This window comes from Notolepis coatsorum (assembly GCF_963971535.1).
Source record: "Notolepis coatsorum genome assembly, chromosome: 17".
In the NCBI taxonomy this organism is placed as follows: Eukaryota; Metazoa; Chordata; class Actinopteri; order Aulopiformes; family Paralepididae; genus Notolepis; species Notolepis coatsorum.
Window position 1 is genome coordinate 32,237,849 of NC_140181.1, and position 288,358 is coordinate 32,526,206.

Below are 288,358 nucleotides of genomic sequence, written 5' to 3' on the forward strand. Positions count from 1 at the left end.
ATAACCCTAGTTATATGATACTGGCTGAGCGTCTCGCTCTGCCTACTGAGATATAACCCATCATCTCTAGCACCTAGTGTGCTCCAGGAAACAAAACAAATGCACCCACTTGCACGTGACCACGCCACTCCCATGCTTCCCTATATTACGCCGGAAGTGGTCACGCCTCACCCTTCCCAGTTCGATTTCCATAAGCGGAAAACATCCAAGGGACCTCAGTGCGCTAAGAGCGAGACGCTCAGCAAGTATCATATAACTAGGGTTATAGGATAACCTTACGTTATATATCAACTGGCTATCGCGTCTCGCTCTGCCTACTGAGATAAGGGCAGAGCAGACGCGTGGCCCCGACAAATGCACCCCCTGAGGGCCCGTAAGCCCCAGCCAGGGAGGAGGGGAGTCCCGTCCACCCGCCCGTCCTAATGAAGGGGGGGAGGCAGTCAACTCCACCAAAGTGCGAAAAGGGGGGGAACCAGGCACCCCTGAACGCACAGCGCAAGCGGGACCACATGTGACACAGCACCCCGCGGTCCATACCCACACACTCCCGCTAGCCCACCTGATGGCGGGATGCAGGAGAGGTCCCGGACCTCAGGACTGCCTGGGAGACAGAACCCCCAGTCACGTCCATGATGTAAAACCTAACAAAAGGACTCGGGGAGGACCAGGAGGCCGCAGAACAAATGTCCTCCACGAGGCCCCCCCTAACAGGGCAGCAGAGGCCGCCACACCACGAATGGAGTGCGCCCTGATGCCCAAGGGGGGAACCTATCCAGCCAACGTGTAGCAAAGGGCAATGCCCTCGCACAACCAATGTGACAGGCGCTGCTTGGACAGCGCCTCACCTGCGCGAAGGCCACCGTAACAAACAACAGTTGATCGGAAGCCCTGAGACCCTGCGTGCGACTAAGGTAAACCCCCAGTGCACGGACCGGACACGACAGGTGAAGGCTCGACTCCAACCCACTAGCGTGAGGAGGAGGATGAAACGCCTGAATCACAATATCCCAGGAGCGACAAGATCTCGGGATAACCTTTGGCACGAAGGCCGGATCAGGCCACAGAGTCGCCTGCACCGCACCGAGAGAGCACATGGCTCACCCACGCATTTAGCGGAGGTGATGGCCCAAAAAAGGAACGCGGCCGTGCGCGTACTTCTGCTCAGAAAAAACTGCTAGGACGGCGTGTTACCGCGTGGGACCACCACTGCATCACTGCCGGTCTCCACACACTTGGTGAAGATGCGAGGAGCCAGAGAGTAGCCGAACGGCAGCCTCTGGTATTCGTACGCTAAGCCCTGAAAAAGGAAGCGTAGGTGTCATGTACAAAGGTCTGATGACCATATAGAATATAGCTGGAGCGGGCTGTACATGAAACCAGCCCGTCCAGTAGGTGCTTTAAGCACAGGTCCCGGTAGGTAAGAAATAAACAAAAACGTTTTCCAAAAGGTAAATTATATTTATCATAGTAAAAGAGAGGAATTAAACCCACAACAAATGGACAGACAGGGAAAAAGGTAAGGGGAGAACAAACAAGAATAATATGAGACAAGCACTAAATAAAGGGGTAAACCCTAAGTAAGTAAGTAAGTAAGTAAGTAAGTAAGTAAGTAAGTAAGTAAGTAAGTAAGTAAGTAAGTAAGTAAGTAAGTAAGTAAGTAAGTAAGTAAGTAAGTAAGAAGTAAGTAAGTAAGTAAGTAAGTAAGTAAGTAAGTAAGTAAGTATTTATAAAGCACCTTTCATACATGTCATGTAGCTCAAAGTGCTGTACACAAACATAGGCATATATAACGATAAAAGCAATAAAGTCACAGTGATCAGTTAAGATCAATGTTTAAAAAAAATAATAATAATAACGTAAAAATTAAAACAGTCATTTGCTGACCAGTTTGGGAGAACAGGTCCGCACAAACATGTCCGTTCAGTAGCAACCGGAAGTAGGAAATGCACTAAAGCAAACAGAAGTGTCCTAAGACACAACTAAACCCCCACTGGGTAGGGAGAAACTGGGGAAAAATCACCCAGCCAACACACAGATAATCAGGCAGTACAGATAAATGGTGCCACAAGACACAACCAAGCTTACATGGTAAGCACACCAGCAATACAATAATATGAAGCTACAGTACCAAAAACAACAGTGTGAACCAAATGGACTTACCACCTAACAGTGGAAGTGGAACACACAAAGGCCAACACAATATATAATTGTCCACACACAGTGGTAAATGGCAGAACAGTGGCAACCTCCAACACCCTGGTCACTGGTAACTGACACAGAGAAGCGCCAGGATGTGTGTGTGCTGTCAGGTTTTTATCCACCCGCCCCTCGAGGCGATTGCCGTCAGCTGCCACTCATCAGGCAATCAGCACTCTTCAGTGTAGGGACGGGCGGCACCTGACAAAGAAAAAAAGGGACAGCATTAGCTACCATGGCACACACACATCACATACAAAACATAACACATATTACATATACTAACCTGATGTTCACATGGTGTCATAAATACAGTAATAATGATAATGACCAACCCACGTACCCATGTACGTCACAGTAGGTATGTCCTAGGAGGGAAGATCGGGATGTGAATACGCATCCTTCAGGTCTATGGAGGTGAACCAGTCCCTCACCTGACAGTGCTTAACAGGTGGGTGACGGTCAATATTCGGAACCTTCCATGGGACAGGTCCAGTATGGGTCTGACACCCCCCCCCCCCCCCCCCGATTTCTCAGGCACCAGAGAATATTGGGAGGAACCGCCGCTCATCGCGTCCTCCCATGGGACTACGACGACGGCCTATTTCGTCACCAGAGGACAAATCTCCTCGGCCAGGGCTGTCACTGCCGCGGACTCTGATAATAGAGTCTGTACCAAACCCAAAAACGGAGGGCGGGGGTGTGTATACTGTAACACAAGCGCCGCCCTCAGTGTTCTCTCCATCCACACCGACATATGGCTACCACTGCAGCCACACGTGGTAAAAATTCTAAAGCGCCCCCACCGCCAACTGCCGCTGGTCCGCGAAGACAGCCGGCAAGAAAAAAAAGCGCAAGGATGCACTTTACCGTCCTTTAAACATCTCTGAGAGATCACCCCAGAAAAGCAGACATGGGAGCAAATAGACATCCTAACTAAACTAACAGATTAATCTAAGGGTCAGTCCCCGACCAGGTGAGATCAGGGTAGGTTGAAGGAGAGAGAGAAAAGATGGGTCTTAAGCAGCTTCGACAGAGCAGGCGCCCCTGACGACGGCAGGTAATTTGTTCCTGTGAGGTTTGGTCCGCTCCCCACCCACACGCTCCGTTCCTTTAAGGTATTTTGTTGATTAATTGCATTCCCCGCCACACGCTTAAGGAGCCGTGTTGATTGGCGCTCTCCCCACCACACGCTTCTGGAGCAATGATCAATTTCATCCCGCAGCTGTCACAGCTTGTCATCAGCGCCCTGTGGCTTTATATACCCTGATCCCCCTAATATCGATGTTGGATCGTTTTGAATATACTCCTGCATTTGCCTGTTCTTCTGTTGCTCAACTTAATTCAATCTTGTGACTCTGAGAATAAATACGCCCTTGCTTTGGCTAACTCTGAAACAACTCTCTCTGTGCCGTTGCGCTTGAGGTCGGTTACAAACCCTAACATTACGATCCAACCATGACGACCCCAGCCGACACAGAGAGAGTCAGAACAGCATTGGCAGTCCAGATAGAGTTAACCAAGGAACACAGCCAACAGCTAGATGCGGCTGCGGCTGCTGTACAGGAACTCCGAGAGCAGGTCCTGCCTATTCAGGGGTCCCTGGGCTCTCTGGCTAGCCAGCAGTCTAGTATTCTCCTCCACTTACAAGCGCTGAGTGAAACCGTTAACACCTTGCTTGTAACCCCACTTCCTTCAGGAGCCTCGGCCGGAGCATCACCCGCAGCCCTGGCAGGCCCCGCGCCTCCCGATCCCGCACCTCGGGAGCCCCGTCTCTCCGAACCATGGTTGTTCGACGGTAACTTCGAGGATTGTGCCACATTCATCATGCAATGTGAGTTGGTTTTTCGTCATCAACCCAGTCGTTTCACTTCAAGGGGAGCCCAAGTGGCTTACATGACTAACTTGCTCTCAGGCCGGGCAGCCCAGTGGGTCACTGCCTCCTGGGCAATGGGGGCAGATTTCTGTTTTTCCTACCCAGGCTTCGTGGCTGAGCTCCGCAGGGTTTTCCACCACCCAGCCCGTGGCCAGGACCCTGGAGCCCGGTTGGGTACCTTCCGGCAGGGCAGTGGCGGGGTTACCGACTACGTGCTGGAGTTCAGACTGGCGGCTACGGAGAGCGGTTGGAACGATCAAGCACTTCGTCTCACCTTCATGAGGGGGCTCAACGACGCAGTCAGGGACCAGCTCGCAACCCGTGAGGAACCTGAGTCCCTCGAGGACCTGTTCAGCCTCGCCATTCGCATCGACGGACGCCTCCAGGAGAGAAGACGTGAGAGAACCCGACAGGGACCTCCAGAGGTACTCCGGACCCCCCGTACTCGTGACGGTACTGCTGGTCGCTCTGCTCCCAACGCGACTGGTGGCTCTTTTCCCTCCCGTTCGGTGCCCGAGGAGGAACCCATGCAGCTGGGACGTTCTCATCTTAGCCAAGCTGAACGGGAGGCGAGGTTCAGGTCCGGTCTTTGCCTCTACTGCGGTCGGGAGGGACACCGTATCGCCAACTGCCCCACCCGGCCAAAAGACCAGGCTCGCCGGGACCCCGGGAGATCCTGGTGAGCCGCTTTTCTCGTTCCCAGAGCCGTGCACCACCTGGCCATCTGATGAGCGTCACCCTGGCCTGGGCGGACCAACGAGCCACTGTGGAGGCACTCATTCACTCGGGGGCTGACAAGAGTTTCCTAGACTTCGAGTTTGCTACCCGGGCCAACATTCCACTTGAGGACCTAGTGAGGCCATTGGAGGTATTCGCATTGGACCAACACCGCCTGGCTGACATCACTCAACGCACCTGCCCTGTCCTGCTCACCATTGCTGGTAACCACGTTGAGAGACTCCAGTTCCTTATCACCAGATCCCCTCTTGTCCCAGTAGTCCTGGGCCGGCCCTGGCTTGCGCTGCACGAGCCCCACATCGCCTGGTCCTCCGGTACCATCAAGGGTTGGAGCTCCTCCTGCCATGCCCAGTGTCTTCAGGCGGCGTCCTGTCCCTCGCCCCGGAGATCCGTTGGTGAGCCGCCTCCGGACCTCTCGACCATACCCCCCGAGTACCACGACCTCATGGAGGTTTTCAGTAAGTCCAGGGCTCAGGCCCTTCCGCCTCACCGGCCTTACGACTGTGCCATCGACCTCCGCTCAGGGGCTCCCCTTCCCGGCAGCCGCCTCTACAGTCTGACCGTCCCGGAGAAGGCAGTGATGGATCAATACATCTCTGAGTCCTTGGAAGCAGGACTCATTCGGCCTTCCTCCTCTCCTGTGGCGGCCGGTTTCTTCTTTGTTGGGAAGAAGGACGGAGACCTTCGACCCTGCATCGACTATCGCCAGCTCAATGAGATCACCATTAAGAACAAGTATCCTCTACCCCTCATGAACTCCACCTTCGAGCCTCTCACCCAGGCTACCGTCTTTACCAAGCTGGACCTCTGTAGTGCCTACCATCTAGTCCGTATCCGAGAGGGCGATGAATGGAAGACCGCCTTCAAGACTCCCAGGGGCCACTACGAGTACCTGGTGATGCCGTTCGGCCTCACCAACGCTCCGGCGGTATTCCAGGCACTCATGAACGACGTCCTTCGTGACATGCTGGAGGAGTTTGTGGTAGTATACCTAGACGACATCCTCATCTTCTCCAAGACCCTCGAGGAACACATCCAGCATGTCCGCCGTGTGCTGGAGCGCCTCCTCCACAATCGGCTCTTCGTCAAGGCGGAGAAGTGCCGATTCCACTCCGACTCCGTCGATTACCTGGGCTTCATTGTGGAGAGAGGCTTGACCCGAGCTGATCCTCGCAAGATCCAGGCCGTGGAGGAATGGCCGGAACCCACCTCTCGGAAGGAGTTACAGAGCTTCCTCGGGTTCGCCAACTTCTACCGAAGGTTAATCCGGAACTACAGTCAAGTGGCGGAACCGCTTACCAGACTGACCTCTCCCGCCCTGCCGTTCGACTGGTCCCCAGCGGCGTGTGCTGCGTTCCGCTCCCTCAAGAAGAGGTTCACTTCCGCCCCGATCTTGCTCCATCCAGACCCCAAGAGACAGTTCATCGTTGAGGTGGACGCCTCGGATACTGGACTGGGAGCTATCTTATCCCAGCGGTCGGCAACAGACCAGAAGGTACATCCTTGCGCCTTCTACTCGTGTCGGTTCCTCCCTGCCGAGAGGAACTATGACATCGGCAATCGGGAGCTGCTGGCGGTTGTGGCTGCCTTGGAGGAGTGGCGTCATTGGCTAGAGGGGGCCGAGGAGCCGTTTACCATTTGGACGGACCACAAGAACCTGACGTACATCCGTGCTTCCAAGCGCCTCAATGGCCGGCAGGCAAGATGGGCCAGCTTCCTCAGTCGGTTCGACTTCTCGCTGACGTTTCGCCCTGGTTCCCGCAACACGAAGGCCGACTCCCTGTCCCGGTTACACTCCAAGGGGGCTCCAACCACTGAGGACCCGACTCCCATCCTCCCAGAGGCCAGGGTGGTAGGAGTCGTCACCTTGGGCATCGAGGGGGTGGTAAGGCGTGCCCTACGCTTCCATCGCGCTCCAGGCAATGTACCGGTTCATCGTCTCTTCGTCCCCGACTCGGTCCGGTCCCGGGTCCTCCAGTGGGGCCATACCAGCCGGTTCGCCTGCCACCCGGGCGTTCATCGCACGTTCTCCTTCCTGGCTCGTCGATTCTGGTGGCCCACCATGAGGAACGACGTCAAGGAGTTCGTACTGGCCTGCGCAGTCTGCGTCCGCAGCAAGGCCTCCCACCAGGCACCCTCCGGGCTATTACAGCCGCTTCCCATTCCGAGCCGTCCTTGGTCACATGTGGCGCTGGACTTCGTCACGGGTCTTCCCTCCTCCCAGGGGAACACGTGCCTTCTGACCGTGGTGGATCGGTTCAGCAAGGGGGTTCACCTCGTGGCCCTTCCCAAGCTTCCCTCGGCGGCCGAGACGGCGGACCTCCTGACACGCCACGTGTTTCGCCTCCATGGTTTTCCCCAGGACGTCGTCTCGGACCGGGGGCCCCAGTTCACTTCCCAGGTATGGCAGGCTTTTTGCAAGGGATTGGGGGCAACGGTCAGTCTTTCCTCTGGTTATCATCCCCAGACTAACGGACAAACGGAGAGGATGAACCAGAGTGTGGAGTCTGCTCTTCGGTGTGTGGCTGCCGAGAGACCAGCTTCTTGGAGCCGTTTCCTTCCCTGGGTCGAGTACTCCATCAACTCCATGGTCAGTTCCGCCACCGGCCTCTCACCCTTTGAGGTATCCCTGGGCTACCAACCCCCTCTTTTCCCTGCACAGGAGACGGAGGTGGCAGTTCCCTCCGTACAGGACCACCTCGACCGGTGCCGTCGGGTCTGGGAGATCGCCAGGACCGCGCTGCTCCAGTCATCAGAGCGCGCCTGTCGTGGGGCTGACCGGCGCCGGGTTCCTGCGCCGACGTACCACCCTGGGCAGAGGGTGTGGCTTTCCGCGAGGGACCTCCCACTTCGGTCCTCGGCCAAGAAACTTAACCCCCGGTTCGTCGGACCTTTCGAGGTTCTGAAGGTACTCAGTCCGGCGGCGGTGCGTCTTAAGCTTCCTGCGTCCATGCACATTCACCCCGTTTTCCATGTGTCCCGGGTTAAGCCTGTCTCTCTCAGTCCCCTGATGCCTCCTGCTCCGGAACCACCTCCTCCCAAGATGGTGGACGGTCACCCCCAGTGGCAGGTCCGCCGGTTGATGGGCGTTCGTCGGCGGGGTCGGGGGTTCCAGTACCTGGTGGACTGGGAGGGGTACGGTCCGGAGGAATGGAGCTGGGTCTCCCGCCAGCTCATTGTGGATCCCGGCCTGATCACCGACTTCCATCGTGCCCATCCGGACGAGCCGGGTCGGCCTGGTCGCCGGGTGGCTCCCGTGGAGGGGGGGGTACTGTGAGGTTTGGTCCGCTCCCCACCCACACGCTCCGTTCCTTTAAGGTATTTTGTTGATTAATTGCATTCCCCGCCACACGCTCCGTTCCTGTAAGGAGCTGTGTTGATTGGCGCTCTCCCCACCACACGCTTCTGGAGCAATGATCAATTTCATCCCACAGCTGTCACAGCTTGTCATCAGCGCCCTGTGGCTTTATATACCCTGATCCCCCTAATATCGATGTTGGATCGTTTTGAATATACTCCTGCATTTGCCTGTTCTTCCCCATCGCTGTTTCCCTGTCTGTTGCTCCCCAGGACTTTCGTGAAGTAATCCCTGTGGAGAACCTGATTCCCCGTTCGAAGCTGCGCCTCGTTATCAGCCCGCTTTACGCGTTGCGCTCTGGTGAGTTTTTGGAAACAGTTCTTTTTGGATCACCAGTTTTTTGTGTGTTAGTGAAACACCGAAGAGATCCCGTTTTGTTGATACTGTTCTCACCTTTTTTGTGTTGGATTTACACTTTGGATTACTGTATTGTTTTTTCTCTGGACTCTGCTAACTGTGTGTGTTACACCGAAGATCAAGTCACTTGGATATTTATTTGGATCAGTCACCTCTCTGTTTCTGTTGTGCGCTGGGCTAACTGAGATTTCTCTCTCTCTCCGTTTCCACCTGGAGCGAAAGCTGGAAGGATCTGCAGAGCGGCTTCAGACGTCACAAGCTAATTCCTCACCACCACCTACTGGGAGAATCTGCAGAGCCGCAACAATCTTCACATGCCAGATTCCCCGTTTGTTCTGTTGCTCAACTTAATTCAATCTTGTGACTCTGAGAATAAATACGCCCTTGCTTTGGCTAACTCTGAAACAACTCTCTCTGTGCCGTTGCGCTTGAGGTCGGTTACAAACCCTAACAGTTCCACAGGTAGGGAGCGCAGTAGACAAAGGCTCTGTGGCCAGTGGATTTCTTTTTAACCCTAGGAATCGATAGAAGCCCTGCATTTTGTGAGCGCAGAGCACGAGCGGGCGAGTATCGAGAGATGAGATCGGAGAGATAGAGCGGTGCGAGCCCATTTCAAATTTTGTAGGTATAGCACTTTAAAGTCAGATCTGCCTTGAATAGGAAGCCAGTGTAAGGTGGACAAAACTGGTGTGATGTGATCAAATGTTCTAGTTTTAGTTAGTATCCGTGCAGCCGAATTTTGCACGAGTTGAAGATTTTTGATGCTTGAATTAAGTGTAGGTAGGCCTGAAAAAGGTGCATTACAGTAGTCTAGACGTGATGAGACAAAAGCATGAATTAGGGTTTCAGCATCAGCCAGAGTTCAAATGGGGCGAATTTTGGCGATATTACGAAGATGGAAGAAGGCAATTTTGGTGACATTTTTTATATGTGCATTAAATGAGAGAGAGGAATCAAAAATGACTCTGAGGTTTTTTATGGTGGAGCTCTGAGATACAGTACATGACAAGTATCAAAGTTTAGAGAGATGTCCTCAAACAGGCCTCTGTGGTTTGGGGGGCCAACAATTAACATCTCAGTTTTATCTGCATTAAGGAGTAGAACGTTTTGCGACGGCAAGCAGGCAAGCCTCAAGATTTTGTAATTGGGAGGAATCATTCGGCTTAATAGGTATATAATTGGGTGTCATCAGCGTAAAAATGAAAGTTTATGCCAAATTTGCATATGATATTGCAGAGGTGTAGCATGTAATTCGAGAATAGCAAAGGGCCCAGAACAGAGCCTTGTGGGACAGCGCATTGCACTGAGAGGGTCTCAGATGTTAAATCATTATAGACCACACAGTGTGTTCTATCAGTTAAATAAGATTTAAACCAAGCAAGTGCGTGACCCTTAATGCCAACATGATTCTCGAGCCGACCTAGAAGAATCGAGTGATCGATAGTGTCAAAGGCTGCACTGAGATCAAGCAATAAGAGCTCAGAAGTTAGGTTTGAGTCGAGAGAGAGCAGTAAGTCATTTTGACTTTGGTACATGTAACTGCCGTTTCGGTGGAGTGTAAGGCTCTAAAGCCAGATTGAAAAGATTCATTAAGATTATTGTTTGATAGATGGTCAGTAAGTTGCGTTGTGACAAGCGTTCTAATATTTTGGATAGGAACGGAAGATTGGAGATGGGTCTGTAATTTTTCAAGATTAGAGGGTCAAGGTTCAGTTTTTTAAGTAGTGGTTTAATGACGGCTGATTTAAAGGCCAGGGGCACCACGCCAGTAGACAAGGAGGTGTTGAAGATATTGAGTAGGGCAGGGCCTAGAGTTGGGAAGAGTTTTTTGATGAGAGTTGCTGGAAGAGGGTCAAACAGACAGGTTGAGGGTTTAGCCGCGCCAACCAATTTAGAGAGGGCACTAAGTGAGACGTTTTCAAGGCAGCATAGCGTATGGCTGGATTCAAAGTCAGGGGGAAAGCCCATCAGAGGTTGGGAGGGACTCTGATTGTTGAGTAAGCCAACAATTTCATCTCTTATGAGATCAATTGTCTTGGTAAAGAATTTTATGAATTTGTTAGCCGAGAACGCATGGTTTAGGGCAGTTGGTTGTTTCTGAGTAAGTTTTGCAACTGTGTCAAACAGAAACTTTGAGTTGTTTTTGTTTTCGTTAATGAGCCTGGAAAAATATGAGGTTTTGGAAAGTGAGGCCATGTCCACACTAAAACGATTTTGGTCTGTTTCGTTTTCATTTTTTAAAAGTTTTCCGTAAACACAAAATCGTTTTAAAAGAACTAGTGCGTCCTAATGAGAACACTGAACCGCTGAAACGCTGCAGCAAAAAAAAACACCAAAAGCAGAGAAGAAGAATGGAGCATGCGCAGTTTGCACCTATACCTGCTCCTACCTACCGCCAATAAAAACAGAAGAAGTGAAGTGAGCTGACCTACTTTTCCAGAGACACGGCGCAACATACTTCGGGAGTGGAGAGAGAGAGAGAGAGAGCGGCTCAAACTACCTGTTGGAATAAATTAATTGATTGATGTTTAACTTGTCCCTGTCATTTCGACTAGCAAACGTTGTCTGGATTTTTCTTGGTTAGCTATTTAGCTAATGTGGATAGCATTTTGAATAGCATCAATGCTAGCTGGCTGGCTAGTGGCTACAGCTTTATTTACTAAATTATGGAGGCTTTTTAATCGTCAAGGTAAGAGAGGATTTGTCATGATCAACTGAAGGCGTATGCTACGGAACAGTTTGCCGCAAAAAGCCCGATCAGGCTCAATAGCTTCTGCACCACGAACGCAACTACTTGTTGTTGTGATGTTGGCTGAGAGTTTGCGCATGTGGGGTAGGGGTGGGCGATATATCGAGTATACTCGATGTATCGCGGATTGTTCTACCCGAGATGTAGTACTGTACTATATTGCGAACATCGAGTATTTAGTTTATATGGCGCCGCCCGCGGCCGAGAGACACTCGCAGTGCTTTCCTCAAGAAGGGATGGCGGAGCTATAGGCTAACGTTAGTCAGGGCTGTACAGTGCGATATAATGTTGCGGTTGTAATTTCATTAGACAGACCAGCGCGGACCTTTAATAACATGTAATTTAATTGACACGAGCAATGAGCTAACGGTAGCTGCTAACCAAGGTATCCATTAGGATTATGCTAAGCTACTAGCGATAGCTGCTAACCCTGGTAAACGGTCAAAGCGGACTCCACAAGACTAGTTCCATTCGTGAGGAAATGGGGTGGGTTATATTGACAACGCTTGACAACAGCAGTTTAAACATAACTTCATATTTATTAGTTATTCGTTTCTGTATATCATTCAATTTCCATCTCCGTGTGTCTCCATCTCCATCTCTTCCTGTTTACATTCGAGTGTGACGTTATCACCTACGGCAGCTTAGACCAGGGGTTCCCAAACTTTTCAGGCCGGGACCCAGAAAATAAGGCGTCAGAAAGCCGCGGCCCAATGCACATCGTCAGGCTTTTTTTTTCTTTTTTTTTGCCAGGAGAACGATTTTTTAAGCCAAATATCACTTCAATCCTATTAAGTTAGTTCAAGTTAGTTATTAATTTATATGTGCTATTTATGAGAGGGCTAACTTGTTGCAAAATAATAATGATAATAATAATAGCCTCATTAAAATACTATTGTTGCTTCGGTTGTTTTCAGCGTTTTATGTGCATAATCTGTTATTTAGTTTGAAATGTTCGTTGAAATAAGTAGATTTTTCGTTTTTGTTTATTTATTAAGTTAATATAAAACCATATAGTCACATTTTAGAATACAATAGAATAGAATTTTAGAATACAACTAGAAACACTGTCCTGGCCTGCTTCTAAGTTCAGTGACCTGACAAAAAGAAAATCATCTTGCGGCCCTCCCGTGGCTGCTCGCGGCCCACCTTTGGGTCGCGACCCCGACTTTGGGAACCACTGGCTTAGACGATCAAAACGCGAACCTAGAACAAACCCCGAGGGGGGCGGCTGGCTCTCTTGTTCATTCTCGCCCCCTCTCTCTCTCTCTCTCTCTCTCGCTCTCTCTCTACATTCAATGATTTAAAGTAGCCAAACGTTACAGACAGTATAAATACTAACTGGATAGTTGATGATATAAACATTTAATTTCATGTGTGTGTGTGTTTGGCTAAAGTGGATAGAAAACACAGTACTGTAGGGCGGCTAGGTGGTGTAGTGGGCAAGGCACTCGCCACCAGTGTGGAGACGCTAGGATTCGCGTGTTCGAATCCAGCTCTCCACATTGTTTTTCAGTTTGGCTGGTCGTCCGCAGTAATACACATTGGCCGTATTACGGGGAGGGAAAACTGAAGGGTGGGGATCGAACGTTGTGAACAAGCGACTCCTACAAGTCGGTTGGTGCGCCTGCGCAGTAGAATCAGGAAGTGTCGGGGGCAGCGTGAGCCTCCCACGCGTTACTCCTCGACACTGAGAGATCGAGCTGCGCAGGTGAAAAGATGCGACTGCTGTTACCTCAAGTACCGGAGGGGACTTGTGCTATGTATGACTTAGTCCACATTGCAGCCGGCTTGTGGGAGGCAAGAAACAGCGTTCGTGACAGGGGAGGGTTGAATTGGATGATACGAAATTGGGATGGGAGAAAATATGGAAAAATGGGAGAAAAAGTGGATCAAAAAAAAAAGAAAACACAGTACTGTGTAAAAGTCTTAGGCACCCAAGAGTTTTTATATAAATTGTCTTAGATGTAAATAATTTTTTTTATTAGTGTGTCAGTAGACTACTCTTAGTACATTTTCATTAAATTATTTTTTAAAGCATCTTCATGGTTTAATAATGCAAACATATGTTGCAGGGACTTATTATAATCATCATATTGCCGTGACTGTATGCATCAAAGGGTTAAATCAAGCATTTTTAAGTGATTTAGAGGAAATGTAAAAATATCGCGATATATATTGTGTATCGCGATATAGCCAAAATATATCGCGATATCATTATTGGCCATATCGCCCAGCCCTAATGCGGGATAAGGGAGAGGTGGGCCAACGCGTCATCGGTTCAGGAGAAGCCGTGTATCACTTGTAAAGATGGTGGCGCAATGGGGGGCGTCTCCAGGCGTCTTCAGAATTGCGCACTCTGGAAGCGGGCATCAAAAAGTACCGTCTTCAGGCTGCCAGAACGCGTGTAGCTTTATGCCAAGCAAGCAGTGCAAAAATTTACCGTAGTGGCATGCAGTAATGCGCCTTTCATTTTCCGCCGCCCAGCGCCCAGGTCGTGCGGAAATAGGCTGTCTATTGCCATTCTCTTTGACAAACTCTAACCTTAACCAGCTCCTTAACAACGCCTAAACTTAACCGTTCTAACCTTAACCAACTCCGAAACAATGCCTAACCTTAACCTTAACCTTAACCATGCCTAACCTTAACCATAGAAATTATATTGCCATTCTCTTTGACAAACTCTAACCTTAACCAGCTCCTTAACAGCGCCTAAACTTAACCGTTCTAACCTTAACCAACTCCGAAACAATGCCTAACCTTAACCTTAACCATGCCTAACCTTAACCGGCGAAAGAATACACGTTAAAAAAAAATCACGTTAAAAAATATTTTCGATGGGATTCGAACTCGCCAGCAAACAAGCCATAGGATCCACAGCCATGTGTCCTTGCCAATTGAGCTATTGCTAGATACTGAATAAGGGGCGGTGACTTATATATATTGAGCTCCGGATCTCATGCGCATGCGCGGGCACCTCGCGCGAGCACGCCGGCGCACGCACGCACCTGAGCGAGCACGCCGCCGCCGGTGCACGCACGGTAGCATTTGTCTGAAAAGAAGGGCGCTTTACCGCACTAGCGTGCGGTGACGAATGCGGAAGCATTTTTGCACTGCTTGCTTGGCATTAACGTACAGGCTGCCAGAACGCAGTTCCGTGTGGCAGAACGATGCAAACGATCAAATACTTTGCCTAAAATGACCAAAATCGTTTTAGTGTGGACATGGCCTGAGAGTGCCTTTACGTAAACTATCATTCCAGGCAAGGCTGAACACTTTGAGTTTGGTCGAACGCCATTAATGTTCAAGTTTGCGACATGCCTTTTTAAAGGAGCAAGTTTCCTCCATAAACCAGGGAGTTTGTTTTTGCGGAGCACGTTTAATTTTAGGCTTAAGGGGAGCGACAATGTCGATCGTGCTACGAAGGGCGGCGTTAAGTTTATCTGTAAAGAGATCAAGGGGGCCAGAGTAAGAGAGGAAGGGAGAGAGGGTGTCTGGTAGGCAATTAACTAGAATTGGGACAGTTGAGGCGTTAATAAGACGGCTCATGTAGGATTCTACACTGTCTGGTCGAGAATAGTAATAATAGTGATAATAGTAGTGAATGGCAGGATTCAATCAGTCAATAATAATGATGATGATAGTATACATGGTCCATACCGTAGTAACACACTGCACCAGAGTCCGTGCAGTGTTTATTATTAAGAATCAGATAGACAGTTATCTAGTTCACTAGCCGTATTGGCAGCAGTCCGTGCCAACAGTTGTGGAGCCTGATGGCTACTGGAATGAAGTATTATAGATTATCTGTCCTATAACTCTGTGTGTATGTGTGTTGGCCATGGAGGTGGATGCCTGGATGACCGATAAGTCATAATTTGTGTATGAGGGCTTCGCTTCAGATTTGATAAACCAGGAGAACTCACATTGGTACTGGTATTTGGTACAGTGGTTAGGCACTGGGTTCCTGGGAAGAAGGTCCTGGGTTCAAACCCCAGCAGGGGGCCTTTCTGTGTGGAGTTTGCACATTCTCCCCATGTTTGTGTGGGTTTCCTCCAGGTACTCAGGTTCCCTCCCAAACCAAAATACATGCATGCTAGGTTTCCTGCCATTGCCCTTGACCAAGGTACTGGCATTACAACTGGAGTTTGTCCCCGGGTGCCGCACTGTGTGGCTGCCCACTGCTCCTAAATAGGGTAAGGCACGAGACAAGGATAAGGAATACTAATAACTATAACGAGCAAAGAACTGTGACTGACTGGGTAATACTAAGCGTAAGAGAGAGAGAGAGAGAGAGAGAAAGAGAGAGAGAGAGAGAGAGAGAGAGAGAGAGAGAGAGAGAGAGAGAGAGAGAGAGAGAGAGAGAGGGGGAGAGATAGTAGACAGGCAGGAATATGGCGTTACACACTTACTATGTAATAGTGTAATAGTGTACTATATCCCCCCTACATACAGTATAAGTACTATGGTATGGTTTATTCTTAATCCCAGAGGGGAAACATAGTTTGCCACCAGAGCGAGTACAAATACACAAACAATAATATACAGTACAAGTTACATAAACTAAAAAGAAGAAAGAAAAAAAAAGTGAAGAAGAGAGCCTCACAATACAGAGCTAGCGGTGTTCATTAAAGAGTTTAACAGCAGCAGGAACAAAGGACCTTCTCAATCACTCAGTAGAGCATCGAGGCATCAAAAACATCGCTTCGCTCATTTGAAACAATGATGAGTCATAATTAGTGAATGAGGGCTTAGCTCTTGACTTTATAAAACAATAAGTCATAATTAGTGAATGAGGGCGTAGCATAGACTTTATAAAACAATAAGTCAATGTCATAATTAGTGAACAAGGGCTTAGCTCTAGACTTTATAAAACAATGATAAGTCATAATTAGTGAATGAGGGCTTAGTTCTAAACTTTAACAAGTGAATGACGGCTTACCTCTAGACCAGTGGTCACCAACCCGTCGATCGCGATCGACTGGTCGATCTTTGAGACTTTCCCTGTAGATCTTTCCCTGAAAAAGAAATGTTAAAAAAAAAACATTTGTTTTTTTTGTTTTTTAGATCTTTCCCTGAGAGTCCACATTACAGTTCTACTTTTGTTTTGATGTTAAAAGTGATGCTGCACTTAGCACTGACTGCACTTAGCACTGACTGCACTTAGCACTGACTGAGAAAGTACACATTACAGTTCTACTTTATAAAATGCTAATTGTAAATATGTTTGTCAATGTTAATAATATGAGAAAGTCCACATTACAGTTCTACTTTTGTTTTGATGTGAAAAGTGATGCTGCACTTAGCACTGACTGCACTTAGCATTGACTGCACTTAGCACTGACTGAGAAAGTACACATTACAGTTCTACTTTATAAAATGCTAATTGTAAATATGTTTGTCAATGTCAATAATATGAGAAAGTCCACATTACAGTTCTACTTTTGTTTTGATGTGAAAAGTGATTCTGCACTTAGCACTGACTGCACTTAGCACTGACTGAGAAAGTACACATTACAGTTCTACTTTATAAAATGCTAATTTTAAATATGTTTGTCAATGTTAATAATATGAGAAAGTCCACATTACAGTTTTACTTTTGTTTTGATGTGAAAAGTGATGCTGCATAAGATGACTGCACTTAGCACTGACTGAGAAAGTACATATTACAGTTCTACTTTGACGTTTTAATGTTGGACCAAAGCATTGCATGTAATTAGAATACAGGCAAATAAAAGTAATTTAGTTTAAAGTACAATCTTGGCTGTCTTTTTCTCTCAACGCTAGGTAGATCTTGCCTTCACAAAAAAAAAAAAAAGTGATCTTGGGCTTAAAAAGGTTGGTGACCACTGCTCTAGACTTTATAAAACAATGATAAGTCATAATTAGTGAATGAGGGCTTAGCTCTAGACTTTAAGACATAATTAGTGAATGAACCAAATTATCACACAGCTATTAACTCCATTTCCGCCTGTCTCTTAGCAATAAACAAATGGATGATGAACAACTTCCTAAAATTAGGACAAAACTGAAATCCTACTAGTCGGTCCTTTAACAAAAAGAGAAAAAATATTACGTATAATATATAATAATATGTAAATATTACAGAGCAATATGGGGCAACTTACTCCTTGGATCAAACCCGAAGTTACAAGTCTTGGTGTTATAATAGACTCAGACCTAAGCTTTAAATCACACATCAACAAGGTGACAAAAACATAACTCCGCAGCTAGGCTACTAACCAAAGGAGAGACCACATCAGTCCAGTATTAGCTAACATACACTGGCTTCCGGTAACATTTAGAATCGATTTCAATATACAAAGCACAAAATGGAACAGGACCCAGCTACATAGCAAATTCTCTAGTCAACTATGTGCCCTCTAGATTAGAACATTGTGATCATGACTTGGAGGAGGACGAACCGATTAAGTACCTCGAGGAAATGATACCGAAATGGTTCCCGAAGCTAGCCCGCCCCGAGATCGAGAGAGCTCACAGGATCTTCAGACCCACTACCCCGATGAAGGGCGAGTGTACAAACCCTCGCACATTCATCTTCTGCTGCCTGAGGTTCCAGACAAGACAGCATATTCTGAAAGAAGCCAGGCTGAAGCCTCCGGTGGTGAATGGCTGTACCCTGAGATTCGCCGCTGACTTCAGTGACTACACAGCGAGACGCCGGAGAGCCTTTGCCGGGGCCATGGATTTAGCACGGAAGAGGGCGGTGGAAGTATACCTACTGTTCCCGGCAACACTGAAAGTGAAGACGGGACGGGGAGAGGTGTCGTGCAACCGTCTATTCAAGTCACCATCCGAGGCGGAGGACTTCATTCGGAAAAGCAATACAGTCATTCCGGCTGAGCGGAACAGACCGGCCCTGGTGGAGCAGACTCCGAGCGACGGAGAGTGAGAGGCCGAAGCAGGTACCTGAGGCTGGCTTCACGCGTGGCCTGCTAGCTATCCAAGCTAGCGGCCCTGATGGGTGGAGCGGGCTCCACACGTGGGCTGCTAGCATATTAGCTAACCAAGCTAACGGCTCTGATGCACGAGGGCTGTTAGCACCGACCACAGTTTTTCTCAGTCCTCAGAACGGTAATACTTGACTTCTCTATACGGTATTGTCTCAGTCACAAGCATGATTACTGACTATTTGAAAGGTAATTCAGACGTCCTTTACTCTTATCGGTTTTTTCTTTATTCTTTAGCCTTTTTTTATCATCTGACACTCGAACTATGCATTGAACTGCGCGAAGATTGTTATGTATATTTGTTATCTTTATTCGGCTCTAACCGGGCGAGATGAATATCACAATTTTCACTCAAACAGACTGTATTGCTTATGAACCGTTCAACCAAGGGGGGTGACCCCCCTTGCAACGTACTGTCTGCGGGTGGCAGATCAAGGCTCTCCTAACGCTGCGGATACTGCATGCTTTTAACTGTCTTTCTTATCACAGCAGAACACAGGGCCGCCACCGACGCTGCATTGCCTCAACGATGGCAGCACGGTAATGATCGGGGTTTATTGCCACAGTGGTATTATTTCGACATGCGTTATGAGTACCTCACCTTACTCAAGTTCAGCTCGGACGAACTGTGTTTCATGTGCTTTTATCGTCTGCATAATGTCTATGCACTGAGCTCTATATAAATGTATTCTCCCTGTTGAGCGATGGGGGGTTCCCCTATTTATAAATCGTTACAATATACAATTTTGATTAGACTGGTTAAGTTACGTAATGTGGTTTTGGTTGCTGTGACCCGGTCACAGTGCCAAATGATGTTTGATCGACATCGGACAAGATATTTGATTGGGGGAGGGGAGGGGGGGATACAGGGATTTTTGTTTTTTATTTCTTTTGGCTCGCTCTACTATGTGTTTGCTCTCGCCCAACAGGACCTTAGCGTGGGGATGTGTATATGTTGTGGTGCTCTACTTCAGGGGAATCACGTTCAGTCATACTGCAACCTGGTTGGACTATGGCTAATTTAAACATCTTGATCTGGAATACATGGGGTCTTAATATTCAACATAAACGTACAAGTGTACTAACATGGTTGAAAAGAAAGGAGGTTGATGTGGCTTTGCTGAGTGAAACGCATCTTTTAAAGGCTGACAGTGCGAAGCTTGCAAACAAATTTTATCATAATATAAGCTCCTCTTCTTTTAGCACTAAGTCTCGTGGAGTAGCCATAGTGGCTAAGCGGAAGTTGAATATTAAATTATTAGACGTGTGGTCTGATGCGGAAGGTCGAATTACTATTGCGAAGATGGAATACACTAACAGGAAAATTGCTCTTATAGCCGCTTATGCCCCTAATGTGTATGACGCTCACTTTTATACTGCACTCACTACAGAGATGTTGAAACTACCTGAGTATTCATTTATAGTGGGTGCTGATTTCAATGCCATTTGGGATCCATTGATTGATAAATCCGGTGATGCTGAAACCCACGATCAGAAGCAAGATACCGCGGCACTACGTGACTGGTCTAAAGACATGGGGGTTATTGATATGTGGCGGTTACTCAACCCAACCATGCGAGACTACTCTTTTTTCTCCGCGAGACATAAAACTTTTTCCAGAATTGATTATGTTTTCTCCTCCCCTAGGCTATTCGATAGCTTTGACGTTGACTTGAGGCCCATTGCACTGTCAGACCACAAATACATCCTCCTTAAGGTTGCACTCAGTAAAATGACGTCCTGTGCCCCTAGATGGCGCTTCAACTCAATGCTGCTGAAGAACGAGGAATTTAACCTACAATTTAAGGAGAAGCTCATTGAATTCTTGCAGTTTAATACTGGATCGGTACAGGACCCCAGAACTTTGTGGAATGCGGTTAAGGGGTTTATTAGGAGTAACACCACTCTATTTGCTTCCAATCTCCGCAAGGGGCGTCTCTCCAAGTTAGTAGAATTAGAAGAGCTTCATAAAACAATGATGTCTTCTATGCAGCACAGATACTCTAGCCGACTGGAACTCCAAATTAAAGTGGTGAAAAAGGAGATTAACTCCATTTTAAGACAACAGTCTGAATTTCAAATGCACAGAACAAGACAACACTACTACTTTCATGGCTCTAGACCTAGTCACCTACTGGCTATGAAGATACGGGCCAGTGATCAATTTGCAGATATCCCTGCCATTAAGAACCAACAGGGGGAGATAACCACCAACCCCAACAAAATCAACGATACATTTCGCTCGTTTTATTCCAACCTGTACGAGTCAGAAGTGGTCTATGATCACACCAAGCTGGAGGACTATCTTAGTCAAATTAACCTACCACAAATCTCAGAGGATGACGCTAAACGGTTAGCTGAACCTATCACACTAGATGAGCTCAGGGAAGCAATTGCTGACATGCAGCAGGGCAAGGCTCCTGGTTGGGACGGCATTCCACCGGAATTCTATACTGCGTTCTGGGATGTACTCGGTCCCTTATTACTTTCAATGATTTTACACTCAGTCGAGGAGGGCAATTTTTCCAGGGATGTCAATATGGCACTTATATCTGTTCTACTCAAGAAAGATAAGGACCCCACCGAATGTGGCAGCTATAGACCCTTAAGTCTCCTCGGAGCCGATCTCAAGCTATATGCTAAGGTGCTAGCCATCCGACTTCAAAAGCATATGACATTTCTGGTTAACCCCGATCAGACTGGCTTTATAAGAGGCCGACTGGTCACGGATAATATCAGACGGTTACTGCACGTGATTGATGCCAGTAAGGATGTTGCAACCCCTACGGCTGGCATGTCCTTAGACGCGATGAAGGCCTTTGACAGATTGGAGTGGTCATATTTATGGGCAGTACTTAGAAGGATGGGATTGGGTGAGGGGTTCATTCACATGATCAAAGTTCTCTACACAGGTCCTTATGCCATGATCTTGACAGGGAAGCTCTGCTCACCATTCTTCGCTGTCTCACGCTCTTCTAGACAGGGTTGTCCTCTTAGCCCAGGACTCTTTGCTTTATCACTCGAACCTCTAGCTCAGTACATAAGTCAATCCCGGATTATATCCCCTGTGTCAATTAAGGGCACACATCACCATATCAGCTTATACGCGGATGATGTACTCCTATTTATGCAGAACCCCGCCGTCTCTCTACCTACCCTATCTTCTCCAAGTAATAGATGACTTTGGCAATCTATCTGGATTTAAGATCAACTGGCCAAAATCAGCCTTCCTTCCACTCAACGAGACTGCGAAGGCAACCATCCTTCCAGCAAACATACTCATGGTAGAGCACTTTAAATGCCTTGGGATTGAAATATTCCCAACTATTAACCAGACAGTAAAGTATAACTACTCCAGCTTGGGTGACAGGATTACGAAGGATTTTGACAGGTGGTCCAAATAAAAAAACTCATTACAGGCCCGCACCTCAATAATTAAGATGAATGTTTTACCCAGAATAAATTTTATCAGCTCCATGCTACCGTTATCTCCCCCTGTTGGTTACTGGCAAAAACTGCACTCTGCTGCATATAAATTCATCTGGAATAACAAACGCCCACGCTTAAAGAGATCCACTGCACAGAGGAGTAAACTCGACAGGGTTTAGCATTTCCAGACTTCAAGTATTATTTTCAAGCTTACTCTTTGAGACCTCTTATCACTTGGTTTGACGCTCAAGCAGCCGTATCCTGGCGACCATTGGAGGAGAAGATGGTGTCCCCACAAACATTTCAATTAAGCAATGCAAATTACGATTTTGGCCCTCTGATCACACATGTGATCCAGATTTGGCGTGACACCCAGAAAGCATGCACTAACCGCCATAAAAGGCACACGCATTCCCCACTATTCAATAACAATTAGCTCCTTATTGGACAACGACCCATTAGATACCCTAGATGGGAAGCCTGTACGTTAATGCCAAGCAAGCAGTGCAAAAATGCTTCCGCATTCGTCACCGCACGCTAGTGCGGTAAAGCGCCCTTCTTTTCAGACAAATGCTACCGTGCGTGCACCGGCGGCGGCGTGCTCGCTCAGGTGCGTGCGTGCGCCGGCGTGCTCGCGCGAGGTGCCCGCGCATGCGCATGAGATCCCGCCTTGGTTGGAGCTCAATATATATAAGTCACCGCCTCTTATTCACTATCTGGCACTAGCTCAATTGGCAAGGACACATGGCTGTGGATCCTATGGCTTGTTTGCTGGCGAGTTCGAATCCCATCGAAAATATTTTTTAACGTGATTTTTTTTTAACGTGTATTCTTTCGCCGGTTAAGGTTAGGCATTGTTTCGGAGTTGGTTAAGGTTAGAACGGTTAAGTTTAGGCGCTGTTAAGGAGCTGGTTAAGGTTAGAGTTTGTCAAAGAGAATGGCAATATAATTTCTATGGTTAAGGTTAGGCATTGTTTCGGAGTTGGTTAAGGTTAGAACAAGGAGCTGGTTAAGGTTAGAGTTTGTCAAAGAGAATGGCAATAGACAGCCTATTTCCGCGCGACCTGGGCGCTGGGCGGCGGAAAATGAAAGGCGCATTACTGCATGCCACTACGGTAAGTTTTTGCACTGCTTGCTTGGCATAAAGCTACACGCAGATGGGAAGGGAAAGGCATCCATACATTGGGGGATATCTTCAATGACTCTGGTATCCGATCTTTTCAGGACCTATCCAACAGATTTGATCTCCCCGGAAACTCCTTTTTCTTTTATTTACAAATGAGAGCAGCTCTGAAGGCTCATGGAGTTCCATGGGACGCTCCACTAGAGCGACACCGGTTTCACAAATTATTTTATGACAGGGAGACATCGAGAGGCTTCGTCTCTGACTTTTATTGGCACTTACTTATGTCCTCATATAAGGACCTACCCCTAGATACGATTTGGAGAAAGGATATCCCTGAGTTGGATATAGATTTTGATTGGGATGCAGTCTGGGAAAATATTAGGCTATCTTCACGCAACCCAGATCACCAACAGATTCATCTAAATTTTGTTCATAGCGAGCGAATATTCATGTATGTTTGTGTTTTTTTTTGTTTTTTTTTTATTATTATTTTTCATTCCTTGGGGTCCTATCCTATGTATATTTTCTGACCCCCTTCTGATCTGGGTCTGGTGGTCGTGGGCTCGGACTGGGGGGGGCCGTGGTTCAGGGTCTCTGCGGGTCGGGGCACTAAAGAGGCGTGGTGCTTTGGCTCGCGGGGGGCCGGGCTGTGGGTCCTCCGGGGTTGTGGCTTGCGGCTGCCGGGCCTGGCGGTGGAGGGGGCTCGGGAAACCCGTTTTTATAGTAAATGTTTTATTTTCCTTATACTTTGTGACAACTTATTTTGACTGGTTATTATGTAAATGTATAATCTGTCTAATTTATTGTCTAATCACTGTTGTGTTAGTTTATGTTTTTGGATGTCTTTTATGTATTATTGTTATTATTGTGTTGTGAGTTGTGTTGTTTCATGTTTGAAAAATTAAAAATAAAAAAGATTTGATAAAAAAAAAATAACATTGCGATCATCTAAGGTTCCAAACCACAGCCTAAAGAAAATCGGGGATGCAGCCTTTGCAAACTATGCACCAAAGTTATGGAACACACTAGCTATGGACATTAGGGAAGCTAGATCTCTTAATATTTAAAAAAATAAAAATAAGGTTTCAAGTTTCAAGTTTCAAGTTTCAAGTTTCTTTAATAGTTGTCATACAGAAGTACAGAATACTTTTATACAAAATGCTTCTTACTGTTACGCTCCAGAGACTGTGCAAGACAAGATAAGTATGAAATAAAATAACATAGTATAGCATGTAAATTAGAAGTAAAAAAATTAGGTCACAGTTTCAGTATAGACATATGTACAATGTTCGATGCAGAGTAGACGTAACTGAGTTACCATATAATATACAATACTGTGTAGTGTACTAATATACAATACTATATAGTGCAAGGCAGAAATAGGATGAGGTGCAATTTAGGTACAATTTACAGTAGGTGTACGAGTTGTAGTGCAAATCCTTTATCAATAAATATAAAGTGTGTTTGTGTGATCTAAAGTGTGGAGAGTGGGTGCTGCAGTGTGTTAGTGGGTGCTGCAGTGTGTTGTTTGTTTAAGTGAGTGTGTGCGTGTGGGTGTGTGTGCTGTGTGCATTTGATGGTTGTTGTATAGTGTTTATTGTTCGTTTAGCAGCCTGATGGCCTGGGGATAGAAGCTTCTTCTGAGTCTTTCTGTGCTCGCCTTAAGACTCCGGTATCGCTTGCCTGACCGCAGCAGTTCAAAGAGGCAGTTGTTCGGGTGGCTCGAGTCCTTAATAATTCTCTTAGCCTTCCCCTTGCACCGCTTGTTGTAAATGTTCTGGAGGGTGGGAAGCCCCCCTCCAATTGTGCGTTCGGCTGAACGTGTCACTCTTTGTAGTCTGCTACGGTCTTGTGCAGTGCTATTCCCAAACCAGGAGGTGATGTTGCCAGTCAGGATGCTCTCTATTGTACATGAGTAGAAGTTCCTAAGGATCTTCTGACTGACTTGGAACTTCCTTAGGCGCCTGAGGAAGTAGAGGCGTTGTCGTGCCTTCTTCACAACACTGTCAATGTGTGTGGTCCATGTCAAATCCTCGGATATGTGGGCTCCGAGGTACTTGAAACTGTTCACTCTCTCAACCGGTGCCCCGTCGATGCTGAGGGGGCTGTAGTCCTTGACCCCCGACCTCCTGAAGTCCACAATCATCTCTTTTGTTTTACTGACGTTCAGGGAGAGGCAGTTCTCCTGACACCACTGTGACAGGTTCTCTACCTCTTCCAGGTAGGCCCTTTCGTCGTTGGCAGAGATCAGGCCCACCACTACTGTGTCATCAGCAAATTTGATGATGGTGTTGTTGTTCCGCTGTGCTACGCAGTCATGTGTGTACAGGGAGTAGAGGAGGGGGCTCAGAACACAGCCCTGGGGGGCCCCTATGTTGAGCGTGATGGATGAGGAGGTGCAGTTGCCTGCTCTTACCACCTGGGGTCTGCCCGTCAGGAAGTCCAAGACCCACTGGCAGAGGTCATAGTTCAAGCCCAGGTCCCTGAGTTTGGCTATGAGTTTGGAGGGGACTATGGTATTGAATGCTGAGCTGTAGTCGATGAACAGCATTCTCACATAGTTCCCCTGCCTCTTGTCCAGGTGTGATGCTGCTGTGTGCAGCACATGGGCTATGGCGTCCTCCGTGGACCTGTTGGGGCGATATGCAAATTGCAGAGGGTCCAGGTTGATGGGGAGGGAGGAACAGATGTAGCCCTTCACTAGCTTCTCAAAGCACTTCATGGCTATGGAGGTGAGGGCTACAGGGCGGTAGTCGTTGAGGCAAGCGGGCGTAGATTTTTTGGGTACAGGGATGATGGTGGACTTCTTCAGACAGGTGGGGATGACAGCCTGTTCCAAGGACAGGTTGAAGATGTCAGTGAATACCGGGGCCAGTTGGTCGGCACAGACTTTTAGGACGCGGCCGGGGATGCCGTCCGGTCCTGCTGCCTTCCTGATATTCACTTTTTTAAAGATCCGTCTCACCTCATGCTCTGTTACCCTGAACACTGAGTCTCCATCAGCAGACCCCCCCCCCCCCCCCCATTGCCGTGGTTTGTAGGCTGGTGTTTTTATTCACAGCCTCAAACCTCGCATAGAAGGAATTGAGATCATTTGCTAAGGAGATGTCATTGTTCAGTTTGAGGGAGGTGCCTTTGTAATCTGTCATTGTTCTGAGGCCCTGCCACATGCCTCTAGAGTCAGCCTGTTCGAACTGAAGTTCAACTTTATCCCTGTAACGCCGTTTTGCCTCTTTTACTGCTCTCCTGACGTTGTATCTTGCCATCTTGTGTTCTTCCATGTTGCCTGTCTCCAGCCCGGTGTTGTATGCTGATGTGCGCACTTTCAGAGCCTCACGGACGGATTTGTCTACCCAGGGCTTTTGATTTGGGTAGATTTTAATTGTGGTGGAGGGGATTGTTTCTTCTACCAGAGTACAGACATAGTCAAGCACCGTTTCAGTGTATTCGTTAATATTGGCTGTGTTATCACGGAATACACTCCAGTCTGTGCATTCAAGTGCAGCTTGGAGTGACTCCTCTGACGTCACGGCCCAACGCTTAACCTCTCGCGAGACCACCGGCGTTCGCTTGAGACTTTGTTTATACTTTGGCAAAAGGAATATGGCGGCGTGATCGGACTTACCGAATGGACTAAGAGCCTGTGACTTATACCCATTCTTAAATTGCGAGTATACATGGTCTAATATGTTCTCGCCTCTGGTGGGACAGGTCACATGCACAAACTTACCTCTTCACCATAGCCTTTTAATACACTCCGCTGTTGATTGTACTGTAGCACTATTTCTCTTCTTTCCTGTCATACATCTTTCTTTCACTTTATTTGCACTGTTATAATTTTACTTTGTCTTGCTTAATGCACAGTTGCATAAACTGTCATATTCTACTATTTTTATTGCACTGTAATATTTTACTCTGTCTATTGCTTTTAATTAAATTCAAACTGGGGTTAAGAAAGACTGTCAGGCTTTAAAACTGTGTAGGACCCAGGCCTAGAACTGCGCCTGAGAGAGGGAACTGCGCCCTGTGAGGGAGGTTTGCCCCAAGTGGGAGGTTTGAAGGGTCAAAGTGGGTATCAAACAGGAGGGAAGACTGTCAAGTTTTAAACTGTGGATACCAAACAGAGAAGGTAAAGACTACTTTAAACTGTTAAAACAGTAATCCAGAAAATGTTTATTGCACTGTAAAAAACCGTGATTTTATATGTCTGCACTTTATGTGCTCATTTTATGCCTGTCTTTTTTCTGTTGTGAAGCACGTTGAGCTGCAGTTTCTGTATGAAAGGTGCTATACAAATAAAGTTTATTAATATTATTATTATTAATGAAGGCTTATAAAACAATAAACAACCAGCTTCACAATGATTAGCAGAAAGAAGGTTGTTAATATTATGTTCTCTCTGCAATTAGACTGCCCCTCATTCATTCATTCATCCCTATCTGCTATCTCTGAAAACAGTTCCCCGCGAGCGCAGTCAGTGCACCCGATAACGCTATATATAAACCATGCTGCATTCATTCGGAGAGAAAGACCTATTCCAAATGCTATATTTATAGGGTTTGACAATAATTACACTACTGTCGCTATTTTACAATGATAATTCTATAATGAATTACGGTTCATACAGAACACGCCAGTGTTGAAACTAATGCACGGAAGCTTATTTCCGCGTTGCAATATTCATATTCTACCACCGGGCGTCAGGTACGCAAGTCAAGCACAAGTTCAAATTGATAAGTCCCACACTTTGCTTAGAAATGATCGTACTCACGGGTTACGCACATATCTGTGCATACGCAACATTGATAAATGAGGGCCCAGGTGATTTCCAAGCTAAAATAATCCTCCTCCGCTCTGTAAAATAAGAAAATCTAATGCAAATTTGGATGGATTTCGGGAACTCTGAAGATGTCAGGGGACATGGTTGCAGATCTGTCTCCAGGATGTCAGATAGGGTTTTAAATAAAGTGTCCCAAAATTATCATAGTTCGGGGTAGAAATAAAAATATATGGCTACGGTTGGCAGGGGCGTGGCTACAGCAATCATATATGTTGTTTACATTGGGGTAAATCTCATTGATTGATTGATTGAAAAGTTTATTAACAGATTGCAGAATGGGTACAGTACAGTACATCTCAATACATACAATTGTTAAGGGGATGCAGACCAGAGAAAGACTTTCGTCTTGTTTCCACCAGGGTCCCCCATTTTCAATTCATCATAACATATATGACATACATGACATACAGATAGACAGTACTGCTACATCTATACATTTATGACATATCAGATTTGCAAATACAGTACTGTTTGTGATACAAAAGTGTCCAGAAAAGGAGTGTATATACATTTGGCGTAGAAACTGTACATTGGAGGAGGTTGGTGGGGTGGGGTTGGGTGGGTTGGGTGAGGGCTGTACATTGTAGGTGGGGGGGGTTGGGTAGGGGACACACACACATTTTACACTGTACATTGGAATGTTGACAAAGCCTTACTTGGTCATTTACTGTACAACTAGGTTAGGACATTTGTAGGGGCCAGTTTCGAATTGCAGTCTCACGTAGGTGTTTTTTGAGAGTGTTTTTGAAGGTGGGTAGTGATTCACATTCCTTTACAGCTTTAGGCAGGGCGTTCCACATTGATGTGGCATAATTGCGAAACGTGTTTAGTCCCTTGTTTGAGCCGAATCTGGGTTTTACATGATTTGTGGAGCTCCCTCTGGTGTTGTGATCGTGGTATTCACTGACCTTTGGGAAGTATTTTGACATGTACATGGGTACCTTGGTCGCGTAGTGTATCTTGTAGACCAGGCCCATTGCAAGTTGCTGTACTCTGTCGTCTACTCTAAGCCATCCTAGGTTGTCAAAGTGGGCAGGGGTGAGGTGGGTTCTAGGAGTCAGGTCAAGTAGTAGTCTGACTAGCTTGTTTTGAGATGTTTGTAATTTGTTTTTTAGTGCCTTTGAGCCTCAGCTTGTGTGGCTTTGGAATAATGGAGCCTATGTAGTACTTTAAATTGTATGAGACCCATTCTAGCACATGACGTAGTAGAGCTAATCCTATTGATTGCTCACCAGTCTTCTGAAAACTCAACACCCATCTTCTCCTCCTAAGCAGATCTAGCTTTGTGACAAACCTCATCATTAAACAGCATGAGGGAAAGATAGATCTGAGAGATGAGTAATTTCTGATCAGATTTAAATTAGCACTAGACTTTATGAAACAATGATAAGTCATGAATAGTGAATGAGGGCTTAGCTCTAGACTTTATAAAACAATGATAAGTCATAATTAGTGAATGAGGGCTTAGCTCTAGACTTTATAAAACAATGATATAAGTCATAATTAGTGAATGAGGGCTTAGCTCTAGACTTTATAAAAACAATGATAAGTCATAATTAGTGAATGAGGGCTTAGCTCTAGACTTTATAAAAACAATGATGAGTCATAATTAGTGAATTATTAGTAAATGATTAGTCAATTTGAATCGAATTTAGAATCTAATTAGTGAATGAGGGCTTAGCTTCAGACTTTCTAAAACAATGTGTTTATGTGCATTTGTTAGTGAGATGGCTACTGGAGCCTGGGACTCATGGAGCAATGTGTGCGCGTGCATGTATGCGTGTACTGGCATGCATGTATGGTAATAAATAACCAGCTAACAGCTAAGGATGAAGTCGATGTTTGAGAATGGGGGAATGTAGCCAAGTCTAACTAGCTGAAGATAAGTCAATGTCAGAATGCAGCCAGAGGTATCTGTTGTGCCTTCGAGAACAATGCTGTATGTATAAATAACCTGAAAGAGAGATTACTGGGATCAGGATGACGGAGGAGTATGTGTGGGTGTGTTTTGTAGAGCCTGCTGGTTAAGGAGAGTGAGACTCTATATTTGTGGGGACTAGTTTGAGTTATGAACATAAAAAACAAGGTATTTTCTGAGAGGAAGTGGGGATGCCTCAGAGGAGTGTAAAAGAGGTATGGTGAAATTAGTCTTATGTTGGGTTGATGAGGGGGGGGGGGAGAGAGGGAGAGAGAGAGAGAGAGAAATAGACAGACAGACAGACAGACAGACAGACAGACAGACAGACAGACAGACAGACAGACAGACAGACAGACAGACAGACAGACAGACAGACAGACAGACAGACTGACTAAGAGAGGGATGGTTTAGATATTGCCTATGTTAGGTGAAGGTTGATATTGGCTCTAAATCGCCTCTGGCCTTCTATGTGACCCTCAGTGAAGACATCCCCGACCAATCGCGCGTTGAGGAGGAGGTCACATGGTTTCTGTGTGCCTTAATTGACAGCAGTGACCTTGGAGGGGAGGTGATAAAGCAGAGTGATGTCTCCCCCACGATGCTGTTTAGACAGACTTACAAACCACACTGTTCAGAGACATGACTTAGGCTCACACCCTGTATCCTTGAGACTTAAACCACGCTCCTCGGACTATTGACTAAAACAACTTAGACACTTAAGACACACTTACATACTACCTTGACTTAGGCTACTCTAAACCTACACACCTTAGGTCACACAAGGTTCACGACGACACAACATTCTTAGACTCTTTCTAAGTCTTTACCCTAAGTTGACGTAAATTCTCTTCACCCTTCTGAAAGAGTTCTTCAGACTTAAACAAACGTCACATTATACCGCGTTCTCAGACTAACCGAGTCACTTTCCCCCGGAGAGGTCAGAGCACACGGCAAAGTGAGTAGAGAGTGGGAGAGCAATTTGTTGGGCAATGTTATTGAACTTTAACCCTTGTGTGGTGTTCGGATTTGTGGGACCTGTTTTCAATGTTTACTAAAAGAGAAATGATACAATGATAGAAATGTTTTTTTTTTTTACCTGAGACTCATTGGCCTTGGCTCATTTTCTGTGAAGAACATATAAAGGAACACATTCATTGAGTGCACACTGTACCTCCCCTACATATTTCACATTATGTGGTGGAAATTGTAGGTGAAAACCAGGTAAACATGTTAAAGATTAAGGTTGACTGTGTACCTTCACTGTCTGCCTCCACCTTTATTTATTGATTTGATTTATTCCATTCATGTCCTGATTATAATGGAATATTTTTTTGCACAGACATCACATTTTATCAAAAAACAAATAGCACTTTTATTGATCAATCTGATGTAGGTAAATGGAAAACATCCACATATGCTGTCTGGATTGCTTGTAATTGAGATAAAGTTAACATCTGAATATTTTTACGTAAATTGTTGCCCTGGTTTCTAGCTTAGAGACACAGTTCAAAATCATTAAAATAGCACAATTCTGTTTTAGGGTGGATTTTCCCTTTAACAGGGACACTATATAACACTTGCACTTGTGATGTCATCAAGATTATTTGGAGCTTCACGTGTCACATTCCGACAAAATGTTGTTTGAGATTTTGAAACCAAATGATCTTTATTCTACGGTAATGTTATTAATTATGACACAAAACCTCCCCCTGGGTATTCAACCAGTGACTGTTAAAGGTGAATATCGCCGACTTTCAACACTGTGATATGTATTTTACTTCGAGAAGTACTATGATAATGAGCAGATCGTTCAACTCTCTTCCAGAGCAGAGATCCATGGGCCCGCTGGGTCAGAGGTCACATGAGCTGTTTATGTACCTGTAGGCCCGCTGGGTCAGAGGTCACATGAGCTGTTTATGTACCTGTAGGCCCGCTGGGTCAGAGGTCACATGAGCTGTTTATGTACCTGTAGGCCTGCTGGGTCAGAGGTCACATGAGCTGCTTACATACCTGTACCTGTAGTAGGCCTGCTGGGTCAGAGGTCGCATGAGCTGCTCGCGTACCTGGGAGGCTACTTTGGCTCCGCCTTCTCTCCCACTGCAATGCAAAGTCAATACTGTAGGAATTCCAAGATGGGAGAGAGAGAGAGAGAGAGAGAGAGAGAGAGAGAGAGAGAGAGAGAGAGAGAGAGAGAGAGAGAGAGAGAGAGAGAGAGAGAGAGAGAGAGAGAGACAAAGAGAGAGAGATGGATGGTTCGATGTTGTCTATGTTAGGTTAGGCTAATAATAGAGAGCAACACGACTAAAGTTCTTACAATGAAAATACATGTTCAAAAATGTCTTACCTTGGGGCGCTCTAGTAGCACACCATGTATCGCGCTGCGTCGCAAAGTGGCCGTCCCGCGTGCATGTATGCCTTCTACAACAGAACTTAGTTTCCGCGTTCGAGTTTTGCGCTCTGATTGGCCAGGTCATGTGACATGTGCGCCAATCGTGGGACAGCAAGTTCTGCGCCTATTTCCGAGTCTAACAGCCTGCAAACTACCTGGCGTTCTATCGCCATGCTCTAAGACAAACTCTAACCTTAACCAACTTCGAAAGAGCGCCTAAGCTTAACCAGTGTAGAAATTTGCGGTCCCACGATTGGGCGTACATGTCACATGACCAGAAATGACCTGGCCAATCAGAGACGCGGAAACAAAGTTCTGTTGTAGAAGGCATTCAGGGCGTTCGCTTCCCACTCCCAGTGACTCCCATTTGTCGCATGTCTTCCCCACCTCTTCTCCCGTTCATCCTCTCCTCATCTGTCGGTCATGTCTGACCATGAAAAGCAATAAATGCTAAAAAAAAAATTCTTTAAAAATGTCTTCCCTTAAGGAAGCCATAATCACCACGATACCGAAGGAAGGGAAGGATAGGGAATTATGTAGTAGTTTCAGACCTGTGTCCATACTTAACGTGGATTACAAGATGTATACATCGATAATATCAAAGAGATTTGAGACGTTTATGCCAGACATTATAGATGAAGATCAAACTGGATTTATTAAAGGGAGACAGACACAGGACAACGTGAGAAAGACATTACACATAGTAGAGGAGATACAAAAACAAGGGGGTAGCCCGGTACTGATTAGCCTAGATGCAGAAAAAGCATTTGACAGTGTGAGCTGGAAATTTTTATATAAAACATTGATGAGGTTCGGACTGAACGGGAGGGCGATGAAGATGATCAAGGCGCTATATCAAGAACCGACAGCGAGGGTTAAGGTGAATGGCAGCTTGACGGATAGAATCAGATTAGAGAGGGCTACCAGACAGGGATGTTGTCTCTCACCGACGCTCTTCGCCGTTTTCATAGAACCACTGGCACAACTGATCAGACAGACCGAGGACATTAAGGGAGTAAGGATAAAGGGAACGGAATATAAACTAGGCCTATTTGCAGACGACGTGATAGTATACATGAGGCAACCAGACAAGAGCTTCCCGGCACTGATGGATCTACTGAAGGAATATGGCCACTACTCAGGATACAAACTAAACGTGACAAAGACACAGACCTTAGCATGGAACTATACCCCAACGACGGAAATTAGAGAACAGTACGGGATAAGATGGGACATGGACAAGATTAAATACTTAGGGGTGAACATCACGAGAGGGGTGGAGAAACTGTTTGAGGCGAACTATACACAGATAAATCAGAACATCAAGAGAGACTTAGAGAGATGGACAGTAATGCCCTTGGACTTCAATTCAAGAATAGAGGTCATTAAAATGAACATACTATCAAGGTTACTGTACCTATTCCAGTCACTACCGATACAAATACCACAGAATCAATTCAGGGAGTGGGACAGACTGATATCGAGGTTCATATGGGCGGGGAGAAGACCACGGGTCAGATATAAAACACTACAACTACCAAAGGAAGAGGGAGGGATGGCAGTACCCAGCCTACAAGATTATTACTATGCAGCACAACTGAGAGCAGTGACGTGCTGGTGTAACGACAGATATGAGGCAAGATGGAAAGACATTGAAAAAGAAGGGGAGGGATACAAGGTACAAGCTCTGGTGGGAGATAGGGAACTATTTAAAGAGAAAGAGGGACTATTAGATCCAATCACCAAATGCACCTTAAACATATGGAACAGAGTAGTAAAAACACACAAATTGGAGAAGCAGTCAGGGGTCCTGAGATGGGTATCACATGACAAGAGATTCAAACCAGGGAGGTTAGACCATGGATTCAGAAGGTGGGAGAGGGGGGGGGGGCAACAGCGATATGCAAAATGATAGAGAAGGGGGAAATGCAAACACTACAAAAATTAAAGGAGAAATTTGGACTAGAAAACAAGGACCACTTCAGATATCTACAGATTAGAGATTACTATAATAGAGAAATAAGAGGGGACAAGGAAGAAGAACAGAATGGAATAATTAGGATGATAGTAAGGGCATACGAAGGAGGGAAAGGAAGGGTAATATCAGCACTGTACCGGGCTATAATGACCAGCAAGGGACACACGACCGATTATATAAGGGAGAAATGGGAGAGAGAACTAGAGATAGGAATAACAGGGAAGGAATGGGGGAACATATGCGAGGTGCAACATTCAACAACAGGATCGAGGATATGGAAAGAATTTGGATGGAAAAACATAATCAGATTCTTTATAACCCCAGAACTGAAGGGAAAATATGCACCAACACAAAGAGCATGCTGGAGGATGTGTGGGAAGGAGGGGGCAAATCACACGCACATATTCTGGGGATGTCAGAAGCTGAAGGGGTATTGGGAGGAGATAGGGGAAGCAATGATCAGAATATTAGGATACGGGTTACCACAAACAGGACTGGTGCTTTACTTAGGAGACCTGACACACGAGGGAATACAAGGGGGGGACAAATATTTAATAAAGATAATGTTGATAGCGGCCAGAAAAGCAATAACGAGACTGTGGTACAAGGAAGACCCACCGACAATAGCACAATGGGTAGGAATAGTGGAAGAAATACAGGATATGGAGAGGATAACACACATGCTGAGGTTACAGGAAGAGAAATTTGGGGAAAGATGGGGAAAGTGGGAGGATTATAAAGGGAACGAGAACGACATCACAGAGGAAGAACCAAATGCAACACAAGAGGGCGAAGGGTAAAGGAGGAAAGAAGTTCAAGGAGGGTCTCTGAACCCATGTCACACAACTATGCTTTAGTTAGCATTTTCTATTTTTTTGGGGGTATTACAATTGCTTTATGTTTTTATACTTTATTATTTATGTCTGTTTAACGGTGTGATATTAATATTCAGGGATGATGTGGTTTGTGTATGGGTGAATCAAAAGGCAAAGTGAAATTTGAGTAGGAATTACTTGTTTATGCCTGCTTAAGGGAGATACACAATCAGCCTTTGTATTAAAGGGGAACTATCTTATAAATGGCCTTTTTGAGTGTTTAGCATTGTTTCCTAGCTATGTGAACTTATATTAATATGATCTATGTCTCAAAATTCTCATATTGGCGCATTCTTCCAATTCTCCTCTCACAATATTCACCCTCACTGAACTGAGTCGTTTGAAAATGTGCCTATATGTGATGTCATATAGTCACCGCTGCATGTTAATGTTCAGGCGAAGACGACGCTCCGCAGTGGTTTAGGAGCCGCCCTGTTTTTGAGGACTTGATTAGAAATACAAAACAATGAATAAAAGAAATATATATATTACAGAGGTGTTCCATAGACTCACAGGAATTGTGTAAAAGTGCCCAAATAGTGAAAGAAATAGTAAAATAGTTCCCCTTTAAGTACCTGGAAAACAACTGTAGGGGAACCAGACAACTAACCATGATATCCATGTAAATATTTATGTGCACTGTTTTTTCTATTTGTTTTTATTGTGATGTTAGTTTTTTTTTTTTTTTTTGTAAGTGCTGTTTGTCTAAAACTTCTAACTTCTAACTTAATGTAGAACTCTGTACAGTAGCTCTTACGCAGGTGAATTGGCAACACTGGAACTACAGTATATACATTCAGCAGGTGGACTTAATAAATAAATGGCCAAAGCTCCCCGACAGGGAGGGTGGGATGTGGCAGACGTCCATCCTGCCTCGTTAGGCCTGTGTGGAGGATAGCCATGAGAGCAGAAAGGAGCGGTAATACCATGAGATTTATCCTGTCATCTCTGAGTGGCTCACTGAGGAAAAAGGCTCTCTGCACATGAGCATTAGATGTTTGTTTGTTCTTTACTCATCACATCATTCGTTGTTTATCAGGTCGCATATGTCTACATAAATTATGATGTTTATGTTATTCATTGTTTCCTCAGGATGTCTCGTTTCCTGGACTTGAAGGAGTTTGGTGAAGCTGCCTGTTACCTTCGACTCACCAACCTGGAGGGGCTGGCAGCCAAGGCACAGGCTTATGATGGTACACACACACACACACACACACACACACACACACACACACACACACACACACACACACACACACACACACACACACACACACACACACACACACACGCACACGCACACGCACACACTGACACATACACGCACACACACACACACACACACACACAGACACTGACACACGCATGCACACATGTACACAATTAAGTAGCATTCATAGTAGTCCTGTGTACAATGGACAATGGAGTGGTCAGTCTCAGGGTTAAGGGTTTGATTTCCACTGGGGCCATCCATACTGAAAGATGTATGCAGCCATCCTGTATGAGAATGAACTATAGAAAATAATATAAATACTATAGTGAATCATTTTAGAAACTTGTAATTTCTCATGGTAATATAATAATGGTAATACTGAATACAAGGAAGCGAACATTGAAAGCGAATACAATGAAAGTGGACAAGTGGATCGCTCGCTGGACAAGTCTCACACTAACTTGTTTTGTGTGTGTGTGTATGTGTGTGTGTGTGTGTGTGTGTGTGTGTGTGTGTGTGTGTGTGTGTGTGTGTGTGTGTGTGTGTGTGTGTGTGTGTGTGTGTGTGTGTGTGTGTGTGTGTGTGTGTGTGTGTGTGTGTGTGTGTGTGTGTGTGTGTGTGTGTGTGTGTGTGTGTGTGTGTGTGTGTGTGTGTGTGTGTGTGTGTGTGCGTGCGTGCGTGCGTGCGTGCGTGTTCCCAGGTAAGAAGCGTGTCTGGTTGGCTGATGAGACAGAGGCCTATATCGAGGTGGAGGTGACAAGACAAGAAGAAGGAAACCAGACAGTTGTGGAGACCAAGGATGGACGGGTTAGTTAACTAGTTAGTTACCTGGTCAATCACTTAGTTAGTTAGTTAGTTAATTATAATTTGTCAGTCAGTCAGAGTAGGCTAATCTTGGAGACCCATATTAATTAAAGGAACACAGCAATAGATAGATACCAACTTCCTCTTTGTGTGCTCAGTAGAAAGAGATCCGGCTGCAAACTAGACCAGCTTAGCACAAATGAATGGAAGCGGATACAGACGACTAGCCTAGCTGTTGGCCAAAAACACCTCTCCCGGAGTTTTAATCTACAGTAGACTAGTGGTCCGTATCCGCTTCCATTACTTTGTGCTAAGCTAGGCTAGGTTGCAGCCAGGTAGCTTTCTACTGAGAGGAAATTGGTACTGTATCTATCATCTTGTCTGACTCTGGAGAAGATGATAAGCGCATTTCCCATAATGTTGGCGTGTTCCTTTAAAACATTTGAGGACTCCACTTTAAAGTTAAATTGGGGAGAAATGTCTGCTTCCGGTAGGCTATATTCTGTGGTGCACCATGAAAAGAATAGCCAGCTGATGCAGGCAAACTATAGCTGTGTCTCAATTCAGGGGTTGTATCCTTCAAAGGCTGCATTTGAAGACCACATGGGTCAAATTGCGTCACAGTGGCGAGACCAAGGCTGTCCCAATTCGAAGGCTTCTTCAAATGCAGCAGAGAATTTATTTAACTGGGAATAACTGTTCAACGTGAGGTTTAACTATGGTAACCGATCGTCCTGCTATATTCCTTTATCTGTAATTTATCAGTCTCCCCAGTTAGTAGCTAGATTATTAAATGTTGTTACATTTATTAAATTGAATCCATATAAAATCATCGCTTTATTCATCTGATTCAAATTACGCTAACGGCCATTTTGAGCCTCTCTTGGCCAATATATGGGCATACAGTATTGTGTATTGTCACGCAAGGGCTTCCCCATTTTGGCACCAAGAGGATTCCTCCTTCTAACTGGGCATGCGTCAGCCCCAGTGTCCTCCGTAGACCAGACTGTCTCATTTAACAATGCTCGGTTCGACTTTTGCAGTCTACAAAGGACATGCCCTGGCCTACAAAGGACACACCTTTGTAGACCACGTCCATCGAAGGCTACAACCCCTGAATTTAGACACAGCAATATATTAATCATACAGTCTCTCCTGCCAGGCCACTTTCTGTGTGAAATGTTCTAAAACAGATGGGGCTAGGCTAGGGACAGAAGGATAAGTGTGGTTCTCATGGATAATCTTATGTAGCTGGACTCCATCTCTTCAAGCTTCATGGAAATCCAGCCGATCAATTGGCTGTGAGGTCACAAAACACCTACTTTGATTAGTTTTCTGACCAGGCTTCACTCTCATTGGTTTATAGTGTGACCTACTACATTTGCATCAAAACCAACACTGTATAGTCTGTGTAAAAGAAGAATGGTCAACTGTATCAAATGCTTTTGACAGATCTACAAATAGGGCAGCACAATGTTTTCTTTTATTTAGGGCGGGTACTATATAATTCACAACTAAAATAATGGCTGAGATCGTGCTATGTTTTGCTCCAAAACCAGATTGCAGATTGGCTTAATACAGTGATTTGAAAGAAATGCTTTGAGTTGGTTATTTACCAATGATTCCATGATTTTATAGGCATGTTAGACTTTCTTTTAGCAATGGGAGTGGGATTCTTCATTGAGCGCTTATCATTATGACACAAGCTTCATGGTGTGTCGGGGGCAGTGATGCTAGTTACTAAAATCTGATGACTTTTTTCAGTAAATACTAAATAGTAATCTAACTTGTTACTTTTTACAAGCCAGTCATCTGATTACAGTTACTTTTCCAAGTGGCTGTGCGTTACTATTTAGTTACTATCTCATAATGCTGATAAGAGAGCCAGGGGTACAGTCAGCTACCTCTCCAGAACCCAGACCGGAGATGGGACGTGTGCTCGTGCATGCACGCACACAGCCACACACATGTTCTGTTTCATTAGGGGCTCTGCTTGGCATCACTACTGCACTATCTCGCGTACGTGCACGCGTACTGAATAAACCACAAATGTACCTCTAATACCAGTATTAGTCTGACCACACCCCTCATCAGCTTACCTTCATAAGCAGGTGTGTGGTCACCTGCTCTCCTCCTTCTCGCTTTCACCACAAGGAAGAAGTGCCTCGGTAGATCCCCACACTTGACACCATGATGGAAGAAAGGTTTAGGAGCAGCTTTGGGAAACAAGGATACGTTGACATCATATCTTTATTTTCTCTCTCACTATTTTCGAGAAAATACGGCGATATTGTCTTCGTACTGGAGTGTCTGGAAGATGATGATCATTCTAAAAACCCTCCACCGGTTTTCGTATTGGGAGCACGCCGCTGCATGCTTCTCAACTGCAGTTCCTTGCTGTGTTTGTTGGGGTGAAACCTGTCAGGCCACAGCTGAACTGTCAGACATGCCGCTGTTGTGAGAAGCGGTGCGTTCCAGGTTGGGTGAGTAGTGTTTGCTGGCGGGCTCCACTTGTCTGTTAGTGCTATGGGGGCTACTTGACAAAGTTTATGGAAACCGGCCCCAGACTAGGGTCCTTTGTTCAGCCACCTAGGCGACAGAAGGCCTTGGTCTGGAGACCATTATAGTTTTAACTAGTGGGCCGCGACCATTGACACTGGTGATCCCTGTGTGTTCTGGACGAGTGGATTCTCTCTGTCACCGTGTTAAGGCCCCATCTTTCATATCCAAATGAGAGTATTCCTTCACGAGGGGATATGTGCATGTAATGTGCGATAGCGGCAGATTCATGTTCAAAGTCAGCTACACAGGCCAGTTGGTACTGTGCTGATTCCGTCGGATGTGGTAATGTCACCGTTGTGAAGCGGTGTTGACATCTTGTTTTCTCTTTTCTCTTAAAAAGTGAGGAGAGGTTCAGAACGGCGGCCTGTCTGGGTGAGTGTTATGTCATTGTTTACATGTTCATAGCTTACGGTTAGCCGGTCAGCTGTTAACTGCTGCGTTAGCCTGCTGGATCGCTGCATGGCCTGCTTAAGGCCTACTATTAGCCAGTCAGCTGTTAGCTGCGGGGCTAGCATGTCGTGGTCGCTAGGTAACGTTAGCTTGCTGCTATGGCCATGGCCTGGCGCGGGGTAGCTTAGCTTCTCGCGCGCCGCCGTGAGCTCGCTTCTGATCGCGTGCGTCGTTAGATCGGCGTCTCGCGAGCAGAAGCAATAGCACCCGAACGGTTGGAGCAGCCGTTAGCTTGATGCTATTCTGTTGAACGTGCTTTGATTTTAACATGTTTTACACTCTTGACCACGACGTCATCCTTGACAGGGGATGTTCGTCGACCCTGCCCTGAGCCTGGACGGGGATTGCGTCAACAAAGAGGACTGTAGCGACTGGTTGGAGCGGCGACGCTGCCCGGATCGAACAACACAGGACGGCTGTGTTCTACGGTGTCTTGTGACTGCACTTCGCTGATCTGCGTTCCGGGTAGGAACGGGGTTGACCAGACCTCATAACACGTCTTCTGGTTTTACTTTGCTAAATGTATTGTGAATAACGGTGTTTTTCCCAAAACGTGTGTTGCTACAATGCATTTAGGATACGTTGCGGGTTATGTGTGAGCTGTTTTTGTCACTGGCAGTTAGCTTCTCCGTGCAAACGGGATGTAATGATCTGGTTGTTGTGTGAGTAACACGGCCGTGTACTCACAACTAAGGTAACTAACCTATGAAGCTATGCTTGGTGACAAGTGAGTAAAAGAATGTTCTTTCTCAGACTGTAATGACAATGAACAGTGTGTTCACACATTAACAGGTTTTCCTGTTTTAACTGGCCGTATTGAGGGTAAAATAGGAGGATTGTGTTTTCCCCCCCGGTTCCCTGGGGACTTTATCACCTCCTATCAGACATGTTGTGCATTAATTGTGTCTTTTGTGTGGTAGGGATACGATGTAACTCTTAGCTTGATTGCTGAGGTTGTGCTAAATCTGCTGGAGAAACTTATTTCCTAAAGGGAAATTGGTTTGGTTGCTGTCATGTGTGCTTAGCAAGGCCTGTGGTCGATACTAATCAAGAATGATGTATTCTCTCATTGTGAAAAAAACGGCGTTCCTCTGTTGAGTGTTTTTGCCATTTTTTGTAGGTGATGATGGGTTGTGTGTGTCATGTGACCTACAACTGGGTTGTACTGGCCACAGAAGCACATGTGTATGTTGGACCGGGGTTCTTAGAGCCCTCTCTATTCTGTGTTTTTCCTTAGTAAAAATCAGATAGCAGGTTAGCTCATGCGCTGTGTGGAGCTGTGAAACGCTTCATAGAGCTGACTATGATTGTGTCATATTCTCTTTTTGTCGTTACGTCGTATCATGGGTGTGGGGTCGTAAAGGGGTGAACTGGTAACCTTTCCTCTCCCCATTGTTCTGTCGGTCAGGGGTACACCCCCTGTCCTTCAAGGTTCCCGTCACATGGCGGTTCGGCACGTTACGGGGGGGAGGGGGGGGGGGGGGGGGAGGGAGTTCCTGGTCCCACGGCCTGGTATATTGGGCGTGTGCACCGCAGGAATTCCCCCGCCATAGAGTACGTCACCGTGCGCGTCTCTGTTGGTAGGACTTCCGTGTGCTGTTCAGGTCCATGTGATGGATCTGTTTTCAGGGGGGGTGGTCAGGGCTCCTCCTCACCAAGCGCCTATTCAGGCCTTCTGTGAGTTCGGACTCCTTCTTCCATGTGAGGAAGCCTCCATCAGAGTACAGAGCCTTCCTCCTCAGATTGTCAAAGTGAGTGGACCCTCTAGAAGGGTCCTTTTCTATTGTATGTATATTCGATTCAATTCGTTTATTGAGTGTGTATGGGTTCAGTGCCTCTTCCCCGGAGGCCCTAAAACCAGTTTTTTACATGGCTCAAGGTGCAATATATTCTTTTCAATCTGTACAGCTCGCGTGGGAAGTCTCTCTGGGGATCCCCGTCTCTTTCCTATGGGAGGGTGGTGGGATGTAAAAATGTGAAAATCTTTTACCCCGGCTGTGTAGACTGGGATACATACTGTTGATGCTTCCTTCTTTCTATTCCAGAAGTGTTGGAGTTAGGGAGTGTCACACCCCTCTTGTCGTTCCCCTGGGCGCCTTGGGGATTCAATGACAGGTCTAAATAGCCTGTTCATTGATGGGGGTGTGTCCCGACGCACGTATAGTGCTAGCTCGCTGTAAACAGGCAATTGACTGGCACGCCTTGGTTGCTTGTGGTTGAAACAGCGTTTTTATAAAGCAACTGAGATGGGGGTTTTTCCTCTTCCGACGACCACATCCCATGACCTGGGTGGGTTGTCGACGGATTCTCGTTCATGTCTGGGGGATGATGACGGGATGGATCTGGACATATGTAGTGGGGTCTCACGCCCTTGGGGTGGGCCACCAGGCGCGGTTCGTCCGAACGTCTGGGTGGCGCCTTCTTTTCATGTTAAGATCAACACGCATATCTGCCCTTCTCCTGGAGTAGGCATGTCGGCGTGGTTAGGGCACGGGACTGGTTCTGGTCACGCTGGTCCAGATCAGTTGAACCCGTTGTCCGCCGGGGATGCAGATCTGCTGTTCTGGTACCCTGAGGGACTTGGGCTTTTTTCAGGGGGAAAAATGCCAGGTCGGTCTGGGTGTCACAGGGTTAAGCGCTATGGAGACCCTGGTTGGGTATGTTTTTACTCAGCACTGTCGTCATGGCTTACAGCCATGCCATTCTGTACGCGCTCGATCTCGTCGGATCTCGGCCGCTACACAGGTTGGTCCTGGTTAGTACTTGGTTGGGAGACCGCCGGGGAATACCAGGTACGGTGTGCTTAGGGGCTGGTTCTCCATTATTTTTCGCTCCTCTCTCACGCATGGCGAAGAGGGGCCTGTGGGGGTGGTTTTTTGACCTCCTCTGGTGACCCTGTGCTTCCCGTACCGCCAGGCCCGGTCCGAAGTGATGTTTGCGACCCGTAGGCCTGGGTTAACCCTTTTTGGAAACTGAAACACTTGTACTGCGGTATAGCCGGTGTATACCCGCAGGTGTGTTTTGGAGTTTTTTCTTGAGGGGTTATAGGAACAACCACCGCATTGGGTAACACCGAGGTGGTTGATTCCCTGGTGTGTTGGAGCAGTGTCAACTCCCGGGTTCACCGTTTGAGGGTGCCCCTGCACGTTCATGACGTCTGCCAATCGTGTCAGCCTTCTCTGCCTCGACCCCTCTGGGTGGGGGTTTTTAAATGGAGGCTTGGTCATGCAACACCGCCAGCTTACGCTCCTTCCGCCGGGGCGGCTGTGTTCAGCTGTCCCCTCTGGCGCCTGTCTCGTCCGCAGTCTCCAGGCTAGGGTTAACAGCCTGTTGCCTGGTTTTTCCCCGGTGCGCTGCCTGCTTCCGTTGGTTAACCTTTTTTGTGTGCTTACGGCCATGCTGACTGTCTGTTCTGCAGGGTTAGTGTGCCAGGCGGTGTACTGTTGGGGGGACGGGGCCCGCTCGGTTTACGGCCATACCGACCTGAACACGCCCGATCTCGGGCCTGGTTAGTACTTGGGATACCGCCTGGGATTACCAGGTGCAGTAACTGGGGGGCCTTTGTCCGAATACGCTGGCGATGTGGGGGGCGGGGCACTACGTGCCCACCTGGTGGGGTCTTGATGCTGGCATCATGGACTTCTCCGGGCCCCCATTCCAGGGAGTCCAGTCCTTTTGGTGGGTCTGGGTCTTCCTTCGCGCTCCGCTGCTACGGCCTTGCCACGGGGTTGGGTTTGCCCTTGACCCCGTGATTCTGGGGGCAGTAACGAGGTTGTTCCTCCGTTCGTTCCCGGGTGGCATGCGGGTTGTGCATGTGTGTAGTCGTGGGGTCAAGCCACGGTCTGCTCACCCTGTGCGTTAAGTTGCTTGAGTGCCTCTTCGCACGGTCGGGTCCGTCGCCTTCCCGTGAAGCCTCTAATAGGGGGGATACCCTCCATTAGGGGGGGTCGGGGGGGCTCGGCCCTCCCTGTTCTGATGGTTTTGGGGGGCTGTCAGCGGGGTGTATTTGTCAGCCAGCGGCTCCGCTTGGCCTCCCTTTGTGCAGTAGTGATGCCAAGCAGAGCCCCTAATGAAACAGAACGTTAGGTTATGACTATAACCAAGTTCTGTTAATTAGGGGTGACGCTTGGCATCAGACGGCCGCTGCAGCCCTTGACCTCACCTTGTGGTGAAAGCTTGGGAAGGAGGAGAGCAGGTGACCACACACCTGCTTATGAAGGTAAGCTGATGAGGGGTGTGGTCAGACTAATACTGGTATTAGAGGTACATTTGTGGTTTATTCAGTACGCGTGCACGTACGCGAGATAGTGCAGTAGTGATGCCAAGCGTCACCCCTAATTAACAGAACTTGGTTATAGTCATAACCTAACGTTTACGCTTATACTGTAGCTGATTTTAGAATAGCTTCGGCATGAAGTTAAATCCACTATCCAGTTCGTTTTATAGTGTAATTTGCCCCCGTTACTTCCTGATTCTGCTGTACAGGCGCACCAACCGACCTGTAGGAGTCGCCGTCCACACTTTTACAAGTAATCTGTAGCATCACTGGTCAGGGGCATGGCTTGTAAATCTGGCTAAGGAGACCTTGGAAATCCAGCCGATCAATTGGCTGTGAGGTCACAAAACACCTACTTTGATTAGTTTTCTGACCAGGCTTCACTCTCATTGGTTTATAGTGTGACCTACTACATTTGCATCAAAACCAACACTGTATAGTCTGTGTAAAAGAAGAATGGTCAACTGTATCAAATGCTTTTGACAGATCTACAAATAGGGCAGCACAATGTTTTCTTTTATTTAGGGCGGGTACTATATAATTCACAACTAAAATAATGGCTGAGATCGTGCTATGTTTTGCTCCAAAACCAGATTGCAGATTGGCTTAATACAGTGATTTTAAAGAAATGCTTTGAGTTGGTTATTTACCAATGATTCCATGATTTTATAGGCATGTTAGACTTTCTTTTAGCAATGGGAGTGGGATTCTTCATTGAGCGCTTATCATTATGACACAAGTATCTTGCGTTTTATTATAAATTCAGATCCAGCCTAGCTATTGACTGCTGTGAATAGAGCAGCTGACAACTAAGTGACAGCATGGAAAGACAGCTGACAGTAGGGAATAGACCCCATCGGGTGGCATGGGTTAGCAGACTGTAAACTGTTTTGCTGCACCCCAAAAAAAGCTACAACAAATACAGAAAAAAATCCCCCTGGAGTCTGTGAAAGCAGGGGTGGAAAATGACTTACATGCTGATTCCATGGTTACAGACACAGGACTTTGCATGGATGAGCGATTGACCTGAAATAGAACTATAGAGTAGGAAGCACTGGAGGAGGGATATACCAGACCTGGAAAGTGACTTTGATTGGCAAGGAGCCTGGGCAAATGTCCGACTTACATCAAGGAACCCGGACCATCAACAAATCAATCTTAACTATATTCACAGGACATACTTGACTCCTATAAGACTGAGCAGAATGGGTCTTAAACAAGACTCCAAATGCTCCCAATGTACAAATGGGGACGAAGGGACATTTATGCACATGTATTGGGACTGCCCACCAGTTAAGACATTCTGGAAAGATGTGACCCAACAATTATCAAAACTCGTATCTTGGAATATACCTGTACACCCCTCGGTATTACTATTGAATGATGTTTTTGAGTTTGCAGTAAATCCACAGCTAAAGAGATTGGTTTTATCGGGTATCACAGTAGCTAAAAAGCTGATCGCATCACGCTGGTTTCAACCGGAAAAAATGTGCCGGAAAGTTTGGTTTCTTACATATCTCGATGTGATTTATCAAGAAATATCTACAGCAAGAATTCTGGGTCTCAATGAATCCAAAATGTCAATGTGGTTAGAAGTGGTGGAGAGAATAAAAGCTAGCTTATAATGGTAGTGTCTGGTTAGGTGCGAGGGATAATGGAGGTACTACCCAAGGTGGGGTCCGGGAGGGGGGGGTTCGAGCTGGAGCATATGTGTGTAGGTTTTTAGATAACAGGTATTAGGGGTATATCTTATATAAGACAATTAACTAAAATGTGATTTCATTGGATGTGCTCTGACAACTAATGCTTGTATATCTTATCGTGTGTTGTCATGTTTGTTTATGTGTTTGTTTAAAAAATAATAAAAAAATAAAATACAAGAGTAGGAAGCACTATGAATAGGATGAATCCATCAATGGAGGACAGGGGTGGAGCATTATCTATCTATCCATCTATCTATCTATCTATCTATCTATCTATCTATCTATCTATCTATCTATCTATCTATCTATCTATCTATCTATCTATCTATCTATCTATCTATCTATCTATCTATCTATCTATCTATCTATCTATCTATCTATCTATCTATCTATCTATCTATCTATCTATCTATCTATCTATCTATCTATCTATCTATCTATCTATCTATCTATCTATCTATCTATCTATCTATCTATCTATCTATCTATCTATCTATCTATCTATCTATCTATCTATCTATCTATCTATCTATCTATCTATCTATCTATCTATCTATCTATCTATCTATCTATCTATCTATCTATCTATCTATCTATCTATCTATCTATCTATCTATCTATCTATCTATCTATCTATCTATCTATCTATCTATCTATCTATCTATCTATCTATCTATCTATCTATCTCTCTCTCTCTCTCTCTCTCTCTCTCTATCTATCTATCTATCTATCTATCTATCTATCTATCTATCTATCTATCTATCTATCTATCTATCTATCTATCTATCTATCTATCTATCTATCTATCTATCTATCTATCTATCTATCTATCTATCTATCTATCTATCTATCTATCTATCTATCTATCTATCTATCTACAATAAAGGGTCTTAAAATACATCAGGGAATGAAGAATTGCTTGGTAGAGAAATTGTAAGTTGTCCGCATTGATCAGTACTTCTTGAGAAGTCAGTCAAGTCAGTGGGTTGAAATCCAGCAACACGTAGAAAACCACAGTTTGCAGGATATCAGTAATTCATCTCCTCTCTCGTCTTGAAAATTGCAGGTCACTGTTAGCTTGTTAAATATGGTAAGAGCAGAGCCTCTATGACCGGTTTCGATCAGACCTCATACTTTATCCTTCTGCACACACAGAGCCGATAGCTTTATCTCTAAAAACAGCAGTGTTTTGCTAGATTGGACACCTCACACAACACTAGATTAGCCTGAAACTCTGAGAATGTTTGGCCACCATGATGCTCCAATCTAGCGCACCAGGGTCACATCTGCAAAGCACAACTGCAAAGCCAGTCCAGACAAATTATACATCATAATCTTAGTCTTACATTTGTATGCACTGTATTTTTTATTTATTTATTTTTAACATTCTGGCCACATTTTGTGTGTGTGTGTGTGTGTGTGTGTGTAGACTCTGGTAGTGAAAGAGGACGACCTCCAGCCAATGAATCCTCCAAAGTTTGACCTGATTGAAGATATGGCTCTGCTGACTCACCTCAACGAAGCTTCTGTCCTGTTTAACCTCAAGAGAAGATACAGCATGTGGATGATCTATGTTAGTACATATCTACTCTACTCTGTTATACTCTGTTCTACTTAACTCTACTCTGCCTTATGCTACTCTACTCCTTTCTACTCTACTCTGTTCTACTCTACGCTACTGTAGTACTCTACTACACTCTGCCCTACTCTAATCGAATTTACTCTGTTCTAACACAGCTCTACTCTATATCTGTTTGATCTATTCTATTCTTTATTAGCTACTTTACTCTGTTCTCTACTTCTATCTACTCTTATAACTTGTTCTAATGTACAGTACTTTATTCTACAGCAATTCAATTCTGTTCTATTCTATTCCGTTCGCTAACCTGACCCTGACCATTTCAGCTTGAGATGATACAACATGATTTACTCTCTCCATCTCTTTCTCCCTGTATCTCTCCCCATCTCTCTCTCTATGTCTCTCCACCATCTCTCTCTCCATCTCTCTACTGTATGTCTCTCCACCTCTCTCTCTATGTCTCTCCACCTCCATCTCCCTCTCTCTCAGACCTACTCAGGGCTGTTCTGTGTGACAGTCAACCCTTATAAGTATCTTCCGGTTTACGCCCATAACGTGGTGTTGGCTTATAAAGGAAGACGTCGCCAGGAGACCCCGCCTCACATCTACGCCGTCGCCGACAATGCCTACTATGACATGCTGCACAGTAGGTGACCATTAACCAGTTGTATCAAACATGAACAATTAAATACACAGCACATCATAAGTGAAATTATAATCTCTTTATTTTCTCAGTACATTTGGACATACAGTATATCAGGAATGTATCCTTTGCATTTCACTTCATAAACGGACCAAGTTATGAGATATTCAGAATCACTGAGGATCAGGCTGAATATAGGACTACATCTCTCTCTAGTGGTCGTAATGGAGTACTACATATTCAAACCTTTATTCACAGCGGGGAAATTGAGTCTGTAACCCACCTGGATCTATACCAGGGTCCTCCGCATGGGAATCCAAACATCTAAAATAGATATTAGGCTTACTAGGCTTCAGGCCACGGGAGATATTAGGCTTACTAGGTTTCAGGACAAGGGAGATATTAGGCTTACTAGGCTTCAGGACAAGGGAGATATTAGGCTTACTAGGCTTCAGGCCAAGGGAGATATTAGGCATAGCAGCTTCATCTGCACAGTTGGGGGTTTAGTGCCTTACTCAAGAACACAAGGACAACAGTAGTTCAGGGAGGAGGGGTCACATGGGCCTCTCTTCAGTCTATCTCAACATGAAACCTTGAAATTACACCATTTCTATGAAGATCAATGACCAATTTGAACATTTCTCATACACAGCGTTAATTGAAACCTAGCATTGCATGCCAATGTAAGGCTTTGTGAGCCTGTAAGGAAAACTTGGACATAGAATTGGTTTTGTCTGTTCTTTTTTGTCACAATATTTCAACTGGATTTAAATTTCCTCAACAGATCGTGAGAATCAATCCATGCTAATCACGTAAGTCTGCTGTATAATGCATGCATACTCTTCATGTACTTTACTCTTCTACTATACTCCATGCATTATGAGCATGAAGGTTAGTAGTTTTAGTGGGTCTGAGGCGGCCAGAAGATAATAATAATACATGAAATTTGTATAGCGCTTTTCCGAATGCTCAAAGACGCTTTACAGAACAAAGACAATACGGGTGGAATCGAAACACGGAGATCTCCGTGGTCGGGCGCCATTGTGTTAACATTTTGAGTGCCACGGACGAGATATCTCGTTATTTCATGCCAACCGTTGAGTGCCAGGAACGAGATATGCCGTTTTTTAATCGTTATTCTTTTTATTAGCGATTTCCATTCATATTTCATCAATCTAGCCTCACGTTACCACTGCAAACACTCTCTGAGCTCCATTGGGAAAATACAGCGCCCTATCGTCTCCCGGATGGTACTGCACCCCTTTGGAATGGATTGAATGAAACGCATGGGAAAAAGAGTCCGGAATCCACATTTTACTTGTCAGGCAAGTAACCGGAGCCGATTGCAGTCTTTGTGGTCCTGCAGAACAGCGTGGAATAATGTGTTCAAGCACCCAGCGTTGGATCAATAAACGCGATCGATATTTGGAATGGCGATCAGGAATTGGAATAATCCTTTTGGAGAACATCTGATCTGAGGTAAGGAATCTATTTTACCAGTATTGGGATAATCAGAGCTATTTTCACCTATATATCAGCATGTGCCATATGTGTGTGTGTGTGCGATCAGGAAATAAGAGAATCGATTTTCAGCCCGCTTCTATAGCGTGCATAAGTACACATATACTATCGATAATCTAGCGTTTATTTGAAAACGATTCATAAATAGGCAGAAAAATTTCAAAGTGTTTTGTGTATTACAGTAAAGGGCGTTTATCACAGAATCTTCTGAAATCTTCTGGAAGTTTCAAGAAACAAGCGTTTTTCAAAATGGTATAAAACGGAAATTAACCGATTAAAAAACAATCCGTTTCGACAATGTTGACTGCAAACAAGTCATTGATAAGCGACGGCCACATTAGACACAAAGCAATAATTTAAGATGTAGTTTATGCGTTCGCAAATATGAGAGCTCTATCATTGTGTGTGGGTGGTGGCATTCAAGGGGGTAAATAGGACACGGACGCCCGGAAAGTGTTAACGGCAGGCAGAAAAGTGGCATTTTTTTTACTTGAACTTGAGGACTGCATACTTTTTTTTGCAAAGCTTAGCTTTATACTTTATACTTATAGCACATGCATAAGCCTGGTCTTCTTTGAAAGATAACAGTCTGAAGTTACTAATGCAGAAAAGGATAATCACTTTTAGTGCGAACGAAACAGAGTAACAGAGGTGTGAACTTGAGTTGAACTTGAACATTTTTCTTTAGTGGTTGCAAGATTGCAGATTCCAATATTGAGAGACGTTTTGGTAAACCGACGGCAAAAAAAAGAGAGAGAAAATCCATTTGTGCCATCCACCGCCTGTGTTCTGAAGTCTGTCACTTCTGGTTTTCGCTCGTCAACTTTCACCTACTTCCTATATTTGCACCCCCCACGTGGGGTATCGTTGGAAGCGTACTCTAGTTGGCTACAACGCTGACCAATCATTTTTTCTATCAGCGGTGATTGGTCAGTTCTAGAGTGTATAAAGTCTGGGGTGGTCATCATGACGTATTCGAGAGAGAAGAGGGTGTAATCAGGTAGTGATATTAAGCTGGCCACCATAAATGTCCAAACCCCCCCCCACCCCCTCCTAATGTACAGTCATATGTATATATTATCTGTTAGGATCTATGGGTAACAGTACTGTATATTTGCATATTGTATATGTCACAAATGTAACAGTGCTATATTATACCTGTATGTCATGTATGTCCCTATGCCATAGCCCACACAATCGTGTTTTTGATTGATCTTTAAACAAAGACCGAAAATAAACTATTCATCATCATCATCATCATCATCATCATCATCATCATCATCATCATCATCATCATCATCATCATCATCATGATGTCATGAATGTTGTGTATGTCATAAATGTCACAATGAATTGAAAATGGGGGACCCTGATGTAAACAAGACAAACGTCTTTCTCTGGTCTGCATTCCCTTAACAATTGTGTGTAGTGAGCTGTACTGTATTGTACCCATTCTGCAATCTGTTAAATAATGTTTTCATTCATTCATTCAAGCTTGTGTTAGAATATTGCAGGTTTTATGCTAATATAAGACTATCCATAAAACTAAAAGTATCTACAGTATCTATAATCTACCATATCTATCTATCTATTTATAAATTCCATCTATTGTAAATTACTTAAACAGTGCCTTCAATGTAATTATCTACTGTGTTAAAAACTGATTCAATGTGAATTGAATATATGACACTATGGGCGGGATCCACAAAGGGTTTGCATGGCTTTTTCCGACACAAAGCCGGTGCATATCGCTCTGAAACTCAGTTTGGTATCCACAGAGGACACGCAATTGATTGATTGATTGATTGAAAAGTTTATTAACAGATTGCAGAATGGGTACAGTACAGTACAGCTCAATACATACAATTGTTAAGGGGATGCAGACCAGAGAAAGACTTTCGTCTTGTTTACATCAGGGTCCCCCATTTTCAATTCATCATAACATATATGACATACATGACATACAGATAGACAGTACTGTTACATCTATACATTTATGACATATCAGATTTGCAAATACAGTACTGTTTGTGATACAAAAGTGTCCAGAAAAGGAGTGTATATACATTTGGCATAGAAACTGTACATTGGAGGAGGTTGGTTGGGTTGGGTGGGTTGGGTGAGGGCTGTACATTGGAGGGGGGGGGGGGGGGGTTGGGAAGGGGACACACACACATTTTACACTGTACATTGGAATATTGACAAAGCCTTACTTGGTCATTTACTGTACAACTAGGTTAGGACATTTGTAGGGGCCAGTTTCGAATTGCAGTCTCACGTTGGTGTTTTTTGAGAGTGTTTTTGAAGGTGGGTAGTGATTCACATTCCTTTACAGCTTTAGGCAGGGCGTTCCACATTGATGTGGCATAATTGCGAAACGTGTTTAGTCCCTTGTTTGAGCCGAATCTGGGTTTTACATGATTTGTGGAGCTCCCTCTGGTGTTGTGATCGTGGTATTCACTGACCTTTGGGAAGTATTTTGACATGTACATGGGTACCTTGGTCGCGTAGTGTATCTTGTAGACCAGGCCCATTGCAAGTTGCTGTACTCTGTCGTCTACTCTAAGCCATCCTAGGTTGTCAAAGTGGGCAGGGGTGAGGTGGGTGAAATGAGGTGGCAACTACTGTATGTTCCATCAGCATTGCGTCCGGTGCAATTGGCGCGTATTTAAATGAGGTAATATGGGCAGAACATGTCCCCTTTCTATGCAAATGACCCTCGTCCAAAAATGCTCAGAATCCACAAATCCCGGCGTCAATTGCACCAAGCAGTTAATGCTACGCACCTACCGTCTTCACAGACAGGGTGGTAAATAAGCGCAAATCCCTAAGCGCTATAAAGAGGCATCATGCCAGCGTCACTGCCAGCATCACAGGTGATCATGGCAGCAGTAATTGTTGCCAGACGCAGGCATCGTAATGCCAGGCGTGACCGTGAAAGAATATTTCGAAGGAGAATATCACTCTCGATGAAATCAAGGATGATATTGAGCGCAGCGGCTGGGTGGCGCAGCGGACATTGCGCTCGTCACCAACGCAAGAGACACGGGTTCAAATCCGGCTGTCGGCGTTGCCTCCGGCTTGGGTCGGCCGTCATACTAACTCAATTGGCAAAGTTAGCGGGTGGGAAGTCGAAGGGTTGTAGTCTGGTTGTTGTGAACAGTGACTCCTACAGGTCGGTTGGGGCGCCTGCACAGCAAAGCCAGGAAAATGGCGGGGGCAGTGTGAGCCTCCTACACGTTACTCCTCGCCAAATGAGAGTCTGGTGAAAAGATGTGACAGGCTGCCTCCACATGTATCGGGGACGCAAGGCTTCTATCCTCCCTACAACTGGCCAGTGGGGGGCATATGTGAGCAACGATCAGGACAGGGGAGGGAGAATTGGCACAAGAGGTAAATTGGGATGGGGAGAAAAATCACAGAAAAAGGAGGAGAAAGAAAGTAGATAAAAAAAGGATGATATTGAGCCAGCTATCCAGAGATCCCATGCAATCGTATTTATTATTTAAATATTGTTATTTAACGTTGTCGGCTTTCCCAATGTTGTCGGCATTATTGATTGATTGATTTAGATTTTGCATCATGATGCAACTTTTATGTAAAGTAATTCAGAACTGTTCTATAAAGTAATTTAGAATTGGACTTTGTAAAGAAACTCAAAGTATTTAAGGCACTGCTCTGTTCTGTAAAGTAATTCAGAACTGTTCTATAAAACATCTAGGACTGAACTTTGTAAAGAAACTCAAAGTAAGAAGGAGCTGCCCTGTTGTTCAGACTGTTCTATAAAGTAATTTAGAACGGACCTTTGTAAAGAAGCTCAAAGTTGAGCTGCTCTGCTGTTCTGTAAAGTAACTCAGAACCATATCCTGTAAAGGTCCAAAATATTATTATTGTATTGTAAATTAGGGCTATTTTATTTTTATTTTACTGAACTATTTTATTGCACTGTAGTACTGCATCATTTTACTGTCTATTCTATTTTATTAATTATTTTTACTGCACCCTTTTACTCATTTTAAAACTGATTTGCCTTACCTTGCTGCTATCTTTTTTATGCTTGTTTTATATGCTTTACATAATTTTATGCCATAGAATCAAATCATAAACAAAGTGGCCTATTGGGATGCTAGATCCTAATTTAGATTTTATATGTCTGCACTTTATGTGCTCATTTTGTGTGTCTTTTTCTGCTGTAAAGCACTTTGAGCTGCAATTATTGTATGAAAGGTGCTATACAAATTATTGTTTAGGCTGCTAAACGAACAATGAATGAACACTACACAACAACAACCACCAAACACACATAGCACACACATCCACACGCACACACTCACTTTAAACAAACACACTGTAGCACCCACTACACACACTTTATAGCACACACCCACTTTAAACAAACACACTGTAGCACCCACTCCCCACACTTTATATTTATGGATGAAGGATTGCACTACAACTCGTACACCTTACTGTAAATTGTACCTAAAATTGTACCTCATCCCATTTCTGCTTTGCACTAGATAGTACTGTACATTAGTACACTGCATAGTTGTGTATTGTATATTATATGGTAACTCAGAACATTGTACATATGTCTATACCGAACAACTGTGACCTCATTTTCTTCTTCTAAATTCATGCTATATTATGTTATTATGTTATTTGATACTATCTTGTCTAGCACAGTCTCTGGAGCGTAACAGTAAGAAGCATTTTGTATGAAAGTATTCTGTACTTCTGTATGACAACTATTAAAGAACTTGAACTTGAACTTGAACTTGAACTTATTATTGTAAACAAGACAAACGTCTTTCTCAGGTCTGCATCCCCTTAACAATTGTGTGTATTGAGCCGTACTGTATTGTACCCATTCTGCAATCTGTTAAATAAAGTTTTCATTCATTCATTCATTCATTCAGTCAATACTTCCATGCGTATAAATTGAGGAAGCGAGCGAGTCCGCGGCCGCTCTCTGCCGCGCGCGGCAGCGGCAGAGCGGTGGATAGGGGGGCGGGTCACGTGGGGGTCGCGGCCAATCAGAGGAACCCGGAAACCGAATTCCGTTGCGGAAGCGATACACACGTCCTGGCCACTAAATCAAACACAAATTCAGGCTGCCCTGGTCACTAAATCAAACACACCCTCAGTCAGACTGCCCTGGTCACTAAATCAAACACACCCTCAGACTGCCCTGGTCACTAAATCGAACACACCCCCAGACTGCCCTGGTCACTAAATCAAACACACCCTCAGACTGCCCTGGTCACTAAATCAAACACACCCCCAGACTGCCCTGGTCACTAAATCAAACACACCCTCAGACTGCCCTGGTCACTAAATCAAACACACCCTCTGGCTGCCCTAGTCATTCAATCAAACATGCCCACACTTTACCCTGTGTCAGTTCAGTTGTTGCTTCATGTAACTACAGTATATAAGATTCTAGACTCAGATTGTCACAATTTTCTGCCAATGTGTCTGCCAATTTGCATGTAGTTGAACTATACCTATTCAAAGTAGTTTTACAGTAGTTTGACAAACAACATTTTTCTGAGAGTGGTCAATATTTAGTTAAACTACTTTTCATTGTGAAGTAGCTAGTAGTTTGGTAAACTAGTTTTAGAGTAGTTTCCCCAACAATATGTACCTTGTGTACTGTGTACTGGACTCTATTCTGCTTCATATACCAGTGGTTCTGTGGCCTTCCTCCGTCCTACTCTATGTTCTCCTACCTTTACACCTTAGTCTCCTGTAAAGATACTGTAACATTAAATACAGATGTAACTGTAAATGACTAATGTAAATGACACATATACTGGTACTTTTCGTTCTTCCTATACAGAGGCGAGTCTGGAGCTGGTAAAACCGTCAACACCAAGCGGGTCATTCAGTACTACGCCATCGTCGGGGCTCTTGGAGAAACTGTGAAGAAGCGAGTAAGACGTCCTCTCCTCCCGCCTGCACACTATTGTCTCATGATTTATTCATTCCCATGCTTGTCCAACCTGTCTGTGTGTCTCTCGAACCTGTCTGTCTATTTGTTTGTCCAATTTGTCTAAGTTTATTTGAAATGTTTTGAATCAAAAGTGAAATAGTTCATTTTGTTACAGTTTAGTTATGTTTCACATTGCCAATTCGCAAACTTTTCCAAACAAAGCCATGTGATCACACCGGTCAGCCTTTTATTTGGACATTCACAAAGGAACAAATGTGAACAAAAATTATCTTGTGATCCCCACTTTGGCTTGCATAATTATCATGAAATACTAGATGTTTTCCAATTCACTGTCAGTGAATAATTATGTGCCACCGCTGGCGAGGTATTTGTTTAGTATTACAACATTATTTGGCTATTTCAACTTACTAGCATTAAAAATATATTTGTGCTGATGAAAAATCACACATTTGGAAATGTCAACAAAAACTGTCCATTCGATTTCTCTGGACTTTTCCTGCTTTCGGTCTGATTGCTTTCACACCTCAAACAAACGGCTCCAGGTTTCACTTGGAAGCGGACAGAAACCACCTCAAACAGGTGGACCATTACTAGAGGACCAGATCATCGAAGCTAACCTAACCTGTCTCTCTCTCTAACCTGTCTCTCACTCTGCTCTCACCCAGGGCTCATTGGAGGACCAGATCATTGAAGCTAACCTAAACTGTCTCTCTCTCTCACCTGTCTGTCTCTCTGCTCTCACCCAGGGCTCATTGGAGGACCAAATTATTGAAGCTAACATAACCTGTCTTGCTCTCTAACCTGTATTTGAATGAATTAATGAATGAATGAATGAATTTATTCACACACACGATATATTACATATACATATCTTCATGTATGTCTCTCTGCTTTCACCCAGGGCTCATTGGAGGACCAGATAATTTAAGTTAGCCTAACCTGTCTCTCTCTCTCTAACCTGTCTGTCTCTCTGCTTTCACCCAGGGCTCATTGGAGGACCAGATCATTGAAGCTAACCCTGCCATGGAGGCATTTGGTAATGCTAAAACCATCCGCAACGACAACTCCTCTCGCTTTGTGAGTTATTATACACTAACACACACACACACACACACACACACACACACACACACACACACACACACACACACACACACACACACACACACACACACACACACACACACACACACACACACACACACACACACACACACACACATACACATATATTGTGACGAGCCTGGTGGGGTTCAGACTAGCCACAGTTAAAATACAAACAAATTCGACAAGAGCAATATCAATCAATACGAATATTTATTGAAATAAGGCAGAATCCAGTTCGAGAATGGTCGTAATACAGTCCGATGGTCAAAAACACAAAACAGGCTCGCCGACAGAAAAAGGGATTGTTCAATACTCAGGGTAGTCGTCCGGTCCAGGGTCAGTACACAAGGGGGTTTCTCAGCCAGTCTAGGGTCCAGTACACAATGAACACCTTCTCGCCTTCACCTCTCCTCTCACTACCTCTCACCATACACAACTCAGAATATCTTAATCTCTCTCTCTATGTCACAACTCCAACCTCACCTCCACTCAACTTACTCCTGACTAACCTAGTGTCTTGTAGTATGTGTGTCGGGGTGTGTGCACGTGAGATGTGGGTGAACTAATGATGCGCAGGTGTGTTCTATCAGTACTAATCAGCTACCTAATTGTCTCTACTCCTTCCGTGGCAATAATATCTCCCATCCTTCACATATCCATGAGAGGGGGGGTGATATCTGTCAAAATATATTAGGGATTGAACCGACCTCAATCGCACGGCACAGACAGGAAGTTCAGAGTTAGCCAAATACTAGGGCGTATTTATTTACAGAGTCACAAAAGGGGTAAAGTAACAATTATGAAACAACAAGGGAGACTGCCATCGGCAGAGTTCTCTGCGGCTCTGCAGATCCTCCTGGTGATAGCAGTGGGGAATCGGTATTTGACGTTGTAGCGGCTCTGCAGATACTCCCAGCTTTAACTCGAGGTGGAAAACGGAGAGAGAGAGAGATATCAATAACAGTCCAACGAAACACAGAGGCAGTGTGGTTCCCTCCTCCCTTAGCTGTGTCCAGAACCAATGAACAGTAACAATCTTCAGTGTTCTCCACAACACACAAGTTAGCTGAGTTTAGTGCAAACAGAAATTATATCTTCAGTGTCTCTTCAAAACACACACTTCAACTGAGTCCAGTGCAAGCAAAAATGATAATCTTCTGTGTTCGTCACACACACAGACAGAATAATCCAGAGGGGTTTGGTTCCAACTCACCCAAGCGCAAACGCGTAAAGCGGGTAAACGAGGCGCAGCTCCAAACGGGGAACAAGGTTCTCATCAGCGGATCTCCACAGAAAGTCCTGGAGGGAAAGAAGACGAGGCACAGCAACGGGGAAAAAGCAGGCAAAAGCAGTTGTATTCCAAAACGACCCGACATCGATTGAAGGGAAGTCCCAGTATAAAAAGCCTCTGGGGCGCTAATCAAAAACTATGACAGGTGCGCGCTGGAATTGATACTTGCTCCAAAAGCGTGTGGCGGGGAATGCACCAATCAACACAGCACCTTAAAGGAGCGGAGCGTGTGGCGGGGAATGCATCAATCAACACAGTACCTTAAAGGAGCGGAGCGTGTGGCGGGGAATGAACCAATCCTCACATATAGAATAACATCAGGATTTATGTAATAGAATACACAGTAAAGTGAAGCCTATTCCCCACTTTGAGTTAACTAGAAAAGTGGAGAATGAAAGGATGGAGAATAAACCTTGCTAACCCCTCTACAACTCAAACTGAAAGTCTCCCCCCTCTCTCTTTCTTTCTCTCTCTCTTTCTTTCTCATTATCTGTCGCTTTCTCTCTCTCTCTCTTCTCCTCTCTCAGGGGAAGTTCATAAAGATTCATTTTGGGCCTACAGGGAAGCTGGCGTCTGCTAACATCGACATATGTAAGCTGTGTGTGTGTATGTGTGTGTGGTATTGATCATCTGTATGCTTGTATATTGATGTATATCTTCATGACATTCAGACCTCTTAGAGAAATCCAGAGTGGTGTTCCAACAGCCACAAGAGAGAAGCTATCACATCTACTACCAGATCCTGTCCAATCGCAAGCCAGAACTACAAGGTAACTGTCCAATAATAATAATAATAATAATAATAATAATAATGGAAGAAAATTGCATGACATCAGAAGGTCTCATGGTGGGCGGTTAGGTGGCCGAGCGGAGATTGCGTTCGTCACCAACCCCGGAGCTGTGAGCTGGATTCGCCTGTTCGAATCCAGCTCACAGCTCCGGGGTTGTCACCAGCTTGGCTGGCCGTCTGCACTAATACAATTGGCTGTATTAGAGGGTGGGAGAAGCTGGCGGGGTGGGTCCGGGTCGTTGTAAACAGCGACTCCTACAGTTCGGTCGGGGCGCCTGCTAAGCGCGGATAGGACTTGAGGGGGATAGTGTGATCCTCCCACACGCTACGCCCTCTCGATGAGAATCCGCGCTGCCAGGTGAAAAGAAGCGGTGATTGGCTGGATGTGTGTCGGAGGAAGCACGTGGTAGCCTCCACTCTCCCAGATGATCTGACTGTGGGGGGTAAGTGCGCAGCGACCAGGAAGGGACTGGGAATTGGCATACGACTAACATTGGGATGGGAGAAAATCGGAGGAAAATGGAGGGGGAAAAAGACAAAAAAAAAAAAAAAAAAAAAGGTCTCATGGTGTCCCACTCAAACAACTCTCCACCACCAGCAGCCAGTCTGTTGTTATTCCATCATTTATTTTGACAAAACCCGGCCAGCAAATCTCTTAACTCATTCCCCACCAACAACGTTTATATACGTTATTGGGCGCCATCCTTTGAACGCCAACCACGTATATACGTTATTTGATCGTTTTTCCTTTGTTTAGATATTTTTATTCATTATTCATCCAGGGACCTTGGTGTTACCATAGGGAATGAGTCTGAGATCGCCAAAGTGCAATACCGGCCGCATCCAGCTAGACGGCGGTATCGAGCACCCTTTGAAACCTTGTATCTTGGCCTGTGTAATGGCCAAATGTCACCAGGCTCACTTTTCTTTGTCGGGCGAGCGGAGCGGTTATAGCAATTGGATTGAGAAGCGTCAAATGCTCCCGATGCATGATGTGTGGTGGATTATGTTGGCGACACGATGGACACCAATACTTGGAATCACGATCAGATAATTGGAATATTCTTTTTGGGGTACATCCTAGTCAAGGTAAGGACTATACTATATCACTATATACTATATCAATCCAACCATGTCTTCACCCGGATTGCAACGGCTGTGTGTAGGCCTGTCGCGATAATCAATAAATCGATTTATCGCCCGATAATTAAAATGAATGCAATGATTTTGACGGGCGCGATTAATTGCTATTTGCGTGTTTGTTTTAATGAGGCGGAACCAGTACCTCTTGTCAGTCACTCTCCGTGTGGGGAGGCGGGCCGCTGGCGTTACTAGAGTACAGCACGGAAGCTCCTGTTAGCACCATGTGTATGTTGGGCAGTAGCAACGCTACATAGCTTAACTACATTTCTCAATTGCGTTGCTCCTTTTAACCAAGTAGCGTTCTTTGTAGTGTAGCTATTTTTAGACCCAAGTAGTTACTCGCTACTGCCCGGAGAAACTGGACTGCTAAATAAAGATTAAAGATCTAGCGTTGATGCTATTCAATGCTATCAACATTAGCTAAATAGCTAACCAACTAAATACAATGTATAACATAGCTACAACACACAATAACGTTAATACAATTACATGCATCATTGTTTACAATGAACGGGTGGGGCTAGTCAAAGGACTGGACACAGGGACAAGTTAAACATGAATTAATTTATTATAACAGGTAGTTTCGAGTCGCGCTGTCGTGCCTACGCACCACAGGGCTAACCTATTCTATACGGCTTTGACGCTTCCTCCTCATCGTTGATTGCCTGTAGTAGCTGCATCTAACGTTAGTAGCTAACGTTAAAACTAACCTAAAGTTAGTTGTTCACCAACAATCTCAACATTTGTTTCATCATTAGCTCAAAAACACAGAACCGGACGAGACAAGTTGTCCGCTCATAGGTTCTGCTAGGATAATAACAACATTACTTCCGCTCCAGTCAGTGGGTTTCAAAATAAAAGAGCAAAGTCTAAAACACCGGAAAAGACGTTTATTTTGTACAGCGTTTTCCTCCACGAGTACTCGAGTACATCATGTGATCAATCTATCTGGATTATTTTTGCCCATCCCTAGCTTATCCTGTGCTGAAAAGTCTCCATTTCAATAGAGATAGTATATATTTTGGTGTTTATTTGATTATTGTTTCACTGCCTTTTATTTATTATGTTTCCACAGTTTTTTCCTCATACTTTATTAACATTTTGTACATGGTACCACAAGGTACATTAATAATACAAGTACATGTTAAAAGGATGACACAAAAAGCCAGACAGAGGGCTTGTTTCCAGTTTCAGTTTGTTTTATAATAAACAATCAAACTGAGCATTTTTTGCCTGCCTATTTGTTTGGTGGAAACTTGATCATGAAGTTGATAAAAAAAAAAAAGTAGTGCCGATGTAGCTAGCTATTTTTGCCATGTTGCTTGTAGTGTAGCTCGGTACATTTATCTGGGGATAGCTATTGTTGTAGTTGAGCTATATTTAAATGGAGAGTAACTGGTAGTGTAGCTTACTACATTTTCCAAGTAGCTTGCCCATCACATAATCCGCGAGCCACAGTAAACAAACGCGAGCCACAGTTAGGGTGACCAGGTGTCCCGCTTTTGGTTGTACTGTCCCACCATTTGACCTAATGTCCCGCGTCCTGCATATTGAGAGGATGTCCCTCTTTTTGAAGCAAAAAAAAAACATGGGTCTAAAAGCCCCTTCCTACAGTAAACCTAGCAACCCGCCTCTTGTCCACACACATTGCTCTGCTCGTTTTATCATTGCTCTCATGGAGATAAAACTGGGAACGAGGTTACTCTGCTTGTGACGCTACCTCATATCGCAGATCTGATTGGTTAGGTAGTAATTTAGGATATTTAAAATGTCTTCCAATGTTAAATAAAGGTTTATTGCACTTTGAAACGGTTTCCTTGCATTATTATGCTATTATCATTATATTAGTAAAAAAATTTAAAAGGTTCATTGAAAACTTTTGGGAAATACATTTCTCAAAAAAAAAGAAATTCTCTCAAAACCGCAATAATCTCACTTATCGCAATAATTTGTAAATGTGTTATCGTGACAGGCCTAGCTGTGTGTAACGTTACTCCACAACGTATGCCGTTGGTGACGATCAAAGCATAAAAAAACTCCCCCCCCCCCCTTTCATGCATTCATGATGAAACATAATACCTACTATATAGATTTCATTTCGGAATAGTAGGCAAGAAACGCCAACGTTTATAGTAGAATTGACGTATAAGGCTATTACTCAGACTTTCGGGAATTACCCCAGACCACGCTATAACTCTACTTATATTCACCATGGTATAACACGGGAACGTATGGATGAACATTTTAATAATTTTTCACATATTGAATGATAGATAGGTGATGTCAAATGGGCCATAGTATTGTATCTATAGCTATAATATAGAATATAGTTATAGCTCTACAAACAAGGTGACGCACTCCTATCTTTTAAAGCATGGCAGTGCTAGAACGGTACCCGTCTAATCCCTGGCGGTCAACGAGTTAATGACATCAGTATTGTGATGTCAGAACAGTGTTTGTAAGTGAAATATTAACTACCTTGTTTACAACCAGGAAAATTTCAAAGAGAAAGTTGTATTGTAGTTTAAATCTAATAGTCAGAAAATTGTTATACGAGCTTTAATCTATGAATTATGTTCCAGACATGCTGCTGGTGACGACCAACCCATACGACTACCACTTCTGCTCTCAGGGTGTGACCACAGTGGACAGCATGAATGATGGGGACGAGCTAGAACTCACTGATGTAAGAGACACTCTGCCTTTGACATTTACATTTAGTCATTTAGCTGATGCTTTTATCCAACGCAATTTACAAATGGTGTACAACAAATCAGCAGAAGGGGTACACCTCCGGTGGCTAAGGGTAAGTGGTATTGTTCATCCAGCTACAGTAGCAGTGCATTGCAATAGTCGAGGCGAGATATGACTTGCAGGAGGAGTTGAGTGGCTTATTTGGTCAGGAAGGGGTGGATCCTTTTCACGTTGCTGGGGAAGAATCTACAGGTTGTTGAGGCAATGTGAGCAGAGAAGTCCAGCCGGTCGTCAAGGACCACACCTAGGTTCTTGAAAGGTCGGTCAGTGGGGACGATTCAGCCGGCAAGTGAAGTAGCTCTATTTTGCTCAGGTTCAGTTTGAGGTGATTGGTCAGAGACTTGGGTATCTGAGGCAGGAAAGGAGAGAAATAGTTGAGTGTCATCAGCATAGCAGTGATATGAGAAGGCATGATTAGTGATGTTAACCAGAGATTTAGTGTAGAGAGAGAAAAGGAGGGGTCCAAGGACAGAACCCTGGGAGACACCCCTCTATAGGGGGTGGGGGGCCAATAGGGTGACTCTCCATGATACTTGATAGGAGCGGTGATTGAGGTAGGATGACCGCCATGCCAACGTAGACCCTACAACTCCCATTCCTGCAAGGGATGTGAGGAGGATCTGATGGTTGACTGTGTCGAAGGCTGCCTACAGGTCCAGGAGAATTTATTTTAATGATGCCCATATTCTTTTGCTGCGTTCATGTGGTGTTGGGTACTGTATATCAAGTGGATGAGTTTCTATTTTTTTTCACCTTTATCTATAGGATTTTTCTATTATTTGAACAAACATGTGCAGTCAAATTAAAGACAACAACTACTTGAATAAACATATATACATACAAATAGGAGACACTCAATTATTCAAACAAACATACATGCACAGACTAATTGAAGACATAAATGTAGACACCCAATTATTCTAACAAACATACATGTACAGATTGGTCGGAGACACAAATGTACAGTGAAAACACATGGACGATGACCCACCCCTTATCCCTCCCTACCACCCCTGGGACCAAGAGCACACTCAGAGACGATGTGGCCCAACTTGGTTGTTACATCTGGGACAGGTGGGGTTTACAGATGGGTATATTTGAGCCAGTCTGTCATTAGAATAGTGTATTCTGTGAAACACCTTGAATTGAATTAAACCATGTCTAATACAAATGGAGGAATTATGTATAGCGGAGATGCAGTCTTCCCAGATACCCTCAGGGAAAACCATTCCTAAGTCGTGTTCCCAAGCTTCCAGTGTTTTAGTGCTTGTTGGTGGGTCAGTGTTTTGGATAAACTCATTATGTTCTGGAGATTAAGCCCCTGTTGAACAAATTCAAATTTAATATTTCATATGCAGTCTTTATCTGGAGGTTTGGGGTAAGTATGAAAATGTTTGGAAGCAAAGCTATGAGGTTGTAGGTATCTCAAAAAGTGTGATTGTGGTATGTTGTGCTCTTTGTTCAAAGTTCAAATAACAATAACAAATGCATTTTCATCAAATAGATCTTCAAAGAAGACCGATCCGAGTCGATGCCAACCAGCAAAAGTAGCATCCATGTGTGAGGGTGTGAAAAGATGGTTAAGGGACAGAGGAGATAGACCACTCATCTGATTAAGATTAAATTATTTACGAAATTGGATCCAGATTTTAATGGAATTAAGCACTACTGGATTAGAAAACATACTAGCATTAGTGCATGTTGGCAATGAAGCAGATAACATGGAAATTGATGAATGTGAGGCGAGTTCCATTGTTGCCAATATAGGCCCCTCTCTATCCGTGAATGCTGCCACCCAATATGACATTTCTCCCGACTTTGGCACATTCCTGAGGACAACATTTCACTGACATGCCTATAGGTAGAGATACCCTCGAAATACTGAAAGGTTCCATGTTCGAATCCCACCACAGAAAGCAGGGTATTCCAGTTAATAATGTCTTCTTCTTGTTCTTGGTCTCTTTCTTCTTCTGTGTGTAGCATGCCATGGACACGCTGGGTTTTACTCCAGACCTGAAGTACGGCTGCTATAAGATCGTTGGAGCCATTATGCACTTCGGCAACATGAAGTTTAAGAAGAGACAGAGAGAAGAACAGGCCGAGGCAGACGGCACAGAGAGTAAGATACTGTCATCCATAATGTAATCTATAGGCACAGAGAGTAAGATACTGTCATCCATAATGTAATCTATAGGCACAGAGAGTAAGATACTGTCATCTATAATGTAATATATAAGCACAGAGAGTAAGATACTGTCATCTATAATGGAATCTATAGGCACAGAGAGTAGGATACTGTCATCCATAATGGAATCTATAGGCATAGAGAGTAGGATACTGTCATCTATAATGTAATATATAGACACAGAGAGTAAGATACTGTCATCTATAATGTAATATATAGGCACAGAGAGTAAGATACTGTCATCTATAATGTAATATATACAGTAGGCACATATAGTAAGATACTGTCATCCATAATGTAATCTATAGGCACAGAGAGTAAGATACTGTCATCTATAATGTAATCTATAGGCATATAGAGTAAGATACTGTCATCCATAATGTAATCTATAGGCACAGAGAGTAGGATACTGTCATCTATAATGTAATATATAGGCACAGAGAGTAGGATACTGTCATCTATAATGTAATATATACAGTAGGCACATATAGTAAGATACTGTCATCTATAATATAATCTATAGGCACAGAGAGTAGGATACTGTTATATATAATGTAATATATAAGCACAGAGAGTAGGATACTGTCATATATAATGTGATATATAGGCACAGAGAGTAAGATACTGTCATCTATAATGTAATCTATACAGTAGGCACACAGAGTAAGATACTGTCATCCATAATGTAATCTATAGGCACAGAGAGTAAGATACTGTCATCTATAATGTAATCTATATGCACAGAGAGTAAGATACTGTCATCTATAATGTAATATATACAGTAGGCACACAGAGTAAGATACTGTCATCCATAATGTAATCTATAGGCACAGAGAGAGTAAGATACTGCCATCTATAATGTAATCTATAGGCATATAGAGTAAGATAATGTCATATATAATGTAATATATAGGCACAGAGAGTAAGATACTGTCATCTATAATGTAATCTATAGGCACAGAGAGTAAGATACTGTCATCCATAATGTAATCTATAGGCACAGAGAGTAAGAAACTGTCATCTATAATGTAATATATAAGCACAGAGAGTAGGATACTGTCATCTATAATGTAATATATAGACACAGAGAGTAAGATACTGTCATCTATAATGTAATATATAGGCACAGAGAGTAGGATACTGTCATCTATAATGTAATATATAGGCATAGAGAGTAGGATACTGTCATATATAATGTGATATATAGGCACAGAGAGTAAGATACTGTCATCTAGAATGTAATATAATACTGTAGGCAGAGAGTAAGATACTGTAATCTATAGGCACAGAGAGTAAGATACTGTAATCTATAATGATATAATGTAGTCTGTCTACCTGACAGGGATTATTTCAGATTTAAATTGAGATTGTAATGAAGTGTAATTGATGATGTAATGAATGCATGTCTAGGTCTTGACAAGGCATCATACCTGATGGGGATCAGCTGTGCTGACCTGCTGAAAGGCCTGTTGAACCCCAGGGTCAAAGTAGGAAACGAGTACATCGTCAAAGGACAGACTGTCGAACAGGTTTGTCTATCTATCTATCTATCTATCTATCTATCTATCTATCTATCTATCTATCTATCTATCTATCTATCTATCTATCTATCTATCTATCTATCTATCTATCTATCTATCTATCTATCTATCTATCTATCTATCTATCTATCTATCTATCTATCTATCTATCTATCTATCTATCTATCTATCTATCTATCTATCTATCTATCTATCTATCTATCTATCTATCTATCTATCTATCTGTCTGTCTGTCTGTCTGTCTGTCTGTCTGTCTGTCTGTCTGTCTGTCTGTCTGTCTGTCTGTCTGTCTATTTTATACAAACAACACGACATATACAATAACCTCAACAACACTATTAAACAGACATAAATAATAAAGAAAAAATGTAATACCCAAAAGACGAAAAATAAAAAATACTGACTTACAGTTTTTCTCAATTGCTTTGGTGCATTTCTCTGATCAGAATTAAAGTTCTCATAACTGTTAGTGCATTTCTCAAAACAATTAGTACAAACTGCAAAACTTAGGTGATAACCTGCAGAAGCGTATCACTTGCTCAAAATGGATAGTTCATTCCTCAAAAGCAAGTATTCATGTCAATGAAAGTGTCACTGTCATCAAAATGAAAAGTCCTGACACCATTGTTTATGAACAAGATAGTCAAATGGCTTTGCCATGTTTTCGTTATGACAGTTCACTCTGTAAGTGTTTTCCAATGCAAAAAGGTCAGATCTTGGTGACACTTTCTGAAAATGCTCAAGACAGCACTATACACTATTTGCACAGCCATTTGAAATCTACAGTTACACATTGCTGTATTTAGTGAGGTAAATGAGTACAAGACACATATGTTTCACATTTTTACTGCGTATGCTCTTTGCAATTTTAATTTGTTCACAGCATTGTGCAAAAGAAAAATACAAACTAATTTACAACAAACATAAGAAACACCCTTTGGCCTTTGGGTAGAGCTGTGCACAACTGTAAATACATAATATTGCAGTACATATTGGAACTGAATTGGAACATACAACATACACAGTACTGTAAATCATTCATTCACATCCAGACGTTCCTGTCTGTCTGCTGTGATGTCATCGCATGCTGCATCCATGGCCTCTAGCAGGGCCATTTGGGTATGTGGATGCCGGTCGTATACCTTCCACCTCCAGGCAGAGAAAAACTCCTCTATTGGATTCAGGAATGGGGAGTAGGGAGGGAGATATTCCATCAGCATCCTTTCATGTGCTGCAAACTACTGTGTGACCAGAATTGCGTGGTGAAAACGTACATTATCCCATACAACAACATACTTGTTCAGATGGTCTCCATTTAGACCCCTCTCATTCTCAGGGATTATGTCCCTGTAAAGAGTGTCTAAAAAAGTCAGCAGATGTTGTGTGTTGTATGGACCAATGCGGGGTATATGGGTGAGGACGCCGTTTTCTGAGATGGCTGCACACATTGTAATATTCCCTCCTCGTTGGCCTGGGACATCAGTGGTTGCTCTCTGTCCAATGCGATTCCTTCCACGCCTTCTACCTTTTGCCAGATTGAAACCCGCCTCATCAACATATATGAATGTGTGCAGCGATTCCCTGGCATCCAGCTCCATTCAGGGGAAAAATTATAAAGAAATGTATAAAATTTGCTTGACAGATTTTGACAACTAGTTCAACATATTTGTATGTAATGACTCAAGCAATGAAATGAGGACTATTAGTTTTATAGGGAATGACTATTCAGCAGTCATAAGTATAGTTAATTTTGACTGACATGACATAAGCAAATGATAATGTTATAAAACAGCAGAGAATTGTATGAAAGCAAATGATGCATGTCCAAAAGCATTTGCAATTTGTTCGGAGGAATGAGAAACTGCTACTATGATGTGCACAAATTACAAAATGTTGTGGAGGTTGAACTAACAGTTATGAGAACTTTAATTCTGATCAGAGAAATGCACCAAAGCAATTGAGAAAAACTGTAAGCAAATAAAAAACATAAAACAGTTGTCATACCTTAAACAAAAATAAAATTAGAAAACATTAAGTGTGTGACATGGGTTCAGAGACCCTCTTTGAACCTCTTTCCTCCTTTACCCTTCGCCCTCTTGTGGTGTATTTGGTTCTTCCTCTGTGATGTCGTTTTCGTTCCCCTTGTAATCCTCCCACTTTCCCCATCTTTCTCCAAATTTCTCTTCCTGTAACCTCAGCATGTGTGTTATCCTCTCCATATCCTGTATCTCTTCCACTATTCCTACCCATTGTGCTATTGTCGGTGGGTCTTCCTTGTACCACAGTCTCGTTATTGCTTTTCTGGCCGCTATCAACATTATCTTTATTAAATATTTGTCCCCCCCTTGTATTCCCTCGTGTGTCAGGTCTCCTAAGTAAAGCACCAGTCCTGTTTGTGGTAACCCGTATCCTAATATTCTGATCATTGCCTCCCCTATCTCCTCCCAATACCCCTTCAGCTTCTGACATCCCCAGAATATGTGCGTGTGGTTTGCCCCCTACTTCCCACACATCCTCCAGCATGCTCTTTGTGTTGGTGCATATTTTCCCTTCAGCTCTGGGGTTATAAAGAATCTGATTATGTTTTTCCATCCAAACTCTTTCCATATCCTCGATCCTGTTGTTGAATGTTGCACCTCGCATATGTTCCCCCATTCCTTCCCTGTTATTTCTATCTCTAGCTCTCTCTCCCATTTCTCCCTTATGTAATCGGTCGTGTGTCCCTTGCTGTTCATTATAGCCCGGTATATTGCTGATATTACTCTTCCTTGCCCCCCTTCGTATGCCCATACTATCATCTTTATTATTCCATTCTGTTCTTCGTCTTTGGCCCCCCTTATTTCTTTGTTGTAGTAGTCGCTAACATGTAGATATCTGAAGTGGTCCCTGTTTTCTAGTCCAAATTTCTCCTTTAATTTTTGTAGTGTCTGCATTTCCCCCTTCTCTATCATTTTGCATATCGCTGTTGCCCCCCCCCCCCCCCCCCCCCTCTCCCACCTTCTGAATCCATGGTCTAACCTCCCTGGTTTGAATCTCTTGTCATGTGCTACCCATCTCAGAACCCCTGACTGCTTCTTCAATTTGTGTGTTTTTACTACTCTGTTCCATATGGTCAAGGTGCATTTGGTGATTGGATCTAATAGTCCCTCTTTTTCTTTAAACAGTTCCCTATCTCCCACCAGAGCTTGTACCTTGTATCCCTCCCCTTCTTTTTCAATGTCTTTCCATCTTGCCTCATATCTGTCGTTACACCAGCACGTCACTGCTCTCAGTTGTGCTGCATAGTAATAATCTTGTAGGCTGGGTACTGCCATCCCTCCCTCTTCCTTTGGTAGTTGTAGTGTTTTATATCTGACCCGTGGTCTTCTCCCCGCCCATATGAACCTCGATATCAGTCTGTCCCACTCCCTGAATTGATTCTGTGGTATTTGTATCGGTAGTGACTGGAATAGGTACAGTAACCTTGATAGTATGTTCATTTTAATGACCTCTATTCTTGAATTGAAGTCCAAGGGCATTACTGTCCATCTCTCTAAGTCTCTCTTGATGTTCTGATTTATCTGTGTATAGTTCGCCTCAAACAGTTTCTCCACCCCTCTCGTGATGTTCACCCCTAAGTATTTAATCTTGTCCATGTCCCATCTTATCCCGTACTGTTCCCTAATTTCCGTCATTGGGGTATAGTTCCATGCTAAGGTCTGTGTCTTTGTCACGTTTAGTTTGTATCCTGAGTAGTGGCCATATTCCTTCAGTAGATCCATCAGTGCCGGGAAGCTCTTGTCTGGTTGCCTCATGTATACTATCACGTCGTCCGCAAATAGGCCTAGTTTATATTCCGTTCCCTTTATCCTTACTCCCTTAATGTCCTCGGTCTGTGTGATCAGTTGTGCCAGTGGTTCTATGAAAACGGCGAAGAGCGTCGGTGAGAGACAACATCCCTGTCTGGTAGCCCTCTCTAATCTGATTCTATCCGTCAAGCTGCCATTCACCTTAACCCTCGCTGTCGGTTCTTGATATAGCGCCTTGATCATCTTCATCGCCCTCCCGTTCAGTCCGAACCTCATCAATGTTTTATATAAAAATGTCCAGCTCACACTGTCGAATGCTTTTTCTGCATCTAGGCTAATCAGTACCGCGCTACCACCTTGTTCTTGTATCTCCTCTACTATGTGTAATGTCTTTCTCACGTTGTCCTGTGTCTGTTTCCCTTTAATAAATCCAGTTTGATCTTCATCTATAATGTCTGGCATAAACGTCTCAAATCTCTTTGATATTATCGATGTATACATCTTGTAATCCACGTTGAGTATGGACACAGGTCTGAAACTACTACATAATTCTCTATCCTTCCCTTCCTTCGGTATCGTGGTGATTATGGCTTCCTTCCACGAGGGGGGCATTTTTCCCTCTTCCATCGTGTGTCTGAACGCCGCCCCTAACATGGGTGCTAATTCCGTTCTAAATGTCTTGTAGAATTCCGATGGGAATCCGTCGCTCCCCGGAGACTTGTTGTTTTTAGCTCTACTAATTGCCTCTTCCAGTTCTCGTTCCGTAATTATTTTATTTAATTCTTCATTCTGTTCTTTCCCTATCGATGGTAACTCTAGCTTCTCCAGATATGCTTCTATTTCCTCTTCTCCCGCTGCTTTTGGCTGTGTGTATAGTTTCTCATAGTATTCTCTAAATGTCCTCTCTATTTCAGCTGGGTCTCTCAATATTTCATTAGTCTTTATATCCCTTATTGTGTGTATCGTGTTCAACTTCTGTTGCGTCCTAATTCTCCTAGCCAACAATCTGGTCGCTTTTGGTCCCCCTTCATAGTACGTTTGTTTCATGAACCTCGCTTTCTTTTCTATTTCCGTCAATAATTCCCTATTTATCCTGGCCTTTACTTCTTTGATTTCTCCGAGCGTTTCCTGTTCTTTTGATATCTGGTGTCTCCCCTCTAGCTTCTTCAGCTTCCCTATCAGATTGTGATATGTCTCCGTTCTGGCCTTCTTCAGCATTGCTGTCTTCTCCATCAATTTCCCCCTTATCACCACCTTCAGTGTGTCCCATAGAATGTTCGGATCTACCACCCGTTGTCATTTTCTTCCTTATACCTGGCTATCTCCTCCTTGATCTGACTCACCACCCCCTTGTTATTTAATATTCCTACATTTAGTCTCCAGATCGTGTTCTTCCGTCTCCCTTCTAGATCTACTGTCAGATATATGGCACTGTGATCCGATATGTCCGCTACTCCTATTCTGCTCTCCCGTACCCTGTAACTGTCCCCCGTCGTCATCAAAAAGTAGTCTATTCTCGCATATGTCACGTGCGGGTGTGAGTAATGTGTGTATTCCCTGTCCATGGCGTGCATCCCCCTCCAAACATCTGTAATTCCCATTTCCGTCATCTGAATATTCATATATCTACTGATTGGTGCCCGTCCTTTTCTAGTACTCGTGGTGTCTAGGTCGTGATTCAGTACTACATTAAAATCTCCCGCGCATATCAATATCCCTTCTAGTTCCATCACTATCATATCAAAAATGGTCTCATATAAATCCCTCTCACTCTCTGGGGGTGCATAAACATTCACTAACGTAATCATTTGACCCTCCATTTTTCCCTTCACCAGAACAAACCTTCCCTCCTTGTCTCTTACTTCCTTGATCAATTCAAATTTGACTGTGTTTTTGATTAACGTGATTACTCCTCTCCTCAGGTTCCGTTTAAAGGAACTATAGTATGCATTTTCATATCCAAATCTCTTCAGTTTCTCATGATCCTGTGCTACCAAATGTGTCTCCTGCAGAAAAATCACTTCCATCTCACTTTCTTTACACTTCAACATCACTTTGCCCCTCTTTATCGCATTATTCATTCCATTAACGTTTAACAACATCATTTTTATACCTTTAACCATTGTCATCTTTCTTCTTCTTTCGTCTGTCAGTCCCCCCCATGTCACATTCATTCCCCCCTCCGGTTGTAGCCTCCGCTCTCTTCACCGAATACATATAATGATTAACATAAATAAAAAACATAAACTTTACATAAAGTGCTCCCAAGGCGTTCGGGGGGTCCCTGTCCCCCCCCCTGTCCCCTGCTGGTGGGTGAGGAGTAATTGCTCTCCTAGTGAGAGGCCTCCTCCTGACGGCTTGGGGGTTTGAAACCTTTACCCCCAACCGCTCGTCATATTTGTCCAGCATTCTTACTGTTTTTATTGCTGTCGAGCTCCTGGTCAAAAGCGCTCTGTCCTTCATTCTGATCAAAGACCCCCATTTCCTAGGTCCCTCTCAATGTGGCTCATATGTTCCAATGTCCCTCCTTCCTCCCAAACCCGTGTGTGGTGTCTTCTGTGTACCCCTTTTTACTTTCTTTTCCTCCTCTCTATTTTCTATGTGATGTCCATTTATCCCCTTAATCCCTTCCAACTGTGTTACTCGCAGCGTGTGTCTATGTATTTGTTTCAATATATTCTGTGTTCCGTCTATCATACCTAATTTTATTTCCATTTATTTCCTCCATCATCATGTGTATTATGTGTCCATGTACACGTTATGTTCGTTCCTATATCCTGCCTCTACCTGGGAATGTGTGTTTATGTATATGTTATTTCAGTTTCTATATTTTGTCTCTATTTGGATAGTTTTTTCAATCTCTTGTGCGTGTACTCATCCGTTCGTCTCCTCCCGCCTCCTCTCCTCTCCTTCTCCGTCTCTGGCCTCCTCGTCCGTCTCCGACTTCGGTCTGTCACGTCTCACCTCGGCCTTCTCCTCTCTCCTCCCTCCTCTCCCGGGTTTCGATCTCCGCCTTCGGTCTGTCACGTCTCACCTCGGCCTTCTCCTCTCTCCTCCCTCCTCTCCCGGGTTTCGATCTCCTACTCTGGTCCATCTGCGCGCTTTCTCCAATCTCTGCTGCAGGCTCCGCGTCTGGCCCTCCTGTCCCCTTCCTTCTCCGTCCTCCGCCATCTGCATCCCCGTCGCCTCATCTCCTCCGCCGCCTCCCGCGCCGTCACGTACGTCACCGTCCCTTCCTTCCAGTGAATCCTTAGCGAGGTCATGGGTGATTGGAATTTCATTCCGTTTTCTTTCAGAATTCTCTTCAGTCCCGCGTAGGACCTGCGTGTTATTGCTACCGCTGTCGAGTAATCGTGATCAAACGACAGACTTTTCCCCTCGATTTCTATCTTCTTGGTCCACGCGGTTCTGAGTATCAATTCCTTAATCTAAAATCTCAGAAAGTTAATAATCACCGCCCTCGGAGGTCTGTCCGGTTGCGGTCTCGGAGCCAACGCCCTGTGGGCCCTCTGTATCTCCATTTTTTCCAGTCCCGTCTCCTTCAGTTGCTCTTTGATAAGCTTTTCCACATATTGGATCACCGATTCCCCTTCGACTCCTTCTTTCAATCCCCATATTCTGATGTTATTTCTCCGTGACCTCCCCTCCATGTCCGATATCTTTGTCTCCATCTGTTCTTGTTTTTGAATCGTACACGTTAACACCTCGTGTATCTCTGTGTTCCATTCCTCCATTTGCGCCGTTCTAGTCTGTACCTCTGTTACGTTTCTGTCCTGTTCCGCCATCTTCTCATCCACCCTTTTGAGTTCTGTATTCATTTCACCTCTGAAGTCCTCCTGTTCCTTCCTCAATTCCTCCCGTAACTTCCCAATATAATTTCTTATCGTGTCCGAGTTCAGTTTTATGGTCGCCTGCATCGTGTCCGAGTTCAATTTTATGGTCGCCAATATCCCGGCCTGCATGAGCACGGCCCATCCTGGCATTTCCTTGTCCGTCTCAGCCGAGACTCCTCCTTCCTCCGCCTGCTCCTTCTCGGTCTCGCCTCGGGGGTTCTGCTCCATCGAACTCTCCTCTTCCTGTGAGTTCTCCATTTCTCTTTCCTTCATATTTGTTTTCTCCTCCTTCCTTCTCGTTTGCATCTTGATTTTTGATCTCTTTTCGTCACTTTTCGGGTCTTTATTTCTCTGTTTTTCGCTCTTTTGACCAGGAGCCTCACCTGGTCAAAATAGCGTGCTACTCTTGCGTGCTACTCTTCCGCTCTCATACCGGAAGTCAAGAATTTGTTCTTACTTGCTTGCCTGGGTAAATAACGGTTAAATAAATGTAAACATTATTTTTTTTGAAAACCGATACCGATAATTTCCGATATTACATTTTAATGCCAATATCGGCCGATAATATCGGTAGGCCGATAATATCGGACATCCCTAATTATGAGGCCTCCCTTCTCTCTCTCAGCCTTCCATCTGTCTCAATAAACACATGTACATTGTAGACACATGGTCTTAAAGGCGAATGCCACACATTTTAAGAATTCACATATGTTCCTCCTGTGCACCTGGACAGTTCAGTCAGTATTTGTGAAGATGCACCACTCTCTCCTAAAGCTACAAATCAGAGAGAGAACCCTCCAATCGGTGATGGTACTGGGATGTCAAATGTTGGGCTTCTCCAGACACAATGAATGGACCTCTGAGTTTATGAGGCCATAAAATGTGCGTCTGAGCTCTCACAACCAAATTTGGTTTATATTCTAGCATTGCTACAAGGTCTCAACCAGAATTAAAACCTCATTTGCACAGGTAGAACATAATTATGTGAATTCTTAACACATTGGATGCCACGGACGCTATTTATCGTTAGTTCATGCCGACCTTTGAGTGCCCCCGACGCTATATAGCGCCTGTTTGCCGTTTTTTTTTTATTGGCGATTTGAATTCATATTTCATCAATCGAGCCTCGGGTTAGTGCTGCAGAGTCTCTCTGAGCTCAATTGGGAAGATACCGCCCCCTATCGTCTCTCCCTGTGTAACTGCACCCCATTACTTTAGATTGATGCAGGGGGAGTGGTCAGTTTCCTCATTTTACTTTTCCGACGAGGCATCTGAACAGCGACGATTATGTATTTACAGTACCAACACTGTAATCAATAAGCGTGATCGATATCTGGAATGGCGATCAGGAATTGGAATAATCTTTTTGGATAACATCTGATCTCAGGTAAGGAATTTATTTTACCAGTCTTAGGATAATCAGACCTGTTTTCACGGAGATAATAAGCTTTTGCCCTATGCGTGTGTGTGTGCGCGCGGTGATTTCTGATGAGGAAATGAGAGAATCGATTTTTCAGCCTGCCTCTATAGAGTGCATAAGTACACATATACTATCGATAATCTAGCGTTTATTTGAAAACGATTCATAAATAGGTAAAAAAATTACAAAATTTTTGTGTATGCTAGAATATTCCAGTAAATGCCGTTCATCACGGAATCTATATATTTTCCTTGAAAACGAGGGCTTTTCAAAATGCTATAAAACGAAAATGAACCAATAAAAAAACAATCCGTTTCGACAATGTTGACTGCAAACAAGTCATTGATAAACGACAGGCAGATTAGACACATAGGAGATTTAGACACAGCCATAATTTAGGAGAGAGATTATGCGTTCACACCGCTATCATTGAAGTGGGTGCTGGCATTCAACGGGGTTTCCAATGTTAAATGGCTGGCACTCAAACTGTTGGGTGGCATTCACCTTTAACCCCCTTAGACCCACATAGACCCCTGTTTTTCTAGTCATAAATCTGTAATAAACATTGAATTTTGGTTAGTAAAGATTTTGAAGGTTTAGACTAGAGTGTATAAGGGATTTACACCAAGACCTCGAGCAACACCATAGAAAAAATCATGCCATGATTTGATATAAAAAACCTTGGACATTTGGAGATTTATGTAAGAATTGCATTTTTCAATTGGATGGTGAGCAATTCTCTTCTGGAATTTGCTCAACCCCCCCCCCCCTTATTGTCAATAAACCTAGGAAAGCCATACATCCTCTGAATGCTCCAGGTCTCTAATTGTATGAAAATGTTACAGTTTATTTCTCTTGTCAATTAACCCACCATGTGGTATTGTGTGTGTTGTGTGTGTAGGTGAACTATGCAGTGGGGGCGTTGGCCAAGGCAACCTATGACCGTATGTTCAAGTGGTTGGTCAGTAACATCAACAGGTCCTTATATACAGCTCTGCCTCGACAATTCTTCATAGGAGTGCTGGACATTGCAGGCTTCGAGATCTTTGAGGTAGGTAGAGATGGATGGAGAGATGGAGGGATGATGGATGGAGAGATGGAGGGATGGATAGATGGATGGAGATGGAGGGATGTATAGATGGATGGATGGATGGATGGATTTAAGATTGTTGATCTAGATACAAGAGAAAATTATGGAAGGATGGATCATCTAATAAACCCTGGATCTCTCTCTCTCTCTCTCTCTCTCTCTCTCTCTCTCTCTCTCTGCAGCTCAATAGCTTTGAACAGCTGTGTATTAACTTCACTAATGAGAAACTGCAGCAGTATTTCAACCACCACATGTTCATCGTGGAGCAGGAGGAGTACAAGACAGAAGGCATCGAGTGGACCTTCATCGACTTCGGCCTGGACCTCCAGACCTGCATCGACCTGATAGAGAAGGTAAGGATGAGAGTTTAGACTGCACCTCCTACATCGACCTGATAGAGAAGGTAAGGATGAGAGTTTAGACTGCACCTCCTACATCGACCTGATAGAAAAGGTAAGGAGGAGAGTTTAGACTGCACCTCCTACATCGACCTGATAGAGAAGGTAAGGAGGAGGAGAGTTTAGACTGCACCTCCTACATCAACCTGATAGAGAAGATAAGGATGAGAGTTTAGACTGCACCTCCTACCTCGACCTGATAGAGAAGATAAGGATGAGAGTTTAGACTGCACCTCCTACATCGACCTGATAGAGAAGGTAAGGATGAGAGTTTAGACTGCACCTCCTACATCGACCTGATAGAGAAGATAAGGATGAGGAGAGTTTAGACTGCACCTCCTACATCGACCTGATAGAGAAGGTAAGGATGAGAGTTTAGACTGCACCTCCTACATCGACCTGATAGAGAAGATAAGGATGAGGAGAGTTTAGACTGCACCTCCTACATCGACCTGATAGAGAAGGTAAGGATGAGAGTTTAGACTGCACCTCCTACATCGACCTGATAGAGAAGGTAAGAATGAGGAGAGTTTAGACTGCACCTCCTACATCGACCTGATAGAGAAGGTAAGGATGAGAGTTTAGACTGCACCTCCTACATCGACCTGATAGAGAAGGTAAGGATGAGAGTTTAGACTGCACCTCCTACATCGACCTGATAGAGAAGGTAAGGATGAGAGTTTAGACTGCACCTCCTACATCGACCTGATAGAGAAGGTAAGGAGTAGAGTTTAGACTGCACCTCCTACATCAACCTGATAGAGAAGGTAAGGATGAGGAGAGTTTAGACTGCACCTCCTACATCGACCTGATAGAGAAGGTAAAGATGAGAGTTTAGACTGCACCTCCTACATCGACCTGATAGAGAAGGTAAAGATGAGAGTTTAGACTGCACCTTCTACATCGACCTGATAGAGAAGGTAAGGATGAGGAGAGATTAGACTGCACCTCCTACATCGACCTGATAGAGAAGGTAAGGATGAGGAGAGATTAGACTGCATCTCCTGGCCTGAAAGTGAGTGAGTGAGTGAGTGAGTGACTTACTTGTATCATACTGTGTGGGTATGTTAGTATGTGTTTTAGGGTATGGGTTTTTATTTGTATGTGTTTTAGGGTAAGGGTAAGGGTTTATGTTTGTATGTGTTTTAGGGTCTCACTTTCTGTCTCACTCTCACCCTTTCTTTCTCTCCCCCCCTTCCAGCCCCTGGGGATTCTGTCCATCATGGAGGAGGAGTGTATGTTTCCCAAGGCCACGGACCAGAGCTTTACAACCAAACTGTACGACAACCATTTGGGAAAGTCACCCAACTTCCAGCGACCACGTCACGACAAGAAACGGACCTACGAGGCTCAGTTTGAACTAGGCCACTATGCTGGAGTGGTGAGTTTTCATATTCGAATCCCATGCCCATCGAACGAAGCTTAGAAGCTTGGAAGTATTTAAGACAGCCCTAGGAGGGTGCCATTCCAAGGTCAAGGACATTGAAGCGGATTCGTGCGGCGACTGGGAGCCAGTGCAGCTCTCTATGAAGTGGGCTGACTTTGGTAGGTTGGAGATCAGGCGGGCCGCTGCATTCTGTATGAGTTCAAGTGGTTTGGTGGCGGTAGTTAGTAGACCAGCTAGCAGTGCATTGCAGTAGTCGACACGAGACATGACTGTTGATTGCACAATGAGTTGAGGGGCTTATTTTGTGAGGAAGGGGTGGATCCTTCTGACGTTGCTCAGGAGGAATCTGCAGTTTCTGGTTGTTGCTGCGATGTGAGCGGAGAAGTTCAGCCGGTCGTCAAGGACTACACCAAGGTTCTTGGCGGTCGGGGATGAAGCCACGGCTCCACTGTGATGGAAAGGTCGGTCAGCGGGGAGGATTTGGAAGGCAGGTGAAGTAGCTCTGTTTTGCTTAAGTTCAGTTTGAGGTGGTTAGTCCTCATCCAGGTGGAAATGTCGGACAGGCAGGCCGAGATACACTCAGAGACTTGGATATATGAGGGAGGCAAGGAGAGGAAGAGTTTTCATCAGCATAGCAGTGATACGAGAAGGCATAATGTTATTGTAGAGAGAGAAGAGGAAGGGCCCAAGGAACGAGCCCTGGGGGACACTCATCTGTAGGGGGCGGGGGGCCGATAGGGCCCCTCTCCATGATACTTAGTAGTGGTCATCGAGGTAGGATGACAGCCATGCCAGTGCAGAGCCTATAACTCCCATTCCTGCGAGGGATGCGAGGAGGATCTGGTGGTTGACTGTGTCGAAGGCTGCCGACAGATCCAGGAGAATCAGGACAGAGGAGAGGCCTTTTGCTCTTGCTAAGTGAAGAGCCTCTGTGACTGCTATGAGGGCCGTCTCTGTGGAGTGACCAGTCCTGAAGCCTGACTGATTAGGGTCTAGGACAGGGGTGGCCAACCCATGGCTTGCGAGCCGCATGCGGCTCTTTGCCCGCCAATGTGTGGCTCCTCCCTCCATTAAAAAATTAAAATTAAAGAATAATAAAGATTATAATTTTTATTTTATTTAAAAAATTATTCATTCCATAAGACATAGAATAAACATTTACAGACTCTTTTTAAATGGTTCATTTGCATGTTCTTGGTATCATTCTAGGGACAACTATGGATCTCAGGGAATGTATTCCCAGTGTCAGAAATATTGTGTATGTTACTAGGCTTGAGTATATTGTAATGAACCAAAGGAGAATATCAATTCAATTATATATATATATATTTTTTTATCTTTGACTGTGAATAACACCATGCTAAAATTGACCAGACCTGAAAAATATAAGCAAATTAATAAAGGGAAGATGATTAAACAGAAGGTTTTGTAGATACAGTACTGAATTCTGCCATCCGGACACATGCAAATGTGATTATAGAATATCAGGCCTATAAATTACCTTATTATGGCCGAGTCGGCGTCGCACATCTATGGATCGGGCCAAATCTCCCCATTACAATGGCAGAATTCAATCTGGATTTAGTATCACCGGGCGTGATTCACAAGTACAGTTACTTTTTTATAATGTATATTTCTCCAACATTTTTCATCAGATTGCAACGCCGTTTTTTGCTAGACGTTCACAAAAAGTTAGAGAAACTAATTGTGTTCTGTATTATGGCAATAACGTTCAGGTTTGTGGGAGATAATCCCGAAAAATAAGAGAAATAAAAAAGTTTATCCAGAAGTCAGATGATTGACAGGGGCTGGCGTGAGCTGGGTAGGGTAGTTTTTCGAAATTCGAAAGTCCATCAAAAGCCCTGGGTCTCTTCCTTCAAAAGACTACACTCACTTTTGGCTGTGCCACTTCCCCCCGTCAATATGCGCCGGTTTCCGACTCAATGCCCTGAGATTTCTATAATCATATATTTCACTAATAACAGTTACAATCATTGGTAAACAAACATAATGCTGAAAATATACACTTTGACTGCTGTTTTGACAGGGTTAGGGTCTTTACTCGTGGCTACATTTGAAAAGAAAACGCAACATTAATTCATACATTCTGTAGAGATGGATTTATAGCCTGATGTCATTTGCGGTCCAGTACCGGACCGCTCGGGCTTAAGAGGTTAACCCTGTGAGGCCCAAATAAAAAAGACATTAGCAGCATCAGAGGCCAGAGGGTGGGACCTATAAACACATGAAGTGTGCCGTGACTGAAAAAAAGGTTGAGAAACGCTGGTATATATGGTGTGGCTCTTTTTGTGTCTCTGACTGGTTGGTCACCCCTGGTCTAGGAGGTCATTCTGTGATAGATAATCAGTGAGTTGGTTGGATACAGCACGTTCAAATTATTTAGAGAGGAAGGAGAGAAGAGAGACAGGGTGATAGTTATCTGTGACTGTGGGGTTCAGGGTTGTGGGGTTCACCCCGGAGTTGATGGTTGCAGTTAGGAATGTGAGGATGTCTGATGCTATGGTCTGGATGAGTGGGGAGGGTATCAGGTCCAGCTGGCATGTAGTGGGATGGTTCGACATTATCAGTGTCAAGATGACAGAGTAAGAGGTTCTTGATTCAGCATTTGGAATGGGTGGGGGTTGGGAGAAGCACCTGCGGTTCTTCTGTTACGCTAATACTAAAGAGAGTCAAGTGTGGCAGAAACCCAGGACAGACAGACACAGGAGACAGACGTAATACAATAATGATACTTTAATAAATAACAAGTAAAAGAAATAATCAAACGTACTAAACTAAACATGGCCTAAGTGGGGGAAGTGTGTGTGTGCCCACGGTCCATGTGAATGAGATGTGTGTTTCAATTACAGTGTGTGTATGGGTGCGTGTGTCTAGCGTGCAAAAACTCATGTGGTGTTAAATGTTAGAGACTGCTGTTTACATGTGCGTGTACTAACCAGTCCAGGGGAGCAAGAATGAGTGGGAAATTAACGGGTAGCGACGCGGGGAATTCCGGGGTGGAGGTATGGTTCCTTGATGGGGAGAGAGGAGAAGACAACGAGCGTTAGTCCAAGCACGAAAACACGGGAAAAAGCAAACAACGGAGAATGGGGATAATCAAAACACGAGAGAAACATATGCTAAAACTTGAAGAGACGTTTAGTTACACTAACCACAATGGTCAGTATGATCAAGCACTGAGAGATGAGTTGTCAGGTCTTTTATGCAGCAGGTGCCTCTGTCTCAGGACACGTCCAGCTGTTCCGCATTGCGCCTGATTAGTCTCCACAGGAGGTGACGAGGTGGAAGCCACACCATCTTCTCTACTTAATTCGAATACTAATACTAAATTTAACACTAATACTAATACTAACACTAACACTAATACTAATTATAATACTAATACAAATACTAATTATAACACTAATACTAAATGGACATATGAGGCTCAGTTTGAACTGAGTTACTCTACTAATATGTACATATGGTAATGATTATCTTCAAATGGACATTCGTAACACCTTCATTACTCATCTATTAATGTGCTTTGACTGAGATAACAGAGAAGAACAGAAAAGGAGAAGATGTTGGATTGTTGGAGAGGTGTTGAGCATGACAACAATACAGGAATCACACACACAGCCTCCATGCAACAATAATTTATTGACAAAGCCAATATTGTTACATGACAGTCTTCAGGGCATTGATCGATCAAATTAAACACATTATTTTGTTGTATTTAAAGCACATTATGTTGTAACCTTGTATGAAATGTTCTATATAAAGGCATACTAAGTAGTTTCAGCCATTAGATGTCACTAGAGCACCACCAAAACATAGGAAACACTAGGGCTGTCGCGGTATGACATTTTCTCACCGCAGTTGTGTGTGTGGCTAATCACCGCGGGATGCGGTTGGTACCGCACTTCTATTAAAAATATATATATAATAATTCATTTTCATTTGATTTTTTATATATTTTTTTATATACCTGTATATATTTTTTTTTTATTATTAAGACATGCGAGTTTACCCGCGATCGTGATTAGACAAAAATTCTAAGGTCGTAGGAGTCCCAAAACTATTATTATTATTCTTTTTTTTATCTTTTCCTCCCTCCTTTTTCCTCCGTTTTTCTCCCATCCCAATGTTAGTCGTTATGCCAATTCCAAATCCCCTTCCTGGTTGCTGCGCACCTACCCCCTACGGTCGGTCTGGGAGAGTGGAGGCTATCACATGCTTCCTCCGACACATCAACCGCTTCTTTTCACCTGGCAGCGTGGACTCTCACTGAGAGGGTGTAACGTGTGGAAGGATCACACTACCCCCCTTAGATCCTTTCCTCGCTGAGCAGGCGCCCTGACCGAACTGTAGGAGTCGTTGTTTTACAACGACCAGGACCCACCCACCAGCTTTCCCACCCCTAACACTGCCAATTGTGTTAGTATGAACGACCAGCCAAGCTGGTAGCAATGCCGAGAGCTGGGCTCGAACCCAGCATGTCCCAAAACTATTTTAAACATGTTTGATAATCTATCCATTTGTCCCTCAACGTTCTGAAAATAAAAGTAGATTAGGGTGTTGCCTGCTCCTTTAAGAGTGATGCATTGTGGGATATATACTGTAGGTCTACGCAAGCAGCAAGCAGTCCCTTCTCCAACTTAAAACTAACGTTATTTGAGCGAACATTTAATGTTATTATAACACTATTTTAACATTAGTGAATTTGAATGCACATACATAGCTAGTTAAATATCACAACTTGTGTCATCAATCATTGGGGGAAACTAGCCAATAGCTAACATTATAGATAGTGAGCCTAATAGCTAACGTTATAGATAGCTAGCCTAATAGCTAACGTTATAGATAGCTAGCCTAATAGCTAACGTTATAGATAGCGAACGCTAATGTTTGCAAACAAAGCTAACGTTATCCAGTTGACATTACAGATCATAATAGCTATGATAACGTTAACGAAGTGAGCGTAGGGGTTAGCGTAAGTGAGTGTAGCGGGGTCGGTAAAGAGAGGCAGCACTTAATTTGCGTGTAACGTTAGTCAATAACATTGAGCAAGTTACATGACCGGCACTTCGGCCCAGAAGGGAGAACGCTCCCCTGTACTCTACTACGGTTCAGATTAATACAGGAAAAGGTATACATTGGGGGCTCGAGTCCGGGATATGAAAATAAATCCTGATTTCATCTGTGAGTTGTAAACTGTATGGAAACGTGAAGTTAGCTCATGCTACTGGAAAACGGACGTCTCGTCATTAAATTAACCGAATTAAAAATTATAACGCCCCTTTTTCCCCCCACGGTTGACGCGGTTGTCTGTTCCCCATCCGCGGGTGCCTTGACACACCGCGGGATTGCGGTGATTCGGTTACCGCGACAGCCCTAGGAAACACTACCATCAAACTAGTTCAGATCAAACTCAAACAACTAGGCATTGCATATCAAATATGACCCAAGAGATCCAGCAATATCATACCAAACCTACCACAAAAATCTTTGTCAGAAACATATTTTAGGTTCAACTCTACAGTAGGTAGAAAAGGAGAAAGCTGAAAGATGCCCGAATTTCCCCAAGGGGATCAATAAAGGAATATATTATCTTAACCTCTTAACCATTTTAGTTTTTGTTTTTGAGGACTGCATACTTTTTTTGCAAACCAAAGCAACATACTTTATACTTATAGCACATGCATGAGCCTCTTTTGAAATATGACATCCTGAAGTTTCTGATTCCAGAAAGAAAATTCACTTTTAGTGCTAATCAAATAGAGTAACATAGGTCTGAACTTGAGTTGTAGAAAAACTTGTTACTCAAGTTTTTCTGTAGTAGTTAGTAGTCCAGAGGTACTATTTCCCCAGAAGGTGGTATGGCTTACAAATCCACACGGACCCATAGCCTGAAGCCTTATGTAGTACATGTCCAAATCTCATAAAGATCCATTCAGAAATGAGTGATTAGGAGTGATTTTGGTAAACTGTACAAAAGAAAAACTCAGTTATATTATCGTACTCGGCCATCGCGTCCCGCTCTTTAAGCCTATCGAGATATACCTCATCTCATGTACCTATTGTACTCCATCAACGAAAAAACAAGTACACCTACACCTGCCGGGTCCCGCCCCTATGGAGGCGTAGCCTATAAGACAGTGGGCCTGGTCACCAAACACTCTTCCTCTATTTTCGTTTCCATCATAACGGATGCAGTGCACCTTATGTTAACTAGTTGTTATGAAAAGATTAGAGAAATTGCGTAATGTTGAATGCTTACCGGAGGTTTGCTTACCCCTGGCATCTTCGAGGCATGTTTCAGCGACACGTCGGTCAGCGTACAAGGTTTGGCTATCGAGCCGGCTTGTACAAAGGTAGGCCCTGTGTCATCAGGCATTAATGTTGGTATTGGTAATGCTGTGGAGTATGTTTCGGCGCCAGGGCCGGGGTGGCTTGGTGAACGTTCCACTGCAGTGGACGATTTCCTGGCGATCCTGGAGCACGCTGCTAATGCTAATGCTACTAATGCTACTGCTGATGCTAATGTTGATGCTGAAATGGGTCGTTGTTCTAATAATCCTCGCCGCGGGACATTGCCGTTTTTCCCTCCTCTTGCCCGCTTCATTGATGAAGGTCAGTCGGTTGCTAATGTGGGGGGTTTCGCTGAGTCCTATTTACCTTTTTTACGGGTAAACGGGCTAACAACAGGGTGCAGGCCGGGTGTACCGTGGCTACGTAGCCAGGTAGCTTTGTTCCTGTGACCCGGCGGGGATGAACGATGTCCCACCCGCGTGTAGCTTTATGCCAAGCAAGCAGTGCAAAAATTTACCGTAGTGGCATGCAGTAATGCGCCTTTCATTTTCGCGGAAATAGGCTGTCTATTGCCATTCTCTTTGACAAACTCTAACCTTAACCAGCTCCTTAACAGCGCCTAAACTTAACCGTTCTAACCTTAACCAACTCCGAAACAATGCCTAACCTTAACCTTAACCATAGAAATTATATTGCCATTCTCTTTGACAAACTCTAACCTTAACCAGCTCCTTAACAGCGCCTAAACTTAACCGTTCTAACCTTAACCAACTCCGAAACAATGCCTAACCTTAATCGGCGAAAGAATACACGTTAAAAAAAAATCACGTTAAAAAATATTTTCGATGGGATTCGAACTCGCCAGCAAACAAGCCATAGGATCCACAGCCATGTGTCCTTGCCGATTGAGCTATTTGTTGGATACTGAATAAGGGGCGGTGACTTATATATATTGAGCTCCGCTCGTGTCGCATGCGCGGGCACCTCGCGCGAGCACGCCGGCGCACGCACGCACCTGAGCGAGCACGCCGCCGCCGGTGCACGCACGGTAGCATTTGTCTGAAAAGAAGGGCGCTTTACCGCACTAGCGTGCGGTGACGAATGCGGAAGCATTTTTGCACTGCTTGCTTGGCATTAACGTACAGGCGTCCCACCCGGCCGATGCTTGAGGGCGAATCGGCTCGGAGGGTGGCAGTATGGATGGATGAGTGGTATACTGCTGCAGGATGGTTTGTAGCGGCGGCCAGTGTTATGGCTCAGCTGGCTAGTTTCCTATCCACATTGGCGTCGGGTAGTAGGGCTATGGGTCCAGCCGACATTGTAAACATGTTGCATGTTTGTGGTGTTATAGAGATCTTGACTCAGTCGCAAGCTATAACTGCGGGGAGGATTAGGATGCTATCAACGTTTGTTGTTAGGCATGTTTGGTTGGAGCACTCTCCTCTTGGGGAAGAGGATAGGTTTTCTCTCCTCACGACTCCTTTTTCTACGGAAAGTCTTTTTGGTCGTTCTGTGGAAGCGCAGGCGGTTGTTGATCTGGGTCCTACACCGCCTCACGCTGTGCAGCCAGAGGTGGGAGCACGGTCTCGTCGACGACTGTGGCGAGACCCTCAACAGGCGGCCATGTTTCCCCCGCCAGTGGTGCCCTGGGCGGAGAGTCAACAGGGTTCCACAAGGCCGACAGCCTTGGCGGCCGAGGGATCGGCCATTTTGGGTGAATTCGGCTTGGATAAAACAAGCCGTCGTCACTTTGCCGCGAGCAGCCCGCTCCCAGTTCAATCCTCTCTCTGTTACCCACGGAAGCGGGGCTCTGATCGTTTTCCTTTGGCTGCGGGCCGCGAACCTTCTTTGAAGCGCATGCAGCCCCATTCTTCACTTCTCATGGGGACAGGGGCTGACACCCAGTTGATGGCTGAGCCTGGGTCTGTCCGTGAGAATGTTGTGCTGTCGCGTGGCTCCTGCACCACACGTTGTGTGATGGATGAGCCTGGTGTTACAGCTGCCACTAGCTACGGTGGTCAGCAGGGGGACTCGAGGCCTCTTCTGTTGAATGCACAGCAAGGGTTACCCCGGCCTCGCCTTCGCCAGGCGGGGTATCGCGCTGATGCCTCCCACTCCCGTGAGAGCGGCAGTGGTCTGCAAAGAAGAGGCGAGCGTGATTTGGGTGGTAGCAATATCACTGCAGGGCTTCGGCGTGTAGGAGCCCATGGGGTCCTCATGCCTTGCGTGTCTAGCTGTGGAACAACTCCTCAGCATGCGCTAGAGGGGTGTTCAGGGGGGGGGGGTGTGTGTCAACCAGTTTGATGACCGCTTCTCCCGTATCAAACCGGCCCTTTCTGTCGGGGTCCCCCCTTGGGTGCGTCGCACAGCGGGAGGGACCGGGCCAACTATCTACTGTTCCTTGCGGCCCAGCGTCAGTTGACGGCGGGTGCGCTGTGGGATTATTTTCACATATGGCGACAAGAATGCCGTTTGGAGGGGTGGATAGAGAGAACGTTGAGGGAGGGGCTTGTTTTGCAGTTCGAACAACCCCACCCTCCGTTCTCAGGTTTGGTGCCGACCCTATTGTCAGGGTCAGAAGCAGTGACAGCCCTGGCCAACGAGATCCAATCTCTGTTGGCGAAGCAGGCCATCGTCGTGGTTCCGAGAGAGGACGCGATGTCAGGCGTCTACTCCCGTTATTTTCTGGTACCCAAGAAAACAGGGGGGGTCAGACCTATACTGGATCTGTCCACGTTCAATCGGTTGATTGTAGCGAGACCATTCAGAATGTTGACCATCAAACTCCTTCTGCTTGCTGTCAGGAGGGGAGACTGGTTCACCTCCATAGACCTGAAGGATGCGTATTTTCACATCCCGATTTTCCCTCCTCACAGGCAGTTCCTACGGTTCCTGTTTCAGGGCGTAGCGTACGAGTACCAGAGGTTGCCGTTCGGCTATTCTCTGGCTCCCCGCACATTCACCAAGTGCGAGGCAACTGCGCTGGAGCCTCTACGTCGTCGGGGGATACGGGTTCTATTCTATCTCGACGACATTCTACTCCTCAGTCGTTCGGAGGAGGTTGCCAGGTCTCATACCAGGCTGGTGGTGGAATTCCTCACCAGGCTGGGTTTTGCTGTGAATTGGAAGAAGAGTACGCTTCTTCCCAGTCAACAGGTGGAGTACTTGGGCTTGACGTTGAGGTCGAGGCCCATGATTGTAACCCTCTCGGAGCAGCGCCGGGTGTCTATCCTTTGCGCGCTCTGGGGTTTCTGTCTGGGAGAGACGGTCACGGCGCTGCAAGTGATGCGTCTGCTCTGTATGATGGCATCTGCTCACACGGTGGTTCCTCTTGGCCTCCTCTTCATGAGGAGGATACAGAGGTGGTTTTTCTCTATGAGAATAGATCCGGTGAGGGACAAATGGAAACGGTTGACGGTTCCTTTGTCGATATGGTGAGATCTCGCCCATTGGAAGAGGCTGGGTATCCTCACCATTGGGGTCCCCATGGGCAGCAGGCACTCACACGTCACGGTCTTCACCGACGCCTCTCTCACGGGTTGGGGAGGGACGTGTCGGACCCACGCAGTGGGGGGCAGCTGGACGGAGGTTCATGCTGGCCCATCTACCCCGCACATCAATGTGTTGGAATTGAAGGCGGTCCTCCTGGTCCTCAAACGGTTCGACCACCTGGGCGCGGATATGATGTCTCGGGGCGGTCCTCGTTACGACGAGTGGGAACTCCGCCCCGACATAGTCAGACAGGTCTGGGATCGGTTCGGGGAGGCCTCGGTAGATCTGTTTGCGAGCCGATGCTCTCACAAGTGCCCCTTGTGGTTCTCGGTCAGTCGAGCAGATCATCCCCCCTTGGGGTGGATGCCTTCTTGACCTTTTCCATGGCCGCCCGGTCTTCTGTACGCTTTTCCTCCTGTACAGCTGTTGGGTCAGCTGTTGGAGCGGATACGGAGGGAGCGCAGGACGGTGATCCTGGTCACGCCGGACCGGGGCATGGCAGTGTGGTTCCCGGTCTTGATCCAGCTTCTGGTCGCTCCTCCTTGGGTTATTCCTTGGTCGGCGACGGCCCTCTCACAGCACAACGGGTCACTGTTCCAGTACCCGATGTTGGGCCAACGCCTGTTGGTGTGGCTGGTGGGAGGGTGAGTCTGGAGAGGATGGACCCTTCTGTGGTTGATACCATCCGGAATGCACATGCTCCCTCCACTGTCGCGCTTTACGCGGGCAGATGGCGTATGTTCCAAGAGTGGTGTAAGGCGAGGGGCCAGGACCCAGTCTCCTGCTCCCTGGATGCTGTCCTGGGTTATCTCCAGTCTCTCCTTGGTAGACTGTCGGCTTCTACGGTGAGGGTATATGCGGCGGCTATATCCTCCTATCATGAGGGGTTTGAGGGGAATGTCTTGTTCAGCCACCCTCTTGTGAAGCGTTTCCTGCTTGGCGCTCGACGCGTTAAGCCGGTGCAACGCTCTTTGGCTCCGACTTGGGATCTTCAATTGGTCCTCGGTCGGTTGTCCTTGGCCCCGTTTGAGCCGCTTGAGCAGGCGCCGTTGGGACAGCTGTCTTTCAAGACCGCGTTCCTGCTGGCTGTCACCTCCGCTAAACGCGCGAGTGAGCTCTGTGCTCTTTCGGTACGTCCAGAGTGCCTGTCTTTTCGGGCCGATTGCGGTGCCACTCTGCGACCTAATCCTGCTTTCATGCCTAAGAATATCCGGAGTTCCTTCCACTCCCGGGATATTGTGGTTCAGGCGTTTCGTCCTCCTCCTCACACTAGTGAGTTAGATGCGAGCCTTCACCTGTCATGTCCGGTCCGTGCTTTGGGAATTTACCTCAGCCGTACTCAGGACTTCAGGGTTACCGATCAGCTTTTTGTCTGTCACGGTAGTTCTCGTGCCGGTAAGGCACTGTCGAAACAGCGCCTGTCCCATTGGTTGTGCGAGGGCATTGCCCTCTGCTACACGTTGGCTGGGCAGGATCCCCCTGGGGGCGTCAGAGCGCACTCCACTCGTGGGGTGGCTGCCTCTGCCGCTCTCCTGGGTGGGGCCTCGGTGGAGGACATCTGTGCTGCAGCTTCATGGTCCTCCCCGGGCCCCTTTGTAAGGTTTTACCTCATGGACATGACCGGGGGTTCTGTCTCCCAGGCGGTTCTGGGGTCCTTTGGTAGGGTAGCAGGAGTGTGTGGGTAGGGGCCACAGTGTGTTAGGTCAGATTCAGATTCAGATTCAGATTCAGATTACTTTATTCGCCATTTCATACATGTACAAAAAGGAACGTGTTTTGGCATTACAGTGCATACTTTTTTTCACAATTAAGAACAATACAACAGTAAATAAATAATTTTAAGTAAAGTGCAAGACAGGACATAACAGTGAGACAACAATAAGACTGTGAAAGTGCGGTGGTTGGGGACATGGATACAGTGCAACACAAAGTTCAAGTCCAGAAGTCCAGCCCTAGCAGCTCGCCATAGAGGGGGGGGGGAGCAGGGGGACACCTGACTCGTTTACCAGGCGAGCTGCTGAGGAGAAGAAACTCAGTCTGTGGCGGGACTTTAGTGTCTTGGGCAGCCGTAGCCGCCTGCCGTGGGGGAGCATGTTGAAGAGGTTGTGACCCGGGTGGGCGGGGTCTGCCATGATCTTCCTCGCCCTCCTCAAGGCCCTGGTGGAATGTAGGTCACACGTGGTTCCGCCTGTGCTGTGTGTTCAAGGGGTTCTAGTTCCCTCTTGCTCGCACTCAGGTGGAGTTGACTGCGCCCCCCCTTCATTAGGAAGGATGGGGTGACGGGGCTCCCCAAACCCCTTGATGTGGGCTTACGGGTCCTCAGGGGGTGCATCTGTCGGGCCTCGCGTCCGCTCTAACCCATATCTCGATAGGCTTAAAGAGCGGGACGTGATGGCCAAGTACGATAATATAACGTAAGGTTATGTATATAACCTAGTTATATGAGTACTGGCTAAGCGTCCCGCTCTTAAGCGGCCCTGAGTTCCCTTTTGAGGGATCTTTTACTGGAAACGGGATTTTTGGCATGGAAGAGTGTTTGGTTACCAGGCCCACTGTCTTATAGGCTACGCCTCCATAGGGGCGGGACCCGGCAGGTGTAGGTGTACTTGTTTTTTCGTTGATGGAGTACAATAGGTACATGAGATGAGGTATATCTCGATAGGCTTAAAGAGCGGGACGCTTAGCCTGTACTCATATAACTAGGTTATATACATAACCTTACGTTTTCTCATAGACTTCAATTCATTCTGCTGTTTTTTTCTTCCTGTTTTTGCTCGTTAGTTTTTCACCTAGATCCCTGATTCATACATCCCTAGATGGGGTATCATTGGAAAGCCTCATTGGCTACAACCCTCCACAATCATTTTCGAGATCGCCAAATGATTGACAGAACTAGAGCTCCAAGAGTCGGGAGTGGTATTTTGCGCAATACCGTGTACTTTGCACAAGCCTCAAATACCGGCATGTAACTCAAGAACCGCTGAACGGATTTAGTCGGATTTTGTCGCTATCGACAGGCAACAAATAAGCCTTAAATTCGATATATATATATTGTATTACAAAATATGCACACCGAGCCACTAGAGGTCGCCAAAGTGCCGGTGGGCAAATCGTCCTCAAAAGGGCCTTAGAAGCGTTTTTTTTAAGTTGACAAGCTAATGTTTTTTTTTTTTTAAACGGGAGCAGAGAACCACGGACTGCTCACTAGCAGTGTCTATCCAATCAGGTGCATTCCACGGGAAATGGCAAGTAAGAAGTGGATACATGCACACAATGTGCACAGCAAAATAAAGATAGAGGGGGGGGGGGGTTTAGATTTGTAATCAAATAGTTCCTGACTATCGAATGTGAGTTATAAACACACCACCACACACTAGTAGGTCATAAAGACACCACCACACTTCTAGTGGGTCATGAGTGATGATTGAGAGATGATTGAGAGGGATTATGTTTGTACTTCTTTTTGTTGTACTGTACTGTATAAAGAACCGGCCTACGCCGCTGAGAGACTAAATAGACGATTACAGGATCTAGACGACCTGGCAGAGGAAGAAGAAGAGGGAGAGGAGGAAAGTCAAGCCCAACAGCAGCATCGTACTCCACAGGACCAGGAGGTCCAGTACAGCCCAGACTTTACCCCCGCGGCTCTGCGCTACAGAACCCCGACTCAATTCACGGGTGAGCTTGACGCACGACCAGCCCCGAGGAACAGCACCTGGGTACACGGGCCTTGGTACCCGACAGGTACCAGCCCACCACGACACGTAAGAGGAGACTCGCCTAGGAGGCCTCTCCCCCAACGCTCACCGATGTGCCAGCCATCCATGGCATCGTACCTTGGCACACCGACGTTCCCGGACTTCACACACGAGAACAGTACACAGAGCTACGAATGTGCTTAGAGACAATGATGTCCGATGTACCAGATGAACCGTATAAGTATGCTATCCTACTCAAGCACCTGAAGGTGCCCAGAGCGCACAATATAGCGCTGGCATATTCCAACTCCCCATACACATCGGCTCTAGTAGCCCTCGACCAACGTTATGGACGCATATGGGACTACGTAATACAAGAGATAAGGAATATTGACCGTCTACCCCCAGCCACAGACAATCGCTCACTAGATGACCTCTCTATCAAGGTACAATCCCTGGTAGGGATGCTGGGGGCACAAAAGGAAAAGGGTATGCACAAACTGTACGCAAACTCTAATGTTGAGAGAATATTAGAGAAGCTTCCGCCCGCCCGACAAGAGCGCTTCAGGCGGCAAAGGGACCACCGTGATCCTAACGGTCCCGAGCCATCCCTCCTAGACCTAGCCGACTTCCTGGCGAGAGAAGTCAGCAGCCTACGATTGGATACGTTCGTGCGGAGCGTGCCAAGCTCCAGAGAGGGACCTAGGAGATCAAACGATGGCCGCAGGCTGGTGACCGTCATGCACCAAGCCGAATCAGTACCGCGCAACAAGAACCACAGTACCCCCTCGATGAAAGAGAAGTGGAAGATTGTATGCCCGTACTGCGAAAAGGAACACTGGCTGTCACACTGTGACACGTTCAAGAAGATGACCGCCGACGAGGTGAGTCAATGGATAAAGTCCAACCGCCGCTGTTACCGATGTGCGCGCAGTCACATGGCAGCCGAGTGCCGCTTAAAGAAGAGGTGTAGTCGGTGTGACGGAGCCCACTTGGACGTTTTACATGACAGTAACAGAATAAAGCCTGCACCCTCAAGCAGCACAAAGGCAAGTGTTATGTACATTGACCCCGCCAGCAGCGGGGGCGCCCGGGTGCTCTTGAAGGTGGTCCGCGTAACACTGAGTTACGAGGACAAGGTCATGGACACCAACGCCGTCCTTGACGACGGGTCAGAGAAGACCCTTCTCCTCGCGTCCGCTGCGGCCCAGCTGGGGCTGCGGGGGAGCGAAGAAACGATGACGATTCGGACTATAAGAAGAGACCTGAAGACGATCAGGGGCGAGAACGTCTCCTTCACTATCGCAGCAAGCGGGCAGCCAGAGAGACGGTATAGGATCACTAACGCTTTCACCAGCCAAGACATAGGCCTGTCGCAGTACACCTACCCCATCGCCAAGCTGATGGACAAATACGTGCACCTGCGTCAACTACCTATACCGCTCATAGACGGTGCCACCCCGACCCTGCTGATAGGATCCGACCATGCACACCTCATCGTCCCGATGGACCGGGTCCACACTGGGCCCAGAGGCTGTCCAGCAGCAGTCGAGACCCGCCTAGGATGGACACTACAAGGCCCCCTCTCCAGGTCTCCCAAGCAGCCACTCGCTGCCTCCACTCCAGAGTGACAGAAGAAGACACCGCCCTCTTACAGCACGTCGAGAGGCTATGGACACTAGAGACAATGCCCTTTAAGAACGAAAAGAAACACATTCGTTCCAAAGAAGACATTTATGCCATAGCCCTCCTCGAGCAGGGGACAAAGAGAGTCAAAGTCAATGGAGTGATGAGATACGCAACTCCACTCCTGAGGCGAGAGGGTATGCCTACCTTCCACGCCCCAAAAGAAGCGACGGAGCGGTATCTATTGAACACAGAGCGGCGCCTAGCCAGAGACCCCGCTCAAGCTACTGTGTACCGCGCTGAGATTGACAAGCTAATCACAGCGGGACACATAAAGAGAATTGACATTAAAGAGGCCGATCAGACGACCGAATCATGGTACGTGCCGCACCACAAAGTCCACCACAACGGCAAGGATTGTATTGTGTTTAACTGCAGCTACCAGATCGGATCACAAAATCTGAATAAAGAGCTCTTGCCCGGCCCAACACTCGGCCCCTCTCTACTGGGCGTGTTGCTACGTTTCCGCCAGAACAAGGTGGCCATCAGCGGCGACATCAAAGGGATGTTCCTGCAGGTGCGACTAGTGGAAGAGGACAAGCCCCTGCTGCGGTTCTTATGGAGAGAGAGGATCGGGGATGAGCAACCATCCATCTATCAATGGGAAGTCCTCCCTTTCGGAACCACATGCAGCCCATGCTGTGCTACGTTTGCACTGCAAAAACACGTCGCAGAGGACCCAGCAGCTGATGAAGAGGTCCGACAAAGTGTAGGAAATAGTTTCTACGTGGACAACTGTCTGCAAAGCGTCTCGACGCCAGAAGAAGCCGAGGCCCTCTACTCAAGCTCCGCGCCTCCCTGATCAAAGGCGGCTTTGATCTCCGGCAGTGGGCCAGCAGCGACCCTCAAGTATTGCGCAGCCTCTCCCCAGAGGACAAGGCAGCAAGCAGCGAGACCTGGATGGCGACCATCCCAGGAGAAGCCCAAGAAATGACATTAGGACTAGTCTGGCGCTTCAAAACAGACTCGCTCCATTATAAACACACACCCCTGACCAAGGAGCAGGGAAGGTCGACTTCACTACCGACCACAAGACGGAGTGTATACAGAACACTCGCCAGACAATATGACCCGTTGGGATGTATTCTACCTTACACTACCAGGGCAAAGATGATTGTGCGAGCGCTATGGGACAAGGACCAGGGCTGGGACGATCCCATACCCGAACACCTTGCCTCCACATGGAGAGAGTGGGAGACAGAACTCAGCTCGCTCCCAGGTGTCAACATACGCCGCAGCTACTTCCCACCCACAGTGAGGCCGGAGACGTGTCAGATGGACCTGCACGTCTTCAGCGACGCCTCCGAAGTAGCCTACGGTTCGGTGGCCTACTTGCGGGCCCGAGAGGAGGGAGGAGAAATACATACTGCCTTCATCCTGGCTCGCTCAAGAATAGCCCCCCGCAAGCAACAATCTATCCCGCGTCTAGAGCTCTGCGCAGCCCTAGCAGGAGCGCAACTCGCCACGTTAATCCAACGTGAACTCACCATCCCGGTGCAAAGAACAATCCTGTGGTCAGACTCCATGACCGTACTCACATGGATCCAGTCCGATTTGTGTAGATACAAGGTCTTCGTGGGAGTCAGAATCACAGAGATCCAAGAGTTAACAGAAGCAGCATGCTGGAGGTATGTGGACACAAAACAGAACCCAGCTGACGTCATCACACGGGGAATGTCCCTGGATGACCTCACCCGTCACAATCTCTATAGTGACGGTCCCGAGTTCCTCAAGCTCCCGGAAGAAGAGTGGCCTACACCCACCCCACGGGAGGCAAGTGAAGAGGAGGCAGAGAAGAAGAAATCTATGTTCTGTGGGTTGACACACACACACGTCCTCACAGATCCCAACATAGACGACTGCCCCACCCTTGAGAGTGCGCAGTTAAAGACATTCCTGTGGCACCACCCAGAGGTTCCGTCCACTACTGACATTACTGCAGCTAACTACGAAGAAGCAGAACTCCTTCTGCTACAGCGAGCCCAAAGAGACTCGTTCCCCGACGAGCTAGACTGTCTGCAGGGATCAAAGCCAGTCCCGTCAGACAGCAGACTGCTCCACTTAGCCCCTGAGAGCGACGCCCATAATCTCATCAGAGTGGGTGGTCGTCTGAGGAGAGCCCCAGACTTAACGGATGACGTCAAGTACCCGATAGTCTTAAACAGCCGACACAAGGTCACAGAGCTCATCATAAAGAAATACGACGAGGACGTGCACCACGCCGGGGCAGAGAGAGTCTTCGCGGAGATCAGACGTCGCTATTGGATACTGCAAGGAAGAGAAGCAGTACGACGCTTCCAGCGGACTTGTCTAGACTGTCGCAAGTGGCGAGCACAGCCCAGTATACCCCGGATGGCTGACCTACCCCCCTGTCGCCTCCGACTCGGCGACAAGCCCTTTCACTCCACCGGTATGGACTGTTTCGGCCCGCTGTATGTAAAGAAAGGAAGAGGGACGGAGAAGCGGTGGGGTATTATATTCAAATGCATGACCACCCGAGCGATACACATAGAACTCCTTCCAACCATGAGTACGGACTCATTCCTTATGGCCTTCCGGAGATTCACATCGCGGAAAGGAAAACCGTCTATATTATTGTCTGATCACGGGACAAACTTCAAAGGCGGAGAAAGAGAGCTGAGAGAGAGCTTCCAAGCTATGGGCCCAGAACTTAAGACCCACCTCGCTCCCTCTCAGATTGATTTCCAGTTTAACCCCCCGAATGCACCTCACTTCGGTGGAACTTGGGAACGAGAAGTACGTTCAATAAAGACTGTACGCCGTGCTTGGGGCCCAGACCGTGGCGGAAGAAGTCCTAACGACAGTCCTCACGGAGATCGAGGGAGTATTGAACTCAAAGCCCCTCGGTTACGTCTCAAGTGATGTAGCAGATGTCGACCCAGTCACCCCCAACACTCTCTTGATGGCGCGGCTGGACCCCGCGCTCCCGCAGACAGTGTACAGACCTGAAGAAGCGAACGGCCGAAGAATGTGGAGGTACAGTCAAGTATTGGCTGACAAGTTTTGGAACAGTTTCCTCCTCCACTATCTACCGTCTCTACAGACCCGCCAGAAATGGGTGAAAGAAAGAGACAATTTGACGGAAGGTACAGTCGTCATGATTATCGACCAGTCACTACCCCGAGCTATGTGGCCGGCCGGCCGCGTAAGCAAAGTGATCACTGGTGCCGACGGAAAGGTCAGAGCGGCAGAAGTGCTCGTCCAAGGGCGGACATACACCCGACCCGTGGCGAGGCTGATAGAGTTGCCAAGGCTACCTGACTCTCTTGATGACGACCATGACCCCCTGACTTTGTGAACTGCCCTACCCTCACAACGGACATTGAGTAGTGGACAGTGCGGTTAATCTGTCTCTGCTTATCTAATTAGGTGCGGACTAATTAGGAGGCGGCTGTTACGAAGGATCAGATTAAACCGAATATATATATTTATTACTTGAGATATATTGTATAGTATTTGTATATCGTCTGATATCCCTTGTATATTCTTTGTACATATACACGGAATATCCCTTTACCTAGTACAGACCATAATATTTCGTTCTCCTATTGGACAGCGATCCCCTAGGCGCCACGGCCATACCCCCAATGTCTAGTTCAAAGTCACCGCCAAAGACATGCCTGGACATGACCGGCTCTGCGCAAGAATACGAGACAGAAATAAGGCTGGTACTAGATTGTTCACCTAACGTATAAATACGGCGCAGGTGAATACAGCAGTATGTTTACCAATAAGTTGAAGCCTCACACCACGATACAACGTGCTGTGAAGTGGGCCCGTTTTGCCCCAAAATAGAGCCTTGAGACCGCGTGCGAATTGATAGCTGAAGTGTCAGAGTTTAACGCTGTATCGTCGAGTTCGACCTATTCTATTATTTAAGTAATAGTCTATTATGTATAGTGTATCGTGCGGCTACCGTTCTACAGTGACCAGCATTACCAACGCTTCCTCGTACCGAGCTAGTGTGCTTATCCAGGCTGGGCGGCTTAACCTGGTGCCGTCATCCGAGGAGCCCTAGACGAGAACCGTGTGGATATGTACACTGGATAACCTACACCGGCGACTACAGAGCCCTTTTCGGCTGGATTATATTTGCTTTGGTCCTGTAGCTGATGGAGCGGAGAATCGTCTACACCCACAATTGTGTGGGATTTACCCTGTGAGGAGCAACGTCGAGCCCGCCTCTAGGACGCCTGAGGCTGGCTAGCTTTCCTCCATGCGGCACTGCATACCGGAGAATAGCTGTTGTTCGTCTGCGGATCAAGAGATTATTGCACTGTCTCCTGTACCTGGAGTCTCTTTATTCCTCGTTGACCCAGACTTTCGCTACCGACAAATCCTCTCCCCTGCTGGCCTACAACCGGAGGGACCCTATTAGTATCTCCAGCTGCCCTACTAGTGTACCATATATATAATTCTTATGATACAGGTGGTATTAATTATCTCCTGCGTAATATGCTCATGGACTTACGCTCTTGACCTATTCATGCACATTCTTCGCCTTACAAGCGCAATTCTCAATCTTGATAAGTAAAGTAATGTAAGATAATCTTCGTGCTGCTAATAAATATTCTTCTAAACAAGTATTTGTTGTGAAGCCGTGTTATTGTGGATGTGTTCATCTCATATACCTGTGTACTGTATGGCCAGTAGTAATGTACATAAGTCAGTAGTGGTTTAATGATACCATACTTATTCAATACAGTCAGGGAATTGTACCCCTCAGTTACAATGACAATACATTTGAATCTAATCTAATCTAGTATGAGTCTATACATAGTTTAAATTTTTTTCTACTCAGTATGCCTTTAAATTAAGCTTGATTGATCGATAATAATCCAGTTTAATCCAGATTAATCATCCAATATGTCTTTGTTTATGTATTGATTGATTGATTGATTGATTGATTGTTCTGTTCCAGTATTTAAAGCCCCCATTTATGTGTTTTCTATAAATAGGAAGCTAGGGACAATGATATTGATTGGCGTTTACAGTAGCCAATAGTACTGAACGTACATTAGCAACATTACACAATGTAAGTAACTTTAGCAACAAACATTAGCAATGTTACATAACGTTAATTGTGTGCTGTAAATGTCATTCTAGAAAGCATTTCATTGGACACAAAATGTGTAAACACCCCCATGTGCAAGATACATTTTTATTGTTTTTCAGGAAATTACAAACTCTAAAATCTATAAAACAACGTTTTTTTGTCATTGTTGGGACTGATACTGATGTATAGGTGATGATCAGTGCAAGACATATGTAATAAAATAACTTAAACATCTATTTTGAATAATGTTTTGGTCATTCTGATCTCTACCAGGTGCCCTATACCATTGTAGGTTGGTTGGATAAAAACAGAGATCCTCTGAATGAGACAGTGGTTGGCATCTTCCAGAAGTCCTCCAACAAACTCATGGCTGGCCTGTTTGAAGACTACATAAACGCAGACGCAGGTACAGCATCAATACAGACATACAGACAGTGTGTCCCGGCTGTGATCAGATTGTATGCCTTTTTCTTGCGATCAAACATGAGGCGGGCAGTGTACATAGAGAATTGATAATTTTTTTATATTTTTTTACCTTTATTATACCAGGTAGTCACTTGAGATCAAAGATCTCTTTTTCGAGCAAGACCTGGCCACAGTGCACAGTGATACCACTGATTACCATTGCTAGCTACCTCAGCTAACGTCACATAAGTCACATACATTGCTAACTACCATTAGCATTGATAGCTAGCATTGGCTACTATCGATATGTTTTCAACTTCGATAATATGAATGGTATGTTACTCACCGGAAACGTCTCCTCCATTATCGATTGGTTCTTCTTGTAATCTCTCCCCTTGGTTGATTTGATTGGTCCATCAACAAGAAGATGACATTGATGTTGGTGTGCTTTGCAGTTAAAGTTGAAACCTTTTCAACTGAGAGGGTCTGAAAAAGCATTGCTTGGAAAATGTAAGGCGCTTAGTTTGCACCTGTCATGACAAAACCATTCAAAACAATAGAAACGATTTGCATTTGTGTGATGCAGGGGTGTAAAGTACTTGAGGAATTGTACATTGTTACAATACTTGAGTACTGTTTTGGGGGATTTGTACTTTACTCAAGTATTATTAGGTTTGTATACTTGTACTTTTACTCAATTACATTTCAGAGAAAAAAAACATACTTTTTACTCCTTACATTTAAAATGCAGACCTACAAAGTACAAAGTACAAATCTCACAGGTCCAACCATTTTAATTAGTATATTTGTTTCTCTGGCCGAACTAACGTTAACGTTATTAATCCTGCGGCAGCACTTTATTTAAAGACAGCCAATAAAATCCCCAACAATGGAAAATGAACCCGCCCATACCCATGCTGATTGGTCCTTGTGCAAGACTAGAATGCGGGGATCTTTGATTAAACACCTGCTATCAGAAGAATAGACAGTCAGAAAAAAGGTTTTTACTTGAACTTTTTAGTACTTAAGTACATTTAAAAGTGGCAGCTGGGTGGCGCAGCGGACATTGCGCTCGTCACCAACGCAAGAGACACCGGGTTCGACTCCGGCTGTCGGCGTTGCCTCCGGCTTGGGCCAGACTCATCATACTAACTCAATTAGCGGGTGGAAGTTGATGGGTGGTAATCTGGACGTTGTGGACAGCGACTCCTACAGCTCGGTTGGGGACGCCTGCACAGCAGAGACAGAAAATGGCGGGGGTAGTGTGAGCCTCCCACACGTTACACCTCGCCAATGAGAGTCCGAGCTGGCAGGTGAAAAGATGTGACAGGCTGCCTCCTCGTGTATTGGAGGGGACACGTGATGCAAGGCTTCTATCCTCCCTACAACCGGCCAGTGGGGTGCATATGCAAGCAACGTTCAAGACAGGGGAGGGGAGAATTGGCACAGCGGGTAATTAGGATGGGAGAAAAATAGAAAAAGGGGAGAAAAAGTGGATAAAAAAATTAAGTACATTTAAAAGTTGATACTTTTTGACTTTTGAGACGGTACCCATACTTTCACTTAAGTATAATTTCTGGGTACTTTTTACACCCCACTGTGATGTGATCACAGCCTTAATGGGAAATTTTTACACGTTCTAGTCTATTTTCTACTATCAGTCTTTTTGTTTTTTGAGATTTTGGAAAGCTGAGCATAACAGTGGAAATCAACATGGGTCGTGGGACATAAAGTATTCTAAAAGTTGCTGTTAATATTCATCATTCATGCTCATTTAACTCACTGCCTATACAACACCCCAAATGATTTATAGCCAATTCAATAGGAGGCTAACATTGGTAGTGTTGTTTGGAGGATTGGAAGGATGATGTTGTTGTTGTTGCAGCTGCTGAGGCCAAACAGAAGAGGAAGAAAGCAGCTTGCTTCCAGACGGTCTCTCAACTACACAAGGTGGGTCGCCCCCTGCTGGTCCCCTACTGTAATAACACTAGGCTACACTTTCGTTGACACATTTTTTGGGGACCCATTTGGGGGTTGCCACCACACACTGACATTTATTTGTATTCACTTTTGTACTTGAAGTAAAGAAACATGACTATTTACAGCCATCTTAAGCCATATAGCCATTTCCCCCAGAGGACCCTGCATTCTCTTTAGAGGACATCCTGTCTCAAGACTCAAAATAACTGCTGCCCCAAATGGATATTTCTAGGGCAGTGGTTCTCAAACTTTTTACACCAAGTACCACCTGAGAACGTAGCTGGCTCTCCAAGTACCACCATATGACCGGCGTTAAAATACAGTCTATTCAGCTATGCACAGTTCATGCAGGAGGCAAATGTATTCCTGATACCATTATTTATTGTTAACTTTTGTCAGACACAGCCACAATGTACAAAGAGATAGCACTAGAACTACGCTTCCACACAACTCATCCAATGCAAGGGGCATTGAGAACATAATAACTAACATTCTCACATAGCAAGTGAGAAAATTAAGAACAACTGTATTTCAGCAAATGTACTTAATTCTCTCTATCTCTCTCTCTCTCTCTCTCACTCTCTCTCTCTCTCTCTCTCTCTCTCTCTCACACAGCAAGCAATTGTCCGTCATTCTCTCTCTCTCACACACACACACACACACACACACACACACACACACACACACACACACACACACACACACACACACACACACACACACACACACACAAAAACTTAATTTCCTGCATTCTGGTGCAGGCATTTTTACCCTTTAAATGCCAGTGTTTGTGATGGGCATCACAAATTATTGTAAAAAAGAAGAAAACACATATTCAATACATTTTTGAATGTTTACCCTTTAAATGCCAGTTTGTGTGATGGCATCACAAATTATTGTTAAAAAAAACACACAAAAAGTAAAATATTTTCAATATATCAAATGAAAAGTACATTTTTCTGGGGGAGATTATTACAGGCTAGGCATGTGTCAATGATTAGCAGCAACACATATTTTGATGGATTTTTTGTAATGTCAGATTTAACACCAACTCTTTTCAGAAAAGTGGGAGTATTTCATTTTTTATCTGACATTACAAGAAATCTAAAAATAAATGGTTATGATCAGGGCTGAAGTTTAATTAAAGATTTATGACTGTTTAGACTGCATTACTCTCTGTCACAGTGATCTCCTGGTTGTTCCCCACTTAGATTATCTAACTATCGCGCCGCCGCAACCAGAAACACTGGCCTGGCCTGCTTCTAAGTTCAGTGGCCTGACTGCACAATTTTTTTTTTTTTTTTTTTTTAGCTTTTTTGGAAATGTTTTCAAGTGCCACCAGCAGTACCACCAAGTACCACTAGTGGTACGCGTACCACAGTTTGAGAACCACTGTTCTAGGGAATGCACTTTGTTTAGGGGCGACAGTGGCTCAGGAGGTAGAGCAGTCATCTGGCAATCCGGAGGTTCCCGGTTCGATTCCTGCTCCTCCCGGGCAGCGTGTCGATGTGTCCTTGAGCAGGACACTTAACCCCTAATTGCTCCCGATGAGCAGGTTGGCACCTTGCATGGTTTCCTCCGCCATCGGTGTGTGAATGGGTCAAATGTGAGTAACAAATTGTAAAGCGCTTTGGATAAAAGCGCTATATAAAAAAGCAGCCATTTACCATTTTGCATGTTTATTATCTCTAATGTATCCATTACCATTTCAGAAATCAGAAATTATTAGAGTTGGCAGTGCTGTATCACAGTGTAATGCTACGCTACATATCACAGTGTAACATTATGATACGCTAGCTACATATCACAGTGTAACGTTATGCTAGCTACATATCAGTGTACTGTAACTATCACAGTCTGTGTCTCAAATTCAAGGAAGCTTCCTATATAGGTAACATTTCTAGGTAGGAAGTTGACATTTTAAAGTTTTAGGTTGTCTCAAACGGGTAGGATGCAGTAGGAAGCATCCTTTCTAGGTACCTTATTTTGGCAAAATTTCGAGGAAGCATGCAGTGGTTCCTTAGGGTATCCCAAAACACCTTGTGACACTGCTAACCAGCGAGGAAGAATGAAACTAACCCTCAACATTCTCTTAAATTCATGGAGACCTGAAGCCCTCACAAAACAACATTCACCAAAATAAAAATAAAAACACATCACTTTATTTTTTATGTCAAAATGTGCTTCTCATCTTGACTAGCTCCTCATAGAGGTGGGAGGGGTTCTCCAGGATAGCGGCCAACTTCCTTCTCATCCTCCTCTCCGCCACCACCTCAAGTTTGACCACCTTGACTCCCACCACAGAGCATGCTGAAACATTAAATTCAGCTCACCTATGTGTCAAATACTCACCCCAAAGTTGTTGAAATGGTCCGATTTGTCAAAACTTCAATGGAGAGACTGGATATCTTGATTTATGTTCAAACTGTTATTTTCACTCAAAGTTGTGTCTGATTCAACATGTCAGCATCCAGAGAGCAACATAGTCAACATAGTCTAGGGCTCAATGTGTGTGTCTGTGTTCTGTGTGTGTCTGTGTTCTCTCTGTGTTCTCTCTCTCTCTGTGTGTGTGTGTGTGTGTGTGTGTGTGTGTGTGTGTGTGTGTGTGTGTGTGTGTGTGTGTGTGTGTGTGTGTGTGTGTGTGTGTGTGTGTGTGTGTGTGTGTGTGTGTGTGTGTGTGTGTGTGTGTGTGTGTGTGTGTGTGTGTGTGTGTGTGTGTGTGTGTGTGTGTGTGTGTGTGTGTGTGTGTGTGTGTGTGTGTGTGTGTGTATTCAGGAGAACCTGAAGAAACTGATGGCCAACCTCCGCAGTACTCAGCCTCACTTTGTTCGCTGCATCATCCCCAATGAGGCCAAGATACCAGGTAATCTATCTTATGATATTTATTGTAAGCCACAAACATAGTAACAAGGGTTTCCATAGCTGTTTCGCAGGGCTGATGTGTAGGGTAAGGGTTACCTTAGCTGTCTTGCAGGGCTGATGTGTAGGGTTTCCTTAGCTGTTTTGCAGGGCTGATGTGTGGGGTTTTCTTAGCTGTTTCACAGGGCTGATATGTGGTGTTGCTCCTGTGTGTTTCCCAGGGTTGACGCGTGCGGTTTTCCTGTGTGTTTTGCAGGGCTGATGGATCCCTTCCTGGTGCTCCACCAGTTGAGGTGTAATGGAGTTCTGGAGGGAATTCGAATCTGCAGGAAGGGTTTCCCCAACAGAATCTTCTACACCGAGCTCAAACAACGGTGAATCTTAAATAGCCTATCCCTCAACTGCATCCTGTACACTGAGTTCAAACAGTGGCAAGTACTAACATGAGCACTAGCGCTCTATAGATGCTCATGAGATTGTGTAGTAGTGAAGTGTGTGGATGACCAATCCAGTGTTGCGAACGCACATGTGTATGGATACAAATTAATGAACCAACCAACCCACAGAGCGCTGTGATTATAGAGTGGCTAAGTCTGATTAATGTTGTAGGCTGTGATTATATAGTGGCTCAGTCTGATTAATGTTGTAGGCTGTGATTATAGAGTAGCCACTTCTAGGGCTGTCTTAAATACTTCGAAGCTTCGAAGCTTTGTTCGATGGGGATGGGATTCGAATATGAAAATAAAATTTGATTATTAAAAAAATTAAAAAAATTATAAATGTTTTTTTTTGTGTGCAAAATCAACTCTGCCCCTCTGCTGTTTGTTATTTAAGATGAGGTCGGACTCGGCACTGACAGATTTGTGTTCATTGTGCTGCTTTTATAAAGCCTCAAATGACGGCTTACAATATTTCATGAAAGCAAAGTGTTTCGTTTGTCTAAGATTTAAAAAGGTTTAAACTTTACAGCACTGACAAAGCTGAACAACGTGCTGTACAAGTCCCACATTTTATTTTTATTTATTTTTTTTTATTATTTTTGATTTTATTTCGAAGCTTCGAATTAAAATCGAATCTCGGCCCCGAATCTTCGAATTCCAAAAAAAATCGAAGGTCAGCCCTAGCCACTTCTGAGTAATGCTGTAGGCTGTGATTATAGAGTGAGTGGCTAAGTTTGATTCATGTTGTAGGTTGTGAAGTTAATTGCCACCATTTTGAGTGAAGTTCAAAATACCTGTGGAAAATTTGTATGGGATTTTCTAAATGTACATTATATAAGGTCTGTGCTGGACAGAAGATCGAGCCTGATGCTAGGTTTTTTCCTTCTTTTACAAGTTAAAATACATTAGTCTTAGTTTTGGATAGGCTACTTTTAAAATTGATCTAAACTACAGGTTCAAATTTCACAAAGTTAATATTAGCTGATGTTAACTACAGCATCTCAACTCAACTACTATCAGGTTTGATCCTCTGTTCAGCACATATATAACGTACATGGAAAAGCTGCTCTGAACTCAGTAACTATGAAACAACCTGATGTTCGCAGTGGAGTCCACAAAGTTTTTTTTTTTTCCTTTTTTTTTTTGCGTTTATCGCTTTTCTGGTCAAGCATGACCGACAGAAACAGGTTGAAATGGGATGTAGAGCAGGGGAAGACATTCTGAGAAATGACGGCGGGTCCAGGAATCGAACTCGTGTCCCCCAGATCCGTGACGAGCACGGTTTTCCCCGATGCAGAAATAGCGCCGAGATATGCGCTGAACTACGGGAGCTCCCTGTCCACAAAGTTTTACCCTAACCAATATGGTTTAACTCTGTGTGTGTGTGTGTGTGTGTGTGTGTGTGTGTGTGTGTGTGTGTGTGTGTGTGTGTGTGTGTGTGTGTGTGTGTGTGTGTGTGTGTGTGTGTGTGTGTGTGTGTGTGTGTGTGTGTGTGTGTGTGTGTGTGTGTGTGTGTGTGTGTGTGTGTGTGTGTGTGTGTGTGTGTGTGTGTGTGTGTGTGTGCTCTAGCTACCGTATCCTGAACCCGTCAGCTATTCCAGACGACTCATTTATAGACAGCAGGAAAGCTGTGGAGAAGCTACTGGGTTCTCTAGACATCGACCACAGTCAGTATAAGTTTGGACACACCAAGGTAGAGAGTATACTACTGTTCCTAGTATTACTACTACATTATAATAATTATATTATTACAACTACTGGGCTTATTTGATCTAATCTATCTCCTCTCCTCTTCCTCTCCCTTCCTCCATTCTCCTCTCAGGTGTTTTTTAAGGCAGGTCTTTTGGGTCTGCTGGAGGATATGAGAGATGAACGCCTGTCTGAGATTCTGACCATCGTCCAGGCCATTTGCAGAGGGAAGCTGATGAGGATGGAACGGGATAAGATGCTTCTGGAGAGGTTTATAATCCCACCATTACTCCATTTTATTTACATTTACATTTAGTCATTTACCTGACGCTTTTATCCAAAGCGAGTACAAGATTTTATAAGACAAGATGCTTCCGGAGAGGTTTATAATCCTACTATTACTCTATTGTATAAGATAAGAGGTTTATAATCATACTATTACTATATTTTACAAGATAATATGCTTCTGTAGAGGTTTATAATCCCACTAGTTTTGAATTTTATAGTTTATAAATGTATAATCCCACTAGTACTCTATTTTATAAGATAAGATGCTTCTGGAGAGGTTTTTAATCCTATTATTACTTTATTTTATAAAATAAGATGTGTCTTTATTTACAACCACAGTCTGACACTGATGGCCACTAGGAGTTGCCCAGTACAACCACAGTCTGACACTGTTGACCACTAGGAGCTGCCCAGTAAAACCACAGTCTGACACTGTTGACCACTAGGAGCTGCCCAGTACAACCACAGTCTGACACTGTTGACCACTAGGAGCTGCCCAGTACAACCACAGTCTGACACTGTTGACCACTAGGAGCTGCCCAGTACAACCACAGTCTGACACTGTTAACCACTAGGAGCTGCCTAGTACAACCACAGTCTGAATATACAGCTATGTGGATAATGAATGTGATTTTCCAGTGGCATTGCAGCTAATGATAACACTATTCAGAACTCTTTCTTCCCGGTCTCTTTTGTATTGCCAAATATACTATAATAAGTAAAGATAACGCATTCAAAACAGCACCAATGGGGTGTAAATGGGAAGGACTTTTACACAGGCATTGTCGTTACACTGTGATCGCTGGACAAGTCTCAAACAAACTTCTTTTGCACTGGATCTACAGGTCAGAACAATTTAGATGTAGTGTCAAAATGATCAGAACATCTTCAACTTGTAAGAGAAGTTCCAATATTTACTTGATTTCTATGGTAAAGAAAGAAATTGCCACATTCCGCCAAAACCTCCACATCCTTATTTGGGGTGAATGGAGCCTGTGCTGCTCTAGTCTCCTAGGGTGTGGGAGGGGGGGCAATAGCATACATGACACATTACAGGAAGTGAGAAGGACTTGGTTAGGGGCTGTCCCGTTTCTCGACACTTGGCTAAGTGTGCTTGGGTACTTACACACTTTGGTGACGTATTGCGAGGTGGAAAGTACATTTGCCTTTAGTGTGCAAGTAGGAATCAAGTGATCAAGTGTGTGGGGATATTGGGACACACTTGATAGCCCGTTTTCATCCATCGTGAGTTGCAAAGATCTAACGTTACTGTTCTACATGAAAATGAAGCTGATTGTGCTGGCTATCTTTGGCAATGGTTCTTGCCCACTTTCCTAGGATGACCCACCAGCATCCACCAGAGAGAGAAATTCTAACTTTGATAATGACAATGTTTTGCTGGTCCCATATCACCACACAGTTTCTTCTCTTTCAACTTCTCTTTACTAAGGCTGTCTTAAATACTTCAAAGCTTCGAAGCTTCGTTCGATGGGATTCGAATATGAAAATAAAATTCGATTATAAAAAAAAAATTATATATATATTTTCTTTTGGTGCAAAATCAACTCTGCCTCTCTTTGTTAACTACAACAAGCAATGCTGTTTGTTATTTAAGATGAGGTCGGACTCGGCACTGACAGATTTGTGTTCATTGTGCTGCTTTTATAAAGCCTCAAATGACGGCTTACAATATTTCATGAAAGCAAAGTGTTTTGTTTGTCTAAGATTTAAAAAGGTTTAAACTTTACAGCACTGACAAAGTTGAACAAAGTGCTGTACAAGTCCCACAACATAAAAAAAATATATATATAAAAATGTAAAAAAAAAATCTCGACGCTTCGAATTAAAATCGAATCTCGGCCCCGGAGCTTCGAATTCCAAAAAAAAATTCTAAGGTCAGCCCTACTTTACACACAAGTCACCCCATGCATACAGACAAATCAGAATAAACCTGCAATATTACATGAGAGGCTGTTCTTTCCTTTGATTATTGGCAGGACAGTGATGGGGTCTGGAATGAGGCGCTTGTCTTATCTGTCTTTGGAAAATAACTGAAACTGTTTCCCATTTAGGCTGTTTGTTTATTGAAATACATAACGAACAACCAATGTTAAAATAAATGACACAGGGAGGATTAAACTATCACTGGTATCCATCAGTTGCAGTATTTTTAGCCCTGGTAAACTGGTTGTCGCTCTCAATTTGATTAATTAGAACGTTACTTCCATGGTCCCTATGTTTCAAATAAATGTAACCGCTATTAATATGAACGTGCCAAGTGCCAAAGCGTGCAAGGGTGATCAAGCATGCATATTGGGACAGCCCCAGAAGTCTCATTTGGAATGTCTCTGGTTCCTCTTCTACTGGTGTGATCGGTAAATATCTTCCCCTGGTGTGATGGTTTAATCCTTCCCCCTCAGGGATGCATCGTCAGTCATCCAGTTCAACCTGAGAGCTTTCTACACCGTGCGAACCTGGCCCTGGATGATGCTCTTCTATAAGATCCGCCCCCTCCTGAGGTGCGCCCAGGTAGAGAAGGAACTGGAGGCTTTGAAGCAAGAGTTCGTCAAACTGAAGGACGCTTTGGACAGGTCTGTCTCTCTCGCTGGCTAACCAAGGACTAATTATTTGTCTACCCGTCTGTCTGCATGTCTGCATGTCTGAGTATTTTTCTACCTGTCTGTTGATTATGTTTCTCCATCTGTCTGCTTGTTTATCTGTCTCTTCTATGTGCCTGTCTGTCTCTCTGTCCCAGCATGCATCAGGCCGACCTGAGTCCAGACCGACTGACATGAATCAGTCTTTCATTCAACCCATATATCAATTCTGTCATGAACACTTTCCCCCCGAAAACCGTCAAAGTTGCTATTAGTGTGTGTGTTTAAACAGGTATTTCATTATTCCACATCAGGGTTGGGTGTGAAGAAGTGGCTAATCTAGTCAGGTGTAAAGGTGCTGTAAGTGGTATTTTTTTGTTTGTTAAAATAAGTGGTCTACATTTTTTTTTATCCACTTTTTCTCCCCCATTTTCAATATTTTCTCCCATCCCAATTTCGTATCATCCAATTCAACCCTCCCCTGTCACGAACGCTGTTTCTTGCCTCCCACAAGCCGGCTGCAATGTGGACTAAGTCATACATAGCACAAGTCCCCTCCGGTACTTGAGGTAACAGCAGTCGCATCTTTTCACCTGCGCAGCTCGATCTCTCAGTGGCGAGGAGTAACGCGTGGGAGGCTCACGCTGCCCCCGACACTTCCTGATTCTACTGCGCAGGCGCACCAACCGACCTGTAGGAGTCGCTGTCCACAACGCCCGATCCCCACCCATCAGTTTCCCACCCCCTAATACGGCCAATGTGTATTAGTATGAACGACCAGCTAAACTGAAAGCAATGTGGAGCGCTGGGCTCGAACAGGCGAGCCCAGCGTCTCCGCATTTGTGGCGAGCGCCTTGCCCACTACGCCACGTAGCCGCCTAAGTGGTCTACATGTTAAAATAATAGCTCTACACTCCATCACTGATATAGATTGTCTGGTCAGTAACATGGGTCTCCCAGTCCCTCCACTCTGCAGTAAACACAAAATACATTTTCTGGTATCACTTTTCCACTTAGAACCACTACACTGCAAAAATAATCTGACAAAAATAAGAAATAAAAAGTAGTTTTAAGCAAATATGTTGTTGAAACAAGTAAAATAATCTACCAGTGCAGTAAGCTAATTTAGCCTGGTGAGATTTCTTGAAATAAGTAAAAATGTCTAGGGTTCTCTCTCTTGATTGGATAAAGTGGGGATACCAGACAATGTATTTTCTGTTCACTGTAGAGTGGAGGGACTGGGAGACCCATGTCACTGACCAAACTCTATATCAGTGATGGCTGTTGGAATGTAGAGCTATTTACTGTAACACTTATTAAAGAAAAATGAAAATATATATATATTTATTTTTTAAATAACCACTTACAGCACCACTTTAACCATAAATTATGTATTATTATTCTTTGCATTGCTTTTACCCTTTTCTTTGCTTTTATTCTGTCAATCTCATGCTCATTTTGTCTGTTTATTTTATGTCCATTTTATGTCTACTTCACTGCTGTGAAGCACTTTGGGCTGCAATTTATGTATGAAACTGTTAAAGTTATGTGATGTATACGATTGCATGTAACTGTCTAACTGTTTCCACAAGAGGGCGCTATAGGCGGAGCTATTAATGCTGGCGCCAGGTAAGAGGTATAAAAGGAGATGTTAACTCCCCCTCTGTCTCTTTCCCATCTACCTCTCACTGAGAGAAGGTCTCATGTACTGCTAGTATGCAATGTGATAATAAACCACGCCGATTAATGGCTAAGTGAGAAGACCTTGTCGTCATGAACAACTTATAAGTGACTCTGTCAACAGAAACTATACAAGTAAAGTTTATTATTATTATTATTATTATTATTATTATTATTATTATTATTATTATTATTATTATTATTATTATTATTATTATTATTATTATTATTATTATTATTATTATTATTATTATTATTATTATTATTAGTATTATTATTATTATTGTTGTTGTTGTTGTTGTTATTGTTATTATTATTATTATTATTATTATTATTATTATTATTATTATTATTATTATTATTATTATTATTATTATTATTATTATTATTATTATTATTATTATTATTATTATTATTATTACTACTGATTTAGCCTGTATTTGAAATCCACATCTTATCTCAATACTGTAGCTGAAACAACATTGGTCTAACCAACCAACATGTACTGTAAACTTTAATTTAAACCCGTTTGGGCTGTTGTTTTGATGCCCAGCCTGAAGCTTCCATAACTGATGATGTTTGCTGACATTTGTCTCTGTCTGTCTTTCTGTCTGGTCTCTTCCTCCACTGTGGTGGTGGTTGTTGTTTAGGTCGGAGGCAAAGCGGCATGTGGCCGAAGAGCGACAGGTGATTTTGGTTCAGGAGAAGAATGACTTGTCTCTGCAACTACAGACTGTAAGTCAATCAAGCAGTATGACCCGAAAGGGAGTACTCATTGTATATCAGCATGTGTAGCAGAGTAGCCCTGCCTGAAGCCTAGTAAGCCTAATATATCCCTTGGTCTGAAGCCTAGTAAGCCTAGCATCTCCCTTGGCCTGAAGCCTAGTAAGCCTAGCATCTCCCTTGGCCTGAAGCCTAGTAAGCCTAATATATCCCTTGGTCTGAAGCCTAGTAAGCCTAGCATCTCCCTTGGCCTGAAGCCTAGTAAGCCTAGCATCTCCCTTGGCCTGAAGCCTAGTAAGCCTAGCATCTCCCTTGGCCTGAAGCCTAGTAAGCCTAGCATCTCCCTTGGTCTGAAGCCTAGTAAGCCTAATATATCCCTTGGTCTGAAGCCTAGTAAGCCTAATATCTCCCATGGCCTGAAGCCTAATATCTCCCTTGGTCTGAAACCTAGTAAGCCTAGCATCTCCCTTGGCCTGAATCCTATTAAGCCTACTATCTCCCTTGTTCTGAAGCCTAGTAAGCCTAATATCTCCCTTGTTCTGAAGCCTAGTAAGCCTACTATCTCCCTTGTTCTGAAGCCTAGTAAGCCTAATATCTCCCTTGTTCTGAAGCCTAGTAAGCCTACTATCTCCCTTGTTCTGAAGCCTAGTAAGTCTACTATCTCCCTTGTTCTGAAGCCTAGTAAGCCTACTATCTCCCTTGTTCTGAAGCCTAGTAAGCCTAATATCTCCCTTGGCCTGAAGCCCAGAAAGCCTAATATCTCCCTAGGCCTGAATGTATGTATTTGATTCTATTCTATTAGGGACAAAAGGAACCTAGCTGACTCAGAGAACTGCTGTAACTACTACAAAATGAGTATTACAGTATTATGCAGATACAGTATATAGTATTGATTATACAGTACTAATACTGTATGTACGTTTCTATGATTCTAACCGTATAGGAGCAGGACAATCTAGTAGATGCGGAGGACCGCTGTAACCAGCTGATCCAGGCTAAGATCTCCATGGAGTCCAAAATGAAGGAGCTACAGGAGCGTCTGGAGGATGAGGAGGAGATGTCTACCATGCTGAGCTCCAAGAAACGACACCTGGAGGATGAGGTCATGACATTGAAGAAAGACGTGGACGATCTGGAGATCACCCTGGCTAAAGTAGAGAAGGAGAGGCATGCTGTGGAGAACAAGGCCAGTTACCAAACAAAAAACCTTTCTTTTACCTTTATTTACCAGGGTAGGTTCTGTTTATAACCTTTATTTACCAGGGTAGGTTCTGTTTAAAACCTTTATTTACCAGGGTAGGTTCTGTTTATAACCTTTATTTACCAGGGTAGGTTCTGTTTATAACTTTTATTTACCAGGGTAGGTTCTGTTTATAACCTTTATTTACCAGGGTAGGTTCTGTTTATAACCTTTATTTACCAGGTTAGGTTCTGTTTATAACCTTTATTTACCAGGGTAGGTTCTGTTTATAACCTTTATTTACCAGGTTCGGTTCTGTTTATAACTTTTATTTACCAGGGTAGGTTCTGTTTTTAACCTTTATTTACCAGGGTTGGTTCTGTTTATAACCTTTATTTACCAGGGTAGGTTCTGTTTATAACTTTTATTTACCAGGGTAGGTTCTGTTTATAACTTTTATTTACCAGGGTAGGTTCTGTTTATAACCTTTATTTACCTGGGTAGGTTCTGTTTATAACTTTTATTTACCAGGGTAGGTTCTGTTTATAACCTTTATTTACCTGGGTAGGTTCTGTTTATAACCTTTATTTACCAGGGTAGGTTCTGTTTATAACCTTTATATACCAGGTTAGGTTCTGTTTATAACTTTTATTTACCAGGGTAGGTTCTGTTTTTAACCTTTATTTACCAGGGTTGGTTCTGTTTATAACCTTTATTTACCAGGGTAGGTTCTGTTTATAACTTTTATTTACCAGGGTAGGTTCTGTGTTTAACCTTTATTTGCCAGGGTAGGTTCTGTGTTTAACCTTTGATGAGTATATCACCTCACTGACCAGAGAGAAGGCTGCTCCATAATATAATTATTAATAGTTATTTCTATATGTTCTCTATGTATATTATAGGTAAAGAATCTGTCTCAGGAGATGTCGGTGTTAGATGAGTCTATCACCTCGCTGACCAGAGAGAAGGCTGCTCTCCAGGAGGCCCATCAGCAGGTTCTACATGACCTTCAGTCCCAGGAGGACAAAGTCAACACGCTAGCTAAAGCCAAAGCCAAGCTGGAGCAACAAGTAGATGATGTAAGAATGATAAACTAACTGTCTGTAAATGATTTGTAAACGATTCTCTTCATTCATATCGCATCATACACCCCTCTCCTCCCTACAGTTGGAAGGTTCCTTGGAGCAGGAGAAGAAGGTGCGGCTAGATCTGGAGCGAACCAGGAGGAAGCTGGAGGGAGATCTGAAGCTGTCACTGGAGTCAGTGAGTGACCTGGAGAACGTCAAGCAGGACCTGGAGGATAAACTAAAGAAGTAAGAGAGTAGCAGTGCTTCTTCAGCCCTGAAAACAAACCTCCAATATGGTCGGCCATAAACACAAGTTATTAGTTTCCATTTTCAGGCTATTTTACTTGATTCATTATTGGATGAGGTTTTAGACTTCAAATTATTTAATATTCCAGGAGGAAAAAGCATATGTACTACAACATGACTACATCAAGCTTTTTTGGCTAAGAGCTGGCTACTCTTCTAGTAGCCTAAAGGAGTTTAGCGCAAGAAAAGAACGCAACACAAAGGGACCTGGGCCAGTGGCAGCCAAAATGCCACTCAAACCATTCCTTCCACAAGCCACTCGAACCTGAAAAATGCCACAACTCTCACCAAAGCTCTGCCTGAGCCAAAACAAGCTAGCACTACAATGCATAGTATAATCAATGAATCTCTCTTCTACCAGCCTACCTACCTTTTTACCTACCCTCTTCCTTTAACGTTACCACTGAGCATTTACATGCATAACCCAGCTCTTAACCTCAACATCCACGAGAAACATCTTCACCCGCTTGGCCGCTTCCCTTTCTAGGTAGTCAACTAAGTTACACACATGCACAATCATGTGTTTATGTGAGAATCTGATACCAAATGGCTAATACGCCAAAGCCTAAAGGCCTACACTTTTCCGGAGCTGAATACTCAGTGTACCTCTTCTCGCAAACAGAATGCTTGGATGTAAATTCACTAGCTAATCACTAAACAGACATTATCCCAAGATTCATCCCAGACTCAAGCCCCCATTAAATGTTTCAACTAGAGCAGCCTAGGTTACTGACTCCAACCCTAACACTTAAGTGTAGTACTGAGCAAAGATGAAGAAACTGAATAAATTGTCTGGTTTTCAATGAAGACAAGATAAACAACAGTAACTAAGGTTAGCTTACCACATCATGCACACAAGATCTCCGGCCTGGGCGAGCACCGCCTCTGAGCAGAGCAATCAGGCGGTGGTTGATATGATAGTTAGGTATAATGGGTTGGTTGCTGCCCTTGTCTGCTTTCCATGGTGTGCCGCATATTGTGCATTTTCACCGATTCCAGCCCACAAGCCGCACATTTATCATTCAGCTTAACACCCACTTATTTCTCAATGACTCAATGAAATCCAGCTTATACAAGTTAATCAAAAGGAAGGGAGGATGGAGAAGGACAATAGATCTATTCCTCTCATTCCTAACATGCTCTATGGTACCTCACTGTTAGGACAATACTGCTCTACATTTATCAGTACATACAATTCTCCCTCAATCTTTCTTTCATTAATTCTCGCTCTCTCTCTTTCACTTACTCTCTTTCTCTCTCTCTCTCTCTCTCTCTCTCTCTCTCTCTCTAGGAAGGACTTTGAGCTTGGTCAGGTCACTACTAAGTTTCAGGATGAAGAGAATCTGGTGGCTCATCTTCAGAAGAAGATTAAAGAGATACTGGTGGGTTCATGTCAGTGGTCCTTCTATTAAGCCTATGATTGTCATCATAATGATTAGTAATTAGGCTCACCTGGGACTCTACCTGTCCTCTTGATGAAGGTCACATGGTCGAAAATGCTCTGTGACATGAACAATTAAATCAAGTGAATGGGATATTTCTGTAGTGGCATCTAACCAGAGTGTAAATGTAACTGTCACGGTCCCAGGCTTAGCCCTGCCTGGGGCTGTGAGGACAATGTGAACAGTAGTCTACTGCCGCCATCTAGCGGGCACCGCCAGATGGTGCAGTCCATTATTTTGTGTTGGTTAAATGTAATTGATTTGATTTCCTCGTTTATGTTGTCCTGGTCTCTTCCTTCCCTTGTTTAATGTCGTCCTCCTGTCTGGTTGTTGTGTGTGATATTGCTTTTTGTGTCTAGTTTGGTGTTTATTTGATTCTGTGTTTTGGCCTGGCCTTGCCAGGTGTTGCTAATTATAATTAGTCTTGTATTTAAGTGTGGGTCTGTCCTCACTTCCTTGTGGCGTCATTACCTCATTTACCCCTGTACCTGTCATGTCTCTGCCTACGTCGTCTTTGCCCTTTTGTTGTTTTTAGTCAAAGTAAGTTTGGTTAGTATTCCGTTTTGTTGCCCTTTGTTTTTCGTGTACCCAGTTCGTTTTCCTCAGTGCCAGCTCGGCTGCGCATTTCACTATTGTTTTGCTTTGTAACGTGCTTAGTCGAATTTCAAGCCGTCTTTATGTTTGGTTTATTATTCAGTTTCTTATCGCTCTCGTGTTCTACAATAAAGGAACACAACGTTTGAGAAGAGCAACTCTGTTTCATCCTTCTTGTCCGTATATTGGGTTCTCCTCCCCTTCCCTCGCCACCCCCCTTCGTAACAGTAACAGTAAAGTGTAGTAGTAGGTTATTAAACTGGATATAAAATATATAAATGAGTACTACTGAGTAATAGTGCTAATCAGATGTATATACAGTGTTATAGTATTATTATGTACAGTGATACAGGTATAAATTCATACTGGCCAGCGGTATAACTAGTAAGAGTTGGTAAGGGATATGTACAGTATAGATGATATGTTTGCTGATGATACAGATCTTATCATTATAATTCTTGTTCCTCTCAGACTCGTATCGATGAGTTAGAGGAGGCGCTGGAGGCAGAGAAGTCGTGGCGATCTAAAGCAGAGAAACAAAGGAACGACATCGCTAGAGAGCTGGAGGAGCTGGGAGAGAAACTGGAGGAGGCTGGGGGCACATCTGCTGCACAGATAGCAATTAACAGGTTAGTTTAACTAGCTAACTAACGAACTAACTAGCAATTAACAGGTTTGTTTAACTAACTAACTATCAATAAACAGGTTTGTTTAACTAACTAACTAGCAATAAACAGGTGAGTTAACTAACTATCATTGCACACTGATGAGGGCCGGATGGCTGAAAACGTTTTGTGCTTATACAAATTGTGCATATTAAAAATGACTTTCCTCGAGTGCGGTCCCTACTCACTTTTTTGTTACCTAACTAACTAGACACAAACAGGTTAGTTTAAATAAGTAACTAAGTAATTAGAGATTCAAGATTTCAAGAGGTTTATTTATCACATACATACCAGGGCATACAGTGAAATGCGGTTGGCCATGCCCACTTCGATTGTGCAAGAATACAATAGTAAATAATAGTAAATAAAATAAGTAGAATAAACATGATAAAATAGACATGTTAATAAATCCTGAGATAATTGCAATACAATGTTGAGCTACGACTTAAAGGCACTGGGTCTTATGTACACTACTATACAAATACAGTTGTACTTCTATGTCCCTATGCTATACTTGCTATTTCTAACTATACTATGCAATAATCACAACAAGTTATTTTCTTAAAGTGTCCTTTTTCCCCCTTCCCTTAAAGTGTCCTTTTCTTGTGTGTTTAAAGGAAAACTCCAACATTTTGGGAAATTAGCTTATTTAACATCTTCCCTGGAGTTAGACAAGAAGATACATACCTTTTTTGTCTCTCTGCATGCATTAGGCTTAGGGAACGCCTGCACCGTTAGCGTAGCTTAGCTTCATCACTGAAAGTGGGTCAGACCTTTACCCTGAAGTTCCCTACAGTCCCCTACAGTCACGAAATACACTCCAAATACAACTCCAAAACGTTCCCTTTTTTTTATCCACTTTTTCTCCCATTTTCTATTTTTCTCCCATCCCAATTTCGTATCATCCAATTCAAATCAAATCAAATCAAATTTATTTGTAAGGCCCGACAACACACGTTAATGTCCCCATGGGCCGTACATGTCTTCTTTAAACAAGTCAAGAAGAAACATAACAATAAGTCAAGAACAGAACAAGAACACCATAAGGTCCAACAAATTTAAAATAAATGCAAATAAATGAAAGAATGCAAGCACTCCCAGACATACCCCACGCGAAGGTAAGGAAAAACTCACTAAAACCTAACAATAGGGAAAAAATGCTCCACAGGCAGTGTGGAGGAGAGAAACCTTAGAAGGGCCATTCAAGGGGGGATCTCCCTTCTTAGATGTCTAGTAGTGTTGTAGACTAACAGTTGGTAAGCATGCACTCAAGTGTGTAGTGAAACACAGATGAGTGCATGCAATAGCAACTGAACATTTTGAAAGATTAAAAATAGAGCTGATAGCAACTGAACATTTTGAAAGATTAAAGATAGAGCTGATAGCGAATCTATTTGAGGCACAGGGGCGGCGCAAAGAGGGTCGCGTCCTCCCCGTCTTAATCACGGGACATTCAACACTCCGGTCATTGCTCCGAGACAGCCGGAGACAGGGAGATAGGGGGCGGCGCAGAGAGGGTCGCAACCTCCCCGACATCATCGCGGGACGTCCAGCACTCCGGTCACCACTACGAGGCCGCCGGAGACAGGGAGACAGGAGGGCAGGCAGAGAGGGTCGCATCCTCCCAGCCTTCATCACGGGACGTCCGACACTCCGGTCAGCACTCCAGGACAGCAACTCACAGGGAGACAGGGAGACGGGACAGGCGTTAGACAGCTCGCGTTATTGTAGTGGGCGGACATAGCAATAGATACAAGTGGTAAGCATATATGTGAATAGAGTAGATATATGAAGTAAGCATATTATGTGAATAGAATAGAAGTACTTAACCCAGCAATGAAACCACGTTGACAGGCCAGTTGACAAGACCACGGACAGACGACGGTAAGTAGCTGATCCATGGCCTCGGTGGTGCATGTAGAGCAGTCACTGCAATCTTGGCCAAGACCCCGAGGCATCCATCACCTTAGTCAGCACTAGGAGACAGGCACTCAGAGAGATGGGGGAGGGAGGGGGGGAGGGGAGGGGGGGGGAGTTATAGAGTTCCCATGTTTGTGGTGCTGCAAAAAAGCAGACATGGGGGAAAATAGACATCCTAACTAAACTAGACAGATTAATCTAAAGGTCAGTCCCCGACCAGGTGAGATCAGGGTAGGTTGAAGGAGAGAGAGAAGAGATGGGTCTTAAGCAGGGATTTAAAAGCTTCGACAGAGCAGGCGCCCCTGATGACGGCAGGTAATTTGTTCCACAGGTAGGGAGCGCGGTAGGCAAAGGCTCTGTGGCCGGCGGATTTCTTTTTAACCCTAGGAATCGATAGAAGCCCCGCATTTTGTGAGCGCAGAGCACGAGCGGGCGAGTATCGGGAGATGAGATTGGATAGATAGAGCGGTGCAAGCCCATTTAAAATTTTGTAAGTGAGGAGTAGCACTTTAAAGTCAGATCGGGCTTGAATAGGAAGCCAGTGTAGGGCGGACAAAACTGGTGTGATGTGATCAAATTTTCTAGTTCTAGTTAATTGAACCCTCCCCTGTCTCGAATGCTGTTTCTTGCCTCCCACAAGCCGGCTGCAATGTGGACTAAGTCATACATAGCACGAGTCCCCTCCGATACTCGAGGTAACAGCAGTCGAATCTTTTCACCTGCGCGGCGCGATCTTTCAGCGTCAGGGGTCTGCGCTTTGGAGGGGCGCCGCCCCCATCGCTTCCTGATTCTACTGCGCAGGCGCACCAACCGACCTGTAGGAGTCGCTGTCCACAACGCCCGATCCCCACCCATCAGTTTCCCACCCCCTAATACTGCTAATGTGTATTAGTACGGACGACCAGCTAAACTGAAAGCAATGTGGAGTGCTGGGCTCGAACAGGCGAACCCAGCGTCTCCAGTATTCGTGGTGAGCGCCTTGCCCACTGCACCACATAGCCGCCCTATTCCTTTTTTTTTATCTACTTTTTTCTCCCATTTTTTCTATTTTTCTCCCATCCCAATTTCGTATCGTCCAATTCTACCCTCACCTGTCTCGAACGCTGTTAGACCATGCCTCCTACAAGCATGCTGCAATGTGGTCGAAGCCTTACATCACATGTGCCCTCCGATACTCGAGGAAGCAGCCGTCGCATCTTTTCACCTGCACAGCGCGATCTCTCAGCGTCGGGGTCTGCGTGGGAGGGACACGCCGCCCCCGTCGCTTCCTGATTCTGCTGCGCAGGCGCACCAACCGACCTGTAGGAGTTGCTGTCCACAACGTCCGATCCGCACCCATCAGCTTTCCCACCCCTAACACTGCCCACCCCTACACCAGCCAAGCTGATAGCAATGCGGAGAGCTGGGCTCGAACCCAGCGTCTCCTCATTGGTGGCGAGCGCCTTGCCCACTACACCACCTAGCCGCCCACTCCAAAACGTTCCTGTAAACATGTTGTGACCTGTGTATTTACCACGTGGAGAAATAAAAAACGTGAGGCCAGTGTTTGTTTACATTTTCATTTCATTCAAAGGATCCGAACCGATTGAAGTTTATGGATACCATGACTGTGGTAAGTTTTAAGGGGCTAGCGTTACACAATAAATGAGTTATAATAATACCACAAGTGTGGATTCACTCGCCCAAACCCTGTAGCCGTGCATCACAGTCACGAAAGGGGCTAACTAGGTTGATAGTCCAGCAACGTTATGTCCTATTCATCAATCTCACAATATTTGCTAATGTTAGACAGATGGAATACAGCCTTCCATCTAAAAACATAAATGAAAACTTACCACAGTCATGGTATCCATAAACTTCAATCGGTTCGGATCCTTTGAATTAAATGAAAATGTAAACAAACACTGGCCTCACGTTAGAAAGTAGCACTGGTGACGTGAAATCACTGAGCCCAGAGAAGAGTGGTTAGGCAAAAAATAGTTCAGAGTATATTTGCTTAGAAAACGTAAATGTCGAATTCAATAATTTTTTATTTCTCCACGTGGTAAATACACAGGTCACAACATGTTTACAGGAACGTTTTGGAGTTGTATTTGGAGTATATTTTGTGACTGTAGGGGACTGTAGGGAACTTCAGGGTAAAGGTCTGACCCACTTCTAGTGATGAAGCTAAGCTACGCTAACGGTGCGGGCGTTCCCTAAGCCTAATGCATGCAGAGAGACAAAAAAGGTATGTATCTTCTTGTCTAACTCCAGGGAAGATGTTAAATAAGCAAATTTCCCAAAATGTTGGAGTTTTCCTTTAAAGTGACCTATGGTGCGTTTGTGTGTGAGCGAGTGAAGAATGTGTGTTGTGTGTGTATGTGTGTGTTCATGTGGGCTTGTGTGTGGAGAGATCATTGTTGGAGAGAAGCTGAGTCTTAGTCTCTCTGTTCTTGTTGCATATATGCGGAGGCGCTTGCCTGACCGCAGCAGCTTGAACAGGCTGTTGTTGGGGTGGTGAGGGTCTTTCATTATTCTGCAGGCTCTGGATTTGCACCTCCTGTTGTATAAGTCCTGCAGGGGTGGTAGTGCAATACCCATAGTACGCTCTGCTGAGCGCACCACTCTCTGTAGGGCCTTCCTGTCCTAATTAACAAACTAAGTAAACTAACTAACGAGATAACTAGCAATAAAGAGATTCGTTTAACTATCTAACCAACTAGCAATTAACAGGTTAGTTTAAATAAATCTCAGTAGAGCACAAATCTCCACCAGGTGTCAGTCACATTTCTTCTCTCTCTCTCTCTCTCTCTCTCTCTCTCTCTCTCTCTCTCTCTCTCTCTCTCTCTCTCTCTCTCTAGAATAGTGTAATAGTCTGCAATACTGTAGGTGTGTTTGCTCTCACACAGATTTAGTCGTTATGCCAATTCCCTTCCTGGTCGTTGCGCGCATTGCCCCACTGTCGGCCTGGGGAAGGTGTAGAACTACCACATGCCTCCTCCGATACATGTGGAGTCGCCAGCTGCTTCTTTTCACCCGACAGCGAGGAGTTTCACTGGGGGAGCGTAACGTGTGCGGAGGTTCATGCTATTTGCCCCAGACCCCCTCCCTGCTGAACAGGCGCCAGTACCGCCTACCGACCAGTAGGAGTTGCAGTTTACAACGACCGGGACACATACCCCACTGGCTTCCCTCCCGCTAACACTGCCAATTGTGTTAGTAGGGATGACTGACCAAGCCGGAGGTACCGCTGACAGCTGGATTCGATCCCAGAGTCTCTGCGGTGGTAGGCGAGTGCTTAGTCCACTGCGCTACCCAGCTGCCCTTGTTGTTACAACTCTTGACTTTGTTATTAATGTTATGTGTCAACGACAGGAAACGCGAGGCGGACTACCTGAAGATGCGGCGGGAACTGGATGAGGCAGGGCTTCACCATGAGGCAACCGCAGCGACTCTGAGGAAGAAACACTCTGACAGCGTGGTGGAGCTGGGAGAACAGATAGACTCTCTACAGAGAGCCAAACAGAAGCTAGAGAGGGAGAAAGCTGAGTTCAGAATGGAGGCTGATGACCTCACATCTAATCTGGAGCAGCTCTCAAGGGCTAAGGTACTTCATCTTAACTCTAGGGCTATCTAACCCTCTCAAGGGCTAAGGTACTTCATTATTACACTAACCCTCTCTAGGACTAAGGTACTTCATCTTAACATTAACCCTCTCTAGGACTAAGGTACTTCATCTTAACACTAACCCTCTCTAGGGCTAAGGTACTTCATCTTAACACTAACCCTCTCTAGGGCTAAGGTACTTCATCTTAACACTAACCCTCTCTAGGGCTAAGGTACTTCATCTTAACACTAACCCTCTCTAGGGCTAAGGTACTTCATCTTAACACTAACCCTCTCTAGGGCTAAGGTACTTCATAACCCTCTCTTGGGCTAAGGTACTAATTCTTACCTTAACCCTTAACCTTTCTACAACATTATCATCAACCCCATACTAACAACAATGGACCTCAACATTCTCATACGTTTTCCAATACCCTTGTAAGAAGTTCGTAAGAGGAAACCTACGATAGTCCTCCCCGGATTCCTTAACGCGTAGAGGAGATGATCGATCGTAAGTTGCCAAAATGATCACAACTGAATGAAGAACATCACTCATTCGTAAACTGAAAGCGTGTTCTCGTACACCTGAATTTGCATACAGAAACGCCCCTCCAGCTCCTTATAAGGGCATGAAGGACCGTGTGCAAACAGATTCAACAGCTCCTTATACTGGAAGCGAGAGGCTCAGCATTGCATCTGTGTTGTGCTGACCCCCATATTCAACAGGTAGCTTGGAAATGATTTGCGACTGATCAAAAGTAGATTTGATTAGATTAAAATGTATTGTCATTATACAGCACAAGTACAATACAACATACGTAACATACGTTAGTGCATTGTTGCTAATAAACTATAGATTTATAATATATATTATTAAATATATAGCCTGCATGAAAGGAATAGGGTGTGCTGAGAGCAGAATGTAGATGTGTCCATTCTGTTCCACTATAGCTATATCTGCATGATTGAGTTCTTATTTATTTATTTGAGATCAAGTGTACTAAACATCTAAGCAAATGAACAAAGTGCAGATGATTTACAGGAGTTTTTGTAGATTTCTTTAATTTTGCCATCCGGACACATGTAATTTGAAATATGAATATATAATTTTATAGAATATCAGGCCTATAAATTACTTTATTATGGCCAAGTCATACATCTATGGATCGGCCCAAATCTCCTCTTTCCAATGGCAGAGTTAAATCTGGATTTAGTACCACCAGGCGCCCGTTACAGGGCAGGAAAGACTGTGAATTAATTAATAAATTTCCGCCATTTCTTACCGGATTGCGACGCAGCTTTTTCCTAGATGTTCACAGAAAGGTAAAGAAACAATATATGTTGTATTTTATGGCAATAACGTTGAGGTTTGTTCGACCCGTGAGATATAAACACAACTTCCACGTCAATATCTGTAAAAGAAAAATGGTTGGACTACGTTTGTATGCGGCTGGTGTGTAGTTTTATGAAATTTAAAGCCCTGGGTCTCCTCTTTCTTAGGACTACAACGATTTCATGACGGCTTCCCGTCCTCACGTCTAAATCGTCCGTTTTCCGGGTGCAATGCGCAGAGATTTTTACAAGCTCATATTTAGCTAATAACACTTTAAATCATTGGTAAACAAACGTAGTGCTGAAAATATACACTTTGTCTGCTGTTTTGATAAGGTTAAGGTCTTTACTCTTGGCTACATTTGAAAAATAAACGCAACATCAATACGGACTGTATTGATCTATTTGGGACGTGAAATTAATCTCAGGCTTAAGAGGTTAAGAACACGGCGCACACCAGTCTGTCCGACTTATGACTGCCTTTCCGTGCTCGTAAATTCTACTCTTAGCTACGAGCGAATCCCTGAGAAGGAACCGTTTGTGAATGTCAAAATCTGCCCGAAAAGCTTGTAAGTGGAGTTACGATGAAATTTGCTCTTAACTTTTCTCGTAAGTCCGTTGGAGAATTAGGACCAATAACCTTATTGATCTGATTATATCTGATATATGATTCATTGTATTAGTGTATTACATGCAATTATTTATGTTTTATTGCACTATTGACAAGGTAGGAGTATAAAAGTGTGTCATGTATTTGAGGACCAGATGAATGAGATTCATAGCAGAACGTTATTGATCTATAGATATCTGATCAAATGTATTGATTTCTGATCAGATGTATTGATTTCCAGGCTAGTGTGGAGAAGATGTGCAGGGTGTATGAGGACCAGCTGAACGAGACACGCAGCAGGGCAGACGAGCTCCAGAGACAGCTGGCTGAGGTCAATGCTCAGAAAGCACGGGCTCTCACAGAGACTGGTAGGACGAGGATACACACACACATACTGTATACACATATGTAGAGACACACAAAAACACATCTATCTATCTATCTATCTATCTATCTATCTATCTATCTATCTATCTATCTATCTGTCTGACTGTCTGACTATCTATCTATCTATCTATCTATCTATCTATCTATCTATCTATCTATCTATCTATCTATCTATCTATCTATCTATCTATCTATCTATCTATCTATCTATCTATCTATCTATCTATCTATCTATCTATCTATCTATCTATCTATCTATTTCAGTTGAGTACAGCCGTTGTTTGGAAGAGCGAGAATCTCTGATTGGTCAGCTCCAGCGATCCAAGACGGGTCTTTGCCAGAACACTGATACTCTGAAGAAACAGCTGGAGGAGGAGAGCAAGGTAGGTAAACTGTTGGAGAGGAGAGAGAGGAGAGAGGAGGTAACCTGTTGGAGAGGAGATAGAGGAGAGATGAGAGAGAGGAGAGCAAGGTAACCTGTTGGAGAGGAGAGAGAGGAGAGAGGAGAGAGAGGAGAGAGGAGAGGAGAGAGGAGAGCAAGGTAACCTGTTGGGTCCTGACTGGACTTTATTAACTCTAAGAAGCCTACACTGTAAAAAAAATAAATGTTTTTTCACAGGAAATTCACTGTATTATTTTACAGATTACTTTAGTTTTTCTACTTTAAAGGAAAACTCCAACATTTTGGGAAATTAGCTTATTTAACATCTTCCCTGGAGTTAGACAAGAAGATACATACCTTTTTTATCTCTGTGCATGCATTTAGCTTTGGGAACAGTCGCTCCGTTAGCATAGCTTAGCTTCATCACTGGAAGTGAGGGAGGACAGTAGCCTGACGTTCCCTACAGGTTTGTTGATATTCTAATTCCTTCAAAGTATCCGAACCGATTGAAGTTTATGGATACCATGACTTAAAATCCTCTTACTTTGACGATTAAAAGCCTCCCCAATTCAGAAAACAGTAATCCAATGGCTGGTATTGATAATATACTACTAACTACTGGATGCTCGGAGCTAACCGGAGCTAACACAGAACAGGATGGTAAAGCAAATATAATGACTTCCTTTCTGGGGTTTTCAAAATAAAAGTGCAACGTTTATAGCAGCGGAAAATGTTTATTTTGTACATTATCGAACGTTAACACGAACCTAAACTAACGTTACAACTAACCTAAAGTTATTTTATGTTTGTGTTAACGTTAGATAATGTACAAAATAAACATTTTCCGCTGCTATAAACATTGCACTTTTATTTTGAAAACCCCAGAAAGGAAGTCATTATATTTGCTTTACCATCCTGTTCTGTGTTAGCTCCGGTTAGCTCCGAGCCTGCAGCAGTTAGTATTATCGGAAATTAAGAGTTGGACAATATCGGTATATCGGATATCGGTAAAAAAGCCAATATCGAACATCCATAGTTGTAATCTGTAAATCTATTTGATTTGACTGTAATTTGACAGTAAGTATTTGGCAACCATTGATGCCAGATATTTACGGTTTTCTTGCAGCTTTTTTTCTTACAGTCTATCTGATTTGTCACTTGGGTCCTGACTCGAGCTTCATTTCCCCTTCAATTTCACCTTAAGTAGCTAATTTGTATGTAAAGGATTTCCTCTTAAAGGGATATTCCACCCATTTTAAGAAGCCTATCTAATTTTTTCAGAAACTTGGAGTAATTTCATTCTATCCACAAAGCACCTGCACCAGCGTTTTGTTTTTATTTAGATATTTGAAGTGGAAATGATAAGCACCCTATTCACTTTGCTGTGAAGGTGTCCATTCCCTTCAATGTTAAAACTTAGCTATAAAATGTGTATTTCAAGAACCAAAATAGTTGAAACAACAGGCAGGCAGCACTGACTCTTTCATTAGACAAAATGTCATTCTACAAGACAGTTAGAATGTGGGTAGCAGTGGTACCTCCGGCTTAGTGAGTCATCCCTATGAACACAATTCACAGGTGGGAAGCTGGTGAAGTGTGAGTCCTGGTCGTTGCAACAGCAACTCCTACTGGTTGGTCAGGCGCCTGATCAGCAGGGAGGGGATCTGGGGGAGATAGCATGAACATCTGCTCGCATTATGCTCTCCCAGTGAAACTCCTAGCTGTTAGGTGAAAAGAAGCAGCTGGCGACTCCAATATGTATCGGAGGAGGCATGTGATGTGACGTGTAAAAAAAAGTTGATTTGTCTGATGTATAACTGAATATTACTGACACTGTTAGGCCTTTCACACCGGCCGGAGCCGGTTCCCGAACGTAATCTCGAACCGGCCGGGCGCGTTCACACGGGAATAATTGGTACAGAACATTACGGAGGCTTTAGTTCGGCCCTAAGAAAACACTGAGCACCGATTTTTCATGTTCTGAACCAATTATTCCCGGTGTGAACGCACCGGCCGGTTCGAGATTACGTTCGGGAACCGGCTCCGGCCGGTGTGAAAGGCCTATGTGAGAGACACTAGGGTACTGCGTGGGTATTAGGGGTTATGTGTAAATGTGTGTGTGTGTGTGTGTGTGTGTGTGTGTGTGTGTGTGTGTGTGTGTGTGTGTGTGTGTGTGTGTGTGTGTGTGTGTGTGTGTGTGTGTGTGTGTGTGTGTGTGTGTGTGTGTGTGTGTGTGTGTGTGTGTGTGTGTGTGTGTGTGTGTGTGTGTGTGTGTGTGTGTGTGTGTGTGTGTGTGTGTGTGTGTGTGTGTGTGTGTGTGTGTTAGGCGAAGGTGGCCCTGGCCCATGCGGTGGAGGCGTCCCGTCATGAGTGCAGCCTGCTGAGGGAGCAATTTGAAGAGGAACAGGAAGGCAAGGCAGAGCTGCAGAGAGCTCTGTCTAAAGCCAACTCACAGGTGGCCCAGTGGAGGGTCAAATATGAGACTGATGCTGTACAGAAGACTGAGGAACTAGAGGAAGCCAAGTAAGATAATACTACAGTACTACTACTGTTACTGATACTGTGCAGAAGACTGAGGAACTAGAGGAAGCCGAGTAAGATAATACTACAGTACTACTACTGTTACTGATACTGTGCAGAAGACTGAGGAACTAGAGGAAGCCAAGTAAGATAATACTACAGTACTACTACTGTTACTGATACTGTGCAGAAGACTGAGGAACTAGAGGAAGCCAAGTAAGATAATACTACAGTACTACTACTGTTACTGATACTGTGCAGAAGACTGAGGAACTAGAGGAAGCCGAGTAAGATACTACTACAGTACTACTACTAATACTACTACAGTTTTTAATTGATTGAAAACTTTATTAACAGATTGCAGAATGGGTACAATACAGTACGGCTCAATGCATACAATTGTTAAGGGGATGCAGACCAGAGAAAGACTTTCGTCTTGTTTACATCAGGGTCCCCCATTTTCAATTCATCATGACATTTATGACATACACGATAGGGATGTCCCGATCACGTTTTTTTTTGCTCCCGATCCAATCCCGATCATGTGATTTTGAGTATCTACCGATACCGATATTTCCCGATCTGATCAAAAAAAATAAAAAATTAAATATTTTTTTTTTATTTTAATTTTTTTATTCAACAAACATGACCATGTTCACGTCTTAAACTCATACTGAGGCCTTAGTTTTAAATTGCATATCATCATTCATTTATTTATTGTCACACAGAGCAGAAGAATTTAGCCAAAACAAACCAATAGTATCCAGCTGCAGAACGGCAGACCAGCCACACTCTCAGACCCAAACGCATTTCCTTTGATTTAATTATACATCAAATGATTCATGAAGTAAATTTTTCACCTGGATAACGTCAACATTCAGGGTGAATGTAATGTGAGAAATTGGGATTAAAAAAATTTAAAATTAAAAATAAATGTATTTGGGTCTGAGAGTGCGGCTGGTCTGCCGTTCTGCAGCTGGATACTATTGGTTTGTTTTGGCAAAATTCTTCTGCTCTGTGTGACAATAAATAAATGAATGATGATATGCAATTTAAAACCAAAACTAAGGCCTCAGTATGAGTTTAAGACGTGAACATGGTCATGTTTGTTGAATAAAAAAAAAAAATGGCAGATTTTTTATTTATTTTTTTTGCCGATCCCGATCTTCGGAAAATCACGTGATCGGCCCCGATCCCGATCACGTGATCGGATCGGGACATCCCTAATACACGATATACAGTACTGTTACATCCAGACATTTATGACATACAAGATATACAAATATACAGTACTGTTTAACACATTGACTGCCAGCCATTGTACCCATCAAAGTACCCAGTCTGCCACCGTTGAAAGCCTATGGAGATGTTTACCTTCTTTGCAGGGCTATAACTTTTAAAATTGTATTGTTGACATTACTATGGCCCATTCAACATCGATTATCTATCGTTCCGGATGGGGGAACGTTATATTTTTTCATTCATTCATTGTTGTGTTAATACCGTCTTGAATATAAGTATGTTTATAAGATTTTCTGCTGTAATTCCAAAAACGCTAGTTATAGGCCCAAACGCATATGATAGATTATCGATTGCCGTTTCTTTCCTATACACGTAAATTAAAAAATTTAAATGTATATGATCGGTATACATTATGCTTCATCATGCGTGGAGGAAAGGGGGGGCGTGGGTCGTCTATAATTCCTTTATCGTCAGTAACGGCTTTATGTAGTATGGGTTGATATATTGATCAGACTGTTTGCAAACAAAGAAACGCACAATCGGGCTGAAAATAACATTACTGTCCTCTTACCGTTCACCGATGAGACTGGAAGAAAAATATCCCAATTATTTGATGCGATCGCCTAGATCCATTTCCGGTTTGTATGGCACAATAAACGCCGAAATCATATCGATTATTGCATTATGGAAGCGATCCAAATGCACGCCAGTGTTTGTCTGTAGTCCCGTAGCAAGATATTACTGCCGGAGGGATTTCCTCAACGCACCGATCACAACTTCCGGTTTTGCCGAGAGTGTAACTCGCCCGACCATCCACCAGGCGGCGGTATTGAGGCATTGCAATCTCATTCAGGGTCCCGCTGCAGTCCCGGAGGTTGGCTGGATGAATTATGAATGCCATGGTGAAAAAATGAAATATTGATTTCAAAAACGGCTTTCGCCGTTCTGGCGTTCAACACATGGCGGGCAAACAGGTCGTAAGCCGTTTTTGGCGACCAATGTGTTAAGAGACAGAGATCCTAAAAGAAAATATATACATATATACATTTGAGGGGGAAGAAACTGTACATTGGAGGGGGTTGGGTGGGTGGGTGGAGGGGGGTTTTGGACATTTACTGGGGCCAGTTTCAAATTGCAGCCTCCTGTAGGTGCTCCTTGAGTGGTTTTGAAGAAGGGTAGGGATCCACATTATTTTACGGCTGTGGGTAGGGCGTTCCACATTGTTGTGGCATATTTGCGAAACATGTTTAGTCCCTTGTTTGAGCCGAATCTGGGTTGAACATGATTTGTGGAACTCCCTCTGGTGTTGGAATTCACTGATCTTTGGGAAGTATTTCGACATGGGTATTTTAGTGGTGTAGTGTATCTTGTAGACCAGGCCCATTGCAAGTTGCTGTACTCTGTCATCTACTCTAAGCCATCCTAGGTTGTCAAAATGGGCAGGGTGAGGAGGGTTTTAGGAGTAAGGTCAAGCAGTAGTCTGACCAGTTTGTTTTGTGATGTTTGTAGTCTTGTTTTTAGTGCCTTTGATGTGCTTTGGTACCATGAGATGCAAGCATAGTTGTAGTACCCTTGAATGAGTGCTCCTGTTAGAGTCTTCAGGGTATTCTTGTTTACCAGAGAGGAGATCCAGTACAAGAATCTTGTTCGTTGGTTGACTTTTTTTTATTACATTGGTTGCCATTTTGTCACAGGAAAGATTTGCCTCTAGGATGTAACCCAGGTAGGTCATTTCATCTTTCCTTGTGACAATATTGTCACCCACTGTAACAGAGAAGCCGTTGGCCTTGCTGAGTTTGTTATTTGATCCAAAGAGAATGGACTCTGTTTTACCCAGGTGTAATGATAGTTTGTTATCGGCGAGCCAGGTGCAGATTCTGCCGAATTCAGAGCTGAGGGCTTTTTCAACCTGCAGACCAGCAGGGCTGAGTTGTCCATGAACAGGAACAAGTTGCAGTCACAAGCTGATGACATGTCATTTGCATAAATTAGGAACATTAACGGTTCTAGTATGCTTCCTTGTGGAACACCACAGTTTACTGGGAGGGGGGGGATAGTGTACCGTTTACATCCACCATCTGTTCTCTCCCCTCCAGGTAGGATTGCATCCAGCTCACTGATGAACTATCAAAACCAATTGCTTTTAGCTTGTCAATCAGAATGGAGTGATTGACAGTGTCAAAAGCCTTTTGGAGGTCCAGTATGACCATGCCGCAGTATTTGCCCATGTCCACCTCTTGTTTGATGTGGTCGTTCAAATAGAGAAGGCATGTGTCAGTGGAGTGGGATGTTCTGAAGCCAGATTGGAATTCATAGATTAGCTTTTTTTCTGCAAGGTACTTTTCGACCTATTCGTAGACAATATTTTCCATGACTTTTGAGATAGAGGTAAGAATAGAAACAGAGCGGTAGTTGCCTGGGTCTAATTTGCTGCCTTTTTTGTGCAGGGGGGTAACTCTTGCAATTTTGGGGACATACCCGTTTTATGGAGAGGTTTATTATGTGGGTGATGATGACTGATGACTGGAATGATGGCGGCTGCTAAGTCTCTGAGGAATTTGGAGGGGATATTGTCATGGCCAGTGGCCTTGTTAGGTTGGAGGGCGCTCAGTTTTTTGAGCACCTCATCTGTTGTTACCATTTCGAGTCGTCTTTGCGGACCCCTAGGTTTTTGTAGAAGGCTAGGATGTGTTCTACCCCAAAATGCCCTGAGTGGGAGGGTAGTTTATTAACCAGTGTTGTGGCTATGTTTGTAAAGAAAATGTTTAAGTAATTGGCCTAATACTACTACTGTGCAGAAGACTGAGGAACTAGAGGAAGCCAGGTAAGACTTCCAATGGCCTGCCTCACGGCAGTAGTGGCACACATTATCTCCTTTCTCAAACGCTCCGCGAGACCCCTTACCTGAAAGAAAAACAGAGCGTGCAGGTGCCCTTCCATACCCGTTTTTACGCACAAGGTTCACTGGGCCGGCTTTTATGAATGAGCACGTATTTGTCAGCCAATCCCGCATCCTCAGTAACAGTTGTAACTTTACGCTCATTAACACATTGGGTGCCATGCATATGCCCATATTATGCCACTCTCTGCCAGTGCTGTAACCTTCTTTGCAGGGCTATAACTTTTTAAATATTATAGCTATATCGACATTACTATGGCCCATTCAACATCGGGTATCTATCGTTCCGGATGTAGGAACGTTATATTTTTCCATTCATACATTGTCGTGTTAGTACCGTCGAGAATATAAGTATGTTTTTAGACTGTATAGCAGTAATTCCTAGAACCCGCGCTATAGGCCCCGGCGCGTATTATACATTATCGATTGGCGTTTCGTTCCTATACACGCTATATTAAACATTTTAAATGCATATGATCGCTATACATTATGCTCCATCATGCGTGAAGGAAAGGGGGGGGGTCGTTTATGATTCCTTGATTGTCACTAACGTCTTTCTTTAGTAAGACACCATACGTAGATCGGACAGATTGCAATGAAATAGATGGACAATCGAGCTTGAAATAACGTTAGGTTCCGCTTACCTCTGGCCGATGCGTCTGGAGAAAGAAAATTCCAATTATTTGACGTCGATCTGCTAGATCCATTTTCCGTTTGTATGACGCAATAAACGCCGAAAGCATATTGATTCTTGCGTCTCCAAAGCGATCCCATGCACTCGAGTGTGTATATTGATCCACGTTACAACATATCTCTGGCAGAGTCTTTTCCCCGATGCACCGAGCGCCACTTCCGGTTTAGAGTGGAGTGTAACTCGCCCGAAATCCACCAGGTGGCGGTATTGAGGCGTTGCAATATCAGACAGAGTCCAGCTGGCTCCCGGAGGCTTCCTGGATGAAATATGAATGCCAATAGCGAATAAAAGAAATAACAAAACAGAAACGTAGATCTACGTTTTTTGGCACTCAGCGATCGGACGACAGAAACGTTTATCTACGTGAACGGCACTCAAAGTGTTAAGGTATGTGGCAACCCCGCTGGGCAGAGAGTTTTTAAACTGTTCCAAGGTGACCAAATCACACAGACTCTCAAAATCATCCACACTCGAGGCCATATACCAACGATTACAATGATTCGTCAGCTCCCTCGCAAATTCCATATGCGTTTAATTAACCCCCTTTTCCCACGTCCTGAAACGCTGGCGATATGCCTTTGGGACCAACTCATAGGCCTTCAGTACAGCAGTCTTAACTGACGGATAGGATAGATTATCATTGCCTAAAGCCGCATATGCCTCCTGTGCTTTTCCCGACAACACACATTGTAATAATAATGTTTGATCCGAATCTGACCATTCCCTTGCCTCCGCTATTCTCAAAGAGAGAAAAAAACACATCCGGATCTTCTTCATTGAATTTAGGTAAGAGCCGCAAATTACTCACAATATCGGAAGGCCTCGATTTTGAAGATGACATTTCTTACTGTTACGCACCCCAGTAAGGGGACGCAACACAAGGCCACAGACACGTTAGGTGAGGGTGTAGTGACACAAAACTATGAAACAATTGGCAAAATAATAGTATTTATTTCACAAAATAACCAAAACACAGCAACACAGAGAGCAAGGAGGACTACCTAGTGGCACCAAATAAAATACAAAAGGAAATGAAAACCCACCCCCCTTTACAGGCACTGAACGCCCAAAAGTACAGGTGGTGGTGCTCACTCTAAAGCTGGTGTCTTTAACATCAGGTCACCTACGTGATGCAAAAATGTAGACCCAGGGTATCTTCCTGTCCTCAATGTCCCTGTGTGAGAAACAAAAGATTAATACACAAGAAAGAATCACCATAGGCTGGGTGACACAAGGGAAACAAATATACAAAGGGTTAATACAGAAATGTACGGCAAACTATAAAGAACACCAAAACACAATGAAGTGAACCTGAGCTTTCACCAGCTCTACCAAATGTACCTAAGAACCAAAGCTTTTACCTCTGAAGAGCCACTGCTCTATATACCTAAGAACCAGAGCTTTTACCTCTGAAGAGCCACTGTTCTATATACCTAAGAACCAGATATTTTACCTCTGAAGAGCCACTGCTCTATATACCTAAGAACCAGAGCTTTTACCTCTGAAGAGCCACTGCTCTATATACCTAAGAACCAGAACACAGAGTGCTATAGTAGCACATTAACACAGAGAGACACCCACCACCACAATGAGCCAAAAAAGCTAACTAACACTGCACAAAATGGGATATATAAAGGGGGAGTGGATGTTGATTGCAGATCAGCTTCAGCTGCCGTTGCACTGGGGTGAGTTGCTGATTGACCAGCTGCTGCTGCAACTGGGAGACACCTGAGGATGGGATATGTTACACAGGAGGAAGACAAAAACAGAACAACCAAAACATGCCTATATACACAACAGATAACATACATAACCCCCATATATATATATACATAAGGACACCGTCCATAATACTTACCCTCACAAAACATCCACCGAGAGCTTACCGTCTCTAACTAGCTCCAACCTGACAGTTTGCAAATCCATTTTTGCTTGTTCTGTCGCACGCCACAAACGCTCAATTTCCACTTTCTTATCCATCTCCATCTTATGCATTTCCACTTCCATTCTATGCTTTTCCACTTCCTTATCCACTTGTGTTTCTCTTTGTCATGAGACAGTTGTAATAAAAGCAACTCTTTTTGCTGCTCAAAGGTTAAGTTACCCGACAGAACCGCACCTGACAGTGCTACTCGCGACCGATCCAGTCCCTCTTCCTTAGCCACTAGTATGCCTTTATCAAACAACTGCTGTCTAACCACAGTCCTTAACACATTGATTTATCGCTTGGATGCCACCATGTTAATGAATGGGAGGGCGAGCACATTTGCGAACGCATAAACTATATCTTAAATTATTGGCTATGTGTCTAATACACCCGTCGCTTATCAAGGACTTGCTTGCAGTCAACATGTACGAAACGGATTGTTTTTTCATCAGTACATTTCCGTTTTATACCGTTTTGAATATGAGTATAGTTTCCAAGAGTTCTAGTAATTTCAGAGAAATTCTGCGAAAATAGCCATTTACTGAAATACACAAAACACGTTGTCATTTTCCGGCTGATTTATGAATAGTTTTCAAATAAACGCTAGATTATCGAGAGTATTTGTGTTCTTATGCACGATACAAAAGCGGGCTGAAAAATATTTTATTCGTGCCGTGCTCAGTGCCTAACGCCACACACACACTCACACACACGTTGTGAAATCTGTGAAAAACAACTCTGATTAACCCAAAACTGGTAACATAGATTCCTTACCTCAGATCAGATGGTCTGCAAAAAGATGAATCCAATTCATGATCGCCATTCCAAATATTGATCGCGTTTATTGATCCAACGTTATAGTCCGAAACGCATGATCCAAGCTGCTTCCAGCCTCGCCAGTGTATCTGGTAACACGACACTGCTTGGCAGAGGTGGGGAAACCCTGGGGCGGAGTTTTTCTCTGATGCACTTTTTCACTCAATCCAATCCAATGATCTCCATCCGGGAGACGATAGGGGGCGGTATTTGCCCTTTTCGAGCTCAGAGCCATTCCCAATAATAATGTCAGGCTGGACGGATGAAAAATGAATGGATATCGCTAATAAAAGAAATAACGATTAAATAACGAGAGATCTCGTTATTGGCAACCAACGCATGGTGGCCAATAACAAGATATCTCGTTGTTGGCACCCAATGTGTACTCCCTGTATGTTTATCACTCAGACCACTTATATCAATGTCATACTTTTCACTAATTCTAAGAAGCTGGTCTTACTCTTTAGTGCAATGCTCCAGAAGCTCTTCACATGGGGAAGCAACTAAATCCTCTATTCCGGCCATAATAGCCTAGTCTACTGCAGAGAAACACAAAAAAAATATATATACAAAATTCCAAACCAACAGACAGTGCTGCCAAGTCAACTAGCGCGTACAAAAGGAATATGCGGAAGTCCCTGTCTACATAGACTGCCTATCAGAAACGAAACTATCATTACTCACCCTAGTCTTCATGTGGATTAGCGGTGGGATATTAAACACTTACCTAGTAGCCCGGTTAGGCCCCCAGCAAGCTGGTTAGGTTACCCACCTGACAGCTCTAGATGTGTACCCGAGACAAATGCTGCTAACCGCACACCACAGAAAAACAAATAAAAAAAACAAAACAGCGAGTCCACGGACTGCGCTACTAATACCTACACAGAGCGACTCACACACAAGCCCAAATGTATGCACCAATCACACACAATCACAATCACAGCTGACAGTTGACACCTGCTCGTCTATGCCAACTGCAGGACCAACTCTGCTGAAACATAACCAAACAAAATAGCCAAATCAAACAACCAAATCAAACGATCAAATTAAATGTCTACTCAAAACTGCATATCCCACTCAAAACTACTATTGCCAATGAAAACCAAACAAACGGTGACAAATCGAAATATGACGAGCCCCCACTTGTCACAAACCGGCCATACGGCGATGACAAAGAGGGAGACACAGACAACCAATATCAAGCAACAAGGGATTTTATTCAGTGAACGAAAACATAAACATTGGCTACTTTTAGGATAAATTGCGAATTTTTTCATGTTGTGCTATAGATTGTGGATGAATAGACACAGAAAGGTACACCATGCCAATGTTCATGCTTTATTTGTTTTAAACGAGACGATTTAGAAATGGGTCCATTGGAAATACATGGCAATTTTAAAGAGGGTGGACAGAGTGGGAAACACCAATGACGTAACCACTACACCTCCCTATACAGGATGAGATACAAGACGATGGCTCAGGGCCATTTACCCCGGGGGGAAGGAGAACTACTCAGAATAGGTTGAGGTAGAGCAGGTATGGTTTGACGTTGGAGGCGGTATGAAGCTGATCTATGGGGCCAGTGGTGCTCATATCCAGTAAGAGGTAGAACGGTCACTGGAAACTCTATATCGATATATCAACTCAGAGAGACAGGGACAGGGGTTCGAAAATCTCCCAGAGCAAATGAGATTGGATAGATAGATACGATAGATAGATGGATACGATAGATAGTAGAGGACCAAGGATGAGAAATAAAGAAATAAAGGACTGGAAGATAAGTTGTTGTTGTTGTTGTTGTTGTTGTTGTTGTTGTTGTTGTTGTTGTTGTTGTTGTTGTTGTTGTTGTTTTCTAGGAAGAAGTTGGTGGTGCGGCTACAGACAGTAGAAGAAGCAGTGGAAACATCTCACGCTAAATGTTCTTCTTTGGAGAAGACAAAGCTGCGTCTGACGACAGAGATCGAAGACCTGATGGTTGAACTGGAGCGCTCCAACGCTGCTGCCCTGGCTCTGGACAAGAGACAACGCAACTTCGACAGGGTCAGACCCGAGCCTTAACTCATTGACAGCCACGTTGGGAACGGGATATGACTATGTGCTGCCAACGCATTAAACCTATGGAGTCGCTCACCTTGTTTGCAGGGCTATAACTATATATATATATTATAGCTATGGATGCAATAATATGGTTTTAGAGCGGTTTAGGGTAATTCGTGGGAGGCTAGTAATAGGCCGCGATGCATACTGTTGAGATTGTCAGTCGATCACTGAACCTTGCCGTAAGTAGTATCTTGCATTCCTGTTAGGGATGCTCGATATTGGCTTTTTTACCGATACCGATATTCCGATATTGTCCAACTCTTAATTTCGATACCGATACCGATACCGATATCAACCGATACCGATATATGCAGGGTTTCCCCCCAAAAAAACAGAATAATTTCAGGTAACTAATAATTTCACTGGATGCATTCAAAAGGCTTTCTAAATGTAAGCATTATCTGTGCAAAATATGATAATTAAAAAAGTAAAGATTAACATTACATATCTCTTGTTGTTGAATTAAACCAACATGCATACTTTTGACAATAAATAAAATAAGAATTGGTTCTTACTTGCTTGCCTGTGTAAATAAAGGTTTAAAAAAAAAAAAAAATTGTTATTGTTTTTTTTTTTTTTTTTTTACCGATACCGATATTTTCCGATATCACATTTTACTGCCGATATCGGCCGATAATATCGGTCGGCCGATAATATCGGACATCCCTAATTCCTGTTAATGTCTTATCGCTCCTTGCCACGGAGGATAAGTTCATTCGCCGTTCGTGTTTTGAGCTTTATATGCTCTTCCTGGTTACTGTTGAGATTGTCAGTCGATCACTGAACCTGGCCGTAAGTAGTATCCTGCATTCCTGTTAATGTCTTATCGCTCCTTGCCACTGAGGATAAGTTCATTCCCGTTCATATTTTGATTATCGTGTCATTGCTTATCGTTTTGGTATAACGTTACTATGTGCTGATGTAGCACCGTCGCCCGACGTGTTTCTTTTGTTATGTGTTTTGAAGACAACGTTTCTCCCCTTTGCTTTCCCCATTTTGTGATACAGCTCAGTTTATATATTATGCTACAGCGTGTTTTTGGTGACTTGAATTCTCCCCTTTGCTTTCACTTTTTTGAGACAAAGTATTCTCCTCTTTTCTTTGTACACCGCTGTCGTTGTGTAAGCCCTGCACAATTCTAATAAAAGTATCCTTTGGCAGGGCGGATGGGTGGCGCAGCGGACATTGCGCTCGTCACCAACACAAGAGACACCGGGTTCGACTCCGGCTGTCGGCGTTGCCTCCGGCTTGGGCCAGCCGTCATACTAACTCAATTGGCAGAGTTAGCGGGTGGGAAGTCGTGAGTGGTAATCTGGACGTTGTAAACAGCGACTCCTACAGGTCGGTTGGGGCGCCTGCACAGCAGAGACAGGAAAATGGCGGGGGTGGTGTGAGCCTCCTACACGTTACTCCTCGCCAAATGAGAGTCCGCGCTGGCAGGTGAAAAGATGCGACTGGCTGCCTACACATGTATCGGAGGGGACATGCGATGGGCTTCTATCCTCCCTACAACTGGCCAGTGGGGGGCACATGCGAGCAACGTTCAAGACAGGGGAGGGGAGAATTGGCACGGCTGTTGAATGAGCTCAGTGGCAATCTTTCATGTCTGGTAATTTTTAGCATGGTGTTATTCACCGCCAAAGATTTAAAAAAAAATTATATTCTCCTTTGGTTCATCACAATTTACTTAAGCCTAGTAACAGACACAATATTTCATTCCCTGAGATCCATAGATGTCCCTAGATACCAGGATTTTCAGAAAATAGGGCTAGGGCTTACAAGGTTAAGCTGCTAGTGTCTCTGCCTCCGAGTGCGCCTAGCTGCTCCAAATTGCCTCTGATTAGGCTAGACAGGTAGTAACTTGAGTCAGCTGCTGCTTTCCTGACTGCAATTACTGTAAATCCAACAAGGCAACGATCACTGTCTCCAAAATAAACCTTATATCACTTTAATATTTAATTGTTTTGTATAACTTTGAGATCATTCTAAAAGGACATATTTTATGTTTTAATCACAGGTTGGTTGGTTGGTTGCATGGTTGGTTGGATGGATGATGTGTTGGTTAGATGGTTGGTTGGTTGTAGTAGTAGTGATCTTTAATTGTGGAGCCCAAGCCCTAGGAGTTGTTTCTCAGCACAATCCATGCTGTAATTCATACTGGATACTGGAGCCGATTTAATTGGACGATCACAGACATATCGGTATTGGCCGATATGTTGGCTGATAGGTGCCGATATTAAAACTTTTTGTACAGAACATAATGCAGAGAAGAAATGCTTGTGGCCATTTAGTTGTCATCACAGTTTGTTCAGCAGAGAGTTTCAAGTTTCTCAAGTTTCTTTAATAGTTGTCATACAGAAGTACAGAATACTTTCATACAAAATGCTTCTTACTGTTACGCTCCAGAGACTGTGCTAGACAAGATAGTATCAAATAACATAGTATAGCATGTAGTTTAGAAGAAGAAAATGAGGGCACAGTGTTCGGTATAGACATATGTACAATGTTCTGAGTTACCATATAATATACAATACTATGCAGTGTACTAATGTACAGTACTATATAGTGCAAAGCAGAAATGGGATGAGGTACAATTTAGGTACAATTTACAGTAAGGTGTACGAGTTGTAGTGCAATCCTTCATCAATAAATATAAAGTGTGGGGAGTGGGTGCTACAGTGTGTTTGTTTAAAGTGGGTGTGTGCTATAAAGTGTGTGGAGTGGGTGCTACAGTGTGTTTGTTTAAAGTGAGTGTGTGCGTGTGGATGTGTGTGCTATGTGCGTTTGGTGGTTGTTGTTGTGTAGGGGAGGATCTATGGTGGTTGTTGTTGTGTAGTGTTCATTCATTGTTCGTTTAGCAGCCTGATGGCCTGGGGAGAGCGCTCCAACTCCATTGTTTACATATAACAATCTCATAGCTACCTTGAGTAGAGTAAGAGAATACATGGTTTAAAGTTAGCAGAGAGGACATCAGACGTCTAGCTTGATAGAGTAGAGAACACGTGGTTTAAAGTTATTAGAAGACATCAGACATTTTGTTAGTGACTACACTCATTATGTTGTTAATTCATTTAATACACCTACCTATTACCTAGTGAATATTAAGCTATTTAGAATCAAAAATTTAATAGAACATGCAATGCAGACTAGTTTGGTAACAGCTCAAATATAATTACTGTTAATGTCTCACAATTTTCTTTTTTTTCTTTATTTTACAGATGGTGGAGGGTGGCAAAAGTAAAGTATTTACTTTTAAAGTACTTTTAAATCCGATATCGGAATATATTACTCCCTAATATCGGTATCGGCATCGGCCCCAAAAATCCAGTATCTGTCAGGCTCTGGATACCCACAGCTCTGGCTAGTTAACCACAAAACGAATACCAAGCCAATGCGGCCACGCTCCAATAAATACATGCCGAAACATACTCCACAGTGTCCCCAAAGTAGTTCTCAGCTTTCAGAGATCCAAAACTTTGAACTTACTCTGTTCTGCAGGTGCTGTGTGAGTGGAGACAGAAGTACGAGGAGACACAGACAGAGCTGGACGTGTCTCAGAAAGAGTCTCGCAGTCTGAGTACTGAGCTCGTCAAACTGAAGAACTGTTACGAAGAAGCTTTGGACCACCTGGAAACCGTCAAACGAGAAAACAAAAACCTCCAAGGTCCTGTCTGTAAATGTCTACTTCACAATACAGCTGGCTGACTGACCCCTAGCTAACAAACTGACTGACTTAGTACCTATTTTAGCTAACTAACTGACTGACTCACTGACTACCTAGCTAACAAACTGATTGACTGACTACTGACAATATAAAAAAGCTGAGTTCTTTTAATTGATATTTATGAGCCGGCTGAACAGAGATTGAGACACAGGAGACAGGGTAGATTCAAGTTGGTTAATCGCCAACTGGGGTTTACTTTCTGAAGCCGGGACCAAGCCCGCGTCGAGCCTCACGCAGGAGTGCCTCACCGCGGAACAAGGTGTCCATCAACACAAACAGACACGGTTTATATACGGTTTTGTGTGTCATCTGACACTTGGTTGGGGATGACTTCAGTGGCTGTTTTAGCCTGGCCAAAGGTCTCAGTTCCCAAAAGGCTGCTAGGTCAAGCGGTATTCCGCTGACTGCTTAATTTATCGAGACTTACTGTCTCCATGGTGTGAGAGAGAATGTTGCTGAATATGATGTCATGCTCAGCTGGCCTGCCCAAAGGCCGAAGGTGCCAGGCACAGGTCGTTAGGTCAATGTATTTTGACACCTAGTGTGGACACAGACTTGGGACAATGGAACAGAGGGAGTGGGAATGTACTTTTGACTATGTGAGATATTAATGAACTATAAATAACTATCTCTACCTAGCTAAAGAAAAATTACTGTCTGACTGACTACCCAGCTAACAAACTGACTGACAACCTAGCTAACAAACTGACTGACTACCTACTGTAGCTAACAAACTGACTGACTCACTAACTATATAGCTAATAAACAGATTGACTGACTATCTACTGTAGCTAACAAACTGACTGACTGACTGACTGAATACCTAGCTAACAAACTGACTGACTGACTACCTACTGTAGCTAACAAACTGACTGGCTACCTAGCTAACAAACGACTACTGTACATAGCTAACAAACAGACTGAATACCTAGCTAACAAACTGATTGACTACCTAGATTCAAACTGACTGACTGACTGACTGACTACCTAGCTAACAAACTGGCTGACAGACTGATTGGTTGATTTGTTGGTTGGTTGATTTATTTATTTATGTATTTCTTTCTTTATTTACATATTAACTGTAGTATGTGTGTGTTTTCTCTCCAGAAGAGATCCTGGACCTGGCAGATCAGATCGGTCAGGGAGGGAAGACGATCTATGAGCTGGAGAGGGTGAAGAAGATCCTGGATGTAGAGAAGTGTGACATCAGAACTGCTCTGGAGGAGGCAGAGGTTAGTTATAACTAACCAGTTAGTTAGTTATCGCGCCTCTATATTTTGTTTTGCGTTGTATTCATGTACAGGCGCTCCAGTGTGCCTGGCTCATGAAATTCAGATAAAACTGAATTAAACTAGGCATTGCAGATCAAATATGAATTAAGATGTTTGTTGTCTAAATGTTGTCACAAAATATGTGAACCATTTAGGTTGTTGGATTAAAATAGCATAGTTGATTGTATTTCCCACATGCTAGGTCTGTGCTCCTCTGTGCTCCATGCTAGGAGAAAAAGTGATTAAAATGTATTAGTTTCAATCAGACTATCCTGAACCGGCGTAAGGGCTCTACATGCTCGGGCAACTGCAACGCAACTGTGACGCAACATCGACAATGCAACAATGTTGCAGACACTCTGCATTTATACTTCTGCAACGGCTATGCGCAGCCTATGCAACATTGTACCCCATATGTAGCTAGGTTCCCTAGATGAAACTTCCCTTCTCAACCAACCCATTGATAACAACCCATATAATAGCCGTGTTTATGTTTGTTTTTGCTTGTGTTCTTGTATATAGTGTAATATAGTTATATTTAGTTAGTTTGTTAGTTCGTTAGTTTAGGTTAGTTGTAACGTTAGTTTAGGTTCATTTTAACGTTAGATAATGTACAAAATAAACGTCTTTGGGTGGCTGGGTAGCGCAGCGGACATTGCGCTCGTCACCAACGCAAGAGACACCGGTATCGAATCCGGCTGTCGCCGTTGCCTCCGGCTTGGGCGGTCCGTCACACTAACTCAATTGGCAAAATAATTTCAAAATAAATAAACGTCTATCCGGTGTTTTAGACGTCGCTCTTTTATTTTCAAACCCCCCGACCAGAAGTATTATTGCTGCTATCGCTAGCGACTTGTGTCGTCCGGTTCTGTGTTTTTGAGCTGACGCTAAATACAAATGTTGAGATTGTTGGCGAACAACTAACTAGGTTATTATAATGTAAACGGGAAAGAAAACAGCATTCAATTAGCCATATGCATATACAAATGATAATTACAAACATAAACAGCGCATACAAGAGACAACAACATACCGTTAGCCAGTTAGATCGCCTATGGGGCTTTTCTCATTACAGGCCTATGGCTACGAGTGTCTCTTAAATAGTGCGTCACACAGACGCTGAATCAGCCCACCTGTTCACAGTTTCCGTCTCCGCCCACTAGGTGGCACCAGATGATAAATAATACTTGTATAATAAGTGCCTCTATAATAATAATAATAATAATAATAATAATAATAATAATAATAATAATAATAATATCTCTGTAGGAAGGGCGCTGGATAATTCTCCAGGTATTGCACTACCACCCCTGCAGGACTTATACAATAGGAGGTGCAAATCCAGAGCCTGCAGAATAATGAAGGACCCTCACCACCCCAACAATAGCCTGTTCAAGCTGCTGCGGTCGGGCAAGCGCCTCCGCATACTGTACATGCAGCAAGAACAGAGAGACTCAGACTCAGCTTCTTCACCCAGGCCATCAGAACACTGAACACTGATCTCTCCACACAGAAGCACACATGAACACACATGAACACACATGAACACACACACACACATGAACACACACACACACACACACACACACACACACACACACACACACACACACACACACACACACACACACACACACACACACACACACACACACACATAGTATAACTGTATATTGTATAGTAGTGTATATAGGACTCATTATTACCTTAATTCGTAAGCTTAGCATTGTATTGTATTTTATCTTAGTACTTATGTGTATTTTATTATCTATTCTATTTTATTCTATTATTATTTGCACAATCAAGGCGGGCATGGCCACCTTCATTTCACTACATGTCTCGTGTATGTACAGTATGTGACGAATAAATCTTTTGAATCTTGAATCTTGAAACCAGAGCCACTGCCCTCCACTGCTTCCCTCACTGTCCCGTCATCCAAACTTAAAAACGTTGGTGATCGGGCCTGTTTCTGTGTATCTCATGCTGTTTCCCCGTTTCCCCCGTGGTCTTATGTTCCTTTTTGTTTCTTTGTTTTTCTTTGTTTCTCTCTCTGCCTACTGTCAGCGACTTCGGGTTCTTGAGAAGCACTATACAAATAAAATGTTATTATTATTATTATTCAGGGTTGCTGAATTTTCGAATAAACTATTTGTTCATTAGTTTCTAGGAGGTATTTAATCATTATTATTGACCCCCCCCCCCCCCCCCTCCCGCCCCCAAGTCTAAGTGCTAAATGCTAACTACAGTAAGTGTTACCTAAAACACTACATTGCAGTACATTGCCATGCAGGTGTAATTGTATTTGACTGTTACTCCAGGGAACTCTGGAACACGAGGAAGGTAAGGCACTCAGAGTTCAACTGGAGCTGCAGCAGGTGAAGACTGAGATCGACAGGAAGATATCCGAGAAGGAGGAAGAGATGGAAAACCTCAGGTGAATACAGACCTCAATAACTAACTTCCAAACACTAAACTACTACAGTACTATTACTATTATCTACCAAGACTGAGGATGACAAGGTGATCTGTGAGAAGAATTTAGTTACCAGGTAAACTAACCCTAAACCTAAATCTTAATTCTAATTAATCACCTAGCTGACTAACCAACTGGCAAATACATCTCATTAGCTACTAACTAACCAAAATAATCCCCAAGTGAATTGACTGACAAACCAAACTACATCACTGACTACCTAACTATTTCCTTGGCTACATGCCTACTCAGCTAACTGCCTGGCTGACTGACTCTCTGAAAGGATACTACCTTCATACATACATACATACCTAACTTACTACCTGAGCGATATAGAATATATACCTAGATTATTTTTGTAGTAATTATCTAGTTAGCTAATACCAGTGTTGTTCACCAGGCGAAATCACCAGCGCTCTCTGGAAACGATGCAGACCAGGCTGGATGCTGAGGTCCGTCATCGTAGTGAAGCCGTTCGTCTGAGGAAGAAGATGGAGGCAGACCTCAATGAGATGGAGATTCAGCTGAGTTACGCCAATAGACAGGCTGCAGAGAGCCAGATGATGATACGACACCTACAGATTCAGGTATATAATATAATATATAATATGATATGATATAATATAATATAATAATAATAATAATATTATATTATATAATAGAGCCAGAGGATAATACAACACCTACAGTACAGATACAGGTATACCATACTATATATATAATATAATAGAGCCAGAGGATAAGATGACACATACAAACACAGGTATACTATATATAATATAGTATATGTATATATATCTATATACACAGTATATAGATGCCGTCCTATCCAGACCTGGACCTATAACCATACAGTATCTACTGTATAACATGCTTTAGCTTTTTTCAATTGGCAGTTTATTTTTTTGGTGATGAAATTGAATAATTTAGATGCACATATTATTTGATCAAATAATCTTTGGATGAATCGCTTACTACAAATATAATGTAATATAAGTGTTTCCATGGTCAATAGTGACACGGGATAGCTCTCTCTTCTCAGGTTAAAGAACACCAGATGGAGTTAGATGAGAACCTCCATCAAACCAATCAGTTCAAAGAACAGATCCTTCTCACGGACCGGCGCTGTTTGATGCTGAGCGCAGAGGGGGAGGAGCTGCGCAACGTTCTAGAACAAACCGACCGTGTCCGCAAGATGGCCGAACACGAACTGGTGGAGTCCGCAGAGAGAGTCAACTTGCTGAATTCACAGGTGGGACACACACACGCACACACGCACACACACACACGCACACACACACACACACACACACAGAAGGACTTATTGATAGTCATGAACATGAACAACTGAAACTTGAACTTGTGATGTCATCAAGATATCTTAACACTGTTAATTGTTTTATCAATTGTTTGGCAATTGAATTACAAATATTGTTTGACTGAATGATTATTGACTCACTGACTGATTGATAGATTGATTGATGGACACGGAAGAGGTGGACGCGGGCAAATACTGCGGCATGGTGGTCATGCTGGACCTACAAAAGGCATTTCGACACTGTCAATCACTCCATTCTGATTGACAAGCTAAAAGCTTGTAAAAGCTACAAGCTAAAAATGACATGTCGTCAGCTTGTGACTGCAACTTGTTCCTGTTCGCGGACGACTCAGCCCTGCTGGTCTCTGACAAGAACAAGTTACAGGTTGAAAAAACCCTCAGCTCTGAACTAGGCAAAATCTGCACCTGGCTCGCTGATAACAAACTATCATTACACCTGGGTAAAAGTCCATTCTCTTCGGTTAAAATAACAAACTCAGCAAGACCGACGGCTTCTCAGTTACAGTGGGTGACAATATTGTCACAAGGAAAGATGAAATTACATACCTAGGTTCCATCCTAGAGGCAAGTCTTTCCTGTGACAAAATGGCATCCAATGTAATAAAAAAGAGTCAACCAACGAACTAGATACATTTTTTTTCCTACTTTTTCTGCTCCTTTTTTCTGTATTTTTCTCCCATCCAAATTTTAGTTGTTATGCCAATTCTCCCCTCTCCTTCCTGGTCGTTGCGCGCATTTGCCCCCCACCTGCCGGTCTAGGGAGGGTTGATAGATACTATCACATGTCCCCTCCGATACATGTGGAGTCAGCCAGCTGCTTCTTTTCACCTGACAGCGAGGACTCACTGGGGGAGCGTAACGCGTGGGAGGCTCACACTACTTCCCCCAGTTCCCTCCCTCGCTGAGCAGGCGCCCCGACCGACCTGTAGGAGTCGCTGTTTATAACGACCAGGATAGACACCCCGCCGGCTTCCCACCCACTAACACTGCCAATTGGTTAGTATGGACGACCGACCAAGCAAGTAGAGTAGACAGAGTACAGCAACTTGCAATGGGCCTGGTCTACAAGATACACTACACGACTAAGGTACCCATGTACATGTCAAAATACTTCCCAAAGGTCAGTGAATACCACGACCACAACACCAGAGGGATTTCGTCGATAATCCAATGTACAGTTACCCCCCCCCCCCCCCCAACCACCTCCAATGTACAGTTTCCCCCCCCCCCCCCCCCCCCCTCCACCCCACCTACCCAACCTCCTCCAATGTACAGTTTCTTCGTCAAATGTATACTCTCTTTTATAGACTATTTTTGTATCACAAACAATACTGTATTTGTAAATCTGGTATGTCATAAATGTATAGATGTAGCAGTATTGTCTATCTGTATGTCATGTACCGTAAATCCTCTAATAGTGGAGGGTACTCGAATAAAGGACGGGCCTCTTATATAAGCCGGGGGTTTGATACATGGAGACAAATACAGGCCGGATTCCAATACAAGGTCGCAAAAAATACGTTTATTTTAAATTTTTCGTGCCGTGATATAGAATGAGATAAACTCTTGCCAATGCAAATTAAGTGCTGCCTCCCGCTACACTGACTACATTAACGTTTCCCTCTCGTTGGAGTTAGCTTTAGCGTTAGCTAACGTTGTCATATCTAGATCTGTGGTGTCAGCTGGATGACGTTGGCTTTGTTTTGCAAATGTTAACGTTCGCTATCTATATGGCGTTGGCAGGCGGGGCTGGCGTTGTCCAGTCGACATTACAGATCATGATGGCTATGATAGCGTTAGCAAAAGCTACTGCATGTTACTGTATCAATGCAACTCGATTCGACTGAGGTACGTGATATTTTTCCGTAGCCTCTGTTTCCGACAACGCTCTCTGATTGGCTAGGCCGCGTAGTCGAGAAGGTACCACACGCTAAATCGTCCCGGACCCCGCAACCTATAGACAGTTCCAACTTCAGTGTGTGAATTACGTTAATCCACCACAGTTTCACCCTGACAAAGCAAATACTCATGTGATCTGTTTATGTTTATGTCTAAATAAAATCAATCAATCAATCAATCACAATTACAATTGGCCAGTTTGTGAAATTAAGGCCTGCCTCTTATATAAGTCTCTCTCTAATAAAGGCCTGGTGCTCTTTGCAGCTGAGGTAAATACAAGGCCCGTCCTATATTTGAGGATTTACGGTATATCATATATGTTATGATGAATTGAAAATGGGGGACCCTGATGTAAACAAGACGAAAGTCTTTCTCTGGTCTGCATCCCCTTAACAATTGTGTGTATTGAGCTGTACTGTATTGTACCCATTCTGCAATCTGTTAATACAATCAATCAATCAATCAATCAATCAATCAATCAATCAATCAATCAATCAATCAATCAATCAATTGATATGTTCCAGAACTCAGGGCTGATGAATCATAAGAAGAAGTTGGAGACGGATCTGTCCCTGCTGGTTGGAGAGGTGGACGAGGTCACGGAGGAGAGCCGCTCTGCTGTGGAGAAAACCAAGAAGGCCATCACTGATGTTAGTACACACCCCTAACCCCTTACCTTAACCATTAATCCATACCTGAACCATTCATTCTTGCCTTAACAATTAGTCCTTATGGATTTGCTTAATCTTTACCTTAACTGTTAATCCTTACCCTAACCCTGAGAAGAAAGCCAAGAAGGCCATCGCTGATATTAGTACACAACCCTAACACCATACCTTAATCATTAATCCTTACTAGGGCTGACTCCTATTAGTCGAATAGTCGACTAATCGATCGAAAGGAGCCGTAGTCGACTGCCAACCTCTTAGTAAAAAAATAAATAAAATAAAATCATCATTCTTTCCAAAAGAAAAGAGGCCTAGAATCGTGGCTAACGCTAATGGCACGCATACCAGAGGCTAACTGCCTAAGAAAACAGGCACAGAGGCACTGAAAGAGGATTTCAACCCATCTAATGAACACACTAGACTAGACAAATATCAAGATGTATCCATCAGTGGACCAATTGAATGCTTTTGCAGAGGACAAGAAGCCTTCCGTTGACTCCTTCAGACATTAACACTTTGAGTGCCAGTGACGAGATTTATCGTTAGTTCATGCCAACCGTTTTTTTATTAGCGATTTGAATTAATATTTCATCAATCTAGTCTCACGTTAGTGCTGCAAACTCTCTGAGCTCCATTGGGAAAATACCGCCCCCTATCGTCTCTCCCTGTTGTACTGCACCCCATTGGATTAGACTGAATGAAACACATGGGGGGGGGGGGGGGGGGGGGGGGAATCCAGCTTCCTCATTTTACTTCTCCGGCAAGCCCCCCGAGAGGATCCAAGTCATTGCCGAGCCGCAAAACAGCGTGGAATACATATTTCCAGTACCCAGCGCTGGATCAATAAACGCGATCGATATTTGGAATGGCGATCAGGAATTCGAATAATCTTTTTGGAGAACATCTGATCTGAGGTAAGGAATCTATTTTACCAGTCTTAGGATAATCAGACCTTTTTTCACAGAGATATCAGCGTGTGCCATATGTGTGTGTGTGCGATCAGGAAATAAGAGATTCGATTTTTCAGCCCGCTTATATAGCGTGCATAAGTACACATATACTATCGATAATCTAGCGTTAAAATAGGCCGAAAAATTACAACGTTTTTTGTGTATTCCAGAATATTCCAGTAAAGGGCGTTTATCACAGAATCTTTATATTTTCCTGAAACTTTAAAAAAAACAGTTTTTCAAAATGGTATAAAACGGAAATGAACCGATTAAAAAACAATCCGTTTCGACAATGTTGACTGCAAACAAGTCATTGATAAGCGACGGCCAGATTAGACACATAATTTAAGACATAGTTTATGCGTTTGCAAATATGAGAGCTCTATCATTGAAGTGGGTGTGGTGGCATTCAACGGGGGTAAGGCGCACCGCATGGCTGGCAATCAAAGTGTTAAGCACCCCCCACAGCCCAAATGGAATGATAAAATTTTTTATAAAATTTGTTTACTTTTTTTTTTTCATAGTCGACTAATAGTCGACTATCGGCTAATTTCGGCCAATCATAGTCGACTATCCAAATCCTTAGTCGGGGACAGCCCTAATCCTTACCTAAACCTCCTTAATCATTGCCTTAGCCCTTAAAGTCTGAGAAGAAAGCCAAGAAGGCCAACATTGATACACAACCCTAATCTGTGTGTGTGTGTGTGTGTGTGTGTGTCTGTGTGTGTCTGTGTCTGTGTGTGTGTGTGTGTGTGCGTGTGTGTGTGTGTGTGTGTGTGTGTGCGTGTGTGTGTGTGTGTGTGTGTGTGTGTGTGTGTGTGTGTGTGTGTGTGTGTGTGTGTGTGTGTGTGTGTGTGTGTCTGTGTGTGTCTGTGTCTGTGTGTGTGTGTGTGCGTGTGCGTGTGTGTGTGTGTGTGTGTGTGTGTGTGTGTGTGTGTGTGTGTGTGTGTGTGTGTGTGTGTGTGTGTGTGTGTGTGTGTGTGTGTGCGCGCGCCAGGCTGCACTGATGGCAGAGGAGTTGAAGAAGGAACAGGACTGCAATACTCAGCTGGAGAGGATGAAGAGGAACATGGAGGCTACTGTTAAAGGTAAAACCAGATACCTTTCAAGGGGAGACGACCCAACGCAGTCTCACTTCCTGTAATGAGCTACACAAGGTGTGGCATTGGTGGGCTTACTTCCTCCAGGTGGTACACAGTAAATTTACTTACTTACTTACTTACTTACTTACTTACTTACTTACTTACTTACTTACTTACTTACTTACTTACTTACTTACTTACTTACTTACTTACGCCTGCTACCCCTTCTGGGGCATAGGCCGTCAACAAGTAAATTTACTGTGTATATAGTATAGCTCATACTGGCTTCAGCGTCTTGCTTCGCCTGTTGGACTGCTCCTGGATTGTAACACCTCAGACGTCAGACATTCCCCCCCAGACACTACAGAATTTCTACTCGTGCACCATGGAAAGTGTCTTGACAGGGAACCGCCTGGTCTGGGAACTGCACCATGCAGGACAGTGTGCCATCACCCTGTCCTAGACCTAGACCAGTGCCTGATGGCTTGGTTTAGAAAAGGTTGAACCTTGAGAACAGAGGTATCACACCTGATGTCATCGGAACCATTCAGGGTGTGTGCGCTCCATCCACTACCTCCATTTATGCAGGGAAGAGGTTATCGTCCCAAAACTGGCGTGAGGCCTCAGTCTTCACATATCTTCAGTCTCTGTTAGACAGCCTGTCTTTCTCGACTGTGAAGGTATATGCCTCGGCTATTTCAACATGGTTTTGTCACCAGGGTTTTAGCGATAAACAGAGATGCCACAGAGCCGTTCCTTAGTACTTTAAAGTCTAATGAAAGCCCATTTTGAGCCTTTGGAACAAGCCTCTCTGAGTCACTTGTTTTATTTTGGCCATCTTAACTACCATGCATGTCAGCGCATCAGCTCTATCAGTCCAACCAACCAGAATGCCTGGCCATCAATGGGGATGGTAGCAGTGTCATTCTGAGGCCCACGAATATCAAGAGCTCTTTCAGCTCTAGAGATGTTGGTACTCATTCTCGAACGGACATACATACGTAAAACGTATCAAGGAATTCCTTCGTAACTCGATTTCACATACTTATTCGGCATTCTCGAAGGCTTCGTATTGTAAATTCTTTGTAGGATTAAGTAGGATTTACGTACTCGAAAAGGCAGTTGTAAATCAGACAGACCGGTGTGCGCCCATGGTTTCAACAGCTTTCTCTGAGACAAGTCACTGGGGATTGCCGATACTACAGACATCCATGGAATTAAATAATTATAATACGACAATATTTGTATCATTAATAATTACGTTTTGCATTTATAGTCCTGACTCAATGAGACACCATGAGCGTTACACACACACACTGCAAACAAAATAAATAAGAACTAAACCGATCGCCACAGATATAGCTACTGTATAATGGAATATACTGTATTAATATGCCATATACTGTCTTCTTCTCTATGATATAATTTATTGTTGGTTTGATGTATTCCTATTGCTAAATGTGAGGCAAATTCAATCAACGAGAATGCGCATTTCAGTTTAAGAATCAACATATTTCATTTGTGGGAACCCAGCTACGAAGATTTTGGCCACATACGTAGACCGTTTCACACGTTCAGGAATCCGGAGGAGGATTTTAGTTTTTACAACGTTTTTACCAAGATAGTTACAAAGGTACTTACGAACACGTTCGAGAATGAGGACCATTGTTCTGAAGGCGTTTTACCCTCCTCCCCACTTCTAACGATATGGAAAGGAGCATGCATCTGTTATGTCCCATCCGTGCACTCTGTCTATGTGAGACGCATGGCGAGCTTCAGATCCACTCGACAGTTGCTCGGGTGTCATGGCGAAGCAGCCAGAGGCCGGGCTCTGTTAAAAGAAAATGCTTGTCTCACTTGCTGTGTGAAGGCATCGCTTTGTGCTACACCCAGGCAGGTCAGACTCCACCAGTCAGGGTCAGTGCATTCTACACGGTTAGTAGTTGCCTCCTCTGCTCTTCTCTTTTTTTGAAATTCTCTTTTTATTGATTTTCTCCAGGGTCCATACAATGTCATGACTTCACATTCATTTATCTCAGCCTTGTAGTACAATTTTCATCCATTGTTAATAACTCTGAGTTAACGTGCAGAAGTACAAGTACACACATGAGGACCAATACAGTCAATAACATCCTATACTTCTTTTTTTCTAGACAAACAAAAACAATAACCAAAAATAACTAAATAATATGTTGGGGTGCATCTTCCTGACACTCAACTCCCTTTACACAAGGTTCACTTAGAAATGAACCCGAAAGGACGTAGCTATAGGCCTACACATTAAACAAATGAAGATCGTCGTAACGGTGTAATGTACATTATCCATTTTTCCCATTTCTTCCAAAACTTGTCCTGTTGCAGTCTAAAAGAAAAAGTTATTATTTTCATCTAAAAAATATCATAAATAATATCAATCCAATCATCCACTGTAGGAATTTCTGTTCTTAACCACTTTCTAGTAATGGCTTTCCTGCTAGCAGCACTTAGAATCTGAAATATATATCTATCACCATTTTCTGATGCCATAGCGCCCAAATATAGACTCTCCAGCTTAAATGGAATGTCCACCTGGAATACTTTTTCAAAGCTTTTATGGACCTCCCTCCAGAAAGGCATCAGCAAGGGACAAGACCAGAATATGTGGTAATGATTTGCCTCTGAGAGGCCACACTGTCTCCAGCAGTTGGAAGATTTGGTATAATGACTCCCTTGTGCTGGAGTACTGAAGTAACTTGATGTTTTCCATTGTATTTCACATAAATCCTCCCATTCCTCTTCAATTATATTTAGGTTTCCCTCCCTTTCCCATTTCTGTTTTTACATACAATGAATTACCTTTCGTCTGTTGTAATCCCCTATAAAGTCTTGAGATGGTTTTTTGGTTTGAGTTCGAAACATAAGCCTCTCTGAAGACTTTTAATAAAATATTATCCAAAAGCGTTTGTTTACTTTGCTTCAATAATTGCTTGATATAGTGCCGAACTTGAAGAAATCTGTAAAAATCTTCGGAATTCGTTAAACTTATCCTTTGTGTCTGTTGTCATTTGTGTGGGTTAAACTCGTGAACAGTAAGATGAACCGTGGAATGTTTCTCGCACTAAGCAATAAAAAAAAAATACAACCAACAATAAATAATAACAATAGACAACAAGACGGTATTTGGAATATTAATTCAGTCTATTCTAGGATACGATCCGGTCAGTGGATACGATCCGGTCAGTGTTTCACAACACAGACTGGAATGTGTTCCGCGACACAGATAACATTAATGCCTACACGGAGACAGTGCTGGACTATGTTTGTACTAGGGTGAAAGAAACAATCCCCACTACCAAAATGAAAGTTTACCCAAATCAAAAACCCTGGGTAGACAAATCCGTCCGTGAAGCTCTGAGAGAGCGCACCAAAGCATACAACGACGGCCTAGAGGCAGGCAACATGAATGACCACAAGGTGGCGCGATACAACGTAAGGAGGACTGTGTCAGAGGCCAAACGACGCTACAGGGATAAAATTGAACTCCAGTTTGAACAAGCTGACTCTAGAGCTATGTGGCAGGGGCTCAAAACGATGACAGACTACAAAGGCGCCTCCCTCAAACTGAACAGTGACATCTCCTTAGCAAATGACCTCAATACCTTCTATGCGAGGTTTGATGCTGGTAATAACAACACCAGCTCACAAGCCTCGGCAATGGGGGGGGGGGGGGGGGGTCGGCTGCTGATGGAGGCGCAGTGTTCAGGGTAACAGAGCATGAGGTGAGGCGGACCTTTAAAAAAGTGAATATCAGGAAGGCAGCAGGTCCAGACGGCATCCCCGGCCGCGTCCTAAAAGTCTGTGCCGACCAACTGGCCCCAGTATTCACTGACATATTTAACCTGTCCTTAGAACAGGCTGTCATCCCCACCTGCCTGAAGAAGTCCACTATTATCCCTGTACCCAAAAAATCCAAGCCTGCTTGCCTCAACGACTACCGCCCTGTAGCTCTCACCTCCATAGCCATGAAGTGCTTCGAGAAGCTAGTAAAGGGCTACATCTGCTCCTCCCTCCCCATCAACATGGACCCCCTGCAATTTGCATACCGCCCCAACAGGTCCACGGAGGACGCCATATCCCATGTGCTGCACACAGCAGCATCACACCTGGACAAGAGGCAGGGGAACTATGTGAGAATGCTATTCATCGACTACAGCTCGGCATTCAATACCATAGTCCCCTCCATACTCATAGCCAAGCTCAGGGACCTGGGCTTGGGCTATGACCTCTGCCAGTGGGTCTTGGACTTCCTGACTGGCAGACCCCAGGTGGTGAGAGCAGGCAACTGCACCTCCTCATCCATCACCCTCAACATAGGGGCCCCCCAGGGCTGTGTTCTGAGTCCCCTCCTCTACTCCCTGTACACACACGACTGTGTGGCTCAGCGGAGTAGCAATACAATCGTCAAATTTGCTGACGACACAGTGGTGGTGGGCCTGATCTCTGCCAACGACGAGAGGGCCTACCTGGAAGAGGTCAAGGTCCTGGCGGGATGGTGCCAGGAAAACAGCCTCTCCCTGAACGTCAGCAAAACAAAGGAGATGATTGTGGACTTCAGGAGGTCGGGGGTCAAGGACTACAGCCCCCTCAGCATCGACGGGGCACCGGTTGAGAGAGTCAACAGCTTTAAGTACCTCGGAGCCTACATATCCGAGGACTTGACATGGACCACACACATTAACAGTGTTGTGAAGAAGGCACGACAACGCCTCTACTTCCTCAGGCGCCTAAGGAAGTTCCAAGTCAGCCAGAAGATCCTTAAGAACTTCTACTCATGTACAATAGAGAGCATCTTGACCGGCAACATCACCTCCTGGTTTGGGAATAGCACTGCACAAGACCAAAGCAGACTACAAAGAGTGACACGTTCAGCCGAACGCACAATTGGAGGGGGGCTCCCCACCCTCCAGAACATTTACTACAAGCGTTGCAAGGGCAAGGCTAAGAGAATCATTAAAGACTCCAGTCACCCGAACAACTGCCTCTTTGAACTGCTGCCGTCAGGCAAGCGATACAGGAGTCTCAAGGCGAGCACAGAAAGACTCAGAAGAAGCTTCTATCCCCAGGCCATCAGGCTGCTAAACGAACAATGAATGAACACTACACAACAACAACCACCAAACGCACATAGCACACACATCCACACGCACACACTCACTTTAAACAAACACACTGTAGCACCCACTCCACACACTTATAGCACACACCCACTTTAAACAAACACACTGTAGCACCCACTCCCCACACTTTATATTTATGGATGAAGGATTGCACTACAACTCGTACACCTTACTGTAAAATGTACCTAAAATTGTACCTCATCCCATTTCTGCTTTGCACTAGATAGTACTGTACATTAGTACACTGCATAGTATTGTGTATTGTATATTACATGGTAACTCAGAACATTGTACATATGTCTATACCGAACACTGTGACCTCATTTTCTTCTTCTAAATTCATGCTATATTATGTTATTATGTTATTTGATACTATCTTGTCTAGCACAGTCTCTGGAGCGTAACAGTAAGAAGCATTTTGTATGAAAGTATTCTGTACTTCTGTATGACAACTATTAAAGAACTTGAGAACTTGAACTCTACTATAGCTATATTGGGTATATTTTTTTATTTTTTTATAAAGAAATTGTATTCACTGTCATTTGCAGTGTGTGTGTGTAATGCTCATGGTGCCTCATTAAGTCATGACTATAAATGTAAAATGTAATTGTTAATGATATTGTTGTATTTATTATTATTATTATTATTTAATTATTATTATTTAATTATTATTATTTAATTATTATTATTATTATTATTATTATTATTATTATTATTATTATTATTATTATTATTATTATTATTATTATTATTATTATTATTATTTAATTCCGAGGATGTCTGTAGAATCAATGTGAACGCAATCACCAATGATTTCTCCCAAATGAAGCCTTTAACCAGTTTAATCACCTGTACATTGTATATTGCTATTGCACTTTACTGTTACATTTGCACTCTGGTTGGATGCCAAACTTGTTTTCGTTGTATTATGTTGTATTGTTCGTTGCTGTAATGACAATATATTTTAATCTAATCTAATCCAATTTTGATCAGTCGCTAATTGCTTTCGCTCTGCCTGTTGAATATTTCACGAGGTGCAATGCTTAGCCTATCCTTATAAGGAGCTGGCGGGGCATTTCTGTATGCAAGGTGTACGAGAACACGCTTCCAGTTTAAGAATGAGTGACTTTTTCATTCATGGGGAGAACATTTTGGCCACTTACGAACATCATTTCACATGTTTTTTACTGTTTGTTAATAATAATCTGCTACAATGCGTAACCTTATTTTATTCCCTACCCCTTTTCTATTTCCTTTAGAATAAGGCATGGGTTTATTTTAGGGATGTCCGATATTATCGGCCTACCGATATTATCGGCCGATATCGGCATTAAAATGTGATATCGGAAAATATCGGTATCGGTTTTCATTTTTTTTTTTTTTTTTTTTTACATTTCTATAGAAATGATGTCCGATATTATCGGCCTATCGATATTATCGGCCGATATCGGCATTAAAATGTGATATCGGTTGATATCGGTATCGGAAATTAAGAGTTGGACAATATCGGTATATCGGTATCGGTAAAAAAGCCAATATCGAGCATCCCTAGTTTATTTTATTCCTTTATTCCCTCATTCCTCTGACTCATCAGATCGGTTCATGGCAGGTGAGATTTTATGCACAAAGGTTTAACTGTTTTCTGCTTATTATCAGACATATGAGTTGTTTATTCCTCTACTTGGTTCCTTTTAGGGCCAACAGGGGGCTGATCAGAGCTTCGTACCAGCTTCGCCCAATTGTCCAATGGGTGAAGCAAGCATGAGGTATAACGACGGTTATGTATAAGTATAACACTAGTTAAATTAATACTGGCAAACCATCTTGATTTTATTCCCTGTTGCCCCTTAGTTTTCTTTCCATGTGAAAGAAGCTTTGGGAGGGTGGTTAGCAGCGACCACACCTGCTTAAATGCTAAGCAGAGGGGTGTGGTCCTGGTCAGTGATAGGTGCATTGAGTCCAATTATTTTAGTGTGCACCAGAGCAGTCCAATAGGCGAAGCAAGATTCTTTGCCAGTATTCATATAACTAGGGTTATAATACATAACCTTCGTTACGGTTGCTGATTTCAACACCTTACTACTGTGGAAAGATTTTTGTATTGATGGATAACTGTTGCATTTCAGTTGTTCTGACCACATCGGTGTCTCTTTAAAGAGTTGCAGGTCAGGATGGATGAAGCTGAACAGGCAGCGGTGAAGGGAGGCAAGAAACATCTCCATAAGATGGAAACAAGAGTGAGTTACTCCCAAAGGCCTGGTCTCAATATCTGATGTAACCACATCATTACTCCCAAAGGCCTGGTCTCGATATCTGATGTAACCACAGCATTACTCCCAAAGGCCTGGTCTCAATATCTCTGGATAAAACTATATTATTACTCCAATAGGGAGGTGTAGTCTGACGTCGCTTTGGACCGCCCGCGAGGTCCACCCGTATAGGGATTTATCATTGGGAAAATGGATATCGGCTATTGTAACAATTCTGCCGCATTGGAAATTGAAAAGCTTTCCATTTTTGCACAAAATGAGTTCCCTTCTATCACTAACATTATTGTTTAAGCATTTTTGGTTGAAATAAAATTCAGCGATTTTCTTTTTAAGATTAATTGCGAATATTTTCATGTTGAGCTATAGATGAATACGCACAGAAAGGTACACCATGCAAATGTTAATGCTTTATTTGTTTTAAACGAGACGATTTAGAAATGGGCAATGGGGAAATACATTGCGTTTTCAAGAGGGTGGGCCGGCCGGAAACAGTAATAACGAAGGTTATCCTATAACCCTAGTTATGTGAATACTGACTGAGCGTCCCGCTCCAGCCATATTGAGATATTAGTCTTTCGAGCACCTATTTAATTTAATTTAAAATAAAATAAATATAGGATAAGTGGCAATTCCGCGAACGGCAGGAATAGCTGGAACAGGAACACGACAGATTACGAGCCTCACGCAGGCTGGGAAAACAGATACAGGGTATGCAGGGTAAACAGGACAATGACACGTGGAGACACAGGGCAGGCAGGCATAAATACGGATGTTGATTACAAACAAGCAACAGCTGGGGAGACACGGACTGACTAGAATACATGACTGGATCGAATACAAATACACACACTGAGACAACACTAGACTAGATCATAATACACATACTGGGGAGAACACTGAACTAGATTGATTGATTGATTGAAAAGTTTATTAACAGGTTGCAGAATGGGTACAGTACAGTACAGCTCAATACATACAATTGTTAAGAGGATGCAGACCTGAGAAAGACTTTCGTCTTGTTTCCATCAGGGTCCCCCATTTTCAATTCATCATATGACACACATGACATACAGATAGACAGTACTGCTACATCAGATTTTCAAATACAGTACTGTTTGTGATACTAAAAAAATCCAGAAGAAGAGTATATACATTTGACATAGAAACTGTGCATTGGGGGAGGTTGGGTAGGTGGGGTGGGGCTGTACATTGGAGGTGGGGGGGGGGGGGGGGGGTTGGGTAGGGGGGGGGGGGACACTGTACATTGGAATACTGACATACATTTGACATGGAAACTGTACATTGGAGGAGGTTGGGTAGGTGTTGGGTTGGGTGGGGCTGTACATTGGAATACTGACAAAGCCATGCTTGGTCTTTATTGTACAACTGGGTTAGGACATTTGTAGGGGCCAGTTTTGAATTGCAGTCTCCCGTAGGTGTTCTTTGAGAGTGTTTTTGAAGGTGGGTAGTGATTTACATTCCTTTACAGCTTTGGGTAGGGCGTTCCACATTGTTGTGGCATAATTGCTAAACGTGTTTAGTCCCTTGTTTGTGCCGAATCTGGGTTTAACATGATTTGTGGAGCTCCCTCTGGTGTTGTGATCGTGGTATTCACTGACCTTTGGGAAGTATTTTGACATGTACATGGGTACCTTGGTCGTGTAGTGTATCTTGTAGACCAGGCCCATTGCAAGTTGCTGTACTCTGTCGTCTACTCTAAGCCATCCTAGGTTGGCAAAGTGTGCAGGGGTGAGGTGGGTTCTAGGAGTCAGGTCAAGCAGTAGTCTGACTAGTTTGTTTTGAGATGTTTGTAATTTGGTTTTTAGTGCCTTTGAGGTGCTTTGGTACCATGAGGTGCAAGCATAGTCGTAGTACCCTTGAATGAGTGCTCCTGCCAGAGATAATAGGGAACATCACAGATAGCAGAATTGCAGGGAGCATATTAGTGAGCATGACAGAGAACAGATTAATACAGAGAGACAGGTAAATCAGAGATGACATGTGTAATAGCGCCGACATGCCACAAGATGGCAGCAGAGGACCACTGTTCATAAAGTTCATGAGTCCTTGGATGGACAGGAGGGGAAGGGGGAGAGCAGGGGAAGGCACTATAAGGCAGACTGTAACAACACCTCCCTATATCCCTGGATATACAATAACCACATTATTATTCCCAAAGGCGCTGGTGGTCCCAATATCCCTGGATATATCAACATTATTACTCTTAAATATCTTGGATATATCAACATTATTACTCCTAAATACCTTGGATATAATCACATTATTACTCCTAAAGGCTCTGGTCCCAATATCTCTGGATATAACCACATTATTATTCCTAAAGGGCTGGTCCCAATACCCCTGGACATAACCACGGTATTACTCCAATATCCCTGGATATAACCACAGTATTACTCATACATTTCCTGGGCCCACTATCCCTGCACATTATTAAAATATCCCTGGATATACCCACATTTTTACTCCTAAAGATCCTGGTCCCACTATTTCTGGACATAACCACATTATTACTCTATGTCTGAACATAACCACATTATTACTCTAATATGTCTGAACATAATAATAATAATAATTGTTAGACTAGAAGTCTTTATTTGTCATGCAGTTTAACATAACCACATTATTACTCATTACGGCCTGGTCCCAATAGCAGTAATAAAAACTTGTGCTGTCCTGCTCTCTTCTTTACTATATTGAGGATTCAGCTGACAAGTGTGCGTTTTTTTTTTACTATTCAAATGCACTCATGTACAAATCAAACATACTGTTCCAATACATTTGATACTGTCTGTACTATGGGTGTGTGTCTCCAGGTGAGGGAGCTGGAGACAGAGCTCATACTGGAACAGAAGAAGAGTGAGGAGTTCCAGAAAGGACTGAGACGCTACGAGAGGAAAGTCAAGGAGCTCGCCTGCCAGGTCCGATCACCCGTTTCCTCTGTCAGTCAAGGAAACTATAAAAGAAGGAAGGGTCATAGTGTCACTGTCTTTCGCGCGTGAATGCACATTGGCGCAGAGTGTGGGAACTTTCAGTTCTGTCCAACATTGAGTCGAATGGGATCAGCCATCTCCTCGTTATTTAAACAGTTTAGTACCTTGCATGTCAGAATCATCTGCAATTTGTTGCATTGTTAACTAGCTAACGTTTGATATATTGGTTGATGTATATTTCCTCAGATAGCTTGTATATATTTTTTTATTTCAATATAGGCTTTAATAGAAATGGCACCTAGAAATGGCAACGTCTGGCACCAAGCAGAGCATAGAGCGCTGGTATTCTGATGTGATGATGACCCTTCCTTCTTTTATTGTTTCCTTGCATTCGATAGAGGCCTTGCATGGAATGTTTGTGTAGTTCTCTTTCCTCCAACATGGCTGCTTGTAATGATGCTGAAAGAAAATGACCAATTTCTGTGCACTGGCAGAGTATACAGTAGGTAAAACGTTGGAAAAGCATGGTATTGTTTACAAGGTCCAGTGATAAAACACACAATCAATATATTTGTCATATCAACACATAGCAACCGTTGTTTTGCACATAGCAACCATTGTATCTTTCAACATGGAGGACAAATGATAAACATTCTGTGAAATGCCTCTATTGCTCGATTTCTCTGTTCTGTTACTGTGTAAACAGAATGTTTTATGGAGAGGAGTTCGCTAGACCAAATTAATGGGGATTTAGCTTTTGGTTCTATCTGTCTCCATGTGTGTGTTGCAGTGTTATATATTATATAATGTGTATTATTTTGGTTCTATCTATGTGTGTGTGTGTTGCAGTGTTATATATTATATAATATGTATTATTTTGGTTATATCGCTCTCTATGTGTGTGTTGCAGTGTTATATAATGTGTATTCTTTGGTTCTATATCTCTATGTGTGTGTTGCAGTCTTATATTATATATTGTGTATAATTTTGGTTCTATCTCTATGTGAGTGTTGCAGTCTTATATATTATATAATGTGTATTATGTTGGTTCTAACTCTCTATATGTGTTGCAGTCTTGTATATAATGTGTATTATGTTGGTTCTATCTCTCTATGTGTCTGTGTTGCAGTCAGAGGAGGACAGGGTGACTCTAATAAGGATGCAGGATCTGGTTGAGAAGCTACAGACCAAGGTCAAGGGTTACAAGAGACAGGCTGAGGATGCAGTGAGTTTATTATTATTGTTATTATTATTATTGATCTGGTGTTGACATGTGGATCAGGTGTTGATAACCATGGTTTAACTCAATCTCGCCAGCGGTTGAGCGCCATACCCGAGATTTCTCGGGTTTTGATCCTTTGATCGTTTTCCTCTGATCCCCGTTCTAAAACATAATCCGGATCATTCTATGTGTCCCTGGCCCGTTTGCCTATGTTGGAATTGCAATGCAGATAGAATATCACCAGGTGGCAGTATCGCCTACATTTTTAACTCTGATAGAAAGGGAACAGGAGAGTCAATGAATAAACCTATCGACTATCGAGACTCGCTCTGTGGGGGAGGAGCTCTTCCAAAGCAATCGCTAGCAGATCTGCTCGCCTCAAAACCTATAGTGTCCCGTAAACACGTGTAACTAATTACATATAAACGAGTAATCGTGATCGCCGATGGCCGATGGGATCATTGGAATTATTCTTTTTGGATTACCTTCTGGCTAAGATAAGGACCCCCTATGTCTATTTTACCAAACCTGGACATGTTTCTGTAACGATCACAGTTTTGTGTTTTACCGGACGTAAAACATGCTCGACAAACAAGATCACAGTTTTGAGTTAAAACGACCCCCCCCCCCCCTTGATGATTTTGTGAATGCACATATGTACATGGTATATACCTTTGATTTGGAAGTATTTGGGGTTTCAGGGGATCAACCAGAACGGTTTGGGCTTATTGCATATAACGCATTTTATCTGGCGATCTATGGAAAAAGACTGGATTATCTTGGAAATGGACGATGTTTAGCATGTAATAAACTAAAAACTACAGTGTGTAGAAACAAACTCTTTTTTTACATGTTGGACTAGAAATAGTGTCTGTCAAATGAGCCATACTATTGTCTCCATAGCTATAATATAGAATATACAATAGTGTCCGCAAAGATCGTGGAATATCGCAAAAATTGTCATGAAAAGCTGGCGCTAGACAGTGAAGGATGGAGGAAGCTTATGGCCGTGAATGAGTTAAAAGTCATAATACTTCTTCCTGATCCTTGTTGGAGGATCTCTCGTTCGATTAAATTGCCCCTCCTGAGTTCTTCCTCCTCTTCATTGAGGGTTAAAGGTCAGGAGGCCTCTGAAGCCCCTTGAGACATGTATTGTGATATTTGGTTATACAAATACATTTGACTTGATAATACGTACCTTTACACTGGGTGCTTGTATACAGGTGTCAACACATGGGTACTATCTGAAAGGTATTTACCAAATAATACAATTCTAGCAGTGATTAGCAAAAGATGTACTTCAAGAACACAAAGTAATATAATAGGTAATTTATAATATATATTATATCTAACAGAATATATGTTTCATTAGGAGGAACATGTGTCCAGCAACGTGACTCGTTTCAGGAAGATCCAAAATGAACTAGATGATGCTGAGGAGAGAGCCGATGTCGCCGAGACAACCGCAAACAAGCTGAAGGTTCGAACCCGTGGACAGACCAGCAAGGTGGTGACTATGGTGAGTCTCATTATAAGACAGCATGGTGGCTATGGCTAGTCTCATTAGAAGGCAGCATGGTGGCTATGGTGAGTCTCATTATAAGACAGCATGGTAGCTATGGCTAGTCTCATTATAAGACAGCATGGTAGCTATGGTGAGTCTCATTAGAAGGCAGCATGGTGGCTATGGCTAGTCTCATTAGAAGGCAGCATGGTGGCTATGGTGAGTCTCATTATAAGACAGCATGGTAGCTATGGTGAGTCTCATTATAAGACAGCATGGTAGATATGGTGAGTCTCATTATAAGACAGCATGGTAGCTATGGTGAGTCTCATTATAAGACAGCATGGTAGATATGGTGAGTTTCATTATAAGACAGCATGGTAGCTATGGTGAGTCTCATTATAAGACAGCATGGTAGCTATGGTGAGTTTCATTATAAGACAGCATGGTAGCTATGGTGAGTCTCATTATAAGGCAGCATGGTGGCTATGGTGAGTCTCATTATAAGACAGCATGGTGGCTATGGTGAGTCTCATTATAAGCCCCAGTAATGCCATAGGTAGTGGAAACACGGTTTTAGTATGCCATGTCTCTATTAGCTATGTTCAGCATGGCTGGGGCTAGCCATGGTCTAGCATGGTATGGTATGGTATGGTTAGGTTTGTGTCTCCATTAGCTCTGTTTAGCCTGGCTGGGGTGAGCCATGGTCTAGCATTGTGAAAGATGTCTGTCTCAGCCAGGGTCCAGTCAGGTCTGGCCAGGTCCTAAAGACAATGAAGATGCTCACTGTGTGCCAGACAGGCCACAGAATGGTTAAGAATGAGTTACATCTGTACCCATCTGTACAATCTGCTTCTCTCTCTCTCTCTCTCTCTCTCTCTCTCTCTCTCTCTCTCTCTCTCTCTCTCTCTCTCTCTCTCTCTCTCTAGGTCATTGAATGAAGCTCTTCTGGTGTTCCCCTGGCTCTGAAACCTGAGTGGATGGGTGTTTGATGTGTGTGAGGTTTCTGATGTTTGTGTGAGATCAGTAGACCGAGCTTCTCTCCAGGTCTGACTCTCCTGTCCATCTCAAGGCTTAGTGGACTTTAGTCATTATGATGACCTACAGTATGACTTACTTGGGACACGGGGAAATGTCTTGAGGTTTTGACTTGGCAGTGGATGACTTGAGACTTGCTTGTTCATTGAGATACTAGACTTGAAATGGCGTCATTGTGGTGATGACATCACCTCTCCACTAATTCAGCTCTCTGTGATGACATCACATATTGTATGTGTAAGGAGAGAAGTAATTGCATTATATAGTACTATACTGTACCATTATAGTATTGTACTGTACTATATAGTATTATACTGTACTATGTACTGTAGTACTACACTGTACTATACTGTACTGTATAGTACTATATTGTACTATTATAGTATTATACTGTACTATAGAAACAAATCTAGAATGTGCCCACCCAATTGGTACCAAAAAAGTGTTTGGCCCAAGGACTAGAAGAGCTACAGTATTGATTCGTCAGGACTTCCAATTCACGATCAGAGAATTTAAGCTTCTGTTTTCTGTCTGCCATTATTTAAAAAAAAATTGAAATCTTTATTTCGAACATGTAAATGAATACAAACAAAATAAATAACTAAACAAAATCAAAACATAACTCAATGTACATGTTCGAAAAGGAGTAGGAAGAAGTATACACTTATTTAATCCTACCCCTTTTCCACGACTCAAATGAGTGTACTAATTTAAAAAAAAAAAAAAAAAAAAAATATATATATATATATATATATATATATGTGTGTGCAAAAAAAAATAAAAAAAAAGGTATATGTAAAACATGAAATAAATGAAAATTCAATTTTAAAATGTCAAGTCCCTTCCTCATCCCTGTACCTCGTGAACATCATTTCCTTATACATCAGTTTGAATTGTCTCATGTTTGGACATTGCTTTAGCACCACATTTAGACTGTTCCACAGTTTCACCCCACATATTGAGATGCAGTGTCTTCTCATGGTAGTGCGTACATTTAGAACTTTTAAATTGAGTTCTCCCCTCAGATTATAACCCCCCTCCCTATCAAAGAACAGTCCTTGAATGTTTCCTGGAAGTACATGACCTTTTGCTTTATACATTAATTGTGCCATTTTAAATTCCACAAGATCATGCTAGGACATGCATACTGTTGCATGGGCAATATTTATACTATTTTACCATATCAGGAGCAAATTACACTCAGATGCTCTGCGAGCCAACTGCGCTGCCAGATATCCGGAACAAATTGCAGTCCGTGAGCCAACTGTGCTGACAGATATCAGGAGCACACAGTATGGGCGTGTTTGCACTAGTATATAATGTGTGCAATATCGTTAGTGAATAGGTCCTTAAGATGGAGCAAATAGCGGGTGCAAATCACACGCAGTTAAGGCTGCTATTAGCGGGCGCAATCCATTCTTTGTGAATTCGCCCTTAAGTTTTGTTTTAACAATTTGTATTTATCTTATTCTGAGGAACTGACAGATAAAATAAGTTCTAAAAGCATTTGGAAAGTAACATCTTTTGCAATGTTTTTGTTTTGTACTTGTCGGATTCATTGACTTGAAAACTGTTTAATTTCAACAAATAATGTGTAAATGTGTAACTTAGGCGACTGCTGGAATGCCAAATAACAGGTTGAAATAACACACAGGAAACTGTGAGCTAAATAAGACTGTAGATCTCTTTAGAGGATGTCATAAAAAAAACTGTTTCACTCTTAGTGTGGGAATCTCTTCTGACTATATACTCAGGGTAACAGACAATGGAGAATGTTAATGTACTCCGCACCAGAACAAAGACCAAAAGTCACACCTCAGTGTGACTAGCTTATAGTAGAGACAGCTGGTCTGACCCAGACCCCAGACTTGCTCTGGAAATATATCTATTTATCACAACTATATCACATTAATCTGACTTATTAGATAAAAAGGGATATTTGAATGTCATTAGAATTTCAACTGTCTATGAAGATAATAGAACATGTTCTTCTACTTCTCTGTTAAAATGTTTATATATATATATAGTATGGAAATCTCAGTATCAATAAGGTTCAGTCTGGTAAATACAGGGTTGTATTATCTTATATAGAATATCTGGTATTGAACTATAGGTAACGAATACATTGTTTTAATTCTGGATATATTTTTTTTGTATCCACTTTTTCTCCCATTTTCTATATTTTCTCCCATCCCAATTTCGTATCATCCAATTCAACCCTCCCCTGTCACGAACGCTGTTTCTTGCCTCCCACAAGCCGGCTGCAATGTGGACTAAGTCATACATAGCACAAGTCCCCTCCGGTACTTGAGGTAACAGCAGTCGCATCTTTTCACCTGCGCAGCTCGATCTCTCAGTGGCGAGGAGTAACGCGTGGGAGGCTCACGCTGCCCCCGACACTTCCTGATTCTACTGCGCAGGCGCACCAACCGACCTGTAGGAGTCGCTGTCCACAACGCCCGATCCCCACCCATCAGTTTCCCACCCCCTAATACGGCCAATGTGTATTAGTACGGACGGCCAGCTAAACTGAAAGCAAATGTGGAGCGCTGGGCTTGAACTGACGAGCCCAGCGTCTCCAGCATTTCGTGGCGAGCGCCTTGCCCACTACGCCACGTAGCCGCCTTAATTCTGGATATATATAATTCATTACACTAAAGTTACGCCTTAGAAATGTTTTATTATTCAAATGGTACACAAGAAATGACTCTGACAAATCATCCTCTCATGGGGGGAGAAGCCAGCAGATGCCACAGTCAGCAGGATGCCAGGTGTGAAATGACAATGACCGTATTTGGAAAGACCGGCCCCGGAGGGAGACAATGTTTTGGATGTAACTTTTGATTGGCCAGACAAGGCCAGGCAGTGTGTGATGTCATAACCACTATAAAACCCACATTTAAAAAGTATTAGAGGTTAGGCCAGGTAGGAACCCTGCGCCTCCTCCGCCACCAATTTCTTCAGATGACAATATGGCTATGTGTGAGTACCATTCTGCTTTGAATGTTTAAGTCTGTGAGGTCATTCTAATAGACCAGCTAATTGGAAACCATGTATTCATATTTGTTAAATAATTAATCCCTGTATGTGTGCAATCCTCTTCTCCGCTTGGGCCTCACAAAATAAAGCAATGGGTTAATTTAATATCTGTTGTGGACTTCCAACTCATTTGGGGGGAAAGCCTATTTCACCATTCTTCTCTCCATTCAGCAAACTGTGTATACTGTAACTAACCTAATATGTTTACATAAGTTACGACATACTCCTACAAAGTTTTTGTCAGTTCAGTAATCTGGCCTTGTTTTCAATCCTATCATATGAACAGAAAGAACTACAGACCAGTTTGTAGATGATTTTACACAATTAACACTATGATCGCCGTGGACGAGTTTACACGTCATTCCTAGCCATGCTCATTCTGCCGAAGACGCCGTAACTCGTCTTTGATGTCAATATTTAAAAAATCTGTCATCGAAATCATATTTCCTTTCCGGAGCCCTGAGACACACTGCAAAGCTCCACTCAACTCTCTAGCGGTTCAAGAGCGCCATCTGGTGGCCGATCGGCAGATCGCCAACCGGAAATGAACCTTTGAACCGGTAGTGCTCATCCATATGTGGTCCGGGCACTCGCTATCGTTAGAGAGACTCCGTATTGACACAGTGAACATCGATCGGTGCAAATTACTCGAAAAAACAACATGATTTGGACGTATATACTATTATACAACCTGGAAATGGATCGGGCATTTCTCCATCCCATAATAGAAACAATTCTGTTCCACGCTCATCTGCCAGCGGCGCGAGGAAGCCACGGTAAGATTCAGCGTTATATTCTAACGTATTCCATATAAACTGCTATGATGAACATATGACCCACTCTGGATGAATCATCTAACGCTGCCCACGGAATTATAAACGATCCCCCGCCCATCCGGTCATCATCAGATGATGCGTAGAAACTTCTAGAACCACGTCCAGTTGAAATTTTTTATCTCGCACAGATTCCTACCAAACTGTATTTGATCATCAATATAATGCATTTAGGGCTATAAATCACGTTCTGAAGAAAGCTGCAGAAAACGATAAAAACATACTTATACTTTAGACCATATTTTAGTATGAATATGTGAATGAAAAAGTTTAACGTTGCTACACCCTGAACAATACATATAGGACATTGAATGGGCCATAATAATGGCAATTTAGCAATAGAATTTAAAAAGTTATAGCCCTGCAAAGAAGGGGAACTTCTCCATAGACAAATAGAGCTGGCGAGGGATGGTAAATTATGAATTTAACCCATGGCGATTAAAGTGTTAAGGGTTTAGTTTAGTTTGAACACAAACATGTAAAATTATTAAGAGTAGATGAAATAAAGAACGCACACCCAAAAAGGCGCATCGGTTTGTACGACTAGAAAAGATTATGTGAATGCCACACTTCTCTCTTAAAAATATATTTCTTACACTGTAGTATCACCAACACTAAGCTAAGCTTTGCAAAAAAAGTATGCAGTCCTCAAGTTCAAGTAAAAAAAATTGCCACTTTTCTGCCTACCTGTTAAGAGGTTAAAGTTATCAAGGATGTGGTTCTTGATATTAAAAGTGGAGACTAACAACTGACTTAACTATGAATTGCACATAGTTACCAATATAACAACATCAATCGATACATTCTCATAAGTTCACAGGCATTACGTAATGTTCAAGACCTCATGGAAACAAGCTATTTAAAACCAGTGATTTATTTTAGTGGACAGATGTCATAATAGAGGCAGAATGGATGCGTCAAGATACCAATAGGCTAATCTTTCATCTGTGCATGTGTACATGTGCGTGTCTGTGTGTGTTTCGAATGTTCAAAACTTTTGTGCAACAGATTTGATAATATGGGTTACCATTTGTCGCTCATGATAGGCTGAGGTAGAATACAGGTGATACAAATGGGTAATATCTTTTTTGAATTATCTTTTTCCTCCTTTCTTTTTCCGTTTTTCTCCCATCCTAATGTTAGTCATTATGCCAATTCCAAATCCCCTTCCTGGTCATTGCGCACTCTACCCCCTACCGTCGGTCTGGGAGGGCGGAGACTATCACATGCTTCCTCCAACACATGTGTACCCAGCCCACCGCTTCTTTTCACCTGGCAGCGCGGACTCTCACTGGGAGAGTGTAACGTGTGGAAGGTCACACTACCTCTGATCCTTCCCTTGCTGTGCAGGCGCCCCGACTGAACTGTAGGAGTCGCTGTTTTTCAACGACCAGGACCCACCCTCGCCGGGTTTCCCACCCGCTAACACTGCCAATTGTGTTAGTATGGACGGTCGGCCAACCCGGAAGCACCACAGCTGGATTCGATCCCACTGTCTCTGTTGTGGTAGACAGACGCTTAGACCGCTGCGCTACCCAGCCGCCCCACAAATGGGTAATATCTTAATAAAATAATGGCAACTTATTTAATTAACATCCAATCTTCTTTGGCCAGAGGTTGGATATAAGCAGCTCGTAATCACTCGCATCTGTAAAAAGAGACACGTACTCTGCACCAACAATGCAAAGAAAATAGGCGATTTGGGCAGCCAGGTGACAGACAGTGGCCTCAGTTGGACAGATTTACACACAGGTGTCAAGCTCACCTCTCCAGCTGACCATCCTGGATGAGTCTGTACTAACAAGTGAATGACAGCTGTGGTGTAAACGTCTCATGCGTTGTTAACATTAGTAATAGTTTTATATTTTTCATATCGACCTCATCATGAACGACACAATAAGCAAACAATATTAGAACAAATATCAACATATAAATAATATACCTACATTTAGTTTCTATAATGAACATACATAATAGCACCAAACCAGACAATAATAGAAAGTGGTCTCGAGAAGCGCTGGACTTATTCTACCTTTTCAGGAGCTTGTATCGCACAGGGGACAGCAGACAAAACGACAGCAGACCATCAACACAATGACACCAAAAAAAAACCACAGCCAATTAGCGCTCCCTACCAGGAACTCCTCCTTTGCCCCCCCCCCCCCCCCCCCCCCCCCCCCCCCGCTGTCTTTGAGGCCCCCCTCTGTGTTCTCGGTAATTCTAGCTTGTTGCTTTACCCACCCATTGCACTGTCTATCTTGCAATGTGGTTACCCCAGGCTATGGGGATTGTCTCGTCGAACCCTCCCTCTTTGTGGACCCAAGATGAACTCACCTCTCACCTCCCTGGATCCTGCTATCTTTTTGGAGAAAACCTTTGATGAAATGTCTATCAACATTCATTACTAAGCTTCCTGGAATTTGAGAGAGATGGTTCACCTGTCCAGAAGTACATTAACATACTCCAGGAAATTGTAATCCATTTCCACCCTATAGACCTTCATCTTAAATAAGGTTTTCAACATATATCATACTTCTGTAAATTATTATCAATAAACACACAGGACTTCACATTGTTGTCTTGTCTCTCGATCGCTTGATTGACTCTGAAAGAAGGTCCCTGTTGTCTATGATTAAACAATAAACACGCCTATTGGCTCTGTTCAAAATGCATCGACACATATTGTCTCTTTAGGAAAGCCTCCCATCTGCCGTGTCCTTGGAGCAGCACGGCCTCCGGTTGCCAGACTCTGCCTCGTTGGTGGTCTTTCCCGCTCGATGTGGGTCCGTGGTCCCAAGGACCTGCGGGGAGAAATTGAAACCCGGGAGTCAGCGTACATACGACTTTCCATTGTATTGGTCTTTCCTAGAGCTCCTACTTTCAGTTTTTAGCATTTTTCCCTCTCCTTATTAAACATTAGCATTAATATTCTTACTATGGCATGGCTTGCAGTTCATTTCATACTGTCATTTCAGGTTTGCTATATATATCTTCCCTGCAAGCCCCTCCCATGCCCACACCATCGATGCTATGTAAACATTGTGGATGTCTACATGCACGTTGCGTTATCATTATCTTATTAGTCCACCACCTTTCTAAAACACCCATTTCTGTCCCTACCTCAGGCAACCTTGCCCCTAAAACAAGGTTCCCTGTCATTTTCCGTCGCGACACACACAATGTTCTGATACCGTCCATGTACCTTTTTCATCCCAGAGGTGGCCGTGGCCCCCGGTGTGCGCCAGTTCTTTCTGGTGACGTGTGTAATTCACCAACAAGACCCTAACTATTTTGAGGTGTTAAAGAAGGCCATAGGGAATTAATCCCTCTCCACTCTCAAGCTATGTCTCCGATGACATCTTATGAAGATATAATTTATTCTGTTCTATAATTGAAATGTATTTAATTATAACTGTATATTATCTCTCTTCTGCTCAGCACTGTCGCCACTGGAGTGCTAGAAACCCATACTTAATATTAATTTTATATTATTATATTAATATTCCCCCTGCACCACTCCAGTCTCGCCACTGGAGCGCGCTAGAGATCCATAATTATCCCCCTGCACCACCCCCGTTTCACCACTGGAGTGCACTAGAGACATATAATTGATATCTCCCTGCATCACCAAACTACGCCACTAGATGGCAGCAGAGAATCATTATCTGTGGATGGTGGAAACTCCCAATGCACTACCCCCCCGGCCACTAGGTGGCGACATACTCATCCTCGATGGAAACATTCATGCACTTGGAATTTTTCCATGCACTATCACAAACAGTACTACTGTATTTGCAAATCTGGTATGTCATAAATGTATAGATGTAGCAGTACTGTCTATCTGTGTCGTGTGTGTCATATATGTTATGATGAATTGAAAATGGGGGACCCTGATGTAAACAAGACGAAATTCTTTCTCTGGTCTGCATCCCCTTATGTAATTGAGCTGTACTGTACTGTACCCATTCTGCAATCTGTTAATAAAGTTTTCAATCAATCAATCAAACAAAGGTCTGTCCCATTGTATACCAATGAATGGGATACATTGCATGTTGACCTGCATTCTTTCAAATGTATATAATTAATCATTAAAACAGATGTGTAACAAATAAGAAATACAAATTCCACAGAAGGCATTAAATTATTATTATTTTCAATCATTTCACAATAATTGCATAATTGTGTTTGAATATCTGAGTAATTAAAGTAATTATACATTTGTCCAAAATAGCTGGTTCAGATATGGTTAAGCAGCTGCCCTGTGATCAGATGAATCCATATTATTTATTTTTCCGCCATCAAATGCGTAATTTCTTATCGTACAAATATTGTCATATTTATTTTAATTATGATTAAGTAATTAATTCCAAGGAGGCCTGTAGCGTTGACGTGAAGGAATCACTATGAGAACACAGTCTGAGTTATAATAACATTTTAAATTAGTCAATCAATCATGAGATTTGATCGTGGGCTGAGAGAGCATATTTAAGTGTGCTCCTCAGCACTCTTAAATCTGCTCTCAGCCACGATCAAATAAGATCTCAGGAAAGTTTGGGGACTCCCACTCCCAGCCCTAATATGTCTTAAATGGGCCGAAATCTGGCTAAGACGAAATATTTTGTCGTAACTTCGTTCGGGAATGAGACCCAAGTAAGTCATACTGGCCAGCAGCGTAACTAGTAAGAGAGTAGGTAATGGATATGTACAGATATAGTATCTATCTTTACAGATATGTAACAAGAGTTATATGCAGGAGGTGAGACAGATGTGGATAGATAGATATATACAGTGTGTGTATGAAGTGCAACATTAGTTTTCCTGGAAATGGTAAATACATTTTTACAAGAAATGCATTATCTATGGATAGAGAACAACTAATTGTTTTTAGCTAAAGCCCAAGTGTAACGTTTTTTTTTATTCCGTACATCCCCCTGAATAAACAGACTTTGTTACAATAGTGGATCATATTTAGATTTGTTGTGGCCATATTCCACATGGCCAAAATATAGATATATTCCAACGCGTCCAAAATATAAACGTTTTGTCATAAACGTTTTGTCATAAATTAACGTCGATAATCCAATGTACAGTTACCCCCCCACGGTGGGGGCCCCACCGCGTGTATATATTTCCCTAACAGAGTTGCACTTCCTTGTTCGGTTTGCGCAATCTGATTGGCCACTGACGTTTTTTTCAGCGCCAATCGCGTTACTCCTAACAAACTGGTTAAGCTTGGCGACTCTTTCGAAGTTGCTCTCTTTCGAAGTTGGTTAAGGTTAGGGTTAGGGTTAGTTGGTTAAGGTTAGGGTTAAGGTTAGGGTTAGTTGGTTAGGGTTAGGGTTAGTTGGTTAAGGTTAGGGTAACAGCCTGCTGGCGCGATTGTTAGGAGTAACGCGATTGGCGCTGAAAAAAACGTCAGTGGCCAATCAGATCGCGCAAACCAAACGCGGAAGTGCAACTCCGTTAGGGAAAATATACATGCGTCCCCACCCCGCCTACCCAACCCCCCCCACCCCCACCCCAACCACCTCCAATGTACAGTCCCCCCCCCCCACCCCACCTACCCAACCTCCTCCCATGTACAGTTCCTTCCCCCTCAAATGTATATACTCTCTTTTTAGACTATTTTTGTATCATAACAGTACTGTATATTTGTAGATCTGGTATGTCATAAATGTCTAGATGTAGCAGTACTGTCTACCTGTATGTCATGATGTATGTCATAATTATGTTATGATGAATTGAAAATGGGGGACCCTGATGTAAACAAGACGAAAGTCTTTCTCTGGTCTGCATCCCCTTAACAATTGTGTGTATTGAGCTGTACTGTATTGTACCCATTCTGCAATCTGTTAATACAATTTTCAATCAATCAATCAATCCAATATATAATTTGTTTTGTCATAAAGAAACGCACGCTTTTATTTTGAAAAGGGAATAAGCCGGAAGTGTACCTGCTATTCCTGTGAGCGTCACAGAAGAAGGGTCCGTGTTGTTGCTGCCGCTGCGATGGCGAGTAGAAAACCCTCACAGCAAAGCCGGGGAGAAGATCGGGATAAATACTCTGTGTTGTTACCTACCTACAACGAACGCGAGAATCTACCTTTGATTGTTTGGCTATTGGTGAAATATTTCGGCGAAAGGTGAGTTGTTTGTACGTGATTGGCGACAGGACAGGACAGGAGCCAGTGATGAGCTGTCAATACAGTGGCGTCAGATGGACACTGGATCATCATCTTAGCTTAGCAGCCTATTAGTGGTGACAGATCTCTGTTTCATTTTCTAGGCTACATGCCAATTGTGTCTTTATTAATTAATCCATCTGGGGAACTTCAATTTCATTATGAATTGAAAATGGGGGACCCTGATCATGATGTAAACAAGACTAAAGTATTTCTCTGGTCTGCATCCCCTTAATCAATCAATCAAAGTGACATAGCAGCGTAGATGTACAGATGGGTAGTAATAATAACAGAACATAGAACAAAGTGCAATAAGTAGTAGGGCAATGATGATAGTGATAACAGTATTAGTAGTAGTGAACAGACCGTAGTGAGTGCAGGGTTGAATCAGACGAGAGAGAGAGAGAGAGAGAGAGCGTTCAGATGAGTTCGTTCAGATGAAGGCACACATTCATATAATATCACACCTGTTTGCAGATAAAAATGCAATAACATAAAAATGCCACTAAAAATAAATACAAAGATAATTGAGAGAGAGAGACAGAGAGAGATGCATAACCAATAACAAGCTTTTTATGGTGTCATTTTTATTTTTATTTTACAGTGGATTTGACTATGAGGTCATAGTCATTGATGATGGCAGCCCAGATGGTACCCTGGAGGTGGCAGAACAATTACAGAAGATTTATGGAGACGACAAGATTGTAAGTCAAGATGAGAGCAACACGGCCCACAGATCCTGAACAAATCCATATCGACTTAGAGAGGGGACAAAAGACTGAGACGCACAAAGAAGATACAGTAGATAGATGGATATATAGATATATAGAAAGGTAGATCAGGACTCAAACAGACCAAACAACTCAAACAACATCTGCATGGTCACGAGATGGATGGATGGATAGATAGATAGATAGATAGATAGATAGATAGATAGATAGATCTTTTTATTTGTCCACTTTCTTGGAAATGTGTCTTTGGCTTCACCATGGTTACAATCAACAACACAGTGTACAAACACCAGACAGGCACAAAAGACATTGGCCCAAAACAGCCCAATACATTGACAGAATAAAAACAACACAAACACAGACGGGGATTCAGCCGTCGGGTACCTAATCATGGTTCAAATGAAAAGCTATGAATTCATCAGAGCAATGGCATGTGGGATGAAAGACTTCTTAAATATGTTTTTTTGGGCCTAGGGGAACTCAATAGCGCCTTCCAGATGGAAGCTTGTCAAACTCACCATGAAGGGAATGCAAAGGATCAGACGATATTTGCAGAGCCATGTCCCTATTCATTTAATTTAATTTATTTGTTAAGAGGGACAAGCACATTGATGAACATTCAACAATTATAGCCAGAGGCTAGTTTCCAGAGGCAGTCCCCCTGCCAGGAGTTCAAGGCTGCTCCTAGTGGATAACAAGGTTAGACACATATAAAAATAATCTGGGAAAATATACATATACACCTGGGAAAATATAAACATGGAACATCGAAGACAGCCTCACATGGTTTAACTTTAAGGTTAAAGGACCATTAACTTTACTTGTAATGTTAACGATCTTTGACAGTTTGTTCTTATTCTTCTTAAAAAAACTAGGCAAAACCTTTTTATTCCCAAATGTATCTGACAATGACGATATTCAAATCATAGTATGCCACCAGGGGATTCTCGGTTTCCTGTATTTCATAACCTAGTAGCTTATTATCTCCCCTCCTTTACACATACAGTGAGTAATCTACAGTGTGAAGGAGACCACGGCAGAGATGGAACAGCAATAATGTTTCTCAGGCACATTTGCAAACTTACATTTACATTTAGTCATTTAGCTGACGCTTTTATCCAAAGCGACTTACAAGTTCTGTACGACAAGACAGCAAGAAGGGTACAACTCTATCAGCTGGGTAACAATGTTCATCAAAGTGTTGCGTGTTACAGTGTAGGTTAGTTTATTAGGACAAGTGCATGACAGTAAGGTTAGTCAGGGTTAGATTTTATTTTTATTTTTTTTATTAATCATTTCAGATAATGGTTGAAGAAGTGAGTCTTTAGTCGACGGCGAAAGATTGGACGGGATTCGGCTGTCCTAACTGGGATGGGTAGTTCATTCCACCATTGTGGGGCAAGGACTGAGAATAGGCGACTTCTCTTTGATGACCCTCCGGGAGCTTGGATAGGAGTAGGTCTGAGGCGGCCAGAAGATGCAGAGCGTAGGGGTCTTGAGGGTGTGTAGTTAGAGACCATTGACTGGAGGTAGGCGGGAGCGGTTCCCCTTGCCGCACGGTATGCTAGGTCGAGGGCCTTGAAGCGGATACGTGCAGCAATGGGGAGCCAGTGCAGGTCCCTAAGAAGTGGGGTGACATGGGCCGACTTCGGTAGGTTTGAGATCTGGCGGGCCGCTGCGTTTTGAATGAGTTGAAGAGGCTTGGTGGCAGTGGCCGGGAGGCCAGCTAGCAGTGCTTGACCTCATGAAAGGAATAAAACACTCAAGAAAACAATTGTGTGAGGAGAGTGGAAATGTTTGTAACATAGTTAGACCCACGATGCACAAGTATGTGTCAAGAGTAGGGATGTTCGATATTGGCTTTTTTACAGATATCCGATATACCGATATTGTCCAAGGTAATCGGGTAATTAACATTACATAGCTCTTGTCATGGAATTAACACAACATTATGCATACTTTTGACAATAAATAAAATAAGAATGTGTTCTTACACTCTTGCCTGGGTAAATAAAGGTTAAATACATTTTTTATTTTATTTTATTTTTTAAACCGATACAGATAATTTCCGATATTACATTTGAATGCCAATATCGGACATTCCTAATCAAGAGGTTCTATAAATGCAAGACCTAATAGTGGTCTCGTATAGTAGATCACGTCTCTGTGTCAAGGCTACTTATAACCTATAAAAAAGAGAAGTCCAATGAGGAGAGTGACTGAGATTAATACTTAAGATCCCCCAGAGTTTGCTCTGAACAGGGTAAATCTGCATTTCGCTATGATGCCCTTAGCTCATGGAGTGAACTCCAACAGTCCCCTTGAGATTCTCCCCTCTGTTGCAGAGTTTAAAACCTTGATCTCCAACCTTTGTCAATCAAGTTATACATGTTTACATTTTTATATTTTTTTATAAATGTTTTTATTTTCCTTTTTCAAAACATACATAGAACAAGACTTCACAATACAGTAGACTTAATAACAAAGACACTAACAACACTAGCACTAACAACAATAAGCATAATAAAGACATAATATAAACTATAAAAGTACATTAACAGACATGACAAAAGACAAACAACAAAAACATGGCTCAGATGGCTTCATATGTTATACAATGTGTATATATATAGCAATAGTGGCGATTAGGGAGTCGGCTCCTGGCCAATGATAGCACCCAGTGGACTGATAATACATTATGATACCCTCTACAACGACACAAAGCACCCACACACAAGACAGTAGTGATCTCTAGGGAGGCTAAGAGTAATGAGGAAACCCGCCGAGTACAGTGGCGGATAGCGCAGGTCCAATATGAGATAGATATGGGTCCCATATTTCATAAAAAGTGTCCAACTTGGAGTGCAGCATACATGTGATGTATTCACAAGGAATACAGTCCATAATAATGTTGTGCCATGATCTCTTTGATGGGACCTCATCCTTGATCCAGAATAAAATAATGTTTTTCCTAGCAGCAAATGTCAACAGATTGAACAGTCTCCTATGTTTGAAGTTAGCAATATGAATATCTGGGAGGCCTAGTAAGAGGCACAGGGGATCCAGTTCGATGGGGGTCTGGAATATATCAGATAGTTCCTCTACGATGTCGAACCAATAGCTCTGGAGCTTTACACAGGACCAAAAGCAGTGGATGTGGTTTCCAATCTCTATCTTGCATTTAAAGCAGAGTGGGGACGCATTGGGATCCATTTTACTTTTAAGGGCAGGGGTTATATGAATGCGGTGTAATATCCTAACTTGAATAGACTTGGTGCGGTTGCAAACCGAGATTATTTTTGCATAGGTCCATGCATCCTGCCAGTCCTCTTCCGTTATCTCTATGTCTAAATCTTTTTCCCAGGACTGTTTAGTGACAAGGGAAGATAAAGATGAATTAAGGTTTAGAGAAAATAGATATTTGTTTTTTAGGAATCTGCAAGGAGAGGGCTTTCTCCACCTGCGAGGTGGAACTGTTAATTACCAGTGAGGTGTCCTTGGTGATAAACTGCCAAATTTATAAGTATTTAAAAAATCCGTTTTCAATAGACCATATCGCTGCTGTAGAAAGGACATTAGGGTCTGGCCATCAAACAAGTCGCCAAGGTTAGTTATGCCCTGCGTATGCCAGGTCTTGAAGCCGCCGCCAATTTGGTCTGGCTTAAAGTCAGGATTGCCTACGATCGGGGTAAGAGGAGAGGTCAGCTTAGCTCGGCCCTCCACCTTACGGACAGTCTTCCAGGCCTTGACGGAGCATAGTGTGATGGGGTTAGAGCATATTTTCCTAACAGACTTAAAGTCTTTGATAAATTGTAGGTTCCAGAGGGGGGACTTAGATTGCGAGGATTCAATGTCTAGCCAGATTGATAGTGGGTCTGATCTGAACCAACCGACAAGTACCCTAAGGTGTGCTGCTAGTTGGTAATGTCTTATATTAGGTAGGTCTAGACCCCCATCTTCACCATCCATCTGTAATTTGGCCATTTTCAGACGCGGTTTCTTCCCATTCCAAATGAATGAGCTTAGCCAGCCTTCTAGCACCTTGATAACCTTGTTTGTCAGCAGCACTGGAATCATTTGGAGAGGGTATAATAGTCTGGGGAGTACGTTCATTTTGATGAGGGCTATCCTACCCAGCCAGGAGATTGGTAAAGGGGCCCATCTAACTAAGTCTGCCCTTATGGTGTCTAAAAGGGGGGGGAAAGTTGGCCTTAAACAATGTATCGTAGGTGGGTGTCACAAATACTCCTAAGTAAACAAAGCCGGAGGGCGACCAGCGAAATGGGAAGGGCTCGGGCAGGATCGGAATGGATTTAAGTGTCCCAAGTGGCATTGCTTCGGATTTGGAAAAGTTAATTTTGTATCCCGATACCTAATACCTGAGATTGCGGCTGACTGCCTTATGGCCTGAGCGAGTAGTTCTATGGCCATGTCAAATAGTAAAGGGCTAAGAGGGTCCCCCTGGGGGTTCCCCCGTTGTAGAGGAAAGTTGTTAGACCTAAGCCCGTTAGTCAGAACCGCCGTCATCCGTGAGTTGTAAAGAACCTTGACCCAGTCAATAAAAGTGTTTCCTAGGCCAAATTCAGCGAGGGTTAGAAACAAATACGGCCATTCTACACGGTCGAATGCCTTCTCCGCGTCGAGAGACAGAACCACCACGGGGTGGTCTATCTCACGAGTCATTTGGATGATATTAAGGAGCCTACCCTTAATAAAACCAGTCTGATCTTCGTTAATAATGAAAGGGAGCACTTTTTCTAGGCGCATGGACAGGATCTTGGAGAGAAATTTTTGGTCCGAATTAAGTAGGGCTATAAGCGGCGCACTTTTCAGGGCATTTACCCTTTTTAAGGAGAAGGCAAATATTAGCCTCACGTAGGGACTGGGGTAATATCCCAACCTCAGAGGAATGATTAAGCATTGCCAGCAGGGGATCCAAGAGAATATGACAGAATTCCTTATAGAATTTGCATCCGAAACCGTCCGGGCCCGGAGCCTTACCAGATGGCATACCCTTAAGGGCGCACAGAGTTTCTTCCTTCGTAATTGGGGCGTTAAGGAGCAAGTTCTGATCTTTCGATACCTTAGGGAGGTGCAAGTCAGCGAAAAAAGCTTGCATGTCAGAGAGAGCACTATCGGGTCGTTCAGTCCTATAGAGTTGGGCATAGAAAGAGGCAAACTCAGAAAAGGACCTGACCCCGTTTGAGTCCGAGATTGAGGCTATTACTTGGGTGTCAGCCCTCTTTTTTGCCAAGTTAGCTAGGCACCTGCCAGGCTTGTCACCGTGTTCGTACATTCTCTGTCTGGCAAATTTAAGAGAGTATTCGGCGTCCTGGATCAGAAGAGTGTTTAACGCAGTTCTGGTGGCCGTAAGCTCTATAAGCACAGCCGGGGCTGGGTTTGAAACGTGAAATGTTGATTCTCAAGGTCGGCTAGTTTGGATTCAAGAAGTTTGCATTGTTAATTTTTCTTGCGTTTCATGGATGATACGTAAGACATAATCAGTCCGCGAGTAAAGACCTTGGATGTTTCCCAGAGCAGAGACGGGTTATCCGTAGAATGTGAGTTAATTGAGTAGAACATTTTGGCATTTTGGATTCGAAATAGGAGACAAACCTATCATCCTTGAGGAGGTATGGATTAAGACGCCAACGTCTCGACAGCGCCCTCTCTTCTGACAAGGAGTAGACCAGATATATAGGGGCGTGATCCGATAAAACAATACTTCCGATTGTGCAGGACGATACCAGAAAGAGCTTAGAGGAAGGGATGAAGACTGTTGCTCTTATGTGGGCCGCTAAAAAAGGTGAACTTCAGTTCGGATGGGCAAAGCGTTCTCCAGACATCTGAGAATCCAATGTCTGTACATAGGGAGGAGAGCATTTTTGCTTGCCTAGAGGGGGGAGCCGAACTGGGTGGGAGTTTGTCAAGAGACGGTATAAGGTGACAGTTAAAGTCTCCGCCCACAAAAGCATTCTCAGAGGTTTGTTAGTTTGTGGACGAAGTCCTGTCCCACCCAACTCTTTTGGAGTTTAGCGGCGTCGTTGGGTCCCATATGGGTTTCCTGTAATAAAGCAATAGAAACATTCTCCTTCTTTAAAAAGGTCAGAATCGCCTTCCTTTTCGCTAGTTTCTGAAGACCTTGAACATTCCAGGAGCAGAGCTTAAAGCTCTCGGAGTTAGCCATAGCCATAGAATATTAGGGGTTGTGTAGACGGGGCAGACATTAAAAGGCCTGTGGGCACACCAAATTCACCTATTTTAACCACTAAGCATATGTACCTAGAGCCATACATAAAACAAATATTTTCAGTAGTAGACATGTGTCCTGAGCCATACATAAAACATACATAAAAAACATATAAAGGTGCGGGACCGGTGGGCCTTTCCCCAACAACACAGGGACTCACCATAGGGCCTAAAACCCTCAAACCTACCATAAGTAGATTACTCTCTCAGTGGCTGCTTGCCACACTCCCAAACATAAACAAAAAAAGAAAAAGCCTCAAAACGTAGAGTAAATGGAAAAGTTCACATTAAACCTTATAAGAACATGGCTATGTTTAGACAAGAGACCTAGCAGGTCAAGAGAACCATAGCAAGAGAAAAATGGGGGGGGGGGGGGGGGGGGTAAATTACCTGTGTACTGCATGATAAACGTGTGCAGTACTGTACGTCCACCAGGCTGGAAGAGGGCGATACTCTGCTGACAGGTCCGTTGTTTCCTATGGTTCACACAGAGTAGCTTGCTGCCTTGTCATGGCGCAATTAGACCGCTGTGTCAGGAGAGGGCGCTGTGCAAAAGTTCGTCTGACATTTTAGCGGCCTAGCAGGTCAACAGCAGATGATGACTCCTCTGGCCGCAAACGCGATTGCCATGTGTGTGGCTAGCAGAGTGTAGCCTCACCAGTACCTCGTTTGGTACTGGTGAGGCCGGTGTCGAGGCCCCTTTACGCCGGGTCTTCAAGAAGTCTACGGCGTCGTCAGGCGATGAAAGATGTTTTCTCGTGCCGTCTTCGGCCGTGATGATAAGTCTCGCAGGGAACTGAAGAGACGGCTTGAGTTCTAGCTTGTAGAGGGGGCCATGCTCCGCGAATTCAGGACAGTAATCTTCAAAGATTAGGACTGGTTTCCCTCTGTATTCCAGCGTTCCCCTCCTCTTCCATGCCTCCCAGATAATCCTCTCTTTTATTCGATAGTGATGTAGGCGAGCAATAACCGCTCTAGGCCTGGAACCGGGTGCTGGCTTGGCAGTAAGGGCCCTGTGACACCGGTCCAGTTCGGGTGGTGTAGGGAGGACCTCCTTCCCCAGAATTTCAACCAGTACCTCCGCAAAAAAGTCGCTGGGCTGGTCGCTATGAACGGACTCATCCAGTCCTAATATGCGAATGTTAGACCGGCGACTCCGGCACTCAACGTTAGTTAGCTTAGCCTTTAGCTTGTCATTGCTCTCTTCTAGCGCCGTACACCTAGCCTCTAGCTCGTCCACCCTGCCAGTCCAAGTATTCAAGCCGTCTTCCACGGAGGTCAGACGCTCGGCATGGTCGTTAACCGACGTCCAGAGGCTGTCGAGTTTGGTTTCGAGCGAGGCAGCGGACGCTCTGATTTCGTTGGTTAAGGACTGCCTGAGCTCTTCAATTAGCCCAGCAATGGCGGTTATATCAGCGGGAGCGTCGTCCTTCTTGGATTCATTTCTCAGTTGTCTCGTCACCATTATGGTTTTTGCAGCCAAAATAAATAGGTAGAAACATAAAGGGGGTATATACAAAAAGGTTGAACCGAGTTGAAAATATAAAAAGAGGCTTTTAGGACTAAATATAAAAATACGGGAGTCACATCGTGGCAATGAGCGACTACTCGACCCGGAACCGGAACCCCTTTAATTTTTTTGTTATCCTTACTTTTGCCTAGTCTTGTCATCTTATGGATTTATATGCTGTGTGATGTTATGCCTTTCTTTAGCTTATTACTGTACAGTACGTACACTCGACTTGACTGTAAATGAGGGAAACCTCAGTTGCCTTTCGAGTTTAAATAAAGGTTTGTAATCCAATTGATCGACCCAGTGTAGTTCTATTAAAACAAATGTTACATGTGAAAGTAACTCTCTCTCTCTCTCTCTCTCTCTCTCTCCCTCCTAATTCTGTCTTTCAGGTTCTTCGACCAAGAGAGAAGAAACTGGGACTAGGTCAGTGTGATTACAGAGTGAAAGGCAGACTTGATAACAAACCAGAACTAGAGAAGTAATAGGACTTCCTGAGATTGGAAAACGGATTACATCTGTATTTGATTTGAGGGACGCGCCAATACCACGTTTTTATTGGCGATTCCGAGTACTGACTTTAAAATATCGTCCAATAACGAGTACCGATCTGATACGTTTTGCATTCGTTTTTAGTTCTCTGCATGTGGGTCATGGTCAGTGAGAGAGATAGGATGGAAGGGTGTGGTTCTGGGACGCTGGAATCAAGCCTTCCAGAGGTGTCGTTTGTGTACAGACGGAGGATAGTATTTAAAGGTATACACACGTGTACAGACAGGATAGTATTTAAAGGTATACACACGTGTACAGACAGGATAGTATTTAAAGGTATACAAATGTGTACAGACAGGATATTATTTAAAGGTATACACACGTGTACAGACAGAGGATAGTATTTAAAGGTATACACATGTGTACAGACAGGATAGTATTTAAAGGTATACACACGTGTACAGACAGGATATTATTTAAAGGTATACACACATGTACAGACAGGATATTATTTAAAGGTATACACACATGTACAGACAGAGGATAGTATTTAAAGGTATACACACGTGTACAGACAGGATAGTATTTAAAGGTAATACACACATGTACAGACAGGATAGTATTTAAAGGTATACACACGTGTACAGACAGGATAGTATTTAAAGGTATACACACGTGTACAGACAGGATAGTATTTAAAGGTATACACACGTGTACAGACAGGATAGTATTTAAAGGTATACAAATGTGTACAGACAGGATATTATTTAAAGGTATACACACGTAGACAGAGGATATTATTTAAAGGTATACACACGTGTACATACAGGATAATATTTAAAGGTATACACACATGTACAGACAGGATAGTATTTAAAGGTATACACACATGTACAGACAGATGATAGTATTTAAAGGTATACACACATGTACAGACAGAGGATAGTATTTAAAGGTATACACACGTGTACAGACAGGATAGTATTTAAAGGTAATACACACGTGTACAGACATAGGATAGTATTTAAAGGTATACACACGTGTACAGACAGGATAGTATTTAAAGGTATACACACGTGTACAGACAGGATAGTATTTAAAGGTATACACACATGTACAGACAGATGATAGTATTTAAAGGTATACACACATGTACAGACAGAGGATATTATTTAAAGGTATACACACGTGTACATACAGGATAGTATTTAAAGGTATACACACATGTACAGACAGGATAGTATTTAAAGGTATACACACATGTACAGACAGATGATAGTATTTAAAGGTATACACACATGTACAGACAGAGTATAGTGTTGGAGCCAAATGTATGATTTTGTTTACTTTGTAAATAATTGTATAGGTCTATAGTCTATATTTCATATATTTCATACATAGCCTATAGAAGCAGTTAAAATGCCATAATCTATATAATCACTGTTAGTGCCAAATGTATGGTTGTGAAATTATTATTATTATTGTTATCGGTATGAATGAAGTCATGACTTATATACATAATGGGTTTTGTGATCATGTATTGTTGTAATTATTATATTTTTGATAAGCTAATTAGGGAGATGCCAATTGAGATGCATGTGGCTAATTTGGGGAAACAGGCATCAGGTGTTTAAAATGGGCTGGCCGTCACACAGCCAGTGTTCTAAGAATGTTTGGTATGTGGCGACACGGTTTTTTGACCGCTGCAGAGCAGCCTATGTTTTGATTGTTTTGATTCTACAATATGATTTCGCCGTCAAACGGTAAGATAAACATTTCCTATGGTTCATTGTGGGGATTATTGGAATCCGAAGATCTATATGGAAAATATGAAAGGAAAATAAATGTCTCATACAAAATCCGATCTCCCGAGTGCTGCTATCTGAGCGCGTCAACCAAGCGCATACCAGTAGATCCAGAAGGTGCATTTACGTTGTATAAGGATTGCACCTTTAATAGTATTTAAAGGTATACACACGTGTACATACAGGATAGTATTTAAAGGTATACACACATGTACAGACAGGATAGTGTTTAAAGGTATACACACGTGTACAGACAGGATAGTATTTAAAGGTATACACACGTGTACAGATGGGATAGTATTTAAAGGTATACACACTTGTACAGACAGAGAATATTATTTAAAGGTATACACACGTGTACAGACAGGATCATATTTAAAGGTATACACGCATGCACATTATGTTCGTATTTTTTTTTATCACATTTTTTTATTATTATTCACATGAAACAGGACAACACATTAAACACAATCACAATACATAGAACTTCACAAGAAAATAACAAAAACAATAATAATACAGAATAACAATTTATACAGACAAAGAGAAAAGAAAACAGAGTTCAACCTTCTAAATTCTAAATCCAAGGGGTACTATCTAATAAATGGTCTTTCCCAGTGTTCAGCCCCGATTCCCGGCTGTGTGACCTTATATTAATAAAACGTACATCTCCAATTCACCACAAGGACCACTTTTTGAGAACACAACCCGAAAACAGAGCAATGAACCTTCATGAAAAAAACAAAAACCTGTAGAGGTGTTCCATAGACTCACAGAGACCGTGTAAAAGTGACCAAACAGTGAAGAAATAGTTAAATAGCTGCCCCCCCATTAAATCCCCAGCTAAACTCAAGAGGACAAGACAAAAGACAAGACAGACAAAACATTTCCTCCTCCCCCTCCCAAGAGACCCCCGGACTCACCCGAACACGCACCTCAACCCCGCTCAGCCGCACACGGCGGTCCTGACCTTTTCGGCTGCTGCAAACCACAGGTCAATACCTGCCTGACCCACCCCAATCACCCGCGCCGTGGATATCTCAAGATAAATCACATCCAATAGTGTTAGGGACCAGTTAATCACTGTAAGCTTCTCAGGCTCCTTCCATCTCATTGCTATTAGCTTCTTCGCTGCTGTGACACCTGCTAGGACAACCCTTTTTAGTTGAACGGACGCATGTAGTGTCGTTATATCGTTCAGGAGTAGCGTAACAGCTGTGAATGGGATAGTTAAGCCACACAGATCTGAAAGTTTGTCCGTTATTGACCTCCAGAAGCGGGCCACTGGTGGGCAATCCCAATACATATGCATATAAGTGCCAGTGGCCTTTTGAGAGCACAAAGTGCACCGAGAGTCGGTTATCAGGCCCATAGCAAATAGCTTCCTAGGTGTTAGATAGGTCCTATGAATATAATTAAAATTTATTTGCTGGTGATTGGGGTTGCGGGAAGATAATGCCACATTTGCCCAAACATCATCCCAGTCAAACTCGGGGTCCAACTCCGGGATATCCACACGCCAATGATACATTTTTATACGTGGATTGAATTAAGAGCGTATAAAAGTCTGAGACAAACCCTCTGGATGTCGTCCTGTCCACTATGAACCTGAGGAAGGGGTGTGGGTGCAAAGCTTGAGCCCACGGCACACCATGCGCCCTCAGTGCTGACCTTAGTTGAAGGTAAAGAAAGAAGGACTCGCCGGGAAGATCATAAAATTCTCTTAAGTCCTGAAACGCACGGAGGCCGTTCTTATCATAAATATCCTCCAGAGTATGCACTCCCCTCCTTTGCCATTGAGGAATATTAACCGGCTTGTGCCCAACAAGTAATTGCTGGTTATTAAAAATTGGAGAGTCCAGGTGCCATGGGCATTTAACCCCACACGACCTCTGTACATTACGCCACGTTTGGATCACGTGAGTTATGATTGGTCCATACCTCAGCCGGCATTTCGAAATAGAGACAGTGGAGTACACTACATCCTGCAATCTTAGCGGTGAGACTGCCGCCGCTTCTAAGGAGTGCCACGATACAGCCTCTACAGGGTCTAGCCAGCACATCAGAGGTCTCAGTGAAAAGGACTAGAAATAAAGCTTAAAATCAGGGATTGCGAGGCCCCCATCTTGTTTCCTACGTTGAGTAGTAGCCCTTTTGATTCTCGGGCGTTTGTTATTCCAGATAAACTTAGATACCATCGATTGTACCTTGCGCCAGTGGTCTATTGGGGGGGGCAGGCGGAGCATTGAGCTAACAAAATGTATCCTAGGCAGGACGTTCATTTTGATTATGGAAGCCCGGGCTTGTAAGGAGTTAGGAAGGGACGACCACCTGTCTAGATCCTGGCGTATTTTATCATAAGTACCCGTGAAGTTGTACTTAGTAGTTTGATTCAGCGTGGGGAATATCTCTATGCCCAAGTATTTAAAATGTTCTACTATGGGGATATCAGCTGGTAGTCGTACCGCCTTGGCCAGCTCATTAAGAGGTAGGCAGGCTGATTTGTTCCAGTTAATCTTAAAGCCTGACATTTTACCAAAGTCGTCGATTATTCTCAATAATTTTGTGGCCGACCGGGAGGGGTTGTCCATAAAAATCAGCAGGTCATCCGCATAGAGAGCAATTTTGTGTGGAGTATTATTGACCATTATGGGGACGATGTCCTCCGATTGCCTAATAAATTGGGCCAATGGTTCGAGGGAAAGCGCGAACAGTCCTGGGCTCAGAGGACAACCCTGTCTAGAAGATCTGGAGACTGGAAAGAGTGTGGAACAGTTTTTGCCTGTCAGTATCATCGCAGACGGCGAGGCATACAGGACTTTAATCATATGAATAAAACTCTTTCCAAGACCCATGACCTCAAGTACCTTCCACAGGTATGACCACTCAAGTCTGTCAAACGCCTTCATGGCATCCAAAGACAGAACTGTGGACGGAGCTGTATTGTCTTTACTGTTATCGATTACATGCAACAGCCTCCTAAGATTATCTGCAGCCAGGCGCTCCGGGATAAAACCAGTTTGATCGCAGTGTACCAATACCGTCATAAATCTTTGCAGGCGGCGGGCCAGCACCTTGGCAAACACTTTTAAATCGGCCCCGAGAAGACTCAAGGGCCTATAGCTACCACAATCATTGGGATCTTTGTCCTTCTTGAGAAGTAAGGAAATCAACGCCATGTTGACATCTCTTGAGAACTCCCCTTGTTCGATAGCATAATTGATCATATCGAGCATCAATGGACCCAGTTGGTCCCAGAAAGCTAAATACACCTTGGGTGGAATACCATCCCAGCCTGGTGCCTTGCCCCTCTGCATTTCAGCAATCGTCTCCCTCAATTCCATAAGAGTGATCGGTTTCCCCAGTTCCTTGGCCTCTTCCTCAGAAATGTGGGGTATCTCAAGCCCGCCAATGAACGATTCAAATTTAGAGTCATCGAGATTAACCTCTGAGCTATATAACTGAGTAAAACTCTTTAAAAGTGTCGTTGATCTTTTTCGAATCAGTAGTGACTGTACCCTGTCTCGTCTTGATCGAGGGGATATCCGAGAAATGATCATTCGAGCGTATTTTCATTGCCAATAGATGGCTAGGCCTGGAGCCGTGAAAGTAGTAATTTTGTCTTGTCCTATGTATCAAGAACTCAGACTGTTGTTTAAGTATGGAGTTTATTTCTTTCTTGACTATCTTACGTTGTGTGTTTAGTCGTTCACTATAGTTAGTTTGCAAGGATGCGTATAGGTCCGCATATAATGTTTCCAGTCCTTCTAGTTTTTTTGACCGGGATTTTCGCAAATTGGAGGCGAAAAGTGTGACATGACCCCTGATAAATCCTTTCAATGCGTTCCACAGGACCCTAGGGTCTTCGACCGTGCCAACGTTGATCTGCAAGAATTCAGCTAGTTTACTCCTGAACTCAGAACAGAAATCATCGTTCTTTAACAAGGTTGAGTTAAAACGCCATCTGGGAGCTCTCGTGGAGAGCCTGCCAAAGGTTGCCGTAAGGAAAATCCCTTTGTGGTCCGGGAGAGCCAGGGGAACCAATGAGACGTCGAAACTATCAAACATATTAGGGGACGCGAATGCATAGTCTATTCGAGAGAAGGTTTTGTGTCTGGCTGACAGGTGAGAGTAATCCTTGAGGGTGGGATTGGATATGCGCCATAGGTCTGTGAGCCCAGTGTCCTGGGCCCACATCCTGAGGGCCTTAGAGGACCGTTGTTGGTCGCTTGTTTCAGAGGACCCGGACCTATCCATCTCCGCATCCCAGCACGCATTAAAATCGCCACCCACAATGAGAGCGTATCCAGTAAGTTCCAACAAATTCTTCGTGATTGTATTATAGAACGCTGAATCAAATGTGTTAGGGGCATACAATGCTATTATTGCCATCTTCCTATGAGAGAACTCAACTTTTGCTATAGTAATCCTTCCCTCCGTGTCCGACCACAAGTCCAGGACTTTGATATCAAGGTTACGTCTTGTAACTATGACGACTCCTTTCGTCTTATCCTCGGCTGAGGATGAGGAGATAACATGATATTGTCGATTTGCCAGCCTTGACACATCACCTACCAATAAATGCGTCTCACTAAGGAGAGCAATGTCAATATTTCTTCTCTTCAATAACCAAAGGACACTGGCACGCTTGTGAGGGGCGTTAAGACCCCCAGCGTTCCAAATTAAAATATTCAATTTAGCCATGGTCGAATTTGTCTAAATGCGTAGAGAACATACCAGTGCAGCTAGGCTGAGGCTCGAGGCGCTGATCCAGGCGGGCCCAGACGGTCAATCTCAGGAGTTCAGAGGAGGAACAATCACACACATATAAGACAACAGTACATAAAACACAGAACAATACCACCCCAGTTACAACCCACCCTCCTTCTACTCTAAACCCTAACCCACCCGTCCTATTATTAACCCTCCTATACCCACTCTCCAATCCCCTCCCTATGCCCCATCCACTGAGGATGGTCATCTTCCTCTCATTACCCACTGGAGTCATGGATCCAATAAGACGCTCTCCACTCCGACCCCCCTCTAGATAAACCCCTGATTAAACCCCCACTAGTCCAATAAACACAAATAAAAATAAAAATTAATCTCAATAAAGATATCGGTCGAAAACCACCGTGAGCCTTGGCTCTAACACGAGACAACTATAATGGAAAAAATAGCCATTATTATATAATAACTCAACATCAACCCTGTGATCATCTACTACCGAGTCTGCGTATCAATGGCGCAACGTTATAGCATAAATGGATAAAGGAAAATTCAAAACAAAATCAAATTAAAGCATAGTCTAAGGCAGGATCGGATCTCAGTTAAATTGCGCATACAGATGTCATTAAAACAGCGACAATAAGAAGAAAAGGAAAGAGGGTTATGGCTAAAGTGCAAGCAAAGCTAAACCTGACCCAACCTGTTATCATATATTTTGTATGTATATTCGGTCGAGAACCACCGTGAGCCTTGACCCTAACATGAGACAACTATAATGGAAAAAATAGCAATTTTTATATAATAACTCAACATCAACCCTGTAACCATCTACCTCAGAGTCTGCGTATCAATTTTGCAACATCATAGCATAAATGGATAAAGGAAAATTCAAAACAAAATTAAATTAAAGCGTTGTGGTAACGGGAGATATGTGTGTGTGTGGTGCACTGGTGGAGCGGATCAAATAAACCGCCAAACGTTAAGTCGCAGTCCGGTGCGTTAATTGAAGACATAATAACCAGCAGATAGTCTAAGGCAGAATCGGATCACATTTAAATCGCGCATACAGATGACATAAAAACAGCGACAATAAGAAGAAAAGGAAAAGAGGGTTATGGCCAGAGTGCAAGCAAAGCTATACCCGACCCAACCTGTTATCATATATTGTATATGTATATTCAACCGACCTTCTACTATTGGAGCCCAAGGCTCAAAACATCCTGGATATAAAAATAAAAGCATACAAGAAGTTAGTTAAGGACCCGATCACCATTGAATTGTGCAAACCAATGTCACTTTGAACAGCAACAGCAACCAAAATACGTAAACATTAACGGGTCTCGAATGTCACGGCGCAGACGATAGACGCAGCCCGCTAGCCAGCCCGAGGCCAGCGCGTAAGCTAGTGATGAATCCGGCTAGCACGCTAGAATCTGTCATGTACATTGTTCAGTTAGCTCGTTAGCCTCCATAGAGCTCGGATGGGCAGCTGGTAGTTAGCCTGTCTGGGCCTGATAACAAGCAATTGCGAGTAGTCCGCCCTAACAATGTATTTAGGTCCACAACGCCAAGCCACTCACCCGACAAAGCTATCAAGCCACCGTCTCGACCAACCCCCCGAGATATTCCTCCGCTTTGGCCAACGACCAAAATGAGCGACGGTCATCGCCCTTACATAGCACAGACAATCTTGCGGGGGCGAATAGCGTAGGCCTCAAGCCCAGTTTCCATAGCTTGGCCATGACCAGTTTGTATTCGCCCCTCTGTGCCTGAACCTCCGGCGTGAAGTCCTCGAAAATGGCCACTTTGTGATTGTCGAGACCCAGATCCCCCCTTCTGGCCCGGGCTGACCGCATGATGAGTTCTCTCTGTTGTAGCCTGTTTAGCTTGACAATGATGGGCCTCGGCTCCTTGCCCACACCAGGACTGGTCTTGCCCGCTCTGTAGGCCGACTCACACAAGGGCGGATCGGGAAGGACATCCTTCCCCAGTATCCTCTGCACCAGCTCCGGCATGTTCTCCGAGAGACGTCCTCCCTCACTGCCCTCCGGTACACCAACAATCCTGATGTTGTATCGTCTCTCCCTGGACTGCAGTTCCACAATTACCGACTGTAGTTTGCCGACGTCAGCCTGCGTAGCCAGCAGGGAGCTCTCTAGACCCGCCATCCTTTCACCTTGTTGAGAGGCCTCAACCGTTAGCGAAGCTAGTTCGCTAGCGTTAGCTGCGGCGGCAGCGTGTAGCGACTCCATCTTTTCTTTCAACGGACCTACCGCCAGCCTGATTTCCTCCGACATTGCCCGATGGAAGGAATCAAAAAGTTCCGCCTGCGCTTTCATCTGAGCATCAGCGAAGCGTACCTCAAAGTCCGCATGGAGTTTGGTCACGACCGAGAGAATTTCACTTATCTCAGGCGAAAGCGAGGACGGGCCCGGTGCCATTTTGTCGGCTGAAGCGTTGTTGGCTCTTGTTCCCGGCTTCGACATCACGAAAAGTTATAAAAAATAAAATAAAGACTAGTGGGGTGACAGTGTTTTCCGCACGATAATAGGGAGCTCCCGTGAAACACGTCTCACCCCATGAACGCCTGGCTCCGCCCCCCCCCGCACATATGTTCGTATTTAAAGGTATACACATGTGTACAGACAGGTTAGTATTTAAAGGTATACACACGTGTACAGAGGTTAGTATTTAAAAGTATACACACATGTACAGAGGTTAGTATTTAAAGGTATTCACACGTGCACAGAGGTTAGTATTTAAAGGTATACACAATGCACATACAGAGTACAGTATTTAAAGGGAGGGTATACACCCGTGTACAGGTGGTTGTATTTAAAGGGAAGGTACACACACACACACACACGTGTGCAGACAAGAGGACACCCGCCCCTTCCTCTTGGGCATTTTCGGGTATATTTATCTTTCAGCCAAACCGCAGCTGACCTGCCCGGTGGTGAAGTAATGGCATTGCGTCCTCCTCGGCAGCAGGAGACACACCGTCCTCTTCATCACCGCTGATGAGCCTTTGTTTCCTCCACCAGGCACTGCCTACATCCATGGCATGAAGCACGCCACGGGCAACTTCATCATCATCATGGATGCCGACCTGTCTCATCACGTGAGTGGAGCCTCGGTGTGTGTGTGTGTATATGCGCGCGCGCGTGTGTGTGCGCGCGCGTTTCTACCTGAGGTGAGCTTTCATCTGGCCTCGAACCCACAAGCCCTGTGCTTATTATGCCAACAGTGTGTCATGGACGGCTGCAATATTAATCAGAATATCTTTGGACGTGTTCAGCTCTGTTGCATAATATATAACGAACGTGTTACATAATACAACTTGTAGGGTCTCCCTTAACACAATGTGTTATAGTGCCCCCGGAGGAGAGTCCCATTTAACTTAAAGTCATCAAGGCCGTCAGGCTGACTTTAAACACTTAGATATTCACTCACTTTAGACACTTTTTAAACATTACACCATATTTATTTGATCTATTTATTCCTACAAATTTGCACTACCTCTTCTACCTAATTTTAGCATTTTTTTTTTTTTGTGATGCACCGATGTGAAAATTGTAGCCGATACCGATATTAATATTGCTGTGCTGTTCATATTTACCGATGTCGATATCTCTGTATAGAAAACACTTTTATATGATAATCAAATAAAGAGCTATTTTCCAAAACGCATAATTATTTTACTTTTGTAACTTATTTTCAGAAATGACTGATATTTTGAAACTTTAAGGCCAAAACATGTAAAAAGAAAAAAAAATTATTAAAAAAAAATAATATATATATATATATATTTTTTTTTAAATATCGGCCCATATCGGCCCTATCTTGATATCGGGCCGATACCGATGTGTAAAAAAACTGCCATATCGGCTGATATTATATCGGCGGCCGATATATCGTGCATCACTATTTTTTTTATTACTTTTTTCTTGCATTTAGAAAATATTTGTTTTGTATAGTGTTTGGTCTTTACTTTTTCCAACTAGTTTTTGACTTTTGCACATTCTCAGGAGGGTCATACAGAACCAAGCATTTCACTATAACTATAATATATAGGGATGCCCCGATCGATCGGACAGCGATCAGTATCGGCCGATATTCAGTATAAATATGAGATTGGTGAATTCCGATAATGCTTTATTTTCGCCGATCGTGAAAACCGATCAAAAAACATTATCCAATTCTTAGCGGAGATCTCACTCGCTGACTTCTCTCTCAGACACACAGAGCTGCAGCACACTGCTCCTCCCCCTCCTCCTCCTCCCCTGCCCCTCCCTTACCCGTATCAACACAGAGGCTCCTATTGCCTCCGGCAATAGTCTGCTCTAGTGCATGAGACCTCCGTGAGCTAACGTTAGCTACCTAGCTAACGTTACTGTTTAAACTAAATGACCCAGTCAACTATTCACTTTTAGTTTAATACATGATGCATTGTCTAACGTTATCTAGCTGTCTAGCTACTGATAGCTGCTGATATCAACAAATGCTCCAGCAATAGTCGAGTGCATGATACCTCCGTTAGCTCAGTAGCCAACGTTAGCTCACGTTAGCTCTATATGAAATGTCCCAGTAAACTAAATAGTTCACTGAGGCGTTGTCTTAATGTTATCTAGCCGGCTAGCAGTAGCTACAGATAGTTCCTGATATCAATGTCTTATAACATTGATTCGATGCATATTCGAGCCCCTGGCTTGCATCGCATGAGGGCATGCTGAATGTGATTTGACCAAAGCAGAGTATACAAATAGGGTCCAGCTGCAGCGCCGGAGAATCCTGGCTCTAGCTGGAGGCTACTCGAGTACACACAGACAGTGGAGCTGTTTGCAGATAGCGAGCATTTTGACTGGTGGTGGCGATGAAATTATATGTTTAATTTTTTTTTATAAAACCAAAAACTATCGGTATCGGCCGATATGGCTCATAGACGATTGGTGATCGGTATCGGTGGCAAAAAACATGATCGGGGCATCCCTAATAATATAATACCTTATACTGCTCTACTGTAGCTGAGAACTTGATTTCTGTGGTCAGAATTTCGATGTACGTACGAGCAGGACATTGTTTTTTTTCTATTGTATTCTATTTGATGGTTGTTTCTCTCTTTGCTTGCAGCCTAAATTCATCCCTGAATTCATTGAGTAAGTCCTCCTCTAAACCTCAGTTTGCTGTCTTGTGTTTAATGTACTAATGTTTTGACTCACTTTGTGCTGTATTGATGAATGAATATACCGAGGTCTGGATCTGTGAAATACAACTACTATGTTTTAAGTCGTCCTCAGATTCTCTGTGCTTTTTGTGACCGAGCCCAGCAAGTCTCTGTCGGTTATTTTTCAGATTTTTACAGATTATGAAAGTACAGAAAATATTTGAAGAAGATATGCTTATTTGAATCTAGAGTGTCAGAGCAGAGAAAAACAGAGAAAATCCTATCTAAAGTTTGGCTGCATTTTTAACACCTTGGTAGTCAGGTACTAGGTGTTTTAAACAAAGGTTTTTACTATTTAGAGATACTATAACTGTTAGCGAATATGAGAATATGAAAAAAAGTTAAAACATTTCATTCATTTTCTCGCCATCTGACTTCCAGACATGAGTATCTTACCACTGGGCCCGGTCACATTCGTATTGAAGGTACAGACTGATTCTGTGTATGTACTGTATGTATTAAGTGTGCATCTGAAGCTGATCCACGTACTGAGGGGAGGGAGGTCAAGCGTTCTGCCGGAATGTAATCAAACGGGAGCTCCGCTCTCACAGTATCGACTCCTTACATTTTCGGGCCACTTCCCTCACAAAAAAGCCAAAGTCCCGGACGACACTTTCAACTGGTAGAACAAACAACCACTCGGACTGTAGCCGACCCCTGTGTGCGCACAATGGCGTTTGTCGGTTGATGATTTGTTGGGAGAAATGCCTGTCAAAATGGCGTCAGCGTTTTTCATTGAAACCGCTGCTCCCCTTAAAATAGGAGCCAACAACGAGGTTTTTGCATCCAAACGTTGCCCCAAGTCTCGACTACAACCGTGTGAAAGCTGATTATTTTTTCCCGCTTGGGACCTTTGAGTTTTTAACCAAAAGGCGATGGGTGCGCCGTCACCTATTAGGAATTCGATGAGGCCAAAGCTGGGCGAGCGCTCTCTCTGATTGATTGATTGAAAACTTTATTAACAGATTGCAGAATGGGTACAATACAGTACAGCTCAATACACACAATTGTTAAGGGGATGCAGACCAGAGAAAGACTTTCGTCTTGTTTACATCAGGGTCCCCCATTTTCAATTCATCAGGACATATATGACATACAGATAGACAGTACTGCTACATCTATACATTTATGACATACCAGATTTGCAAATACAGTACTGTTTGTGATACAAAAAGAGTCCAGAAAAGAGAGTATATACATTTGACGTAAAAACTGTACATTGGAGGAGGTTGGGTGAGGTTGGGTGGGGTTGGGTGGGGGGTAGTTGGGTAGGAGGGGTTGGGGGGGGAAACACTGTACAACTGTACAAGCAAAACTGTACATTGGAATATTGACAACCATACTAGGTAATTTACTGTACATTGGAGGGGGTTGGGGGGGGGACACTGTACAAACAAGCAAAACTGTACATTGGAATATTGACAACCATACTAGGTAAATTACTGTACATTGGAGGGGTTACTGTACACTGCTAGTTACAATCCTCTCTGAGCTTAAAAGGCAGTTTTTCCATGATCAATTATAATGGATTATAGCAGGTCAAGTGATTAAAAGAAGTTGCTGTAACAAAATTATTATACATTTTTTATGTTTTAGACCATCTCACAGAGGTGGAATATGCTATTTAGATAAATATTGGTTCTGGAAAAAAAAATTGTGTGATGGCAGAAAGACGTTTGACCTACTGAGGGGTGCGTTTGTTTCGCTCATCAGGAAGCAGAGAGAGGGGGACTATGACCTGGTCTCTGGAACTCGATACAGAGGAAACGGGGGCGTGTACGGCTGGGACCTGCGCAGGAAAGTCATCAGGTGAACCCTTCCTTCCCCCTCCAACTCTCCTGTCTTCCATTAAATCCTGTTTGCGATAAATGAGATTGAGGTCGATGGTTTACTCTGTCTGCATCCGTGTCTTTGTGACTCTCTCTCTCTGTCACTCTTACTTACTTATTTATCTCTCTCGCCCTTCTTTCTTTCTCTCTCTCTCACTCCTTTCTCTCTTACTTCTTTCTCTCTCTCACTCTTACTTATTTTCTTTCTCTCTCACTCTTATTTTTCTCATTCTCTCTTACTTTCTCTCATTATCTCTCTCACTCACTTTTACTTTCTCTCTTTATCACTCTTACTTATTTTTCTCTCTTCTTTATCTCTCTCTCACTCCTTTCTCTCATTCTCACTCTTACTTCTTTCTCTCTCTCTCACTTCTTTCTCTCTCCTCTCTCTTACTGGTCTCTCTTACTTATCTCTCTCTATGTGTATCTCTCTTCTTTCTCTCTCACTCCTTTCTCTCATTCTCACTCTTCTCTCTCTCTCTCTCTCACACACAGTCGGGGAGCTAACTATGTGACTCAGGTTCTGCTCAGACCTGGTGCATCAGACCTTACAGGCAGCTTCAGGTAAGTGTTTGGAGACACTGGGAGGGGGTGGGTGTGTGTGTGTGTGTGTGTGTGTGTGGGTATGTGTTGGTGGGTGGGTGGGTGGGTCTCAAACATAACTCTGTGCATGGTCTCAAACATGGATGCGTAGCTCGACCAACTGTTTTGTGTGTGTTTGTGTGAGCGACCTCAGGCTGTACAAGAAGAAGGTGTTGGAGAGTTTGATGCAGCGCTGCGTGTCCAAGGGTTACGTGTTCCAGATGGAGGTGATCGTCCGGGCCAGGCAGCTCAACTACACCATCGGAGAGGTGAGGCCTCTTTCCATTCATTCATTTCCTTTCAAGTTTTATTTTATCTGTCACATATGTACATTACAGTGAAATGCTTGGTTCTGTATGAGAGAGATACAGATATGAGAGAAAGTAAAAAGAATAAAGACCAAACATTATACAAAATATACAAAAAGAAAAAAATGCTAAAATGAGGTAGAGATGGAGTGCAAATATTTTAGTAATAAATAGTGTATAGTAAAAAGTCTTAGTGTTAAGTAAAAAGTGTCTCAAGTGAATGTTAAAGTGAGCACACGCATGTGGATTGTGTGCAATGAATGTAGAATGGATGGGTTAGTGTTGCATGTGCATCCTGATGGCCTGGGGATAGAAGCTCCTTCTGAGTCTCTGTACTGGCCATGAGACTCCGGCCAATGTTTTTTATTGTCATATTATTATTTTTTAATTGACATCACATTCATTTATTTATTTATTTATTTATTTATTTATTTATTTATTTATTTATTTATTTATTTATTTATTTATTTATTTATTTATTTATTTATTTATTTATTTATTTATTTATTTATTTATTTATTTATTTATTTATTTATTTATTTATTCATTCATTCATTCTCATTATTTAACCATGACAATCCACTCAGTGCAAAATAAAGGTTTCCACGAGTCCTGAATACACATAGTATTCCATGACATAATTTATCACCATGACATTTTGCTAGGCAAAACGACAGGTGTTTAAAGTTCAAATAACACGTGATTATCATTAATAAAGGACAACCGTGGCCAATGAGCTGTGTTTATATGGCACCGCAGCCATATAGGTAGGAACACCTAGTAAAATAAATACTGTGAATATTGTAGAGGAGTAGGTACGCTCAAATACATTATTCTTGCTGTGCGTACCGTACTGTGGCCCGCGACCTGCTATTCTGTACTGGCCGTGGCTGTGTGGGTACGTGTTGTCAGTATCCCATCACTAATATGATTCACTGATTAAAAGAGATAGGTGCCATAAAGTGCTACAGCACACTGCACTGTAGCACTTTATGGCACCTATCTCTTTTAATCTTTTAATCAGTGAATCATATTAGTCTTATTGAATTAAATCAGTGTTTACTGAATTAGACTAGGTTTTTATTGAAATGGATTAGTTTGCTATTGAATCAATTCACTGTTTTATTGACTTTTTTTTTTTAATGATTAGTTTCTACTGGATTTTTATTGAATCAGTTTGTATGTCTGTCATGAGGATCAGTATTTATTTATTTAGTATATATCTAGTTCAAATGGCTATAACTGAGACCTGAGTACTATATCTCGTGCTTCCATGTCAATGGAAAAATGACAATAAACATAACTTAGACTTTTTTTTTCTATCTGCTTCCTCCCAAAAACAGGTACCGATATCCTTTGTGGACCGAGTTTACGGAGAGTCCAAACTGGGAGGGAACGAGATCGTGTCGTTCGTGAAGGGACTGCTGACTCTCTTCGCGACCACATGATCGACGCCGCGTTTGACTCGGACGGGACGCCGCGGCCCAAAGTCACGTGTCTTTATTGTTAAAGGTTGCCGTCTTAATGCAATAGGTTCTCTGTTAATGGATAAATGGAACAATGTGGAAAAAATGCCCCCCAAGTGGTTCAGGTGAGGAGGGCTGATCTGGTGTACCTTGTCCACCGTCGCTAAGTTATTATTGGATGGGCGAAAAGGGAGTCTAGATCAGCTCTTACCTGAGAATACAGGCTAAGCACTAGCCCACACGCCTGTCGCTTGTGGAGTGATATGAGGGGTGAGGAGGCACAGTTTCCCCCCTTTGTTGGCACATGGTATTTAATATTCCTCCATATCTTTGGAACGTGACATATTCTCCTTGTACCGTGTCGTAGGGCACACGTTAATGGGTTTTTAAAGGGTGTGTAGTGAAGGTGACAAGAATGCTTTGCATCCTTCCCCTTATTAAATCTGAACAAAGTGTGCCCCGCATATCATTCCAAAGAGAGCCGATAGAGTTCCACGTTAACTGCATATATTGACGGCTGATGAAGAGTTCCACGTTAACTGCATAGTTGGTGAATGGGTATCCGCGTACACTTAACTGGTAGACCTGTGATTGTATACAATAAAATTAGTTTTGTTTCCTAACGCCTGAAATTGCTACTGTTTTCCTTCTTCTTGATTTATATACCCAAATGTTTTACGTGGGAATGATTTTATTAAAAGGCCTGCTTTCTCAAATGACGAGCCCTATATGTGGCGTCTAACACTGGTGGATCCCCACATGACAAAAAGAAACGTTGTCTGTTTTAAGATAAGATGTTCCTTTATTGATCCCCTTGGGGAAATGCAGGCATCATAGCAGCATGGGGGAGGGAGGAGGTACAGGTAGTAAAAACACAAGCAGTGTAAACAAAATAACAAGTCAATATAATTTACTTATCTAACTAACTGAAATATACAGTATTCACAGTATATCACAGTATCTCATAAGGTGCAGTATGCATAAGGTAGTGTTATTGTCCTTTTTTAGGTTCCTAGCAGTTGTAGTTGGATGTCTGGCAGCAGTCCCTGCCCACTGTTGTGGAGCCTGATGGCCGCTGGTATGAAGGACTGGCCGTCTGTTTTACATGATTATTGAACACTGATGTGAACATCTGGTGAATCTGACCTCATAGGTCAAAGGTGAGCACAAGGGTCACCTCGGGTCTCCCATTCTGATGAAGATGATTATTAGTAGTATTATTATTATTATCAAATAGGAACATAAATCACTATAACACAGAATTGTAACTTATTTGAACTATTAAACTACCACTATATTAAGACCATTAAATGAATAATATACCCCATTGCCCTTCCTCCTACTCTTCCTCTTCATCCACACACACCACTGGACATGCTATGCCAAAGAAGGGGCACAGGACATGACAAAACGCCTACAGGCTTCGGGCTGCGGCTGCCTGAATACTTTCGACAACAAATGTTTGTTTCCGCGTTTCTGGTCATGTGACATGTGCGCCAATCGTGGGACCGCAAGTTTCTACACTGGTTCAGCTTAGGCGCTCTTTCGAAGTTGGTTAAGGTTAGAGTTTGTCTTAGCGTGGCGATAGAACGCCTGCCCTTCTTTCGACGGTTAAACTTAGGCACTCTTTCGAAGTTGGTTACGGTTAGAGTTTGTCTTAGAGCATGGCGATAGAACGGCAGGTAGTTTGCAGGCTGTTAGACCCAGAAATAGGCGCAGAACTTGCTGTCCCACGATTGGCGCACATGTCACATGACCTGGCCAATCAGAGCGCAAAACTCGAACGTGGAAACAAACATTTGTTGTCGAAAGTATTCACGCCTTCGGGCTGCCCCAATCCCTACTCAGGAAAGTAGTTCCGGCCGATTCAGCACAACAACGGCAACTAGCACAGTACAGCGCCACCTACTGTCGGCTCACCCAGGATACCACTCCGACATGGTGTGAAGTGTGTGCTGAGGCAGTGTATACATCCGACCCTCTGCAGGGGAGGGTGCCAGATGTAGTCATGATGCGACGTGATCCACTGAAGCCCGACCGGGAGGGCGCCTGCTGTTGGCCAAACTGGGTACCTACAGGCAGCCTTGGCTTGTTTACCCCAGACTAGGTTCGTCGGGAATAGAAATGAGATACCGTTGAGCATAATAGTAGTTGGCGACAGTCGGGGGGCCACGGACGGCGTTTGCTATTTTATTTTTTTATTAATCGTCTTAATTGGATAGCAGCCCCCAATTAAAGAGTTTTTTAATGAGTGGACCGCCGAGGATCTCACAATGAGATTTTACTATGCTAATCAAACATATAATAATAATAATAAATTCAATTTGTACCGCACTTTATATTTGTGAAAATCTCAAAGTGCTACAGGAGATAAAGATAAAAAGTTAAATGAATAAAACAATTAAAATGAATAAAACAATCAATGAAATGGAAGAACATAAAAAAGAAAATTATAATAATAATAAAATGAATAGAAGTAAAAAAAAAAAAATTAATGAATAATTCAGGCAAAAGCCTTGTTAAAAAGAAATGTTTTTAGGCCCCTTTTATGTATATTATATATATATATATATATATATATATATATATTATATTTATATATGTCACTTCCGCCCTTTTATTTGCGCCATTTTGGATCGGGCAGTTTCCTCCACTAGATAGCTTGCCCGCGCTGCCGGCCAATGGAGAGCGACGTCACTGAACCGCCGCCATCTTGCTCCAGTTAGCCTTGAGTGAGAGTGAGTGAGCTGCACAGACAAAAATATTCATAACTCGCTGAAATATTGACGGATTTACAAACGGTTTGGTTTATTACAAGCATTATTAACGTGGCTATGATTCAAGCGGTTTGTAAAAAAAACATCTTTAAAATATTTTTTTTATAAGTATGCAGTATCATGTGCCTTGTCTGCTGAATAAATCACCTTCTTCACCAACTGAGCCATTGCCTCTGAAAATCATCTCCAGTCTGAATTCTTCTTGAAACCAGCCTACCCTCATCAATTCTACTTCAGTTGGATCAGAACTGAGAAGATGCCAATGTTTTTAGTTATCAGTTATATAGATATTGCTAACGTCTAGTACGTTTAGCAATGGTAACGTTAACGTTAGCTAGTTAGCTTGGTATCAGCTGGCCGTGACGTGGATTAGGCGACAGCTCCGAAAGACAGGCATTCTACTCCCTACTGGTAAGTGTAGTTTGTTTTTAAAGACAAATTAAAAACCTTATAACTACCTTTATTTCAACCAAAAATGCTTAAACAATAATGTTAGTGTGTAGAAAGGAACTCATTTTGTGCAAAAAATTTAAGCTTTTCAATTCCCATGCGGCAGAATTGTTACAATAGCCGGTAATCCATTTTCCCAATGATGAATCGCTATACGATACGGGTGGAACAACCAGTGACGTCAGACTACACCTCCCTAAGCCGACCCTCTACTTCCCCCTTTACGCTTGTCTTCACAGCCAGGGGTGCAGTCGTAATATGGGCGGAGGCCAAACGGTATCCTATTATTATGCAAAGTCTAGGCACTTATCACCTAGACTTTGCATAATAATAGGATGCGCGCACTTCAAAGCCCAAATGCCGTTTGACCGCGGTTGCCCAGCACTGCACCACTGTTCACAGCCTAGAATATGACACGCCCACTGATGATGTCACGGTTCGCAAGGAAAAACCAAAAAAGATTCAGTGCCAGCTGAACCGGCGCTATCCGGTTCGAGATTGCGTTCGGGAACGGCTCTAGCACAGAACCCGGCCGGTGTAAAAGGCCTATTATTAGGGCCTGTCCACACAAATCCAGATATTTTGCAAGAAATCCAGATATTTTCCACGTTTGGGCCTTTCATCCACATGTAAACAGCGTTTTCGGAAACCTAAAAGGAGATTTTCAAAAACACATTTTAAAGTGGTGTTTTTTTCAAAATATCCGTTTCAGTGGATCCGTGTAGCCATGTTAGACTGGGCGTCAGACCAAAATGACAGGAGGAGTACTACTGGGTACTGTTTTAGTTTGGTCAAAGAGGGTCCAGTTGTATCCTGGAAGACTAGGAAACAACCAACAGTGGCTTTGTCAACATGCGATGCGGAGTACATATCGGAGTACGATGCAGAGAGCCTATATCTTGTTCAATTACTCCAAGGTATGAATAAGGAAAGGCAGCACACACACCAGTGACAATATTCGAAGACAATCGGGGGACGATTGCGCTGCCCAAAAATTCAGTATGTAGGCAATGGAGCAAACATGTTGATATTAAATATCACTTTGTGCGAGCCGCACATATTGATGGTAAAATATCCATTGAATACTGTCCCACAGAAAACATGATGGCCGACGTGTTGACCAAACCACTGACAAAAGCAAAGTTTGAGAAGTTCAGAATGTTGAAGTTAGATGTTATGTATGATTGCATGTAACTGTCTAACTGTTTCCACAAGAGGGCGCTATAGGCATAGCTATTGAAGCTGACGCCAGGTAAGGGGTATAAAAGGAGATGTTACCTCCCCCCTCACTCTCTTCCTCCGTCGCTCTCACAAGAGAAGGTCTCGTGTGTACAGTTGGGTGCAATATGAAATAAACCACGCCAAAGGCTAAAGAGAAACCTTGTCGTCATGAACATATTATTGTCCCTCCATAGCTGACTCTGTCAACACAGATAATATTTGTTTGGGGAAACAGATAACCCAGAATGATCAAACAACAAAAAAGTTGGGTTTTTCCTGAGTTGTTATTCAAGGAATAATGTGCCAGACCGGCATAGGTAATTTATGTTTTAAGGAAGACCTGTTTTTATTTTCATGTAAATCTGTAAAGGTGAGCCTGAGTGGGGGTGTTGAACATAATGTACAGTCTCGCATATAGAGCCAGTCAGCCTGCCACTGTATTCCTCTACTGCGCTATAAGTAGCTATTTTGGTCCTTGCGGGTATCCATACGTGTGTGTGTGTGTATGACTTCTGCGCAGTGGCGTCGTTTCAGTAAAAGGCAAGGTATGGCGAGGAGGGAGGGGGGGTGGGGGTGAATTGGTGGATTCTTTTTGTCAAATCAGTTGTGCAATAGTCACTTTTGGTGAGTTGTTTCTATACAATTCAGTTATATGACATTTAGGTATGACACAGGACTACACAAGCATTTTTAGTATAGAAATGTGTCAACAGGGCGCATGGGCGGCGGGTGTATAAGGCTGGGGCAGGCTGTGCCTTCCCAGACCAGTCGACACATTATTTTTATTTATTAAAAAAAAAAAAAAAAAAATGCCTTTATTTTTTTCCCCTGTGTACCTGTGTGTGTGTGGGGGGGGCTGGGGTCCGTCAATGGATAGGTGTGGTGACACTTAACATTCCAGACGGCCTGAATACACTGAAGACTGGCAGGAGCACTCATTCAAGGGTACTATGACTATGCTTGCACCTCATGGTACCAAAGCACCTCAAAGGCACACTAAGGAGAATAGGCTGGTTTTCAACACAGTTAAATTTTTCAGGAACACTGTCTTTTCATCTCAACCTGTTTTCTTATACAAACAAATTGTCAGATGCAGTCAGGTTCATTCTTATTTTACTAGGTCGGCTGATGATTGATTGATTGATTGATTGAAAACTTTATTAACAGATTGCAGAATGGGTACAATACAGTACAGCTCAATACACACAATTGTTAAGGGGATGCAGACCAGAGAAAGACTTTCGTCTTGTTTACATCAGGGTCCCCCATTTTCAATTCATCAGGACATATATGACATACATGACATACAGATAGTCAGTACTGCTACATCTATACATTTATGACATACCAGATTTGCAAATACAGTACTGTTTGTGATACAGAAGGAGTCAGGAAAAGGGAGTATATACATTTGACGTAGAAACTGTACATTGGAGGAGGTTGGGTGGGGGGGGGGTTGGGTACACTGGGATATTGACAACCATACTGGGTAATCTACATTGGAGGTGGTTGGGGGGGGGGGGGGGGCACACTGTATATACAAGCAAAACTGTACATTGAGGGGGGGGGGGGGGGGGGGACACTGTACAAACAAACAAAATTGTACATTGGACTATTGACAAAACCATACTAGGTAAATGACTGTACATTGGAGGGGGTTGGGTTAGGATATTTACAGGGGCCAGTGTTGAATTGCAGTCTCCCGTAGGTGTCCCTTGAGAGAGGTTTTGAAAGTGGGTAGTGATCCACATTCCTTTACAGCTTTGGGTAGGGCGTTCCACATTGATGTGGCATAATTGCGAAACGTGTTTAGTCCCTTATTTGAGCCGAATCTGGGTTTAACATGATTTGTGGAGCTCCCTCTGGTGTTGTGATTGTGGTATTCACTGACCTTTGGGAAGTATTTTGCCATGTACATGGGTACCTTGGTCGTGTAGTGTATCTTGTAGACCAGGCCCATTGCAAGTTGCTGTACTCTGTCGTCTACTCTAAGCCATCCTAGGTTGTCAAAGTGGGCAGGGGTGAGGTGGGTTCTAGGAGTAAGGTCAAGCAGTAGTCTGACCAGTTTGTTTTGAGATGTTTGTAATTTTGTTTTTAGCGCCTTTGAGGTGCTTTGGTACCATGAGGTGCAAGCATAGTCGTAGTACCCCTGAATGAGTGCTCCTGCCAGAGTCTTCAGGGTATTCTTGTTTACCAGAGAGGAGATCCGGTACAAGAATCGAGTTCGTTGGTTGACTTTTTTTATTACATTGGATGCCATTTTGTCACAGGAGAGATTAGCCTCTAGGATGGAACCCAGGTAGGTAATTTCATCTTTCCTTGTGACAATATTGTCACCCACTGTAACTGAGAAGCCGTCGGTCTTGCTGAGTTTGTTATTTGAACCGAAGAGAATGGACTCTGTTTTGCCCATGTGTAATGATAGTTTGTTATCAGCGAGCCATATGCAGATTCTGCCTAGTTCCGAGCTGAGGGTTTTTTCAACCTGTAACTTGTTCTTGTCAGAGACCAGCAGAGCTGAGTCGTCCGCAAACAGGAACAAGTTGCAGTCACAAGCTGACGACATGTCATTTGCATAAATTAGGAACAGTAGCGGTCCTAGTATGCTTCCTTGTGGAACACCACAGCTCACTGTGAGGGGGGGGGGATAGGGTACCGTTTACCTCCACCATCTGTTCCCTCCCCTCAAGGTAGGATTGCATCCAGCTCACTGATAGACTATCAAAACCAATTGCTTCTAGCTTGTCAATCAGAATGGAGTGATTGACCGTGTCAAAGGCCTTTTGTAGGTCCAGCATGACCATGCCGCAGTATTTGCCTGCGTCCACCTCTTGTTTGATGTGGTCATTCAAATAGAGAAGGCATGTGTCAGTGGAGTGGGATGTTCTGAAGCCAGATTGGAATTCGTAGATTAGATTTTTTTCCGCTAGGTACTTTTCGACCTGTTCGTAGACTATTTTTTCCATGACTTTCGAGATGGAGGTGAGAATAGAAACAGGGCGGTAGTTGCCTGGGTCTAATTTGCTGCCCTTTTTGTGCAGAGGGGTCACCCTCGCAATTTTGAAGTCCTTGGGGACGTGTCCCTGTTTTATGGAGAGGTTTATTATGTGTGTTGATGGACAGATTATGTTACCACGTCCAAAATCAAATGCTTTAAAGAGGACTGTTGTTTATCGTGCCATCAATCATTGGAATAACTGCCCAATGAACAAAAGTAAATTGAATAGTAAAGTGTCTTTCAAATACCACCTGAGAATGCACTACTTAAATATGTGAGCAAAATATTCTGATTCTAATGATGTCTACAATGTTTTACTGTTTTTAGATTATCATTGTTAATTGTGATTGTCATATGTATCTCATGTTGTTATGTTTTGTGTTTTGTGTTGTCTTTCTGTGTGGACCCCAGGAAGACTAGCTCTGGGGTCGGCTGACCGTCAATAGGTGGACACGTAACATTCCAGACGGCCCTGCAGGCAGGAGCCCCCACCCACCCCCACCCACCCCCACTTCAAAACATGGTTAAAAAAGAACTTGTCGACAACATCCCTGCAGAACTCTAACACCATATGCTTGCCTGTACCTAATATGTAGAATTATTGTTTGTTTGTACATTGTCTGTACATGTCTGATGTAAATATTTAGCATTTATATATAAATAATATATGTGGGCATACTGCAGAATTAGGCAGCCTGTCTGTGTGTGTGTGTGGGGGGGTCGCCCCGACGGAGGTGTCAATGGGTAGGTGTGGTGACACAGTTGACATTCCAGACCGCATCCAGTACTGTCTGTACCAATCACATCGCACGCACCCGTTTGTATAAACATTATACAAACATTATAAACATAATTTAGCTGCTGCTGATGCATAATGAATGAATGGTGAGTTGTTTAAAATGACAACATACATGTGTTAATTATTTGATTTGATTGATCCGAGAGACCGAGAGAGATTGCTCCAGAGCATCTCAGAGCATTACATTTTCAACTCGACCTATTAACGTGAACTGCGAACCACAAGGCACCAGCGCCAGCGGCCGCCACTGTTGAAATGTATATAATATATATGCGCAGGCTGCTGGCTAGTGTGTGTCTTGTGCTGCAGCCGGCTCGCTGGCCGAGGTGTCAACGACGAAGGTGTCAATCTGTGGCAGCGTTTAACATTCCAGGTATACAGGCAGTAACCAATCACGCATAGGCTCAGGTTAAATAATGTGGCCAATCACATCATTCACATGATCATCCTGAATCTGATCCCGCAGGCAGAGTAAAGCAAACATCTGTGTTCTGAATTTCAGCCCGCCGATCGCTTTGTAGAGAAGCGAGGAGGCATAACTAGCGATCACCTGAGGCTGTATGTTGTTTTATCTTGGCAAACAAGGGCTTGCTCTAAGAGGACATGATGAGAGTCCGAGTTCATCAAATCGTGGAAACTTTTTAGAGCTACTGTATGTACATTGTTTTCAAAGCATGATGAGATCTAAATTACGAAAAACTTTCACTTCATTGCAACTTGTGATTCAATTCTCACCAAGACGAAACGTCGCATTTATCTGCATTAAGGTAAGACAATGGTTCATATATTATTGGATGCCTTCATTTGAACACTTAATTTGCACTATATATAAATGAGTGGGGCTCGCTGTAGTATAGCCTAGTAGTGTGTGTGTATATGAAATCAGAACCTGGACAGTTTGCGAGAAACCAAAAATAAAAGGTCAAATTTCGTTCCCAATACAGCCTACCTAGACCATAAGCCCATCCGCCGCCTATGAGGGCGCCCTCGTGGCGCATACCATAGTGCCTCGCGCACCTACACGGCCGACCAAGGTTCGATTCCAGCTCCCGTCATTATTTGTCGCATGTCCTCCCCACCTCTCCTCCCGTTCGCCCTCTCCTCTGTCGGTCCTGCGTGGCCAATAAAAGCTGTAAAAATGCTAAAAAAACAATAATAAAAAAAAGAAATGTGTCAACAGACTAAAGCAGGGAACCACAATATTTAGCATACGAATTATGCAGAATGTAATATCATAACTGTCTATTACTTTTCTTGCAATTGAGCCAATTTTCCTTGAGGTGTGTGTTCAACAGAATGTAGTATCAAAAACACATTCACAAAAAGTATGGGTTACTGAATGCTGAACTGCACTGTTATAATCACTAAGCCATTGTAAGACCTTACCTGTATCCCTGTATCACTTGTCTCTGCTGCCCTTTGATTAAAAAACGTCCCTATGTCCATTTTCCTTGTTTTTTGGGCATATTTCAGTTAGTCACAGTAAAAGTCACCTAGTAAAAGTGAGATAATTGACAATATCAAAACATGCTAGGGCTGTACCGAATAGTTCGAAGCTTCGTTCATAATGTTGACATTCGAATTCTAAATCAACATAAAAAATTGTAATACATTTTTTTTTTTTTTCAAGGTATGGCGAGTGCCATACCTTGCCATACCAGAACGACGCCCCTGCTTCTGCGCATCTGCAATAAAGTTCTCTCTCTGCCCCGCCAAGTACATTGTGGACGTGTATCTTTTGCTTCTGCAGTCTAACTCGACAAAAGTATATTACCATACCTAACAAGTATGTAGGTAGACATCCGTGTCATAAATATGAACAGTGCAACAGTGTGCATTTCTCCAGACCTCTCTTGGCAGAGCCTGAGGTGTGGTCAGCAATAGTAACCCCTCCCCTATCCTCACTCAAGTCAAATCCAACCCACACATTAGACCACAACAATGTAATATTCATGCTTTGAATATATCTTTACTATATTATTCATGCTGTGAATATATCATTTACGACAGGCGCGCCAGGCGCACCTTGCTTATGTATACCTGACCAGGGGTCCTGACAGTCAGTTGGCTGCCAGCCGTGAATGGAGTTACACTCATGCTGAACGATGCTTACCTTTGAATAAATATATAAACGCTATCTCCTCGTCCTGAAGATTATTCTATATAAATCGAATACGACATGGTGTCAGAAGCAGGATGAACATGGATATCAACGGAGTCCCGTCGCCACGGATGAATTGGGATTCTCTGGACTTACCGGGAGAATGGAAGAAGTTCAGGCAGCATGCAGAGTTGATGTTTTCGGGCCCACTCAAGAAGAAAGTGTTGGGGAAAATGTGTATATGAAGTGAACTAGTTTAATATAGGTCAACTAAGCAGTACTGAAAGACGGTCTGGCTGATGTTCTTAAAACAACTTTGAGATAGGCAGATAGACATTTCAGTACATCACGTCGTGTGCTTCTAATCTTGTACATCATATCGTGTGTTTTTAATCTTGTACATCATATCGTGTGCTTTTAATCTTGTACATCATATCTTGTCCTTTTCTCTCTTTCATACACACACATATACACACACACATCTCACTAATCTTGACTCTCTCTTTCATACACACACATATACACACACACATCTCACTAATCTTGACTCTCTCTTTCACACACACACATATACACACACACATCTCACTCAATCGCATCTCTCTTCGATGTTAAATCTATGTGTCATTTTAATGTACGTCATGTCATATCTGATATAATATGTCACGTCATCATATCTGTCATGGGGGGGCAGGGCTGAGAAGGGATTTATGGGACAAGCAGAGGGATTGAGAAGTTAGAGTGTTTTTCTTCAACTGTGGTGACCGTCTGCTGATCCATAGCTTCTGCTGTTAAACCTTCTGTCCTTAAATAAATTGCCTGTTGAAACTGGAAGTAACGTCTCCTGCTGTGTTAACGACTACTCAGCCACAACATTTGGTGACCCTGACGTGATAGATTGCTCCACCGGGCCTTTCATACGGCCAGTTCCTGGAATCTCCCGTAGACATTCTGGCGGTTGTCGACAAAGAAGGTGAGCGTTGTGCTTTTTATTATAATAATCCGTGAGAGAGTCTGCGGGAGGAAAAAGTGAGCTGGCTGTGTGACTGGTTTTGGATGGACGACTAGAAAACGAACACGAGTGGTGAGGTGTTGACACTAGGGCGAATCCTCTTTTAACAGGCTATAAATGCGCCACTAATCAATTTTAATTGCATGTTTTCGACCTGTTTGGTCAAACTTTTCTCTGACCCTTTACAAAACACTCTCCCTATTCCCCGCTTCCTTGTTATAACTGTGGTTGGCTGGTCATGGTTGTTTTGTAGGTTCCGGCCCTCTCATACACACACATACACCCACACACACGTACACACATAACTCTCTCAGAGACACATACACACTCATTCTCATCTAGGAGAGACAGCGCTCCGAGAGGGATGTGAGTTCACTCTGATCTTTTTAAGAACGAAGATAGTAGATAGTGCATCCGTGGGTGGGTAGCTACAGAGAGGCCAGCTGTGATAATATGAGCAGAGATTGAAAAACAAATTGCGTTTGACGAGACGAGACGAGACTGGCCGCTATGAAAACCAGAGACAAAAAATGCTCTGAGTTTCGTAAAAGTCAGTCAAAGCTTACTAAAAGCACGAGCAGTGAACTCCAAGCCCACGTGACTGAACTCAAACTAGAAAGAAACAGACTAAGAAATGACGTAAACTCCATGATCAAAACTGCAAAAAAGAATTTCATCAATGACAAAACTGAGGAAAACAAAAACAAACCACGTGAACTTTGGAAATTACTCAATAATCAACTAGGATGCAGTAAAAAACTTAAAACCAGATTCTCAAACATAAACATAAAAACGGACAACACGCTCATCACAGACAAGCTGGATGTAGCCAATTACTTAAACATTTTCTTCACAAACATAGCCACAACACTAGTAAACAAACTACCCTCCCACTCAGGGCTTTATGGGGTAGAACACATAGTAGCTTACTACAAAAACCTAGGGGTCCACAAGGACGACTTCAAGCTGGAAATGGTAACAACAGATGAGGTACTCAATAAACTGAGCGCCCTCCAACCTAACAAGGCCACTGGCCATGACAACATCCCCTCCAAATTCCTCAGAGACACAGCAGCCGCCATCACCCCAATCATCACACACATAATAAACCTCTCCATAAAACAGGGACACGTCCCCAAGGACTTCAAAATTGCGAGGGTGACCCCTCTGCACAAAAAGGGCAGCAAATTAGACCCAGGCAACTACCGCCCTGTTTCTATTCTCACCTCCATCTCGAAAGTCATGGAAAAAATAGTCTACGAACAGGTCGAAAAGTACCTAGCGGAAAAAAATCTAATCTACGAATTCCAATCTGGCTTCAGAACATCCCACTCCACTGACACATGCCTTCTCTATTTGAATGACCACATCAAACAAGAGGTGGACGCAGGCAAATACTGCGGCATGGTCATGCTGGACCTACAAAAGGCCTTTGACACGGTCAATCACTCCATTCTGATTGACAAGCTAAAAGCAATTGGTTTTGATAGTCTATCAGTGAGCTGGATGCAATCCTACCTTGAGGGGAGGGAACAGATGGTGGAGGTAAACGGTACCCTATCCCCCCCCTCACAGTGAGCTGTGGTGTTCCACAAGGAAGCATACTAGGACCGCTACTGTTCCTAATTTATGCAAATGACATGTCGTCAGCTTGTGACTGCAACTTGTTCCTGTTTGCGGACGACTCAGCCCTGCTGGTCTCTGACAAGAACAAGTTACAGGTTGAAAAAACCCTCAGCTCGGAACTAGGCAGAATCTGCATATGGCTCGCTGATAACAAACTATCATTACACATGGGCAAAACAGAGTCCATTCTCTTCGGTTCAAATAACAAACTCAGCAAGACCGACGGCTTCTCAGTTACAGTGGGTGACAATATTGTCACAAGGAAAGATGAAATTACCTACCTGGGTTCCATCCTAGAGGCTAATCTCTCCTGTGACAAAATGGCATCCAATGTAATAAAAAAAGTCAACCAACGAACTCGTTTCTTGTACCGGATCTCCTCTCTGGTAAACAAGAATACCCTGAAGACTCTGGCAGGAGCACTCATTCAGGGGTACTACGACTATGCTTGCACCTCATGGTACCAAAGCACCTCAAAGGCGCTAAAAACTAAATTACAAACATCTCAAAACAAACTGGTCAGACTACTGCTTGACCTTACTCCTAGAACCCACCTCACCCCTGCCCACTTTGACAACCTAGGATGGCTTAGAGTAGACGACAGAGTACAGCAACTTGCAATGGGCCTGGTCTACAAGATACACTACACGACCAAGGTACCCATGTACATGTCAAAATACTTCCCAAAGGTCAGTGAATACCACGATCACAACACCAGAGGGAGCTCCACAAATCATGTTAAACCCAGATTCGGCTCAAATAAGGGACTAAACACGTTTCGCAATTATGCCACATCAATGTGGAACGCCCTACCCAAAGCTGTAAAGGAATGTGGATCACTACCCACTTTCAAAACCTCTCTCAAGGGACACCTACGGGAGACTGCAATTCAACACTGGCCCCTGTAAATATCCTAACCCAACCCCCTCCAATGTACAGTCATTTACCTAGTATGGTTTTGTCAATAGTCCAATGTACAATTTTGTTTGTTTGTACAGTGTCTCCTCCCCCCCCCCCTCAATGTACAGTTTTACTTGTTTATACAGTGTGCCCCCCCCCCCAACCACCTCCAATGTAAATTACCCAGTATGGTTGTCAATATCCCAATGTACCCAACCCCCCCCACCCAACCTCCTCCAATGTACAGTTTCTACGTCAAATGTATATACTCCCTTTTCTTGACTCCTTCTGTATCACAAACAGTACTGTATTTGCAAATCTGGTATGTCATAAATGTATAGATGTAGCAGTACTGACTATCTGTATGTCATGTATGTCATATATGTCCTGATGAATTGAAAATGGGGGACCCTGATGTAAACAAGACGAAAGTCTTTCTCTGGTCTGCATCCCCTTAACAATTGTGTGTATTGAGCTGTACTGTATTGTACCCATTCTGCAATCTGTTAATAAAGTTTTCAATCAATCAATCAATCAAAACTCTAGTTTGTTTCCACTGTTGGGCCTTGCTATATTTACCTAATATAAATACTCCTTTCCTTTATATACTCGACCGGCCGGTTGTAAACACATACACACACACACACACACACACACAGTCACACACACACACACAGTCACACACAGACACAAACAGACGCACACACACACAGTCACACACAGACACACACACACACACACAGACACACACACACACACACACCACACACACACACACACACAGCACACACACACACACACACACAGACACACACACACACACACACACACACACACACACACACACACACACACACACACACACACACAGCACACACACACAGTCACACAGACACACACACCGACACACTCACACACACACACACAGCACACACACACACAGACACACACACACACACACACACACACACACACACACACACACACACACAGACACACAGACACACACAGACACACACAGACATACACACACACTCACCACACACAGACACACACACACAGACACACACACACACACACACACACCGACACACACACACACACACATTCCTGTGTCCCGGTAGACAGCGGGTTGTGAGGCAGGCGGGTGGAGTTAAACCTGCTGATTACATACATACACACATACAATACACACATACAATACACACACACGTCTGTGCAAAGACACACAGACACACACACACACACAGACATACACACACACTCACCACACACAGACATACACACACACTCACCACACACAGACACACACACACACACACCGACACACACACACACACACACCGACATACACACACACACACACACACACACAGTCACACACACACAGTCACACACAGACAAACACAGTCACACACACACACACACACAGTCACACACAGACAAACAGACGCACACACACACACACACACACAGACACACACACACACACACCGACATACACACACACACACACACACACACACACACACACACACACGGTCACACACACACACACACACAGTCACACACAGACACAAACAGACACAGTCACACACAGACACAAACAGACGCACACACACACAGTCACACACAGACACACACACCGCATTGTACAACCAGGTTAACCGTGTCCTGGCTGTCGTACAACCAGGTTAACCGTGTCCTGGCTGTAAGTAGAGTAGTAGCATTGTACAACCAGGTTAACCGTGTCCTGGCTGTCGTACAACCAGGTTAACCGTGTCCTGGCTGTAAGTAGCATTGTACAACCAGGTTAACCGTGTCCTGGCTGTCGTACAACCAGGTTAACCGTGTCCTGGCTGTAAGTAGAACCAGGTTAACCGTGTCCTGGCTGGAGTAGTAGAACCAGGTTAACCGTGTCCTGGCTGTAGTACAACCACACACACACACACACACACACACACAATAAGCACACACACACACTAAAGAACGGAATAAACACACAAGACATATACAAAGTTAGTAAGCACGAACAACTACACACTTGGCATAACGGTTTGTTTTCACTGAGTGCCTCACCTGTCCTAAATTCAATCAAGATGCATACAGCAGAAGACATACTGTTAGACCGGAACCCGCTCCTAAAAAACCTAATTCTCAAGGTAGGTGTCCGTTGGCAGAGGCGTACAAAGGCCGGGGACACAAAATGGCCTTCCGGAGGTACTTTTGATCTCGACCTATGCGAAGAGATGAATGTAATGATTCGTAACCACAAGCCAGGCGACAACAGCAAAAAGAGGTTGAAAAAGAGGACAGAAGAGTTGGGGGTAATGAAGCTCTACGCCCAGAAGGGGAGAGCATACAGGCAGGAAGCTTTAGCGCTAAATCAGAGAGAGACGGATATAGGGAAACCAACATCCCCACCTTATGTCACGCAATTGCCGGTGGGCACTGTGACAATAAGAGGAGAATATGAGGAGACGGAATTAGGGACCCCCGCTAGGTCAGAAACCCCCGCTAGATCAGAGACCTCCCTTAGGCGAGATACCCCCCCCAAACTGACCCCGCAGGATCTCTATCCGAAAGACCTGGCGGCATATGGCGAGACAGTACGTCGGAAGTTGTATACTGCAGAGGAAGAGGAGGTAGAGAACCTGGGCAGGCAGAGGGAGGGAGATGGGGGTAGATAGGAGGGTTGAGCCTGTCCCGAACCAAGCACAGGGGACAGGGGTGAGGGGAAAAAGGGAGGTCAAGGACACTGAGTCGGAAGAGGTGGGGGGACAGGATATGTTCCAGAGGACAGCCGGAACGTTGAGGGACTCAGTGGGCTCACTCTGGGCCAGGTTGAGGGGTTTGCTTCCTTCCGGGGAACAAGATGGGGGCGACTATGACTATGACGAGGAAGACCCGGAGGCTGACCCGATGTATAGGGCGGCTTTAGGGAATGAGTGGTTTAAGTGGGTCCAGTACACGAGCGCGCAGAATCAGATAGAGGATTGTTATGTCTGCTCCAAGGCACGTCCGGATAGGCTGCTGGTGAAGGGCACGAAGTTCAGTTGGGCTCAGTGTGACAGGGACGCAGAGGCATGGGAGGGGCCCCATAATAGTCGCCCTTGGTGCGAGGCAGAGTGTTTGGGGTTTCTCTGCTCTAGTCGTTTTAAGGCGGCAGGAAACGTCACGGATTTCAAGGATGTCACTATGCGGGAACGTTGTAGGAAATTGGATGTACGTGTGCAGGGGGTAGCGACGGGGTTGCCAATACCCAGAGGTGTCAAACTATGGCTGACCAAGGATTTCGAGTGCTTGCAAAAGGAGGGGACCCGGGACGTAGGGGAGGTGGCAGAGGGGCGGTGCACTACTATTTGGAGCATCACGACTAACTGCACGAAATAAGGAAAGTGTGGACACGGGTCGTGTTAAAGGGAGTGGATACCAACCCACGGCCTGTAGCTTGCCCTTTTCATGTCCAGGATATAGCACTGGCGGACCAATACTGGCTCTGCGGCGGTAGGAGGTTGAGGAATACACTTCCTTTAGATTGGTCAGGTAGATGTGCCCGGGTTCAGGCGATCATGCCAATGGTGGTCCTACCATTATCAGTGACGGAAGGACCTTCTGAGTCTCCTATCTCTCGAACGAAGCGTAGCTACAAGGCAGACCCAAGGGTGTATCTGGACAGCATAGGACAGCCAAGGGGCATTCCAGCCGAGTTCATGGCTAAGAATGAGATTGCGGCAGGGTTTGAGTCTATTCTGCCATGGATATCGGTCAATAAGAACACCGGGTGGATCAACTATTTGTTTTACAATCAGCAGCGGTATCTCAACTACACCGAGGAGGCGTTGGATGCAATGGGGGACCAGATGCACGCGACCAGTACGGTGGTGTGGCAGAATAGACAGGCTCTGAACTGGTTAATGGCGGAGAAGGGTGGAGTCTGTTCCATGTTTGGACAGTACTGCTGCACATTCATTCCGACGAATGTGGGGCCAGGGGGAAAGTTCTCCGAGGCCATGGCTAAGCTGAAGGATTTGAGGGAGGAGTTGAGGGGGAATGAAGAATGGTGGGGGAGTGGGGTGTTGGAAAGATTGGGACAGTGGGGAAGCATAGTGATGCAGACGGGGATATCCATTGGGGTGGCAGGGTTGATATTGGTTCTCCTTTTCTGTTGTGGTATGCCTCTCTTGGGTAGGCTGGTAACTTCACACGTAACGAGCCGAATGCTGATGGTGGGGCAGAAAGAGATTGAGCCACAAATCGGGCCATGCCCTCAGCTTTATGCTGCCTTAGAGGGAGACGAGGGGATAGAGGATTAGGGGTATGGTGAGGTAGGGACATTTTCTTTTTGTTTTGTTCAGTTTTGTTTGTTTTATTCCTTTAACTAGGCATATGGTGAGGAAGGGACATTTTCTTTCTGTTTGGTTCAGTTTTGTTTGTTTTATTCCTTTAACTAGGCGTATGGTGAGGAAGGGACATTTTTTGTAAAGGTTTTTTGAAGACATTTTGTATTGGTTCTTTCCTTTAAGAGTGACGGGGGATGGTCTGAGTGATGGTTTATTTTTTATTATTTTTGTTTATTTTACTCATGGTCCTGGTCAAACCGGAATGGGAAGGGGCATCGGTATGGAATGGTACGGAGTGTCGGTTCTGAGCCTGAGGAAGCATTGAGAAGAAGTGTTCTGGGGATCGGTTCTGGGGACTGAAGGGACAAAGGGGGGGGCTGACGCAGTGGGCAAGATGGGCACCTCCCGTCGAAGATGGGGGGACACGTGGTGAGGTCGGGACCAGCGCCTCCCATCCAGGCATGGGGACATGCTTCTACGGGGACTGGAGGTGTGGCGTGGTGGTTGCTGTATTTGCAAAATGTGACTTTTGGCAATACGGTGAAGAGACTATGGCGTGGGCATGGAAGGGGGGCTGAGCGATGGACACTAGGACTCAATGTTATGGAAGAGACAATGTCATTTTTTTTTTGAGCGGTTTTGTGTTTATTGTGAGAACGGTAGTCAGCCTTTGTTGGTCCGTTAGGGGTCCAGTGAATGAAGTAAGCGTTCTTGTTTAGTTAGACATTTAAAATGTATTAGGTTTCTTGTTTAGATTAGGCATTTAAACTTTTATTATGTAAATATGGTTTCTCGTTTAGTTAGACGTTCACATTTTCTTGGTTATATGATTTGGGTGGGACTAGGGATAGCCCCAAATGGGGGAATGTTGGGGAAAATGTGTATATGAAGTGAACTAGTTTAATATAGGTCAACTAAGCAGTACTGAAAGACGGTCTGGCTGATGTTCTTAAAACAACTTTGAGATAGGCAGATAGACATTTCAGTACATCACGTCGTGTGCTTTTAATCTTGTACATCATATCGTGTGCTTTTAATCTTGTACATCATATCGTGTGCTTTTAATCTTGTACATCATATCTTGTCCTTTTCTCTCTTTCATACACACACATATACACACACACATCTCACTAATCTTGACTCTCTCTTTCATACACACACATATACACACACACATCTCACTAATCTTGACTCTCTCTTTCACACACACACATATACACACACATCTCACTCAATCGCATCTCTCTTCGATGTTAAATCTATGTGTCATTTTAATGTACGTCATGTCATATCTGATATAATATGTCACGTCATCATATCTGTCATGGGGGGGCAGGGCTGAGAAGGGATTTATGGGACAAGCAGAGGGATTGAGAAGTTAGAGTGTTTTTCTTCAACTGTGGTGACCGTCTGCTGATCCATAGCTTCTGCTGTTAAACCTTCTGTCCTTAAATAAATTGCCTGTTGAAACTGGAAGTAACGTCTCCTGCTGTGTTAACGACTACTCAGCCACAACAAAAGGAGAGGACGAGAAATGTAGCTACCTGCTATTGTGGAGCGGAGAAAGAGGGAGAGACATTCACAACACATGGACTCTCAGTGAAGATGAAGCAAAGGTATTGAAGAGCTACTATGACAATTTCGAAGCATACGTACTTCCAAGGAGGAACACAATTTTCGCCAGGTACAAATTCCATGAGAAAACCCAGCAACCGAGCGAGTCATTCGAACAATTTGTCACTGCATTGAAACTACTAGTGAAAGACTGTGCATATGTGAACAATGATGAGATGGTTAGAGACCGCATAGTGTTTGGCATACACTCAGCAAAAGTAAGAGAGAAACTATTAAACGTTGGATCAGACTTGTCGTTAGACAAAGCAGTAGATATAGCTAGAGCCCACGAGCTAGCACAATCACAGATAAAGAGCTTTACTGGCGCCACGAGCAGCGCGCAGGAGCAGCTCGTGCACGAGGTGCACAGACAAGAACAGAAGTATAGCGCTCAGAGATATCGCCCCAGAGCAGAGTGGACAGAGAGAGCGAACAGAGCGAGCGACACAGACACACGTAAGAACTGTGGATACTGTGGGGGTAGAGCTCACAAGGAAGGGGATAACTGTGTAGCTAGGGGAAAACAGTGCACGAAGTGTGGAAAATGGAACCACTTTGCCAAAGTCTGCAGGGCCGGTAGTTTCCAGAAAAAGTCAGTACACGAGATTAGCATGCGCTCTGAGTCAGGAGAAGAGTCAGACGAACTGTATGTAGACACCGTGACAGACAGACGGTTTGATGCAACAGAACAAGCGTTCGCAGACATACAAGTAGGAAAACAGGGCACAGAGCTTAAATTTAAGTTAGACACAGGTGCACAAGTAAATGTAATTCCTTTGAGAGAGTATCACAGTTTACAAGATAAACGCAAAATACAGCCTACTTCACGCAGACTGACAGGATATGGTGGAGAGAAGCTAGTGGTAAAGGGCACATGCACGTTAAAGTGTAAATACAAAGAGCGTGGCATGTTGTTAGACTTTTACATAGTAGACACTCAGGCACCCCCAGTTCTAGGTTTACAGGCATGCCTGAATATGGACCTCATTAAACTACTATTGTCAGTAAATGCACACACAGATAAACAGACCATCATGGAAGAATACCACGACGTGTTTAAAGGGATAGGACTATTCCCAGGAGAGTGTCACATCCATATAGACCCAGACGCCACGCCAGTAGTCTGCCCACTGAGAAGGACACCGATCGCCCTGCGTGGCCGACTAAAGAAGGAGCTACAGAGTATGGAAGACACACAGATCATCGCTAGAGTCATCGAACCAACGGAGTGGGTCAGTGCACTGGTCATTGTTGAGAAACCACGCACAGGCAAGCTCAGACTATGTTTGGATCCTAAGGAGCTAAACAAGGCTATCAAGCGCCCGCACTACCCTCTGCCGACACTAGAGGACATCACACCCAGACTAACAGGCGCACGCTATTTCAGCGTACTGGATGCAAGGTCGGGATACTGGTCCATCAAGCTCTCCACAGAATCATCGAAGCTGACGACGTTCAACACACCGTTTGGACGGTACAGATTCCTACGATTACCATTTGGGCTCGCTTCTGCCCAAGACGAGTTCCAACGAAAAATCGACGAGACATACGAGGGACTGAACGGAGTAGCAGCTATAGTAGACGACATCCTTGTATATGGCGCGACCAGAGAGGAACACGATAAGAACCTACATGCAATGATGGTGAGATCACGGGAGAGAGGCGTTCGGCTCAACGCAGACAAGTGCACCATCGGAGCCACCGAAGTGAGCTACTTCGGGCACATCCTTTCAGCTGACGGCATGAAGCCTGACCCAGGCAAGATAGCTGCCATCAAGGAGATGGAGGCGCCAAAGAGCCGTGCAGAACTGGAGACCGTGCTAGGTATGGTCAACTATCTGGCGAAGTTCGCCCCGAGCCTCTCCGAGATCAACGCACCCATGAGACAGCTGCTTAAACAATCGAATGAGTTTTGCACAACCCTTCTTAATTTCAATTTTGTTCATAGCTCATTAAGCTTTCTTTAAAAGAAGGAGGATGTAATATTCATGCTTTGAATATATCTTTACTATATTATTCATGCTGTGAATATATCATTTACGACAGGCGCGCCAGGCGCACCTTGCTTATGTATACCTGACCAGGGGTCCTGACAGTCAGTTGGCTGCCAGCCGTGAATGGAGTTACACTCATGCTGAACGATGCTTACCTTTGAATAAATATATAAACGCTATCTCCTCGTCCTGAAGATTATTCTATATAAATCGAATACGACAAACAAAGTGCATTACCATTACCAAGTAGGGCTAGAAGTAGCTGTTTGACAGCATTACAGATGACTTTGACTTTCAAAGATGTGAGTTTGTCCTACATACTGTAGCCTGTCATAGGGCCTCACTCCTCTAGATTCACACTGCAGTCTGCCAGGAAGCTGCAATGCATCCCTCTAAGCACCAGGGGGCAGACTGCTACTGCTCTTGGTGCAAACAGAAGTCGGCCACTAGTCACTCACTCACTCACTCACTCACTCAACACAGTTACTGGTAGTTGGTCAGTTAGAGTGGTCAGTCAGTCAGTTAGTTAGTTGGTTAGTTAGCTATTCACCAGTCAGTTTGTTTGTTAGTTAGTCAGAAGCAAAGTTTAGTACATACATTTGTTGTGTCTGACTGCATGACTGTGTGTGTGTGTGTGTGTGTGTGTGTGTGTGTGTGTGTGTGTGTGTGTGTGTGTGTGTGTGTGTGTGTGTGTGTGTGTGTGTGTGTGTGTGTGTGTGTGTGTGTCTGCGTCTGCCTGCCTGCCTGCCTGCCTGCCTGCCTGTCTGGGTGTGTGCCTTCATGTGTGTGTCTGCTATAGGCAGATAAAGGTCAGGTAAAGGTTGTTCTGTATTGACAGACTCATAAATAACAATCTGAACATTTGGCTCCAGCGTGGTCTGAATCCATCATGTGGTAGAAGACGTGGTTATATTCTGCCTCTCAGAGGGGCTTCTGGGAAATCACTTTAGTTCTCTTCTCAGTCTTCAGAAGTTCAGAAGATTGAGACCAGTAAGATGTGTTAACCGGTACGATTGAGAGCAGTAAGACCAGTAAGATGTGTTAACCAGTATGATTGAGACCAGTAAAATGTGTTAACCAGCAAGATTGAGACCAGTAAGACCAATAAGATGTATTAATCAGTAAGATTGAAACCAGTAAGCCCAGTAAGATGCGTTTATCAGTATGAGTAAGACCAGTAAGATGTGTTAATCAGTAAGATGGATTAACCAGTCAAATTGAGACCAGTAAGACCAATAAGATGTGTTAATCAGTGAGATTGACACCAGTACGATGTATTAACCAGTAAGATTGAGGTACTTGTGTTCCTTTAAAGATTCATTAGTTTGAAATAATGGCTGTGTGAATGCTGACTGTGTGAATGGTGACTATGTGAATGGTGACTGTGTGAATGATGACTCTGTGAATGATGACTGTGTGAATGTGACTGTGTGAATGATGACTGTGTGAATGGTGGTTGTGTGAATGTGACTGTGTGAATGATGACTGTGTGAATGTGACTGTGTGAATGGTGACTATGTGAATGGTGGTTGTGTGAATGTGACTGTGTGAATGATGACTGTGTGAATGGTGACTGTGTGAATGGTGACTGTGTGAATGTGACTGTGTGAATGGTGACTGTGTGAATGGTGGTTGTGTGAATGTGACTGTGTGAATGGTGACTGTGTGCATGTGACTGTGTGAATGTGACTGTGTGAATGATGACTGTGTGAATGGTGACTGTGTGAATGGTGGTTGTGTGAATGTGACTGTGTGAATGGTGGCTGTGTGAATGTGACTGTGTGAATGGTGACTGTGTGAATGGTGACTGTGTGAATGATGACTGTGTGAATGGTGGCTGTGTGAATGGTGGCTGTGTGAATGATGACTGTGTGAGTAATGACTGTGTGAGTGATGACTGTGTGAATGGTGACTGTGTGAATAATGACATATTATGGAAAATAGGTTTTGCTTCGTCTTGGTTCTTATGTGGATTCTGACATGTTATTTGTGTCTTCAGATTAACAAGCCTAAACAAGCTGTTCAGAATTATTGCTCGTCGTGATGTAACAAATAAATAAATTAGACCAGTAAGACCATTAAGATGTGTTAATCAATACAATTGAGACCAGTAAGACCAATAATAAAATAGCGTTGATAAATCAATTCGCTTTTTGGAGGCAGGAACACTACCTACCTAATGTACTGCTCAGTTAGTAAAGGTGTGGGGCAGCCAGGCAGGGAATGTTGCTACAGCCACCAAAACACCATGTTCAATACAAGGGAAGAAAGATGTGCTAGAAAATAATTTGAATTAGATTTACCTAGATTTACCTTCCCCACATACCTAAGGCACGAAAAAAGAAAACAAAATTCTCAAATGAATAAATAGCAATACAGTACTAACAAACAAAGCCCACCTCACTCCTCCTTTTTACATTTTGCTAAAGATCTTTTTAATGAGAACCTTAATCCAACTGTTGTGTGTAGGTGTGGAGACATGCTTACACTTCAGCAATATTAAACGTCTAGCTCAGAGCAGGAGAAGACCACTACAGTTCAATATTAAACGTCTAGCTAAGAGCAGGAGAAGACCACTGCAGTTCAATATTAAACGTCTAGCTCAGAGCAGAAGAAGACCACTGCAGTTCAATATTAAACATCTAGCTCAGAGCAGGAGAAGACCACTACAGTTCAATATTAAACGTCTAGCTAAGAGCAGGAGAAGACCACTGCAGTTCAATATTAAACGTCTAGCTCAGAGCAGAAGAAGACCACTGCAGTTCAATATTAAACATCTAGCTAAGAGCAGGAGAAGACCACTACAGTTCAATATTAAACGTCTAGCTAAGAGCAGGAGAAGACCACTGCAGTTCAATATTAAACGTCTAGCTAAGAGCAGGAGAAGACCACTGCAGTTCAATATTAAACGTCTAGCTAAGAGCAGGAGAAGACCACTACAGTTCAATATTAAACGTCTAGCTAAGAGCAGGAGAAGACCACTGCAGTTCAATATTAAACGTCTAGCTAAGAGCAGGAGAAGACCACTGCAGTTCAATATTAAACGTCTAGCTCAGAGCAGGAGAAGACCACTGCAGTTCAATATTAAACGTCTAGCTAAGAGCAGGAGAAGACCACTACAGTTCAATATTAAACGTCTAGCTCAGAGCAGGAGAAGACACTACAGTTCACATCTCCCTGGGTGTTCCCATTTCAGGCAGAAGCCCAAAGACAGCTATAAGAGGATATGGGTCAAAGTTTCTATCAAATATTTCTTTGGATGTATTAAAAATGTGTGTCCAGTAGCTGGTGAGAGCCGGACAGGACCAGAACATGTGTATAAAGTCTGCAGGGGTCTGCTTACGTCTGTTACAGGAAGGACTAAGAGCAGGAGTATTGACAATCTTGCATTTGTGTATTGAGTGCATGCCTAGCACATATAGATGAGGAATGAACAAGGTCTAATATTGCCTCACACTGCTCATCTGAAAGGTCCCCTTACAGATCTTGTTCCCAGGAACTTTAAAGAGTAGCCAAAGATGAGATGTTAATTAATGTTGATCATTCTGTCATATATCTCAGATACAATCCCCTTTTTAGTTGGATTCCATTTGAGGAAGTCATACTAGATGATTGGGGAACTGTTTCGCACAACGTGCCAAATTCCCAATGAATGGAGCTCTGACTTTATGAGGCCATACAATGTGTGTGAGCTCTTACAACCAAATCAGGTTTTAACACTGGTTCAGACCTTCTAGCAACGCTAGAATATAAAACTAATTTGGGTGTTAGAGTTCATATGAGTATGAATTACATGCTGCTGAATCCTGGAGAGGAGAGGAGAGAGAGGAGAGAGAAGGGAGAGGAGAGGAGAAAGAGGAGAGAGGGGAGAGGAGAGGGAAGGAAAGGAGAGGAGAGGAGAAGAGAGGAAAGGAGAGGAGAGGAGATGCAAGGAGAAAAGTCTCCATATAAGCGTCTATAGAGCTGTCAAACAGACAGAGATGAGAGAGAGAGAGAGAGAGAGAGAGAGAGAGAGAGAGAGAGAGAGAGAGAGAGAGAGAGAGAGACAGAGAGAGAGAGAGAGAGAGAGACAGAGTGAGAAAGAAAGGGAGAGAGTTGTTGTATTACTGAATATTCATGTCCGTCTGAATGGAGAGAGTTCCCAGCACTGGAACGTGTGTATGTGTGTGTGTGTGTGTGTGTGTGTGTGTGTGTGTGTGTGTGTGTGTGTGCATGATGTTTATTCATAAATCATCTCATGTTTATTCATGGTGGATTATGTAAAAGAACTAGGAGGTGTATTCACACACACACACACACACACACACACACACACACACACACACACACACACACACACACACACACACACACACACACACACACACACACATACACACACACACGCACACACTGTGTGTGTGTTGGACAGGTCACTGGGTGTGTGTGTGTGTGTGTGTGTGTGTGTTGGACAGGTCACTGGGTGTGTGTGTGTGTGTGTGTGTGTGTGTGTTGGACAGGTCACTGGGGATTGGGGAATAGAAGCAAAGTCATTGGTGGCCAAATACAACATGAAAAAGACAACATGACAGAGGGACAGACAGACAGAGCAGTATATGGTTCAGTAGAGTTCTATATGTATAATATAGGCCTCAGAATGTTTAGAATGCCGATCTGTCCTCTGTGTTGTAAGAAACTATTACTATATATTGATTCATGAAAAATATATCAAAATGTTTATGATTTGGTGTCTTGTGAGTGGATCTTGTAAACAAGTCACAGTAGAAAAGTAATATCATGCTTTTTCCCGTGTCCACCTATGTTACCTCTGCACAGAAATTATGAATTTTCTTTCAAAAGTGGTGACCACTGATTACAGGCAGCCATGTTGAAAAAAAGAAGACATTCTGTGCAAGGCCTCTATTGACGATGACGAGAATGATTTAATTTAATTTTCCATTTAATCTCTCTTTAATCTCCCTCCCTCTCTTTATCCTTCTCTCCCTCCATCCTTCTCTCAGTCTCTTCTTCTCTCTCTCATCCATCCATCTCTCATTCATCTCTTCCTTATTCTCCTCTTTCCTTCCATCTCTCTCTCCTTAGCTCCATCTCTCTGTACCTTTCTCTCTCTCTCCCCTCCATCTGTGACAGAATATTAATGATGCTCTTGTCAGTCACTGAAGTGGACTCTCATTAGAGAAAGAGAGAAGGGGGCGATACTGAGAGAGAGAGAGAAAAAGAGAGATAGAGAGAGGCAGAGAAAGAGAGAAAGATATATATATAGAGAGAGATAGAGAGAGAGGGCCATACTGAGAGAAAGAAATAGAGACAGATAGAGAGAGAGAGAGAGAGAGAGAGAGAGAGAGAGAGAGAGAGAGAGAGAGAGAGAGAGAGAGAGAGAGAGAGAGAGAGAGAGAGAGAGAGAGAGAGAGAGAGAGAGAGAGAAGACATAGTGAACAGTGAGCTTACATACTTGGAGGACCTTCACGCCCAGGAGGAAGTGGCCGTTCATAACACCAGAAGAAGAAGATACTTCTGGGGGGGGGGGGGGGGGGGGGGGGGCATACTGAGAGTAGAGAGAGAGAGAGACAGAGAGAAAGAGAGCTGATGTGTCATTTGAAGACAGGAAGCAGGGAAACTCCCACGCCAGACATGTGTGGAATACACACACACTCACACACACACACACACACACACACACACACACACACACACACACACGCACACACACACGCACACGCACACGCACACATGGCTTGATGACCTCTGTCTATATATTGTTCTGTGTATATGAAAAACCCAGAGGAGTTAAAACTGTTTTAAAACCACTTAACTGTCACCGGCACCTATAGGTGCCGTTTTGCACTCGCGGCACTTTGGCCTTGTTTTTAAGGCGATCCAATGCTTTTATGCCAATGAACCAATACATTGCTTGAAAGCTAAGATTGTCACCGTTCGATTGATTGAGGTATTAGGTGCTCGCATAAAATAAATAATTTTAATAATATATATTTCTATTATATATATATTTTTTATTATTTAATTTAATTTTTTTTTTTATTATAAATAATGTGTAACTATGTGTAACCTTTCATTAGAGCCCGAGATTTTGACTGTACATTGAAGCGTTCAAGAGTTACATTTCGTTCTTGTATCTCGTTCTGCTCTGTGGGATGACCTCATTGTTACCTATTGTAACCTTAAAAGCTTCCGCTACATGCACCTTCACTTGTCCGGCCACGCCCATTTCCGCCTATGCATAAGCGAGGGACGTGACCGTGCTTCTTCCTTTCCTCATATTTTCATTCGGAAGTGTTTGGCTACAAGCGCACTTTAGACAGTGGAAATGTAGCTTATAGTTTCTCTTGTTGCTGTTTCTTCGAGATGGCATCACCACCAAGACTCGAGAAGCCCTTCTTGGGGCTCCACCAGCACTCCCTCCTCCCAACCTCCGCCGTTCGCCCCGGTGGCATGCGGCACAGAGTGTAGTGCCGCTCGAAGGCCGCTGAGCGCCCCTCACTCGTGAGGAAGGTAGCTCCGGCGTCTCCATCAAACGGACCCCCGACACAGGCGCTGTCTCTCTGATGGCAGACGACTGCGGCACAAGCTCTCCGCCTGCTTGCTCCCGCCGTTAAGAACGGTGGTGAGCGAGCAGGGCAGGTGGTTGGTAGAAGGAGGAAGAGTATGCGGGCCGCGGGGGGGATATAAACCCCTTTGGTTCTGCGGAAGAGCTGGTGCCAGAGAGGGCCTTGCTCTCTCCTACCATCACATCCCAGAGTGTTACATGGAGGGGGCGGGGGTTTCATCTTTGATGCCTCGCTGGCAAAAGTCGGGGTTCAATTCCCGACGCCAAATGGCGAGAGGCCTGAGACGCGAGACGTAAACGTGGAGAGAGAGGCGGCAGATGGAGTGCACCTCGAGGAGAATGCGCTGCACCCGGCAGAAGGTAAGGGGAGCGGGACTAGGCCTAGGAGGCTGTATCCCCCCCTTTCTTTCACCTCTCTCTTCCTCTGTTTTTCTCTTTTACAACCTAAACCCCCATATTCCCCCCCAAAAAACTATGTTTCCTTCAATAAAGAGACCCTCTTAGGAGGGGCGGGTTTTTATTGAAGCAGCGTGTGAACATTTCACTGAATGTGTTTTGTGTATGCCTCGAACGTAGAGTATGAATGAATGAATGAATGAAAACTTTATTTAACAGATTGCAGAATGGGTACAATACAGTACGGCTCAATATATACAATTGTTAAGGGGATGCAGACCTGAGAAAGACGTTTGTCTTGTTTCCATCAGGGTCCCCCATTTTCAATTCATATAGACATTTATGACATACACAACATACATGACATTTATGGCATAGGGACATATAGGTATTTAGTACTGATACATTTGTGACATAAACGGTATTCCAATATACAGTACTGTTACCCCTAGATCCTGACAGAGTATATACATATGATGGGGAGGGGACTGTACATTAGGGGGGGGTGGGTGGGTGGGAGAGAAATATACATACGGCGGGGAGGGAATATATACATGCGGTGGGGAGGAGACTGTCTATTAGGAGGTGGTGGGGGTTTTGGGCATTTACGGTGGCCAGTTTCGAATTGCAGCCTCCCGTAGGTGCTCTTTAAGAGCGGTTTTGAATGTGGGCTGTTATGGTTTGTAACCGACCCCAATCGCACAACACAAGACAGGTATGAGAGTAAGCCAAAACAGGGCATTTATTCAATACAAACAAAAAGCGGCACTGTCCCTTTAAGGGAGAACACAAAAAACACTGGAACAAAGAAATAGGGAAAAATGTGGCACTGTGCCTTTAAGAGGCGAGCAGGCTAAGGGGAAAAGCTAAGGGACAGGGCCAGGGCAAAAAAGGTCAGGGCAGGAACAGGGGCACTGGAGAGGGGGAACAGGGACAGAGGCCCGGGGAGGCGGGCTGGAGACAGGGACAGAGAAAACAGGGTTAAGGCCTTGGACAGGGCGAGGGCCAGAGCTGCTTACAGGGATGGCAGGGTTCAGACGGCGGAGGCCTGGCAAGGAGATCCTCCTCGGAAGTGAAGAGACGCATCCTCCCGTGTGATAGGAAGCGATGCGCGCCGGCTTGAGCGTCTGGAGTAGGAACGCGCCGGCTTGAAGAGACGCATCCTCCCGTGGGATAGGAAGCGATGCGCGCCGGCTTGAGCGTCTGGAGTAGGAACGCGCCGGCTTGAAGAGACGCATCCTCCCGTGGGATAGGAAGCGATGCGCGCCGGCTTGAGCGTCTGGAGTAGGAGCGCGCCGGCTTGAAGAGACGCATCCTCCCGTGGGATAGGAAGCGATGTGCGCCGGCTTGAGCATCTGGAGTAGGAGCGCGCCGGCTTGAAGAGACGCATCCTCCCGTGGGATAGGAAGCGATGCGCGCCGGCTTGAGCGTCTGGAGTAGGAGCGCGCTGGCTTGAAGAGACGCATCCTCCCGTGGGATAGGAAGCGATGCGCGCCGGCTTGAGCGTCTGGAGTTGGAGCGCGCCGGCTTGAAGAGACGCATCCTCCCGTGGGATAGGAAGCGATGCGCGCCGGCTTGAGCGTCTGGAGTTGGAGCGCGCCGGCTTGAAGAGACGCATCCTCCCGTGGGATAGGAAGCGATGCGCGCCGGCTTGAGGTCTGGAGTGGGACACTGGAAAACCTCCCGTAGGGAATTAGAGAGCGAAGACGGTGTCCCACTCCAGGCAAACGGCGACAGGTGGTGATGGCTGGCACCTCGTCTCACGCCGGAGACGCGGCAGGTGATGGTAACGTCCAGGACTCCATGAACACTGAACACAGAAAAGGATAAAGAGTCCAGAACAAAGAACCAGCATACAGAACGACCCGACCAGGACTGGAGGGGAGGTCCAGGTATTTAAAGCCCTCTGGGGCGCTAATCATAACTTATCACAGCTGTGAAAGGTAGTCCAAGGGTGGGGGCTGTTGAAGAGCAGAGGAGAGTAAAACATTGCGAGGGTGGGGGCTGGTGAGGTGAGGAGAACAGGGAATTAAAGGTCCAGGGAACAGGCGAAACCTCACAGTACCCCCCCCCCCCCTCCACGGGAGCCACCAGGCGACCCAAAAAATCAGACAATGGGGCAGGGGAAACGACAAAGCAACAAACAAAAAAAATTGGGCCATGCTAGCAGGGGAAGCTACACCAAAAGTGGGGCTAGCAGAGGGACAGGGAAGCTGCCAGGGCACTGCTAGCTACAGGGCCTATGCTAGCTGTACTGCTACATTAACATAGAGGCTGCGCTAGCTGCCGGAGCTAGGCTAGCAGACAGGGCTGGAACAGCATGAGAGAACAAGCTAGCTGGAAGGACAGTCCTAGCTGTGGGGAAACTGACCTTGCTAGCTGTAGGGGCAGTCCTAGCAGTGAGGAAACTGACCTTGCTAGCTGAAGGGGCAGTCCTAGCAGTGGGGAAACTGACCTTGCTAGCTGAAGGGGCAGTCCTAGCAGTGGGGAAACTGACCTTGCTAGCTGAAGGGGCAGTCCTAGCAGTGGGGAAACTGACCATACTAGCTGAAGGGGCAGTCCTAGCAGTGGGGAAAACTGACCTTGCTAGCTGAAGGGGCAGTCCTAGCAGTGGGGAAACTGACCTTGCTAGCTGAAGGGGCAGTCCTAGCAGTGGGGAAACTGACCTTGCTAGCTGAAGGGGCAGTCCTAGCAGTGGGGAAAACTGACCTTGCTAGCTGAAGGGGCAGTCCTAGCAGTGGGGAAACTGACCTTGCTAGCTGAAGGGGCAGTCCTAGCAGTGGGGAAACTGACCTTGCTAGCTGAAGGGGCAGTCCTAGCAGTGGGGAAAACTGACCTTGCTAGCTGAAGGGGCAGTCCTAGCAGTGGGGAAACTGACCTTGCTAGCTGAAGGGGCAGTCCTAGCAGTGGGGAAACTGACCTTGCTAGCTGAAGGGGCAGTCCTAGCAGTGGGGAAACTGACCTTGCTAGCTGAAGGGGCAGTCCTAGCAGCGGGGAAACTGACCTTGCTAGCTGAAGGGCAGTCCTAGCAGTGGGAAACTGACCTTGCTAGCTGAAGGGGCAGTCCTAGCAGTGGGGAAACTGACCTTGCTAGCTGATGGGGCAGTCCTAGCAGTGGGGAAACTGACCTTGCTAGCTGAAGGGGCAGTCCTAGCAGTGGGGAAACTGACCTTGCTAGCTGAAGGGGCAGTCCTAGCAGTGGGGAAAACTGACCTTGCTTGCTGAAGGGGCAGTGCTAGCAGTGGGGAAACTGACCTTGCTAGCTGAAGGGGCAGTCCTAGCAGTGGGGAAACTGACCTTGCTAGCTGAAGGGGCAGTCCTAGCAGCGGGGAAACTGACCTTGCTAGCTGAAGGGGCAGTCCTAGCAGTGGGGAAACTGACCTTGCTAGCTGAAGGGGCAGTCCTAGCAGTGGGGAAAACTGACCTTGCTAGCTGAAGGGTAGCTAACAGGGGAGCTAACGAAGGCTAACAGGGGAGCTAACAGGGGAGACTAACGAGGCTAACAGGGGAGCTAACAGGGGAGACTAACGAGGCTAACAGGGGAGCTAACAAGGCTAACAGGGAAGCTAACAGGGGAGTCAACAGGGGAACTAACAGGGGAACTAAACAGAGCTAGAGGGAGCTAGAGTGGGTTAGAGGGAACTAAAAAGGGCAAACTCACATACACTGTCTGTGCTGGCTGGGGTCGTCGACGGGTCGGGTCGTACTGTTATGGTTTGTAACCGACCCCAATCGCACAACACAAGACAGGTATGAGAGTAAGCCAAAACAGGGCATTTATTCAATACAAACAAAAAGCGGCACTGTCCCTTTAAGGGAGAACACAAAAAACACTGGAACAAAGAAATAGGGAAAAATGTGGCACTGTGCCTTTAAGAGGCGAGCAGGCTAAGGGGAAAGGCTAAGGGACAGGGCCAGAGCAAAAAAGGTCAGGGCAGGAACAGGGGCACTGGAGAGGGGGAACAGGGACAGAGGCCCGGGGAGGCGGGCTGGAGACAGGGACAGAGAAAACAGGGTTAAGGCCTTGGACAGGGCGAGGGCCAGAGCTGCTTACAGGGATGGCAGGGTTCAGACGGCGGAGGCCTGGCAAGGAGATCCTCCTCGGAAGTGAAGAGACGCATCCTCCCGTGGGATAGGAAGCGATGCGCGCCGGCTTGAGCGTCTGGAGTAGGAACGCGCCGGCTTGAAGAGACGCATCCTCCCGTGGGATAGGAAGCGATGCGCGCCGGCTTGAGCGTCTGGAGTAGGAGCGCGCCGGCTTGAAGAGACGCATCCTCCCGTGGGATAGGAAGCGATGCGCGCCGGCTTGAGCATCTGGAGTAGGAGCGCGCCGGCTTGAAGAGACGCATCCTCCCGTGGGATAGGAAGCGATGCGCGCCGGCTTGAGCGTCTGGAGTAGGAGCGCGCCGGCTTGAAGAGACGCATCCTCCCGTGGGATAGGAAGCGATGTGCGCCGGCTTGAGCGTCTGGAGTTGGAGCGCGCCGGCTTGAAGAGACGCATCCTCCCGTGGGATAGGAAGCGATGCGCGCCGGCTTGAGCGTCTGGAGTTGGAGCGCGCCGGCTTGAAGAGACGCATCCTCCCGTGGGATAGGAAGCGATGCGCGCCGGCTTGAGGTCTGGAGTGGGACACTGGAAAACCTCCCGTAGGGAATTAGAGAGCGAAGACGGTGTCCCACTCCAGGCAAACGGCGACAGGTGGTGATGGCTGGCACCGCGTCTCACGCCGGAGACGCGGCAGGTGATGGTAACGTCCAGGACTCCATGAACACTGAACACAGAAAAGGATAAAGAGTCCAGAACAAAGAACCAGCATACAGAACGACCCGACCAGGACTGGAGGGGAGGTCCAGGTATTTAAAGCCCTCTGGGGCGCTAATCATAACTTATCACAGCTGTGAAAGGTAGTCCAAGGGTGGGGGCTGTTGAAGAGCAGAGGAGAGTAAAACATCGCGAGGGTGGGGGCTGGTGAGGTGAGGAGAACAGGGAATTAAAGGTCCAGGGAACAGGCGAAACCTCACATGGGCAGGGATTCACATTCCTTTACAGCTTTGGGTAGGGCGTTCCACATTGTTGTGGCATAATTGCGAAACGTGTTTAGTCCCTTGTTTGAGCCGAATCTGGGTTTAACATGATTTGTTGAGCTTCCTCTGGTGTAGTGGTTGTGGTATTCACTGACCTTTGGGAAGTATTTTGACATGTACATGGGCACCCCGGTCGTATAGTGTATCTTGTAGACCAGGCCCATTGCAAGTTGCTGTACTCTGTTGTATGAGTTGTATGAGTGTAACGGGGCAATTCTTGCTTGTGAATGGAGCCGCAGGTGCTCGTGTGGCCAAGTTTTAGACAAACGTGGACCCAGGGCTTGCGGTTGGTAGCTAGCTTCGTGCTGTGGTTTTTCTAAGCGATGACGTGTGCATATGGCCATATGCTCGTGTATGTGTTCGCTTGGAAAAACAACACACGGAGACACTCTCCTTTTCACCTAGTATGTCTCTTCATTTTACGTGAGTTTGGTTGGGGGGGGGGGGGGGTATAAACCACTCCTTGGATGTGTTATATCAATTTAGTGAAGTTCTGATTGTGCGTGTGGCGAGGAGGTGGTGTAAAACAAGCGCTCCTGTCACTAGGGATTCCCTTACGCACCAGCATCAGCGTTGAGCAGGCATTAGAGGTGACAGGCGAGGGAATAGACCGTGGCTGTATTCCCCCTCCCTCTACCCCTCTTCCCCGTTCTCCTGGTTTTCACCTAACCCCCTATTCTCCCCCCCCCCCTCAAAATACTATGTTTTAAAATAAAAAGCCCCTCTATGAGTGGCAAGTTTTGTTGGAACAAACATGTGATCTTTTCACTATGTATTTTGTGTATGCCTCGTACGAAATAACAATGGGGGCCCACTACCCACTACATTTTTCTGGTACAGTTTAAATGTGGCGGGCGGCATTTCTTGTTTGTGAAGAGAGTCACAGGGATTCATGTGGACGCGTTTTTTTTAACAAACGTAGACCCTGAATTCACGATTGGTGGCTTGCTATTGTGTGTTTGGCTTTTCAAAGTAATGTACACCAGCACATGGCTAAGGGCACTGTGCTGCTCTTTCACCTCGTATATGTTTTTACTTTACGTGGTAAGATAAAATATGGCGGGCGGCAAGTTTTTGCTTATGAAACGGAGCCATAGGGACGCGTCTTTTAAACAGACGTAGTCCCAGATCCCACGGTTTGGTGGTTAGCTGTTGTGTTTGGCTTTTTCGAAGCAATGAAGCAAGCATGTGCTTGCATATGTCTTTCGTTTGTAAATCAACGCACGGCTAGTAACCGCTCCTTGTTTTCGCCTCATATGTTTTTCGCTTTACGTGAGCTTGGTTGGGGGGGGGGGGGATAAACCCTAGTTATAAACTAGTTATTCTAGAGGTAATGTCTTTAGCCTGGTTTGGAGACACAGACCAGGAGGTCTCTCCCTGCCTGAGGGATGATGTTTTCATTCTTCTATTGTCCAGTTTACATACTGTAGGGTGTGAAAGGCACACAATCCATGCCTCTTTTCATATGTCAGGACATAAACGGATCCCTGAGGCCAGTTCTAAAATGGTTTCCAGAATGTAGTCCAAGCCCCTGTGTGCTGTCAGAATAATGAAGATTTAGACGCTAGTCAACACGCACGCACACACACACACACGCACACGCACACGCACACGCACATGCACACGCACAGAGCAGTCATTAGTGATGTAAAGTTGGCAATAAGTCATTTGTTTGCCTTTAAGCAGCTAAACTCTCATTATGCCACTGATAATACAACAATTAGCATCTGAAAGACACAAAACAGCCTTTTAATCAAACCTCTCTCTCTCTTTCTCTCACCCCCCCCTCTCTCTCTTGCACACACATACACAAACACATGTAGAAATACATGCACACACACAGGATGTGCTGCTCATTACCATGTTAACTAAAAAGCTAGGGTGTGCACACACACACACACACACACACACACATACACAGCTCTGTAATCATAGCACGTTTCACACCAGGAGGCCTGCTGCGGAGTGTGTGTAATGTGGCGTGTGTGTGTGTGTGTGTGTGTGCGTACATGTGTGTGTTTATGTGTGTTCAATTGTTAGTTATCATGATAATGACTGAAGGATCTTAACGGCTAAAGTCTCAATCTGCGCCAAGCTCTTCTCTCCCTCTGAATCGTTTTAAACATTCAGTAAATATAGAATGAAATATCTAAACCAATTATCTTTTTTTTATCAAGGTCTTTAAGTTTTCATATTACAAACAGAAATAAAATAAATTCAGTCAAAACCCTCCCTCCTCACCCCCCCTCCCCAATACCAGACATATAAACATTTTAAATAGCCAGACATTAGGAGATAGAAGATACATATTGCACATTTTAAAAAGCAGTGAAGTGATCAAAACTGGTTACATTGTCATGCTGTCAGCATCCATGTCTTCAAAAAAAGGTTAAGAAAGGTTGCCAAATAGTAGTTTCAAGTTCAAGTTTCTTTAATAGTTGTCATACAGAAGTACAGAATACTTTTATACAAAATGCTTCTTACTGTTACGCTCCAGAGACTGTGCAAGACAAGATAAGTATGAAATAAAATAACATAGTATAGCATGTAAATTAGAAGTAAAAAAAATGAGGTCACAGTGTTCAGTATAGACATATGTACAATGTTCGATGCAGAATAGACGTAACTGAGTTACCATATAATATACAATACTATGCAGTGTACTAATATACAATACTATATAGTGCAAGGCAGAAATAGGATGAGGTGCAATTTAGGTACAATTTACAGTAGGTGTACGAGTTGTAGTGCAAATCCTTTATTAATATAAAGTGTGTTTGTGTGATCTAAAGTGTGGAGAGTGGGTGCTGCAGTGTGTTGTTTGTTTAAGTGAGTGTGTGCGTGTGGGTGTGTGTGCTGTGTGCATTTGATGGTTGTTGCATAGTGTTTATTGTTCGTTTAGCAGCCTGATGGCCTGGGGATAGAAGCTTCTTCTGAGTCTTTCTGTGCTCGCCTTAAGACTCCGGTATCGCTTGCCTGACCGCAGCAGTTCAAAGAGGCAGTTGTTCGGGTGGAATTTTCTCGTACATCCTCTGACAGTATATCTGATCTTTTCCAGTTCAATATGATACATGACTTCTCTGATCCAGTGACTGTATGTAGGTGGATTTGGGTCCTTCCATTTAAATAATATCTCCTGGCCAGGAGTGTGCAGAAGGACAACATTCTAGTTTCCCACCATCTAAGGGGGGTGTCCACTGTCTGGGGCTACCCCAAATAATGCAATAAATGGAGATGGCTCCACTGCATTTCCAAGTATCTTAGAGAAGGTCTCGAAGATGGTTTGCCAGAAGGTATGAAGCTTTGGACATGTCCAAAACATGTGAAGCAGAGTGGCTGGAGTGTGTCTGCATCGATCACACATATGATCTATATGTCGGCATATATCTTAGAGAGTCTGTCTTTAGACCAGTGCAGACGGTGTACAACCTTAAACTGGATACCAGCATGCTTAAGGCAAATGGAAGAGGAGAAAATCCCCTGTATTATTTTGTCCCAAGTGTCTTCTGTAATTGGTTCTTCTAAGTCTGTTTCCCATGTATTCTTAACACTTTCAGTGCCGGCCATTAACATGGTAAAACGTGGTTGGATGCCAGCACCCACTTCAATGATAGCGTTGTGAACGCATAATCTATGGGTTAAATTATGGCTATGTGTCTAATCTGCCCGTCGCTTATCAATGACTTGTTTGCAGTCAACATTGTTGAAACAGATTGTTTTTTAATCGGTTAATTTCTGTTTTATAGCATTTCGAAAAGCCGTCGTTTTCTTGAAAGTTTCAGGAAAATAGAAAGATGTCGTCATAATCGCCCTTTACTGGAATATTCTGGAATACACAAAAAACATTGTTATTTTTCGGCCTATTTATGAATAGGCCGAATGTTTCAAATAAACGCTAGATTATCGATAGTATATGTATACTTATGCACGCTATAGAAGCGGGCTGAGAAATATATTCTCTTATTTCCTGATCGCACGCACACACACACACAGCCACACACACACATATGGGACACGTTGATATATCTGTGAAAAAAGCTCTGATTACCCCAAGACTGGTAAAATAGATTCCTTACCTCATATCAGATGTTATCCAAAAAGATTATTCCAATTCCTGATCGCCATTCCAAATATCGATCGCGTTTATTGATCCAATGCTGCGTACTGGAAATATGTATTCCACGCTGTTTTGGGGCTCGGAAATGAATCAATGAATGAAAGTAAAATGAGGACGCTGGATTCGCTCCCCCCCCCCCCCCCCCCCCCATGTGTTTTCATGCAATCCATTACAAAGGGGTGCAGTACCACATGGAGATGATAGGGGGCGGTATTTTCCCAATGGAGCTCAGAGAGAGTTTGCAGCACTAACGTGAGACTAGATTGATGAAATATGAATTCAAATTGCTAATAAAAAAACAAACGACATATCGCGTCGTTGGCAATGAACGGTCGGCATGAACAAACGACATATAGCGTCGTTGGCATTGAAAGTGTTAAAGTCGTCTTTACCTTCCCTGTTTGGTATCCACAGTTTAAAACCTGACAGTCTTCCCTCCTGTTTGACTTTGACCCTTCGAACCTCCCTCTCAGGGCACAGTTCCTTCTCTCAGGGCGCAGTTCTAGGCCTGGGTCCCCTACACAGTTTTAAAGCCTGACAGTCTTTCTTCCTGCTTGAAACACAGTTCGATACCTGACATTTTAGAACCTGTAATAAAAGTAATACAAGAGTAAAATAGAATGGACAGAGTAAAATAGTGCAATCTACAGTACAATCTGCAGCGGAGTGTATTAAAAGGCTATGGTGAAGAGGTACATTTTATTTTTTATTTTTTTATATAATAAGAGATCTAGCTTCCCTAATGTCCATACTGTAGGTAGTGTGTTCCATAACTTTGGTGCATAGTGCATAGTGCAAAGGCTGCGTCCCCGATTCTCTTTAGGCTGTGGCTTGGAACCTTCAATAGAGCAGTAGTAGATGTTCGCAATATTCTAGAAGGCACATAGTTGACTAGAGAATTTGCAATGTAGCTTGGTCTTGTTCCATTTAGTGCTCTGTATATAAGGAGGAGGACCTCGAAATCGATTCTAAATGTTACCATTCTAAAAGCCAGTGTAGGGTAGCTAATACTGGACTGATGTGGTCTTTCATCTTGGTTCTAGTTAGTAGCCTAGCTGCCGAGTTGGCTTCTATTACATTGGCTTTCTTTACAACTAAATAAGAGTGATGTAAATTTGATATTTAATATCCACTCTCTACATTTGTATTACATTATCTGCTGGGGGAAGAGGAGGTGTTTATGGGGAAGAGGAGGTCTTTAAAGTTCATGTCACATTACAGTGAAATGCTTGGTTCTGGATGACCCTCCTGAAATTGTGCTTTAAACAGTAAAAGAAAAAGATAAATAATAAAGACCAAACACTATACAAAATATACAATATACAAAACTAAAATACAAAATGCAAAACATGCAAAAACATAAATATTTTAGTAATAAATAGATATAGTCAAGTTAGACCGCGCTCACAAGTATTTCCGGTATTGGCTCTGCCACAGAAAAAATCTCTCAGTTCATTGATGCGCATATTAAGGATTTGGCCTCTTCTCAGCGTGGTTACTTGAAGGATACTACTACTTTTTTGAACAGGCTCTCGTCCTGCAACATTAGTCCTACAGACTTACTAGTTACCATAGATGTAGTCAGCCTTTACCCCAGCATTCCACATGCAGATGCGCTGGACGTGCTGAGTTTTTATTTAAACTCGAGGGAAGTATTACTCCCCCCTACAGAAGCGCTGGTTAGTTTAACCGATCTAGTTCTAACTAGAAATTATTTTAGATTCCAAGATAAATACTATTTACAAAACAGAGGCCTCAGCATGGGCTCTCCAGCCGCTGTGAACCTAGCCAATCTTTATATGTCCAAATATGAAGTGGATCATATCTTTAATAATAACCCGTTTGAGAAATGTGTCAAATCGTATATGCGCTATATTGACGATCTGTTTTTTATTTGGTCTGGTTCATCATCCGAACTTTTTGCCTTCCTTGATTACTTGAACTCCTGTAGAAGAACGATAAAGTTTACATTAAAGTTTGATATGTATAATTTACCCTTCCTCGATGTTCTGATCAAGAAAGCCCCTGATGGCATCTCATTACACACAGAGGTTTTTAAAAAGGAGACGGACCGTAACTCGTTCTTGCATTATTCTAGTTATCACACCCCAGCCTTGAAGAACAGTCTTCCTTATAGCCAAATACTTCGCTATAAGAGAATATGTGATACTGACGATACATTTATTGCACAAGCAAAGGTACTCCGTGGCAGTTTCCACGAGAGAGGATATAGTGCTGATTTGACACTAAAAGCCTTTAATAAAACCAAGCATATCGACAGGGCCACGTTGTTTACCCCCAGAAAGAAAGAAGATAAACCTGACAAAGTATCTTTCGTGTCTACTTACAGCCCTATTACGAGAGACACGTGGAGTATTGTCAATAAACATTGGCATATTCTGCAGTCCGACCCTCTCATAGGGACAGCGTTTCAGCATTCGCCTAACTATTTTTACAAGAGACAAGCGAATTTATCTAATTTCCTAGTCAAAACTGATTTGCCCTTAAAGAAACCTTCTCATTTTATGTCCAACATCCCAGATGGAAATTTTCCCTGCCAATCCTGTGTTCAGTGCCAGGGTATGATTAAAGATACATTTTTCGCACATCCAAAAACGGGGAAAAATATCCCATTCAAAGGACGGATTACGTGTAATTCGTCCAATCTGGTGTATTTGCTAAAATGTCCTTGTAATTTTTCCTATGTGGGCAAAACAATGAGAGCCTTTAAATCAAGAATAAGTGAACACAAATGTGCTGTGAGGAATTCAGATGTCAAGTCATCGGTAGCTCGACATTTCTCTAAGTGTAAGCATACCGTCAACGACCTCAAATATATGGGACTAGAGTTAGTACTCAGGCCAGCGCGAGGTGGAGACAGACACAAGCTGCTGCTGCAACGTGAATGTTATTATATCCACCTGTTCAATTGTATCGAACCTAAAGGAATGAATGAAGAAAACGTCTTAACCTGTTTCCTTTAACCTCCTTACTCCCACATTGTTATTTCTGGTCTGATTAAAGATGTTGTTTGTTGCCAAACTAGAGGCATGATTCACAAAGATGCCCAATGGATAATTTGAAATTAATTAATTCAATTACGTAAAGTGGCTCAATTAGCCCTATAAATTAAAGGGCAGGCTATATGTTATCAAGTTTCTGGTAATTTTGTTTTGTTTCGTTTTGTATTGTATTGTTTATAAATATTTATTGATGATAGATATAGATATATCTATACATATGTATAAATTATGATTGGACTCTATTTGATAGGTCATTCATTTAGTCAATTTGCATAGGCACACCTGCGTTGTGATGTAATTTCCTGCCGTGTCATTTACCTGCCAGGTGTATTTAACCATCACCTTGAATGCATTTCCAGTGCTAGCCATACCACTGATGAAGGACATTGTCCGAAACATGTCTGCTTTTGATTCAGGCTGCCAATAAAAAACATTGAACCTGTGAGTGCTGGTCCGGCTACCCTGCTTTGATATACAGTAATAAATAGATAAAATATGGTGTAGTGTTAAAAAAAAGTGTTTAAAATGTCTAAGTGAATGGTAGAGGTGAATGTTTAAAGTGAGTGTGTGCATGTGGATGTGTGTGCAATGAATGTAGAATGGATGAGTTAGTGTTGCATAGAGTCCACATTGAGCATCCTGGTAGCCTGGGGATAGAAGCTCCTTTTGAGTCTCTCTGTACTAGCCATGAGACTCCGGTAGCACTTGCCTGACCGCAGCAGTGCAAAGAGGCTGTTGGGTTGCTTTGACTATTCTCTTATAGCCTTGGCCCTTGTTGTATATTTTGGACAAATATAGGTTTTGTTTATATTATTCTTAGATGGCTATTGTCTCTAAGTTGGAATATTGGAGGAAGTGATTTAGGGGAAATCTTCTTGTGACCTCTGACATAGCTGGATCAAAACAGAACAGCTGGGTCAGGAAATCTCAACAGAAACTAATTTAGCATAATCAACACCTCGACGAGCCTCAAAGGAATCCAAAACAGAGGGGATTCACCCCAGAAGGCTAAAAACAATGGTTCGGCCAGAAAACAGGTGATAACATTCAAGTCACAGGGAAGTGATAAACAGCTGTGTCAACAGTAGTTGAGTGAGTAGCCAGACTGCTCTTTTAAGATTACTTAAAATATAACCAGGAAATAGAAGCTTGTGTTTGGTAATATGATGTCAAATCATGAGTTTAAGAACAAATGTGGTCCTTGACGGTGTTAATCTATCCAATGCGATGAACTGATGTTATGATAGAGAAAAGTCTTTTAAGAATAAACAGGGAAAAACCATATGTCTTCTAATTACAACAAAAGAGTAAAACTGACGTAAATATTATTAGAATATATAGTCTGTAATGAAAACAAGGTGCAATTGTATTTTCACAATGTATAAGGTTAATAGATCTACCATTGTAACTGGTTAACGTAGGATCATTTAAGATAATTATCTAGAAAGATCTGTTTTAAAGAGGTTATGCCTTATTCTGATCTTAATAAGGAATGTTTTATATTGAAATGTGTGTTCTTGAAAGAGGAAGCTGGAAATTAATATATTATGTGTTATAACTGTAATAGTAACAATGTTTTAGTCTTAAAATGAGTTGTAAAGAATTACTGTCTGAAAGCTTGGCAGTTAGGTAAGCCACGCCTACTTTTTCAAAGTCAAACCGAAACTGTTGTGGATTGGAGGAAAACCTGAGATGAGGTCACTGGCTGTGATGTCATCACCCTGGAATCTGGCCTTTTATAAATACAGGGTCACCAAGACAATAGAAGAGAGATGATTGAGACTGCAGAAGAAGATTGAACAAAGCCTCGACCACTCTACATATCTACGCCGCTATACACAGAACGAGATCACGGACGACGGTGTTGACAATACCATTGAACATTCTTGTTAAAGTAGTTTGGAGATCCAATGCAAACCTTGGGTTATTGTAACTATCCAGTGTTTTTGAGCAACAGCAAGAGTTTTTTATGAGGCAGCCATCGTCTTGCTTCTGTTAATAAACTTGCCACAAATCAGGAGCGCATGTTTGGACATCCATTTTTACAGTTGGGTTGATACCAACGCAGGTACATAGAACATTGTATCATTATAAGATACTACACCCTCCACTGTTTGTAAAATTACTAAATCATAATAATTAATATTCACTATCTAATTAGTTGATTAAAGAAAGCCAATGAAAACACCTAGTAGAATACGAGTTGACACAACTTGTGTGATTTTTTACAGTGTAGGACTATAAATGGCTGTTCATCTGTCATCTCCATCAGGGATTATAAGTAATCTAACAGGAGCGAACTCACTTAACCTCTCCTCTCCTTTCCTCTCCTCTCCTCTCCTCCTCTTCTCTTCTCTTTACCTATTCTCTTCGCTCCCTTTCTCCCCTCTTCCCCTCTCTTCTCCCATTCTCTTCTAATGCATCATTAACGCGTCAGCGCACAATTCTGTTAACGCCACTATTTCTTTTAGCGCACGATTAACGTTTAAAAAATGTTTTGAATATTTATTTTTTATCAACTTTTTCTCACCATTTTCTATTTTTCTCCCATCCCCAATTTCGGATTGTCCAATTCTACCCTCCCCTGTCTCGAACGTTGTTAGGCCATGCCTCCCACTGGTTGGCTGCAATGTGGACGAAGCCTTGCATCACGTGTCCCCTCCGGTACACGAGGAGGCAGCCGTCACATCTTTTCACCTGCACAGCGTGATCTCTCAGCGGCGAGGGTCTGCGTGGGAGGGTCACGCCGCCCCCGTTGCTTCCTGATTCTGCTGTACAGGCGCACCAACCGACCTGTAGGAGTCACTGTCCACAACGTCCGATCCCCACCCACCAGCTTCCCACCCCCTAATACTGCCAATTGTATTAGTATGAACGACCAGCCAAGCTGGTAGCAACGCCGAGAGCTGGGCTCGAACCCAGCATATCCTGCGTTAGTGGTGAGCGCCTTGCCCACTGCGCCACTTAGCCGCCCTGAAAATTATAAATATTTATAATTTATTTTTTACTAGACTTCACTCAGGTGTATTATTGATACTCTCATTGATACTATGTTTGTTTCTGACTCAAAGTGTGTGTGTGTGTGTGTGTGTGTGTGTGTGTGTGTGTGTGTGTGTGTGTGTGTGTGTGTGTGTGTGTGTGTGTGTGTGTGTGTGTGTGTGTATGTGTGTGTGTGTGTGTGAGATAGAGAGAGAGAGAGAGAGAGAGAGAGAGAGAGAGAGAGAGAGAGAGAGAGAGAGAGAGAGAGAGAGAGAGAGAGGGGGGGGGGTGAGAGAGATGAGGAAGGGGCAAAAGAGAAAGAGAGCTGGGAGAGTGTGTGAGAGAGAAAGAGAGTTGGGAGAGTGTGAGAGAGAGAGGGAGCGAGAGAGGGGGGAGTGAGAGAGATGAGGAAGGGGCAAAAGAGAAAGAGAGCTGGGAGAGTGTGTGAGAGAGAAAGAGAGTTGGGAGAGAGAGAGAGAGAGAGAGAGAGAGAGAGAGAGAGAGAGAGAGAGAGAGAGAGAGGGGGTGTGTGTGAGTCCTCAGCCCTTGTGTGGGTGAATGTAACAAGTTCCTAATGTTTTCTTTCCCCTATTATTTCATGCACACTTTATTCATTGTTTTAAATTATTATTTTCTTTTAAGTTATTTTGTGCATCACTCTGTTTTTGAATTTGATGCAAATTTGCAATGCATGAGGGTCATCCTTTTGTGTTAAATGTCTGCATAAAGCAAGCATTTGTTGACTCTCATGTTGATAAGAGTATTAGAAAAAGATCCGTTTAAGGTAGATTTACAGTAGAAAAGAAAAACAAATGCGATTAATTTGCGATTAATCGCAAGTTAACTATGGACAATCATGCGATTAATCAGATTAAATATTTTAATCAATTGACAGCACTAATAAGAGAGATAGTGAAAGAGAGGCAGAGCAAGAGAGAGAGAGAGAAGGAGAGAGAGAGAGAGAGAGAGAGAGAGAGAGAGAGAGAGAGAGAGAGAGAGAGAGAGAGAGAGAGAGAGAGAGAGAGAGAGAGAGAGAGAGAGAGAGAGAGAGAGAGGCTAATTCAAATTTGTGTGTCTGCTTTGTGGAACTAATTGAAACAAGACTAATAAAACACATGCACACATACACATGCACGCACACGTAGGTACATGCACACATGAGCACACACATATACACACAGACACACACACTAGACTCCTGTCTTTTTAGTTGTTAGAAAGGATAAACTCTACAAGTCTTTGCATAATCCTGCAGTGCCTCAATGACTGTGTGTGTGTGTGTGGCATGTATGTTAGTGGTGACATGATTTGTAAGGTTGTTTTCATACAGCGTGTGAAGCTTTATGTGTGTGTCTATGTGTGTGTGGATGCCTTGGTGGTTGACCTTTTAGTCAGTAAACAACTCATTCATTATTCAAAACAGGGTCATTCATCCCTTAACACCCTTACACTGACTATCTTTCTCTCCTCCCTCCCTCCCCTCTCCTCTCTCATCTCGCTCTCTCTCCTCCTCTCTCCTTCTATCTCCTCTCTCCCTCTTGTCTCTCCTCTCTCCCCCTCTCATGTCTCATCCTCTCTCTCCCTCCCTTCTCTCTCTCGTTCTACCTCTATTCTCTCCTATCTCATACAGTACCACTTGCCCCAATCAACATCTATCTGTAAATAAGTAATGGTTTTCTCTTCTTCCAACATCTATCATTAAAGGGTGTATTAAGTGCTATTAGCTTACTTATGGAGTCCCGTGGCTGGAATTCTGTCCGGGTTCTGAGTGAACCGGGAGCCTTTAGACAGGCAGCAAATGGTAAAAGCGGGGCCTTGAAACCAAAAAGTTTTCAGCCACACCACAACATGCAGGCAAAAGGGTCATCAAAATCATCATCCTCCAGCATTTATTTTGGGTAGGGGGTGGGTGGGGGACACTGTACACTGTACATTGGAATACTGACAAAGCCATACTTCATTTAGGTCATTTACTGTACAACTGGGTTAGGACATTTGTAGGGGCCAGTTTCGAATTGCAGTCTCCCGTAGGTGTTCTTTGAGAGTGTTTTTGAAAGTGGGTAGTGATTCACATTCCTTTACAGCTTTGGGTAGGGCGTTCCACATTGATGTGGCATAATTGCGAAAACGTGTTTAGTCCCTTGTTTGAGCCCAATCTGGGTTTAACATGATTTGTGGAGCTCCCTCTGGTGTTGTGATCGTGGTATTCACTGACCTTTGGGAAGTATTTTGACATGTACATGGGTACCTTGGTCGTGTAGTGTATCTTGTAGACCAGGCCCATTGCAAGTTGCTGTACTCTGTCGTCTACTCTAAGCCATCCTAGGTTGTCAAAGTGGGCATGGGTGAGGTGGGTTCTAGGAGTTAGGTCAAGCAGTAGTCTGACCAGTTTGTTTTGAGATGTTTGTAATTTGTTTTTTAGTGCCTTTGAGGTGCTTTGGTACCATGAGGTGCAAGCATAGTCGTAGTACCCTTGAATGAGTGCTCCTGCCAGGAAGGGTACAACTCTATCAGCTGAGTAACAATATTCATCAAAGTGTTAAGTGCTACAGTGTAGGTTAGTATATGACCTCTGGATATGAGCTATAATCTGGTGTTGGCTGGACGGTCCATACTTGTAGTAGAAGAAATGCATTGTTGGTTTTGGTCTTTTCATAGGCTATGTTGACAATAAGAAACAAAAAAATAAATGATGCCGGCCTTATCCGTTAATTTGAATTAAAACTCGATGTTTTCTTTTTATGAAAGAATATTGCTTTTCTATAGCAATCAGAGTTGAAGAACCCAAGAAAAAAGTAAAATTCCCTATACAAGCACTTTTCGTGGCCAGTGCACAAAACACATAAAAGGCTACAGTCTGATTTCTAGAGCATTACATGAGAATGACTGGAATGTAAAACAATGCCCACTAAATAACATCCCCTGCTTCCTCTACATCTCCTCAGCTTCTCTTCCTCTTCCTCCACAAACCTCCCCTCTGTCCCTCCTTCCTTTCCTTCTCCTAAGCTTCTCCTGTCTTCCTCACCCTCCTGGTCTCCCTCTTCCTCCCTCCCGCCCTCGCTCCCTCCTCACTCTCTCCCGCACCCCTCCTCCTCCTTCCTAAGGGTATGTACCTTTCAATATTGGCTTCTGAAACAAAAGTAAACGATAAAATAAGGGGTTTTCTATGTGGACTTATTTTATGTCCTATTGAAGTCCAATTGAAATATCCATGTGGAAAGACTATTGGCCCTAAAACCTAACTCTATCCCTCTAAAACTAAAATTACTCTCTCTCTCTCTCTCTCTCTCTCTCTCTCTCTCTCTCTCTCTCTCTCTCTCTCTCTCTCTCTCTCTCTCTCTCTCTCTCTCTCTCTCTCTCTCTCTCTCTCTCTCTCTCTCTCTTTCCCCCCAAGCACAGTTGAGTCATCAGCAGGTCTTAGTGTTGTCATGGTGACCCTGTCTGTCAGCCCACCAATCACTGCTTTGTTGCCTCTGGTGATTGACAGAGGCTGTGGTAACACATAGCAACAGGTTGGGGCTGGAGGAGGGGGTGGTGTGGTCTGTAGATCGTGATAACAGTGGTTATCAATCTGACTTGTGACCCATAAACCCATAAAAACAAACTGTTTGTACTGCCCAGTGCCGCCCCCCCTCCCCCCCCCCCCCCCCTCATTACTGGTGTAATGAGTACACCAGTATTCATTACAACCCTAGTTATATGAATACTGTTGTACATCTTGCTTCACCTATTGAACTGCCTCTGTGCGCCTATGTGCACTCGCTGAAAGAATTGCACTCAATGTACCATCACTGACCTGGACCACCCTGCTACTAGTATATTAGCAGTTTTTGTTTCCAATAATTTCCCTTCCATAGCTTCTCTCACAAAAAAGTTTAACTAAAGACAACTACAAGTGACAACAAGATGCTACACCAGTATTCATATAACTAGGGTTATAATTTATAACCATATTTCATACTGGCTGTGATCAGAGTCTTGTTCAGACATGGGATGCCTGATGTCTGCTATTTATTTTTATTTATAATTGAACACACCCCTCTACCTGCGTATATGGTAGGACTAGGTAGGTGTTGGCGGTGTGGCTTGGATCCTGGCCATGTCTTTACCAGCTTTTGCTACGTGATGGCCAATGTCAGGAAAGCGCAGGCACAAGAAAGGCTGCAGCTGGGTGAGTGAGTGGTCCTCGAAAGTATTCACCCACCATTCCATCGTGCTGGGGTGGAGGCGGTGAGGTGGGGAGTGAGATCCCTTTGGCCATAATGGCAGCCTTAATGAGTTTGGAGAACACAGGGTACATCTTGCTCCTTGGTTGATTGTCCTCCTTACGCTGGTTGAGGGGCGTGGCCCTGGTCAGTGATAGGTGCATTGAGTAAAAATCTTTCAGCAAGCACACATAGGAGTATGCAGCAGTCCAATAGGCGAAGCAAACCAGTATGAAATATAGTGAATTCATTGTGACACCAAATTATATTATTCCCTTATCAGACTGCTGACAATTTCTATTTTCAGGGATGTTCTTGTGTCCTAGCCTATTAGCAGAAGACAACATCTATACCCTCAGAGTTGTCATCAAAGAGGCGTCCATGGCCTTAATACTACCAGGCTCTGATGGTTCAAAACAGACAGATTAGGGGGACATATCGATTATCTTAGTGCGGTGATGCGTAAAGATCCACCTGTCTCATCCAATAGAAATGTAATTGGTTAAGCCGTGCGTGCGTGTGTGTGTGTGTGTGTCTGTGTGTGCATGCGTTTGCACGTGTACAGTAGCTGCCGGATTTAAGTGTAGCCAGATGATTATTTCCCGCTGATTAACCTCACGCTCACAGGTTTGTGCGCAAGGCGCAGGAATAGTGTGCCTGAGTAGATGAATGATACACCAGCCAAACAGACCAGAAAAGACTAAATAATAACATTAGACCTAACGTTACACGCGATATTCCAGAACATAACGGAATAATGGAAACATTTCAACTCATTATAATTGAATGGTTAAACCTTTGACAGCGGTTTTGGACACCAAAGGAGCAGAGAGAGAGAGACAAACAGGACGCTTGGAGAGGATGGGAGACATCTGAGGAGAGCAAAACCAACTCTTATTATCACCGGTGAGTTTGCTATTGCTAAGTTAATGTTATGCTAACATAAATTATATGTATTACCTGAGTCTGTTACTGGGCCTTACATAGCAACCAGGGACACTGTTTTACAAAGCATTACAAAGCACTTATGTAGTTGGTAAAGTGTTTTAAAATAAGCCCTGCAATGAAAACATTTCAGCTGTAAAGTAAGAGTTGAGTTGGCATGTAATTTAGGCCTAATCAATTAGATTTCATTTATTGAATGTTGAACGGACCCACTATTACGTTGGCTACAGTAGAAGCCAGCATTTCACACCTTTCAACGTTTTTCCACAAATAAAGTATTGGAAAACATTAGCTTGAAGTTCTTATTGGTTCAATATTGGCCTTACAGGGTGACGTTGTGCCTATGTTTTTAAAGTTGGTAATAATGAGGGTAACCTTTTGAGCAATTTTGATGGGCAACATCAGACCTCAGCATCAGCACTGTTGCTTAAGAATTACATCACTCATTTCATGTGTTATAGAAATGAGATCACTCCTATGGGTGGTTGTTAGGCCCGAGGCGCAGCCGAGGGTCGTTAGACCCCCATAGACATGATCTAATTTCTATAACACACTCTGTCGCGTGATGTAATGCTTTTATACAATGGCCGAATCCAACCTTATTGCTATACAATAAACACATTAATTGAAGATTTATTGACAAAACCATCCGCAGAAAAAGTTGTTCCAAAAAAAAGGCCATGCCATGAAGTGAGCGTGTGTTATTGGAATGATTGATTGATTGATTGATTGAACATTTTATTACAGATAGACAGTGTCTGTCTATCTATCTATCTATCTATCTATCTATCTATCTATCTATCTATCTATCTATCTATCTATCTATCTATCTATCTATCTATCTATCTATCTATCTATCTATCTATCTATCTATCTATCTATCTATCTATCTATCTATCTATCTATCTATCTATCTATCTATCTATCTATCTATCTATCTATCTATCTATCTATCTATCTATCTATCTATCTATCTAGCTAGCTAGCTAGCTAGCTATCTATCTATCTATCTATCTATCTATCTATCTATCTATCTATCTATCTATCTATCTATCTATCTATCTATCTATCTATCTATCTATCTATCTATCTATCTATCTATCTATCTATCTATCTATCTATCTATCTATCTATCTATCTATCTATCTATCTATCTATCTATCTATCTATCTATCTATCTATCTATCTATCTATCTATCTATCTATCTATCTATCTATCTATCTATCTATCTATCTATCTATCTATCTATCTATCTATCTATCTATCTATCTATCTATCTATCTATCTATCTATCTATCTATCTATCTATCTATCTATCTATCTATCTATCTATCTATCTATCTATCTATCTATCTATCTATCTATCTATCTATCTATCTATCTATCTATCTATCTATCTATCTATCTATCTATCTATCTATCTATCTATCTATCTATCTATCTATCTATCTATCTATCTATCTATCTATCTATCTATCTATCTATCTATCTATCTATCTATCTATCTATCTATCTATCTATCTATCTATCTATCTATCTATCTATCTATCTATCTATCTATCTATCTATCTATCTATCTATCTATCTATCTATCTATCTATCTATCTATCTATCTATCTATCTATCTATCTATCTATCTATCTATCTATCTATCTATCTATCTATCTATCTATCTATCTATCTATCTATCTATCTATCTATCTATCTATCTATCTATCTATCTATCTATCTATCTATCTATCTATCTATCTATCTATCTATCTATCTATCTATCTATCTATCTATCTATCTATCTATCTATCTATCTATCTATCTATCTATCTATCTATCTATCTATCTATCTATCTATCTATCTATCTATCTATCTATCTATCTATCTATCTATCTATCTATCTATCTATCTATCTATCTATCTATCTATCTATCTATCTATCTATCTATCTATCTATCTATCTATCTATCTATCTATCTATCTATCTATCTATCTATCTATCTATCTATCTATCTATCTATCTATCTATCTATCTATCTATCTATCTATCTATCTATCTATCTATCTATCTATCTATCTATCTATCTATCTATCTATCTATCTATCTATCTATCTATCTATCTATCTATCTATCTATCTATCTATCTATCTATCTATCTATCTATCTATCTATCTATCTATCTATCTATCTATCTATTTCCTCAACAAGTCATGGTGAATTGACAACATTTACAGATTTTTGCAGTTGAACAATCATTGTAAAGGATGGGATAGGTGTTTTTTGCATAGGATTAGTGAAATCAGGATTTGTTGTTAGCTAAAAAGTGGTGAAGCCATAAACGGTCATATGCCCCTTCAGGTGAAGTGACATAGTGTCCATTTTTAGACATATGCCCGATACATCTAGTCAGTTCACACTTAGGGTATTACTTCTATCATGTAGTACCCTGTAGTGCCATGTAGTACCCTGTAGTACCATGTAGTACCCTGTATTGCCATGTATTGCCATGTAGTACCCTGTATTGCCATGTAGTACCCTGCAGTGCCATGTAGTACCATGTAGTACCCTGTAGTACCCTGTAGTACCATGTAGTACCATGTAGTACCCTGTAGTACCATGTAGTACCCTGTATTACCCTGTGTAGTACCCTGTAGTACCATGTATTTTACCATGTACCCTGTAGCCCCCACATTTTTAGGGTACCGGTCGAGGGCCTGTTCACGGACACTTCGGTTCAACTTAATTTACAGGGGGGAAATCTTTTAATTTTTTAATTTTTTATTGTAGATAACTTTTGAAATAGCACCAAAATAACATTCAAGAGTTGAAATTGTGAATTTCCAGGTATTTCAAGAAGTGACCTGTAAAGGGTTAAATAGAAGAACAATAGAATATAGTATAGTTATAAGTAAAACAAATATATATATATTTTTTTAAATAGGCCAGGGCTGTACAACTGTGCAAGATGTGGTCAAGTATATACACTAATTAGAATAAAAATAACAATACAGTGGGATGATATATATAGCAGGGCTGTGCAATTGAGCATTTTGTGTATACTTAGCAGGCAGCACTGCAGCAGCCAGCCAGTCAGACAGACAGAGGACTCATAAGATCTGGGTTAATGGAGACTTCGGACTCATGATTCCTGATTCAGTACAAACATTCGGATCTTTAACCCAGATGTGTCAGGAACCGGCCAGCTCTACTTCATAGCTAAAGTGAATGTTTTCTTTAATAGGGGGCGTCTGGGGATGAACTGTAGTACTAGGGTGCTTTTTGAACTAGCATCTAGGATTATCATTTGTTTGGGTACTTTTAATATAAAAGCTGACAGCATATTGTTAAACTCGAAGGTCTTGCATAGCCAGACCTTTCTCCACATATGATCGTTAGAGCTTGTGACAACATAGGAGATACAGTATTATAACATTTGTTGTAACATTAAGGTTAACCGCGGGAGACCGCAACATGTCAAACTGTGCACGAAGGGTTGAAGCAAATGCTTCGTCATATTGGAGGTGCTTCCTTGCATGAAATACTGTTCACGAGTTCAACCCACACAATGACAACAGACACAAAGGATAAGTTTAACAGATTCCATATATAGTTTATTAGCAGGGGTGTAAAAAGTACCCAGAAATTATACTTAAGTGAATTTATGGGTACCGTCTCAAAATCTTACTCAAGTGAAAGTCAGAGTATCTGGCTAAAAACACATTTGAGTAAAAGTAAAAAAGTGTCTACTTTTAAATGTACTTAAGTACTTTTTTTTTAATTCCAGGGCAATGCAATGTTCCGTTTCGTCCTCTTCATCACTCGTACTATCGTTTGTGGCCATCTTCTGTAGCTTGTCACTCTGACTGTCTATTCTTCTGATACAGTAGCAGGTGTTTAATCAAAGATCCCTGCTTTCTAGTCTTGCACAAGGACCAATCAGCATGGGTATCGGCGGGTTCATTCTCCATTGATGGGGATTTGATTGGCTTTTTTTAAATAAAGTGCGGCCGCAGGATTAATAACGTTAATGTTAGTTCGTCCAGAGAAACAAATACGAATTAAAATGTTTGAACTTGCGAAATTTGTACTTTGTAGGTCTGCATTTTAAATGTAAGGAGTAAAAAGTATGTTGAAATGTAATTGAGTAAAGGTACAAGTATACAAACCTAATAATACTTGAGTAAAGTAGCTACAAATCCCCCAAAACAGTACTTAAGTATTGTAATGAAGTACAATTACTCAAGTACTTTACACCCCTGTTTATTAGCAAACGATGCAACAGCCTGATGCAGATGGCTTAGGGAGGATGTACATGGAGCCGCACGCGCCTGGGCAGGTGCGCTCAGCGGGGATTGGATGAGGGAAGGGAAAGGAAAGGGGACTGTAACTGAGGGGTTACAAAACCCTGACTGTATTAAAGATTGTGATAGATTAAACCACTACTACATATTATTATTATTACTTGCCAGACAGTACAGTTATTATGGCAGACACTCAAATAGACGGCACGGTGACAAAGAGATATCATTTACAGTATTTTATTATTAGGCAGAGATAGAAACTGATAATTACTGAGTCGCTCTTTTATGGCGAATGATATTAGAATGTCAGAGTAGCAAAGTCAATGGGAATGAATAATTCCTAGGCTAAGTATACTAGACCGGACGCTGCATGGCGTGAGATGGCAATATAGGGGGGCAAAACGAGGGTATAGCTGGAGACTGGTGATTTCCTCCAACAGAGTTGTAAGCTCCAGAGGAATGAAGAATAGACGGATACTCAGGCTGGTCACTTGAAGAAAGGGGTTCTCATACGGATCCGGTCCTTATAATCCAAGTGCTCGGTAGCAGGGTAATATAGCTGTAATCCAATGCCCGATAGCAATGATGATAGTCAGCCAGCTTCGTCCCCGAAGCTAGCCCGATGTAGATCTTCAGGGTAGTTAAATCCAAACGACAATGGTATTAACGATGCTCTTCTCCACGGTACTACATTTCCACAAGTCACTATAATCCACCAATAATGGTTCTACAATATCAAAGTAGTATCTAACGAGCTACTAGTTATCCGTAACGATACGCCGCGGTAGGTTCCAATGCTCACATGTCCAATAGTTCTGCTGCTAGGTTCACCTCGTGTTCTGGCACTAATTACGTTAAGTCCACACACACTTGCTAAGGTTCACGCTAGTTACTAAACGAACGAACTGCTTGTTAATGCTGCACACCGAACGAACTGCTGTAATACGAACTCTTTACTTCACGTTAGGTTAGGTCGAACTTGACTCTGCTACTAGACGAACTGGGTTAACGTTACTGCGTTAACTGTAATGACGAACTCCTACTGTTTGCGCCTTCCACAATATATATACTTAGAGTGCTTTCTAGGGCGCAACCGAAGCTCTTGTCCGGAATCAATGCGCTGGCCCCAGGCATGTCTCAACTTGTCCAGACTCGTCTTTGAACTTGTCTGAGGGGTGCGATTCTTGGCGCCGCCAATGTCAAGGGCGTTATCCAATGAGGAAAGCGAATAATGCTATGATTCAAACGGAGGCTTAAAGGGATATAGCTTATATATATAAATAATATACAAGTTATATAAAACAATAAAACGTAGATTCTCAGTGTTAATCTGGCCCTTCACAACAGGGACCTTTCACAAGTCTCTAACTGTTAGAGTAGCCTCTGAAAGCGGGCCGAGACTCCCGTTAGCCTACGTCCAGCCTCCCGACGGAGCGGCCTCCGGAGGGGGAAAAGATCACGTTGGCCCGTGATAGACTCCACTCGGTGGAGTGGCCTCAGTGGGGGAGCTGAGCGCTTGCCCGATAGAGGTAGATGTTATATGTAATTCTTATGGGAAAGAAACCCAGATATCCTAAGCCAATAGGGAATCCCCTAAAAGGGCGATTGAGCTGAGCTCCAGGAATGTGGCCTTTAGACATGAGGGTTGGAAGGGTGGGGTGGGGGGGGTTCTTTTGTAATTGGATTGGTCTGAATATGATGACAGGAAAGCACAATTAGACAAGTGACATGTAGATGGTAAAGCCAGGATATTCAGAATAACTCATATATTGACAATATAGTTACCTATGCTTATCGTAATTCTAAATATTACAATATAAATACTTACCTTTCCCTACTTACGTTTGGGATATAAGCTGTGCAAATGGGTAAAAGCGCATAATACATGACAGTGAATGATCGGTAAACAAAGACATTTGACACACGTACCTTGTATTTCCTCATACAGAACAGACAATGAGGAAGGGAAAGAGATCGGATTTTAAAGGGAATACTGCAGGAAATTGGGAGAAGGGCGAGCCGCTCCAGAACCGTATGGGTGGAGCCGAATCGTGTATTGAATGGATTGGTTCGGTTTGCCTGCATTGGCGGAACCGTGGGAATAGGGGGCAGACTTGGGTATGAGGAAACTTGTATAATACTTAAATTGACTCGCTGTTGGCTATGGTCCAGCAAAACTGAACAAGAGTCTCTGCTCAGCTGAAGCAACCACGTAACCAGTGAAATTATGTTGGTCCAAGCAACAGGTCTTGGTAGTTGAGCAGATTTTATTTTGCTCAATGCAGCCACTGACCTATATGCAGCGGGGGGGGGGGGGGGGGGTAAAGCTTGTAGGATGTAATCTTTACTCGCACATGTACTCGTAAATAATTTTCCCGGTTTGCACACATCTATTTTTTGTCGCAAATGCAAGTGAAACGCTCTCACTGTCAAGCCCTGATAAGGTCACATTTTTTGGTCTCACCCTAGGCCTAATAAATAGCCTTATTAAGAAACAGTCATGTCAGATAGTCTCTGACTATACATCAACATGTTCGGGCCTGTTCTATTAAAAGAAAAACATGGAAAATAAATTAAACATAGTGTGGTGGTACTGTAGGAGTGTCAACACAAAATGATGAATTAGCCTAAGATTCCAATTATATTACATATTATTGTGCCGTTCTGGTGTGTGTTCTTTGCTGTGTGTGTATTGGGTTGCAAGGTGTGTGTTGCTAAGCAATGCTATGCTTGTTGTTTTGGTGTGTGTTGATGGTCTGTATTGTTGTGCAGAACTTATGTGTGTTCCTATACATAGTGTGTGGTGCTGTAGGTGTGTGTTGTTATTCAGTGTGTTGTTAGTCATTGATGTGTGTTTATTGCACACAGGGTTTGTGAGTTGCTATGTGGTGGGGCGTGTTTTGTTTATGTGAGTCAGAGGTATTGATAAAGGAAGTTGTCAACAGTTGCTGTGTATCCCAGAGTCCAACATCTGTAATGGATATCAGCTGGCTGGTCGACTGACTCCAAGTTCACGCCCCAAAATATAACTTGCTCAAAGGGCTGGATGTTGTTCGTTCAGCCCACGCACACCACTGAGAGATTACCTGTAATTTAGCATAGTGCACCCTCACTCTCAGTGCAAAAGGAGGAATTGGTGCTAGATTGAGAAGGGGCTGTCTCTCAGAGATTAAATTAATGAAAGTTTACGGTAGAACGAACATTCATACACAGCAATGCACCTCCGAACAAGGTGTGATAAACATGAAACGATATTTTCCTTGGCATGAAAAGGGAAATGGTAAGCAAACCATTAGGGACTTGACGCTTCTTTCTCTATTCAATAAAGTTACCCTGAGGGATGATTTACAATAAAGTGATACAAATGGAAAAGTAGGTGTAGTATATTATATATATTTTTTTTTAATCTTTTTCCCCCTCCTTTTTCCTCAGATTTTCTCCCATCCCAATGTTAGTCATTATGCCAATTCCCAATCCCCTTCCTGGTCGCTGCGCACTTACCCCCCACAGTCGGTCTGGGAGAGTGGAGGCTATCACATGCTTCCTCCGACACACGTCTAGCCAATCAACCGCTTCTTTTCACCTGGCAGCGCAGACTCTCACTGAGAGGGTGTAACGTGTGGAAGGATCACACTACCCCCCTTAGATCCTATCCGCGCTGAGCAGGCGCCCCGACCGAACTGTAGGAGTCGCTGTTTACAACGACCCGGACCCACCCCGCCAGCTTTCCCACCCTCTAATACAGCCAATTGTATTAGTGTGAACGGCCAGCCAAGCTGGTGACAACGCCAGAGCTGTGAGCTGGATTCGAACAGGTGAATCCAGCGTCTCCGGTGTTGGTGACGAACGTAATCTCCGCTACGCCACCTGACCGCCCAGGTGTAGTATATTTTTGATGGTTATGAGACATTAACAGCAAATTATTATAGCATGATCTAGTTACTAAGGCCAAACAGACCCAGACCAATTTGTTTATTGAGAACACACGGCCCCCAGCTGTCACACGGCCCCCACACCCAGAACATCCACTCAACAGGTTAAAACTGGTCATCCCCGCACCTTGAAGGAGCCAAATGCAAATGATTTAATCAGACACACACACACACACACACACACACACACACACACACACACACACACACACACACACACACACACACACACACACACACACACACACACACACACACACACACATACACACACACACACACACACACAGCGGCATCACTTATGAAAAGTTATTAGGTTATTAGGTACTCACCATTGTTGCAGCTGACGCGCCTTGGTCCAAATTAAGTAAAGTAAAGAAACTCGTCCACAAAGTTCTCCTCCTCTCCAAGTCCTTCAGGTATTATCCTAAACTTTTCTGCAGCTGAGCGAATTTCAGGTCTGCTTAAATGAATGAATCCGAGAGAGGAATCTGAATTTCAATCAATCAAACAATGCTGTTTGTTTAGACATTAAGACTCACATAATGTTAGCTAGCAAGCAAGCTAGTCGACAATATCTCCGGGGTCCCCTCCAGCCTAAATCATATTGTTGTTTTGATTCGAACATGGCCGCGAGGCCGAGGCGATGACGTCGTCACGTTTTTAATGTGATTTGATTGGTCAATCGGTGGAAACGTTCTGGCCCACGGCGGAAAATTTGAAGACTCTTAGAGTGCTTGAGTGCCAGGCTACTGCCGTGCTAAGCCGTAGGCATTAACCCAACCCCTTTATTAAGCTTGAATCTTATTGGCTAATAATTGGTTGTGGAGTCCACAACCAACCACAATGTGGATGCGAGAAAAAGACAACCCGCCCTAATATTCTCTCAATCAAAATAATGCTGCCTGAGCCTGACTGCCTACGGAGGAGATACAACTGGGAACGAGGTTAGTGACTGCCTCAGTGAGTGTTAGAGAGAGTGAGAAGGAGAAGAGGGGGAAAATTGTAAAAAAAAAAAAAAAATAGAACATTTCTCCAGGAGGGAGAAAATTATTATAACACAGAGATGAAAAAGAATGATTTTTTTTATTATTGTAAACTATAAAAAAATATATATATATTACTTTTCTTTTTATTTTATTTATTATTATTATTATAATTTTTTTTGGGGAAGCTTGGCTTCCCTTGGCTTCCATGAATATTCGCCACTGTTCTCCTCTCTCATTCAGTTTAGACAAGACAGCTTATGAATTGACAGGTTTTCAAAACAGCACTTCATCATTCTGTTCATGGTCCTTCAGTGAGTGTTAGAGAGAGTGAGAAGGAGAAGAGGGAGACATTTTTTTTAAATAAAATAAAATCTTTTATTAAAAAAAAATTTGGGGGGGGGGGGGCTTGACTTCCCTTGGCGTCCATGAATATTCGCCACTGTTCTCCTCTCTCATTCAGTTTAGACAAGACAGCTTATAATTGACAGGTTTTCAAGACAGCACTTCATCATTCTGTTCACGGTCCCTCACTAGTTCAAAGTCAATGTAGCTCAACTTGCGGAACCTGGGGTCAAGGGCAACAGCAGTGACAGCTCACTCCTCCTGGAATGTTTTACAAGGCACCTTGCAGCCCCAAGTGTGTTGCTTATCTGGGAATCCATCTTCAGCGTGTGCTTGAGCAGTAACTGAAGTGTATGGCCAGCATATTGGTATGAAGCTACGCCATGCTTCTTTTCCAAGCAGTATTCATGTACAACAGACAGTACATTGCTGAGAGAGAAACCAATCTTCAGACCACCATATTGTTGCATTTCATAGCAGTTGTACTGCTGTTATAAGCAAAGTGTACAAACCACCACATTGTTGGGTCTCATATAGGGCTGTTCGATTATGGCAAAAATCATAATCACAATTATGTTGATATTGAAATCACGATTAGTAAACACGATTACTCATTGATTGAAAACATATGACGACCTTTCTTCTCGACCAAAGGCTGCCTTTCTGTCATCTTCTACAAGTTACCAGAGATGTTTCCAAATAACTGGAGAGCCGTGGCTCCCGCCTCCCTCTCAACACAAGCTGAAACTACTGTTTGGGCTCGAGGGGGGCGGAGCGCACCACTGTGAAGGAAGGGTGCACTGCATTTACAACACAGGACAAAATGAGAACAACGCAGCATGCGGCACAATAATTGTTTATATCTTGTTTTCATGATCGTGGGAATTCTCTGGGGGAATCCATGCTAATGCTTTTTTAAATCTATCTAATGCTTTGACCAGACGCAGTCATCTTAACGTCATCCAACGGGCTGTCGCACATTAAGCAAATCGACGTATTTATGTGATCAATTTACGTTGAGGCGTCACCCCAGCCCTACTGTCTACCTGGTCAGTTCTTACATTTCCAGTTTGTTACTCAATATTTGTCCAACATGAGGCATGGTATGCCCTGTGTGCACGTGCACTGTGTGTGTGGTGGATTTAGTGTCTCCTCTGTTGCCACAGAGTCTGTTCAGGCACTGTGTCCTGACAGGTGAGATCTGGTACACACACACACACACACACACACACACACACACACACACACACACACACACACACACACACACACACACACACACACACACACACACACACACACACACACACACACACACACACACACACACACACACACACACACACACACACACACACACACACACACACACACACACACACAGAGGTTGCTGAGGAGGGCTGGTGTTGGGTTCCAGGGTGAGTCAGCACAGAATGTTTTCTCTCTCACTGGAATTTACACCATCCATCAGAGAGCGGGACTGAGAGAGAAGGGGGGGGGAGTAAGGAGGAGAGAGGGAGAGGCAGAGCAGGGGAAACATGAGGGAAAGAGGGAGAGTGGAGAGTAGAGAGACGGGAGAGCGAGACAGAGGTTATGCTTCAGGGAGTGTCTACCTGGACAACACACGCACGCACACGCGCACGCACACACACACACACTCACACTCACACTCACACTCACACTCACACTCACACTCACACACACACACACACACACACACACACACACACACACACACACACACACACACACACACACACACACACACACACACACACACACACTGCTACCTGCCCAGACTTGTTGTAGAAAACCTCTACCAATAGAAAGATAAACAAATAGATCCTGTGACTCTAGGGAAAATAGCTTTGGATTATTTCAGAATTATGCTTGAATGGAAAGTGGTTATTTTGATGACAGGGATTTTCCTTGGCCTACACAGAGGCTTAGGTGATAACGTAATATGGTTACACACACACACACACACACACACACACACACACACACACACACACACACACACACACACACACACACACACACACACACACACACACACACACACACACACACACACACACACACACACACACACACATGAATACTGAACCATTTCTGAAAGCCATTACACAGACTTGAGTACTGTTAGACTAAACTTTATGCTAATCAGCAGTTTCTTAAAGCCCTATTACACACTGGTCACACATTCATATGAAATCCTTTAAATGTTGAATCTGTAATGCCGTCGGAACAGTGACCGGCAAAAGTGCTCCTCTTGGTATTGGTAATGTATGCTACATGTTGGAGTTGAGGGGGGATGGGTTGCTATTGCTGACTACACCTCAGGTGTAGGAGGTCTGGAGAAATTCACAGTATAATACTCAATATCAGCTAGCATGTTTAGTGATGAATACTAGTCTAGCTGTTTCACTGAAGTCAACTGAAGTAAGACCAGATTTGTTAGTAGCCCTATTCTTCAGGCAGAGATTTGATGCAAAACTGTGTCTCTCAACTGGTGGGTCGTGACCCAAAAGTTGACAAGAGTAGAGGGGCAGATGACATATGGAGGATGAGAGAGGAGGAGAAAGAAGATGGTGGAGAGAGATGGAGGTGGAGAGAGGAGGAGAAATGAAGGTGGAAATAAGAGGAGATGAAGGTGGAAAGATGAGATGAAGATGGGGAGAAGAGGAGATGCAGAGAGATGAAGGTGGAGAGAGGAGGTGGCGAGGAGAGATGAAGGTGGAGAGATGAAGGTGGAGAGAGGTGAGATGATGGTGGATAGGAGAGATGAAGGTGGAGAGAGGAGAGATGAAGAGGAGAGATGAAGGTGGAGAGAGGAGAGATGAAGAGGAGAGATGAAGGTGGAGAGAGGAGAGATGAAGAGGAGAGATGAAGGTGGAGAGAGGAGAGATGAAGAGGAGAGATGAAGGTGGAGAGAGGAGAGATGAAGATGGGGAGAGGAGAGATGAAGAGGAGAGATGAAGGTGGAGAGAGGAGAGATGAAGAGGAGAGATGAAGGTGGAGAGAGGAGAGATGAAGAGGAGAGATGAAGGTGGAGAGAGGAGAGATGAAGATGGGGAGAAGAGGAGATGCAGATAGATGAAGGTGGAGAGAGGAGATGAAGGTGGAGAGAGGAGAGATGAAGATGGGAGAAGAGAAGATGCAGAGAGATTAAGGTGGAGAGGGGAGGTGGAGAGGAGAGATGAAGATGGAGAGATGAAGGTGGAGAGAGGAGAGATGAAGGTGGAGAGGAGAGATGAAGATGGAGAGAGAAGAGATGAAGGTGGAGAGGAGAGAGGAGAGATGAAGGTAGAGAGGAGGTGGAGATATGAGAGATGGATGTGGAGAGAGATATGGAGGAGGAGAGAGATGATAGATGGACGTGGAGAGAGGATGAAAAATTAGGAGAGAAACGTGTAAAGTGAGAAAGTGAAGAACAGTCTGATTTCTCACACACACTTGATTTGAATGATTTATTTGTGTCCACATAAATACAAGTATGTCATGGACATAAACGCTAATTATCCAATTAGATATTGAGAAACAAAAGTTAGTTATAAGTGCCTGATTGGCCACATTGTTCCACACAAACAGGATAATAACACGCATGCAAATAACAATGGCAGGTGAAAAGGTAACACACAAAAAGGCCAGCTGTAGTTTACATACAGTAGCTTGCATTAAACTGTCTTCATATCGATCCAGGCGATCAACGTATGTAGTATTCAAAACGAATTAATTAGGATCCCCATTAGTCATCACCAATGTGTTGACTATTCTTCCTGGGGTCCGCACAGATATACACATACAAATATGAAACATTCAGTATAAATCAGTCATATATCACATACATAATCAATAAAACATAAAACAAAAGAAGGTCATAGGTGAATCCATTTCACCATACCTTTAACTGGATCTGCGCGAAAAAAAACTAGTATACTCGTTATTGCCCGCCATGCGTTCAGCACCAGAAACGAGTTAACTCGTTTTTGGGATCGTTATTTCTTTTATTCGCTATATCTATTCATAATTCATAGCTGCATCCTCTGGTATACCCTTCAGACCTGTCTGAGCTGGAAGACGGTCAACACCGCCCTCTACTGCCATGCGGAGTTATTGCATCCCATTTGAAATGGGCTGGTGTGTTTTAGGAGCCGATCTGAGCCGGGCGGGCGGGGTTTAAATACTCAGGCGAGCCAGGGGCTTACAACGACCAATGTGAATATTAACCCCGCCCGCCCGTCCGTGTGTAATGCTCGGTAATGTCGGGGACATGATCGCTGTGGATAACTGGAATGGCGATCAGATAATTGGATTCTTTTTTTTGCATTACATCAGAGACAAGAACACTATATATGAAACCTTGCATTGATCTGATATTTATTTCTACCGCGATCAAAGCTATCTGTGTGTAAGTGTATGTGCTTATTACCGTTGACTGCGGTGGGGGGGGGTGAGCGCCCCGCTACGATGGCCATTTCATGTATGCACGACGAGATATAATAATGATAATCTAGCGTTGATTTCAGGATGATTAGATAATCAGCCGAAAAATTACAACGTGATGACTGGATTACACTATGCCTTTTTCTCATCTTTTTCCTGGAATGACTCAAAAGCACCCAAACCATACTCTATTCAAAACGGTATAAAACGGAAATGTACAGATGAAAAAACAATCTGTTTTGGGCATGTTGGTTGGAAGCAACTCACTGACAGTCGACAGCGTTATTAGACCCATAGATATAATATAAGATATATTTTAAGCACTCGCAAATGTCGCAATCTAAAACTATATCCATTGAATAAAGACCTGGCGATGAAGAGGGATCAGCGCCCCCTGCTGCTGGCGGTCAATGTGTTAAAACAAAAACAAAGTAAACAGAAGAAGTTTGGATAATATGGCTGCAGCTACACTCATGCATGACATATATTGATTTCCTTCCGAATTATGGCTCCTTTAAGTTTATTTTTTAAACTGTCCTTGTTTTCCTTCCGTATGATATGTAATAGGATCCTATTCCAATATGTTATGGCTCTATACAGTTTTCTTGAGAGCATTGGTTCTAGGCAGAGGTAGGGTAAAGCGACTACTTGAAGCATGTCTGGTATTATGGTCATGATGTCTATCATTGGTGGATAAAAGCATAGAATACAATTGGTGTGTTTACCTGAGGTACACATGTTCTAAACCAAATCAAACTGCATGCTAGTCTCTCGCCCACCCTCATCCATGACAGTCTAGCATGCATTCCCTCCCCACTATTCCTTATAGAGCAGTGAAGAGTGAGGCGGGCAGCTCTATTTTGAGTGAGCTAGAGTTTACTAAGCTCTTGTTTTGACGCACTAGACCAAATGGCTGGGCAGTAGTCAAGATGGGACAGGACTAAAGATTGTACTACCATTTTAATTGTTGTATTCGTTAGGAGGCAAGCATTTCTTCTAATGATGGAGATGTTTCTACTCATCCTGGTAACCATGTTATTAATCTGAGTAGACCATAATAGTGCCTCGTCAATAGTGACACCCAACAATTTGGCCTCCTTCACTTGTTCAATACAAGCGTCTTGTAATGAGAGTCTATGATCCGACCTTAACACTTTCAGTGCCATAAACGACTTAAGTCGTTTCTGGGTCGTTTTTCCCTTTTATTTTATTTTAATACCCTATTCAATGTCAGGGAGCTGTATGTTGCCTGTAAAAGGCATACTGGGACTCCGAAGGTGCAGTACCGGCCGCATCCTACCAGGTGGCGGTATCGAGCACCCTTTGAAACCTTGTGTCTTGAGCTGTGCGTCGATTATATGGGTCCGGCTTGGCTCTTTTTCTCCGGGCAAGACTAGCGGTTATAACGCTCAGATTGAGAAGAATCAAATACTCCCGATCGGTGTTGTGGGATGGATTATGTTGGCGACACGATGGACATCAATATTCGGAATGGCGATCAGATAATTGGAATATTCTTTTTGGGGTACATCCTAGTCAAGGTAAGGGCTATATGAGATCAATCTTGCGTTGATCCAAGCATGCCTTCATTACTATCCGAAAGTGTTACTGTAAAGTATGCCGTTGGTGGCGATCAAAGCATCAAAAAACGCAGGTGCACTCCTTGTGCAGTGCGGAAGGAACTCCGTAGTCAAGCTCCAGGGGTCCAGACGGGCTCGCTGGAACGGAGGTCCTTGGGCACAAGAGAGGGAAGGTTAGAACAGGGAATAATAACGTGAGAGTATCTAGCAGGTCTTCGGACTGAAGGGTCGTACCTAGGTAGGCAGTTTAACACTGCGACGAGGGACGACAGGATCCGTCAGGTGATATAGGAGCTGCCTGATGAGGGAATCCCTCACAGCCGCGCTGATTGATGTTTGCCTGGCAGCGTGGGAACATATATGGGCGCGGCAGGATTTTATTTTTATTTTATTTTTATTTATCCTTTATTTATCCAGGAATGTCCCATTGAGATACAAGATCTCTTCTTCCAGGGAGTCCTGACCAACACAGCACACAACAAGTTTCAACATAAAACAGGGCATTAAACAAAAAACATACAATTCAAATATAAATACAGAGGGTCATTTGTGCAGTGGCAAGGAGCATAATCACATCAACAATAGCATCAGGTAAAACAGTTACATGTTTCATAAAGGGCTAATCGTAGCATACCTTTAAAAGCATTCACAGTAGGAATTGCCTGTAGACAAAGTTTCACTTGCAGCGTATTCCATAAAAAGGGAGCATAGTCGGAGAATGCAGCTTTACCAAGCTCTGACTGCATCAAAGGAACATTTAACAGCATCCCATTTGCTGCTCGTCTGGTATTAAAAAAGCAAGTATAAAAGGACAGAAGTCTGGAGATATATAAGGGCAGCTTACCTAGCAATGACTTAAGGATAAAAATCAACATGTGTGATTGTCTTCTTTGGTACAGAGAGGACCATCCTAATGACTGATACAAAGTGCAGTGGTGGGTGCGAGAGCCTGCACCTGTTACAAAACGTATGGCAGTATGGTACGCAGAATCCAGCTTTTTAAGCAGGGAGGAAGGAGCATGCATATAGATTACATCGCCATAGTCTAATACAGGCAGAAAGGAACTCTGCACAATTCTCTTCCTGGCTTCAGACGGGAAACATTTCTTTAACCGGAAGAAAAAGCCCAGTTTAGGTCTAAGTTTTCTCAGTAGGTTCCCAATATGAACATCAAAGGCCATCTTTTCATCAATCCATATGCCCAGATATTTATAGGATGCTACTTTGTCAAGGCATGTCCCTTCCAGTGTCAGAATCGGGGGGACAGCTGTATTAGCTCGAGAGCGAGAGAAGGTCATGTACTTGGTCTTTTTTGCATTAAGGACCAGTCTTAGCCTTAGCAAGGAGTGTTGTAGTGTATTAAAAGCATCCTGTAGAAGCTCTATGGCCTGAGTTAAAGAGGAAGCCACTGTGTAAACAACTGTATCATCGGCGTATAAATGAAAACGTGCTGGGTTTATCCCATTTCCTAGTTCATTTATAAAGATGGAAAATAAGACAGGGGCCAAAATAGAACCTTGTGGAACACCTTTGTTTACAGTAAGAGCAGCTGAGGTATAATCTTCTACTGAAACACACTGAGTTCTTTCAGATAGATAGTTTTTAAACCAGCTCAAAGCCATTTTACCAAGACCTATGCAGGATGAGGGCAGAGGAAGGCCCGAGCCCTGACCATGACAGGACCCCCCCTCTACGGGCGCCTCCTGGCGACCCTCCAGGCTTGTCCAGGTTATCCCGATGGAAGTCCCGGACGAGGTCAGGATCCAGGATCAACCCGCGGGAGACCCAGCTGCGCTCCTCCGGGCCGTAGCCCTCCCAGTCCACGAGATATTGGAAACCGCGGCCGCGACGATGCACGTCCAGCAGCTGCCGGACGATGTAGGCCGGGTGGTCGTCGATGACCAGCGGAGGGGGAGGCTCCGGAGCTGGAGGAGACAGGGGACTGGAGACCACCGGCTTCAACTGGGAAACATGGAAGGAGGGGTGAATGCGCATGATGGAGGGGAGCTGGAGTTTGACGACTGAGGGGTTGATAATGGACAGAATCTTATAGGGACCAACAAAACGGGGGGTGAGTTTGCGGGACAAAGACTTGAGCGGCAGGTCCCAGGACGAGAGCCAAACCATCTGACCTGGTTGATAGTCGGGAGCCGGGGTCCGGTGGCGGTTGGAGAAGCGACGGTTCTGCTCAGCGTAGTGGAGCAGCGCGGCCCTTGTGTCCTCCCATATCCTCCTGCAGCAGTGAAGGTGGTCCTGCACCGATGGAACGGCGATCTCCTCCTCCTGTGCAGGGAACAGCGGGGGTTGGTAGCCCAGAGAGGCCTCGAAGGGGGACTGACCTGTGGCCGCGGAGGACAGAGAGTTGTGGGCATACTCAATCCATGGCAAGAAAGCACTCCAGCCGGAGGGGTCCCGGGTCGTCACGCAGCGGAGGGCGGACCCCAGGTCCTGGTTGGCCCGCTCCGACTGGCCGTTGGTCTGCGGGTGGTATCCGGAGGAGAGACTAACCGTGGCCCCCAGGGCCTGACAGAAGGCCTTCCAGACTTGGGAGATGAATTGCGGGCCCCTGTCGGAGACGATGTCCACCGGGATCCCGTGGAGGCGGAAGACGTGGAGCACCATCAGGTCCGTAGTTTCTGAAGCAGAGGGGAGTTTGGGGAGAGCAACAAAGTGCACAGCCTTCGAGAAACGGTCAACGATAGTGAGAATGACTGTGTTACCGTGTGAGGGAGGCAGACCGGTGACGAAGTCCAGGGCGACGTGCGACCAGGGCCGACCGGGAACAGGGAGCGGACGGAGGAGCCCGGCGGGCGGTTGGTGGGAAGCCTTCCCACGAGCACAGACGGTGCATGCAAGGACGAAGGCGTGGGTGTCTTCCCTCATGGAGACCCACCAGAAGTGCCGCCTCAGCAGGGACAGGGTACGGTTGATCCCAGGATGACAGGCGAACCAGGAGGCGTGGACCCACTGGAGCACCTGGGAGCGGACAAGGTCGGGGACAAAAAGCCGGTTAGGTGGGCCGTTACCTGGATCAGGCTGGACGCGCTGGACCTCCCGGACGACGGACTGGATCTCCCAGGTGGCGGCCACCAAGCAGGAGGAGGGGAGGATAGTGTCAGGGTGCGCGGGACCCTCTTCGGGGACAAACTGCCGGGAGAGGGCGTCTGGCTTGGTATTCTTGGAGCCAGGCCTGTAGGTCAGGGTGAAATTGAACCTGGCGAAGAACAGTGCCCAGCGTGCCTGGCGGGAGTTCAGGCGCTTGGCCGTCTAGACGTAGGCGAGGTTCTTATGGTCAGTCCAGACCAGGAAGGGGATCTCTGAGCCCTCCAGCCAGTGCCTCCATTCCTCCAGGGCCAGTTTGATTGCCAGGAGCAGGGTCAGGCGGCGAGAGAAGAAGGCGCAGGGGTGCAGTCTCTGGTCGAGAGCGGAGCGTTGGGAGAGGACCGCCCCTACTCCGGTACTTGAGGCGTCAACCTCCACCACGAACTGGCGGGACGCGTCCGGCTGGACGAGGATGGGCGCGGAGGTGAAGCACCGGCGCAGCTCGGCGAAGGCGGAGTCCACTCTGTCAGACCAGACGAAGGGCACGAAAGGCGAGGTGAGTTGGGTGAGGGGTGCAGTGACCCGGCTGTAGTCCCTGATGAAACACCGGTAGAAGTTAGCAAACCCCAGGAAGCTGCTTGACGTTGGTGGGACGGGGCCAGTCGGACACCGCCTTGATCTTCTCGGGGTCCGCCCAGATCTTGCCGCCCTCGATGATGTAGCCGAGGAACCCGATGGAGTTGATGTGGAACTCACACTTCTCCGCCTTGACGAGCAGCTTGTTCTCCAGTAGGCGTTGGAGGACCCGGCGGACATGCTGGACGTGCTCCTGCATAGAGCGGGAAAAAATCTGAATGTCGTCCAGATAAACAAAGACAGAGCGGTTAAGGACATCACAGAGAACGTCGTTGACAAGGGCCTGGAAGACAGCAGGGGCGTTGGTCAACCCAAAAGGCATTACCTTGTACTCGAAGTGACCGAGCGGGGTCTTAAATGCTGTCTTCCACTCGTCTCCCTCCCGGACGCGGACAAGGTGGTGGCATTCCTGAGGTCCAGCTTCGAGAAAATGGTGGCACCTTGCAGGGGTTCGAAAGCAGAGTTAATCAATGGCAGGGGGTACTTGTTCTTGACCGTGATGTTGTTGAGACCCCGGTAGTCAATACAGGGGCGAAGGGAGCCATCCTTCTTGGACACAAAAAAGAACCCCGCGCCGACAGGAGAGGAGGACGGGGTGATAATGCCTGAGGCCAGGGACTCGTGGACGTATTTCTCCATGGACTCCCTCTCTGGGCGTGAGAGGTTAAACAAGCGACTAGCGGGGAGCGTACTGTAGCTCCCGGGAGCAGATCAATAGCACAGTCGTACTGGCGATGAGGTGGCAGGGAGAGAGCCTGTTGTTTACTAAAAACAGCCTCTAAATCGTGATAAATAGGAGGAACAGTCGAAAGGTCAATAGGTTCGTTGGGAACGGGAGAACCAGTGACTCCCAGTGGCGACCGAGCCGACCGTAGACAAGAGGCGTGGCAGTGAGCACTCCAGCTCGTGACTGAGCCCGTTGGCCAGTTTATTACAGGGTTGTGTAGCTTTAGCCAAGGCATGCCTAGAACGATGGGATTATGGTGGGAATTAGTGACGTGGAAACGGATGTTTCTGCCCCAGCACTGCCCCAGCACTTCCTGTAGTCCATTTGCACCGTTTTGAATGAACGTTACCGGCTCTCTGTTTACTTTTTATACGACGCATCGACAAAAAAAATCTGCGTTGACGAATTTTTTATGATCGACGTTGTCGATTATGTCGACTAATCGTTGCAGCCCTACTGTAAAGGATACAATGGTGTGTATCATACCTATCTCCACTCTCCAGTAATAAATCTAAGTGCAGAGTGGTACACAGAGTCCAATGGTTTCAGGGTGGAAGCTGAAGCATGACGATACATGACATCTCCATAATCAAGAACAGATACAAATATTGACTCAATAACTCTTTTCCGACAGAATTGAGGGAATCTTGAGCGGTTTCTGTACAGAAAGCCAACCTTTTGGCGCAGCTTAGACGCAAGTTTCTCAGTATGAAATTTAAAGGTTAATTTAAAATGTTTCTATCCACAGGCCCATATATTTATATTCCATGACTCTGCTAATTTGTGTACCATTTAGTAAACAATTGTAATAAAAAGAATTTGCCCTGGAAAATATCATGAATTTAGTTGTATTAGAATTGAGAACAAGCTTAAGTTGATGTAGGGCATCTTGCAAAGCAATAAAAGAGAGCTGCAAGTTTTCAGTAGCTAACTGCACAGAATCAGCCATACAATAGATAACCGTGTCATCAGCATATAAATGGGCTTGACAGGATCCATTTAAAGATGATAAAATATTGTTTATGTAGATTGTGAAGAGGACAAGGCCCAGCACGAACCCTGCGGAACTCCCTTGCCTATGGATAGAAACTCAGACCGGACTAGGGTGACCAGATCCCAATAAACCAAATGTGGGACAAATGGTATGTTTGTGAGGGACAATGTGCTCCCCCCCCCCCCCCCCCCCCCAGCGCAGCCCCCCTCCCTTTTTTTTGGTGGACTGTCCCTGTCCCCTCCATCACTCTCATCCGCCGCTGTCCTCATTAAAATGACTACAAGCCTAATATGTTTTGCCCTTATTCATTTCTTTTATTTTCCTTTTGTCTCTAATGGGTGTTAAGTACTCAAAATAAATAAAATGACCACCCAGACTTACAATCACTTATGATTATAGGTCTGGACCCCCAGTCTTATCACACACACACACACACACACACACACACACACACACACACACACACACACACACACACACACACACACACACACACACACACACACACACACACACACACACACACACACACACACACACACACACACACACACACACACACACACACACACACACACACACACACACACACACACACACACACACATAATGACCACCCAGACTATGCATAATAATGACCACCCTCACAACCCTTTTTCACTCTCCTGCCCTCCGGGAGGAGAATGAGGAGCCTCCGAGCCAGGACCAGCTGACTGAAAGACAGCTTCATACACCAGGCTGTCAGGAAGCTGAACTCTCTCCCAGCTCTCCCCTCCTCTACTCTGCCACCACAGAACCTGGACTAAGAACCCCCCCCCCACTGACACACACACACACACACACACACACACACACACACACACACACACACACACACACATGCACACACACACACACACACACACACACACACACACACACACACACACACACACACACACACACACACACACACACACACACACACACACACACACACACACACACACACACACACACACACACACACACACACACACACACACACACACACACACACACACACACACACACACACACACACACACACACACACACACACACACACACATTTAGAATCTTTATTTATGTCCACATAAAGACAATGTTTAAAGGACACAAATATTATCAGTGCACTTGTACATTGTGGGATTATTCTGATACAATCGTGCCCAAATTGACAATGGCAACCAAAGTTACAGACTCACATGGATGATGAACCTGACAATCTACACACAGCTCATGGATACAGATAGCAGCGTCTTCTCCAAATTACCCGGCTGCCAATAATTGCTGACACTGAGCAATATTTTGCTAATTGTTTGGCTCTTCTCTTCGGAAGACCGGCCAACTGAAGGCCTCTAACACCCAACTTATGGACATGACCCAGGCTTCCAAATATGAAGACTAGAAGTTTACAGTTGTAGCCGAGTTGTGATATGGTATGGTCTAACAGTTGATATTTTAACATTTTGGTTGTAAAGGCTTCCTCTAGACTAGACTGTAGTCAAACGTGCAACCAACTTCTAGGATGAGAACCTCTCTGCTATTCTCATTAACAATAACAACATCGGGGGTGTTTGCTGAAATATCAGAGAACAGTGAATTGTCCCTACACAGATTGAGCATATATGGCTTCACACTGGTGTGCTTATACAGCTTATATGTTGCAGGTGACCCGAGTGTGGAACTGACACTGTCTGCAATCAGGTCCACGATCCTATCATGCCTACAAATGTAGAGCCCTTTGTATGCATGACAGCCATTGAGTATGTGAGACATGGTTTCTGTTGTCTGTTCGTGACCATGGTGTATGCAGTGTGGGCTATGACTGCCAGGGAACCAGATGTCGGGGGTCAAGGACTACAGCCCCCTCAGCATCGACGGGGCACCGGTTGAGAGAGTCAACAGCTTCAAGTACCTCGGAGCCTACATATCCGAGGACTTGACATGGACCACACACATTAACAGTGTGGTGAAGAAGGCACGACAACGCCTCTACTTCCTCAGGCGCCTAAGGAAGTTCCAAGTCAGCCAGAAGATCCTTAAGAACTTCTACTCATGTACAATAGAGAGCATCTTGACCGGCAACATCACCTCCTGGTTTGGGAATAGCACTGCAAAAGACCAAAGCAGACTACAAAGAGTGACACGTTCAGCCGAACGCACAATTGGAGGGGGGCTCCCCACCCTCCAGAACATTTACTACAAGCGTTGCAAGGGCAAGGCTAAGAGAATCATTAAAGACTCCAGTCACCCGAACAACTGCCTCTTCGAACTGCTGCGGTCAGGCAAGCGATACAGGAGTCTCAAGGCGAGCACAGAAAGACTCAGAAGTAGCTTCTATCCCCAGGCCATCAGGCTGCTAAACGAACAATGAATGAACACTACACAACAACAACCACCAAACGCACATAGCACACACATCCACACGCACACACTCACTTTAAACAAACACACTGTAGCACCCACTCCACACACTTTATAGCACACACCCACTTTAAACAAACACACTGTAGCACCCACTCCCCACACTTTATATTTATGGATGAAGGATTGCACTACAACTCGTACACCTTACTGTAAATTGTACCTAAAATTGTACCTCATCCCATTTCTGCTTTGCACTAGATAGTACTGTACATTAGTACACTGCATAGTATTGTGTATTGTATATTATATGGTAACTCAGAACATTGTACATATGTCTATACCGAACACTGTGACCTCATTTTCTTCTTCTAAATTCATGCTATATTATGTTATTATGTTATTTGATACTATCTTGTCTAGCACAGTCTCTGGAGCGTAACAGTAAGAAGCATTTTGTATGAAAGTATTCTGTACTTCTGTATGACAACTATTAAAGAACTTGAACTTGAGAACTTGAGATGGAAAGGTTGAGCATTGATGGTAAAACCTGTAGCCTAGCTTTTAAAGTAAAAATGATGATGCTCTCATCAATAGCTAAATTTTTTAAAACTGCGTGCGAGACAGACTGGTCAGCGGCAGGGAGACAAGCAAGCTTCCCTTGCAGTTTAAGCTCAGTCCAGTGTTGACGTTGGCGTTGTTGTTGTGCCGACATGAGATGGCCACGGGCATTGGTAAGTGGCAGTTCATGCCACGTTCCACAGATGTCAATGGTGGCCTTCACAGAGATGGTAGGGTCAGAGATGATCTCCTCAGAAACATTAACAGCATCTGAGTCCGGCCCCACCCACTCCAGGGCCACGTTGGACCAGCCGCATAGGTCATTCAGGTCTGGCCAGTCAGACCACACCCCGAATCCGGGGGCGCGGCTGTCCAGCTTTCCACTTGCTTTCTTCTTTTAACCCAGGAACTTTGGATCCGACCCACACGCCAGGGGGACCTTGCGTCTCTGCAGGTCTAAGAACAGAGAGGCTCTGGCCTGCTCTCTGACGTGCTGGTCGTCACTGTTCAGCATGTTGAGAAGATGACTGAGTCTCGTGGCAATGTACAGTACGTCCATTCAAAGTTGGGAACACCCAGGCCGCCCCTCCGCATGGTATGGAATATGATGTCCCGTGTTGAGTGAGTGTTCAGTCCAGTCCATTGTCTCACCATCTGTACGGTTTTATTGTTCATCTCACAAAGAAATTTGCGAGGAATATGTACATTTGAGAATAGGTGCTGAACTTTGACCAGGGCTATTTGTCTGACTGCTTCAAGCTTCATGATGAGTGGCAGGGGCGATGAATCAATTAAATCAATTAAAAATAAAACGTTACCGCGGATGACAACCAATCATGCGGGACATGGTCTCAATTTGCATGACGCGTGAAAAGAGACAGAAATGCTACTATCACGCGCAATGCGTGACGTCTGGTCACCCTAGTCACCGGACATGACCAGCTCTCACACACTGACGCCTGGATGTTAAATAGTCGTGAAACCAGCTAAGGGCATTGTCATCCAGACCAATACTAGTTAGTCTATGCAGTAGAAGGGAGTGATCGACTGTATCAAAGGCCTCTATGAAAAGTGCTGCGCAATGTTTTTTATTATCCAAAGCTGAGCTAATATGGTCCACAACCAGTGTAATTGCAGAGGTTGTACTATGCTGAAAGAAAGAAAATGTTTGAACTGATTGTTTATTAGTGACTCCAATACTTTTTCCAAACAGGGCAGCCTAGAGATGGGTCTATAGTTATCTAAATTGACTATCTCACTGCCCTTATGTAGTGGGAGCACTAGCGGACTGGCCATCGGGAGCACCGGGAGTTTTCCCGGTGGCCTGGCAGACTGGCATGGCCTGGCTGCCCTGGCAGACTGGCAAATGCTTTTTATTTTTAAATTTGTTTGTTTGTGCCCGCAGTCAGGCCACTGAACTCCGAAGCAGGCCAGGTCGGTATACATGTTTCTATTTGCGCATATATAAGTTCAGGCAAGCAGGCAGGAATGCATGATTTTTTTTCGTAGCCGCAGTTTGCGAAGACGCTCTCTGATTGGCTAGCCCGCGTACAGCGAAGACCCTCTCTGATTGGTTTAGCTCCGAAGGGCTCTTCCGCCTTGTACATAATATTCTCTGCTTTGAAATTTACGTGGAAACTCCAGATGTTGATCATTTGATCACTTTATTGGATGTACTGCTGGGAGTTAAAGAAGACAGTTTGTTGGAACCTGCCGTGAAATAGAACAGCTATAAGTCTGATGGATGATTTGGATGCTGATATTGAAGCCGCAGAGATGTAAGGAACGCGTCATTATGTTGAACTGAGGGCAGCAGCGCGAGGGTGAGTGATACTATAATGAATCGATGGGTATGGGCCTGGCCTGCCTGAGTCAAATTCCGGGTAGGAATTATGGTCCCAGTCTGCGACTGAGTGGGAGTACGCTAGCCGATTTCCACTCAAGAGGAAGCTTACCAGAGGCAACAGAGATATTAAATATGTAAGTCAACTGCTCAGTAATAACTGGAGCAGCCAGTTTGATAAAGTAAGCCTCCAGGTCATCTTCACCAGTGGAGCACTTATTGTCTAATGCTACTACTGCTTGATAAACCTCATCAAGTGTAAATGGGATGAGAGAAAATTGTGGATGAGGAGACATTTTACCCTGGGATAGTGGCTTAGCCACAAATTTTGCAGACATTTGTAGAAGTTTTCCATTCAGATTGTCAACACTGCAAGGCTTATCTGGTTTAAGTGCTAGGAGGAGCTTTTCAATATCATTTGGACTTGTGCTCCTGAATTTAAATCTACATTTCTTGTCATACATAATATGTTTTTTAATTACAGAGTCTGACAGCTTACCACACATTGGCAACATTTGATTTCTAATTGTATTTACCTTGGAAACAAAGTAGTTGTTGAAATGGGTTGCAATGTCAAATGGTTTAGTGATGCATATACAGTACCATCTGAATCAATTAACTTCATTCAATATTTTTCATAGTCTACACTCCTCCAATCTGGTTTGATAATAATGTTTTTCCCTCTGCCTATTCATTTAGGTTATTTTGTTTCTCAATGAGCGGTAAGCTTGCCAATCTTCTGGATTATCGAATGCAATAGCTACTGTTTTCAGTCGGTCTCTTTCTTTCATGCAGTTTTTCAATTCAGGATCCAGCTAGGGTTTTTTGATTGCTCTGACAGAGAGCTTCTTTACAGGAGCGTGTTTGTCACAGACATCTGTAAATAATTCCATAAACTTCTCTAATGCAGCCTCTGTATGCCTTGTCTCTAGCACAGTATTCCATAGTAAATCATTAAAGTAGTCTCCTGGAAACTCACACCCTGTTTTGTTGGACCTGTCCATCTGTTGTCAGGGTAAGCTCCCTTCTCATATGAGAATTCACCCATCGTTCCATGTGTCCCAGTTAAAACTGGTGGTCTCTCTGGGGCGCGTGTAGCCTTTTTACAACGCATCCGCGTTTCCGGCGCTCTGATTGGCCAGGTCATGTGACATGTGCGCCCAATAGCGTGTTTGCCCATTTCCGCGTCTAACAGCCTGCAAACTACCTGGCGTTCTATCGCCATGCTCTAAGACAAACTCTAACCTTAACCAACTTCGAAATTAGTGCCTAAGCTTAACCGGCGAAAGAACTTGCCATCACGCTCTAAGACAAACTCTAACCTTAACCAACTTCGAAGAGTGCCTAAGCTTAACCAGTGTAGAAACTTGCCGTCCCACGATCATGTCACATGACCTGGCCAATCAGAGCGCAAAACGGGAACCCGGAAATGGCGCTGCGTTGTAAAAAGGCTTCAAGCCTCTGGGGCGCCCTCGTGGCGCATACCATAGTGCCTCGCGCACCTACACGGCCGACCCGGGTTCGATCCCAGCTCCCGTCGTTATTTGTTGCATGTCTTCCCCACCTCTCCTCCCGTTCGCCCTCTCCTCTGTCGGTCCTGCGTGACCAATAAAGCTGTAAAAATAATAAAAAATAATAAAAAAAAAAGAAGAAAACTGGTGGTCTCTAGCTCTCTATCCCCCCCAGCACCAGTTCATCCTTGACCTCGGATCATCGATGACCACCCCGCCTACACCGTCCATCGGCTGCTGGATGTGCACCGCCACGGCTGCAGCTTCCAGTATCTGGTGGGTCGCCAGGTCGCGCCCGTAGAGGGGGGGTCCTGTTACAGCCAGGGCCTTTCTCTCCCCTGTCTATCAGCAGGTCCCCGCTACCATATGGGTCCCTCCATGTTCCCGCTTCACCCCCAGCCTGCCTACCTGGGCTGGTCTACACACCTGAGACTCATCACGTCATCAGTGAGCCAGGATAAGAGGCCTGCACCCCTGCCACTCCGGGTCCGAGTGTTGTTTCACCTGCCTTGGTATTAGGACTCTTATCTGGACCTCTATACTCTATATATTTATAATGTGTTTTGTGAGCTCTGTAGCCTGCGTCATTCTAACCCCTATTCTCCTGTGTGTAGGATCACACACCTCCGGCATCAGTGATGCCAGTAACTAGTTACTCTAATCTGATTACCTTTTTCAGTAAATAGTCATCTAACTTGTTACTTTTTACAAGCCAGTAATCTGATTACAGTTACTTTGCCAAGTGGATGTGCGTTACTATTTAGTTACTATCTCATAATGCTGATAAGAGAGCCAGGGGTACAGTTTGAGATTGATTGATTGAGAAGTTTATTAACAGATTGCAGAATGGGTACAGTACAGTACAGTTCAATACATACAATTGTTAAGGGGATGCAGACCAGAGAAAGACTTTCGTCTTGTTTACATCAGGGTCCCCCATTTTCAATTCATCATAACATATATGACATACACAACATACAGATAGACAGTACTGCTACATCTATACATTTATGACATACCAGATTTGCAAATACAGTACTGTTTGTGATACAAAAAGTGTCCAGAAAAAGAGTGTATATACATTTGACGTAGAAACTGTACATTGGAGGAGGTTGGGTAGGTGGGGTGGGGTTGGGTGGGGGGCTGTACATTGGAGGTGGGGGGGGGGTGGGGGACACTGTACACTGTACATTGGAATACTGACAAAGCCATACTTGGTAATTTACTGTACAACTGGGTTAGGACATTTGTAGGGGCCAGTTTCGAATTGCAGTCTCCCGTAGGTGTTTTTTGAGTGTTTTTGAAGGTGGGTAGTGATTCACATTCTTTTACAGCTTTGGGTAGGGCGTTCCACATTGATGTGGCATAATTGCAAAACGTGTTTAGTCCCTTGTTTGAGCCGAATCTGGGTTTAACATGATTTGTGGAGCTCCCTCTGGTGTTGTGATCGTGGTATTCACTGACCTTTGGGAAGTATTTTGACATGTACATGGGTACCTTGGTCGTGTAGTGTATCTTGTAGACCAGGCCCATTGCAAGTTGCTGTACTCTGTCGTCTACTCTAAGCCATCCTAGGTTGTCAAAGTGGGCAGGGGTGAGGTGGGTTCTAGGAGTCAGGTCAAGCAGTAGTCTGACTAGTTTGTTTTGAGATGTTTGTAATTAGTTTTTTAGTGCCTTTGAGGTGCTTTGGTACCATGAGGTGCAAGCATAGTCATAGTACCCTTGAATGAGTGCTCCTGCCAGAGTCTTCAGGGTATTCTTGTTTACCAGAGAGGAGATCCGGTACAAGAATCGAGTTCGTTGGTTGACTTTTTTTTATTACATTGGATGCCATTTTGTCACAGGAAAGATTAGCCTCTAGGATGGAACCCAGGTAGGTAATTTCATCTTTCCTTGTGACAATATTGTCACCCACTGTAACTGAGAAGCCGTCGGTCTTGCTGAGTTTGTTATTTGAACCGAAGAGAATGGACTCTGTTTTTCCCATGTGTAATGATAGTTTGTTGTCGGCAAGCCATATGCAGATTTTGCCTAGTTCCGAGCTGAGGGCTTTTTCAACCTGTAACTTGTTCTTGTCAGAGACCAGCAGGGCTGAGTCGTCCGCAGTCAGCTACCTCTCCAGAACCCAGACCGGAGATGGGACGTGTGCTCGTGCACGCACGCACACAGCCACAGACACATGTTTACGCTTATAGCTGATTTTAGAATAGCTTCAGCATGAAGTTAAATGCACTATCCAGTTAGTTTTATAGTGTAATTTGGCTACTTGAGAGAGAGTGAGAGAGTGAGAGTGAGAGTGAGAGAGATTCCTGTTACGCGCGACTTGCGGAGTACGCACTGAGTCCGTTGTCTCAGAATGGATGGAGTGCCTGAGCAGTGAACAGCTGCGACCTTATATGGCCTGACGGCTGATTACGTCTCATGATGACCTGTCTGAGCAGCCAATCATGATTTATGACATTATGCACTTTCAATAAAGCATTATTTAAAAAAAAAAAACTGTTGTCATTCTTATGTTGTGGCAGCAGCAGGGGGGACGGCGACGACTTAGTAACTAAGTTACTTTGATAATGGAGTAATCAGTAAAGTAACTAGATTACTTTTTAAAGGAGTAATCAGTAATCAGATTACTTTTACAAGTAATCTGTAGCATCACTGTCCGGCATACACCCCCACCCTTGGACATCACCAGCCTGCACTATCCCGGGACCTCATGGACACACACATCCCTCACCTGTATTCTCTCACTGCCTGCCTTGTCGTCTTCTGGGTTTCCCCATTAAATACCCTAAACCGCCTTATTCTCCTGTGCCTTGTGTTCTGCTCTTGGGTTCTCTAGACACCACCCTAACACACAAAATATATTGTTTTATAATATATATAGTATCAAATACAAAAATACAAACCATCTATATATAACATATGTTTTTTCTAATAAGATAATGTTTTCAGTCTGTTAATCTCACTTCAAGAATTTTTATTGCAGCAACAAATATATATAATACTTTTCATCTACGATATATTGCCACCAAAATATCGCAATACTATGATGTGAAAAAAAAATAACCCACCCTTGATTTCTGATCACTCAAAGTAAAGCCACAACATGTAATCTAAATACAAACAGAAAGGGTAGGCCCACTTCCAAAACTTTAATCATAGGATTGGCAACATATTATCATTCCCATATTGTGGTTAAGGACTAATAATAGACAATACATAGCTTTTAATGAGCTTAATGTTTTCTGATGCTGTGAAAGGTTTGTTTACATTTGCAATTTTTATAAACATAAAATATACCAATATATTCAATTTATGATCAGCTGAGAAGGATGCAAAAAGCTTATTTTTTTAACAATGGTTGAGTATACTTAATTTGGTTAGAACAATTACTACATACTGGGCTTTAAATCCATCATGTCATGTTGCCAGGACAGTGGGCCCAGAGCTATACACCTAGTCTATATGATATCTCTTTACTCTTTGTGTCTGGTCATTTGGGTCATGGCTATCTAGGTCTAGAGTTATGTTCCAATCCAATCCAATCCAACTTTATTTGTATAGCACATTTAAAAACAACATGGTTACTGCTTCACAGTAAAAACCATAATATATATATTAAAAAAACAAAACATAAACACAATACAAAGTACACAGAACTACAAACAAAATTACAGCAGCAGACAACTTTTTTTTTAAAGCTAGGGAGAACAAATGTGTTTTAAGATGGGACTTAAACACTGGGAGCGTTGGGGCCAGCCTAATGTGGGGGGGCAACTCGTTCCACAGTTTGGGGGCTGCAACCGCAAACGCACGTCCCCACTGTTTTTTAGCCTGGATTTGGGGACAACAAGGAGGGACTGGTCAGCAGACCTCAGAGACAGTAATGGGGTGTAGGGGTGCAGGATCTCTGTGAGGTAGGGTGGGGACAGACCATTCATTGCTTTATAGGCAAACAGCAGGATCTTAAAATGTACCCTAAACTGCACAGGCAGCCAATGAAGGGAGGCGAGGACAGGAGTGATGTGCTCCCGTTTGCATATCCCTGTCAACAGCCGAGCAGCAGCATTTTGGACCAGCTGAAGACGCGACAGCGGGGCCTGGCCAACGCCAACATAGAGCGCATTACAGTAGTCCAGTAGTCCATGTTAACTAGAATGGATAATACATAGATTATATGATAATGTCAACATTTGTTCTGATCTCATTCTCAACACACACACACACACAATGAATCACTGAGACAGAGAGAGGGGGAGAGAGCGAGAAAGGGGCCAGAGGTCAACAGGGTTGGTCATATATATTCCGGGTCAGTGATTAATGGCCTGTGTCCTGGTTCTGTATCGTTAGTGGCTTAGCTTGGCATCACACTGCACTATCTCGCGTACGTGCACGCGTACTGAATAAACCACAAATGTACCTCTAATACCAGTATTAGTCTGACCACACCCCTCATCAGCTTACCTTCATAAGCAGGTGTGTGGTCACCTGCTCTCCTCCTTCTCGCTTTCACCACAAGGAAGAAGTGCCTCGGTAGATCCCCACACTTGACACCATGATGGAAGAAATTGGATTAGGAACAGCTTTGGGAAACAAGGATACGTTGACATCATATCTTTATTTTCTCTCTCACTATTTTCGAGAAAATACGGCGATATTGTCTTCGTACTGGAGTGTCTGGAAGATGATGATCATTCTAAAAACCCTCCACCGGTTTTCGTATTGGGAGCACGCCGCTGCATGCTTCTCAACTGCAGTTCCTTGCTGTGTTTGTTGGGGTGAAACCTGTCAGGCCACAGCTGAACTGTCGGACATGCCGCTGTTGTGAGAAGCGGTGCGTTCCAGGTTGGGTGAGTAGTGTTTGCTGGCGGGCTCCACTTGTCTGTTAGTGCTATGGGGGCTACTTGACAAAGTTTATGGAAACCGGCCCCAGACTAGGGTCCTTTGTTCAGCCACCTAGGCGACAGAAGGCCTTGGTCTGGAAACCATTATAGTTTTAACTAGTGGGCCGCGACCATTGACACTGGTGATCCCTGTGTGTTCTGGACGAGTGGATTCTCTCTGTCACCGTGTTAAGGCCCCATCTTTCATATCCAAATGAGAGTATTCCTTCACGAGGGGATATGTGCATGTAATGTGCGATAGCGGCAGATTCATGTTCAAAGTCAGCTACACAGGCCAGTTGGTACTGTGCTGACTCCGTCGGATGTGGTAATGTCACCGTTGTGAAGCGGTGTTGACATCTTGTTTTCTCTTTTCTCTTAAAAAGTGAGGAGAGGTTCAGAACGGCGGCCTGTCTGGGTGAGTGTTATGTCATTGTTTACATGTTCATAGCTTACGGTTAGCCGGTCAGCTGTTAACTGCTGCGTTAGCCTGCTGGATCGCTGCATGGCCTGCTTAAGGCCTACTATTAGCCAGTCAGCTGTTAGCTGCGGGGCTAGCATGTCGTGGTCGCTAGGTAACGTTAGCTTGCTGCTATGGCCATGGCCTGGCGCGGGGTAGCTTAGCTTCTCGCGCGCCGCCGGGAGCTCGCTTCTGATCGCGTGCGTCGTTAGATCGGCGTCTCGCGAGCAGAAGCAATAGCACCCGAACGGTTGGAGCAGCCGTTAGCTTGATGCTATTCTGTTGAACGTGCTTTGATTTTAACATGTTTTACACTCTTGACCACGACGTCATCCTTGACAGGGGATGTTCGTCGACCCTGCCCTGAGCCTGGACGGGGATTGCGTCAACAAAGAGGACTGTAGCGACTGGTTGGAGCGGCGACGCTGCCCGGATCGAACAACACAGGACGGCTGTGTTCTACGGTGTCTTGTGACTGCACTTCGCTGATCTGCGTTCCGGGTAGGAACGGGGTTGACCAGACCTCATAACACGTCTTCTGGTTTTACTTTGCTAAATGTATTGTGAATAACGGTGTTTTTCCCAAAACGTGTGTTGCTACAATGCATTTAGGATACGTTGCGGGTTATGTGTGAGCTGTTTTTGTCACTGGCAGTTAGCTTCTCCGTGCAAACGGGATGTAATGATCTGGTTGTTGTGTGAGTAACACGGCCGTGTACTCACAACTAAGGTAACTAACCTATGAAGCTATGCTTGGTGACAAGTGAGTAAAAGAATGTTCTTTCTCAGACTGTAATGACAATGAACAGTGTGTTCACACATTAACAGGTTTTCCTGTTTTAACTGGCCGTATTGAGGGTAAAATAGGAGGATTGTGTTTTCCCCCCCGGTTCCCTGGGGACTTTATCACCTCCTATCAGACATGTTGTGCATTAATTGTGTCTTTTGTGTGGTAGGGATACGATGTAACTCTTAGCTTGATTGCTGAGGTTGTGCTAAATCTGCTGGAGAAACTTATTTCCTAAAGGGAAATTGGTTTGGTTGCTGTCATGTGTGCTTAGCAAGGCCTGTGGTCGATACTAATCAAGAATGATGTATTCTCTCATTGTGAAAAAAACGGCGTTCCTCTGTTGAGTGTTTTTGCCATTTTTTGTAGGTGATGATGGGTTGTGTGTGTCATGTGACCTACAACTGGGTTGTACTGGCCACAGAAGCACATGTGTATGTTGGACCGGGGTTCTTAGAGCCCTCTCTATTCTGTGTTTTTCCTTAGTAAAAATCAGATAGCAGGTTAGCTCATGCGCTGTGTGGAGCTGTGAAACGCTTCATAGAGCTGACTATGACTGTGTCATATTCTCTTTTTGTCGTTACGTCGTATCATGGGTGTGGGGTCGTAAAGGGGTGAACTGGTAACCTTTCCTCTCCCCATTGTTCTGTCGGTCAGGGGTACACCCCCTGTCCTTCAAGGTTCCCGTCACGTGGCGGTTCGGCACGTTACGGGGGGGGGGGGGGGGGGGAGGGAGTTCCTGGTCCCACGGCCTGGTATATTGGGCGTGTGCACCGCAGGAATTCCCCCGCCATAGAGTACGTCACCGTGCGCGTCTCTGTTGGTAGGACTTCCGTGTGCTGTTCAGGTCCATGTGATGGATCTGTTTTCAGGGGGGGTGGTCAGGGCTCCTCCTCACCAAGCGCCTATTCAGGCCTTCTGTGAGTTCGGACTCCTTCTTCCATGTGAGGAAGCCTCCATCAGAGTAGTGTTGTCACGATACTGGAATTTCGACTTCGATACGATACCTTGAAAAGTATCGATACTTCGATACCATTTCGATATCAAAAAAATTAAATAAAAAAATATTATATATATATATTTTTTTTTTTTTTTTTTTTTTTTAAACAAATTTAGCTTTTGTTGCTGGTTGATTCTCCTCAGCTTCTCTCTGGTACTATAAGATAAGATAAATATAACACTTTTAAAACCCTTTGTTTATCTTTAGATCACACATTTAAAAAGAACTGTTCATCTCACTTCAATCATTTTTATTGCAGATGCAGAAGTTAGAACATAGTATTTTCTCAAGCAGACAGATGTAAACACTCACTGTAATCTGTGTTGCATGTACCTGACAAACTGAACTGTTTGTATTACAGTTGGTAACAGTTTTGATAAAGATAACAGGGCGAGGGCTATATGTGTAACATATATAACTTCACAACAGCAAAATTACTAGTACTAGTAGTAGTAAACAATAATTAAAACTTTTTTTTGCATTAGTGAAAACAATAAGGACACATTCAAAAGGCAGGGTAAGAAAAAAGTGCAATCTTATGCATTTTCAAGTCAAGTTCTTCTTAGGTAGTGCATTACCTTCTCATACCATTACACCTACTAATACCACCTTCTCATACCTTCTCATACAACCTTCTAATACCTTCTCATACCACCTTCTCATACCACCTACTAATACCTTCTCATACCACCTTCTAATACCTTCTCATTACACCTACTAATGCCTTCTCATACCACCTTCTAATACCTTCTCATACCACCTTCTAATACCTTCTAATACCTTCTCATTACACCTACTAATACCTTCTCATACCACCTTCTCATACCTTCTCATACCACCTACTAATACCTTCTCATACCACCTTCTAATACCTTCTCATACCACCTTCTCATACCTTCTCATACCACCTACACCTACTAATACCTTCTCATACCAACTTCTAATACCTTCATACCACCTACTAATACCTTCTCATACCACCTTCTAATACCTTCTCATACCACCTTCTCATACCTTCTACATTACCTAGTGATACACATAAAGCATAAGAGCCGTGGAAGGCTCGCCGTCGTCGGGTAGAGTAATCCAATATACAGGTCCAGTCGCTCTTGACCCGGAGCTCCTCGGATGCAATCACCACTAGGGGTCTGACCAGCCTGGATAAGCGTCCAGATAACGTCAGGAACGATGGGGGTACTGATAACTGTAGGACTCGAACCGAACGATGCACAATACCTACTTAGTACTTATACCTTATCATACCTTATATAAAGGCCTCAAGTAAAAAAAAAACTGCAATCTTATGCATTTTCAAGTAGCAGCCAGCAACTAGCAAATGAAACAATATTCTTCTTGAGGTAGGGCATTTAGACAGCAGAATGACTAAAACAATAATTCAAACTTTTTTGCATTAAGCACACATTCAAAAGGCACTAAAGTGCAAGTACAAAAAAAAAGTGCATTTTCAAGTTAAATTCTTTTTAAATAGGTAGTGCACTTATTCAACGGCCTCAGACTAATCACACATAAGGTGGTGCAAGTAGTGTAATAATGTACTAGCCTAAAGTTTCTTTACAACTTTCAGATTTTTTGCTAGGAACACCAGCATGTCAATGTGCTCCTCTGTAAGCCGTGCCCTTCTTGGACTGCAAATGAGCCCTGACGTACTAAATACACGTTCTGAAGCTGAGCTTGAAGCAGAGATGCACAAATACTTTTTCGCCAGCTGGGCAAGGTGAGGTAAAGTTCTCTCATGTGTCCTCCACCATGCGAGTGGGTCGTCTCCTGCGCTGAGTTCAGGCATCTTTTCATATATTGTGAACTCGTTTTTTAGTTCAGCCTCTGCGTCCTCTGCATCCTCGCCACCACCATGTTGACCCTTCTTTTCCCCCTGTATGCTGGTTAACAGTCCCTTCAGATCCGTTCTACTTTTCTTCGCTGGTACGCCTGGTAGTGGTAGTGGTTGCATGGCAGTGGCACATGGAGGAGGAGGAGCGGGTGTTTGTCTTCCTGTTTCAGTGCGAGTGTCCATCAGATTTCGTTTGACCTCGTCTCTTAACATAACAAAACTGTCCTTGAACCTTGGGTCGAGAAACGTGGCTGTGTTCAACACCAGCTGCAGAGCCCCGTCGACGTCGTTATATCGTTCGTTGAGATCTGTACCAATATTTTCTTTAAGTTCACATTTGAGGAGGCTGTCATTTTCCTCAATGGTCAAAGTTGAAGATAACTTCCAAATTAGGGGCAGGACAGAGGAGAGTGTGGTGTGCTTTTCACCACTAAGGGCATCAGTGAAAGAGCTGACAGGGCTCAATATATCTTTTACAGTCTCAAGAATTGTAATGTCTGAATCTTTAGGCATGAGGTGCCATTTCTTCCGATCGTCGGCTAGAACTGAACAGACCGCTTGCTGCTGTTCCAGAAATCTCGCCACCATTTGATACGCTGAGTCCCAGCGTGTCGGCTCATCATGGATCAGTTTGTGTTCAGGCAGTTGCAACTCTTTTTGCTTCTGCTTCAGCTGTCGGGACATCTTTGGTGACCTGCTGAAGGCAGACACTGTCTTTCTCAGCCTCGACAGTGCTGCAGACACACGGCCTATATCCAGACCCTTGCTAATGGCTAGGTGAAGGTTGTGCCCAAAGCAGGGGACCCATGTGAAGTCCTGCTTAAATGCTTTCTTGTTATTTGAGGCATTATCAGTGGTGATGCCACTGCCAGCCATATTTGACATGTCCAGCTTCCATGTTTCATGTACCATCTCCTCCAACGCCTCTCTCAAACTGTCCCCCGTGTGCTCTGAGTACAGCCCAACACAGCCCAAACACCAGCTCTGCATGTCCCAGGATTCTGTAATAAACTGCAGAGTTACTGCCATGAATGTGGACGTGGCCCTGCTGGTCCACAAGTCAGTGGTGCATGAAAATAAGGGTTTCCCCCTAAGGCTCTCCATGATTTTGTCTTTTGTTTCATTATATAGGGCAGGGATTTCAGTTGACATGAAGTGGTTCCGTGAAGGAAGGGAATACTTGTTATTTAACTGTCCAAGCAGTTGTCTGAACCCATGTTTCTCAACAGTATAGACAGGGACCTGATCCATGCATATGTACTCTGCTACAGCCCTGTTAAGTTTCTTGGCTTCCTTTGAGTTTGCATGATACTTCCTTTGTTGTTCAAGTAATGCTGGTAGGGTAGGCTGCTGTTGCTGGTCGATTCTCCTCAGCTTCTCTCTGGTACTATAAGAAAAGAGAAATATAAGACTTTTAAAACCCGTTGTTTCTCTCTAAAGAAAGAAATACATAGCAAACATGACTTAGTTATGCAATAGTGCTGCTGCTTTTTATTTGGTTAAAATATTTTAGTTAATAAGACTAAAATATATGACTACAACAATTTTCATTAGAGAGAGAGATTTCTCCGGGGCTGGTAACGTTAACCTCAGAGAGAGAGAGAGAGAGAGAGAGAGAGAGAGAGAGAGAGAGAGAGAGAGAGAGAGAGAGAGAGAGAGAGAGAGAGAGAGAGAGAGAGAGAGAGAGAGAGAGAGAGAGAGAGAGAGAGAGAGAGAGAGAGAGAGAGAGAGAGAGAGAGAGAGAGAGAGAGAGAGAGAGAGAGAGAGAGAGAGAGAGAGAGATATATTTCTCCGGGGCTGGTAACGTTAACCAACCTCGTGTCGAGTGTAGTATTGTATGACCTCGACATAACGTTTAAACGTAATTTTACTCCGTTTCCATGCGGTAGCCGGCTAGCTAGCATAAGCTAACAGAGGAACGACTAGCAGTAGCTATTAGCTGTAACGTACTAATAGCTGTAACGTACAACGAATCAGCTGTTGATATGATGCGCCATCAGTAGACAACGTATCTTGTATTAAACTAGAGTTAGTGGTTTAATGCTTCAGTCACAAACCTCTTTCATTTCTTTGTGGAGATCCGCGTGCCGGTCCTTCAGGTGTTTTGCCATATTTGCTCACCCTGTGCGTTAAGTTGCTTGAGTGCCTCTTCGCACGGTCGGGTCCGTCGCCTTCCCGTGAAGCCTCTAATAGGGGGGATACCCTCCATTAGGGGGGGTCGGGGGGGCTCGGCCCTCCCTGTTCTGATGGTTTTGGGGGGCTGTCAGCGGGGTGTATTTGTCAGCCAAGTGGCTCCGCTTGGCCTCCCTTGTGCAGTGTGATGCCAAGCTAAGCCACTAACGATACAGAACGATAGGTTATGACTATAACCAAGTTCTGTTAGTTAGGGGCGATGCTTGGCATCAGACGGCCGCTGCAGCCCTTGTCCTCACCTTGTGGTGAAAGCTTGGGAAGGAGGAGAGCAGGTGACCACACACCTGCTTATGAAGGTAAGCTGATGAGGGGTGTGGTCAGACTAATACTGGTATTAGAGGTACATTTGTGGTTTATTCAGTACGCGTGCACGTACGCGAGATAGTGCAGTGTGATGCCAAGCATCGCCCCTAACTAACAGAACTTGGTTATAGTCATAACCTATCGTTTTGCAACCATCCCTGACTAACACAACACAACATAAGTACTGAAATTGATCGAGCTATCAGGAAGATGAAGGGTGGCAAAGCCCTAGGGCCGGACGGCTTCCCAATAGTTTTTTAAAACATTCTCTCTCAAACTAATTCCTATTTTAAAAGATGTATATGCAGAGGCATTGGAACGGGAGTCACTCCCATCCACAATTTCAGTCCTTAAAAAAGGAAAAGACCCTCTGAAGTGTGAATCGTATCGGCCAATCAGTTTGCTGTGCTGCGATTATAAGATTTTAACCAAAGTTTTAGCCAGTAGACTGGAGTCAGTTATTCATACAGTGGTACACCCGGATCAAACAGGCTTTATTCTGCTTTTTGGTAACATACGTAGGCTGTTCAATATCATATACTCTCCTGAAGCCCCGCCCACGGCAGAGGTTCTGTTATCTCTCGATGCTCAGAAAGCGTTTGATCGCATCGAATATGAATATCTTTTCACAACTTTAGAGAGGTTTGGGTTCGGGCCCACTTTCCTCGCTTGGATTAGGGTCTTGTATGTTTCACCACAGGCCTCGGTCCGAACCAATAAGACTATTTCCAAATACTTTCAGATAGGGAGGGGCACTAGACAGGGTTGCGGATTGAGTCCCTTATTGTTCGATCTTGCCATTGAACCACTGGCGGTCGCTCTGAGGAGCGATGCAGGCCTCGCAAGTATTGCTAGGGGCGGCCAAACACATACACTATCACTTTATGCAGATGACCTGATCCTGTACCTGTCCAATCCCCATGTTTCCATCACGAAGGCACTGGATATTATCTAACATTTTGGCAAGTTCTCAGGATACAAAATTAACCTCTCTGAGAGCTTGTTGTTTCCGGTTAATGATTTAGCTCGAAGGATGTCGTTCGGGCATACCCACTGAAGATAATCTCTGAGTCTTTCACATACCT

At 44.0% G+C, this 288,358-nt stretch overlaps 2 protein-coding genes across 2 annotated transcripts; both read left to right on the forward strand.

The window, feature by feature from the left end:
• Nucleotides 1–35,893: 35,893 nt before the first annotated feature.
• LOC311243993 (myosin-7B-like) lies at nt 35,894–164,421 on the forward strand (the record flags this gene model as incomplete). The annotated part of the gene is made up of 45 exons (XM_084333401.1): nt 35,894–35,993; nt 36,714–36,820; nt 47,238–47,381; nt 47,877–48,033; nt 48,815–48,842; nt 55,394–55,487; nt 56,492–56,584; nt 58,433–58,496; nt 58,577–58,675; nt 62,421–62,524; nt 64,573–64,711; nt 66,188–66,306; nt 76,261–76,410; nt 76,632–76,802; nt 78,049–78,228; nt 98,776–98,908; nt 100,793–100,857; nt 103,663–103,750; nt 104,003–104,120; nt 105,756–105,879; nt 106,009–106,145; nt 108,584–108,754; nt 111,091–111,175; nt 112,107–112,349; nt 113,246–113,422; nt 113,511–113,656; nt 115,008–115,098; nt 116,224–116,381; nt 121,695–121,926; nt 124,109–124,235; nt 124,519–124,637; nt 126,963–127,159; nt 136,591–136,774; nt 140,333–140,498; nt 141,666–141,790; nt 144,148–144,263; nt 144,703–144,889; nt 145,345–145,554; nt 148,065–148,190; nt 150,156–150,246; nt 157,554–157,633; nt 160,501–160,605; nt 161,747–161,842; nt 163,212–163,358; nt 164,416–164,421. 45 exons carry the CDS (start codon nt 35,894–35,896, stop codon nt 164,419–164,421), a joined length of 5,799 nt encoding a protein of 1,932 aa, XP_084189527.1.
• A 9,821-nt stretch (nt 164,422–174,242) lies between these two features.
• Nucleotides 174,243–199,985, forward strand: LOC311243384 (dolichol-phosphate mannosyltransferase subunit 1-like). The gene is made up of 9 exons (XM_084332600.1): nt 174,243–174,396; nt 175,040–175,139; nt 183,321–183,354; nt 192,998–193,074; nt 195,084–195,109; nt 196,891–196,986; nt 197,502–197,570; nt 197,743–197,857; nt 199,240–199,985. The coding sequence occupies exons 1-9, from the start codon at nt 174,263–174,265 to the stop codon at nt 199,342–199,344; spliced, it is 756 nt and encodes a 251-aa protein (XP_084188726.1). The 5' UTR covers nt 174,243–174,262; the 3' UTR covers nt 199,345–199,985.
• Nucleotides 199,986–288,358: the final 88,373 nt, after the last annotated feature.

Coding starts and splice junctions, on each gene's coding strand:
- LOC311243384 (XM_084332600.1), top strand. CDS start 174,263: ATGGCGAGTAGAAAACCCTCACAGCAAAGCCGGGGAGAAGATCGGGAT. Junction 175,140..183,320: donor TTTATGGAGACGACAAGATT/GTAAGTCAAGAT, acceptor TCTGTCTTTCAG/GTTCTTCGACCAAGAGAGAA. Junction 195,110..196,890: donor TTCATCCCTGAATTCATTGA/GTAAGTCCTCCT, acceptor TTCGCTCATCAG/GAAGCAGAGAGAGGGGGACT.